This window comes from Balaenoptera ricei, chromosome 3 (genome assembly GCF_028023285.1).
Source record: "Balaenoptera ricei isolate mBalRic1 chromosome 3, mBalRic1.hap2, whole genome shotgun sequence".
NCBI classification, from domain to species: Eukaryota; Metazoa; Chordata; class Mammalia; order Artiodactyla; family Balaenopteridae; genus Balaenoptera; species Balaenoptera ricei.
Genome location: NC_082641.1, coordinates 118,363,521 through 118,651,878, shown reverse-complemented (window position 1 = coordinate 118,651,878; position 288,358 = coordinate 118,363,521). Strand labels below are relative to the sequence as shown.

Here is a 288,358-nt window from a genome sequence, read left to right as displayed (position 1 = left end):
ATACCCAGAGAAAACCATAATTCAAAAAGACACATGCACCCCAATATTCATTGCAGCACTATTTACAATAGCCAGGTCATGGAAGCAACCTAAATGCCCATCGACAGATGAATGGATAAAGAAGATGTGGTACATATATACAATGGAATATTACTCAGCCATAAAAAGGAACGAAATTGGGTCATTTGTAGAGACGTGGATGGATCTAGAGACTGTCATACAGAGTGAAGTAAGTCAGAAAGAGAAAAACAAATATCGTATATTAACGCATATATGTGGAACCTCGAAAATTGGTACAGATGAACCGGTTTGCAGGGCAGAAATTGAGACACAGATGTAGAGAACAAACGTTTGGACACCAAGGGGGGAATGCGGTGGGGGGATGGGGGTGGTGGTGTGATGAAGTGGGAGATTGGGATTGACATGTATACACTGATGTGTATAAAATGGATGACTAATCAGAACCTGCTGTATAAAAAAATATATAAAAAAATTTTTTTTGAAGTCTCAAAGTCATGAGAGACAAGAAAAGGTTAAGGAACTATGATGAATGGTAGGAACTAAATGCATTGTGAGATCCTGAATTGGATCCTTGAAAAGAAAAAGGACAGTAGGAGAAAACTGGTAAAATCTGAATAACGTTTGTAGTTTAGTTAATAGAGTTGTACCAAGGTTAATTTCTTAATTTTGTTATCTGTGCTATGGTTATGTAAGATGGTAACATTAAGGGAAGCCAGGTGAAGAGTATATGATAACACTATACTATTCCTGCAGTTTTTTTAAGTCTAAAACTATCTCATAAAGAATTTAAGGCAATATCAAAAAAACAACCAACCCAATCCAAAAATGGGCAGAAAACCTAAATAGACATTTCTCCAAAGAAGATATACAGATTGCCAACAAACACATGAAAGAATGCTCAACATCATTAATCATTAGAGAAATGCAAATCAAAACTACAGTGAGATATCATCTCACACCAGTCAGAATGGCCATCATCAAAAAATCTACAAACAATAAATGCTGGAGAGGGTGTGGAGAAAAGGGAACCCTCTTGCACTGTTGGTGGGAATGTAAATTGATACAGCCACTATGGAGAACAGTATGGAGGTTCCTCAAAAAACTACAAATAGAACTACCATATGACCCAGCAATCCCACTACTGGCCATATACCCTGAGAAAACCATACTTCAAAAAGAGTCATGTACCACAATGTTCATTGCAGCTCTATATACAATAGCCAGGACATGGAAGCAACCTAAGTGTCCATCAACAGATGAATGGGTAAAGAAGATGTGGCACATATATACAACGGAATATTACCCAGCCATAAAAAGAAACGAAATTGAGTTATTTGTAGTGAGGTGGATGTACCTAGAGTCTGTCATACAGAGTGAAGTAAGTCAGAAAGAGAAAAACAAATACCATATGCTAACACATATATATGGAATCTTTAAAAAAAAAAAAAGGTCATGAAGAACCTAGGGGCAGGATGGGAATAAAGACGCAGACCTACTAGAGAATGTACTTGAGGACACAGGGAGGGGGAAGGGTAAGCTGGGACGAAGTGAGAGAGTGGCATGGACTTATATACACTACCAAATGTAAAATAGATAGCTAGTGGGAAGCAGCTGCATAGCACAGGGAGATCAGCTCGGTGCTTTGTGACCACCTAAAGGGGTGGGATAGGGAGGGAGACCAAGAGGGAAGAGATATGGGGATATATGTATATGTATAGCTGATTCAGTTTGTTATAAAGCAGAAACACCACTGTAAAGCAATTATACTCCAATAAAGATGTTAAAAAAAAAAAAAGAAAGAATTTAAGGGACTGCCCTAGTGGTCCAGTGGTAAAGAATCCTTCCAATGCAGGGGATGTGGGTTTGATCCCTGGTGGGGGAACTAAGATCCCACATGCCGCGGGGCAACTAAGCCCGAGTGCCACAAACTACAGAGCCCACTCACCCTGCAGCCTGTGCGCCAAAACTAGAGAGAGAAGACCTGCACGCCACAACTAAAAGAGAAGCCCGCGCACCACAACAAAGAGCCCACGTCCCACAACGAAAGATCCTGTGTGCCACAACCAAGACCCAGTGCAGCCAAAAAAATAATGAATGAATAAATAAATAAAATATTATTTTAAATATAGTATAAAAAAATTTTTAACTTTATTATAACTTAAAACTTCCAGTAGAAATGTAGATCTATATGCATTTCAAAGTTAAATTTGTAATTGAAGCAATTTGCCCAAACTAGAGGTACTGTTCTACCCTTGGAATACCAGGTACAAATGTTGTGCCTATCTGTGTGGGACACACCCTGTGGGTCTGAATTTACACATTGTATAAAATAAGGTACATAATTAAAGACTCAGTAAAGCAAACTTTTTAAACAGTTAAGGCACAGTTGGTAGTATAATAGCATCCTTGACATATGTTAATGTTTTAATTTTTTTCTTTAATTTTAGAATGAGAGAACTTAAAATAGCTTACAAATGCAAAACAGTGATGATCAAAAAGAAACCTAACTTGGATCCCTACTCCATTTCATTTTTTGAATGATATGCTAGGAACTAACTCTTTTTCTTAGTTTCCATGTTGTCACATCAGCATGCTCAGAGGAGAAAAATGGCTTAAGATCAAATCTGGTAATACATGAAAATCTATCTTTTCTTAAGGCCACTTTATTGGTATTAATGCATTCTTTCTCCTTTAATATCTTTTGGTTTTGTAGTTGTTCAACAGCATTTGTTATCTACAAGTCTATTTTTTTCCTCATCTACCTTCAAACAACTGCTCTCTGATGAGGAATGAGATATCTGTGTATAAACAGATTTAAGACTTGCCTAAGGTCCCCGACAACCATTAAGAAATCTACAGCTAACTTAATTCCTGAACTGAATCTCTTTAGCCTTATATCTGCCTTTACATTTGCAAATAAGTCAAATCCTTTTTCTTCTTCTTTACCCTTCCTCCCATCCAGTTATCTATGAGGACCACCATTCACCAGACATTTGCATGATTGTGAATGATGGTATGCAAGATGTTGATTCAAAGATGATCTCTACTCATCAGGTGACAAATCTAAAAATTTCTGAATAACAATAAACTATATTTCTACTTCTTGAACCTAATTGCTTTCTGATGTATCAAAACTAGGAGCTAGTTCTTGTCCCTATGCATGCATAACTTTCTAATGGAAAATAACTTAAAGGCAAAATAACATGATATCTCTATGGAACTAAGCATATCCAGAGCCAGGACTAATGAACTTCCACGGGAGACATGAATAATGGCTACATATAGTCATCAGATACTTGGGCATGGCCCTCTGACCCCCAAGACCTATTTCTATCAGAATCTGGTGGTAAACTGGAGCCAGCCTCCGTTTTTACCTCTCCAGTGCCATGGGGGAAGGGGAAGTTGGGCATAAGGTGCTTAAGAAACCAGAATTCACTATTGCCAGTGCCAGTGGCTGAGGACACTTCATAGGGACAAGGCTGGGATATGGATCCACTGGCTTCTCCTTGTACCAGGTTGTTAGAGAAATTACAGTCATCATAGAAATGCTCTTGAATTGTGAACTTTTCTCTGTATTTAATCTTCTGGCAGATATGTGTAATGAAGATCACTGCGACAGAGAGGAGAAAGAGAAAGGAAAGCACAGCCAGAGAAATGACCAAATATTTAGTGGATGGATTTACCCTTGTAGGATGCTTGAATGGATCCCGGAACTGCAGATAGGGCTCAGAAAAGCCATCTACCAGGAGGATGTTAAGTGAGGCAGTAGTAGAAAGAGCTGGTTGGCCGTGATCCTGAACAAGAACGATCAGTTTCTGCATCGTGGGGTCTCTCTCAGATATCTGCCGCAATGTACGGATTTCCCCATTTTTTTGTTGAACAGAGAATAACCCAGGGTCAGTGGCCTTAAATAGATGATATGAAAGCCAGGAATTCTGACCTGAGTCACCATCCACAGCCACCACCTTAGTCACCAGGTAGCCTGCCTCTGCAGACCTAGGCACCAGGTCATTGCAGGGCAAGGTGCCATTTTGCAGTGGGTACAAGATCATTGGGCAGTTATCATTGTCATCCAGGACAACCACTCTGACAGTAACCTGGCTACTCAGTGACAGGAAGCCCCCATCAGTTGCCTTTACCACAAACTGAAAATCTTGAATGGCTTCATAATCCATAGTTCTCAGTGCATAGAGTTTCCCATTGTCTGAATTTATGGAGATGTAAGCAAAGACTGATAGATCTCCACTTTTTGGAGGCAGCAGAGAATATGTTATTTGGGCATTCTCACCCAAATCTAGATCCTCAGCGTGGACTTTGCCAATAAAAACTGCAGGGCTGTTGTTTTCTGGAACAGTCAAGATGTAGGAATCTTCCTGAAATACTGGGGGATTGTCATTAATGTCAGATATTAGCACCTCTATCACAGTCTCCGAGGACAGAGTGGGTGTTCCAGTATCCATGGCAACAAGGGTGATATTATAGCCAGAGACCTCCTCCCGATCCATGCCTCTGTCAGTGACCAGTGAGTAGGAATTCCTGAATGTAGGTTTGACTGCAAAGGGAAGGTCTTCTTTGAGGAAGCAAGTGATTTTTCCTCCCACTCGAATGTCCCGGTCTCTGATAGAGAAAAGGGCCACTACCGTCTGTAGTGGAGAGTCCTCAGGGAGCGGGCTGGACACAGAGGAGACTGTAACTTCAGGAGGATTGTCATTAACATCCACCACCTCCACCAGGACTTTGCTGTGGGCAGAGAGGCCTCCTCCGTCAGTAGCCTGAATGTCAATGTCATATGTTTCAATCGCTTCAAAATCTAGGGACCCTCTTAGTCGAACCTCTCCAGTTTCAGAGTCAATCTGAAACGTCTGGAGAATTACTTCTGGGTTTTGCGCTAAAGAGTAAGTTATCTCCTTGTTGGAGCCCTCGTCTAGGTCGGTGGCAGTCACCGTAGCCACCAAAGAACCATTGGCACTGTTTTCCGGTACCTGAGCGCGGTACACCAGTCGAGAGAATTGGGGCACGTGATCATTGACATCCAGAACCTCCACGCGGATGTGGGCAGTGCCAGACTTGGGCGGAGACCCTCCGTCCACAGCTATAATTGTCAGGTTGACTTCAGGCTGCTCCTCTCTGTCCAGGGGTTTATCCAGCACTAGCTCGGCATACTTGGGCCCATGGCTGCGGAAGCGGGTGTGCAGGTGGAAATACTCACTGGCGCTCAAGGTGTAGTTTTGGAGACCATTGAGGCCGACGTCCAGATCCTGCGCGCTCTGCAGAGGAAACCGTGAACCCAGGGGGGTGCTCTCCGGAATCTTTAAAAGAGGCTCCTTGTTTAGGAAAACCGGGGCATTGTCATTGATATCAAATACCCTGACCTCCACGCGAAAGGACTGCAGTGGCTCCATCAGGACTATTTCAAACTCCAGAACGCATGGATCGGCTTTGCCACAAAGTGACTCCCGATCCAGTTTCTCCTTCACGAACAGATCTCCTGTCTTGCGGTGCAGCCGGAAATGCAGTATATTGCCCTCGGAAACGAGCCGCGCCCCGCGCGCAGCCAGCTTCCCTACCTCCAGCCCCAAGTCCTTAGCCACGTTAGCTACAAACGAACCACTCTCCATCTCCTCTGCCACCGAATAGCGGATGGCCGCCGCACCCCCCACAGAGAAGCACAGAAAAAGGAGAAGCGAGCCCACTTGCCTGCTTTGCAAGAGTTTTCTGCGTGCAATCGCCATCCGTTCTCACAAGCGCACTCTCTGCAGCAGATACACCTGTTGCGTACACACTTTCACTTTTCTGCCAACAGGTTCCTGCAACAGCTGCTCTCGGCTTTGCTAGCCTCTAACCGCAGCGCCGCCAAAGGCTAACCGAGCCAGGTGAGCTGTTTTGCACTTGGAAGAAAAATTGCATTAAGTAACTCAACTCCCCAGTCTATCGAATGTATTAATAGATATGTTCTCATTCTGGAGAGTAAGGTAGAGGTTGAAAGTTGTTGCCAAAGCAACAGCAAACTCGCCTTTCAATTCCCTTTCGGGAAAAAAAGCCCTGGGGAATTGAACACCCAATGAGGATACTCGTTAAGCAAGCTTAAAGTTGAAGTCATAGTATCTGTGAGCCGGCTGGGGCCGCTGCAGCAGCGGGCAAACAGCGAGGTGTTAAGGTACTTGGCACACTCCACATACACACTCCGCCCAGAGACCAAGGGAGAGGCAAAAAGATGCTGCAGTGTCTTCTGAAGCGTGAACCAACTGGATGGGAATGAGGGAGGGGGGCTTGGAGGAAGTGATCAGTAGGAAAAGGAAAGGGGACAGACAGATATCATCTCTCAGGAAACTGGGGTCCATTAGGTACACTGATAGGGGAACTGTTCAACTTGCCTCATGGTTTGCATAAACCCATTCTTTTCCACAGAACCCTCAAACGCTTAGGAAGTGACGGGCTTGTCACTTATGATTCTGGTGGAAGCAATACTTACCGGGTATGATTTCTATATACTGGTACTGTATTAAGTAATTTACATGCATTATCTCATTTAACCCTTGCAACAACTCTATGAGGTACACATTATTATTATTTCTTTTTTACAGATGAAATTGAGACTGGAGAGGTTATGTTACTCCCCCAACGTCTTCTACCTAGTAAATATTAGAGAAGGAACTCAATTTGATTTTGTCTGACTCCAAAGTCATGCTCGTAATTAGTATGTAACTCTGCTTCCCAAATAATATAGTAGATAAATTAAGTGAAGATAAATGTTTGGCTTTGGATTTTAAAGGAAATTAAATAATAGACTACTTACATATATTGAAAATGGCCCAATGGAAATTTTGCAAGATATTTGTTGAGAGTTTTTTACAGTCATAAGATCATAGAATATTTAAGAATGATAATGAACCTCAGAAAGATTAGGTCCAATCTCCCCACCTCTTTTTTAAATAGATGAAAAAACTAAGGCCCAAATGATGAAATCACTTGCCCAGTCCATACAGCTACTGCTGGCAATATAAAAACTAGAACCTGTCTTCTGACACTCTATCTCATGCTCATTAGCAGGAGCATTTGGTGGTTTCCCATTTGTAAAAAAAACTCATAACACTTACAGTAGGTAATCTTCAGAATCTAGTCTCTTTCCTTTGATATTTAGCTCAGTCTCAGATTGATGTTGTGTTCTGCTCTAGCTCATTCATTTCCATTGCTGTATAGAATTCCAGTCTGGTCAATGCTCTTTGGCCACAGACCATCAGGAACACACCTGTAGTTGAACAAAGTTGTATTTTCTGATTACTGCAACAAGGGAGACATCACACCACAGAGAATCATGGGGCATCTCAATAAGAGGGTGTTAAAAAGGACTTGCGATATTTGTGCAAGGTGATTTGGGGGTGGTTTGAAGTAGGACTTTGCTCTGGATTGGATGCTGTCAGAAACAGTTATTTTTATAGTTGGATATATTAATAATTCTTAGAAGGTGAGAAAAATGGAAGGAGGCTAAAGCTGTGATTGGTAATTCATATTAGCCATTTTTGTGGATTGGAAAATGTTCCTTTTCACCTGATTATGGCATCCTCTTGTTTTTCTCTTAATCCATCACTGTCACAGAGTGGCCTTGTCTAATGTTGTTCTATGAACCTGTTTTAGTTCAACACGAGAACAGCATACCCTAGCTCTGAGTATCAGGCTAGCTCCTAGCTGTCACGGACTGCTTTTGTCTTTTTCAGCATTAACAGCAAAACTCATTTACTATTGTTTTACTGTTCACAGAAGTATGTCATTATATATGTCACTTTGTACACACGTGTGTACATTTGAGGGGGGGCATATACCTAGAAGTGGCGTTGGTGTCATAGGGTATGCTCTTTTCAGCTTTACCTGATACTGCCAAACTGCTTTGTAAGAAGTTGTACCAATTTACACATCTCATCAGCAGGATGAGATGTGTAAATAGGTCCATTATTTTAAATTGGTCCATTTGTTCTAATTCTTACCAACACTTATCGTTACTAGTCTTCTTAAAAGTTTAACCATTTTGGCTATCTCAGTGTGGGCTTAATTTGCATTTCTCTGATTATTAATTATTGATGACGTAGGGCACTATTTAATATATGTTTAGTCATCTGGATAACCTTTGGTTGGGGGGGGGGGGTTGTTCAGTTCCCTTGGCCATTTTTTTTACATTGGATTGTCTTTTTCCTATTGATTTGTTGTAGTTCTTCATATATTCTAAATATGAGTCCTGAGTATCTCTTTATAATTAAGAAAAAGAGGGGGCTTCCCTGGCGGCGCAGTGGTTGAGAATCTGCCTGCTAATGCAGGGGACACCGGTTCGAGCCCTGGTCTGGGAAGATCCCACATGCCGCGGAGCAACTGGGCCCGTGAGCCACAACTACTGAGCCTGCGCGTCTGGAGCCTGTGCTCCGTAACAAGAGAGGCCGCGATACTGAGAGGCCCGCGCACCACGATGAAGAGTGGCCCCCGCTTGCCGCAACTAGAGGAAGCCCTCGCACAGAAACAAAGACCCAACACAGCCAAATAAATAAATAATAATTAAAGGTGCTAAAAATAAAAAATAAAAAATAAATGAAAAGGTCATTTCCCATCATTTAAAAAAAAAAGAAAAGAAAAAGAGACATGCTTATCCTTAGTTGATACATAGCTTATCCTTAGTTGATATATATCTACAGAGTTTTGTTTAAAAGAGGTATTTCTCCCAGTGATTCACACATTAAGCAGAAGCTTATGGCATCCTAGGAAGTCTTTTTTTTAGCTGAGGTATAATTGACATATAACATTATATGAGTTTAAGGTATACAGTGTGATTAGATATTAGTATATACTGCTAAATGCTCAACACAGTAAGTCTAGTTAACATCCATCACCACACATAGTTATAAACGTTTTTCTTGTAATGAGAACTTTTAAGATCTACTCTCGGCAATTTTCAAATATACAATACAGTGTTGTTATTAACTACAGTCACCACCTAGGAAGTCTTAATACAATCAGTTTGTAAGTAACTCATTCAAAACCCATAAATTTAAAAAATACATTCTTATGACTTGAAATACAAGAAATGTTGCTCTTCAATTGGATTCCTCTGAATCTTAATTTGTTTAGTTAGTTCTCAGGGTATGTATTATCTGCTTGATGGGATGAAATTCCAAAATATTTTCTTTTTTCTCTGAAAACTTTGGACCCTTTAAACATCATGGTATTTTTTAAAATAAGTTTTTATTCTTTCCAGTGAAGGTAGAACTAGGACATACAGAATAAATCTACAACCTACCAAGCTGTAATGCCAGTGTCTTTACTCAAAATCTAGTCATTGGGAAGAGGGGCAAACCACACCTAGTAAAATATCATGAAGTTTAGAGAGAATAAAAAATGCATTCCAAAATTGTATCTAAGGACTTCCCTGGTGGCACAGTGGTTAAGAATCTGCCTGGCAATGCAGGGGACACAGCTTCAAGCCCTGGTCCAGGAAGATCCCACATGCCGCGGAGCAACTAAGCCCGTGCGCCACAACTACTGAGCCCATGTGCCTAGAGCCCGTGCTCCGCAACAAAGACAAGCCACTGCAATGAGAAGCCCGCGCACCACAATGAAAAGTAGCCCCCGCTTGCCGGCAAGCAGAAACGAAGACCCAACGCAGCCAAAAATAAATAAATAAATAAATGTATTATAAATAAATAAATAAAAGTAAGCATAGACTGAGAAGGTAGGACTGCATAATTTTTAAAAAACTGTATCTAAGTACTAACTCTTAGCTTTTAAAAAATCATATTTTGAAATAATTTAAACCTTCAGAAGAGTTTCAAGAGTGCTTACAATTACCCATTACATACCTATTGATTTGGTTTGACCAAATTTTAGTCAGGTTTCTCTTTTTCTCATAGGCCTCTGAACTTTAATTCACCCCCAAACTGAAACAAGTCCTAAAATCCCCCACTTAATTGTTCATTCTGAGAACTGGCCAACCACAGAGGGAAAAATATTCCTGTTAAAGCACCCTGATTATACCATCTGCTTCCTCTATCCCCTTGTCCTACTCCCACACAAAGTTACTGCTAGCCCTGCTGATCCCTCCCTAATTTAAAAAACAAAAACAAAAAAACTGTTTTTCTGTATGAGACATTTGCAGATTTTGTGATCAATGAGTTCTGCTATTGCAATAGTCTTTTAAAACAGCTTCTCCTTCCCTAAGTCCAGATTTGTTGATATTTGACATAATAAACAATAATAAAAAATTGTATAGTCTTCACCTAGATTCACCAATTTTGCTACATTTGTTCACTTTCATATATATACACATGTATGCATATACATCACGTTATACATTATATATGTGTGTGTGTGTGTGTATATATATATATGTATATATATATATATGTACACACACATTTATTATTCAAAACCAGTCACTCTCCCTCTTAACTTCTGTGGGCAGAATATATCTCTCTGCTCCACTGATGTTGAGTTTGGCCATGTGAATTATACTAGACCCTCACGATGGGTTTAGTATAATTCTCCACCCCTTCACTTTGGGCTTGACCCCGTTGAGTTGCTTTGGCCAACGGGATGTTAGCAGAGTGGGTAGTATCTGTGAACGTAACTTTATTTGAAAACAGTGTCTTTTCAGATATAATCAAGTTAAGATAAGCTTATATGGAATTACGGTGAACTCTAATGACTGGTATCCTTATAAAGAGAGATTTGGAGACACACAGACACACACAGGGAAGAAGGCCATATCACGACAGAGATAAGAGACTGGACTGATGCTGCTATAAGCCAAGGGATGCCAAGGACTGCTGGCAACAACCAGAGCTAGGAAATAGCAAATAAGGATCCTCCCCTAGAGCCTTCAGAGACAGCAGGGCCCGGCTGATGCCTTGATTTCAGACTTTTAGCCTCCAAACTATGAGAGAATAAGTTTGCTTTTTTTAAGCCACCCACTTTGTGGTAGTTTGTTATATCAGCCCTAGGAAACTAATACACAGAGTAAAGCAAGTTGTGGCTTGAAATGTGCTGCAATAATTGGGCTTGCCCTCTTGCTCTTCTGCCACCTTTCTAAGAACTTTTTCTGGATAGCCCACCGATTCAAGGATGAGTATGGAACAGCACTGGATACAACCTGTATACTGAGGCAAAGCACAGCTGATCTCAGCCTAAATCTGCTGACCTCCAGATGCACGAGTGGGAATTAATGTTATTTTGAGCTGTTAAGTTTTGCACTGTATTTTGTGACCATAGCTGGCAGATACAGTATGTAAACATTGTATTTTGTTATGAGTTAGTTGCAGACATTTTAACATATCATCCCTAAATATCTCAATATGTACCTCTTACAAACAGGGGCATTCTCCCACATAACTTCAATTACAATTATCACACACAGGAAATTTAACATGAATACTATTACCTAATATTGTATTCAATATTTGAATTTCCTCAATTGTTCCAATAATGTCCTTTATGGCTGTTCTTTTTTTAATCCAGGATATAATCAAGGTTTGCACATTGTACTCAATTGTCATGTTTTTCTAGTTTCCTTTAAACTAGAGCAGTTTAAAGAAAATATTTTTGACTTTTTTTTTCATGACACTGCCATTTTTAAAGAGTCATTTTACAGGATATCCCTCAATTTGGGCATTGTGTCTTCATTAGATTCAGATGAAATATTTTGACATCAGTGCCACCTTGGAGATGTTGTAGTCTCTTCAGTGCATTACATCAGGAGGCATATGATGTAATTTATGTCCCATTATTGGTTATACTAAGTTTGATAATTTGGTTACAAAATAGTGTCCAAATTTCTCAATTTGAAAGGTACCTTTTAATTTTTCATGATTAGTTATCTTTGGAGAGATGTTTCAAAACTATGTGACCATGATGTGGAGAAAAGGGAGCCCATGTGCACTGTTGGTGGGAATGTAAATTGGTGCAGCCACTATGAAAAACAGTATGGAGATTCCTCAGAAAATTTAAAAGAGCTACCATGTGACCCAGAAATTCCACTCCTAGGTATTTATCTGAAGAAAACAAAAACACTAATTAGAAAAGATATATGCGCCCCTATGTTCATTGCAGCATTATTTACAATAGCCAAGATAGAGAAGCAATCTGGATAAAGAAGATGTGGGGGGTGTGTGTGTGTGTGTATGTGTGTATATAACAGAATATACTCAGCAATAAAAAAGAATGAAATCTTGCCATTTGTGAAAACATGGATGGTCCTAAACGGTATTATGCTAAGTGAAATAAGTCAGATAAAGACAAAAACTGTATGATTTCACTTATGTGTGGAATCTAAAAAAACAAACAAAAAAACCCCCAATGAACAAACATAACAAAGCAGGAACAGAGTTATAGATACAGAGAACAAATTGCCAAAGGGGAGCGGGGGGGTGGGGGGGACAAAAGAAGTGAGGGAGATTAAGAGGTACAAACTCCAGTTACAAAATAAATGAGTCAAGGGGATGAAATGTATTGTGGGGAATACAGTCAATAACTATGTAATATTTTTGATGATATAACTAGACTTACCATAGTGATCATTTTGAAATGTGTAGAAATACTAAATCACTGTGTTGTGTACCAGGAAATAGCAGTGTTATAGGTCAATTATACTTCAAAAAAACAAAATCATAGAAAAAGAGATCAGATTTGTGGTTACTAGAGGCAGGGGGAGGGGGAGGGTAGGAAGAGGAATTGTATGAAGGTAGTCAAAAGGTTCAAACTTCCAGTTATAAGATAAATAAGTACTAGGGATGTAATATATAACATGATAGATATAATTAACACTGCCTTATGTTATATATGAAAGTTGAGAGTTCTCATCACAAGGAAAAATTTTTTCTATTTCTTTCATTTTGTACCTATATGAGATGTGAATGTTCACTAATCTTATTGTGATAATCATTTCATGATGTAAGTCAAATCACTGTTATATACCTTAAACTTATACAGTACTGTATGTCAATCATATCTCAATAAAACTAGGAAAAAAACTATGTGAATATTCTATTTCCAAAACAATTTTATTACTCAGTGTTTTCCAACATCCATGGATGATACTTGCCTATATTAATATATACTTGTACTTACATAAGTATCTGTGGTCTGTGTATGTGTGTGGGTGTAATCATGGTATTTATACTTTCAATGCATTAAAACAGGTTTCTTCCTTTCCATCCCCCAATTCATATTTATATTAGCCTTGTACCAAAGTGAGAATATTTGGTTCCCAGCACCATCAATATATTTGCTCATTATGCGAATCTTAAAATATGATAATTTTACAATAAGATTTGGTAATCATGATCCTTGGTATTTGCCCAAAGTAGTTGAAAACTTATGTCCACACAAAACCCTGCACACAAATGTTTATAGCAGCTTTATTCATAACTGCCAAAACTTGAAGCAACCAAGATGTCCTTCAGTAGGTGAATTGATAAATAAACTGTGGTATATCCAGATAATGAATTATTCTTTATTATTATTATTATTCAGCACTAAAAAGAAATGAGCTATCAAGCCATGAAAAGATATGGAGAAAACATAAATGCATCTTACTTAAAATGCATGCTGCTAAGTGAAAGAAGCAAGTCTGAAAAGGCTGCTCTATGATTCCAACTATATGACATTATAGAAAAGGCAAAACAAAAAGAAATCAGTGGTTGCCAGGACTTAGGGGGAGGGAGGATGAATAGGTGGAGCACACAAGATTTTTTTAAATGGACTTTATTACTATGCATGTGTAATTACAATACTGGCTAATCTCCCCATTGGTTGTTTCTATTGTATTCAAACTTGAAATAGTCTTACTTTTAATATTTATGATATTTGTTATAGTCATATTTATAAGCATATTAATATCTGGGATACCCTCTAACTTTCTTTCATATATACTCAAGTCTGAAAAAAACTTTAGGAGCACATGTATTTTATTTTATTTTATTTTTTAAATTAATTTATTTATTTTTGTCTGTGTTGGGTCTTTGTTGCTGCACCCGGGCTTTCTCTAGTTGTGGGAGCGGGGGCTACTCTTCGTTGCGGTGCACGGGCTTCTCATTGCGGTGGCCTCTCTTGTTACGGAGCACGGGCTCTAGGCGTGTGGGCTCAGTAGTTGTGGCTCATGGGCTCTAGAGCACAGGCTCAGTAGTTGTGGCGCACGGGCTTAGTTGCTCTGCAGCATGTGGGATCTTCCTGGACCAGGGCTTGAAGCTGTGTCCCCTGCATTGGCAGGCGGATTCTTAACCACGGCGCCACCAGGGAAGCCCTGGAGCACATGTATTTTAAAACATTGAGTTCACACCTGCGGTTTTAGACTTTACTATTATTTTAGGATTCTTTTCTTTTATTGTGTCTTTTCATGCATTTTAGGTTTCTTATTCCTTTTGGCAGGAACAAGAGGCTTTGAGGGTATAGAAGTCTTTCTTAGGCAGCTCAATTTATTGCAGCTGCTTTTGATCTACCATCTGTTGCTTTAAATGACAATGCCTCTTGTTGTTTACCATGTGCATCTGCATATAATGTTTCTGTCTTCCACAGTAATATAAGAATCCTTAATATAAACCAATACCATTTATAGTCCAGATTTATATTACATTCTTACTTTAAACAGAGGGCTTTCATGCCCATGTTGACTCTGGTAGCATGGGTTATAGGTGTCTTTCCATGTAATCTGACAGGTGTTTGGGAAACTTCCCAATTTAACCAAATGGAGGCTAGGTTAGAATGTTTATTCTTCTCTTAACTGAACTCCAACCAATTTATCTCCTTTATCAGTGAAGATAATTCAAGTAACATCCTCAAATTGGATACCTAAATTTTTATTTAAATCAGGATTTTGAAAAAAAAAAGTTTTATGTCTGAAAACAGAAATGATTATTTTCTGTGTTAAGATCCATAGAAGAGTAAATGAGAAAACATCTATAAGAATACTAAATATTAACTGGGTTGGTTGACAAAGCCAAGAGTGCTTCCTGGGTAGTCCTATCTTTTTCTGGGATTTGAGAAAGAAATTCATGTTACTCTCAATTTGCTAGAAGTGACTTTACACTGTAGCCCACATATCTGAAGATATAGTAAGACTCTGGCTATAAAGCAGTCACTTGTTTCGGAATATGGGAAGAGTGATATTAAACTAATTAGGAAGAAGAGGTTACCATCAAAAACATAGAAATTGTAAGGTCAGTTGGAATTTTGACTTCATAGCCTCTTGAAAAATAAAAGTACCCACCTTTCCATAGTATTTTTAATAAAGGTAACATTTGAAAGAACTATTCCATTACCTCTTTCTCCTGTTTCATTCTCATTATCTATCAAAAGAATCTCTACTTAGCAACTCGATTAACTTCAGGGGCTCCCCATCTGAAGTTAAATGTACAAACTTCAAAGTGACTTCATCATCACTGTGTAAAAGTACACAGTGTGAAAATACACAGGGTAAACATAAGAAGCATACCATAACTTTCCTGTATTTTCAACTCTGATAGTTTATATATACCAGTCCTGGAAGAAAATAAGAAACATGAGTTTTCCTCCTAGAATTTCTATGACCTCTTACCACTTCCTAAATATAATTACACTTGTTTTTTCCTTCCAGAAGCAGAAATCAGAGAGAGAAGTACTCTCAGCTAAGCTTCCTTGAATGTATTTGGCTAACAAGATAGAGCTTCAGAAGCATTTCTTTCAGCAAAATGTACTCTGTGAATACTTTAGTAACTATTTCTAAATGTCTATAAAAACAAATATTTTTCAGATACTCATCTGATAACGATATGCTGAAAGAAATGCTTGGGAAAAATTTTAACATTTGTAAATTATTTGAGGGGATGTGGGAGAAGTGAGAGATCACTCTGGAAATTCTCAATTCTCCTATACCTCTCTGTGGCTTTTTAAAATGGTCAGATCTCCCCAAAACCACCTCCTGAGGTTCAATATTCCAAACCCCTCCAATTTGTTTCTTCAGAGTTTAGGATCTCCATCCAAAGTCCTTGTTGAACTTTATCAAAAGCATTTTCCTCATCTACCACCAGGTGGCAGGTGGATCCACTTTTTGGAGAGCGACCCTGACCCCGCCCTACCGGAAGTTGTCAAGCAAAGGAAGCCTCTGGCCACGCCTAGAGTTCAGCACCCTAGACGCGGACAGCGACACCGCCCAATTTAGTCCCGTGACTCTCTGCAGAGATTTTCACCTGACAAAGGAACTGGCCAATCCCAACTGGTTCCAAGGGCCGCGTGACTGACAGTTTACAAAGCCAGATATGGAGGGGGAAAGAACTCCTTGATTTGGGACATTTAGGTTGGCAGGGGAACCAGGTGATTTTAAATAATATATCGTAATGCAAAAATCCTAATTTTTCCCCCTCACTACCCACCAGAGTCTAAGTGCATTCTTAGAAATGCTATCTTGCTGTGCGAGAGACAGTAGATTAACCAGCCTCGGTGTGTTGGTTTATTCCGACAAAACGCGTTAAGACAACGAAGGCGGTACAAAAGTCCGTGTGAGTTATGGCGGCCAATCCCTCTTCTTGCACAAAGCTGTCAGCTTTCCTAAGAAACCAGCATGGTGACGGACTGCTTTTTCTGCATAGTATTTCAGTTAGTCTCGAAAACCCAAACAGTAGCTCTTTTTGTTCACATGAAATTACTATTTTAGACAGAGAGGTTGGACTGAGGCACGAGTGTACTCTAAAATTGACGGTTTAGGTGTCATCTTTCCAGTTGCCTAGCAACAAATTAGACAAAAAAGAGCACGTCTGCGGGTTTTAACTTACGTAACAGCAAAAGCCCAAGGGCAAATGAAAATGCTCTCTGGACAGCTTGACATATTAACTAGTTCTAGTGTTTAGAATCAGTCTAATTAAATCTCAGTGCTGGGGCAGCAGGTAGAGCTAACGGGAACAAGTAGCTATTTAAGATGGACAAATAAGCTAAATTAAGCCGAGTTTTACCTGTAAATTATCCGTGTTGTACGGATTGCTTTCTCACTATTTCCCACTATTTTGGCGGCGATAATTCAGATCTTTAACCAGCAGAGGGCGAGTCGACTGCATTTTTCGCCCCTAAGACACTCCCTTCCTTCACCCCACCCTTTCTCATCCCTTGCCCCTGGGAAATTAATTTACTAGGCTCTTCAAATATAGACCAACGGAGGGTGGAGGAAGGAGAGCAGCAGCGCAGAACTCCACAGAGTGCCAGCCCTGTCAGCCTTGGATCTGTGGCTGCTCTGCTGTCCCCTTACTTGGAGCTGCAGAGGGGATTGCAGCCCTTGTCCCAGGAGGAGGCGGGGATTAAAAGCAGCCCCACCCCCAGAAGCCGTGGATATTTGTGATCACTAGCTTCAGAGAATTGGGAGAGCCAGAGAGAGCCCGGTTACACGACAGATATAACCTATGAAAGAGAAAAGAACCAATTCACTTCTCAGGGCCAATAATAGCTCAGTATGCTGGAACATCAACAAAAAAAGGCTCTGCTCTGGCTTTGATACTCTAGGAACAAAAATGGGGTGGGGGTAGGGAAAGGAGAAGATGAAAGACTAAGAATCTGACTGAGTCATCTTTAAAACAGAACAAGCAAAGCAAGCCACTCAGGGGGAGAGACAATGACAGAAAGCCTGCTAGAATGCAGGGCAGAGCAATAAAGCATGCTGTACAAAGTTACTTTATTGCTGGGCGGAACCCTCTGCATTCTGGACAGGCATACCACTTGCTCCAGAGGAGGTGGGTTTTACCTTGTATTGTAAGACTTTGCAGAATCTTCTCGGGCAGGCAGCCAGAAATCCCATTAATTGGACATGCCCTTTTTCTTCTCATATTTATGTCTCAGTTTCAAGCTAGTAAAATTAATTTTTTCTGGAGGACATTCAACTAAATTTTATGCAGCATTGCATTTTCTCTCCTTCAATCACTAAATTTCTATAAAGCTTGTTTTTAAAGAATACCATTTCATTAACAAATACAATTCATGAGGAAGTATGATACTCTGTTAAAGTTGATGGTGTGTTAGGTTAGATCAACACTTTTCAGAAAGGATGATTTGATTCAGTTTCATCATTAATCTTTCAAGTAAATTGCACTTTGATGGTGTTGTATTGCACACTTTCTGTATCTAATCACTTATAAAATAAATTTTTTATGCATATACCAAACTTCATTCATGTTACACCAAGATCCAAACAAATGCTTAAAACTGGCTAATATAATCTCTCCATGGAAGCCAGAATTATCTTTAAAAAACTGTAGTAGTAAGTCACTGAACAAGCACTTAGTAAAACAGGATGTTCAAAAAGCCAATAAGCATATTAAAAGGTTTCAACATCATTAATTATCCAAGAAATGGAATTTTAAACCACAATGAAATGCCTTTATCCACACAAGAGAATTAATTAAAAAGCTGACATTTTCAAGTGTTGGAAAGGATGGGGCAACTTCAGCTATCACACACTGCTGATGGGCTATAAGTTGGTACAGTCACTCTGGAAAACTGTCAGCATTTACTAAAGTTCAATATATGCATACCCTACAACTCAGTAATTGCAGTCTTAGGTATATTCTCAATAGAAATACTTATATGTGCACACAAAAAGACATGTAAAAGAATGTTCATCTTAAACTTGGAAGCAATCCAAACCTCAACAATAGAATGGATAAATATATTGTTATTGCCATATACAGAAATATATACATAATGACTTTTTAAAAAACTACTGCTACATGCAACAGTATGTATAAATCTCACAATGTGATGTTCAGCAGGAAAAAATCAGAAACACAAAATTTTGTACGATTCTACTTATATAAAGCTCAATTATTGGAAAAACTAAGGTAAGTCAGAATAGTAGTTGCCTTTGGTGGAGATAAAGACTGAAAGGGGGCATGAGGGAGGCTTCAGGGGGTATTGGTAATATTCTGTTTCTTGATCTGGGTGGTGGTTACTCAAGTGTGTTCGCCCTTTAAATATCTATTGAGCTATACACTGATTTGTACATGTTAATTATGTTATGCAATCTAAATTCCTTAAAGTCACCTATAAGGCCTTGCAAAAACTAATCCTACCTAAATTTCCAATCTCTTATTAACCATTTTCTCCCTCCATCACCACACTTGAATTACTCTGAGCTTTCATCAGTTTCTAGAACATATCTATCTCTTTTCAATCTTAAGGCCCTTGGGCTTGCTGTTTTCTCTGCCTGGAATGCATTATCACCAGCTCTCTTCATAACATGTTCCTTCTAATCCTTCAACTCTCAGATTAATGATACCTTTTTAGAGAAACTTGCTTTGACTCTCCTATCTGAAGTCCCTGTGTCATTTTTCTATTTGCTGCCATCACAAATTATCACAAACTTAGTGGCTTTAAACAATACAAATTTATGATCTGAGACTTCTGAAGGTCAGAAGTCTGCAATGGGTCTCACTGGGCTAAAATCAAGGCACCAGCAGGAGCAATTTCCTTCTGGAGGCTCTAGGGGAGAATCCATTACCTTGCCTTTTCCAGCTCTTAGAGGCTGGAGGCACTTCTGGATTTGTGGCTCCTTCTTCCATCTTCACCGTCAGTAGTGCAGCATCTTCAAATCTCTCTCAGACTGTGACCCTCTCTTCCCTCTTTTCTACCCTTTCGATATTGTTGAATCCAGCCAGGTATTTCAGTGTACTGTCCTGATCAAGGACAGCTGATTTAGCAACACTAATTCTCCTTTGTTACGTATTATAACATATTCACAAGTTCTGAAGACTAGAGTCGTGGACATCTTTGAGGGGCATTATTCTGCCTACCACAGTCCACCTTTTTCTAGCACAGCACTGTATTTATTAAGAGCACTAATAACAGTTTTTAGTCATTTTATATATTCCTCTGCCCATTCACTGTCTAACTGCCCCCACTCTAAGGTAAATTCTATGAGCGCACAGACCCTATCTGTCTTGTTCCCTGCTGTTTCCTTGGTGCTTAGCATAATGCTTGACACGCTACAGAAATTCATTAAGTATTTGTGGAAAGAATAAATAAATATGAGTTTAGGTCTATGTTTTAACACTTGAAAACTCTGGTTTTTACCTTTTCCTTTCATATAAAAATATATATATTGTGTCTTGGCAGGAGGGGGATTTCTGGTGCAATCAGTATAGATTTTTGAAGCTCTCTACTATACTAACTCACTGTAAAAAAATCACTCCTACAAATAGAGTCCATATATGTCATATACATATCTTCATTTTTATCATACTTAAAAGTAGAGTTTATAAGTTACTTCCTCCTGGAAAATAGTGTATCACAGGGCTCATATTCTGAAGAAAAGATAATCCAGGGTGAAGAGTTGGAATTCTTTATTACAGTCATGTGAGAAAAAAATGTGGTGCATGGGGCTCTAAGTATGACCCTAGAATGTAGTTGCAAAGACAGGTATCATCAGATAATCACTGTACATCTGATATTATAACCTGTATTACCAGGTTGTAATATCAGATACCAAAGTTTTTTAAAAAAATACTTGGTGATTCATTTATTTACTCAGCAAATATTTATTAATCATCTATTAAGTGTCAGACCCTTTTCTAGTCTCTGGGTACACAATACAAAGTCCCTGCATATAGGGAGCCTACAAATAGATGCACAATATTATGTGAGGTAGTGGCAAGTGTTATAAAGAAGAAAGGGAGATTAATCCCTTGTTGGTTGCTTTGTTTGCAAGTATTTTCTCTCATTCTGAGAGTTGTCTTTTCGTTTTGTGTATGGTTTCCTTTGCTGTGCAAAAGCTTTTAAGTTTCATTAGGTCCCATTTGTTTATTTTTGTTTTTATTTTCATTACTCTAGGAGGTAAATCGAAAAAGATCTTGCTGCAATTTATGCCATATGATCCAGCAATCCCTCTCCTGGACATATATCTGGAGAAAACCATAATTCGAAAAGATACATGCACCCCAGTGTTCACTGCAGCCCTATTTACAATAGCCAGGACATGGAAGCAACCTAAATATCCATCAACAGAGGAATGGATAAAGAAGATGTAGTACATGTATACAATGGAATGATACTCAGCCATAAAAAAGAATGAAATAATGCCATTTGCAGCAACATGGATGGAACTAGAGATTGTCATACTGAGTGAAGTAAGTCAGACAGAAAGACAAATATCATATGATATTGCTTATACGTAGAATCTAAAAAAAGGGTACCAATGAACTTATCTACAAAACAGAAATAGAGTTACATATGTAGAAAATAAACTTATGGTTACAGGGTGTAAGGGGGGTAGGGATAAACTGGAAGATTGGGATTGACATATACACACTACTATATATAAAACAGATGACTAATAAGCACCTACTGTGCTGTATAGCACAGAGAACTCTACTCAATATTCTGTGATGGCCTATATGGGAAAAGAATCTAAAAAAAGAGTAGATATATATATATAACTGATTCACTTTGCTGTACACCTGAAACTACCACAACATTGTAAATCAACTATACTCCAATAAAAATTAAAAAAAGAAAAGAAAACAAAAAAGAAGAAGAAAGGGGATGATGAGAAACCAAGAGAGGGTTTTGAATGGAGATTCAAATAAAATTTAAAAATAAAAAGGTAAGTCTGGTTGTTATATGGGTATAAGAAGGGATACCAGTTAGAAGGCCATTGCAGAAATATGGGCAAAAAATAGTGATAGTTTGAATTAGGGTGATAGTGCTGGAGTTAATATAAATTGGTTGGATTTGGGACATATTTTAAAGAAAATTGAAGTGATTTGATGACGGTCTTAGATATAGAATGTTAAAGAAAAATGGCCCTCAGTTTGTGTGGGGTATTTTGGTATTGGTGGTGCTATTTACTGTTATGGAAATTTAGGGTAAGTTTTGGTATGGAAAAAAAATTAAGAATTTTGGACATGTTAAATTTGAAATGTTTGTTAAACATATAAGTTATGTTGATTGGGCAATTGAGTATTGAGGTCTGTGGACTTAGGGGAGATATCACATCTAGAAAGATTTGAGCAAAGATTAGGAAAACTATAATTAAAGTAATGAAATTGAGATCACCTAGGGAATTAGTGTAGTTAGAGAAAATGGCCAATCCTAGGGCACGTCAACATTTTGAGGTCTAGGAAATGGAGAGAAGCCAACAAAGGAGACTGAGGGGGAGTAGCCAGTGTGGTCATAGGAAATCAGGAGAGAATATGTCCTGAAAGTCTGAAAGTCACTGTGTCAAGAAGGAGGAAGGAAATACCGCTGTGTTTAGTTAGATGAAACTTGAGATGGAAAGATGGAGGTCCTTTGTGACCTTGGCAGAGCAGATTCAATGAAGTGATAATATAAAAACCTGATTTAATGTGACAGTCCATTATGAAAATATTATTCAGCTTGGATTCCTTTTAAATAATGCTACTTGAAGTAGAGATTACATGAATTTCCAGGTTTGATGATCTATATACATATAATAAATTAGTTAACTTCTAAATTCACAATTCCTTGATATTAGATCAAAGTATATAGGTTACTTGACTGTAATGGTGGCTGCCTGAAGGAAAAAATGAGGCAGTTCCTTCGTAGCTCTGTGGATAATATTTAATTCTCTGCCTATGATTTCCCTTACTGGGAATTCTTCTCCTCTTCTGAAGTAATTACAGATACTTACTGTTTGCCTCAAAATAGAAACATAAACTTCCTTTGTGGAGGGATCTTCATTGAACTTCCTATTTTATCTGAACCAATGACTTTCAAAGCATTTTCCAGGACCTTCATATGATGCACTGATGTTCACAAACTAGTTTTTTGTGTTCCCTTGTATACATGTTAAGGCTGTTTCTAATAATTGCCATCATAATCACCCAGCCTCCTATTCTTGCAAATTGTCCGTTCCACAGAGCTCTTAAGTCCTTCTCACAGGTCCAATAAAGGAGTTTTAGAATTCAATCACTAAAAAACTTGTGCCAGCTCTTTTTCACAGAAGTGTTAAATCGAGGGACTTCTAAAGTTTCATTTCACCTAACACTCAATTAGCACTATAGTCATTCAGTTTTGTTTTGTTTTCTTTCTATTTTCTTGGCCATGCTGCGTGGCATGCGTGATCTTAAATTTCCTGACCAGGGTTCGAACCCATGCCCCCTGCATGGAAGTGGAAGCGTGGTGTCAACCACTGGACCGCCAGGGAGGTCCCTCAGTTACTAATTATTAAGCACCTTCTGTGTGTTTGGCCTACTCAGGGTCAGAAATATGATGTTGAATGAGATGGACACCGTTTCAGCCTCAAAAAACTTGGGTCCTAATGGTAAGATAGGCAATTAAATTGTTACAATAAATATGTTACAGACTATCATAAGAATATAGCATAATAGAAAAACTCAAAATTCCAGGTGGGGGATGGAAGGTTATGAAAGGCTGGGCTCTGAAAGATGAGGAGTTATCCAGGAAGGGCAACAGTGACTTGGTAATAGGGAAAAGCATGTACACAGGTTTAGAGGCCATGGAAGAATGGAAGGATAGTGCAACATTTAAAGAACACTGTGAGAAAGGGAAAAACTTTATCATTATTTTTCTCTCCTTTAGGGTGACCTACCTCAATACTTCTTATTGATTTTCAAACTACCTTAAAAATTGATTTTCATTATTATGGATAAATGCCAAATTCTATTTTTTTAAGTATTTTTATGCAATAATCAATATTCATTAGTTCATATATAATAGCTAATACACATAAACACTACAAATTTTATTGGTATTTTTGAAATTCTTTTCAGATAATCTTAGGTACATTTAAGAAGTGTTCTCTAGACTTGTGGTTGCCAAGAGGGAGGGGGTTGGAGGAGGGAGGGGGTTGGAGGAGGGATGGAGTGGAAGGCTGGGGTGAGCAGATACAAACTACTATATAGAGAATGGATAAACAACAAGGTCCTACTGTATAGCACAGGAAATCATATTCAATATCCTGTGATAAACCATAATGGAAAAGAATATTTTTTTAAAAAGAATGTATATATATATGTATAACTGAACCACTTTGCTATACAGCAGAAATTAACACAACATTGTAAACCAGTTATACTTCAATGAAAAAAATAAAAAGTTGTTCTCTAATCCTTCCAAGATTACCTAACCACTCCGATTGTTCATTAATTCACTCTCATGAGGCTCTGGGGAATACTTGTACATATTAAGCATTTCCCCTTATCCCAATTCCACAATAACAGTCATGAGAGATACAGTAATTTGTTAATAAATATGTATTAAATGATGCCTCATTTCTGATATGCTCTAAGTATGACAATTAAGGAAATGTAATTTATTTCTAAAATTTAATAAACCAAGATAACATGAAACTGATGATTCATCCTCTTATTATTTCTGGACTTCTGGATGTGGAAGAGCTGAATGAAAAGAGAATAGATGTGGAGAGTTAAAATTGTAATTTTTTTTCTGTGAGAAACTGAGGAGATACCTAGTATAGGTTTCATTTTATATATAAAGAAACTGAGGCCCAGAGAAATGGGATGTCTTAACTCCAAGTTAGAAACACAGCTGTCATAGAAATCAGATTCCTACTCCTTAGTCTACTACTTTTCTCATTATGACAGACTAAGATCTTTGGCACTCAAGAAAGTTTGTTTGTTTGTTTTTTTCCATGAGAGTTCTTTTGATCTTTAAAAGTTTGCGGGCCACTGCTTAAAATTCATTAATTTAGTCAATTAGCCAGTATCTATAGAGGTCCTATAATATTTTAGGATTGTTCTATTTGCTAGGGATACAGCACTGAATAGACAAAAATCTCTGCCCTCTAGGAATCCCAGAGAGATAATTAGACCACTTATAACAGCTTCACCCTGGAGACATTCAGAGATATGGGTACATTTGAACTTCAGGGGTGTGTGCATATGTGTGTGTGTGTTGTGTGTGTGTGTGTGAGAGAGAGAGAGAGAGAGAGGGAGAGATCTGTTTCATTTAAAGTCAGGTTTATTGAGATATAAATTCCATGTAGATATAAATTCCATTCCACCTCCTTTAAGGTGTATAGTTTGATGAGTGGCAAACATACATAATCATTTAACTACCACCGCAATCAAGATGTAGAATATTTCCATTACCCCCAAAAGTTTTGTCATGCCACTTTTTCTTCAGTCTCTCACCCCACCCACAGCCCCTGGTAACCACACTGATCTGGTTTCTGTTCTGTATAAACGGAATCACAAAGTATGTAGCCTTTTGCACTGAGCATCCTTCATTTAGCATAATGCTTTGAAATTCATCCATGATATCGCATGTATCCGTAGTTAGTTCCTATCCATTTGTCTTTAGTACTTGGTAATTGAGCTTCCTTGTCATAGCCTTACTTCGCACAAGGACGAGGTGAAAAAGATTTAGAATCAACCAACATGGAAAGTCTAATAGGAGATTCATCCATCAAAGGAGAGATTCTGAAAGGGATACACATCACTGTTAAGAGAGCTACATGTAACTTCCATCCAGGGGCTACAATAAAAACTGTCTGAAACACTATTCCTGAGCCTGGAAGTAGGGCAAGGAGAGTGGGGGATAGGAATCACTACTAAGAATTTGGAAGCACTTCTAGCCCTCACATAATTTTGTAGCTTCTATGCACTGGACCTGGACAGTTGGCAAGGGATGGGGGGTACAGGGATAAAATCCTCAGAGAATGTAACTTTATACTGCTATCAAACTGGTAATGCCCCTGGAATGTGGTTAGAGTAAATTATCTCTAGAATAACGCCTCTTTACCCCAGGCTTCAAATAATTTCCAAAAATAGAATTTCAAGTTAAGTGAGCAACTTACCATTAAAAAAAAAAAAAGTAGTTCAATGTGCAAGGAAACAAGATACCAGAGTGAGAGCCAGCAGAAATAAAAACAGCTGAAGCAGACATGCATTGACGTCAGACAATGGAATTATCAAACACAAAATATGAAATGACTGTATTTAATGTATCTAAGGAAATAAATGTTTGAAAATAAATGGAGGGAACAGAAACCGTGAAGAATGAGCAAGTATATTTGAGGAAAGAACAAATAGAACTGCTAGAAATGTAAAGTTGTAATAAATGAAAGTTTAAAACTCAAAGGGTAGTTTTAAGAACATATCAGACATAGATGAAAAAGAATAGACTGGAAGGCAAAAAGAATGCAGCAAAAAGAGAAAACAGATGGAGATTATGAAAGAGTTTACAAGACACAGATCTATATATACCATTTCACTCTATTCTAACTGGAGTCCCAGAAGGATAAAACAGAAGGGATAAAAGCAATATTTGAGGAGATAATTAGAATTTTTCATAACGCCAAGCCACTAATTCAAGAAGCCAAATGAATCTCATATAGGGTCAAATAAACACATATATAGATCATAGTGAGATTGCAGAATACTGAAGATGAAAAGATTATCTTAAAGTAGATATAAAAGATCAATTTCTTTTTAAGTAATGACAGAGAACTAACTTCCCAGCAGCAATAGTGGAAGACAAAATACAATGAAATGACACTGTCAACATCTGATGTAAAATTATAGTTAACTTAAAATTCTAAGCCTAAACAACAAGGTCCTACTGTATAGCACAGGGAACTATATCCAATCTCCTGGGATAAACCATAATGGAAAAGAATATTTTAAAAAAGAGGATGTCTACAAGTGTATAACTGAGTCACTCTGCTGTACAGCAGAGATTGGCACAATGATATAAATCAAATATACTTCAATAAAAATAAAAATTTTTTAAATTCTAAGCCTAGCATAAATATCTCTCATAAGCCAGTAGGAAAGAGGATCAAGATAGTGGAATAGGAGGACGTGGAGCTCACCTCCCCCGACAACACATCAAAAACACATCTACATGTGGTACAATCCTCACCAAAAACTAACCGGAAACTGGCAGAAGAACTCCTAAACAACAAAAGCTGCAAAAGAGATCTCCATGTAACCAGGTAGGATAGAAGAAAAAAAAAAATTACCAGGTCCAGAACTACACCCCTGGTAGGGATCTATAAGGAAGAGAAGGTCCACACGGGCAGACCCTTGTCCTGGGGAGCAAGGAGGTCATGCCACAACCTGGGCATCCCAGTCCTGGTGTCCCGTGCAGAGGAGACAAGCCCCCTTGCCTGCTGGGAAATCCGCTGAGACAGACAGAAGGGCTGGAAAAGCCTAGACTCTACTTGCAGGAAGTGCACACATGCTGGCTTGCCAACAATCAGGGCAGAGAGAGCCATGCACTGGCGTCTGCAGCCTTGCTACACTTCTCAACATAAAGGGGCTAACACCCTAGTCCAGTTCACTCCACACCACAGCCTGGTGCACAATCTGGGCAAAGACCTGGTCTAGCTATGCAGAGACAGACTGGGGTAGCTAGGGTGTGATCTGGGCGGAGCCAGGGAGACCACTGTCACAACATGCATAGGGCAGTGCCATAAGAGCATGCACTGGCTAAGCACCTGTCTCCAGGCAGGCCCTGGAGAGGATTCAATCTAGCTACGCCTCTGCATAGAGTATGGTCTGGTTGGGATGGCAATGGCCTTGTCAGCATACTCAGGAGTTCATCTCCCAATGAGAGAGCACCTCCCCGCCCCCAGCTCTGCCCACTCCTCACTTGCGGCTTAGTGCTAGATCTGCGGCAGACAGGTCCTGGGAGAAGACTGCCACAGAGACAGCCCAGACCTTAGGGGCAGCCCGGCCACCTCAATTCCTGCAGTCACAGTGCCCTGACCCCCAGCCTACTCCACACCGCAGCCTTGCACTAGATCTGGGACGGACACAACAGAGAAAGGGACATGACCTTGGGCTGCTTCTGGGTGAACTGCGGACACCTACACAGGCAGTGCACAGGTCCTTTCTGACTGACTGCACAGGCCTCACTTGCTTCAGCACTCACCTCCTTTGGGGCAGGGCATGCACTCAAGGGCAATGGAGCCTGACTGAAACTGACCCTCAGAGGTTCTTATCCAACAACTGGGGAACAGACCCACCCCTGACAGGGCAGCCACAGTCATAGAGCAGAGAAGAAGCTTTGCCTCACATCCTGCACAGGCTCTAGATACTACAACACTAATCACCCCCCCCCCATTAGGGGGATAACAGCCAGCACACCCTGAAGAAAGACGAGGCTAGTGTCCATACCAAAACCAGCCCTCACACCAAAAACACTAGACATGCAGTCTACAGGGACACTCCCACATAAAAACACCCCTTCAAGACCACAGCAGATAACTTTCTCTGTCTCTATGAATTTAGGAGAAACGGTTAAGTAAAATGAAAAGGCAGAGGAACTACTCCCAATTAAAAGAACAAGAGAAATTCCCTGAAAGTAAATAGTAAAACAGAACTCATCAGTCTACTAGACCCCAAGTTGAAAAAGGTGGTAATACAGCTCCTTGAAGCTAAAGGACAAAGAGAAAGACTGGGCAGGCCTGAGGCACTAGCTTCCAGGATAAAATTCCCCCTCAGGGAAATACCCTCTTGCTGATAAAAATACTAATGCAAACTCAATAAACTTATGCTTTGAAAAAAAAAAGGTGGTAATAAAAATGCTCACTGATTTAAGAAAGATTATCAAAAGAGACACAGATCACTGTAACAAGCAACTAGAAACTACAAAGATGAACCAATCAAAGACAGACAATTCAATTGCCAAGATGAAAACCAATCTCAAGAGAGACCTTCAAGATGGCGGAAGAGTAAGACGTGGAGATCACCTTCCTCCCCGCAAATACATCAGAAATACATCTACATGTGGAACAAACCCTACAGAACACCTACTGAATGCTGGCAGAAGACCTCAGACCTCCTAAAAGGCAAGAAGCTCCCCACGTACCTGGGTAGGGCAAAAGAAAAAAGAAACAACAGAGACAAAAGTATAGGGACGGGACCTGCACCAGTGGGAGGGAGCTGTGAAGGAGAAAGGTTTCCACACGCTAGGAACCCCCTTCGCGGGCGGAGACTGCGGGTGGCGGAGGGGGGAAAGCTTCGGAGCCACGGAGGAGAGCGCAGCAACAGGGTTGCGGAGGGCAAAGTGGAGAGATTCCCGCACGGAGGATCGGTGCCGACCAGCACTCACCAGCCCGAGAAGCTTGTATGCTCACCCGCCGGGGAGGGCGGGGGCTGGGAGCTGAGGCTCGGGCTTCGGAGGTCGGATCCCAGGGAGAGGACTGGGGCTGGCTGCATGAACACAGCCTGAAGGGGGCTAGTGTGCCACAGCTAGCCGGGAGGGAGTCCGGGAAAAAGTCTGGACCTGCTTAAGAGGCAAGAGACCATTGTTTCGGGGTGCGTGAGGAGAGGGGATTAAGAGCGCGGCCTAAACGAGCTCCAGAGATGGGCGCGAGCCGCGGCTATCAGCACGGACCCCAGAGACGGGCATGAGATGCTGAGGCTGCTGCTGCAGCCACCAAGAAGCCTGTGTGTGAGCACAGGTCACTATACACACCTCTCCTCCCAGGAGCCTGTGCAGCCCGCCACTGCCAGAGTCCCGTGATCCAGGGACAACTTCCCCAGGAGAACACATGGCGCGCCTCAGGCTGGTGCAACGTCATGCTGCCTCTGCCGCCACAGGCTCGCCCCGCACTCCATACCCCTCTCTCCCCCTGTCTTGAGTGAGCCAGAGCCCCGAATCAGCTGCTCCTTTAACCCCGTCCTGTCTGAGCAAAGAACAGATGCCCTCAGGCGACCTACACGCAGAGGCGGGGCCAAATCCAAAGCTGAATCCCAGGAGCTGTGCGAACAAAGAAAAGAAAGGGAAATCTCTCCCAGCAGCCTCAGGAGCAGCGGATTAAATCTCCACAATCAACTTGATGTACCCTGCATCTGTGGAATACCTGAATAGACAACGAATCATCCCAAAATTGAGGTGGTGGACTTTGGGAGCAACGATATATATATTTTTTTCCTTTTTCTCTTTTTGTGAGTGTGTATGTGAATGCTTCTTTACATGATTTTGTCTGTATAGCTTTGCTTTTACCATTTGTCCAATGGTCTGTCTGTCCATTGTTTTTGTTTCTTTAGTTTTTTGGGGTTTTTTTTTTTTTTTTGAGTATAGTTTTTAGCACTTCTTATCATTGGTGGATTTGTTTTTTGGTTTGGCTGCTCTCTTCTTTCTTTCTTTCTTTTTTATATTACTTAAAAAATTTTTTAATTTTTAGTAATTACTTTTTACTTTTTATTTTAATAACTTTATTTTATTTTTTTCATTCTTTCTTTCTTTTTTCTCCCTTTTCTTCTGAGCCGTGTGGCTGGCAAGGTATTGGTGCTCCAGCTGGGTGTCAGGCCTGTGCCTCTGAGGTGGGAGAGCCAAGTTCAGGACATTGGTCCACCAGAGACCTCTCGGCTCCACATAATATCAAATGACGAAAGCTCTCCCAGAGATCTCCATCTCAACGCTAAGACCCAGCTCCACTCAATGACCAGCAAGCTACAGTGCTGGACACCCTATGCCAAACAACTAGCAAGACAGGAACACAACCCCACCCATTAACAGAGAGGCTGCCTCAAATCATAATAAGGTCACAAACAACCCAAAACATACCACTGGATGCAGACCTGTCCACCAGAAAGACAAGATCCAGCCTCATCCACCAGAAAACAGGCACTAGTCCCCTCCACCAGAAAGCCTACACAACCCACTGAACCAACCTTAGCCACTGCGGGCAGACACCAAAAACAATGGGAACTACGAACCTGCAGCCTGTGAAAAGGAGACCCCAAACACAGTAAGTTAAGCAAAATGAGAAGACAGAAACACATAGCAGATGAAGGAGCAAGGTAAAAACTCACCAGAACAAACAAATGAAGAGGAAACTGGCAGTCTACCTGAAAAAGAATTCAGAGTAATGACAGTAAAGATGATCCAAAATCTTGGAAATAGAATGGAGAAAATACAGAAACATTTAACAAGGACCTAGAAGAACTAAAGAGCAAACAAACAATGATGAACAACACAATAAATGAAATTTAAAATTCTCTAGAAGGAATCAATAGCAGAATAACTGAGGCAGAAGAACGAATAAGTGACCTGGAAGATAAAATGGTGGAAATAACTACTGCAGAGCAGAATAAAGAAAAAAGAATGAAAAGAATTGAGGACAGTCTCAGAGACCTCTGGGACAACATTAAACACACCAACATTCGAATTGTAGGGGTCCCAGAAGAAGAAGAGAAAAAGAAAGGGTCCGAGAAAATATTTGAAGAGATTATAGTTGAAAACTTCCCTAATATGGGAAAGGAAATAGTTAATGAAGCCAGGGAGCGCAGAGAGTCCCATACAGGATAAATCCAAGGAGAAACACGCCAAAACACATATTAATCAAGCTATCAAAAATTAAATACAAAAAAAAATACTAAAAGCAGCAAGGGAAAAACAACAAATTACATACAAGGGAATCCCCATAAGGTTAACAGCTGATCTTTCAGCAGAAACTCTGTAAGCCAAAAGGGAGTAGCAGGACATATTAAAGTGATGAAAGGGAAAAACCTACAACCAAGATCACTCTACCCAGCAAGGATCTCATTCAGATTTGACAGAGAAATTAAAACTTTTACAGACAAGCAAAAGCTAAGAGAATTCAGCACCACCAAACCAGCTTTGAAACAAATGCTGGGCTTCCCTGGTGGCGCAGTGGTTGAGAATCTGCCTGCCAATGCAGGGGACACGGGTTCGAGCCCTGGTCTGGGAAGATCCCACATGCCGCGGAGCAACTGGGCCCGTGAGCCACAACTACTGAGCCTGCACGTCTGGAGCCTGTGCTCTGCAACAAGAGAGACCGCGACAGTGAGAGGCCCGCGCACTGCGATGAAGAGTGGCCCCCGCTCGCCACAACTAAAGAAAGCCCTTGCACAGAAATGAAGACCCAACACGGCCAAAAATAAATAAATAAATAAATAAATTTAAGAACAGTTAAAAAAAAAAAACAAATGCTAAAGGAACTTCTCTATGCAAGAAACACAAGAGAAGGTAACAACCTACAATAACAAACCCAAAACAATTAAGAAAATTGTAATAGGAACATACATATCGATAATTACCTTAAATGTAAATGGATTAAATGCTCCAACCAAGAGATATAGACTGGCTGAATGGATACAAAAACAAGACCCATATATATGCTGTCTACAAGAGACCAACTTCAGAACTAGGGACACATACAGACTGAAAGTGAGGGGATGGAAAAAGATATTCCATGCAGAGGGAAATCAAAAGAAAGCTGGAGTAGGAATTCTCGTATCATACAAAATAGACATTAAAATAAAGACTATTACAAGAGACAAAGAAGGACACTACATAATGATCAATCCAAGAAGAAGATATAACAATTTTAAATATATATGCACCCAACATAGGAGCACCTCAATACATAAGGCAAGTGCTAACAGCCATAAAAAGGGAAATCAACAGTAACACAATCATAGTAGGAGACTTTAACACCCCACTTTCACCAATGGACAGATCATCCAAAATGAAAATATGGAAACACAAGCTTTAAATGATACATTAAACAAGATCGACTTAATTGGTATTTATAGGACATTCCATCCAAAAACAACAGAATACACTTTCTTCTCAAGTGCCCATGGAACATTCTCCAGGATAGACCATATTTTGGGTCACAAATCAAGCCTTGGTAAATTTAAGAAAACTGAAATCATATCAAGTATCTTTTCTGACCACAACGCTATGAGACTAGATATCAATTACAGGAAAAAAAAAATCTGTAAAAAAAAAAAAAAAACACATATGGAGGATAAACAATGTGCTACTAAATAACCAAGAGATCACTGAAGAAATCAAAGAGGAAATCAAAAAATACCTAGAAACAAATGAATATGAAAACACAACAATGCAAAACCTGTGGGATGCAGCAAAAGCAGTTCTAAGAGGGAAGTTTTATAGCAATACAATCCTACCTCAAGAAACAAGAAACATCTCAAATAAAAAACCTAACTGTAAACCTAAAGCAATTAGAGAAAGAAGAACAAAAAAACCCCAAAGTTAGCAGAAGGAAAGAAATCATAAAGATCAGATCAGAAATAAATGAAAAAGAAATGAAGGAAACAATAGCAAAGATCAATAAAACTAAAACTTGGTTCTTTGAGAAGATAAACAAAATTGATAAACCATTAGCCAGACTCATCATTAAAAAAAGGGAGAAGACTCAAATCAGCAGAATTAGAAAAGAAAAAGGAGAAGTAACAACTGACACTGCAGAAATACAAAGGATCATGAGAGATTACTACAAGCAACTGTATGCCAATAAAAGGGACAACCTGGAAGAAATGGACAAATTCTTAGAAAAGCACAACTATCCAAGACAGAATGAGGAAGAAATAGAAAATATAAACAGACTAATCACAAGCACTGAAGTTGAGACTGTGATTAAAAATCTTCCAACAAACAAAAGCCCAGGACCAGATGGCTTCACAGGCAAATTGTATCGAACATTTAGAGAAGAGCTAACACCTATCCTTCTCAAACTCTTCCAAAATATAGCAGAGGAAGAAACACTCCCAAACTCATTCTACGAGGCCACCATCACCCTCATACCAAAACCAGACAAAGATGTCACAAAAAAAGAAAACTACAGGCCAATATCACTGATGAACATAGTTGCAAAAATCCTCAATAAAATACTAGCAAACAGGGCTTCCCTGGTGGTGCAGTGGTTGAGAGTCTGCCTGCCAATGCAGGGGACACGGGTTCGAGCCCTGGTCTGGGAAGATCCCACATGCCGCGGAGCTACTGGACCCGTGCGCCACGACTGCTGAGCCTGCGCGTCTGGAGCCTGTGCTCCTCAACGAGAGAGGCCGCGATGGTGAGAGGCCCGCGCACTGCGATGAGGAGTGGCCCCCGCTTGCCGCAAATGGAGAGAGCCCTCGCGCAGAAACGGGGACCCAACACAGCCAAAAATAAATAAATAAATTGATTTAAAAAAAGGAAAAAAAAAAAAAGAAGTGGATTTATTCAGAGAAACGCACTCCACAGACAGAGTGTGGGCCATCTCAGAACGTGAGAGGCCCCCTGTTAAAAAAAAAAAATACTAGCAAAAAGAATCCAAAAGCACATTAAAAGGATCATACACCATGATCAAGTGGGTTTATCCCAGGAATGCAATGATTCTTCAGTATATGCAAATCAATCCATATGATACACCATATTAACAAACTGAAGGATAAAAACCATATGATCATCTCAATAGATGCAGAAAAAGCTTTTGACAAAATTCAACACCCATTTATGATAAAAACTCTCCAGAAAGTAGGCATAGAGGGAACCTACCTCAACATAATAAAGGCCATAGACGACAAACCCACAGCCAACATCATTCTCAATGGTGAAAAACTGAAACCATTTCCTCTAAGATCAGGAACAAGGCAAGGTTGCCCACTCTCACCACTATTACTCAACATAGTTTTGGAAGTTTTAGTCACAGCAATCAGAGAAGAAAAAGAAATAAAAGGAATCCAAATTGGAAAAGAAGAAGTAAAGCTGTCACTGTTTCCAGATGACATGATACTATACATAGAGAATCCTAAAGATGCTACCAGAAAACTACTAGAGCTAATCAATGAACTTGTGAAAGTAGCAGGATATAAAATTAATGCACAGAAATCTCTTGCATTCCTATATACTAATGATGAAAAATCTGAAAGTGAAATTAAGAAAACACTCCCGTTTACCATTGCAACAAAAAGAATAAAATACCTAGGAATAAACCTACCTAAGGAGACAAAAGACCTGTATGCAGAAAACTATAAGACACTGATGAAAGAAATTAAAGATGATACAAACAGATGGAGAGATATACCATGTTCTTGGATTGGAAGAATCAACATTGTGAAAATGACTATACTACCCAAAGCAATCTACAGATTCAATGCAACCCCTATCAAACTACCAATGGCATTTTTCACAGAACTAAAACAAGAAATTTCACAATTTGTATGGAAACACAAAAGACCCCGAATAGCCAAAGCAATCTTGAGAAAGAAAAACGGAGCTGGAGGAATCAGGCTCCCAGACTTCAGACTATACTACAAAGCTACAGTAATCAAGATAGTATGGTACTGGCAGAAAAACAGAAATATAGATCAATGGAACAGGATAGAAAGCCCAGAGATAAACCCACGCACATATGGTCACCTTATCTTTGATAAAGGAGGCAAGAGTATACAATGGAGGAAAGACAGCCTCTTCAGTAAGTGGGGCTGGGGAAACTGGACAGCTACATGAAAAGGAATGAAATTAGAACACTCCCTAACACCATACACAAAAATAAACTCAAAATCGATTAAAGACCTAAATGTAAGGCCAGACACTATCAAACTGTTAGAGGAAAACATAGGCAGTACACTCTACAACATAAATCACAGCAAGATCCTTTTTGACCCCCCTCCTAGGGAAATGGAAATAAAAACAAAAATAAACAAATAGGACCTAATGAAACTTAAAAGCTTTTGCACAGCAAAGGAAACCATAAACAAGATGAAAAGACAACCCTCAGAAGGGGAGAAAATATTTGCAAATGAAGCAACTGACAAAGGATTAATCTCTAAAATGTACAAGCAGCTCATGCAGCTCAATATCAAAAAAACAAACAACCCAATCCAAAAATGGGCAGAAGACCTAAATGGACATTTCTCCAAAGAAGATATACAGATTGCCAACAAACACATGAAAGAATGCTCAACATCACTAATCATTAGAGAAATGTGAATCAAAACTACAATGAGGTATCACCTCACACCAGTCCGCATGTCATCATCAAAAAATCTACAAACAATAAATGCTGGAGAGGGTGTGGAGAAAAGGGAACCCTCTTGCACTGTTGGTGGGAATGTAAATTGATACAGCCACTATGGAGAACACTATGGAGGTTCCTTAAAAACCTAAAAACAGAATTACCATATGACTCAGCAATCCCACTACTGGGCATATACCCTGAGAAAACCATAATTCAAAAAGAGTCATGTACCACAATGTTCATTGCAGCTTAATTTACAATAGGCAGGACATGGAAGCAACCTAAGTGTTCATCGACAGATGAATGGATAAAGATGTGGCACATATATACAATGGAATATTACTCAGCCATAAAAAGAAATGAAATTGAGTTATTTGTAGTGAGGTGGATGGACCTAGAGTCTGTTATACAGAGTGAAGTAAGTCAGAAAGAGAAAAATAAATACCATATGCTAACACATATATATGGAATCTTAAAAAAAAAAAAAAGGTCATGAAGAACCTAGGGGCAGGACAGAATAAAGACGCAGACGTAGAGAATGGACTTGAGCACATGGGGAGGGGCAAGGGTAAGCTGGGATGAAGTGAGAGAGTGCATGGACTTATATACACTACCAAACGTAAAATAGATAGCTAGTGGGAAGCAGCCACATAGCACAGGGAGATCAGCTCAGTGCTTTGTGACCACCTAGAGGGGTGGTATAGGGAGAGTGGAAGGGAGGCGCAAGAGGCAGGAGATATGGGTATATATGTATATGTATAGCTGACTCACTTTGTTGTAAAGCAGAAACTAACACACCATTGTAAAACAATTATACTCCAATAAAGATGTTAAAAAAAAATCTCAAAGCAATCAATAGACTAAATGACCCAGAAGAACAAATAAGTGATCTGGAAGATAGAATAATGGAAATCACCCAATCAGACAGCAGACGGAAAGACATATAAAAAGAAAAATGAAAGCAACACTTGAGATATATGGGATAATATAAAGCATGCCAAACTACACATAATAGGGATTCCAGAAGGACAACAAAGAGAAAAGGTGATAAAAAACGTATTTGAAGAAATTATGGCTGAAAACTTCCAAACCAAAAGAAGGAAACACATATCCAGGTACAGGAAGCACAGTCACTCCCAAACAAGATGAACCCAAACAGACCAACACCAAGACATATCATAATTAAAATGAGAGAGACTTCTCTGGTCATCCAGTGGTTAAGAATCCGCCTTCCAATGCAGGGGACATGGGTTCAGTCCCTGGTCAGGGAACTAAGATCCCACATGCCACAGGGCAACTAAGCCTTTGCGCTGCAACTACTGAGCCCGCGCGCTCTGGAGCCCACGTGTCACAACTAGAGAGAAGCCCGCATGCTGCAACTAAGATCCCGTGCGCTGCAACTAAGATCCAACACAGCCAAATTAATTAATTAATTAATTTAAAAAATAAAATAAAGTGGGAAAAAGTTAAAGAGAGGATTCTAAAGGCAGCAGGGGTTGGGGGGAGCGGAAACAGACTCAGTTACAAGAGAACCCCCATAAGGCTATCAGCTGATTTCCCTGCAGCAACTTTGCAGGCCGGAAGGGTGTGGCATAATATATTCAATGTCCTGAAAGGGAAAAACCTGCAACCTAGGATACTCTACACAGCAAGATCATCATTTAGAATAGGTGAGAGAAACACTTCTCAGATAAGCAAGAACTGAAAGAATACAGCAACACTAAACCTACGCTGAAAGAGACTTTGAAGGTTGTTCTCTAAATAGAAAAGAAGCAAGAATCTATAGGAAAGGGGAAAAAACACAAAAGGAAAGTTAAGATCACTTATATAAGCCAGTATATAGATTTAAAATATTTTTTAATTATTAAAAGCGATTACAGGGACTTCCCTCGTGGTACGGTGGTTAAGACATCACCTTCCAATGTAGGGGGTGCAGGTTCAACCCCTGGTCAGGGAGCTAAGATCCCACATGCCTCGGGGCCAAAAAACCAAAACATAAAACAGAAGCAATATTGTAACAAATTCAATAAAGACATTTAAAATGGCCAACATAAAAAAAGCAATTACAACTACAACAAACAGTAAAAGGATAAGCATGAAAATGTGAAATAGGACATCAAAATCAAAAATGTGGGGGAGGGGAGTGTAAAAATGTAGATTTGTTAGAATGTGTTTTAACTTGAATGACTTACACTTTAAAGCAAGTAGATATAGTTATGGGTCAACATACTTGAACTCCAATGGTAACTACAAATCAAAAACATAGAACAGATCCACAAAAACCAAAAAGCATAAAACCAAAAGCCAAAAGCATATTACAAAAGAAAATCAAACCACAAAAGGAAAGAAGAAATGAACAAAGAACTACAAAAACAACTGGAAAACAAGAATTAAAATGGCAATAATTATATACCTTTAATTACTTTAAATGTCAATGGACTAAATGCTCTGATCAAAAGATATACTGTGGCAAACTAAATTAAAAAACAATAACCTATAATATGCTGCCTACAAGAGACTCACTCCAAGGTGAAAGACACAAACAGACTGAAAGTGAGGGGATGGCAAAGGACACACATAGATTGAAATACAGGTCTTCCTCAAAAATAAGAAAAATCTCAAATAACAACCTGATCTACCACCTAAAAGAATTAGAAAAAGAACAAACAAAATCCAAAGTCAGCAGTAGGAAGGAAATAATAAAGATCAGAGAGGAAATAAATAAAATAAGTATCAAAAAACAATGGAAAAGATCAACAAAACCAAGAGCTGTTTTTCTAAAAAGGTAAAAATTGACAAACCTCTAGTGAGGCTCACCAAGAAGAAAAGAGACCCAAATAAACAAAATAAGAAAGAAAGAAGAGGAGGTTCCTTAAAAAACTAAAAATAGAGCTACCATATGATCCAGCAATCCTACTCCTGAGCATATATCTGGAGAAAACCATAATTCAAAAAGGTACATGTGGGCTTCCCTGGTGGCGCAGTGGTTGAGAATCTGCCTGCCAATGCAGGGGACACGGGTTCGAGCCCTGGTCTGGGAAGATCCCACATGCCGCGGAGCAACTAGGCCCGTGAGCCACAATTGTACAAACGAACTTATTTACTAAACAGAAATAGAGTCACAGATATAGAAAACAAACTTATAGTTACTGGGGGAAAGGGGAGGAGGGGTAAATTGGGACATTGGGATTGACATATACACACTACTATATATAAAATAGATAACTTATAGCACAGGGAACTCTATTCAATACTCTCTATTGGCCTATATGGAAAAAGAATCTAAAAAAGAATGGATATATGTATATGTATAACAGAGTCACTTTGCTATACACCTGAAACTAACACAACTATACTCCAATAAATCAACTATAGTCCAATAAAATTTTTTTAAAAAAGGAAGTGAAATACGAGAACTGAAACAGCAGAAATACAAAAAATCAGGAGAATACTATGAACAATTATATGCCAACAAATTGGACAACCTAGAAGAAATAGACCAGTTTCTAGAAACATACAACCAGCTAAAACTGAGTTGAGAAGAAGCAGGTAATTTGAACACAGCAATCACTAGAAGTGAAATAAAATCTGTAATTAAAAAAAAAAAACAAACCCAGAAAAGCAGAAAAAAACCTCCTGGCAAGGACAAGTCCAGTACTAGATGGCTTCACTGGGAAATTCTACCAAACACACAAAGAAGAACTTGTACCTATCTCTCTCAAACTATTCCAAACAAACCGAAGAGGGAACACTCACAAATTCATTCTATGAGGCCACCACCACCCTGATACCAAAACCAGACAGTCACTACAAAAAAAGAAAATTACAGGCCAATATCTTTGATGAGTATAGATGCAGAAATCCTAAAAAATATATTAGCAAACTGAATCCAAAAATACATAAAGAATCATATACCATGATCAAGTTGGATTCATTCCAGGGCCACAAAGATGGTTCAACATACACAAATCGGTGTGATACACCACATTAACAAAAGGAAAGACCAAAGCCACAAGATCATCTCCACAGACACAGAAAAAGCATTTGACAAAATTCAACATCCATTCAAGATTTTAAAATCTCACCAAAGTGAGTATAGAGGGAACATATCACAACAAAGTAAAAGGCATTTACAACAAAAACTATTAAGACTAATAAATGAATTCAGCAAGGTAGCAGGATACAAGATTAATATACAGAAATCTGTTGCATTTCTTTACACTAACAATGAAATATCAGAAAGAGGAAGTAAAAAAAAATCCTGTTTAAAATCGAGTCAAAAAAACCAAAATACCTAGGAATAAACCTGACCAAGGAGGTGAAAGACCTATACACTGAGGACAATAAAACACTGATAAAGTAAACTGAATATGATTCCAAGAAATGCAAAGATATCCCATGCTCTCAGATTAGAAGAATTAATATTGTTCAAATGGCCATACCCCCCAAAGCAATCTACACACTTAATATGATCCCTATCAAATTACCCATGACATTTTTCACAGAACTAGAACAAATAATCCTAAAATTTATATGGAACCACAAAAGACCCAAATTGCCACAGCAATCCTGAGGGAAAAGAACAAAGCAGGAGGTATAACCCTTCCAGACTCCAGACTATACTACAAAGATACAGTAATCAAAACAATGTGGTATTGGCACAAAAAGAAACATATGGATCAATGGCACAGACTGGAGAGCCCAGAAATAAATCCACATGGCTACAGTGAATCTATGAAAAAGGAGGCAAGGATATACAATGGAGAAGAGACAGTCTCTTCAAAAAGTAGTGTTAGGAAAGCTAGACACCTGCACATTCAATGAAATTATGAACATACCCTCACACTACACATGAAAACAAACTCAAAATGGCTTAAAGACTTAAATATAAGATGTAACACCATAAAATTCCTAGAAGAGAACATAGGTAAATCATTCTCTGACAAATTGTAGCAATATTTTCTTAGATCAGTAGCCCAAGGCAAAAGAAGTAAAAGCAAAAACAAACACATGGGACCTAATCAAACTTCTAAGCCTTTGCACAGCAAAGGAAGTCATCAACAAAACAAAAAGACAACCTATGGAATGGAAGAAAATGTTTGCCAATGATACGACCGACAAGGGCTTAATTTCTAAAATATACAAACAGCTCATACAACTCAATATCAAAAAAAAAAAAAAAACCCAATCAAAAAATGGGCAGAAGACCTAAATAGACAATTTTCCAAAGAATACATACAGATGGCCAACAGACACATGAAGAGATGCTCAACATCACTAATTATTAGAGAAATGCAAGTCAAAACCACAATGAGATATAACCTCAAACTGGTCAGAATGGCTATCATCAAAAAGTCTACAAATAATAAATACTGGAGAGGGGGTGGAGCAAAGGGACCCCCTACACTGTTGGTGGGAATGTAAACTGGTGCAGCCACTGGAAAACAGTGTGGACGTTCCTTAAAAACCTAAAAATAGAGCTACCATATGATCCAGCAATTACTCTCCTGTGTATATATCCTGAAAAGTATAAAGAACCCTAATTCAAAAAGATACATGCACCCCAATATTCATAACAGCACTATTTACTATAGCCAAGACATGGAAACAATCCATGTGCCCATCAACAATTGGCTTAAGAAGAGGTTTTATATATACGTATATTATTTATATACACACACAAAGTAGAGTATTATTGAGCCATAAAAAAGTGTGAATATTGCCATTTGCAGCAACATCAATGGACCTAGAGAATATTATACTAAGTGAAGTCAGACAAAGACAAATACTATATCATATCACCTATAGGCAGAATCTAAAAAATAATACAAATAAATCTGTATACACAACAGAAACAGACTCACAGACATAGAAAAAAAAAAACTAATGGTTATTAAAGGAGCAGATTAGGAGTATGGGATTAACATATATAAACTACTATCATAAAATAGATAAGCAATAAGGATTTCCTGTATAGACAGGGAATTATGTTTAATATCTCATAATGACCTATAATAGAATATAATCAGAGAAAATTACTGAATCACTATGCTGTACACCTGAAACTAACACAATATTATTAGTCAACTATACTTCAATTTAAAAAGGCAAATAGGAAATAAAGACACTTTTAGACCGCCAAAATCTGACCAACAGACCACACATTAAAGCAATTCTAAAGGTTATACTTTAGGCAAAAGTAACCTCATCTTATACGAGAGACATGAGATGCAAGAAGGATTAAAGAAACCAGAAAAAAGAAAATAATGAATAAATCTAACATTATAATATCAACAACAATAATAATGTTTTGAGGTTTTTAAACAAGAATGAAGATAAAGATAAAATTAAGACACTAAAATTATAGATATAAATTGTTATGAAGGTCAATAAATTTTAAGTGTCTAATATCCTCTTTAGTTCAGGAGGGGAAAATACTGATTTGAAACATTTGTAAGTTAGATATACATGTTGTAATTACTAGACTAACCACTAAAATAATAGAAACAGATATTACCTACCCAAAACTAGGAAAATTTAAGTGAGAAATAATAATCACCCCCCCTCAAAAAAGGCAAGAAGATAAAAAACAGATGGAAAAGATAGCACAAATTATGATAGAGATTTAAATCCAAATAAGTAATTGAATAAAAATATGTAATTCTAAGAAATATAAATGAACTAAATGCTTCAGGTAGGCCCAAATATTGTAAGGTAAAACAAAAACTGGATTATTTAAAGTGTTTAAATCAGATCACACTGATACTAGAAGAGACAGTTTTCTCCCCATCTACTCAGCAGAAGTGGGGCATCATGGAGCGGAGCAGATCAGATCAGTAAGAGGAAATAAAGAAGCATTTTCTTAACACATAGTGTATGTAAATTAGAAACCCTGTCACACCATTACATAATTTTTCCTTTATATTATAGTCATAATTCTCAAATAAATAATCAATGAAGCTGTGTCTGACGTTCATTCTTATAGCTCTGTCATTAGCCACATTCCGTGCACAACTACATAAAATACTCATTATTTGCATACAGATGAACCTGAATTACTGTGAATATGTGTTATTACATTGCCTTCTGAATCACTTCAGAGAAGTTCAATCACGGTTTGTATAGTTTTAGTGGTATATTGTTCTAGTTCTTTGAACAGTACTTGCCACCAATAACCTTTGATTAACCAATTTTTCCTTTCTAGGCATGCTGGATTTGATTTCACAACACATAAAAAATCATGTGTCTACTTTATTAACCACAGAACTCTTCAGTAGAAATTTATTAACAATTACTTTATCAACATAGAAGTCTTCAACTGAAGATTTGAGAGTATCTTTCCAAAGTCTCGAAAAATAGAAATTTCTAAATTAAGATGCATTTAGGTGGAGTGGACTTAGTTATTATACCCCATGGCAATAGCAGAGAGCTATTGCTAATAAAAATAACATCTCTACCTTTCAGACAGCTCTCTGGCACCAAATATAGTAAAAGCCGAGTGGCAACAAAAATTCTGCCTTCATAGAGTTTACGTTCTTGGGGTGGGATTGGGAGGAGGGGGAAACTAATATATTAGTTAGATGGCAAATAGCTCTATAGAGAAATATAAAATAGGGAAGGAGGTTAGGGAGTGCAGTAGAAGGGGAGGCTACAAAGAAAGTGTAGCATCTGAATAAAAACTAGAACAAGGTGAAGGGGCAAGACACGTGGCTGTCTGAGAAACATATTGCAGATCAAGCAAACAGTAAATGCACAGACCCTCTAAAAGCAGCATGTCAGGCGTATATAGGGGACAAAGAGACCAGAGTAGCTCGATCAATGTGAGTTAAGAGGTAGAATAACAGGAGAAAATTTATAAAGGAGTAGCTTGTGTTGAACCTTGTCGGTGATTATTATACCTTTGGCTTTTACTTGGGAGAGATAGAAAAACTCTAAAGGAATGATCAATATTGACCATCACTAGGGCAACTGTGCTGAGAATAGACTGAAGAGGGCAAAGGAAAAGCATGGAGACCACTTAGGAGACTACTGTAAAAACTTGCAAAAGGTTATGATATCCTGGACCAGGGTGGTAACAGTGGTAGTGATTATGAGATAGGCTGGGACCTGGGACCTTTACTGCAGTGCTTGCACCTGGACAAATGTCTCCTCAAGCAACAGAATACAAAGAAACTATAAGGGACTAAAAATAACTGCATGCAAGCCCAGCTGTGGCAAATTATGAACAAGATACAAAAAGACCAAAACCCAACTGCCATTTCTGAGGTACGGGGAGCAAAAGCAGGGTACTGCACATGATCCCTGCACACAGCACCACCAGGGGGTAGGCAGACCACCTAAGCCACCCCTCTGGCCCGACCCACCAATTCGCATGTACCCTCACCCCATTTAAGGGACCAGCTCACCAACCCTCAGGGAGTAAGTAAGGGAAACTGTTACTTGTTTTTGCTCCCTTGTGCTATAGCACAAGTCCCAGTAAAGCCTTGACTGAATTTCTTGTCTGCCCTCTTATCAATTTCTATTGATTAAAGTGTCCAAGAACCCAGATTGGTAACAATTAGAATTGGTTGGGTTCTAAGTAAATTTTGTAGATAAATATGATTTGCTGAATTAGATGTGATATAAAAAGAGAGACGTCAAAGATAACTCTGGAATTTGGCCTGAGCAACTGTAAGGATGAGTTGCCATTAACTGGCATAGGGAAGAGGAGATTAGGGGAGAAAGATCAAAAATTTGCATTTGGCAATGATAAACTTGAGATGCCTATTAGCCATACAGAGATGTTCAGTAGGCAACTGGATATACACATCTGGAGTTCAAGAAAGATGTCAGAACTTAAGATAAAATTGGGAAGTAGTTAGTGAATAGATGGTTTACAAGTCTATGGGACCAAATGAAATAACAAAGGAAGTGAGAGGAGATAGAAGAGATAATTGTAACAACCAATCCTTGTAGCACTCTAACATTAAGAGATTGTGGTGATGATGAAGAAATAACCAAGAAGACTAAGGAGAACCAGTGACACAGGAGGAAAACTAGTAATGTGTAAAAAACATGTAAAGAAACCATTTCAAAGAGGAAGAGAAGATTTGCTATGGTCAATGCTGCAGAAGGGCCAAGTAAGGTGAGAACTGAGAATTGAAAAGAGCATTTTAGTAGAATGGTCATGGTGAAAGAATGATTAGAGTGAACTCAAGAGAAAATGGAACATTTATTTAGTAGGTTTGTTGCCAGTGATGCTGATGGTGTAATTATGAAACTATTTTGTGTATATTGTAAGACAGAAAAAAATGAGTCAATATGTAAGTGCTGTTTGGAACCAGAGTTTTCACTGAAGGAGAAGGGAAATGTAAGGAGGAACCCTATGCCACTGGATTTTAATTGGAAGTATGAGAATAAACTCAAGAATAGAAGTCCACTAAAAGAGCCCAGCAACACAGACACCTAGTAGCAATGAACACCTATCACTTAGATTCTGGTTTCTAAATGCTATCTCCCACTAAAAGAAACCAGAGATCCTTAGAGAAAGACCTGCTTCCAGGTCTGGGGCAAGAAAAGTATAAAAATCATTCTGAAGTATCACATATTTCTAAAAACCAAGGAATACTCAGAGAATGGGGAGATCGTGTCAAAAGGACACAGAGCTTACTTGAAAGGGATATCACTGGCCAAACTGAAAAGATGTTGAACACCGAAGATAATGATGGTAATGTATTATAACACCTTGAATAAAAATAAATCTGTTTTCCACAATGATACTCAAAAGAGAGAAAGGGGAACAGGGGGAAATCCTCTATCCAAAAACAAACAAACAAACAACAACAAAAGAAAACCCAAACAAAAACCAAAAACCCAGCTAATAAATGAAAGAATCATAGAATTAAACATTTGGTAACCCCCAATACAACTGATATTATCAATGAAAATGAACAACATAAAAAGATGTTAACATCATTGGGTGAAATCATTTGGGAAAGCATGATAATTACAAGTTCTCAAAGTATCACCCCACCAATTACCTATTAATTTTAAGTGAAAATATATCTCTACAAAGGAGAGATATGGTGGTCCCATCTGAGGTTGTGGGACAGCCTGATACTATACACATACCTCTTGATAAGATTCAATATATATGTAGGGGTATGATATATACACATATATAGTATTCTTGCCAAACAGCATTGAACCTCGGTCTAATCATGAGAGGAAAGAATTAGACAAGTCCAGAATGTGGAACATTGTACAGGATAACCAGGACTATTTTTTTTTAATTAATTAATTAATTTTTTGGCTGCATTGGGTCTTCGTTGTTGTGTGCGGGCTTTCTTTAGTTGCGGCAAGCAGGGGTTACTCTTTGTTGCAGAGCACAGGCTCTAGGCACGCAGGCTGCAGTAGTTGTGGCTCACGGGCTCAGTAGTTGTGGCTTGCAGGCTCTAGAGCACAGGCTCAGTAGTTGTGGCACATGGGCTTAGTTGCTCCGTGGCATGTGGGATCTTCTTGGACCAGGGCTCGAACCCGTGTCCCCTGCGTTGGCAGGCGGATTCTTAACCACTGTGCCACCAGGGAAGTCACACCAGGACTTTTTTAAAAAGTGAATTATGTGAAAAACAAATAATGTAGGGGAATCATTCTAACTTGAAAGAGATTGAATGTCAATAATAACCAAATGCGATGAGTGAAACACAACTGGATATTGAAATCACCCAGAATTATGACTGGAATAGCACTGGAGAGTATGATGAAGAACCAGCAGTTAAAATTTTCAAGAAATGAGGATGAGTGACATGGGGTCAGTAGGTGACTGTCCCAAGGAGAGGGAGTGCGTGGGAAGATCTGATGATGTGAGATTCTAAGCTGGATGTTGTTAAACAGAAAGGAGGTAGAATGATCTGGAAGTGGCATTGAGGAACAAGGAAGAGAATTTTTTTCTAGGCCCACTAGTATTAGGGCTAAGGAGAAACCCACAGCTACATTTTGAGAAAAATAAATGGAAATAATGTCCTCAGGGAGAACCAGGTTTTAGTAACAAGGTGAATTTTCAGAAGAGGCTGAGGATATGGGGCATTTTGCTGACTGACCAAAGGGCACAGTGGAAGGATTTCAGGAGTTGAGGAGGGTGGAGATAGTATAAGAAAAAGAAATCCACAGAACAATATGGAAGTTGCTCTCTGAGGGGAAAAGGGCTAATGGGGCAGTTCTGAACTTTTGGAAACTGATACAAACCCTGAAGTTACTTGACAGTCCCAGTGGCAGATAGTGTGGGTAAAGTTATGACTTGCGAATGAGGGGGGCCTTGTCAAAAACATTCAGAATTCTGGGGCTCTCACTTAGCTAAAACTGATCTCTTCTTTTTTTTCCTTTTTTCCTTTAACATTTTTATTAGAGTATAATTGCTTTACAATGTTGTGTTAGTTTCTGCTGTATAAAAAAGTGAATCAGCTATATGCATACATATATCCCCATATACCCTCCCTCTTGCGTCTGCCACCCACCCTCCTTATCCCAACCCTCTAGGTGGTCACAAAGCACCGAGCTGACCTCCCTGTGCTATGCAGCTACTTCCCACTAGCTATCTATTTTACATTTGGTACTGTATATATGTCAATATCACTCTCTTACTTCATCCCAGCTTACCCATCCCACTCCCCGTGTCCTCAAGTCCATTCTCTACGTCTGTGTCTTTATTCCTGTCCTGCCCCTAGGTTCATCAGAACCTTTTTTTTTTTTTAGATTCCATATATATGTGTTAGCTTACGCTATTTGTTTTTCTCTTTCTGACCTCTGTATGACCAACTCTAGGTCCATCCACCTCACTACAGATCACTCAATTTCATTTCTTTTTATGGCTGAGTAATATTCCATTGTATATATGTGCCACATCTTTATCCATTCATCTGTCGACGGACAGTTAGGCTGCTTCCATGTCCTGGCTGTTATGAATAGCGCTGCAATGAACATTGTGGTACATGGCTATTTTGAATTATGGTTTTCTCTGGGCATATGCCCAGTAGTGGGATTGCTGGGTCGTATGGTAGTTCTACTTTTGGTTTTTGAAGGAACCTCCATACTATTCTCCATAGTGGCTGTATCAATTTACATTCCCACCAACAGTGCAAGAGGGTTCCCTTTTCTCCACACCCTGTCCAGCATTTGTTGCTTGTAGATTTTTTGATGATGGCCACGCTGACCGGTGTGAGGTGATACCTCATTGTAGTTTTGATTTGCATTTCTCTAATGATTAGTGATGTTAAGCATCCTTTCATGTGTTTGTTGGAAATCTGTATATCTTCTTTGGAGAAATGTCCATTTAGGTCTTCTGCCCATTTTTGGATTGGGTTGTTTGATTTTTGGTATTGAGCTGCATGAGCTGCTTGTAAATTTTAGAGATTAATCCTTTGTCAGTTGCTTCATTTGCAAATATTTTCTCCCATTCTGAGGGTTGCCTTTTCGTCTTGTTTATGTTTTCCTTTGCTGTGCAAAAGCTTTTAAGTTTCATTAGGTCCTATTTGTTTATTTTTGTTTTTATTTCCATTTCTCTAGGAGGTGGGTCAAAAAGGATCTTGCTGTGATTTATGTCATAGAGTGTTCTGCCTGTGTTTTCCTCTAAGAGTTTTATACTGTCTGGCCTTACATTTAGGTCTTTAATCCATTTTGAGTTTATTTTTGTGTATGGTGTTAGGGAGTGTTCTAATTTCATTCTTTTACATGCAGCTGTCCAGTTTTCCCAGCACCACTTATTGAAGAGGCTGTCTTTTCTCCATTGTATATTCTTGCCTCCTTTATCAAAGATAAGGTGACCATATGTGCATGGGTTTATCTCTGGGTTTTCTATCCTGTTCCATTGATCTATATTTCTGTTTTTCTGCCAGTACCATACTGTCTTGATTACTGTAGCTTTGTAGTATAGTCTGAAGTCTGGGAGCCTGATTCCTCCAGCTCCGTTTTTCTTTCTCAAGATTGCTTTGGCTATTTGGGGTCTTTTGTGTTTCCATACAAATTGTGAAATTTTTTGTTCTACTTCTGTGAAAAATGCCATTGGTAGTTTGATAGGGATTGCATTGAATCTGTAGATTGCTTTGGGTAGTATATTCATTTTCACAATGTTGATTCTTCCAATCCAAGAACATGGTATACCTCTCCATCTGTTTGTATCATCTTTAATTTCTTTCATCAGTGTCTTATAGTTTTCTGCATACAGGTCTTTTGTCTCCTTAGGTAGGTTTATTCCTAGGTATTTTATTCGTTTTGTTGCAATGGTAAATGGGAGTGTTTCCTTAATTTCTCTTTCAGATTTTTATCATTAGTGTATAGGAATGCAAGAGATTTCTGTGCATTAATTTTATATCCTGCTACTTTACCAAATTCATTGATTAGCTCTAGTAGTTTTCTGGTAGCATCTTTAGGATTCTCTATGTATAGTATCATGTCATCTTCAAACAGTGACAGTTTTACTTCTTCTTTTCCGATTTGGATTCCTTTTATTTCTTTTTCTTCTCTGACTGCTGTGGCTAAAACTTCCAAAACTATGTTGAGTAATAGTGGTGAGAGTGGGCAACCTTGTCTTGTTCCTGACCTTAGTGGAAATGGTTTCAGTTTTTCACCATTGAGAACGATGTTGGCTGTGGGTTTGTCAGGTCATATATGGCCTTTATTATGTTGAAGTAGGTTCCCTCTATGTCTACTTTCTGGAGAGTTATCATAAATGGGTGTTGACTTTTGTCCAAAGCTTTTTCTGCATCTATTGAGACGATCATATGGTTTTTATCCTTCAATTTGTTAATATGGTATCATGTGGATTGATTTGCGTATATTGAGGAATCCTTGCATTCCTGGGATAAACCCACTTGATCATGGTGTATGATCCTTTTAATGTGCTGTTGGATTGTGTTTGCTGGTTTTTTATTGAGAATTTTTTCATCTATGCTCATCAGTGATATTGGCCTGTAGTTTTCTTCTTTTTGTGATATCTTTGTCTGGTTTTGGTATCAGGTTGATGGTGGCCTTGTAAAATGAGTTTGGGAGTGTTCCTCCCTCTGTTATATTTTGGAAGAGTTTGAGAAGGATAGGTGTTAGCTCTACTCTAAATGTTTGAAAGAATTCACCTGTGAAGCCATCCGGTCCTGGGCTTTTGTTTGTTGGAAGAATTTTAATCACACTTTCAATTTCAGTGCTTGTGATTGGTCTGTTTTTATTTTCTATTTCTTCCTAGTTCAGTCTTGGAAGGTTGTGTTTTTCTAAGAATTTGTCCATTTCTTCCAGGTTGTCTATTTTATTGGCATATAGTTGATTGTAGTAATCTCTCACGATTCTTTGTATTTCTGCAGTGTCAGTTGTTACTTCTCCTTTTTCATTTCTAATTCTGTTGATTTGAGTCTTCTCCCTTTTTTCTTTTGATGAGTCTGGCTAATGGTTTATCAATTTTGTTTATCTTCTCAAAGAAGCAGCTTTTAGTTTTATTGATATTTGCTATTGTTCCCTTCATTTCTTTTTCATTTATTTCTGATCTGATCTTTATGATTTCTTTCCTTCTGCTAACTTTGGGGGTTTTTTTGTTCTTCTTTCTCTAATTGCTTTAGGTGTAAGGTTAGGTTGTTTGAGATTTTTCTTGTTTCTTGTTTCTTTTTTTTTTTAAGGTAATTATGCTTACCTTTTTAAAAATTTATTTATTTTTTATTTATTTTATTTTTGGCAGCATTGGGTTTTCGTTGCGGCGCATGTGGTTTCTCTAGTTGCGGCGAGCAGGGGCTACTCTTCATTGCAGCGCACGGGCTTCTTATTGCGGTGGCTTCTCTTGTTGTGGACCATGGGCTCTAGGAGCGTGGGCTTCAGTAGTTGTGGCACACGGACTTAGTTGCTCTGCAGCATGTGGGACCTTCTCGGACCAGGGCTCGAACCCATGTCCCCTGCATTGGCAGGCAGGTTCTTAACCACTGCGCCACCAAGGAAGCCCCTTTTCTTGTTTCTTGAGGTAGGATTGTACTGCTATAAACTGCCTTCTTAGAACTGCTTTTGCTGCATCGCATAGGTTTTGGGTTGTTGTGTTTTCATTGTCATTTGTTTCTAGGTATTTTTTAATTTCCTTTTTGATTTTTTCAGCAATCTCTTGGTTATTTAGTAGTGTATTGTTTAGCCTCCACGTGTTTGTATTGTTTACAGTTTATTTTCCTGTAATTGATATCGAGTCTCATAGTGTTGTAGTCGGAAAAGATACTTGATACGATTTCAATTTTCTTAATTTTACCAAGGCTTGATTTGTGACCCAAAATATGGTCTATCCTGGAGAATGTTCCATGAGCACTTGAGAAGATAGGATATTCTGTTGTTTTTGGATGGAATGTCCTATAAATATCAATTAAGTCCATCTTGTTTAATGTGTCATTTAAAGCTTGTGTTTCCTTATTTATTTTCATTTTGGATGATCTATCCATTGGTGAATGTGGGGTGTTAAAGTCCCCTACTATGATTGTGTTACTGTTGACTTCCCCTTTTATGGCTGTTAGCATTTGCCTTGAGATATTGAGGTGTTCCTATGTTGGGTGCATAAATATTTACAATTGTTATATCTTCTTCCTGGATTGATCCCTTGATCATTATGTAGTGTCCTTCTTTGTCTCTTGTAATAGTCTTTGTTTTAAAGTCTATTTTGTCTGATATTAGGATTGCTACTCCAGCTTTCTTCTGATTTCCATTTGCATGGAATATCTTTTTCCATCCCCTCACTTTCAGTCTGTATGTGTCCCTAGGTCTGAAGAGGGTCTCTTGTAGACAGCATATATACGGGTCTTGTTTTTGTATCCATTCGGCCAGTCTATGTCTTTTGGTTGGAGCATTTAATTCATTTACATTTAAGGTAGTTATCAATATGTATGTTCCTATTACCATTTTCTTAATTGTTTTGGGTTTGTTTTTGTAGGTCTTTTCCTTCTCTTGTGTTTTCTGCCTAGAGAAGTTCCTTTAGCATTTGTTTTAAAGCTGCTTTGCTGGTGCTGTATTCTCTTAACTTTTGCTTATCTGTAAAGGTTTTAACTTCTCCATCGAATCTGAATGAGATCCTTGCTGGGTAGAGTAATCTTGGTTGTAGGTTATTCCCTTTCATCACTTTTAATATGTCCTGCCACTCCCTTCTGGCTTGCAGAGTTTCTGCTGAAAAATCAGCTGTTAACCTTATGGGGATTCCCTTCTATGTTATTTGTTGCTTTTCCCTTGCTAATTTTAATATTTTTTCTTTGTGTTTAATTTTTGTTAGTTTCATTAATATGTGTCTCAGCGTGTTTCTCTTTGGGTTTATCCTGTATGGTACTCTCTGTGCCTTCTGGACTTGATTGACTATTTCCTTTCCCATGTTAGGGTAGTTTTCAACTATAATCTCTTCAAATATTTTCTCAGACCCTTTCTTTTTCTCTTCTTCTTCTGGGACCCCTACAACTCGAATGTTGGTGTGTTTAATGTTGTCCCAGAGGTCTCTGAGACTGTCCTCAATTCTTTTCATTCTTTTTTCTTTATTCTGCTCTCTGGCAGTTATTTCCACCATTTTATCTTCCAGCTCACTTATCTGTTCTTCTGCCTCAGTTATTCTGCTATTGATTCCTTCTAGAGTATTTTTAATTTCAGTAATTGTGTTGTTCATCACTGTTTGTTTGCTCTTTGGTTCTTCTAGATCCTTGTTAAATGTTTCTTGTATTTTCTCCATTCTGTTTCCGAGATTTTGGATCATCTTTACTATCATTACTCTGAATTCTTTTTCAGGTAGGTTGCCTATTTCATCTTCAATTATTTGGTCTTGTAGGTCTTCACCTTTCTCCTTCGTCTGTAACATATTTTTTTGTCATTTCATTTTTTTTTTTCTTTTTTGATGGGTGGTGCTGTATTCCTGTCTTAGTGGTTGTTTGGCCTGAGAAGTCCACCACTAGAGTTTGCAGGCAGTTAGATAGAGCCAGGTCTCGATGCTGAGATGAGGACCTCTGGGAGGCCTCACTCCGATTAATATTCCCGGGGGCTGAGGTTCTCTGTTAGTCCAGTGGTTTGGACTTGGAGCTCCCACCACAGGAGCTCAGGCCCAACCTCTGGCCTGGGAACCAAGATCTTGCAAGCTTTGTGCCATGTTAAAAAAAAAAAGAAAAAGAAAAAAAAAGGAGCAGTACAATATCAAAGAATAAAAAACAAAATTAGAAAGATAAAAAATATATTAGGAAAAATAAAACTATAATTGAAACAACTGCAACAAGGTAAAATAAAACCACAACAGTGGGGCTGGCCTGCGTGCTGTGCGGCCGTCCACTGGCCTTCCTGCTGCAGCTGTATGCCCTGCTGCCGGGCCGTGCCAACGCCTTCCATTGCGGTCTCTTCCTTTTCTGCTGCTGATCGCCACCATGCTGTGCCAGCCTACGTGTTTTTAGAAATCAGTTGCCCAGGAGAAATAACTTCTATGCCTATGAGCCACCTTCTGAGGATCCTCCGCCAGAGACAGGAGAATCCGTGTGCCTCCAGCTCAAGTCTGGTGCTCATCTCTGCAGAGTTTGTGGCTGTTTAGGCCCCAAAACATGCTCCAGATGTCACAAGGCACATTACTGCAGTAAGGAGCATCAGACTCTGGACTGGCGATTGGGACATAAGCAGGATTGTACACGAGCAGATTCTCAGATATGGCAGAGGGATTGCCCCCATCTGGACCTCTGGTGAAAATATCCCTCAAGAAGAGGATATTCCAGATTGCCCCTGTGGTGCCAAGATAATATTTGAATTCCAGAGTTTGGAGATGGAGAGACCAGGATCCCCAGGAAGGTCATGCCTCATCTGCTCAACTACCTGAAGGTGGACAGACTGGGCAGGAGTGTCGACTGGGGCGTCCTGGCCGTCTTCACCTGTGCTGAAAGCTGTGGCCTGGGCACTGGCTACACAGAGGAATTTGTTTGGAAGCAAGATATAACAGATGCCACCTGAAGACAACGGTGTAAAGCCTTAAAATATTCATCATCTCTTAGACCTTGCAATTCCATTTCTAGGACTTTATCCTAAGGAAATAATTATACCAGAGATACACAAAGATGTTGTTTTAGATGTTGTTTACATTGTCTAAATATTAGACAGAAATGTCCAGTGGCAGGGAATTAAGTAAATTCTGGTGTATCTGTCCAGCAGGAGGCTACGCAGTCTTAATGATACAGACCTATACGCACATCAAGTAAGATAAAGATGCCAAGATACCATTATAGATGGTATTCATAGTATGATATTTTTGTAAAAATATTTCTACAGAAGATGGCGGAGTGGAAGGACGTGCTGTCACTCCCTCTTGCGAGAGCACCAGAATCACAACTGGCTGCTGGACCATCATTGACAGGAGGACCCTGGACTTCGCCGAGGAGGATGCCCCACGTCCAGGGACGGAGGAGAGGCCACAGTGGGACGGTGGGAGGGGCGCAAGCAGAGTGAAGTCGGACCCCGTAACTGCTGGGTGGGTGACTCACAGACTGGCGAACACTTATACCACAGAGGTCCACCCATTGGAGTGAGGGTTCTGGGCCCCACGTCAGGCTTCCCAACCTGGGGGTCAGGCAACGGGAGGAGGAATTCCTAGAGAATCAGACTTTGAAGCCTAGTGGGAATTGGATTGCAGGACTTTGACGGGTCTGGGGGAAGCAGAGACCCCACTCTTGGAGGGCACACACAAAGTAATGTGTGCATCGGGACCCAGGGGAAGGAGCAGTGAGCCTGGGGGAGACTGAACCAGACCTACCTGCTGGTGTTGGGGGGTCTCCTGCAGAGGCGAGTGGTGGCTCTGTTTCACCGTGGGGATAAGGACACTGGCAGCAGAGGTTCTGGGAAGTTCTCCTTGGCGTGAGCCCTCCCAGAGTCTGCCATTAACCCCACCAAAGAGCACGGGTAGGCTCCAGTGTTGGGTTGCCTCAGGCAAAACAGCCAACAGGGAGGGAACCCAGCCCCACCCATCAACAGTCAAGTGGATTAAGGTTTTACTGAGCTCTGACCGCCACAGCAACAGGGAGGGAACCCAGCCCCACCCATCAACAGTCAAGTGGATTAAGGTTTTACTGAGCTCTGACCGCCACAGCAACAGTCAGCTCTACCCACCACCAGAGCCTCCCATCAAGCCTCTTAGATAGCCTCAACCACCAGAGGGCAGACAACAGAAGCAAGAAAAACTATAATCCTGCAGCCTGTGGACCAAAAACCACAGTTACAGAAAGATAGAGAAGATGAAAAGGCAGAGGGCTATGTACCAGATGAAGGAACAAGAAAAAACCCCAGAAAAACAACTAAATGAAGTGGAGATAGGCAACCTTCCAGAAAAAGAATTCAGAATAATGATAGTGAAGATGATCCAGGACCTTGGAATAAGAATGGAGGCAAAGATTGAGAAGATGCAAGAAATGATTAACAAAGACCTAGAAGAATTAAAGAACAAACAAACAGAGATGACCAATACAATAACTGAAATGAAAACTACACTAGAAGGAATCAATAGCAGAATAACTGAGGCAGAAGAACGGATAAGTGACCTGGAAGACAGAATGATGGAATTCACTGCTGCGGAACAGACTAAAGAAAAAAGAATGAAAAGAAATGAAGACAGCCTAAGAGACCTCTGGGATAACATTAAACGCAACAACATTCGCATTATAGGGGTCCCAGAAGGAGAAGAGAGAGAGAAAGGACCAGAGAAAATATTTGAAGAGATTATAGTCGAAAACTTCCCTAACATGGGAAAGGAAATAGCCACCCAAGTCCAGGAAGCGCAGAGAGTCCCATACAGGATAAACCCAAGGAGAAACACGCCGAGACACATAGTAATCAAAGTGGCAAAAATTAAAGACAAAGAAAAATTATTGAAAGCAGCAAGGGAAAAACGACAAATAACATACAAGGGAACTCCCATAAGGTTAACAGCTGATTTCTCAGCAGAAACTCTGCAAGCCAGAAGGGAGTGGCATGATATACTTAAAGTGATGAAAGGGAAGAACCTACAACCAAGATTACTCTACCCGGCAAGGATCTCATTTAGATTTGATGGAGAAATCAAAAGCTTTACAGACAAGCAAAAGCTAAGAGAATTCAGCACCACCAAACCAGCTCTACAACAAATGCTAAAGGAACTTCTCTAAGTGGGAAACACAAGAGAAGAAAAGGACCTACAAAAACAAACACAAAACAATTAAGAAAATGGTCATAGGAACATACATATCGATAATTACCTTAAACGTGAATGGATTAAATGCCCCAACCAAAAGACATAGACTGGCTGAATGGATACAAAAACAAGACCCATATATATGCTGTCTACAAGAGACCCACTTTAGACCTAGGGACACATACAGACTGAAAGTGATGGGATGGAAAAAGATATTCCATGCAAATGGAAATCAAAAGAAAGCTGGAGTAGCTATACTCATATCAGATAAAATAGACTTTAAATTAAAGAATGTTACAAGAGACAAGGAAGGACACTACATAATGATCCAGGGATCAATCCAAGAAGAAGATATAACAATTATAAATATATATGCACCCAACATAGGAGCACCTCAATACATAAGGCAACTGCTAACAGCTATAAAAGAGGAAATCGACAGTAACACAATAATAGTGGGGGACTTTAACACCTCACTTACACCAATGGACAGATCATCCAAAATGAAAATAAATAAGGAAACAGAAGCTTTAAATGACACAATAGACCAGATAGATTTAATTGATATATATCGGACATTCCATCCAAAAACAGCAGATTACACGTTCTTCTCAAGTGCGCACGGAACATTCTCCAAGATAGATCACATCTTGGGTCACAAATCAAGCCTCAGTAAATTTAAGAAAATTGAAATCATATCAAGCATCTTTTCTGACCACAACGCTATGAGATTAGAAATGAATTACAGGGAAAAAAACGTAAAAAGGACAAACACATGGAGGCTAAACAATACGTTACTAAATAACCAAGAGATCACTGAAGAAATCAAAGAGGAAATCAAAAAATACCTAGAGACAAATGACAATGAAAACACGACGACCCAAAACCTATGGGATGCAGCAAAAGCAGTTCTAAGAGGGAAGTTTATAGCTATACAAGCCTACCTAAAGAAACAAGAAAAAGCTCAAGTAAACAATCTAACCTTACACTTAAAGAAACTAGAGAAAGAAGAACAAACAAAACCCAAAGTTAGCAGAAGGAAAGAAATCATAAAGATCAGAGCAGAAATAAATGAAATAGAAACAAAGAAAACAATAGCAAAGATCAATAAAACTAAAAGTTGGTTCTTTGAGAAGATAAACAAAATTGATAAACCATTAGCCAGACTCATCAAGAAAAAGAGGGAGAGGACTCAAATCAATAAAATCAGAAATGAAAAAGGAGAAGTTACAACAGACACTGCAGAAATACAAAGCATCCTAAGAGACTACTACAAGCAACTTTATGCCAATAAAATGGACAACCTGGAAGAAATGGACAAATTCTTAGAAAGGTATAACCTTCCAAGACTGAACCAGGAAGAAATAGAAAATATGAACAGACCAATCACAAGTAATGAAATTGAAACTGTGATTAAAAATCTTCCAACAAACAAAAGTCCAGGACCAGATGGCTTCACAGGTGAATTCTATCAAACATTTAGAGAAGAGCTAACACCCATCCTTCTCAAACTCTTCCAAAAAATTGCAGAGGAAGGAACACTCCCAAACTCATTCTATGAGGCCACCATCACCCTGATACCAAAACCAGACAAAGACACTACAAAAAAAGAAAATTACAGACCAATATCACTGATGAATATAGATGCAAAAATCCTCAACAAAATACTAGCAAACAGAATCCAACAACACATTAAAAGGATCATACACCACGATAAAGTGGGATTTATCCCAGGGATGCAAGGATTCTTCAATATACGCAAATCAATCAATGTGATACACCATATTAACAAATTGAAGAATAAAAACCATATGATCATCTCAATAGATGCAGAAAAAGCTTTTGACAAAATTCAACACCCATTTCTGATAAAAACTCTCCAGAAAGTGGGCATAGAGGGAACCTACCTCAACATAATAAAGGCCATATATGACAAACCCACAGCAAACATCATTCTCAATGGTGAAAAACTGAAAGCATTTCCTCTAAGATCAGGAACGAGACAAGGATGTCCACTCTCACCACTATTATTCAACATAGTTTTGGAAGTCCTAGCCACGGCAATCAGAGAAGAAAAAGAAATAAAAGGAATACAAATTGGAAAAGAAGAAGTAAAACTGTCACTGTTTGCGGATGACATGATACTATACATAGAGAATCCTAAAACTGCCACCAGAAAACTGCTAGAGCTAATTAATGAATATGGTAAAGTTGCAGGATACAAAATTAATGCACAGAAATCTCTTGCATTCCTATACACTAATGATGAAAAATCTGAAAGAGAAATTATGGAAACACTCCCATTTACCATTGCAACAAAAAGAATAAAATACCTAGGAATAAACCTACCTAGGGAGACAAAAGACCTGTATGCAGAAAACTATAAGACACTGATGAAAGAAATTAAAGATGATACCAACAGATGGAGAGATATACCATGTTCTTGGATTGGAAGAATCAACATTGTGAAAATGAGTATACTACCCAAAGCAATCTACAGATTCAATGCAATCCCTATCAAATTACCAATGGCATTTTTTACGGAGCTAGAACAAATCATCTTAAAATTTGTATGGAGACACAAAAGACCCCGAATAGGCAAAGCAGTCTTGAGGCAAAAAAATGGAGCTGGAGGAATCAGACTCCCTGACTTCAGACTATACTACAAAGCTACAGTAATCAAGACAATATGGTACTGGCACAAAAACAGAAACATAGATCAATGGAACAAGATAGAAAGCCCAGAGATTAACCCACGCACCTATGGTCAACTAATCTATGACAAAGGAGGCAAAGATATACAATGGAGAAAAGACAGTCTCTTCAATAAGTGGTGCTGGGAAAACTGGACAGCTACATGTAAAAGAATGAAATTAGAACACTCCCTAACACCATACACAAAAATAAACTCAAAATGGATTAGAGACCTAAATATAAGACTGGACACTATAAAACTCTTAGAGGAAAACATAGGAAGAACACTCTTTGACATAAATCACAGCAAGATCTTTTTTGATCCACCTCCTAGAGTAATGGAAATAAAAACAAAAATAAACAAGTGGGACCTAATGAAACTTCAAAGCTTTTGCACAGCAAAGGAAACCATAAACAAGACGAAAAGACAACCCTCAGAATGGGAGAAAATATTTGCAAATGAATCAACAGACAAAGGATTAATCTCCAAAATATATAAACAGCTCATTCAGCTCAATATCAAAGAAACAAACACCCCAATCCAAAAATGGGCAGAAGACCTAAATAGACATTTCTCCAAAGAAGACATACAGACGGCCACGAAGCACATGAAAAGATGCTCAACATCACTAATTATTAGAGAAATGCAAATCAAAACTACAATGAGGTATCACCTCACTCCTGTTAGAATGGGCATCATCAGAAAATCTACAAACAACAAATGCTGGAGAGGGTGTGGTGAAAAGGGAACCCTCTTGCACTGTTGGTGGGAATGTAAATTGATACAGCCACTATGGAGAACAATATGGAGGTTCCTTAAAAAACTAAAAATAGAATTACCATATGACCCAGCAATCCCACTACTGGGCATATACCCAGAGAAAACCGTAATTCAAAAAGACACATGCACCCGAATGTTCATTGCAGCACTATTTACAATAGCCAGGTCATGGAAGCAAACTAAATGCCCATCAACAGACGAATGGATAAAGAAGATGTGGTACATATATACAATGGAATATTACTCAGCCATAAAAAGGAACGAAATTGAGTCATTTGTTGAGACGTGGATGGATCTAGAGACTGTCATACAGAGTGAAGTAAGTCAGAAAGAGAAAAACAAATATCGTATATTAATGCATGTATGCGGAACCTAGAAAAATGGTACAGATGAGCCAGTTTGCAGGGCAGAAGTTGAGACACAGATGTAGAGAATGGACATATGGACACCAAGGGGGGAAAACTGCGGTGGGGTGGGGATGGTGGTGTGCTGAATTGGGCGATTGGGATTGACATGTATACACTGATGTGTATAAAACTGATGCCTAATAAGAACCTGCAGTATAAAAAAACAAACAAAACAACTAATACTAAACTTTCATTGGGTTATTTGTATGGAAACATGTTAATATAAATGTTTCAGACATTACATGAAATTTCTAAAAATCTTATATTTGTATTTGTATGGAAATATGTATGGAAATATGTTAATATAAATGTTTCAGACATTACATGAAATTTCTAAAAATCATATTTGTATTTGTATGGAAATATGTATGGAAATATGTTAATATAAATGTTTCAGACATTACATGAAATTTCTAAAAATCTTATATTTGTACTTGTATGGAAATATGTATGGAAATATGTTAATATAAATGTTTCAGACATTACATGAAATTTCTAAAAAAAAAAAAAAAAATATTTCTACATGTGTATGTACACCAAAAAAATCTGGAATGATATGCACTATATGTGAACTGGTTAACTGAACAGTGGGACTAAGTGACATGATCTTTTTACTTATATGTATATTTCTTTCTATAATAAAAATGGGTTATGTGCCTTAAAAAATAAAATAAAACCACAACAGAAAAAAGAAAAAAAAGGGGGGGGGGAGGGGGAAACAAGCCAAAGGGAGAGAATAACAGAGCATAAAGAATAAAATAAAATTAGAAAAATAAAAATACAAAAGAATCAACAAGGTAAAACAGAACCCCAATCTAAAAGAGGAAAAAAGACACACACAAAAAAGCCTTGGCTATGGGGGTGAAGTTTATGCGGGAGTGGAACTTAGGCAGCAGCGGGGTTTAGGGTGGGGCAGGACCTAGGTGGGTGAGGGGGTGATGTTTGAGCGTGGGGCAGGGCCTAGGCGGGTCGACGTGCAAGCGTGGGGCAGGGCCTCTGCCTAGGACCTGCGCACAGAAGGGGAGAGGCAGCACGTGGAAAGGAGGGCCTCTGGAGTGTGGGGTTCCAGAGTTTGGAGGCAGGGCCCTGAGTGAGGGTGTGTGGGTGGGGTTTAGGCCCAGCTTGTTGGAGGGGGGTCTCCGAGTGCAGAGGTAGGGCCCTGGGTGAGGGTGTAGGGGTGGGGCTTGGGCTCTGTGTGGCAGGAGGGAGGCTCTGGGGCAGAGGATTAGGCCCAGGAGCCCAACAGGCTTCCTGGTGCCTAAGTGGACTGGGAACGCACTGGCCCTGTTCCCTTCCATTCCTCCGCACCCACCCCCATCATCTCCCCCAGGGTCTCCCCCGTCGCCACTGGACCCCTAACCGTGGGTGGGTCCCGCTGGGTGTAGGAAGCCCTCCCCTCCCCGAGCCATCCTTCAGGGGTGCCGGTCCGGAGGTCCGGCCTTTACTTTTGCTCCCCCTTCCCTCCCTTCCACTCCCTCAGGACCTGCGTGGCTGGAGGTGGCCTCCGTGGGCAGAGGGTCAGGCCGGGGATCTCAGCAGGTTCCTGGGGGCCCAAGTGGGCAGGGGAAACCTGGCCACACTCCCTTTTGATCCTCTGCCCTCCCAATGGTCCCCCAATTTCCCCCTTCGGGCATGGGATCCCTTCCCCTCCCCCAGCCGCCCCTCAGGGGCGCCAGTCCTGTCCTGCCTCCACTTCTCCTCCCCCTTCACTCCTCCCACGCCCCACGTCCTACCTTGTCGCTGGGGGCTCCTCCGTCCCCTCAGGTGTCCCTAGTCCCCCACCAGTGCCTGGTAGGTGCCCTAGTTGTGAGGAGACGCGAATTCCGTGTCCTCCTATTACGCCATCTTGACTCCGCCCCTGATCTCTTTCTTTAAGCACAGGGCCACATAGAGACCCCTTGTGACTCTTGCCAATGCAGGTTTGGAGGCCAGAGACAAGGAGCAGTGCCATCTGGCATGAGCGTTTCTTTCTGCTGCCTTGGATATTATTCATAGCAGGAGGAATCAAGGTTCTGGCTTTCTACCCTTTTTTGAAGACAAATCCATTCCTGAAGCCCTTGCTCTTCAGGAGATCAGAGCACTGTGATGACAATTGTGCTGCTAATGCTGCCAGTTCTCCTCACATAGGACAATGGCCTGTGAGAACCAAAGGGCAATGAGAATGTCTAAAAAGTAGCACTAAGCTGACGGGTATTCATGTTTCCATATGGCAAGGATGGGTCATTTGAAAAATGGGAAGTTCAGTTAGAGCCTCCCAGAAGTTTTTTTTTTTAAGTTTAAAAGTTGGCTACTTTCTATCACCAAGATCAGAAACACAATGGCCTAATCAGTAACTGTGGGCATTTTGAAACATCCTAATATTTAAGAGGAAATTAAAAATAAGTCTTGCTTGCTATCAGTGTTAAAAATCACAAATATACACACCATACTGAGTCACTGTAATAATTCTCTAGGCTTAGTTCACTGAATCTCTGCAGATTCAATTTGGCATCAAATAACAGCCCATTCTTCTCTGCCACAGTGGTTGTTGGGAGCTGATGAGGGAGACAGATAGCACCTTAGCTACAGAGACAAAGATTTCAGATGACTATTTGTTTAGGAAAAAGTCTGGAAATGTGAAAGTCTGATCTGTTTTTCTGAGCAACACTAAGCAAAATTGGAGAATTTCACTGTGACATCTTTTCTTAAGTGAACTCAAGTAGGAGTTAGGATTCTGGAGTTTGCCTCTGGTTATGTCCCTAACACTTAACATGTTACAAACTTACTCTTACTTATAGTTTCTCCATTTGCAAATGAAAAATAAAACTGTCTCAAAGTGTCAGAGGGGATTTCTGAGCCATCGTCGACTTGAGACCAGGGTGTTTCAACCTCCAGTTTGGAGAGAATGTTCACAACTTCAGTTCCAGACTTTAGCTAATAGGCAAGAGATGCGAACTGCTCTTCTCAGGAGAGACCTCACGTAAGCAAAGAGGAGAGCCAGAGGCAGATGCCAAATTTAAAGTGGGACCCTGTGAGTAATTGTCTATACAATGAATTAGGTATTTAGAAAGACATAATGCCCAAGGGGGATGGACAATCTTTGTAAGTAGCATGCAAAGGTGGTGATGGGAATTTAGTTCACCTGATGCCATTTCACCTAAAGTCAAATCTCCTGATGCCCCTCCTGCCAGTGCAGGGGACACAGGTTGGAGCCCTGGCCCAGGAAGATCCCACATGCCGCGGCGCAACTAAGCCCGTGAGCCACAACTACTGAGCCTGCGCGCCTAGGGCCCGTGCTCCGCAACGAGAGAAGCCAACACAACGAGAAGCCCGCGCACCGCAATGAGTAGCCCCCACTCGCCACAACTGGAGAAAAGCCTGCGCAGCAACAAAGACCCAACGCAGTCAAATATAAAAAATAAATAAATTAGAAAAAAAAATCTCCTGATGCCAATTTGCCTAATTAATTCATCTAAAATTAGCATTCTCTAGAGAAGTGTATCTTAATCCTAAGCTGTGAATTAGGTGGTTCTGACCTGGGAAATTTAAAAAATATTAATGTAACAGACATTTCAGATAGGCATTTAGACAGGGACCAGTATTCTACATAGCAAATTAACACTAAATCATGTCATATTAATAACCAAAAGAGAAAAATTGCTTGACAAAATTGAATAAGTAATGTATTCCCATGGCACAGTATTTTAAAACTACAAAATTATATAAAATAAAGACAGGTCTCTCTCTTTCACAGTTACCAAGCCACCAAGTTCTCTTCAGAGATATCCCACTGATGTTAAGTCCTTATGTCTCTGCCCAGGGATATTCTATACATACACCAGCATACATGTACATGCACACACGTATCTATTACAAATGGTAGCTTATTATATTTACTGATCTACACCCGTTTTTTTTTAAAAGAATTATTGTTTTTTAAAAATTAATTAATTAATTAATTTTTGGATGCATTAGGTTTTCATTGCTGCACCCGGGCTTTCTTTAGTTGCGTCGAGCGGGGGCTACTCTTTGTTGCGCCGCACGAGCTTCTCATTGCGGTGGCTTCTCTTGTTGCAGAGCAGGGCTCTAGGCACGTGGGCTTCAGTAGTTGTGGCACGTGGGCTCAGTAGTTGTGGCCTGCAGGCTCTAGAGAACAGGCTCGGTAGTTGTGGCACACGGGCTTAGTTGCTCCGCGGCATGTGGGATCTTCCCGGACCAAGGCTCGAACCCATGTCCCCTGCATTGGCAGATGGATTCTTAAACCACTGCGCCACCAGGGAAGCCCTCTACACCAGTTTTTAAAGATCCTTCCATATATAGGTAACTCATTTACTGCCTGCATACTATTCCATTGTATAGATACATTGGCATTTATTTAAGCAAGCCCATATTTGGGGGAATTTAGTGTTTGTTCTTTTTTTTTTAATTCCTAGCTGGTATACAATGCTGCAGTGCATAGTCTGTTGCAGCCATCATTTCACCCATGCTAATATATTAGTATGTATCTTTAAAATAAATTCCTAAAGTGGAATTGTTAGATCAATATTTTTAAAATTTTTTTTAAAAATAAATTTATTTATTTTATTTATTTATTTTTGGCTGTGTTGGGTCTTTGTTGCTGGGCGCAGGCCCTCTCCAGTTGCGGCGAGCAGGGGCCACTCTCCGTCGCGGTGCGCGGGCCTCCCACTGCGGTGGCTTCTCCTGTGCGGAGCACGGGCTCTAGATGCGTGGGCTTCAGTAGCTGCAGCACGCGGGCTCCAGAGCACAAGCTCAGCAGTTGTGGCGCATGGGCCCAGCTGCTCTGCGGCATATGGGATCTTCCTGGACCAGGGTTCGAACCCGTGTCCCCTGCATCGGCAGGCAGACTCTCAACCACTGCGCCACCAGGGAAGCCCCTGATCAGTATTTTTTAAGTTGTAGTAAATACTGTCCAATTACTTTCTGCAAAACTGTAGTAAATACTGTCGAATTACTTTTACCAACTTATATGCCATTAGCAACACGTCTGAGCTCAAATTACTTTCAAAAGCAAACCCGCAGACAGGGCTGTGATAGGTAACTAGTTTGGGAGATTTGGGGGCTGCACCCCGAATGTCTGCAAGCCTTGTACTTGCCCAGCCACAAGACCAAAGAAAATGCCTGGAGGCAATGACAGAGACATCAACAACTTGTTGGATAGGGAAACTTACAAGTCAGAAGCAAAGTCCTGGAGCAACACCTCACCATGTACAGCAGACGGGCAGGCAGGACATGGCAACAAAGATGGCTGCTGGGGAGAAAGAAAGAGGTTACCATTTATAGGGGGAATTGAAGTCAGGTTGGCTCATCAGTTACCAGGGAAACCAGCTGAGGAGCCCGCCCCTTACAGCCCCTCAGGTTAACGACCATTATGATCATTATCCTGGTCTAAGGATTAGAACAATCACCAGCTGAGGCAGGGGACAAACACGTGGGACAAACACTGATTAAGCTCTATGAGGGAAGTTCAGTCATGTGAGTAGGGTACAGGTGAAGCAAGGAATGGTTGAGAAGGGGATGTGCAGAGAGCAAGAGAACCGCCATCTTGAGTGGCCTGATCATACAGAGGTGATCTAAAGGAGCAGAAGTGAAGGACCAAGAAAAGTGAAATGGAGAAGAGCCAATGCAAGGATGCATCATCGAGATCACCACTGTGGGGAACTGGGGTTCCAGCCAGCCAGGAACTTCAGAGGAGGGTGTAAGATGCCTCTTGTAATTGTTCACACAAGTGTCAACGGGGAGAAACATTTGTCCGTCAGTCCTCATCCCCCATGGATTGAAGGTTAGCCCAGAGGTATTAAGTCCCATACTTCTAGAATAAACCTGCACCTTCAACCACCAGTGACCCGTGAATGAGATATCAGAAAAGCTCTAGGAGAGAAAGCAAAAAGACTTGGATGCATGCTTGAGGCAAGACACTGTCAGCCAGAAGGAGTCTAAGCCCACAGAGGATTTTTTTTTCTTTTTTTTTTCTGCAGCAACAGCTGGAATCAGAGGAGAAGTTTAGAGGCTGTGAGTTGAGGCACAACAAGCATCTGATACGTGGCATAGGACTTGCACCCTTATCAACAATGTGTCATTAAATTTCTAATCAATAGGTGAAAAAATGATGTCTCACTGGAGTTCTGTTTTGACTTTGTTGAACCATGTTCAAAACATCTGTATTTTCATTTTCTGTGATATGTCCTTTGCACATTTTTCTATTGGTTTTGAGAGCTTTTATCTATTAATGTGTAGGAGTTATATGTATAGAAATTAGCCCTTTTCTATGACATTAATGAAAAGATATTTTATCTTCTGATTTTGTTCAGTGGTTTTCACAGTGCATTTTTTAAAATTGTCTATACAAAATATTTTTCTTTCTGTCTTCTTAGTATTCTATCATACTTATAAAATTTTTCCCCATTTTGAGATTTTTAAAAAATCATCCATTTTGTGGCAGAGGCTACAGCCCCCAAATTCTCTTCTCTTTAAACAGAGAACCCTGTTTTTAAGTGGTCACATCCTTGCATCTAGTTTTGACCATGTGATTGATTGATTTGCCAGCGAGATGTAAACAGAAATGTTAGGTGGGACTTCTTGGAAACCTTCTTAAAAGACTTCCCTACCTCCTTCTTGTTCTTGAAATGGCTGGAGATCTAGCAGCCATACTGAATTATGTGGGAGACCTTGATAATGAGGAAGCAGAATCTCGTGGCAGAGCAGAAGATGTGACCCTAGGTCCCTACTGACATAATAAAGCTACCCTATTAGCTTTGACTATCTCCAGACTTCATTTTATGAAAGAGATATACTTTCCATCACTTTTATTTTGAGTCTTTTAGAAATATATTAACCTAAACCTAACTGATGCATCATGTTTGCTTTTAACAGTATTATTTGTCTCTCCACCTTGAATTTATTTTGGTGCACATAATTTTATAAAGTCATAAAAGTAGCACATGCCAATTTAAAAAGACACAAAGAAACATATAATCAGAAAGGGGTATCAGTCTTCGTCTTACTACTTAAAAATAAACATTGTTAAGATTTTGTCTGTATTTCCTTCTAGGCTTTTTTCTTTGTAAATTACATAGCAAAGTTCTCAGCTCATTGTACAAGCTAAAAAATATTAGTTGAATGAATGTATACATTCTTTTACATCTTGATTTTTGCCTTTTAGTAGCAATTTTGTTAGTGGATACAACATTGGTTCACTAACCATTATTTTATCATTAATTTAAAACCATAATGAAGATCTTAGTGCATAAAGCTTTGTCTAAATGTAATTTCCAGAAATGGATAAAAGGCTTTGAACATCTTTAAAGCTTTGGGTACACAGTGATAAAGTGTTGAATTTTGACAGGCCCCAGTAAGTAGTACTCTTCTTTGTGGCCAATATCTAAAGCAATGGAGATATAAAACAAGGAACAAGACATAATGGAGATGAAAATATCCCCTTTATCACTGTTAAATCTGATATTAGGAAATATGCTTTTATCTTCAGGAAAATTTGCTTCTTAGTCTGATCTCTAGAATTAAACACAGGTGGTAGCCTCTCTCTCAAACCAGTAGGACTGGAGTAGAACATAGGCTCAGGGGGAGGAGTTTGATCCACGAGGAAAAAAAAGGAAGAGGAATGGTCTCTGCATGCCAGTTTATCCTTTCAAACTCTCCTATCAGTTAAGTCTTTTCCCTTAAGGAGTGAAGGATTGGGTAAAGGCTGCAAGGACCAAGTCATTAGAGCTCCCCCAGAATGGAGGAAGGAGTGGAGAAAAAGTGTCATCTCACATCTTCGTGAGGATAGGAAATTATGGATTTTTTTAAATTTAATAATTTAATAGATGACAAATGGTAACTAATAGTTTCAGTTTTTACCTTCGATTATTAATGAGATTGAACAGTTGAACATTTTCCAAAGTATTTTAAAATCTCTGGTCTGTTCATATCTCTTGGAGCCTGAGCATTTTTCTTATTAATTTGTATAATTTCTTTATACAATAAAAATTATCGTTTATTTTCTGTTAATATTTTTGGCAGTCCATTTGCTTTAACTTACGGATATAAGATAAATTCATATAGTCAAATCTATTTTTATGCTTTAATTTATTGCCTTTAATGGACATGAGCTTTTGTTTTAGTCTAGTTCTTCTATAGTTTCAGTTATATTTAACTCCTTAATCCAAATGGCATTTACATGTTGTTGTATAGTGTTGGAGAAAACCCTTTTGCCTGCCTTCAGCCCATCTCCAAGTTTCCTCCTTTTAGCCCTCTGCTTTCTCACTCTGCAGGCAAGCAAAGAGGGAAAGAAGTGAAAAAGTACAAAATTATGTGATTTTTGTTTTATTAATTAGAAGGGAATAATTGTCTCTGCAAGTGGCCAACTCTCTCTGGACACTTTCCCCTTCTGACTACTAGTCTAAAATGTGCAGTTTTTCTTGAAATTTAAAGTGACTTTGAAAGTATCCAGTAGAAACCCATGAAATGTAAGGAGGGGAATGTCAACTTAACTTACTTGTAAAGCATGCAAATATGAGAAAAGACTATGTCCCATATGAAATTGGAAAAATTACATTTTAATCCAATTAAACATTAAGTAGATTCCCTTTCTGTAAATTGATTTTTTGTAGTTTGTTGACTTTCTCAGTTGTCATTGAGAGATTCAATCATAGCCTGACTCACTGCAAATGAGATGAGAAAAGGGTTTAATTGAGGTAGTAAGGGAAGAAGGAGGGAGAAGAGGAGAGGAAAGGTATGGGGGAGAGGAAAAAATGGTGAGAAGGAGCAGAAAAGAATCACGGGGGAAGGGAAAGGAATGAATTAGAGAGATGGGAGGAGGGAGAAAGAGAAGGAAGAAAAAAAATTGATTCTCAGTCATTCAAAATGGGCTCAGGTGCCATACTGTCAACTTGTAAAAAAAAATGCTTCACATTTATTAAATGCTTCCTCTGTGCCTGACCTTTTTCTAATATCTTTACACACATTATTTCTTTTAACTCTGTTATCTCTCCAGATGTATGATTAGACATAAGTGTCTAAATTTGCTTTTGTTTGTATTGTTAAATCTAATGTAGTCATAGCATAAACTGCTCTATCTTGAGCAGCACAGATTTTAAAACTTACATGCATTTTTCTTTCCTACTGACCCTGGCCTGTCTTTGAGTTATAGATAATGTCTAGCTAACTAGGAGAGAATTAATCTTGCTTGCTTAAGAATTCTAGGAACTGGGCTTCCCTGGTGGCGCAGTGGTTGAGAATCTGCCTGCTAATGCAGGGGACACGGGTTCGAGCCCTGGTCTGGGAAGATCCCACATGCCGCGGAGCAACTAGGCCCGTGAGCCACAACTACTGAGCCTGCGCGTCTGGAGCCTGTGCTCCGCAACAAGAGAGGCCGCGATAGTGAGAGGCCCGCGCACCGCGATGAAGAGTGGCCCCCACTCGCCGCAACTAGAGGAAGCCCTCGCACAGAAACGAAGACCCAACACAGCCAAATAAATAAATAAATAAATAATAATTAAAGGTGCTAATAATTAAAAAAAAAAAAAAAAAAAAAAAGAATTCTAGGAACTGACCTTAATGAGGTGGGAGAAGACCAGCCTTGGAGTAGAAGATTAATTGGGCATAAAACCATAAAGATGACGTTGACCAGAACACCCCAAGCCCAGTTTTGAGATGATTATTATTGCTGCAGTTCTGCACATAGCCCCCTGCCTGTACTCCCCTGAAACTCCCCTTTAAAACCTTTGTCCTCAAACCGGCAACTTGGAGATGATCTTAGGACATTAGTCCACATCTTCCCAGGTTGCTGGCCTCCCGAATAAAACAACTTTTCTGTTTCCACTAACACTTGTCTATCAAGTATTGGCCTTTCCAGCGACAAGCAGCCAAACTTGGGTTTGGTACCAGCTTTGTCTGGTTACATTAAGACCCACACAGAACAGGCTCCAAGTCTGCTATTTGGGGAGTTAGTAAAACTTCTATCAATGTGCCCAGAGAAGCAGGAACGATGATATGTGGGCTCCTTTTCAGAAAAAGGGAAGACAAAATTTTGTATGCTCTGGTTTAAGTCTCCAGTCACTATGAGGACTGAAGGGTAGAGTTCTGGAAGCAAGGCAATTGGCCCACTGTTCTGGATGGTTTCTAACCTCCTGATCCAGCAAGCCCTCTGGGACACAGGCTTAATGCACTATGTTCCTTCTACTGAAATGTCAAGTCTGCATTTATTACAGTAATTATCCATCGCACAAATATATGGACTGAACATTGATTCTGAGATCACACATTGTAATCTACCTAATACATCTACTAGGCCAAATAACACCATCAATTTTTCACACTGTTTTAAAGCCCAATTTGCTGCTCAGATACTTAAAGGCGTTTCGTATTCTGGTAAATAATTGACACCTGTTTTGTGCAGGTCTCAGCCTATCAATAACCAATGCTGTGGCTAGACCAGCCCTTATGGTTCTTGACACCCTCCGTAATAACCATCAGGAAACGGGGAAAAAAAGGCTTAATACTTACAGATCCTGCAAATTACACGACATACCTGGGGCCACACAGTGAGGTCAAGGGGAGAGAGATCGAAAGCATGCGTGGGCCCTAGGGTTCTGCTTTTATTGGAGTCGAGGGTCGGGGCCTAGGGTTTCTGAGCTCACTCTACTGGTAAATTTAAAACATAAGGGAGGGAATTTCAATTGCTGGGTTGGGGCGGGGGGTGGTGGTAGTGGTGTGGAAATAGGGAAATAACGGTTAGTTATCAACATTGAAATCAAAAGAGGTGCGGGCTGGGCTGTCACTGTATCCAGGCAGGTGGCACTGTGTTTACTCGGGATCCCAGCTTTGAAGTGGATGCCTCTTTAAAGTGAAAGCCTGGGCAATCAAAGCTTAAGGCAGGCACTTGCATTACAAAAGGAAAAGCCAACTGTCAGGGTTTATACTACAACACCGTAAATCAGACCGGTCAAATCATAATCTTCTGGTAGAAGAGGTGGGAAAAAATGTGCAACTTCATGGTAATCAAAGAAATACAGATTAAACCACAATGCTTTGCTTCTATTTTCGAAAATGAGAATGACTGATAATATCCAACGTTAGGCAAGGTGTAGAAATTCTTATAAACTGTTGGTAGGAGTATACTGCATTTCCAGGGGCCAATTTTGTAATATGTATAAAAACATATTACTTACTTTACTTTTTTACTTTTTGGAACTTATCCTGAAGGAATATTGGACAATATGCCGAATGTAGCAAAAGAGTGTTCATTATTGAGCTGTTTACAGTAGTAAAACTTTAGAAAAACTTTAATATCTATTAACAGGAACTGGTTAAATTATAGTGTAATTATATCATGGAATATATGCAAATAATTCAAAAAATTTATATTTATGTGGGAAAAAGCAAGTTACAGAAAGTAAGACTAGTACACCCTTTAAAATTACACGTACATATTTATGGAAAAAATCCATCTCTTGCTCTCAATGCTCCCGTCTATGCAAAGGGAACTCAGTCACACTCTTACCTCTCTATACTCCTTTATGCACGCTGCCTCGACAGATTGCAGTGATCCATTTGATTGGCGATGTGGGGAAGAATAAACAGTTAATACCGTTACCGAATCAAACTTCGGTCCAGTAGCCCACGGGCAGTAAAGCCAATCTACTGATATCAGGCTGTGGTGAAAGCAGTCCAGTGCTCAGCAAAGAGGCCGTGTGTTTAATGCTCAAAAGACAGTACTCCCAGATGGGTTTCTGGGAAGACTTTATTTATTTACGTATTTATTTATTTATTTATTTATTGGCTGCGTTGGGTTTTCTTTGCTGCCCGCGGGCTTTCTCTAGTTGTGGTGAGCGGGGGCTACTCTTCGTTGCGGTGTGCAGGCTTCTCGATGCGGTGGCTTCTCTTGTTGTGGAGCACGGGCTCTAGGTCCGTGGGCTTCAGTAGTTGTGGCACAAGGGCTCAGTAGTTGTGGCTCGTGGGCTCTAGAACGCAGGCTCAGTAGCTGTGGCGCACGGGCTTAGTTGCTCCGCGGCATGTGGGATCTTCCCGGACCAGAGCTCCAAGCTCCCTCTGCTGCATTAGCAGGCGAATTCTTAACTACTGCCCACCAGGGAAGTCTGGGAAGAGTTTTTAAAGGCAAGGTGAGGGAGGGGAGTTGCAGGGTGCGTGATCAGCTCGTGCACAATTCTCTAATTGGTTGATGGTGCGGTTACAGGGTGGTGTCACAGGTGTTAACATTATCAATCTTCTGACTCCAACCAGTCTGAGGGCCATGTGCTCATGGTCATCATGCAGTTAACTTCTTCCATCTGGTGGCGGTTTTAGTATCTGTAAAATAACTCAGGAATGTGCATCAGACTGTTATCTATGTCCTTCAGGGAGGACCTAAAGATTCTGTGACTGCAATATGCCTGATTTACTGTTTAAATTGTTACCAGTTCTCCTGACCCAACTGCTAGTTTTTGTTGTTACTGTATGTTCACATTCTTTCAATCATTAACTCTTGAGCTAGCCTTTTATGACTCAGGGGAGGACTGGGAAATTAAAGCTTTTCTACAAACAAGAGGCAGGTGGAGGGCATGGTGGGGTCTGTTCTGGGAAGGCCCCATAATATCCTGCTCAGTTACAATACTTGACTCAACTCTGCCCCTTTTCTTCTTGGAATTGAACTGCCTGCTGGGAATACTAGCTCTTTTCTGCTCCTCCATGCTGTCTTTCCTGCCTTATACTGGGAGGGAACCCTAAATAATTCCGGAGTTCATTTAGCAGTCCCTACTTTGACACTCACATTAATCAACATCCTCCAATTCATCTTTACATTCATGAAAGTAACATTTTTGCCTTCTTATACTGTTTGTCTTATTTATCAATTTATTCATTACTCTGGACAAGGAAGAAAGCTGCTATTTATTGGGTATTTTCAAGTACTGATATGCATCTAAAAAGGCATGGAGGAATAAATTCCAATGGTGATCTCTGTAGACACTTTACTTGCTACTTTCTAAATTCTGGGCTTCTGTACATTTTATTTTTAAAATATATGTATATATAATCGTGTATTACTTTCAGAACCAACGAGAGAAATCAATATTGATTTCTATTTTGATTAAAAAGAGGAATAAAACATATATAACAATGATATACTACTCTCTATGTGAAATAAACATGGCCTCCCTAAATTATACTACTTATGGCTGTCAAGAATATAATGAAATAGATACTGTTATTCACTCCTGGTGGCCTCTGGTCTTGCAGTCCATGGTAAGAGGATAATGACTTTGCTTTGTCATTAACTAGCTGTGTGACTTTGAATGAGTCATTTCCTTCTTCAGTTTTCTCATTTGTTAAACAAGTTTCCTTTAGGCCCTAACTTTCTAAGATTCTATACACTGATGTTTAGTATACACTTGGGTAATTAATATCAGCTGTCAGCAGTCTATTAACGTTGTCTCTGAGTGTCTGACTTCCCTTTTTTGGGAATTCTCTTTCCTCTCCATAGCCCACTGGCCCATGGCTGATGGGACCATAAGTGACCACCTGACTGAAGGTGATCCAATCAGTTTTTCTCTCCATGAAGAATTTAGAATAGAGATTTAGAAAGAGAAGTTAGGTTTTTGTGGAGCACTAGAATCAAGGGTAAATGAATTTAGAAGCTGTGGAAAAGAAAAGAAAAAAACTGGCCTGTAGAGATAGGGGAAGAATAAAGCAGACTAAGAAAAATAACTAGAGAAGATAAAGTTAAAAAAAAAAAAAAGATTTCTTCTGGCTTTCTAGTCTCTGGTCCCTTCTGGAGGCCCAGCTGCCTTCCAATTCTTAGTTTCAATGAGACAAACTTGCATCCTTATAATAGATATTCCTTTTTAGCTTAAGCTAGATGGAGTTGGTCTCTTTAACTTGCAATCAAAGAATCTTTTCTACAATGTACATCTAGCCAGAAGAAACGGACATGTTCCTTAGCCTCTTGGCCCTATCATTCCAAATATATGCAAAGAAACTAAATTTCTATTGGATTTAAACTCAGCCTGCAGAAACCCACCTCCCCGCCCTAGGAGCAACCCCAGGCTTTATCCAGCACTGCCCATCCCAGCTACTGCTCCCTAACACATGCACCACCCACCAATGTTCCACAACTGGTGTAGGGGACAAAATTTTCCACCCAATATGTGTCTCTTTAGCATGAGGATTAATTTAGGCTGATTATTTTTAAGAAGCAGAAGAATCAAGAAATCTGTCTTTTTACCTCCCACTTAGCTGCCTAGAGAATCTGGATATGACACAACATTGTAAATCAACTATACTTAAAAAAAAAAAAAAAAAAGAGAGAGAGTTTAGATAAAGGGCCTCTTCGCAGAATAGTGCTGTCATCAGATATAAGCAAAGAAAAACTAGGGGTTATGGGGGGAACTGGGCAGGGCCTAGAGATCAGAATCCACTCTGTGTCCCATTGTCTCTGCAGGCCCAGCGAACATCTGTTTACCAGACATTTGCTTTTTCATCTCCATGTGAATTGCCTTCCTCTCCTTAAAAGTCCCAAACTGCTACCCCCAACATCTTCTTTTGTCTTTAGCTGAAGATGGTGTTTAAGGTGAGGGTTTTGGCCATTTTGGTGAGTTACTCAGTTTTCCTGGTCTCTCCCAGGTATATGTGTTATTAAACTTTTGTTTGACTTTCTCTTGTTAATCTGTCTCATGGGGATTTAATTCTTAGACCAGCCAGAAGAATGTAGAAAGTAGAGGAAAATCTCTTCCTCCTGGACACGGGCATCTCAATCTGTGATTGGAAGAAGAAAAGTATTTGGGTGAAATGCAGCTCCTAGGAAATGATTTTGGATAAGTAAATGAACACAAATCTTTCTGACTTCTGTCTGTCTTTCTTGTGAATGTCTATTCTGTTTTTCATCATTCATCTATATAAATAGAGCCATAATTGACTGCTGAGTGCTAAAAATGAGTATAAGTTCAGATGGAGGACTGTGGTTATTGCAGAGGGAGTCACTTAATGTTCATAAAAGCCTTCTACATTTCCTCTTTTTTAAAAAAAAATAAATTTATTTATTTATTTATTTATGGCTGTGTTGGGTCTTGGTTGCTTGGGCTTTCTCTAGTTGTGGCGAGCAGGGGCTACTCTTCGTTGCGGTGCAGGGGCTTCTCATTGCGGTGGCTTCTCTTGTTGCAGAGCACGGGCTCTAGGCGCACAGGCTTCAGTAGTTGTGGCACACGGGCTCAGCAGTTGTGGCTCATGGGCTTAGTTGCTCCACGGCACGTGGGATCTTCCCGGACCAGGGCTTGAACCCGTGTCCCCTGCGTTGGCAGACAGATTCTTAACCACCGCGCCACCAGGGAAGTCCCTACATTTCCTCTTTGGGATACACCTAGAACAGGTTTTATAAAGCTCAGCAACTGAATTTATCACTGCATGTAAGTGCTATTTGTTGTTTATAGTAGCAAAAATCTGGATATAACCCAATTGTCCATTAATAGAGGAAAAAATGAGTACATTATGACATTATGATCTATTATATGGGATTTGTACAGGAGTTAAAAAGAATAATTTAGAGTTGACCTGGAGAAATCTCCCTGTTATTGTAAGTTAAAAAAACAAAAAACAAAAACTTCAGGGTAATGAGCATGGTATTAGCTTGTTTTTAGTTAAAAAAGAAAGCAATTAAACTTATGTGTATGTGATATATACACATACACAAAAGTTTAATTCTCTACATTTTACCTAACTGGTGCTGGGGCTCAGGACAGGCTGTGCCAAAATAGGCCACATATTTTGAATTAAAGTTACTTAAGAAATGGCCAATGCAAGAAGGACACCCTGACCCACCTTTCTGTCTCCCTGAAAGCGTGAAATAAATCTCCCGTGTGAAAAGTGCATTCCCTGCATCTGGAGGTAGAAGGATGCCCTTATCCCCAGAGACAGGGTATTTGGTCCCAGAAGCCTATCATAAACAAACCATGTTACTTCTTTATCAATACTACCCCAAGCCCAAACTCTTTTTAGACTCTTCACTAATTGATCACCCAAAACCTATTTCTTTGACCTGTCAATTCCTTACTAATTTATTGTTTCCTTGTCTAAAAAGTACAAAAGCTGCCTGCTTTGGCCACTTCTTAGGTGTCATTTCTGTAAGACCTCCATGCGCGTGAAGTAAAATTTGTTTCTTTCTCTCCTGTTAATCTGTCTTGTGTCAATTTTAATATTAGTCGAGCCACAGAACTCAAGGCAGGTAGAGGGGGACATTTTCCCCTTCCCGACACTGGTTATGACAATAAGGTTGCTATATACCACTCTTAGACACAACTTCAAAGGGAGAATAGCACCATGCTCACTGACTAAAGTCTCCTTCCTAATTATAATAGGAATGTCTCTGTGTGGGTATGTGAGTGTGTGCAGACAGAAAAATGTGGAAAAGCATATCTTAAAATGTTAACAGTGGATACCTGTGTGAGGGAGAATTGAAAGAAGCTGGTTGAGGAAATTAACTTTTCTTTATATGCCTCTGGATTCTTTGATTTATAAAAAAAAGAGCATGTATTACTTTTATAATAAAAATTCAATGTGTAAAATTAAAGTTAGGCTAGTAAAAGCAGAGCTTAAAAATGGAGGCTGTTTAATCAGCCCTTCAGTAGTGTTTACGGATCAGAGGTCAATTTTTTTAGCTCTGCTCTAAGACCAACTACTGGCTGAGTGGTTGTCTAAATTGTTCATGTTCTTTGTGGATTGATGATGCCCAAGTCACATGATAATTGCATAACCTAACAAATTGCTGGGCTTTTTGTTTTTCACTACCCATTTTTCCCCATTTTCTTTATGTACACTAGACTACATTTTATGGAAGCAAATTTATCAGTGTCTTTCTCACAGGAGCTTAAGCTCAGAGACAAGCTCAGAGACTTTTCTGAGAAAAGACCTTAAGGATTTAATGTTTCATCAGGCATTGGGTACAATGGTCTGTGAGGCACTGGAGGAACCAAATTTTGTTCTGCACTGCAGAAGCTGAATATGAGGGGTGAGCATAAAAGTGGAGTAAAAATATTTTTATTGCCAAGTATGTTATTTTACCATCCCCCATCTGCATTTTAATCAGTAGGAAAAGTGTCCTGAGGGTAATAGCTAAATCTTTCAAAAAACGGATGAGGAAATGGAAGAAAAGGATTCTTAATAATAACTATATATTGAGCATTATGGTGTGCCAGACATTGTGCTAAAACCGTTTTGAGATTATCTCGCTAAATCTTCCCCACAAATCTATAAGGTCTGTATTATAATTATGCCTATTTTGTAGATGATGAAATGGAGGCTGAAGAACTGAGAGGAGTAGTGGCTTGTCCAAGATTCCCCAGCCAGTAAGTGACAGAGTTAATACCAGTTTATTTTTTTCTCTAAGTAGATTCACCATACATCCCAGTTTACCTGAGCTAGTCCCAGTTTACATCTTGTATCCTGAAGTAATTAGTAATGTTGTCCCCTTTCCATCTCACAAATGGACTTGACAACAAATTTACAGCCGCTCCATCTCAAGATCTCCCTATCTTGGTACTATTGCTTTTGGGGGCTGGAAAATTCTTTATTGTGAGGGGCTGTCCTGTGTTTGGCAGCATTGCTGGCCTCTACCCGCTAGATGCCAGTAGCCCCCCACCCAAATAACAAACAAAAATGTATCCAGATGTTGCCAAATGTCCCCTGAGGGGCAAAGTTGTTCCTACTTGAGAATCACTGCATCTAAAGCCTATGCTCACAAAAATTTAACTACAGAAGGAAAATATCATCTATTTGCTACAGAACATGTACTATGAGCCTACCTATTACACTAGCTGGCACACACCCTGTACTCAATAAAAGTTAATTTCTTGGGGGCATTATTTGATTTCCCAGTTGTAGAGAGGTACAAGGGCTAAACAAACAATGAACAAGATGACTGGAGGGCCCTAGTGATTAAAATTGGTTTGTTGCAATTTTTATTAGAGAAGACTGAAATGGTGTACTGGGAAGTGACCCAGAAACCTCCTGGCTGCCCGTTCTGGTAATATTGTGGAATTTGATTCTTGATTCCATTGGGTGTCATGCCTTAGTAATGAACATAATAGCCAGGGAGACAGCCAGAGAATGATACGGTAAGTTTTACACTGCAACCTTCTTCAATTATAATAGCTAATAATAATCAGTGTTCTATTTTCTCCTACTCTTCCTCTTAGAAATGACCACCATTTCTTTCATACCACCATTTTCCATTTATTAGCAATAACAGAGGAAATACCAATAGCACCAATCAAAAATGAATCCACATGACGTGTTTTATCCTTACAGCTGTAATAACTAGTAACTAACATGGATTGGAAAGCACTTTGCAAATGTAAAAAGTGCTGTACAGATGCATTATAATTATCATCATTAATAAATTAGCCCGATTCTCCTAGTATTCAAAAGGCACGTAAGGTCAGATACATGGGTTTCAGTGGGGCAAAATGATCACAACCTACAATGTAGCAATGGTTCACATGTGTTAGCAATAAGTTTTACCCCATGCAATCCTGCAGAGCTGAAGTTACACACCCTTCAAAAAATGGGAGAATGAAGCTAAAAGTAGACAAAACAGGTTTGTTTTTTTTTTTTTGAGATTTAATAACAGACTCCTACCTCTTTTATGTTAACTTTTAAAAGATAATATAATTAATCAAACTTCTAAATTGTACATTTTAACAAATTAAAATTTCTTATTTAAGGTGACAGTAAATTTTATTATTCTCTATGAGCTGATATTCCAGATATTGTTAGAATTTCAAAGTATTCTGTGACTTCAAAGAGGTCAGATTGGTAAATTTTGTGCTTGCACACCCTCAGGAAATATCTTCAGTATGCATTCCAGAACTGTTACTAGAGAAAAACAGCTTTATCCATTCCCTTGCCAGCAAGAGTCTTAGCAAGAGACAGCTCTTGGCTGACCATAAATAAAATTCCTTGAATCACCAGTATCTTGATTTAAGAAAGAAATTTTACTGTGTCTTTCATACACAAAAGTTGATTAACAATGGTTAAAAAAACTCTACTGCACTTTTTCACAGGTGTACAAAAGGAAATATAATGGAATTACATTCAACAATAAAGCTTAAAGTTCACTCTAGGTAATAGTTGCAGTAACATTCACATACACAAGCACAGAGTAAATATATATCAGGAGTCTTATAATAGCATACAGCATACATATGGGAGATTGAGCTCAGGTAACATCATAGGTGTTAGCAAGATTAGCAATTCAGAGTGTTATAGAAAAGGAAAACTAAACCAAAGAGAAGGTGTTGGCGATCACACCAAGACAAATCACAGAATTAGAGGATTGGAAAGTCTGCTCACTGTATGTATGAGAAAACAACATTTTTCTTCAATTTCTGGGTCTTGATATAGTTGGTTAGAGAAGGTTGTGTATTCAAAGTGCACATAATTGTTTCTTAGAAAACAGAGAGAGAAAGATCCATTTATTTAGTAATTAATACATGCAAGAGGCAGCCCCAGAGTGACCTGAAAGAGTAAAGCTGTGATTGGCAGGTGGCTGGTATAATACAGATGTTTCAGGCAATTCTCTTAAAGCACTTCTGTAGCAGCAATGATCATTTAAATGGCTGTAGACTGAATTCTCTTTCGAGGATAGTTTAGGGGAATTGAATTCATCATATTTCTCTTTAAAGATTTATAGTTATAGATTTTCTCTTTTTTAAATAAATCTATCAACAAACAGCATAAAGTGAGGTGCTGGGGTTTTCTTTTGCTTTTGCATATGTGTTGTCGGAAAAGAATCTGACCTTTTCATAACATTGTGTGCAAAAGAATTTTTAATAAAGTGAGCACAAGGACATATACAGGAAACACATCAGATCTGCTTCTGTTGCCCTGGTTGGCCCCCGGTTAAACACTGAACTATTGGCTTGTAGGTAAAATGCAGGTTTTAGGTATAATGACACCACAGCCAAGAGACTTAGGGATTCCTAAAGCCTTGTCAATGGGGGGAGTTTTGTCTGCTAGAGGGTGGCCACCGCCTCTTCAGCTGTAAGATTTAGAAAGTCTGGTACCTTTTCGTTTCACATTTCCCACTGTTGATTTGCCTTTGTTTCCCAGCCCTCCTAGTCTAATCTGGCCCATCCCAGCCAACATATTCCCCGGTGGCCACACATACCCAGCGGCCACAGACACTCAAGCTGCTCAATCTCAAAACCTTTCAGCCTGCCCTGAAAGTGTCATCAAGACAGGATCCCCGGAGCACAGGGCAGAGAGTCCAACCTCTCACTGGCGGGGCTGGGAAGCCTCTCCTTTGTGGCGGAGGAGAAAGGAGACTTGGGTCTGCTTTTTAGGTTCTGAAAACAAGCCAGAGTGGAGAGAGAGAGTTAACACCAGACTTAGTAAAGCTTTTAAGACAAAACTTGTTAAATGTGATCTAGACAGACATAGGGAACTTTCTGCAGATTTCTGAGGTCTATAAGAAAGGGCTCATGTGGATAGGAAAAAGGAGTAGGGAGTTGCTACATGGGAGAGATTTGCCATTATTACAAAAACTGGCTAAGTGGCTTGTTTCCATTAGATGACCTCACTGGTCACTGTTGTCAGTCGTGCTGTTCCCTTTCTCTTTTTTCTCCTGGGTCTTGTTACCCTTCTTCTTTTTCTTCTTTTTCTTGGTCTCCTCCTTTTTGCCGAAGGTTATGAAGTCACTTTTGTCAATTTGGCTGTTAGTAGGCTCCTGCCGGATGGAGATGATTGCAGGAGATCCTGGGATAATGAATTTGTCTGGCAACTCACCGGGACCAGATTGTTTGGGGTTGCCTGGTCCGTACTTAAAGGTCCAGCTGTTGCTGTTGACACCAGCACCGACTGGAGGGGACACCTCTCCTGCCTCTGGTTCTGCAAGACAAACCATCGCAAGTCAGTCACAGAGTCAACATATGCTTTCCATATGCCACACCAGGAGCCTGAACACAGGAGAGGCTGCACAGATGGTCATGGCCCCCATGAAATCGTGAGTTATTTCTTCAAGCCTAGGGCAAGGCCAATGTTTGGAAAAGGCAGATTTTTTTCACCAGAGGGTCCAGAAATCTAGGTTTCTAGTAACATATTTTTGGTTCTTTGTGAAGAATTTTCTAAAGAATATCTGGTTGTGTGAGAGAGTGGCATGGACATATATACACTACCAAATGTAAAATAGATAGCTAGTGGGAAGCAGCCACATAGCACAGGGAGATCAGCTCAGTGCTTTGTGACCGCCTAGAGGGGTGGGATAGGGAGGGTGGGAGGGAGGGAGATGCAAGAGGGAAGAGATATGGGAACATATGTATATGTATAACTGATTCACTTTGTTAAAAAGCAGAAACTAACACACCATTGTCAAGCAATTATACTACAATAAAGATGTTAAAAAAAAAAAAAAAGAATATCTGGTTGTGATTACCCTGCCTGGGAGTGGGGCAGGAAATGTACTTGATTAAAGCAGAATATGCAATAAAATACCTAGGAATAAATTTAACCAAGAAGACGAAAGACCTGTACACTGGAAACTTTATGACATTTATGAAAGAAATTGAAGGAGATAGAAACAAATGGAAAGATATTCCATGCTCATGGATTGGAAGAATTAATATTGTTAAAACGCCCATACTCCCCAAAGCAATCTATAGATCCAATGCAATCCTTATCAAAATTCCAATGGCATTTTCCACAGAAATAGAACAAACAATCCTAAAATTTGTATGGAACCACAAAAGAACCCAGTAGCCAATGCATTTTTTTATTTTATTTTTTAGATTTATTTATTTATGCATGCATGCATGCGGTGTGGCATGTGGGATCTTAATTCCCCTACCAGGGATCAAACCTGTGCCCTCTGCAGTGGAAACATGGAGTCTTAACCATTGGACCACCAGAGAAGCCCCAGCCAAAGAATTCTTGAGAAAGAAGAACAAAGCTGGAGGCACCAAGCTTCTAAACTATATTACAAAGCTATAGTAATCAAAACAGTATGGCATAAAAAGACACACAAATCATGGAAGAGAATACAGAGCCCAAAAATAAACTCATGCAAAAATGGTCAGTTAATTTATGGCAAACAGGCCAAGAATATACAATGGGAAAAGGACAGTGTCTTCAATAAATGATGTTGGAAGAAATGGACAGCCACATATAAAAGAATGAAACTGGGCCTCTATCTTACACCATACACAAAAATTAACGCAAAATGGATTACAAACTTGAACATAAGACCTGAAACCATAGAACTCCTAGAAGAGATCATAAGCAGTAAGCTCTTTACTATCAGTCTTAGCAATGATTTTTTTGAATCTGATAACAAAAGCAACAAAAGCAAAAATAAACATATGATACTACATCAAACTAAAAAGCTTCTGCACAAAGAAGGAAACCAATGAAATGAAAAGGCGACCTACAGAATGGGAGAAAATATTTGCAAATCCTATATCTGATAAGGGGTTAGTATCCAAAATATATAAAGAAGTCATAGAATTCAATATTAAAAAAAGTCCAAACAATCTGATTGAAAAATGGAAAGAAAATCTGAATAGACATTTTCCAAAGAAGACATACAGATGGCCAACAGGTACGTGAAGAGGTGCTCAATGTCACTAATCATCAGAGAAATACAAATCAAAACCACAATGAGCTATCACCTCACACCTGTTAGAATGGCTGTTATCAAAAAAACTAGAAATAGCAAGTGCTGGTGAGGGTATGGAGAAAAGGGATCCCTTGTCTACTGTTGGTGGGAATGTAAATTGGTGTAGCCACTATGGAAAAGAGTATGGAGGTTCCTCAAAAAATTAAAAATAGAGCTAGCATATGATCCAGCAATTCCACTTCTGGGTATGTATCTAAAGAAAGCAAAAACACTACCTTGAAAAGATATATGTACCCCCATGTTCATTGCAGCATTACTTACAACAGCCAAGATATGGAAGCAATTTAAGTGTCCATTGATGGATGAATGGATAAAGAAAATGTGATACACATACACACACACACAGCTGAATTTTATATATATACAAAATTCAGGGGGCTTCCCTGGTGGCACAGTGGTTGAGAATCTGCCCGCCAATGCAGGGGACACGGGTTCGAGCCCTGGTCGGGGAAGATCCCACATGCTGCGGAGCAACTAGGCCCGTGAGCCACAGCTACTGAGCCTGCGCGTCTGGAGCTTGTGCTCCGCAACAAGAGAGGCCAGGACAGTGAGAGGCCCACGCACCGTGATGAAGAGTGGCCCCCACTCGCCGCAACTAGAGAAAGCCCTCGCACAGAAGACCCAACACAGCCAAAAATAAATAAATAAATATTAAAAAAAAATTCAGCCATAAAAAAGAATGACATCTTGCCATTTGTGACAACATGAATGGACCTCGAGGGCATTACGCTAAGTGAAATAAGTCAATATTTAAATATTTGACAAAATAACACCGAGAAAGACAAATACCATATGATCTCACTTATATGTGGAATCTAAAAAAACAAACAAAAAAACAAGCTTATAGATACAGAGAACAGATTGGTGGTTGCTAGATGGTGGTGGTGGTAGTGAAGGGTGCCAAAAGGTCCAGACTTACAGTTATAAAATAAATAAGTCATGGGATGTAATGTACAGTATGGTAACTACAGTTAATAATACTGTATTGCATACTTGAAAGCTGGTAAGAGAATAGATCTTAAAAGTTCTCATCATAATAAAAAAGTTTTTTTGTAACTATATATAGTGACAGATGTTAACTAGTCTTATTGTGATCATTTTACTATGTATACAAATAGTAAATCATGTTGTACACCTGGAACTAATATAATATTATGTGTCAATTATATCTCAATTAAAAATAAAAGATAAGATATATATAGGTACATGTAAAGTATTATAGGACCGAGAGGCAAAAATTATTACACTTGAGAAAGTCAATTGAGATTCCAGAAGAGAGGTGAAATTTGCTCTGAGACTTGAGAAAATGATTATGCATCCACAGGGGCTTCCAGTGCAAGACTTTCCCAAGAGTCTGGTTGGAAGACACACCATAAAGTATACCAATGACTTCTAGAAGAGTAGAGGTCAGAGCTAGAGAAGAAGAGTAATGGTCTCTCTGAGCGAAGTGATCCCAGTGGCCATGACGTTGAAACCTTTTGGCATCACAGCAGTGTTCATGTATCTGACACTGCTTCTTTGGTGGAGCCATGAAAAGTTCTGCCAGATAAACAGTTTACGTTTGATTGTAGTTTGGGATTCTCTACATCTGCTACTTCCATCTCCTTACCTTCCACCACTTCTCAATCTCCTCTAATTTGGCATCCTTGAGCACTACTTTTCTAACATTGCTCATGGCAAGCTCACTGATTATATTACTTCCAAAGCCAGTGGTCACATTTTAGTCTTCATCTTATTGAACTTCTCAGCAGCATTAGTAATCCCCTTCTTGAAACGCTTATTTTTTTACGAGTTCCTTATCAAACCATTCTCCTGACCATTCTCTCTGGCTGTTCTTTGTCAGTTTCCTCGCAGGATTCTCTTTACCTATGTATTGCAGCTTCCTTGGGTTTGGCCCTAGACCTTTTCTTCTTCTTTCTCTTCACTCTCTCCTTTTGGAATCTCAGCCTGTCCATGGGTAAACAAACCATCTAAATATGCTGATGAGATACAAATGTATACTTAAAGCCCATAGGTCTCTCCAGTCTCATGTATCCAACTGCCTATCTGGTATCTCCTCTTGGCAGTCTCATGGGCAACTCAAACTGAAGGAATCTGAAATCAAACTCATGATTCCTCTCCTCTATTCCCTTCTAAATCTCTCATCTCAATCGATGATATGCCATTCACTCCAATGCTCAAGGCAGAAGCTTCAGAGCCATTATTCATTTTTCTCTATTCTTCATTTATAATATACCAACACCTGTCATTTCAGCCTCCTAAACATATCTAGACTTTGTCCTCTTCTCATTTTCACTGCTGCTACCTTTTCTCAGGACACGATTATCTTGTATGTGAATTACAGCAATAGCCTCTTCCTTGTTCAGCCTGCTTCTACTTTTGCCTCTCTCTAACCTTCCACACATAGCCAGAGTCATCTTTATTCCTTAAAGTCTTTCTCCGTTTTAAAAATACTGAAGTATAACATGCACACAGTAAAAATCCTTTAAAAAATAGAAATTATTTTATATCACTCCCCTTGCTTAAAATTATTTGAAGGTTTTCTATTGCCTTGAGAGGAAAAAAAAATCAAACTCCTTAACATGGTATACAAAGCCCTTCAGTAGCCTGTTATTTTTTATTCTCCAATTTCACCTACAAGTGTCCCTCTTACCACTATCCTCCAGCCACACAGGTTTTCTTTCAATTCCTCAACACCCCTTGGGATTGTTTTTGCCTCAAAATCTGTATACATACGGTTTCTTTTTGCCTAGAATGGTCTCCCCTCCATGCTTAGCATGACTCCTCATTCTTCAAGTCTGTACTTAATTGAAATCTCTTCAGAGAGGCATTCTATGACCATCCTAGCCAAGCAGGACCCCCTTCACACCTATCTCTTATCACTGTAAGGTCCAGAGAAGCAGAAAATATGTATGTATTTTTTAATTTAAAAAAAAATTTTTACTGGAGTACAGTTGATTTACAGTGTTGTGTTTCAGGTGTATGGCAAAGTGAATCAGTTATACATACACATATATCCACTCTTTTTTTTTTTAGATTCTTTTCCCATATACGCCAGAGTATTGAGTACGTTCCCCGTGCTATACAGCAGGTTCTTTTTAGTAATCTATTCTATAAGGAAATATATCTGTTTTATTCACCAGTGTGTAGCCAGTGTCTAGCACAATTCCTGGCCCATAGCAGGTGTTTGATAAATACTTGCTGGATGGATGAATGAAAGGACTGATGTGAGAAATGGAAGTGGTGCCCACTCCTTAGCAGATCAAATAACTTTCCATTGCCGCACTCTGGAGTCCCTAAAGACAAGCAGGAAATGCATGTGAAGTGCTGAGGCTGACTCCAGCACAAATGAAAGAGTTCAATAAATGGAATCACACATGGGCAACTATACATGGCGCAGCTCTCAGGGCTAGGACGGCAGGGTAAGGATATTGCAAATTTAGTCCAAATACCAGCAGACTGTAGGGAAAGGGAGTAGGAGAGTTTCTTTTCTCCCATAAACCCCTTTGCTACACCATGCTTCCCCTGGCAGAGCTGACACTATAGCTCTTTGGACATAGGGCTATAGATATTTTTTTCTCTGAGACTGATTTCTTTGATTCGTCTAAGATAATCAAATCTGCAATTGAGCTCAGCCAGAATCTGCCTGTTGACCTTTCAAATACAGGCCCTGCCCCTGAGAGACTGAGACAAAAGTGAGAAATGCATTTAAAAGCCTCTGACTTGGCGTCTAGGAGAACTGGGTTTCAACACCACTCTGTAGTCCTTTAGTTGCTCTCACAGAGTCCAAGATGGAAATTTTTCCGACCACAGCCAGGACTCTGTATGAGGCCTCTAGGACTGTCATCTGGAGATGCAGAGTTCAGAGATATTTTTATCTTGCAGAGTTAAAGGACCTTAATGGCCGTGCCTATAGGCGGAGGGAGCCTCTCACAGCAGGATCCCTAAGAGTTGATGAGCTTCTTTTACATGTCACTGAGCTTCTTCGGCCTTTGTTGGGAGCCTTGGTTGGGTCTGATTCAGCCTCCACTCCAAGAAGAATTCAGGTGCATCCTCCTCATATTCAGCTTCTGCAGAGCAGAACAAGATCTGGTTTCTCCAGTGCCTCCCGGATCCTTGTACCCAACCTGTTCTGGCTGATGTGTGTGCAAACATCTCTGAGGGTTCATTCAGGTGAAATAATATCTTAAGGCTGTGACAAACAACATTTACTGACCTCCTAAATCTGAGTCCCTTTAGGCCAAGAGCACTGAAGCCCTTGACCACCTTCGCTTATAAAATGCTGTGACTTTGGGGCAGAATCAAGGCGATACTCCTTGATGAGAGTATCTCATGAGAAAGATGAAAAAGGAAGATGAGGAAAAGATGAGAAAGGAAGACGCACCTTTTCTGCCCCTAACCCCAGCCCAGGGCCAGTCTCAGGTCAGTCAAGGGAATGTTTCTTCTTTCAGTGCTGTCTCCCTCCCCCCTTCCTGGGACCTCCCACAGGTCCCCTCGCCTCTGCTCCCAGGGACCCAGCTCACTGGCTCACAAAGGCAAGACTGAGACTCAGCCACGACCCAAATGAATGGATCTACTAGAGCCTAGAAGGAGGACTTCTGAGAGACATCAAGCGGCGGAGGATCAGCCCTTCCCTGACATTCAGATTACAACCCAATGGAATTTGAAAGTTTAATAGAGTATGATCATAATTATAGTAAAAGGTTTTGCCTTTTTTTTTTTTTAAATTGGCTGATTTCTCCACAGTAGGTAGGGATACATGTAAAAATATGAACAACATACACTTTTGTTTTACAAAGGCATATAGATCTGCAGCTTTAAAAACTGCCTTATGGGGGTAGCTGACCACTTCACCTAATCCAATAACCCACTTTAGGCACTTCCCTTAGACACTGCCCAGGGTCTTTTTGGCAACATTCCCTACTTTCTTCTTTCATTCTAAACTAACTCTGGCTGGAGTTTAGCCTCAGTGACTGGGAACAATTGAGCTGGAGGCTTTGCCAGTGCAGATGCCAGGGAAGGTCCTGAAGATTGTGAAGCAAATGCCAGACTTGTAAACCTACCCCCAACCCCTATTCTAATCTTCTCTGGACAATCAACTAAGGCCAGGAGAGGTTTATCTGATTTACACAGACTTCCCCTAACAGAACAACCCACAGTCATTTTGACCAACAATAGTACTTTCAGGAAAGTTCTTAGAGGGGCAAGGCTGGAGAATGTTGGAGGATTTTTAATCCTCTTCTCCTCTCCTCCTCTTGCTTTGCTCTTCTGAACTCGAGGGCTTGCCCTGGTTCTATCACTTAATGGTACATAGTCCTGGGCAATTTACATAAACGACTCTGAGCCTCAGTTGCCTCAGGCATAAAATGGAGGTGATCACCTTCCTGTCTTCATCAGGGTTATGAATTAGTTAACATTTACTCTGCCTTCCTATGTGCTAGGCACTGGGCTAAGCGGATCTGCATATGCTATATAATTTTTACTCCTCACAAGAACCATAGGAGGTAGATATTGCCAATATCCATGTCTGCTTTATAGATATGTTGGTTTTATAAATGAAGAGACTGAAGACCAATCGTCACAGGGTTACTAACTGGTGGAGTCTGGGACTCAAATCTAGGTAGTCTCACTCCAGTTACGAACGAGACCCACATCCTGAGCTGTATATGAAGGCCCTTTGAAAACCCTGAAGCATTCTACAAATGTAGCAATGGCTCTGGCTGTATCTGTTTAGTCACCATTTGGGAGACGGCGATGCAGGCAGGAGCCTCTAAGCGAGAATCAATAGAAAGAAGTGTGGCGGTGGGGGGAGGGGTGGGACTGCGGGAGGGAGCGCTCAGCTCTGGAAAATCGCAGCCCAGCCGGCAGGTTGCAGCCCCTCCCCTTCGCTCCCATTCATCCCTTTGTTACCATCTCTGGGATTCTGGTGCTGAGGTTAATAAAGAGCTTCCAGAAAACCCATCATTTTGATTAAAGCCGGGGACCATCTTGCCAGAAAGCACTCTGGAGCCTGCCTACTGCCCACTCCGCTAGGTCCGTGCAGCCAGCAAAGGCTATTAAATGATTACAGCCGTTTCCGGCCCCACCAGACAGCTCCCCTGGACTGCTTGCTCTCCGGCGCGGGCTGCTGCTTCTGCTGGTGCCTCTGGCCGCGCAGGGAAGGGTCAGGGCACGGAAGGCTGTGCAGATTCTGGGTTTGCAAGTGAACACCCAGGCTTTCTGCACAGGGACACCTCGCTTCTCCTGGACTCCTTTCCCACCCAGCCAGCCACTGCGGCCCTTCAAGCAGCTCCAATTTCATTTGAGCCTTCTGTGGCTTTGAGCAACCATTTCTTCTGTGTGTGTGTGTGTGTGTGTGTGTGTGTGTGTGTGTGTGTGTCTGTCTGTCTGTCTTTCTCTCTCTGTCTCTCCCTCTCTTTCTCTACCAGAACTTGGCAGATTGTAGAATTATACATGCTCAGACCAAAACGCAAAAAGCATCTGCCATCAAACCCACTGAAAGACCAGGATGTAAAACATATCTCGCTCCCTCCCCACCCCCTATCCCACCATCTGTAGGGTTTGTGGACTGCTTGGACAAGCTCCGCCTCCTCTCCCTCACTCGATCCTTTATGAATTGGGCAAAGTAAATCTGAGTAATTACAGCCCACAAAACACAGGAGGATGATGGCTGGAAACCCAAATCCTGTCCAGGATCAGAGACAGGGAAAGAAAGCTAAAACCACCTGGGCATTTCCCCACTGCTTCTTAGTCCTTCAATTGACAGTGGAAAGAATTTTCCATGGAAACAGGGGAACGCAAAAATATACTCCCTGTTCTCTTTAAGACTTTAGGCTCTATAATCAGAATACTAGGCTTAAATCTGGCTACATCATGTAAATTACGTGATGTTTAGCAAATTAATTATCTCTGGGCCTCAGTTTTCATGTGTAAAGGAATAATACCATCCACCTCATAGGGTTGTTACAGGATTAAGTGTAATTATCCTTAGAGAGCGCATAACACAGTGCCTAGCATAAAGTAAAAGCTCATCACATTTTACCTGTTAGTAAGATCAGAGTAGCAGAAGATTCACTTGTTTAAGGAATATCAATCGATTGCTTATTATGGGCCAGGTACTTTCTTAGGCACTTTATTAAGCACTTTGCATATACATATATTTTATATATATATATTATAAAAATATATATTTTTAAGATTTCCATTTTATAGATAAGGAAAGTGAAGGCTTGAATTACCGCAAGATTGTCTGCCCTGAATCAAACAGTGATTTGGTAATAAAGCTGAAAAATTATTCTTGTACTGACTCCTCAGCTCAATATTAGAATTATTATTATTTTTTACTTCTATTGAAGCCTTGGGGATGGGGGAGAAGACAGAGCTGAGCTGACTCACAGGCCTAGCATCCTGATCCCTGCAGTAGCTGGGAAGGGATGGTGTGTGTGTGTGTGATCAGAAGGTAGGCTTGGTGATGGGGAACTAATCCGATAGCCACTCCCCAGAGGCTGCCACTTCTGGGTGTTTCGCCCGCTTAGGGTGGGTTGAGTGAGCTGGAAGAAGACTGTGCGGCTGTTTGGTGCCTCAGGCCACAGCTGGGCTAATTTTCAGTAATCTTGGAGCGGAAGAGATAAATGCAGTGGCATATTTTTAAAGCCATAGCTCTTGCTTTGTGCCCAAAATAACTCTGCCATTTCTAGGTTGACTATAAAGACACCACGTGCTGAGAACCCAGATTCAAAAACTGGAATGGCTGGTCTCAAATCTTCCTAGCTCTCCACAGCCAGCTAAAAAAACAAAATAAAATAACATTTCTTCTTTCTGTGACCCCGTCACCTAGGAGGGCTCAGGCTGCGTGGTTTTCTCTACCTTATTTTCTCATCACTAAAGTCCTCCAGGGTCTTGGGAGGGCAATTTGTGCTTACAATGTCCCCTGCTGCTGTTATAACCTGGGGTAGCAGAATGCTTAAAATGAACGTTTGGGGGGTCACACATTTTGAGTTGAATCTCAGCCTTAGCACTTATTTGTTGTGTAACCTTGAGCAAGTCACTCAGCCTCTCAGTATTCTTTCACATGTAAAACAAAGATAACAATATCCATCTAATGGGATTGTGATCATTAAAAGGAGACAATGCTCATAAATCACACAGAATAACATTTGGCATGCAGAAGCCTAAATAGAGGATACGTATTATTACTACGCGGTAGTCCTCTAAGGAACCTGACTCCTCTAACAACTGATTCCTGGTTGCAGTACTTCCAGAAACTATTTTCCAGGGGCCCTCCTCCCATCAGGCTCTGCCCCTCCCAGGGATCATTAAAACTGGCTAGCTGTGAGTCTTCCAGCTTAGAAACAGTTGCTAGGTAGGGAGCCATTCTCCAGAGCCCTCAGAAACAGGCAGGAAGGAGGCAGCTCAGGCAAGGTGGACAGCAGCCTGGATTAGGTATCAAAAGCCTTGGGTTCAAATTGCAGCTCCACGATTCCGCTTTCCAGTCTTTTCTACCGCACTGTTTGGGTGACAGTGACTCGTAGTTTCTTTATCTGTAAAATGGATATAGTAGCTACCTCCCAGAGGCATTGTTATCCATTCAACTAAATTTATTTATTATGTACAATAAATCAGACATGGTGCTAGGAATTAGGGTATAGGGTTATGAAGAATACTTGGACAGGTACCCTGCCCTCAAAGAGTTACAGTGTAGAAAAAGACAAGTAAATGAATAAATGCAATATTGTTTTAAGGAATAAACAAGGTAGAGAAACTCTGACATCTTTATGGCATTAAACTCTCTAGAGAGAGTGTGTGCAGAGGTTAAGAGCACAAGAGCCTTGCTTCAGATCCTGGCCCCAACATTTACTAGACAGATGTGTGACCTTACTTAACCCTAGATGTCTCAGTTTCCTAAGCATTAAAATGGGTATAATAATAGACTTATCTCTGTGGGTGGTTACACAGATTAAAGGAGTTAATACATGTAAAGTGTTTAGAACAATACTTGGCTTGAGTGCACAAAACATGGTTTAAGTGCTCAATGCAGGTGAGCTATTACTGTTATTATTCACAAGTAAATTCTCTCCTTTCGGTGCTCCAGTATTCTCAACCCTGAGGGCTAAGTCCCTTGAAGATGGTGTCACTGAGTTTAAGTGACAGAGAGGTGGGGGTTAGAGGGAGTGTATAACAAGTGCAGTCAACCCCAGATAAGAGAGCTCCAATTTGATATGTTCATACCCTATAACCAATAATCCCACTTCTGAAAATTTATTCTATATAATACTAGGAGTGCAAAAGATATATGTATAAGAATGTGGGGACTTCCTGGTGGTCCAGCGGGTAAGACTCTATGCTCCCAATGCAGGGGGCCCAGGATCAATCCCTGGTCGGGGAACTAGATCCCGCATGCATGCCGCAACTAAGAAGCCCGCATGCCTCAACTAAGAGATTCCTCATGTCGCAACTAAAGATCCCGCGTGCCGCAACAAAGACCAGGCGCAGCCTAAATAAATAAATATTAAAAAAAAAAAGAATGTGTACATTGTTTAAAAAACGAATAGGGACTTCCCTGGTGGTCCAGTGGTTAAGAATCTGCCTTCCAATGCAGGGAATGTGGGGTCGATCTCTGGTCAGGGAATTAAGATCCCACATGCTGCGGGGCAACTAAACCTGCCTGTCACAATTAGAGAGCCCACATGCCACAACTACTGAGCCCGTGTGCTGCCTCTCAACTAGAGAGAGGCCCGTGTGCCACAAGGAAGAGCCTGTGCGCCACAACAAAAGATCCTGCGTGCCGCAACTAAGACCTGATGCAGCCAAATAAATATTTTTTAAAAACCATATATACCAATGGGAAACTGGATAAATAACATAATATAGACATACAACACTGTATGCCCTTATTAAAGAAGAATGAGGCAGGTCTATATGTAGTGACTTGGAAAGGTATTTGTTAAAAAATAAAAACAAGCTATATACTAATATGCATAATATTATCCCATTTTACTTTTGGAAAGCCTACATATTTTTTAATAGACATAGAAAAAACATTCATACATCAATTACATAATTAAAAATTAATTTGAAAAATATTTGGAAGACTGAACCCTGGTGTAAACTCTGGACTCTGGGTGACAGTGATGTGTCAGCATAGGTTCATCAACTGTAACAAATGCACGCTCTGGTGCTGGTTAACAACAGTGGTGGAGCCTGGGCAGGTGTGAGGACAGGAGCTTACGGGAACTCTCTGTACTTTCCACTCCATTTTGCTATGAACTGAAAACTGCTCTAAAGAAATAAAGTTTATTAATTAAAAAATATATTTGAGGGCTTCCCTGGTGGCGCAGTGGTTGAGAATCTGCCTGCCAATGCAGGGGACACGGGTTCGAGCCCTGGTCTGGGAAGATCCCACATGCCGCGGAGCAACTGGGCCCGTGAGCCACAACTACTGAGCCTGAGCGTCTGGAGCCTCTGCTCCGCAACAGGAGAGGCCGCGATAGTGAGAGGCCCACGCACCGCGATGAGGAGTGGCCCCCGCTCGCCGCAACTGGAGAAAGTCCTCACACAGAAACGAAGACCCAACACAGCCAAAAATAAACATAATAAATAAATAATAAATAAAAATTTAAAAAAATATATATATATATATATATTTGAAGCATACAGACAAAACTGTTAACGGTGGTTGCCTCACTGAAGGGGAGTGGAATGGAGGGAAACTTGAATATTTTCACGTAAATGATGCTGTATTGTTTAATATTTACATCAACAATGTAACTGCGTATTATTTTATAATACAGTACTTTAAACTTTACAGTACAAAAAATCTGGGGGATACACACTAAACTGCTGGTAGCGGATGACTGAAGTTAGGGGAGTAAGGTGCTACCCATTTTTAAAATTAATTAATTAACTTATTTATTTTGGCCGTGCCACGTGGCATGTGGGATCTTAGTTCCCTGACCAGGAATCAAACCCATGCCCCCTGCAGTGGAAGTATGGAGTCTTAGCCACTGGACCGCCAGGGAAGTCCCCTACTCATTTTATTTTAGTTTTTACAGATTTAATTTGTTATGATTTTTGTCCTTTTAGAATCAGAGACAGAGAGATTAAAAAGAATACTAGTCCAGCCTACCTGCTTAATCAGCTGCAAATTCAAAAACTAGCTCAAAAACTAGCTGAGGCAAAATGTCACTGCCCCAGGTAGCCTGCACCCAGGACCAGCTACATAATTTGCAGGGTCCACTGCAAAATGAAAATGGGGGGCCCCTTGTTAAAAAAATGATTAAGAACTTCAAGGCAGCGAAAGCATAGTATTAAACCAAACAAGGCATTTTCCAAGTGCCGGGCCCCACGCAGCAGCCTTGCCTGGACCCCAGAGCCCACCGCTGGGCTCCTCCTTCAGTACCGCAACCTGACCGTGACTCTTCACAGTGGTCTCACCCTGCCTGTCCCACCTGAAACTGGGCGAGGCATCACCATGTCACTCAGTGAGAACACTGCGTCTGGTTTTCGTTAGGTTTTCACATTTTCTCTTCTCTTTCTTCTTCTCTTCTCCCCACCCCATACTTTGTCACAATCTGCTCTTCTTAAGATTTAGCAGCAATCCCAGGCTCTCTGTTGCTGTGTCACTTTGTGGCCTTGAGCAACCATTTCTAGACAAACCGTGATACCTCTGCATTGAGGGTGTAAAACGGAGGTGCTGTCAGAACACTGCAGGGAGGAGGGCAGGAGAATGAGTGTCGTCGGGGAGAACCCTCTCCACCACCACCATCCCCCGACTCTGTGCACCCTAAGACCATTCCATTTCATCTAGCAAAGACGTTGTGAATCCTATTTACTGTGTGCCAGGTATTGTGCTAAGTGCCAGGTGTATTAAACTGAGAAAATGGTAACACTTTTGAGTGCTTACCATGAGCTAAGCACCGTGCTAAGCATTTCACAGGCATCATCTCACTTAATCCTTACAGCAGCCTCCAGTCTTTCCTTTTTTTCACATTAATAAATCTGAGGCACAATGATGAAGTTGTACCACAGGGAGCCGAGGCACTGTGCAATGCCATGCTACCTCCCTTAAAAAGCTAACACAGGCAAAATTTAAACAAGCCTTCCCTTCACGCTCCACATTTTCTTAGACACCAACAAACCAAGTCCAGCAGAGTTACCTAAGAACATTTCCAAGGCCACGCCTTTTTACAAAAATGCTGCATTCATCACCCTCTTGGTCCCACATTTCTAGACACTCAAAGTTTCTAATCCCTGATTTAGGTGGAAGAAAACAGTAAGTTGATAGCTCATGAATTTGTCTTGACACATTACAGGATGATTTGTGCAGATTCAGTGGAGCTAAGGAGGCTCAATAGAGGCTCAATAGAGGCTCCTTTCTTAAAAACAAACCAACCAACCTGGTGGCTCTCCACTGCCAGCAACTGAATGGAAGTTCTAATTCTTTAGCAGGATTGTTGAAGCTCAACAAAATCGGACTCCAGTCTACCTTTCTGATCTCATTTCCCAACAGTCCTCCACCCTACCCCGCCCATCAAATGCACTCATTCTGTTCACCCAGATTATGCCTTCTGGGTTTAAGGCTCACACACGCGCATGTATTGTTCCCTTTGTCTGGAACTCTCTTTCTTCCCACATTCTACGTACCATCCTTCAATACCCAGTATTGAATGTCACATACTCTTTGATCTGGTCCCCTAAATTCCCAATTCCATCTTCTGGGCTCCCACAATATCTAACATTCATGGTTGCTGAGGGAGGGTTTGGGCCCTGTGAAAACAATTAAGAGGTCCTTATCAGGAAAGATGAACCAGCTGACCATATTTACATGGGGTTTGTATGGATTACAACATAGATAGACTCTGGGTCCCATTCTGGACCGACAGGCCCTGGTGGTTTGTCCCAGCTTCCTTATTGGACCTGCCTATACATGGCACTATTACGGTCCTGACACTGTAATATTTCCATCTTATTTCTTTACATTTCTGTCTCCCCCACTAGATGATGAGGACAGGACTGTGTTATATTTAGTATTGTATTCACATCACCTAGAACAAAGACTGGCTATAAGTAGGTACTTAACAAATGTTTGTTTAATGACTATAGGAAGTTCCAACCAAATTCTACACTGAAGCCAAGCCAAGGAGAGTACCCTTGGACAGGATAGTCTAATACTTTATGTGTGTGTGTGTGTGTGTATGTGTGTGTGTGTGTGTGTGTGTGTGTGCGTGAGAGAGAGAGGGAGGGAGGGAGGAAGAGAGAGGATATGAATCAATGAATGAATGAATGAATGGGTATTTTAAAAGAGAATGCTTCTAGTGGTGGTGGTTAATGGTAAAGTTCTAGGGACCTGCCTGTTAGGTGAGTTTTGTGAGGATCTTCCTAGTGCCCTTCAAATCACAACCATTTAGAAAGCTAGTATCTTGGAGGCAAGGTTGTGACCCTGAGTGAGAAAAGACCAAGGAAAGTAATTTATATCTCTAAGTGCCCAGAATTAGAGACAGCACACTGAAAAGCTCATCTTCCCTACAGAAATTTCCCCAAGGCAGATATTTAGAATCAATTTATACTTGGTCCAACAGAGGGAAATTGACATGACACTGATCATTGACTAAACACAACCCCACTGGCTGCAGATTGAGGGACAGCAGTCGAATCGACATCTTAGTGACACAAGGAGCCTCTAGGGGATGCTGGCCTCCAAGGAGAACCTTCCATGGGTCTCATGGCTAGTCACTGTCAGAGGCAAGAGGGTGATTTAGTCTCCAGTCAGAGCTGCTGAGGGTGCTGAGATGCTCCAGGCTTTGGAAGTGTTTAGCCTGTTAGGATCTCAAGGAGGTAGCTAGTGTGAGAATAGGTTTGTTATGCAAATGCTCCTAAAAAACAAACAAACAAATCCTGAATGCATGTGTATCCATAGAATTGGCCTACAACCACCCTGCCCCTGACACAGGAGGCATCCCTGAGGAAAAGTGAGATTTAGAAATAGTGACTGACTTTTCTGCTAGCTACCATGCCCTTTATTCATTTATTTATTTTAATTTAAATTAAAAAAAAATTTTTTTTGGCTGCGCCACGCGGCATATAAGATCTTAGTTCCACGACCAGGGATCAAACCCGCCCCCCCTGCATTTGAAGCGTGGAGTCCTAACCACTGGACTGCCAGGGAATTCCCTGGATTGCGTTTCCCGATTGCGCCAAATTAGCATCAACAGTTACTGTTCTTTCATGACATACCTCTTACCTAATTAATTCTTTTTCTCTGCTCTAGCTCAGCCAATCGAACCAGGACAGTTCCCCTTCCTCACTAAGGGAGAGGTCTGCCATTCTTGATTTTCTTCCCTTGCATTTGGGAGCTAGAGGCCCTGTGGTATTCTCCAGAACTTCTTTACCAATAATAAGCCTGATTCTGAACTTTGATTTCCTCAGGTGGCCCCATGCATCGATTGCTAATTAGCTAAGATCTGGAGAGAAAGGGGGTGATGAATAGTCTCCAGCAAACTTCTGGCAATTAATACCTTTTAAAAGGCTTTTAAAGTCTAGTCCACACTGACTACACCCTCTTCAGGGTCCTAATATGCACCTTATTTTACCTTCATCTCTACTGAAATTTACAGACAGACACACACAGCCACTGCTGCCTGCACATAAATGACCCTGAGGTAGGCAGGATAATGGTGCCCCAGAGATTCCCACATCCTAACTCCTGAAACCTGTGAATATGTTATGTTACATGGTAAAAAAGACTTTGCAGATGTGATTAAATTAAGGATCTTGTGCTAGAGTGATAATCCTGGATTATCTAGGTGGGCCCAATGTAATCGCAAGGGTCCTTACTAGGGAAAGAGGGAGGCAGGGGAGTCAGAGTGAGATTTGCAGATGCTATGTAGCTGGCTTTGAAGATGGAGCAAGGAGCCACTGAGCCCAGAAATGAAGGTAGCCTGAGAGCTGGAAAAGACAAGGAAAAAGGTCCTCCCCTAGAGCCTGCAGAAGGAATGCAGCCCTTCCAACACACTGATTTTTTTTTTTTTTTTTTTGGCTGCTTTTTGGGTGGGTCTTCGTTGCTGCACGCGGGCTTTCTCTAGTTGCAGTGAGCGGGGGCTACTCTTCGTTGTGGTGCGCAGGCTTCTCATTGCAGTGGCTTCTCTTGTAGCAGAGCTCGGGCTCTAGGCACGCGGGCCTCAGCAGTTGTGCCTCACGGGCTCTAGAGTGCAGGCTCAGTAGTTGTGGTGCACGGGCTTAGTTGCTCCGCGGCATGTGGGATTTTCCTGGACCAGGGCTCGAACCCGTGTCCCCTGCATTGGCAGGTGGATTCTTAACCACTGAGCCACCAGGGAAGCCCCAACATGCTGATTGTTAACCCAGCAAAACCCATTTTGGACTTCTGGTTTCCAGAACTATAAGGTAATAAATTTGTATTGTTTTAAATCACCCAGTTTGTGGTCATTCGTTATGGCAGCCCTAGAAACTAATACAGATTTTGGTATCTGGAAGTGGGGTGTTGCTGTTACAAATAAGTAAAAATGTAAAAGTGGCTTTGGCATTGGGCAGTGGGCAGAGATTGGAGGACTTTGAGGAGCATGGAGAAATTGCCTGGATTACCTTGAAAAGACTGTTAGTAGAAATATGGATATTAATGACTCTGCCAGAGAGGACTCAGAAGTGAGGAGTATGGTAGAGAAAACATATATTGTCTTGGGGAATACCTAACTTGTCATGAACAGACTGTTGTAGAAATATGGACATTAAAGGTGCTGCCAGGGAGGGCTCAGATGGAAATGAGGAACATATTATTAGAAACTGAAGGAAAGTGGATCCTTGTTACATAGTGGCAGGAACCTACCTACATTTTAGCAGCAGTAAAACCCATTTTGTACTTCTGACCTCTCGAACTGTAAGATAATATATCTGTATTGCTTTAAGTCACAAAGTTTGTGGAAACTGATTACAGCAGGAATGGGAAAGTACTATAGACCCCTACAGTCGGCCTGGAACTCAGACAGTGAACAGTCTTCTCCTAGTTACCCAACTATTCGCTTCACCTGGCAAGTGGGACAAAGTAACAGTAGTGTGTTATTTAAATGCATAGGGTTCAGCAGCAGGCAGACATGGGTTCAGATATTGCCTCAGCCATTGCTATTCCCTGATGAGTTCAACAAATATTTTTAAGCACCATCATGTACTAGACAGCTGCCTTGACACTGGGAATATAAAAGTGAGCAAAAAACACCTACTAGATGTGAGGAAGGATGACTGTAAGGAAGTCATTTAATTCCTGTGAGCCTCAATTTTCCTAATCTAGAACGTGGGAATAATAATCACTTCTCTCTTGTTTAAAGACGCAATGCATGTAAAGTCCTTATCACAGTTCTCCATAAATAACAGCTATTATACAGTCTTCCTTTCTCTTGTTCTAAAATGCTATTTCTACAACCCAGGCAGGCAACAGCACAGGATTCAAAAACTTTGAAACTTCAACGACAAAGAGCCTCCAACTGACACACACACCTCCCTACTAATAGGCATTAGCTGAGAGAAGGGAACTTCTGCTAACTTCTAATATTCCTTGCTCATCATCACACACAGAGCCAGCCTCACAGGCTCAAGGGCAGCCACCTCAGGGCTGTTTACACATCTGGTGATGCCTTTCTCCCCCCAGAACTCTGACATGGAGCTTGGTGTGCATCTAACGTAAGTCATTTACACTGGCTGAAGCTTCTAGCTTTGTCACAGACCTTTGGGTGACACCAGGTGACTATGGAAACAGACATATGACATATGTGTGCTTGGGTAAGACAGTATCTACGATGCAGAGTCAAAGAAAATAAGAGAGGTGACTTGGGGAATGTCACCTCACTACTCAGCTTGGCCCACGATGTCACCTAGAGCAACAGCTCTGGACACGGGATTGGGCCAATGTTGGAAGTAAACCCAAGCTGGCAGGCTTTCTTGGACCATCAACAACAAACTTGTTTGTTCAGACTTTCTGTACGGGACAGGCTTTCCTTCTTTTTAAAGTTGGTTTGGTTGTTTTTCACATGCAATCGCAGCTATAATCTGGAGGCTTAGGGTACTCTGCTTGGGATTCAGCAGCCCAGGGCCACGACTCTAGCAACAATAAACTTCTCATCATTCCTATTGTCTTGTGGATCCAAATTTGGTTCCTGAAAGTTACCTTTTCTCACCCTAACCTTCTGTAGTTAACCTCTTGGGTCTGACTTCTACAAAGCTCTCCATTTCCTATTTTAATACTATGCATGTTATTTCCTTTGGTACTGCCATCCTCAGGACTGCCTTCTCCCATCCTTCACCTAGCCCGCTGCCTTGGAGTTAGACCTTTCCAGGCAGCGTACTGCTGAGGAAGCTCCCGGTCTCACTGAGATGAGAGTGGAACAGCATCCATCTCTGCTCCCTGTCCTTTCTATAACTGTGGGTAACAAGCTCCAAGCACTGAGGCAGAGAGAGGCTTCTCTCCAACCCACAGGCTCATTTCCAGGCCTCCTGGCGCTGAGCTCTCTTATGACCCTCCCCTCGAGGCCCCTAGTCTCCAGCCAGTGCTTGACCTGAATATGTTTCTCCAGGTTAGGCAATGACCTTCTCAACTGCAAAGGTGACTGCCTCTGAGAAAAAGAACTTTTCAAGTTCTTTTGGAATCTGGACTGAGTTGCTCTGAAAATATCTGTCATTAAAGATCCTTGCTGTTGCTGGGGACCAGCTCTCATTTCTAGTTTACTAGAATCAGTGAGGCTGAGGGCAACGCCTGCTGGAGCTGCAAAGCTTAAAGGCATTACAAGTTATCACTACCCCTCTGCCCTCAACCCAGGCCGTAAATAGGTCTTTCTAGTCCAAGCACCTCCCAGGGAGGTGCTCCAAGCCCACCAATTCTATACAATCCAAGCACTCTTTCCCACAGAATGAACTGCTGACTCTCACCCGCCACTTCCACTTCCCCACAAAGCTCTCAAACACACAGGTGGCCTGTCGTCTTTGAGCCAAGTCAGGTAGCAGAGTTGGTGACACACACACACACCCCCCTTCCTTGGTCCTTGAGACCCTAGGATCTCCCCAACAGAAACTTGAATTTCCCTTTCGATAAGGGGCTTAAAAATTCAGCTACAAAAGACGGTGTGTAGAGAAAGCTAGAAGGCAGGGTTATTCAGAAACTCTCCTGTCCCAAGCAACACTCAAACAAAAGAAGGATGAAGTGTATTATTTTCCTAAGACATATGCAAAAGTTGTTTCTCATGATGAAGTTTGCAGGGGCCAGACTGTACTGCTCCAGTGGCTCATTAGATGGACCAATGATAACCAGAGGGACTGTAATGAGTGTCCATTTCCTGACCCTGCATCAGCTGCTTCTCTGCCTCTGCGGGATTTGAAGGGAACTGCAGCCTAAGAGAACGGTTCCTGCCCCTCCTCTCTCCTCACTGCACTCTCCTCTCCAAAATGTATGCCCAGGAGCACACGTCTGAGCGCTCAAGGGATTCGCTTTTCAGGAGGCACATGATCTGTTGCGGGTCTCTGACACAGAAGAAATTCTTTTACTGTGTATCACGGCCCCAACCCTGACTGTATCCTGCCCAGGGCTACCAAACCTGGAAGAATGGGTGTAGGAAAAATGAGAGAGGTTCAGGGAATACAGGGTGGAGGGAAGGAAATATCTCAGAATCTATTTATTCAACAGAAACTTTTGATTTCAGGAAAAGCAGGAATTCTTCATTCTAGTTTTTTATTTACATGACCATTAAAAATAGAGGTGCAGAGTGTTCTCCTAAGAAGGAGTTGAAGAAAGTCACGGATGGAGCCAGCAGAGACTTAAACTTCCCAGCTTCTCCTGGGTAGAGGATTCTAATTCCCCTTCTCACACCACCTCACTCCCTCCCTCCAGGCCAGGTCAGAACACACAAGATGAGCTACATAGAGAACTCCAACAGACATGATGAGCTCCACAACCCCGGAAAGTAAAAGTGTATCTTACACAAGGACTTACTTTCCTCGGCTACTAGACACGACTAAGGCAAGCTGGCACTCCTGGGCTGTGAGATGCGAGGTGACAGTGGAGGATACTGACGGGAGGGAGCTGCTCCACCCACATAGATCGCAGATCTTATTTTTTTTTCCCTGATAAAGATATGCTCACATCTCCCAGGACTATCGTTGCCATGACAACAGCAGAAGTTGAGGGTGAGCAGGTTAGTGGAACAGCATGCTTTCTAAATTCTCAAACAAGGCCTGAGGCTGCAGTCACTCATGATGTGGAAAAATTCATGTTGACGGTACTCCTATATGGATTCCCCCAAATTTAAGGATCATGGCTTCTTTCTGGGGGAGAATCAGAGACGGAGGTCTCCACGGAGCCCCTCCGTGGGGAGGTGATTTTGTCAGGGAGGTAGGAATCCCTAAGACAAATAAGAGCATGAATCTCCCTATAAAACTAGGGCACATAAACTGTCCGTTTTCCACAGAGTAAAGAGATGCAGCAAACCAGGGCAAAAACAATCCCCCAAGGACACAAAAAGGCGCTTTTTAAAAAATCTGCTCTGTAATAAAGCCTTCCCACAGAGACTACTCAGAACAACTCAGACCTAAATTCTGAAGTTGAAGGATAGACTCATACCTTGAAAAATCATAAAAATAACTACCATTTACTAAACAGTGTTCTCCAGGCTGTGTGTATTATCTCATTTAATTCTTGCCAACAACCCTGTAAGGTAGACGCTACTACTATCTCCATTTTACAGAGAAAGAAACTGGGACTCAGAAAAGTTATGTAATGGTCCCAGGAACATACAATTGCTGAGTGGCAAGCTAGAATTCAAATGAGGTTTACTCTGACCCAGAGCCTAAGCTCTTGCGTATCATCTCTCTGATATGGGGAAAGGCTTCCTGCTTCCTGTAAGAATCATAAACAGATGGCTTCCCTGCATGGTTTCTGAGCCTTCAAAGGTATCAGACAATCTCAGGAATATTTACTCTCAACTCTATAACCTTAGGGTTCATCAGGATCACTTGGAGGGCTCCTTAAAACACAGATGGCCGGGCCCCAGCCCGAGAATTTCAGATTTGATAGGTATTGTCAGTGTGGCTCTGGGCACCATACCTTGAGAACCCCTGTGTAGTCACTCTAAACTAAGCTTCTCTATACAGATGAACCTGTTTGCAAGGCAGAAATAGAGACACAGACATAGAAAACAAACGTATGGACACCCAGGGGGGAAATTGGGGGTGGGCTGAATTGGGAGATTGGGACTGACATATATACACTAACTAATATGTATAAAATGGATAACTAATGAGAACCTGCTGTATGGCACAGGGAACTCTACTTCACTGTACAGTAGAAACTAACACAACATTGTAAAACAACTATACCCCCATAAAAAAAGAGACAGAGATAATGCAGGCAACAACACAGAAGAATGAAAGCCCCCCCAAAAAAATAAAATAAAAAATAAACTAAGCTTCTCTAAGGAAACCTCATGGCCTTAGTTGCCTCACCTACCTAACTAACCTTTCACACTTCAGCCCCAGATCCTCTGGGGTGTTCCTTGAAAAGCTATAATGTTATCTTTGGCAGTGCTGTGCATTTCGGAATTCCTCCACTGATGATTCTTTGGCTGAGCTCTGAGCTCTTTTGAATTCTGAGATCTTTTGAAAATAGCGAATATCTCCCACTCCAAAATTAATTTACTATTGCCTTAGGTAAGTCCTGAGATCCCATGAAATGTAGAAAGAGGAGCCTGGAAGGACCAGTGCAAGATAGCAAAGCAGCCAGGGGCCCTGAAGCCAGACTAGCTCTCTTGAAGGCAGGGACAGTCTTTTTATAATCTCTTGGGATTCTCTCTAGGAACTGTCACAAGAGGGCACTCATTAAACCCTGTTCAGAGCTTGACACTGAGAACGTTAAAAGAGTTGTAAGCACGAATGACTGGCCCTTTAACGCCCTCAGCCCCCCAACACACCCCTCCATCTGAAGGATAACTGTGTGCTGTGCTCTCCCTACTCAGCTCCTTTTCTTTCCCTGTTCAGTCTCACTGAGCTGCCAAAGAAATAAGAAGCCTGTGGTCCAGGTCTGCTCACACAGAGGCAAGGCTGGAGAAAGTGGCCAACAATTGGGATTAACAGATTTAATGCCCGACTTGTTTATCCTGCAGGAAACATCACCTGGTGATGTCACCATTGATCCCTTCAGAGCGTGGCATCTTAGCCTAGGTTTCTGTGGACTGTGAAAATGAATGAGCAGTTTGGGGACAAAGCCAAATAATTCATCAGTGGGGAAAAACAACTACAAAGAACACATGTGAGGGAGGATCGGTCACAGCAGGCCTCTCTCTATTCCCATGGCTGCCACTGTTGCAGGTGTTGGTGTCAGAAGGTGTTGGTTCCTGAGAAGGTCTCAGACACAAGTGAAAGGAGACTCAGGCGCCACTAGGAAGCCTATTGGAGGCAACTGCACTTTCGTCATGAAACACTAAGGGCAACAGAATCTGTGAAAGGCAGGCTCTACTTGGGAATGAAAGCAACCAAGTTTTTTTCCTTTTTCTCAGGCAGAACTGATAAATTCTCCTCATGCCATCTCCAGGAGGGCGGCTGGGGGTGACGGGACTGTACAGATGTCAGGATGATCCGGACAACCTTAGAGGGTCTGTATCTGGGTTCAGAAATGAGAACTACTGAATTCTGGCTAAGATGCTACCAGCTAAGGCCACAACACAGACTGCATGAAACAAAAGTATACCAGAAAAAAAGGAATAAAAAGATTAGACATTTGGGACTTCCCTGGTGGTCCGGTGGTTAAGAATCCACCTTCCAATGCAGGGGACGCAGGTTTGATCCCTGGTTGGGGAACTAAGATCCCACATGCTGCGGGGCAACTGAGCCCTCACACCGTAACTACTGAGCCCGCACACCACAACTATTGAGCCCATGCACTCTAGAGCCCACGCGCCACAACTAGAGAGCCCGCAAGCTGCAACTACTGAGCCTGCGTGCTCTGGAGCCCGTGTGCCACAACTAGAGAGCCTGTGTGCTGCAACTACTGAGCCCATGTGCTCTGGAGCCTGAGCGCCACAACTAGAGAGAAGCTTGTGTGCCACAATGAAGAGCCCGCACATCGCAACGAAAAATTCCACACGCCGCAACTAAGACCTGATGCAGCCAAATAAATAATTAAAAAAAAAAAGATTAGACATTTATTAATACTATATGTCAAGCACTATATTCAGCTCTTTCTTCTTTAGTTATCATGGCAACTAGATAAGATAGGTGTTATAATTATACCCAATTTACAGATGGGGTAATTAAGAAAACATGAATTTAAGCAATTTGCTTATGCTCACCCAGCAAGTAAGTTTGAAATTGCAATTCAGTTCAGATTTGACTCTAAACCATAATCTTCACCTTTATGCCATATTCCCTCCAAACATTGCAGAACATATTTTGAGTCCTAAAACTCTAAAGTACCAAAAGGACAGAGCAGAACACAGAGGAGCATCTCTCTAATGTCCTATCACTGGTGCAGAGGTATGCTGAAAAGTATGGTTAGGTCACCCGTAGAGTAATTGGAAGATATAAGCTCTGTCCAGCTCAGTCCATGAAAACTGTGACTCATGACTCAACAGCCAGGCACAGTACTGGAGAGAAGGGATTATACAAGAGGAGTTAGGACATTTGGGAAGTGGAGCCATGGCAACTCATTCCCTCTCTTCTGTCAAGAAGATGGGTTCCTCCCTCCTACACTGTTGGTGGGAATGTAAATTGGTGCAGCCACTATGGAAAATAGCATGGTGGTTCCTCAAAAAAACTAAAAATACAGTCGCCATATGATCCAGCAATCCCGCTCCTGGGCATATATCCGAACAAAACTATAATTCGAAAAGATACATGCACCCCTATGTTCATAGCAGCACTGTTTACAATAGCCAAGACATGGAAGCAACCTAAATGTCCATTGACAGATGAATGGATAAAGAAGATGTGGTAAATATATACAATGGAATATTACTCAGCCATAATAATGCCACTTGCAGCAACATGGATGAACCTAGAAATTACCATACTAAGTGAAGTAAGTCAGAAAGAGAAAGACAAATATCATATGATATCACTTATGTGTGGAATCTAAAATGCAACACAAATGAACTCATCCATGAAACAGATATAGACTCACAGACAAAGAGAACAGACCTGTGGTTGCCAAGGGGGGAGTGGGAGTTGGGGAGGGAAGGATTGGATGTTTGGGATTAGCAGATACAAACTATTATATAGAGAATGGATACACAACAAGGTCCTACTGTGTAGCACAGGGAACTATATTCAATGTCCTGTGATAAACCATAATGGAAAAGAATATAAAAAAGAATGGGTGTATATATGTATATATATACACACATATATCTGAATCACTTTGCTGTACAGCAAAAACTAACACAACATTGTAAATCAATTATACTTCAATAAAATAAATATTTTTTAAAAGATGTGTTCTTAACATTCTTTTGAATTTGAAGGAGAATCCTGAGCCAGATGCAGATAAAAATAATCAGTAAACAGTTCCTACTTCCCACTGGCCTAGGAATATACACCAACCAGCATCACTGATGAAAGGGAGAATGTATTCAGAGTTAGTTCTGGGCTCATCAGCCTGACCTACAAAGTCTCTATGAGAACAAGAAAAAACCCTGAAATGGAGGCAGGGTAGGAGGGCATGATTTCATGGGGCTGCTTGGATTGAGCAGTTCTCACCTTTCAGATGCCTCCCATCCTGCAGCACTTGGTAGTCTAAAACCACTTCCTCCGCCATCGCTTCTTCACACCATCACTGGCATTAGGGTTGCAGATTTGTCAATGAACTATTTTATGTTTTTCCCCTTCCCATCTGGCAATATTAGCTCTCTAATGAATTGCTTTAACTTGGGCATTTGTTTTTTTTTTTAACAAATGTGACTTTTAGTTGAATTATACAACATTCATAAATAGCAAATGCTGGCTGATTAGAATCAACGAAAACCCTTAGAGCTGCCAGAGAAAATGGGCCCTTAGCTGCACATGTTACTTGCATAGCCTAATCATTTGAAAGGCACCAGCTTATTTTTGGAAAGAACTTTTTATACATATGCTTATGTAATCTGTTATGTATGTATATATGTATGCATTTGGATTTGGGTGGATTCTTGCAAGCCAGCCATGCTATGAATATAAGAGCTAGATACACTTGGATTTGGAACTAGACACACTTGGGTTTGAATCCTACCTCTGCCACTTACAAACTATGTGAACTTGGGTATGTTTCTTAATCTCTCTGTGTCTCTAGCTCCTCACATGTAAAATAGAGATAATAAATCCCTTGCAAGATTGTCTCAAGGAATAAATGAGATCACACAAGGCACAGTGTCTGGGTACATTGTGGCTCAATAATTAGTAACTATTACCATCATCATCATGTTCTATTAATAGAGGATTATGATAGACAACATTTGCAGTCTCTATAATCCTTCCTTTCTGATAACTGCCACAGGGATGGGCCTCCAAAGCCATATTTGTATTATATGACACTGCTTCAGTGATTGGGCAAGAATAAGAAAAATAAGGAAATATGAGTTTAGGCAATTTTTTAATGTTCACCCAGCCATTGGGTTCTTGATTTAATCTGGCAGATCCTCTTTCCTGAAAGTTTGGATTAGGAATCAGTTCCCATTTGTCCTCTGAACTAAGAAACTGCAAGACTGGTCATGTTTGGCAACGTGCATGTCAAGGCAATAAAAGTCAGTCTGCAGAATGATGTACATGTCAGGGAAGGAGGAGGCCTGACGGTGACTTGAAGTCAACCAGAGTGGTGCCCTGGTTCTGACAACTTTTCCATTTCCATGAGAAACTCCATTTCATCGATCTATCTGTTAATCAATCTATCAGTCTCCCTTTTGCTTACTACTTTGAGTGGATTTCCATCATCTTTAACCAAAAGATCTTTGCTAACAGTGTCATCTCTGTGCATGAGGCCACCAGATCTTGCCTGTTGTAGTTCGGACAGCCTAAGCATTTGAAATGTACCCAGTTATTTCAGGAAATAACTTTACACACACACACACACACACACACACACACACACACACACACACCCTTAGGTTATCTGTTTTCAACTGCTGAAGTACATTAAGTAGAAAATCAAAATACTCCTGCATAATCATGTATGCAAGGAAGTCACACATGTAAGAAAAAGAAGTAAGAATAAAAAGAGAGCCACTGACATTCCTGGTCTTACAAAAACAGGTCATCTCAATGGCTTTCCAGAACCCAAGCAAGAAGGGAGAGACCCTGGGTCTTTACCTGGTGTCGCACTGGATACTGTTGGCCACTGCTGATCAGGCCCTCCTGGACCAGCTCGTAGAATGCCAGCCTCTTCCAGGTGCACAGAGCTGAGTAAACACATAGACCCAAATAATAGTTAGACCATAAATGCCTTTCCAGCTCTCCTTCCACCCTCAGAAAGCGCTTACATCTCTGGAGGCAGGGCTGCAGCTAACACTTTTTACTCATGCTTGAACTGAAGCAATTACCACTGAGCAGTCAGCTTGCATCAACTGCAAAAGCATTGCTGACTTACTGCCTGCTACACCATGCAGGCGATAAACAGGCTTTATCTTTATAGCAATTTTGGTTTTCAGTAATGCTGTGTGGTGTTCATTAAATCTAACAGGAAGCCCATCAGAGGGCTAATGCCATTTTATCGTCTTAATGCCAAAGCAGATGAGGAGAGCTTGTTCTCAAAAGCCCCAAGCCTCTTTTGCTAGTTCTCTTATTTCTGGGTTCTCATAGGAAAGAGGAAAGCACGAACATTATTTGCTGGTAACCGTAGTATTATTCCAGTTTGGCCCAATTAATTCTTAACTTTATTTTCTGTTTTACTCTTTCTGTATCTTTTCCTCATAGGTAACCCACCCTACATTTCCTGGGACTAGAGGAAGTTTATCACCACCACTCATGGATCCCAGTTCAGGAGATCAGGAGGAGGGAAAGCCATAAATATTGGATAAAATATTGCAGAGAGTGAGACATGAACTGGGAGATCCTTAGAGGCAAGTAGAGCTAGAACGTAAATTGTTCAAGGGCAGAGAGAACATCATATTCTTCATGTATGTGTAATGTTAGCAGATATGAGACCCTCAATATTTTCTGGATGAAGAAAGGAACAAATGGGACCCTAAGAGTAAATATCACCCAAGAAAACCCTCACCAAAATAAGAGGACTCTTTGAAATTAGGCATTGGTTCATCTCGGAAGTTAAGTTACTAAAGTAAAACTTAGAGTACTACTGCCTGAAGGGGTCATGTGACTCAACAGAGCAGGCAAACTTGAAATATTGTGGGGGAAGGTCATCTCTAAGTTCAATATTCTCTTACTCTTTTTTTTTTGGCCGTGCCAGGAGGCTTATGGGATCTTAGTTCCTGGACCAGGGATTGAACCGCACCCTCGTCAGTGAAAGCACAGAGTCCTAACCACTGGACTGCCAGGGAATTCCCAATATCCTCTTATTCTTAGACTTCAAACAACATATCTAGTGGAAATTCACTCATTAAGCTCTGCCTTACTGCTGTTCTTCCCTTCATCTACACCCTAGAATCTTCTCTTTTTTCCAAATATTAATATCCTTCGGGTGTTGGTGGATTCTACCAGCAAATTGTATGGGTTCAATTAGATTCACTCTGAAGATGGAACTACCCTAGGAACCAGCTCAGCTCAAAGCAGAATTTTCAAAGGAACAGGCACATGCTATCTGAGGCTAGAAAGGCCAAGAAGCCAAGCGTATGTGTGAAAAAGATGAGTGTTGTTTAAGTTCACAACTTTAACATATGTTCCATGTACTACACTGTGAGGAGTAAATAACATTTAGTTTTAATTTTTATTTCATTTCTTATCCTACTTGAATCTCATAATATCTTAATTGAAACCTGAATAGAAACACATGTGGCTTTTTTTTTTCATTTGAAAATGGAATAAGGAACTGATATAGTTTAGTATTTTATTTTAATATAGTTTTAAAGGTGCATCTTACAGCTTTGGTACTTTTCAAGTAAAGCGCTAATTCAACTGTGACAAAAGAAGTTGGTATTGTAAACCATATTTTTTCCTATCATATAGTCCACCACAATAGCTCAGATGCAGGCAAAAGCATAAGCTGGTTTCTAACAAATAGAAAGAATCTTTCTGAAACCTAGTATTCTGGCATCTGCATAAGTGTTTCTGGCCTAAAGTTATGACCAGATTCCAATGTGATGTCTCACCAAGCCAACTACTGATCTTCAGTTTTCACTGATTGCTTCTCGTTTAGAAAGGGCACCCATTATAATGATTTCTGCTCAATTTGTAATGTAATGTTTGGGAATATGTTGATTTATTTTAATTTAATGTGTTTTTAACGGGCTAAAACTAATTTTTCATTAACTCAATACATACTCTGTAAGCTCTCTCTTTAGAAATTGATCAAGGTTTGGTGACGATCTACTCAAGAGTTGCCCAGATATTTTGAGGGCCTTAAGTCTGGAGTTTATTTCTTCTTTAAAACTAAGTTATTTTGGTGGTAGTGAACACTAGTTGCTTGGCTCTCTCCATTTGGTTTCCCAAAGACACTCACAAATAATGAATCTTTTATTTGGCCCTGTGGCATGAATACTAGATCAGGTCTGGGAATAATGGTAGTTAATCAATTACTGTCAAAGAGACAAAGTAGAGAAGGCAAAATTATATTTAATCTGAGTTTTAAAGTAATGTTATTACTCTAGGTTAATTTAAAAGTAAGCTAGATTTGGTCTCGAGATATTCAATAAAGGCCCTTCACATGGCTCATCCTCTGAAGAGCTCTTGCCACTGAGGGCAGGCAATAAGATAGCAACAAGATGGAAAAGATAAGGAGACTCTAACAGGGGTGAACATGAACAACAATTATTGTGGTTAACAGGATATAACAGTCAATGTGCGATGGAAAACCAAGGTAGACAACAAGTGCATATATATTACACAATGTACTCAAGTCTGAAAGCATCAGTATTCATTATAATTTTAAGGGAAGGACAGAAAGTACAGATGGGGAAGGGATGAAAGAAGTTGAAGCTACTTCCTTATAGAAATTTTAATGAGAGAAAGTAAACAGTCGCCTGTATCTGTGATTTTACAGGAGATTCTTATTTGCCGGCACTTGATAAGCGTTTGGTGCTGACCGCTTCCAATGTTTCAAGGAATAGACACGGAGACATATAAACAACTGCATTCCCCTGGCAAAGCATCTAAGCTTCTCAGTTTTGACAGCTGCTTCCGGCCTATGAAGACAGTTTATCTGAGTCATACAGTTGCAGTAACTTCTGAGTGAAATGAGGAGGGAAAGCCATACCTGTGCATTCCTGCTCTCAGGGAGGCAGAGTAACGCCAGTCAGGGTTGGGTTGTCGGGGCTGCAAAATCACAAAGGGAGTTTTTGTTAATATGGCAAAAACGATGATCTCCTAGTGACGACGTTCACCGATGAGTTGTTTCTTAAATATTTCCATGTAGCTATTAAAAGTATGGAGGAAGCCACTTCATATGCATCTCTAAGATGATATTCACATATATATAGCACTTCAGGAGAAAATTAAATTAGCTCATCAGGGTCCTTGCACAGATGAAATACCATGGAAAACTGGATTTAATGATGCTGTGAGGACCGGCTTTGGCTTTGCCTTGCTCAAAACAGGTCTATGTATTAAGATACACACTACTATATATGAAATAGGTAAACAAGGGCTTACTATATAGCACAAAGGAACTCTATTCAATATCTTGTAATAACCTATTATGGAAAAGAATCTGAAAAAGAATATATATAACTGAATCTCTGTACCCCTGAAACCAACACAATATTGTAAATCAACTATACTTCAATTAAAAAACAGAACAAAACAGGTCTATGTTCCTAAAGCAGCATTAGTGGAAGGACAGTCTATTCTGAAAGAGGAAAAGCTTTCATTGTTTTTGCCCTCAAATGCCCCGTTAAGGGAACATCCCCAGTTTGGTATTCTAGCTGTAACAGGGCCCACAGCTACACAAATTCTGCTGTTCTGGCTGGACTGCAGAGCACTGCAATCTGCTGCTGACTTTGCAAACTGCAGCATGTTTGACTCTGGGCGGATGTGCCCAGTCATAATGCCAGCAACTGATAACAGCCTCTTCTGCTGATTGAAGAGGAATACAAGGGAGAGGAAAACAAACCACGGCCGGGTTTGACCTTGTTGTGCTGCATAATCCTTTTCATAAAATTGTACTTGTTTCCTGCTCCTCTGAGGGCTTTGCCTTCTTATTCAATTACTGTTTGCTAAGCTCTGTTTAACAGGGAGCAGCTGAAACCTAAGAAGAACCTGACTCACTCTGCACCACCTATGTGTTGGAAAGATGCATTGCCCTGTGTCTTCAAACTGTCAATTCAAAGTGGAGGGGACACCGAGGAAAACGTGGGCACCTAAAGACTGCTCTGGAAGTTATGTGCTGAGTAGAAGCTACTCAGGAGTCACTGGGGACAAAATCAATCACCATCACTATCTTGTTATCACTTAGCAAAAATGTTATTATGAAAAACCCATGACAGATGTTCCTCTCGAAGTGTTTTCATGGGCAGAGATTAAAGTGGTCCTGTCACTGAATATTGAGGCCTATTTGAATGGAAAGATGAAGAGATGGAGGTTGTATTCTGCATTTTCCTCTGGACTATAATTATATTTGGTAGACACAAGGCCACAGTAATGCCAATAAACTATTTCAAAATGTCAAGTTTGTTCCTGTCATTCTTATAGTTCATTCAAGGGATGCACAGTATTTCGTAAACATACTTCTTCACAAGATCCAGAGAAGAAGTGATCAGCATCTCAACTTCCAGACAGACTTTGGGATGGTTAGATGATATTCAACAACTTAGCCAAGTCAAGGCCCAGAAAAAGCTACAACTCTAGGATACTTTACCTCAAATGTCCCCATACACTAACTGCCCTCTCCGGTCCCTTCCATTCTGTTGGCAAGATACAAGCTGCTTCCTCCTTGGTTCTCAAATTCACAAAATGCTATTGATGTTCCTCATAAAGTACCATAAAACTATCTACAGATGAAATGAAGGGGCTCCCATTTTCTATCAGGGGTAGTAGAGGGAGCAAAAGAGAAAATATTTGCAAACCATTTGGTAAACCTGAAAATATGACTGAAATACTTTTTATTAATCGTATCATCACCAGCTTTCCCCTGACCATCAGCAGCACTGGTGTCAGCTTGGTAGCTGTAAGAACCCTCCTTCAAGAAAGACTCTGACATCTGCTGAGCAAATGCTGCCAATTTTTCTATGACTGGGTAACATCCATGATGAAAATTGCTGCAACTTGATCTGGTGAATGAAATCACCAACTTTATTTTGCGGAAAGGCACAGTTCTAGCAGGACTGACCAGGAAACTCAGTCCATTACATAATCTCACTTCCTCAACGACACGTAATTTGTCATGCTGCTATTTTCTATAATAGTCCCTCAGCAACAAGATGCTTCTGAGATTTATTCGCCAAAATCATAGTTATGAGACATCTTACGGCAGTGAGATCAGGCAGGGAAAAGGTAAGGAAGAAAGTAATTAATATGTTTTATGTAGTCACACAATACTAGGCAATGGAATAAGCACTTTATACATATTACTGCATTTATCCTAACACCTTTGTTAGACCATAAACTTTATGAAAGGGATTATATCTTTGTTTATAATACATACTGATATTCTCAAATATTCATAATACATAGCTATAGCCTCAGAAGCTAGCTCAGGTATTTGATAGGTTTTTTAAAGGCTTTCGAATAAATTAACTACCATGCAAGGGCAACACTATCGTACTTAAATTACAAAAATTAGAAATGTGGAACTTTAGAGAGATCAAATTACCTGCCTGATAGGTAGGTTTGGCTGATAGTCATCTTTAGGTACCCCTAACGCGAAAGTCTGTGTTTTAAATAAATTTGCGTGGAATGACAGATATATATTTTTCTCTTTTTTACTTCTGACTTTCCCAGATTGATTTATTTTAAAATGATACAAAATTAAATGTAATAAAATGTACATGGGTTTCATGTGAACTTGGAAAAATTGATTAAACTTGGAAAAATTGAAGCTGAGAGGTTGACTGCTGATATACCTAATATAATGAGACATATGTTTAGTTCTCTAGTACTTGGATGGTACATCCCTGGGCTTTGCTTAATTTCTATTGGTGAAAAGCCCAGTATGTTCTGTTGTTTCAAAGCGTAGCCCTTCAGTAGAATAAGTCATGAAATTCCAGATGTGGAAAAACTGAATTAGGTAGTCCACGTGGGTGATGTAGTATTATTGAAGAACAAGAATCCATTTGTTTCTATCAAAATTATAGCTAAGACTTGATTTATTCTGTAATGGTATTATTTATACTATGGAATATTTGAGCTACAAAAGGGTGAATCACCTCTTCCAAGACAGATTTGAAATAAAATAGGTTTAAAATACCCTATGTCATTCATAACACCATAGGACTACTCAGTGAAGTAATATGCTATCTTCTTATCATGGAAATCCATGAAGCTATCAATAAATGGTCCTCTGAGAAACAAGACTACATGTAGCATCTCCTTTTCCTTCCTAGTAGGAATCTATTAAAGATGTATCCACTGCAAATTTTTCAGTGATATTTTGTGAACACTGATATAAATTATGATAGGCAAAATCCTAAAATGGCCTCCAAGATCCCTACACCCTACTGTAAATGCCCTGTATAATCTCCAAGACTGAATATGATGGGTCTTACTCCATGATTAAGTTATATTATACGGCACAGCTGGCTTTGAAAAAGGGAGATTATCTGGGTGGGAATGACCTAATTATACGAGTCTTTTAAATCTGGGTCTAGAGATCAGAGACAGAAATCAGAGAGATCTGAAGCATGAGAGGAATTCCGTGTGAGAAAATATTCTCCACTGTTAAAATATTGGTAAGGACCTGAGAGCAACTTCTAGGAGCTGAGAGTGACCTCCAGCCAACAGTAAGTAAGAAAACGGGGAGCTCAGTCCTCATGGAACTGGATTCTGCCAACAACTTGAATGAACTTGAAAGCAGATTCTTCCCCAGAGCCTCCAAGAGAGAACTCAGCTTGTCCAACATGTTGATTTCAGCCTTGTGAAAACCTGAGCAGAGAACCCAGTCACAGTGTGCAGGTAATAAATGAGTGTTGTTTTTACACACTAATTTGTGGTGATTTGTTACAAAGCAATAGAAAATGAACACATAAACTGTTGGTCATGAAGGCAAAAAGGAATCTAACATCTAAAATAATCATTGTTATGTTACATATTAGTCTTCTAGTAAATCAAAATGAAAAGATGATAAATATGAGAAGTCTAGGTGAATACTTACTTCTAAAAACAGTCATTTATAATCCTAATCCACAGAGCAGGAAAATAAAATACACATCACTTTAAAACATACCTAATGGGTTCTAGTACAACAGAAAATGCTAGGTTTGCTTAATTCTGGACGCACAGCCTGCTAGTGCAGCAGTTACTCTCTCACCCACAGTTTTACTTCCCTGGAGCCCAGAGTTCTGACCCTGCGAGGCCAGAAAGGAACTGATGTTGCTTCTGTGCCAAGGGACTAACATTTTTCTTCGATTTTTGCAATGTTGGAGATTTCTCTGCATTTGTCGAGTTCAAATCCTCGAAAGACAAAAACTTGTATAATTTTTAGGCTAGCAGATTTAAAACACTGCTAAGGAATTCTCTTGACCTTTGATTTTTGAAATCATGCTTTTATAGTACTCAAAATATTATCATACGAATAAGCCAAATTTATATTCATACTGTAATATGCCCAGGAACATGGAGCCAGGTGAAATTTACAAAACTCATATTCAAAGACACCTGTAAATCCCCATTCAATTCAGCTAAACCTCTGGGCTTGGTGATGGTAATTTTTCATCAAACGTTTGCAAACAGACATCATCCTGACCTCTCACTGAGAGCAAAAATTGGTGGCCAACCAAGGCAAGTATCCAGAACCAACTCTGCTATTCTGTCAAGCAAACAGCATGCCAGTAGACAATTTGTAATATGCCAGGCTGTGTCCCTGCAGAGTGTTCTGAGTTAGACCAGATGCCCATGTGCAGGCTCAGTCCTGGGTCAGACCAAAGGGTAGGCCAATGACATTCAAGCTACAATAAATAGATTTCTTCATCAGTCAGGATATGTGCAAGATAAAGAGACAGAGAGGAGCTCAGCCATAATTCCATCTGGCTCAGCAGATCTGTAGAAAAGGGGAGGAAGGGGGTAATTTGAAGAAATTAACGTATTCTCAGACCAAATAAAATAAACCTTTTCTCAGAAGAACAGTCCTATAACCAGTACAGAAATGGCAAAACAAAACAGCCCCACCCATTCAAAAGTGACCATCAGAGGATGGAAGTTCAGATACAATTTCTTTGCCTATTCTGACCACTGTGCAGTTTTTATAAATTCACCACGATGGCACTTTACACTAAGTGTAAGTTCTGATCCAGGACAGAGTCAGTCACCAGCTAGAAAAGCCAGTCCTGCAAGAAATAAATTAGGTGCCACTGAAAGAAGGGTTCACCCTTCAAAGTTACCACAACTGGAATTAGAGTGAATATATACGCACAGTGGCAAATATAACTGAAGATTTGGTGACTACAACTTGCTTTAAAATAAGTGAAAGTGAATGTAAACTTAACTCATTTCTGCTACTCGTTTGTGATTTCCACATCTTGTGCCAACTGGTCCCACTGAGGCGCAGTTGGACAAATCTGCCCAGAGCACTCAAAGTGACTCATCAGCAGTCACAGGACCACAGATGCACAGAATCCACCTTAAGGTTTGGTTCCTTTTCTTGGAGATTCTGAAGAGGGTGCCAACCACATTGAACACCAGCTTTTCAGAGCTCTCCAAAGAGAAATTCTGCCCCACTGCTAAACAGTTACTTCAGAAACCTCACCGCACAAGTGGCTCATGAAATAAACTCACTGGGGGTAAAATCTACCAAAAGATTAGCCTGATGTTAAATACTGATATTTAATAAGCAACAAGAGAGAAATTAGAGAGAGAACAAAGATAAAAGATCTGAACAGGTTTTGCCAACGGTAAAACAAATAAAAATATCCTAGCTTGGTGGTAACGTTTTTACTCACTGATCCTCCCATTGGTGACCTACTTCTATGCAAAGAATTCCTCTTTTTCCAGAGCAGTTAACTGACACTACTAGGTGAATCAGTGGTAGCCTGAATGCCTGAGGATCCCATATCAAAAGGAATATAAACATTGGGATTTCTATCTACTCATACTGTTTCAAAAAGCACAGTCTTTGGAGTCAGACAGATATGACTTAAAATACCACTAGGAGAGTGACTGTGTGTGTTACTTAACCTCTCTGAGCTTGTTTCCTCATGTGCTAGATGTTGATAAATATTCATTTAATGTATGACTTACAGGTAATGAAACCATACATATATTGCAGTGCAGAATACTTTTGTATAGTAGGGTGGTCAGTGAGCGCAAATTCCCTTACTCAGCCTTTCCGATCCCCATCTAATTTTAATGTAGGTACATGGAATCAGTTGCACCCCAGGACTCTCCTGCCATCTGCAGTGACTGGGTAGGGAAGAAAGAAAGCCTAACATGAGAATTTAACAGGTTGATCTAGCAGTGATGACTTTCAGAGTTGAGTGATTTTTGTCCCCATTTTGCCATGCTATGACAACGTGACTCACTCTCTACCCATAACCGCAATAATTCCAGGAGCTATAGATCTTAGGGCTCTCTTCACTGGATTTCCAAAAACGTCTGGCAAAAATTTGTCTTTATTAAAATCATGTACTCTCCTGGCAAAATCCCACAAAAGCAAGCACCTTTCTGACATAATTTTCTCCCTAAATTAAAGGCTTGTGAACCAAAGTACATATTAACACACAGGTCAGTATAGGACAGAAATAGTTCACGTATCAAATTGCCCCAAGCTTTGAGTCAGGAGAGAGAGGGTGAGAGTGTCACTCCCCTGCGCTTCCGGCTCACAGCTGGTTGCAAAGCTTGCCTGGCCTGCTCTCTGCGCCTCTTTACCACCTGCAGCCACCCCAGGCCCAAAAGGACTTCACAGTAATTTGTTCAGCAAATGTCTACAGCATCCTTATTTAAAATTAAGCCTTTCTACATGCTGCCAAAAGCTATGATCTGAAGAATTCTGGAGGCTCTTTGATTCCCCCCACCCCACCTGTTCTTCTTAATCTGCAATCTGCCTCCAGTGGCTGCTCAGCATTGACTAACATCAGGCTCTTCTGATAAATCTACCTACAATGTACATGGAAATTCTCTCAATCCATCTCTCTTCTTTTCTGTGCTTATGCATTAATTTCCTGAAGATGAGCATGAATTTAGAATGTGAAACTATGGACATTAATAAAAAGAGAACAATATGTCAGTGAAAACACATCACAAAAATATAGGAGGGACAAATATTATTAACTCATTTTGTAGGACCTCTGAAAGTCCTAGCTACAAAGTAGTTCTTTGGGAAGAAACAATTCATCACTTTTTATGGGACAAAATTTTGGCTTCTGAAATCCAAGTTTAAAGTATCACAAAGCAGAATTCTATTATTTCAAGCATGCAAATGGAGACAAACACACTACACAAACACATGCACTGTCCAACAATTTATATACATCCTTCATATACTGAGCAAACTGGCCTTACACCTACTTAAAACCAGTGTATCTACTAACACCTGTCTCTCTGTCTCTCATGTACAGTAAGCCATCCACTTTCCAAGGCTTTTGTAGCTAGATCCAGAAATTGAATGTGTGCTTTGGAACATGTTGAAGTACCATTTAAAGTACTATCATTTAACTTAAAGACATGAAGGGCTTGAAGAGGCTGCTTCACATCTCATCAAAACCCTAGGAATTCTCAAGAGGAAATCAGAAGATTACATTTACATTAAATGCAGGGAAATCCTCTTACAAGGAGTTCACACAAGGCCAAAAAAGATAATTAGCGGCAGAATTCTTTCTCCCCAACCCCAGCTTGTCCTGGTCTTCACCATACCCCCACAGCCCTAATCCACTCATTCTACCATCTCCCTGGCCCAATCAGACAAATTGGTTCTTGGATGCCTGCCGTACCATCATTCATCTCCTCCGACAGCCCCAACAGAATAGTTACCACAGCAAACAGCCAAATCAAACTTTGTCTTCAGGGTGAGGTCCACATTCTATGGCTTTATCACCTCTGACATGACTTTCTAGCAGATCTCATCACATTAGTTCAATGCAATTACCAGAAATATTAACTGGATACTTTTCATTGTAGATAGTCCATGGTATAAACAGGGACAGCAGACAGAGATGACCACCACAGCCCCGAGAGGTTTCAGAACTTTTGAAAAACAACACTCCTGTAGGATTTCAAAAGGGAACCTTCCCTGTAGATGATACAGCACAGGCCATTTCTCCCTGAATCTCATAATGTTACCCTCTATAGCATCATCTTATTCTCAGGCCTATTCTACAGCTCTATCTACAGAGCTGTGCTTTAACACCACATACTTAAGACAAATCCTCATTTCCCAAACAATTTTATGGTCAAGGTTTCATATATCTGAAAAGAAAATGGAAAGTAAAACAATTCTCTAGTCCTATTTCTCTAGAGAGGAAACATAGCAGATTATAATCCAATCACAGGTAATACACACACACACACACACACACACACACACACACACACACACAGTTTACCAGATAACCCTTGTCATTGTTAATAACTCGAGAAAGCCAACTACATGATACTGCGAGGGGGCGGGGGGAATGTGAAAAATGCATGACTTTGTGAAAGACCCCTTGACTACTATCTCACCTCATTTTGAGAAACAGCTTCGTTTTTTAGAATAATCAGGTTCCCAGCACTCTGCCCACTTTGGCCTGTGAGGTGCCTGCTGTCACCTGCTGCTGCTTGGGCTCCCCCAGGTCCCAGTCCTGTCTGCGCCCCTGTGTTGTAAAACATGAAAGTGTCACTCCCTGAGCCTGCTGTCAGACAGGCCTTGTAGCAGTAGGTCTTGGTGAGGGAGCCGTTCCCTCGCACTTCAATGAAGTGAGGCTGCACTTTGAGGCCGTGTGGTATCCTGGCATCAATATTGTTGTTGGCCTGTTTGTAGAGTTCTGCAGGGCACCTCTCCCTCACTCCACAGAAGCCTCCACAGCACGCAGTGCCATAAGCAGTGTAGCGGTAGCACTTGATGATGCTCAAAACAATGATTGCCAAAAGAAATATAAAAGACACTGTGCTTAATGCTATGATTAGATAAAGTGTAATTTCAGAGTATGTCCGAGGACTTCTCACATGTCTCTGAGTGTCAGGGAGGATTCTGGAAACCCTATCCACCACAGCTACTGTAATGGCCACAGAGGCTGACAGCGATGGCTCTCCATTGTCTCGGACCACCACGGTCAGGTTGAAAGTGGTTCCACTCTCATCTCCCATCTTCCTGGTAGTCCTAATTTCTCCTGTATGTAGCTCTACTTTAAAGAGGTCCAGGTCAGAAATCTGGGCCAGATGGTAAAAGAGCCAAGCATTCTGCCCAGAGTCTGAGTCCATGGCTATGACTTTAGTGACCAGGTAGCCAGCAGGGGCAGTTCGAGGCACCATTTCAATGGCTGCTGACGAATTGGTTGAGGTAGGATATAGGATGTGAGGGGCATGGTCATTCACGTCCACTACATACACGTTGGTGGTCACAGTGCTGCTCAGTGGTGGGCTCCCCTTGTCCCGGGCCTCCACAGTCACAAAGAACTCCCGAAACTTCTCATAATCAAAGGAGTTGACAGCATAAAGGCTGCCACTGGCACTGTTAATGGAGACATAGGAGGTGACTGGCAGCCCTTGAATCTCCCTCTCCAGGAGGGAGTAGGTCACCTCCGAATTCTCCTTTTCATCTGGGTCTGTGGCTTGCACAGTGCAGAGCAACACCCCTGGCAAATTGTTCTCCTCGATGTAAATGGAGTAGGAGTCCTTCAGGAAGCTGGGCGGATTGTCATTGATGTCAGAGATCTCAACCTGCAGTGTCCGCTGGGATGTGAGCTGTGGTACTCCCCCATCAGTGGCCGTCACTGTGATGTTGTAGGCAGCCGCCTGCTCCCTGTCCAGGGGGCCACTCACCACCAGTGTGTAGGAGTTTCCAAAGCCATTCAGTCGGAAAGGCAGTGTGGCCTCCAGGCCCAGGCTCACTTTCCGGTTGGGACCTGAGTCTTGGTCATTGACATTGAGAAGGGCCACAACGGTGTTGGGGGCAGCATCTTCAGGCACTGGGCTGTACAGGTCCGTGAGCACCACCTCTGGTGCGTTATCATTCACGTCCACGATGTCCACCAGCACCTTGCAGTGACCCACCATGGGCACTGGACCCCGGTCTGTTGCCTGCACATAGATCTGGTAGGAAGAGGCCTCCTCATAATCCAGCTCTCCACTTACCCGCACTTCCCCCGTGCTGGCGTCGATGCTGAAGAGCTGCCTCTCCCGGTCCGACGTGTAGCTGCTCAAGGAGTACGTGAGCTCGCCATTGGAGCCCTCATCCGGGTCTGAGGCATTCAGCTTCACCACCAATGTGCCTGGGGGCGCGTCCTCCCGAAGCTGGACGCGGTAAGTGGACTGGTCGAAGGCGGGAGAATTGTCGTTAGTGTCCAGGACAAGCACAGAGATCTGCGCGGTGCCCGAGCGGGCAGGGCTGCCCCCGTCCACAGCTGTGAGAACCAGGTGGTGCAAGACTGCCTGCTCGCGGTCTAGGCCCTTACGCAGCACCAGCTCCAGCACCTTACTGTTCTCCTGCAGGGGTTTCAGGTCCAGCTCGAAGTGCTCGCTGGGGCTGAGCTCGTAGGTCTGCACCGAGTTGGTGCCCACGTCGGGGTCCTGCGCGCTCTCTATGTGAAAGCGCGCTCCAGGTGCCACCGATTCGCTTACCTGAAGCTGGTAGTCGGGCCGCGGGAAGCGCGGCGAGTTGTCGTTGATGTCCAGTACCTCCACCTCCACGGCACTCACCGCCACGGGGCTGTGCGCCAGCACTTCCAGGCTGAGCAGGCAGCGAGGCCGCTGCTCACACAGCGCCTCCCGGTCGATGCGCTCGTTGACGAAGAGAGCTCCACTGGTCAGGTCCAGCTCCAGGTAGCGCGGGCTGGGCGCACCCAGGTGGTTGATACGCAGGCAGCCCGGCCCCAAGCGCCGCAGCTCCAGCCCCAGCGCGCGAGCCACGTTGCCCACAAGCGCGCCAGGTGTCTGCTCCTCCGGCACCGAGTATCGCAGCTGGGAGGCCGCTGGGCCCGGCAGCAGCAGTAGCAGCAGGAAAAGCAGCAGCAGCCAGGACATGGGCGTCCGGAGTCGGGGATGCTCTGTTGCCCCAGGTCTGGTACCCGCCAGCTCCATAGCCACCGGCCGCGGCGGAGGCAGCCGGGCAGGGCCGGAGGCAGCAGCTTCCCCAGCCGTGCTCCACGCCGGGGCCGCGCCTCCGCCTCCGCTCGTGCCGCCCTGCGCCCGCTCCCGCACGCCTCACGAGCTAGCAAACGCCGGGGCCGCTCCCCTCGTGGGCCCTCCGGAGGGCTCCTGGCCCCGCCGCCCGCTCTGACTCCCCATATCCCAGCTCCTCCGCTCGCCTCGGAGTCGCTCAGTCCGGCTTCGTTTCCTGCCGCCGCCGCCGCCGCCGCCGCTGGTCCAGGGGGAGGGAAGAGGAAGCAGAAGAGGAGGGGGAGGAATGCTCAGCAAGTCCGGCTCCGATTCCGCACCGAGGTGGCGGACGGCGACCCGGACTGCCCAGTCGCTCCAGCCACTCCAGCCCCAGCTCCTTCGCCCCGGACCGGCCGGATCCCAGCAGACCCCGGGAACACGGCCACTCCCTTTTTCCCTGCCCCCACTGTCCTGTTCAGCCGGTCTCCACGGTCCCTCGGCTGCTGATCTGGTCTTGTAAGGAGATTATTCTAGGAAAAGCAGTTAAGTCTCTAGGACTTGGGCTTTCAGCTCCCAGGAAAAGATTTCCAAGCGCAAGTCAAGAAAATACACCGAGGGCCTTGGCTAAGTACGGATATCTGGGCGGCGGCTCCACGTTCAAAGAAACAAACGCAAGTGAGGCGCTCTGAGGTTACTGATGATGGGGATTATTTCCCTGACACCAACATTTCCCCTGAATACTCCTAAATACTGCAGAAACTTCTAGGGCAGAGGGAGGGGGGGGTGGCAAGTGCTGTCATCTTTCGCGGAGCAAGCCTAAAACTAGCATCCTGCGATCCAACACTCAATTCTGCTCCTAGCCAAGTGGCTTTTACTTCCAGTGTGTGCCTTGGCAAATAACCAATATTTCAGGTTTTAATATTCTTTCTTTAAAAAATTGGTTCCATGAAGCTGCAGGCTAAGCTCTTATTTGACCCCTTTTGATCATAGTGGGGAGAATCTAGTAAAATTTTAAAGAGATTCTTCCCTCAAGCTTTTCCTCATTTTACTTCACATTTTTTTCATTTATCACCCAAGACATTTTCTTTCTTTCAAGAGTGATATAAATTTTTTTCTTTAACAGATGACAATGTCTTCAAGAGCCTGCAAAACCATTACATCAAGAGAGTTACTCTTGATTTCCCAAGCCTGGCTGGAATTTGGACTCCATTAATGCTTTGCAGTGAAAAGTCTGCTGTTATTAAGCAAAATGTGGAAGGCTGGGATTTATCTCACAATAGCCAGCAATTTCAATAGCTGCAGCTCATCTTACATAAATATAAGGTTCCTTTACCCCTCCGGGTCTCTGTTGCCCTAAGACTCCCCCCTTGTATTGCTGCAGAGGCAACGAAAGGATAACCAATTGTCAGTGAACAAGAAGGCAGAAGGATCAGAGGAAGCCTTTCTGTTCTGTGTCATTGCTTCTGTTTCTCTGTTTTGAACATCCACTTTTCCCAGGCCCTCCCATCTATTCCACAAGAGTTTAAAATTCATTGTCCCACTTGTACAAAAGCACTCACTAAAATGTCCTTTCTCCTTCTCTTCTCTCAGCATCCTCTTGCCCCTAGATCTTCTGCTGTCATTTTCTAGCTATGAACTGGAACAAAACTAGAAGGAGACCTGACATTTGGCACACTTCCCTCCTTCAGGGCATAGTTGAAGGGGCCAAGGCACCCAGGTTTCAAAGGCCTGGACTAGCACATCTCCTCCTCCCACCTACCAAGTACAGCAGCTGACAACTCCACAACCTAACCCATTTTATTCCAGAGAAGCTCCCAGCTTCCTCCTATCCCTGCTGCTTCTTATTGGTCCTCTTTGTTCCCTCAGGAGTGCAAAGTGGGAAGCAACTTCCATCACATTCTATTCCTGTTTCCGTTCGTTCGTAGGCCTCTGGCTTCTCCCTCTCTGTCTGCTTCCTCCCAAAATGTCCCTACAGTAACCCTGTCTCTGCTGTGGTAATTTGATCTCAGAAAGCCTTTAACTCTCAAGTGCATGAAATGTAGGCCTGGCCTTTGTCTTCACCCATTACTTATTTCTGAAAATAAATGGCTTATAAGTGGAATCAAGTTAAAAGTTGTCAGGAAGAGTGACCTTTTCTTCCCTCATCTCCTCCCAGGCTTTCACAGTCACTGCCACCTCTGCCCACAGCTCTGAAACCTGGTCACTAGGCATTGACCATGCGTGGACCTGTGCCCCTGAAAAGATCACAGGCACTTAAAGAAGAGATTAAAATGACAGAGGCTTGGTAATGTTTTTAATGGAAGCCCCCAAGTGTCAAATCTCAGGAGAAAAATCAGGGCCCCTCTTTTAGCAATCTTGTCATCTTCCAGCAAGGACATCTGCCAGGTTGTCCATTTTGATGTGTTGGGATCATAAGCCTCAACTAGTACTTACTCCCTCAATGACTGAGAAGAAAAACATAGCACCAACACAAATCAGCCACCTCTTCAAAGACGTACTAAAGAGATGGCAAACTCTGTATGTGGCACTACAATGATTTAGTTGCTCATACTATTGTACATGTCTCATGCCGACCTTACTAGTTGGTGGATTGCTTAGATTGCTGGCAAGTGCCCTGTCTACGAATATTAATATTAATGCCTCAACCACACCACTATGCATTCCTTCCTTTCCTTGGACCTTCAAGAACCCCCTATTGAAAAGCAGAATAGCGCAGATTTTGAAGTCAGTCATACCCCTGCCAATGACTAACCGTGTGGCCTTGGTCGTGTTACTTAACCTAAGCTTCAGTTAACTCATTTTAATTGGGGAAGACAATTTTAAGTAAACTCATAGAATCATTACGATTACATGAGATGATGTATATAAAACAATCTGAGGGAGATTAAGAGGTATAAACTTCCACTTACAAAATAAATAAGTCACAGGTATGAAATGTACACTATGGGGAATACAGTCAATAATAATGTGATATCTTTGTATGGTGACAAATGCTAACTAGACTTATGGTGATCATTTTGTAACACATAGAAATATTGAATCACTATGTTGTGTACCAGAAATTAACATAGTGCTATAGGTCAATTATACTTCACAAACAAACACACAGAAAAAGAAATCACACAACACTGTAAATCAACTATACGCCAATAAAATTTTTAAAAAAAGAAATAAGACCTATGGTTACCAGAGGTGGGGGGTGTAGGAGGGGGGAGTTTAGATGAAGGTAGTCAAAAGGTACAAACTGCAAGTTATAAGATAAATAAGTACTAGGGATATAATGTACAACGTGATAAATATAATTAACACTGCTGTATGCTATACATGAAAGCTGTTAAGAGAATAAATCCTAAGAGTTCTCATGACGAGGAAAAGATTTTTCTTTCATTTTCTATCTAGATGAGATAATGGATGTTCATTAAACTTATTGTGGTAATCATTTCATGATGTATGTAACTTAAATCATCATGCTGTACACCTTAAAATTATATAATGCTGTTATGTTAATTATATCTCAATAAAACTGGAAAGAAAAAAAACCAATCTGCATAGTAATTGACAAGTACGTTATTATTATTATCATTATTATTGTTATGATTAAAATGCAACAATTTATTATCATCAGATAACCTTAGTTGACAGTCTATATATAGCATGACCCTTTAAGGTATCAAACAGAGATATGCACCTGTAACTATGCCAGACAGGAAGTCAGTGATGATGGGAAAGATGAGTGTGCACCAAAGTTAAGCTTACCCAATTATTTCTAGAGCTTAGCCTATATTTTGAAAACAAAAACCAGTCCCTTTCTATATCAGCAAAGAAAAGGGACTTCCGTCATGAGAATTCCTTCAAGGGATTTGTTCCCTCACAAGAGATTCACCTTTTTAGGATATGTGAAAATACTTTAGCAACAGAGTACAGAAGTGTTCCCAAAAATGCTGTAATCTCTAGCGCCCAGTATAGAGCTTGGCACAGAGGTACTTAATGTTTCTTGAACAGAACTAAATTTACAACTTTACCTGTGCAATTCTCTCAAATAGAAATAGCTTCATCTTTTCTCTCCCCCTTTTAAATGTTCTCTATATTTCAATGTCCATCTTAAAACCTACCTAATCCATGAAACATTGTTTACTCTAAACATACTGCCTTTTTTTTCTCTTTCGTAGTCTACATCTCTCTCAATGCTGACATTCAGAATTCTGAATGTGTCATTCTTTAATTCATCCAAATGCCTTAATATTATTGCCTTACCTTAATTATACACAACCTACAAGCAGAAGCCATGTCGTATATGTCTGTGTATTTCTTCACAGTGTAGGAAAACTTACAGACTCTCAATAAATAAGTGATGGCTGTTTCATTTTCTTCAGATCCTTTTTTAGCAGATTTAAGAAGTGCTGCTACTTCTCCCTTTTTTCCCTAGGTCTAATGGTGAGAGGGCTCAAGAGCCTGCAATGATTTTACTTCCTTTAAAATTTGAAATTCAAAATATTTCAAACCTGGAGAACTGAATCCTACTAATGAAGTTGCTGGACGCTAAGAAAGGCTCTGCTCAAAAGTATTATCACTCTTTCTACTTTATATTATAATTAAAAATTATAAAATAAAGGTATTCCTTGCTCATAACTAACATGGAAAGTGACATGATACGAGAAGTGCCACAAAAAGACATGATTTTGTTTACCCTCATGTTAGACGAGAACTTTGAAATAGTATCCCTTAATTGTATCTGTAAAATGCATCTATCACAAGGTCATTGGACACAGGAGCAAAACCAATCAGAACACAACCCAATTAAGCCTCTAAGAAAAATACTGGTATGGGACTTCCCTGGTGGTCCAGTGGTTAAGACTCCCAATGCAGGGGACCCAGGTTCTATCCCTGGTCAGGGAACTAGATCCCCCATGCTGCAACTAAAGATCCCGCGTGCCACACTAAAAAAAAAAGAAAAGATCCCACACGCGGCAACGAAGATCCCGCATGCCAACTAAGACCTGGAGCAGTCAAATAAATAAGTAAATATTAAAAAAAAAAAGAAAGACAAATACTGGTACTCAGTGAATTCTCCTAATTCACATAAATTTTCCTTTCTCTATTATTAGTGCCATTACAAATCATTTTACTTTGGGGAACCAAACAATCTGGAGTCTTTTGGCCACAGGGCAAGGGGACATGCTCATTAGTTGGATCAGGCTTTGGGCTGACCATTATGGAAGTATCTGCCAAATAGGGAAGGTTCTAATTTTCAATTTTAAGTTGTATATTTATGTTGTTCCACAAACTGAGCACATGATATATAATTTAAAAACAGAGCCAAATGAACATCCCAATGTTTAGTGTGGTCCAAAATAGTTTTAAAATTCCATCTTGTTATAAACGAACTGCACTTCTGATCTTTATGCATCTTCAGAAGGAAAATGCTTACCAACATGATTACAGCGTTCGTCACAGGTACAGCATCCAATGGTTGGAGAGATAAAAAAGATTTTTCAGATAACATTATAGCTGATTTTTTCCCACAGTCCCTTCCCTCCAGAGGGAATGCATTAACTTTTAGGGAAAGATCCTCTAAGTTTTTATTGATAGGTCTGAGAAATTAATATACTGTTGATTTTTGACTGAGGCATCTGAAAATTGCTTAGAATAAACGAAGGAACTCAAACTATCTTTGGACAAGTACTAGTAAAAACAGAGAATACATTAAAGGCTTGGGGCAGATTGTGTAATATAAGAGACAAAATCAAACTCTTCAATTATTTGAGGGCTTTGCTTCTCTATCAGTATTTTCAATTGAGATGGCCTACCAAGAATCACAGAATGTTAAAGGTTGAGAGAGATTTAGAAAGTATCTCACCCAAATTCTTTATTTTTCATTGAACAAAATGTTTAAGTAGAACTTGAACCTCAAGGTCAGTGAGGAGATAGGAAGCGTAAAAGCGCTATAAGTAAGCCAAGTGACAAATGATCTTCCAGAGTACTAGAAGAACTTATAGATGTGACTAGAGTACCATATTTCCTATTTTTAAAAAAGTGCCATTGAGTTTGATATAAATTCCTTCAAAACTCTATTGTTACCAAAGTAACTGTTTATGAGCACTTAAAGGCATTCAATACTAGGGACTACTTTGGCTTAACTGAAAACTGGTAACATCAAACCTACCACATAGACTTTAAAAAATTTCACATGGGCATTTTAGATTTTCAGTTGCTAGACTCATTGATAAGGGAAATGCTACAGGCATAGTCTATTTGGAATTCGTGGAGACATTAAATAAAGTCCCCCCAATATATCCTTACAGACAGAAGGAAGAAAGGCTGCAAGACAGTATGATTAGATGATTTCATAATTGTTTGGATAACAGTGACAAAAAGTGTTTACTAATGGAATGCTTCAGCCTGGAAGGAAAATTCCTGTAGGTGACTGCCGAGATTCACCATTGGTTTTATCCCTTATTCAATATTTTATCAATGACTCAAAGTGAGGAAGCATCAAGTGTCCAGGCCAATCCAGCAACAAGTTGAGCTCTCTAGAATGATAATATCAACTGCCTAGGGTAAGCCATGATTCTAATTAAATAAAATTAGTACCAGCATTCTATCTGAGACTCAATATATGCCAGAAATTGGTAAGTTTGTATTTAATTTCTGGCTTCCAGTATTGCCATTAAAACCTGTTCCAAGTTTCCATTCATCACTCAAGGCCTTTTATTTTAATAGAAAAACTTGTTTGGCTCTGTTTCTCCTCTGCAGTTCTTGGGATTTTAGCCATAGAATAAAATAAGATGGTAATTTGACACTAAAAAATATCCTTGTTCCCAAGTGGGTTTTAGCCACAGCATTCATCGATCTGTATACCATTTTTTTCTATTTCAAAAAATGTAGATATTGTTGAGGTACCTCAAATTGGAACTGTTTTCCAGGATATGACCTAAGCTCAGTCTAAAGGAAGGCCATGGTATCTCCTTTCTATACCCATTGTGTTTGTTGCTTGGAGAAAACAAACAAACTTATACCTCCACCTAAAAAAGGGTGAATTCTCAAAAGTATCTGTTCATATATTCAGAGTATCAAGTAATTCTTGGCTTTTTGGGTCCTCCTTGCCATGCTGATGCCTTAGCACTACTGTTTACATATTATGTCTATACATATTAACTCATTTAATGCTCACAAGAGCACAATCCCCAGTCAGGTTGGTACTGATGAAGAAACCGGATCCCAAAAAGGTGAAGGAATTTAACAAAATCTTCAGGAAGAAAAAAAAAAAAAAAAATCTTCAGGAAGCTCTTGTCCATGCCCTTGTTTCTTGAGATAGTAATACTACATCTGACCACTACACATGCACTTCTAATTAAGAATCATGTTACTGGCCTCCAGCAATTAATTTCCAAGTATTTTATACGAGATCCTATCCAATTGTTTTTATAACTACAATTTTTTTGTCTTTTAGAGACTTCAGTTGGAATATATATATATATACGTATATATACACATACATACATATATATGTATTTGGACTATATATATATTTATATATTTTTTAAATGGCTGGCCTTAGCAAAAGTGTTATACAAAATAGATTTGTATTTCATATCCCAGCCTCTTCTTTCAGTACCATCTTCCCACCTATATATTCTGCCTAAGTAATGGGGTTTTACAAATGAATTGGCTTGTGGGATCTTAGTTCTCCCACCAGGGATTGAACCCGGGCCACCTGCATTGGATGCACAGAGTCCTACCCACTGGACTGCCAGGGAATTCCCAGACTTTTCTAATATAAATCTCATTAGTGTATTCCTTGTGATGGATTTTGTTACATAAATCCTTCAGCAGTTATGTGTACATTATAAGGTGGGTAAAATATAAATTCTCTAAATTAGCCAAGTTAAGATGTACTATGTATTCTGTGATATTAAAAGATCCTTTAAGGCCTTTTGATGAGAAATTAATGTTACCTAAAACCTTTATCAAAGTTAGAAACCTTGTATTAAAATTAGAAAAGACTTATAGATTCTTCAATTTTGTGGTATCCTCAGAACTTTTTACACGCATCTTTTAGGTAGTAAGATCTAGTATTAAATTTCACTAGCAATAATAGATGCAAATCCACTTCAAGGTTTTTAATCCCATTGTATGCTTAGGTCATGCACCTACTTAGGGTCCTCTTACAATAATCCTGCTTGATGTAAAACCAGACTCCAAGATTCAAGATCGGGCTCTACTGTTTATTATGTGTCACTGGGAAAGTTTTTTTTGTTTTCCTCTAAATCTCAGGTTAGTAAAATAAAGAAAAATAGTACTTACTACCAACAGTTCCTGCTAGACATTTATTCAGATAAAGCATGTAAATTTTTCATTTTATAAATTCTCAATGATTATTAGCCAGAAAAAAGAGGGGTGCAGCATGGGGATAGAAGTCTCATAAAATTATCCAAATAACCTGAGGAGAAAGGGGGATGAGTCAAAAGACAGCAAAAGCCCAAGTTTCTGCATTCTTTTTTTGCATACTCTACTTGACGGACAGAATTGAGAAGAAAACTCTAGTTCTATTTATAGCACTGGTTCTATTTATACAGCATCTCTGAACTAAGGGTCTCAAAGATCATTTAACTTATACATCTACAACTTGAAGTTGCTTGATGCCAACTTCAGCTTTTCAGCCCTGAATAGGAAAAAATATATGTGTGTGTGTGTGTGTGTGTATACACACACACACACACACACACACACATACATATATATACACAAAACTCCCCAATCAATCAACACTTTAACGTGAGACTTTTCTTTATCTAATCTATTGGGGAATTTTCCAATAAACCCAGTGAACCAAAGACAATGGGGTGGTAACTTTAATGAAGATATAAAACTGAAGCATAGAATGGTTTGATAATTTACTAGAAATACAGAGTTGATTTCAAGCAGAACTGGGGAAAAAAAATCTCACTTTCTCTCTTTCCAATTCAAAGTTACATCTATTACAACAGAGTTGTCACCCTAAGATATTCAATATCCTTTATAATTAAAATTTCATCATAGCCTCCCATGATTGGTTTTCTGCTGTACTCTCAAACTAGACTAGTATTCCTCTGATCCAATTATCATAAGCTCATTTAAACTGTATATGAAAGATTTATTGGTTCATAAATCAATGAATACATAGGATATATTGGACAGATATGCCTCCTAGGATATGTAGATTTAGTGTTCCTTAAGCTAGCAGGAGTTGAAGAATAAATAGGATTTTCAAGTTACAAAAAGTCATTCTTTCCAAGTGTCAACAATGATGTGTTAAGAAAGTAGCAGCAACCCTAAAAATGTCAGACTGTGAGTTTCCTGAGTACAAGGATGAATATTGCATCCTTGGATGAAAAATTTAGCTATAATTCTGAGAACTAGGCAATTTTAGTTTGGGGGTAGGCACAGAAAATTAAATTATCATGGATTATTCCCTATTCTTATTCTCTCTCCAGTATATTTTGAAAAGAATCATGGAAGGATTCAATGGTGTTACAATAGATAACCAAATTATCAAATTTAATTCTCATTAAAGAATTTGTATATGCATCAAGGTTACTGAGTCAACATTAAAAGTGAATGGAGGGACTTCCCTGGTGGTGCAGTGGTTAAGAATCCGCCTGCCAATGCAGGGGACACAGGTTCGAGCCCTGGTCTGGGAAGATCCCACATGCCACAGATCAACTAAGCACGGGCACCACAACTACTGAGCTGGCGCTCTAGAGCCCACGAGCCACAACTACTGAGCCCGTGAGCCACAACTACTGAAGCCTGCAGGCTTGGAGCCCCGTGCTCCACAACAAGAGAAGCCCACAATGAGAAGCCCCCAGACCTCAACAAAGAGTAGCCCCCACTCACCGCAACTAGAGAAAGCCCACGTGCAGCAACGAAGACCCAACGCAGACATAAATAAATAAATAAATAAATAAGTGAATGGAGGTTTATTTTCTCTTGATGACAATGATAGAGATGCTATTCAACAGTAAATTCCTAAAAAATTCCTAGAGCTCTGAAAAAACAACATCTATAAATTCACTCAGGTGGTTGTGTAAATTTATGTGTATAACTTCAAGAGGAAAAACGTTATTTGATATCTCAGTAGGACATAGACTTATTTGCATACTTGATTAAAGTGAGCTGTAAGAAAATTAAGTTTAATGCCTTTATGTGATTTCCATTAGTTATCTTAAAATAGAATGCATCTTGGAACTCTTTCAAATTGCATATTAAGAAATTCACAACAATGACACTGACTTCAATATATATTTTCTTGAGAATTTTGTTTCTGCTTTCTTTATATCGTCACACTTTCGAGTCCAAGACTGAGGTTCTAAGCTTGGGGAACTTAAAAAAGTTAATAAATTTAAAAAAAAAAGTGAATGGAGGGACTTCCCTGGTGGCGCAGTGGTTAAGAATTCGCCTACCAATGCAGGGGACACAGGTTCTATCCCTGGTCTGGGAAGCTCCCACATGCCGCAGAGCAACTAAGCCTGTGCACCACAACTGCTGAGTCTGTGCTCTAGAGGCCACAAGCCACAACTATTGAGCCTGCGCACCACAACAACTGAAGCCCATGTGCCCTACAGCCCACATGTCACAACTACTGAGACCATGCACCACTACTACTGAAGCCCGCGTACTCTAGGGCCCGTGTGCCACAACTACTGAAACTGCGTGCTGCAACTACTGAAGCCAGTGCGCCTAGAGCCCGTGCTCCACAAGAGAAGCCACTGCAATGAGAAGCCCGCACTTGCCACAACTAGAGAAAGCCTGTGCACAGCAACAAAGACCCAATGCAGCCAAAAAGAAAAAAAGAAATTATAAAATGATGAAAACTTAAAAAAAATATATGCATGGGGACTTCCCTGGTGGTCCAGTGGTTAAGAATCCACCTTCCAATGCAGGGGATGCGGATTCGATCCCTGGTTGGGGAACTAAGATCCCACATGCTGAAGGGCAACTAAGCCCGCGTGCCACAACTACTGAGCCTGCATGCTCTGGAGCCCATGTGCCACAACTAGAGAGCCTGTGTGCCACAACTACCGAGCTCACATGCTCTGGAGCCCACACGCTCTGGAGCCAGTGTGCCACAATGAAAGATCCCGCATGCCGCAATGAAGATCCTGCATGCCGCAACTAACCCGCCGCAGCCAAATAAGTTAAATAAATAAATAAGTAAATAAATAAATAAAAATATGCATGGAACATGTTTTTTTAAAAGAGCTGTAAACACATATAATTGTGACTGTACTTAGGTTATGGGATTACAGATGATTTCTTTTTCTAAAACATCTACAATGATCATGTGGTACTATTTAACGGAAAAATTATTTTAAAATCTTCTTTCAACCTTACTGGCTACCTATTTCCTCAAGATAAAATCTAAAATTCTAAGCATTGCATTGAAGGATCTTATCTGATTCTAACTTACCTTTCTAGCCTCAACTTTTTCCTTGCTTACACATGTACAGTATACTCTGGCCAAAGCAAACTATTTTCAGCTTCTCTTATGATTTCTCATTCCTCCAGGCCTTTATGGTTTTTGCTCTGCCTGAAATACTCATTCTCCACTCTACCTCCTTGCTTCCCAAACGATCCATTAATCTTCTGCTATAGAGATATCTTACACAGGAAGATTTCCCTGCCTATCCCCACCCTCCATCAAACACCATACTGAGTTAGTTGCTTTTCCTCTGGGCTTCCTAGGTAGCACGTATTTGTTTCACTGTAGCTCTAATTTGTTTGTATTATATTTGACAGTTTACCTGTTTATTGTTGAGATATCTTTCACTGTTATGGATTATATCTTATCTGTCTCCACATTTTGAGTGTCTCATGCTCAAAAAAGCATGTCAAATGGAGTGACTAGAATAAAGAAATATAGAAATTGTTTTATGCCAAGTAAAGCCACAAATACCACCTCTAATAAAGTTTGATTATCTGAATGTTTTTGTGTTTTCTTTTTTTATTGAAATATAGTTGATTTACAATGTCATGTTAGTGTCAGGTATACAGCACAGTGATTCAGTTATATACATATACACACACATATATATGTATATATGTATATATATATATGTGTGTATATATATGTATTCTTTTTCAGATTCTTTTACCTTATAGGTTATTGTCTGAATGTTTTAAGTGAAAGCATGTGCTCTCTTGGTTCGACTAAGTATTTCATAGTAGGACTAATGTATGAATTACTTTCTTTCCAAAATTAATAATAAAATATTTAAATTCCCCTATAAAGCATTTCAATACTACTTAGATGCTAGTCTGCTGGTGATAAAACTGTATGATAGGGAATCTCAGCTAATGGCAGCCTAAATTATTCAGAGCAGCCATCTTACTAAAAGCAAGTAAATATTCTGGATAAAATATTAAAACAATTATCTTAAAAGCACTGAAAACCTGATAAGTTAATGAGGAACTGCTAAGACAAATTCTGGAGGAAACTTAAATCCAAAGAGGTGAGCAGAATTTTGAACTTGCTTTTCGTTCTGAAAGCATCTGCCAGCGCAAACTTGGACATAAATTCAGATAATTTGTGGGATGAGGAAGACAGAAATTAAGGACCAGAATGTACATAAACTAAGGATTCTTATAGGATCTCCAACTACAGTAATCTGGAACCCCAAGGACTATATTCTCCAGGTAATGGTGTAACAAACCTACCCACTCTCCAGCCCAGAGAACTGCTGGGCAGTTTGACTTGGAGCCAACCAGAACAGAAGGAAAACAGGAAAGGAAAAAAAATCTTATAAAGTTGTGGTTGGATACTGGATATCCCACAGATTTTCAGCTGGGCATACATAGAGTCTAAGTCTCCAAAGACCCTCAAGTCTTGAACTTAGATTAAAGCAGTTTACGACTAGTAGTTTTCAGACACCGGCAGATGTAAATAAAAATCTATCCTGAAGGCACTTTCATTCAAGATCTCAGGATATCCTGACAAATATTATTTTCAGGGTAATGACCATCACAAGTCAGGGGAAATCTGGCACACATGGAAATATGGAGCTGTGATCAAAAACCAGCTGAAGCAGCAGATAGCAGAAACATACTTTCAGACTGCAGACTCTAGAAATATCAAAGATTTAATATATCTAAAAGAAATAAAAAGCAAGCTTGAAAATATTTTCAGAGAAGAAAAAATAAATTTAAAATGTCCCAGCAGATTTGAACAATAATAAATAGAATTTTTAAATGAAAAATATAATAACTAAAAAAAAAACCTCAAGGGAAACTTCTAATAGCATATTAGACACAAAATAAAGACAAAATTAGTAAAACTGTAAGAAAACTAATAAGAAATAACTCATAAAACAGCACAATGAGACAACAGTGGAACCCCGAAGACAGCTGATAACTCTAATGTGTCAAAATGAAATAAATGCCAACCTAGAATTCTATAGCCAAGGAAAAATATCAAGAATGACATTATAGGCTAACAAAAACTAAAATAGTTCATCACCAGCAGAAGTAGAGATAAAGAGAGTTATTTCATAATGTTAAAAGTTTCAATTAACAGGAAAATATTACAAATTTAAATTTGGTTAAGTATCTAAATAAAATAAAAAGCCTCAAAATATATTAAGTAAAATATTGACATAAGTCCAAGAAGAAATAAACAATTCACCATTTATAGTGGGACACTTTAACATAACTTTTCAGTCACATAAAATAAGCAAATAAAAAGAATAAAAAAGAATATAGAATATTTGAACAACACAATTAGCAAAAGACTTAACAAACATATATAGAGCACTCCTATACGCAATTTCAGAATACTACCCTTTCATGAACATAGACATTCATGAACATTTACAAAAATTGACCATTCACACCCTGAAATCCTATACGAGAATCAATGATATGCAGCTATATAAACAACATGGATGAATCTCACAAATAATCATGTTTAGCCAAAGATAATAAAACAAAAGCATACATACTATATAATTCCATATATATAAAGTATAAAAACAGCAAAACAAATCAAGGTTGTTAGAAGTCAGAATAGTGGTTACCCTCGGGCGGATTGTTATTGGAGTTTCTGGAGTGCCGACAATGTTCTGTGTCTAGATCTGTGTGCTAGTTACATAGATGTGTTAAATTTGTGTACATTTATCCAGCTGTACATTTATGATGTGTGCACTTTTCTATACGTATATTATACTTCAATAAACAAAAAGTTTCCAAAAAATGACTATATGATGGGCTGCAAAGCAAATTTCAACAAATATGAAAGAATTAAAATCACACTGGATATGATTTGATGACAGTGGGATGTAACAAGAAATCTATAACTAAAAGATTATAGAATATAATCTTTATATATATAATATATACATACAATCTTTATATAATACAATATGTTTAATTTTCATAAACGCTCCATGTACTCATGTGCATTTTAAAGGTTTTAAAGAGTTTCATTCTGCAGTTGTTGAGTGATTTTATACACACACACGTACAAGTTTGTTATCCCCCTTATTCAAATTCTCTGTATCCTTATTGATTTTCTTTTGTCTCCTTATTCTGTTTCTGAACAAAGTATGTTAAAATTTCCCATTCTGGTATGGATTTCTCTACTTCTCCTTGGAGTTTACCCATTTTTGCTTAAGGTACTTAAAGATTATGTTATTAATTAGTGGATTGACCCTTGTATTATTATGTAATGTCCCTATTTATATCTATATGGCTTCTTGCCTTAGGGTCCACTATAAGTGATATGTGTATAGCTAGCTATGCAGTTTTCCTTTTCATAACTGTTTACACGGTATGTCTCTTTCCAACCTTTTACTTCCAACTTTTCTTTATCCTTTTTATAACGGTGTGTCTCTAATAGGTGACATATGGGTGTTTAATTTCTAACCAGTCTGACCATCTTTGTTAATTGGAGTGTTTAGTCTGTTTACATTTAATGTAACTAGTGATATACCTGGATTTTAATCACCTACTTGTATTTATTTACCTTATCTAATTTGCCTTTTCCCCCTCTTTCTTGCCTTCTTTTAGACTAATTAAGTATATTTTTATCTTATTTTCTCCCCACTATTAACTTATTGGTTACTTTTTTTTTACTATCTTAAATGGATTATCTTAGAAGATAATCCTTCATCCTTGACTTATTAAAGTCTAATATAATTTTTTACTTTCACCATTTCCAGGACAATGCAATGGGCTCAAATCCTTTTAATTCCATTTATCTCTCTCCATATTTTTGTTATTGTCCTCATATACTTCAGTTATTTTTATATTTTAAATTCTACTATGCATTATTGTTGTTTTATTCAGTAAGTATTTACTTTCTCCGCTGCTTCCTTCTCTTCCTTCCTTCCTTCCCTCCTATATTTCTATGCTTCTACTTGGGAATATTTTCCATATAACTAAAGAAATTACTTACTATCTCCTTCATGCAAATCTGATTGAGATGTATTTCCTCAATTTTGTTTTGCTTGAAAATATTTTTATTTACTTCTTTTGTTTGTTTATTGGTTTTTGTTTGTTTTATTTGGGATTTTGGTTCCCCGACCAAGGATCGAACCCATGTTCCCTGCAGTGGAAGCTCAGAGTCTTAACCACTGGACCACCAGGGAAGTCCCTATTTACTTCTTTTTCTGAAGGATATTTTTTCTGGGTATAAAATTCTAGGTTATCAGATTTTTTTTTAAAGCCCTTGAAGATGTCATTTCATTGTTTTCTGGCTTCCATTTTTTTCTTGAGATCTCAGTTGTCAGTCTTCCTATTGCTCATTTTAAGGTAATATGTTTTTTATTTTTTATTTTTTGGCATTCAAAAGATGGCTCACTGAAAAAACTAATAAAATCAATAAATCTATGGCAAAACTTACCAAAAAAAGAGAAATAAAAAATACCGAACTAGGAATGCAAAAAGAAACATCATATGGTTCTTACAACATTAAAATAATAATAAGAAATATTATGAACAATTTTAAGCCTATACATTATACATTTATATTTGTGCATTTGACTAAATGCACAAATTTATTGGAAAACACAATGAAGCAAATTGCTACAACTAGAAACAGAAGATCTGTATAGTTCCATACCTATAATAGATATTGATTTATAATTAAAAACGTTTTCATGAAGAGAACTCTAGTCCAATAAGGCTTCACTTTGAATTCTTCCAAATGTTTATGGGAGGAAAAAAAACTGACTTATATACATAAACTTTCTAAAGAATTGAAAAAAGCTAACACTTATCAATTTACTATATGAGGCCAGCATAGTCTTGATACCAAACCCTGACAAAAACATTATAAAAATGGAAATTTTCTATCATAAACCCAGATTTTTAAAATTCTAAGCAAAATGTTAGGAAACTAAATCTAGTGATATTAAAAAAAGATAATACATTGAAACTAGATTTATTCTAAAAATGGAAGATTGGTTTATTACTATTAAATAGACCAACATAATTCATGGTTTGAATACAATAAAAGGATGAAAATCATAGATCACCTCAATAAACAGAAAAATATGTGATAAATTTAACACGCATTCATTATTTTTAAAAAAAGAAGGTTAAAAGAAACATCTTAGTATGTTGGAATGGGAAGGAAACTTCCTTAGTCTAAAAATATCTGAAAAAAAGTCAAACAATGTATTTTACATTAAATATTAAAAACATTCTGAGATCAGGAATAAAACAAGATTACTCATTACCATCACTTCAATTCAACAATGCCATAAAACAGGAAAACTATATGGTTAGAAGTAGAAATAAATAAGTAAGCTAACATTATTTGGAGATGGCATGATAATATATGTAGAAAATATAAAATAATATAAAATGTGAGATTTTAAAATAAATTTAGCAAGGACACTGAATACAAAATTAATATAAAAATAGTTTTATATTTATATACTTGCAACAAAAACTATAAAATAAAAAATTTTAAATAGCATTTAAAATAGCATCAAAATATCAAATATCTAATGAAAGTTGTGCAGAGGCCTTAGGAGAGGGGGTAGAAAAAGGTATTCCATGTAAATGGAAACAAAAAGAAAGCTGGAGTAGCAATACTTATATCAGACAAAATACACTTTAACACAAAGAGTATAATAAGACACAAAGAAGGAACTTACATTATAATAAAGGGATCAATCCAACAAGAAGATGTAACAACTGTAAATATATTGCATTGGCCAAAAAGGTCGTTCAGGTTTTTCTGTAAGATCTTACAGAAAAACCTGAACGACCTTTTTGACCAACCCAATATATGCACCCAACATAGGAGCACCTAAATACATAAAGCAAATATTAACAAATGTAATGAAAGAAATTAACAGTAACACAATAATAGAAAAGGACTTTAACATGCCACTTACATTAGTGAATAGATCACCCAGACAGAAAATCAATAAGGAAATGCTGGCCTTAAATGACACATTAGGCCAGATGAACTTACTAGATATATAGTCCATTCCATGCAAAAGCAGCAGAAAACACATTCTTTTCAAGTACACATGGAGCATTCTCCAGGATAGATCACATGCTAAGCCACAAAACAAGACCCAGTAAATTTTAGAAGAATGAAATCACATCAAGCATCTTTTCCAGCCACAACACTATAAGACTAGAAATCAACTATAAAGAAAAAACTGAAAAAAAACCCCAAAACACAAACATGTGGAGGCTAAACAATATGCTAAACAACCAAAGGGTCACTGAAGAAGTCAAAGAGAAAATCGAAAAATACCTGGAGATAAATGAAAACAGAAACACAACGATCCCAAATCTATGGGACACAGCAAAAGCAGTTTTAAAAGGGAAGATTACAGCAATACAAGCCTACCTTAGGCTTGTACCTTAGGAAATAAGAAAAATCTTAAACAATCTAACTTTACACCTAAAGGAACTAGAAAAAGAATAACAAACAAAACCCAAAGTTAGCAGAAAGAAAGAAATCATAAAGACCAAAGAAGAAATTTATGAAATAGAGACTAAAAAAAAAAAAAAAAGAAAACATCAATGAAACTAAGAGCTGGTTCTTTGAAAAGATAAACAAAATTGATAAACCCTTAGCCAGACTCATGAAGAAAAAAAGAGGACCCAAATAAATAAAATCAGAAATGAAAAGGAGAAGTGACAATTGACATCACAGAAATACAAATATCATAAGAGATTACTATGAACAATTATATGCAAATAAAATGGACAACCTAGAAGAAATGAATAAAGCAAAAATAAACAAATGGGACCACATCAAACTAAAACAGTTTTGCACAGCAAAGGAATCTATCAACAAAATGAAAACACCACCTACTGATTGGGACAAGATATTTGCAAATGACATATACAATAAGCGGTTAATATCCAAAATATACAAAGAACTCATATAACTCAACATCAAAAAAAAAAACCTGATTAAAAAATGGGCAGAGGATCTGAATAGACATTTTTCCAAAGAAGACATACAGATGGCCAACAGTTACATGAAAAGATGCTCAACATCACTAATCATCAGGGAAATGCAAATCAAAACCACATTGAGGGCTTCCCTGGTGGCGCAGTGGTTGAGAATCTGCCTGCTAATGCAGGGGACACGGGTTCGAGCCCTGGTCTGGGAAGATCCCACATACCGCAGAGCAACTGGGCCCGTGAGCCACAATTGCTGAGCCTGCGCATCTGGAGCCTGTGCTCCGCAACAAGAGAGGCCGCGATAATGAGAGGCCCGCGCACCATGATGAAGAGTGGCCCCCACTTGCCACAACTAGAGAAAGCCCTCACACAGAAACGAAGACCAACACAGACATAAATAAATAAATAATAAATAAATTTTGAAAAAAAAAAAGAAAATTTGGACACTTAGAATGAATTAAAAAAAAAAAACCACATTGAGACATCACCTCACACTTGTCAGAATGGCTATTATCAAAAAGACAACAAATAAGAAAGAAGTGTTGGCGACAATGTGGAGAAAAGGGAACACTCATGCACTGTTTAAAGGAATGTAAATCAGTGCAACCACTACAGAAAACAGTATGATGTTTCCTCAAAAGATTAAAAACAGAACTACCATACAATCCAGCAATTCCACTTCTTGGTATTTTTCCAAAGAAAATGAAAATATTAATTTGAAAAGATATATGAACCCCTATGTTCACTGCAGCATTAATCACTATTAATAGCCAAGATACGGAAGCAACCTAAGTGCCCAGAAACAGTGCCCAGCTGAGATGAATACTACTCAGCCATAGAAAAGAATGAAATCTTGCCATTTGTGACAACCTGGATGGACCTTGAGGTTATTATGCTAAGTGAAATAAGTCAGACAACCACAAATACTGTAAGATTCCACTTATATGTGGAATCTAAAGACAAAACAAATGAATAAACAAAACAGAAACAGAGTCATAGATACAGAGAACAATCAGGTGGTTGCCAGAAGGGAAGGGGTTGGGGGATGAGTGAACTAGGTAAGGGAAATTAAGAGGTGCAAACTTCCAGTTACAGAATAAATGAGTCACAGGTATAAAATGTACAGTGTGGAAAATACAGTCAATAATAATGTAATATCTTTGTATGGTGACAAATGGTAACTAGACTTATTATGGTGATCATTTCATAACATATAGAAATATCAAGTCTCTATGTTGTACACCAGAACTAACATAGTGCTGTAGGTCAATTATACTTCAAAAACAAACAAACTCATAGAGAAAGACATCACATTTGTGGTTACCAAAGGAGGGGGTGGGGGAGAGGGGGAACTGGATAAAGGTGGTTCAAAAATATTTAATTTTAAAAAGCAAGTGCTGAGGAACCAAGATGGCGGAGTAAAAGGACGTGCTCTCACTCCCTCTTGTGAGAACACCAGAATCACAACTAGCTGCTGGACAATCATCGACAGGAAGAAACTGGAACTCACCAAAAAAGATACCCCACATCCAAAGACAAAGGAGAAGCCACAATGAGACAATAGGAGGGGTGCGATCACAGTAAAATCAAATCCCATAACTACTGGGTAGGTGACTCACAGAATGGAGAACACTTATACCACAGAAGTCCACCCCCTGGAGTGAAGGTTCTGAGCCCCACATCAGGCTTCCCAACCGGGGGGTCCGGCAATGCGAGGAGGAATACCTAGAGAATCAGACTTTGAAAGCTAGTGGGATTTGATTGCAGGACTTTGACAGGACTGGGGGAAACAGAGACTCCACTCTTGGAGGGCACACACAAAGTAGTGTGGGCATCGGGACCCAGGGGAAGGAGCAGTGACCCCAGGGGAGACTGAACCACACCTGCCTGCTAGTGTTGGAGGGTCTCCTGCAGAGGAGGGGGGTGGCTGTGGCTCACCATGGGGACAAGGACACTGGCAGCAGAAGTTCTGGGAAGTACTCCTTGGTGTGAGCCCTCCCAGAGTCCGTCATTAGCCCTACCAAAGAGCCCAGGTAGGCTCCAGTGTTGGGTTGCCTCAGGCCAAACAACCAACAGGGAGGGAACCCACCCATCAGCAGTGAATCGGATTAAAGTTTTACTGAGCTCTGCCCACCACAGCAACAGTCAGCTCTACCCACCACCAGTCCCTCCCATCAGGAAACTTGCACAAGCCTCTTAGATAGCCTCATCCACCAGAGGGCAGACAGCAGAAGCAAGAAGAACTACAACCCTGCAGCCTGTGGAACAAAAACCACATTCACAGAAAGATAGACAAGATGAAAAGGCAGAGGGCTATGTACCGGATGAAGGAACAAGATAAAACCCCAGAAAAACAACTAAATGAAGTGGAGATAGGCAACCTTCCAGAAAAAGAATTCAGAATAATGATAGTGAAGATGATCCAGGACCTCGGAAAAAGAGTGGAGGCAAAAATCGAGAAGATGCAAGAAATGTTTAACAAAGACCTAGAAGAATTAAAGAACAAGCAAACAGAGATGAACAAAACAATAACTGAAATGAAAACTACACTAGAAGGAATCAATAGCAGAATAACTGAGGCAGAAGAACGGATAAGTGACCTGGAAGACAGAATAGGAGAATTCACTGCTGCGGAAGAGAATAAAGAAAAAAGAATGAAAAGAAATGAAGACAGCCTAAGAGACCTCTGGGACAACATTAAACGCAACAGCATTCGCATTATAGGGGTCCCAGAAGGAGAAGAGAGAGAGAAAGGACCAGAGAAAATATTTGAAGAGATTATAGTCAAAAACTTCCCTAACGTGGTAAAGGAAATAGCCACCCAAGTCCAGGAAGCTCAGCAAGCCCCATACAGGACAAACCCAAGGAGAAACACACCGAGACACATAGTAATCAAATTGACAAAAATTAAACACAAAGAAAAATTATTGAAACCAGCAAGGGAAAAACAACAAATAACATACAAGGAAACTCCCAAAAGGTTAACAGCTGATTTATCAGCAGAAACTCTACAAGCCAGAAGGGAGTGGCATGATAAAGTGATGAAAGGGAAGAACCTACAACCAAGATTACTCTACCCAGCAAGGATCTCATTCAGATTCGATGGAGAAATCAAAAGCTTTACAGACAAGCAAAAGCTAAGAGAATTCAGCACCACCAAACCAGTTCTACAACAAATTCTAAAGGAACTTCTCTAAGTGGGAAACACAAGAGAAGAAAAGGACCTACAAAAACAAACCCATAACAATTAAGAAAATGGTCATAGGAACATACATATCAATAATTACCTTAAACGTGAATGGATTAAATGCTCCAACCAAAAGACACAGGCTTCTTGAATGGATACAAAAACAAGACCCATATATATGCTGTCTAAAAGAGACCCACTTCAGACCTAGGGACACATTCAACTGAAAGTGAGGGGTTGGAAAAAGATATTCCATGCAAATGGAAATCAAAGAAAGCTGGAATAGCAATACTCATATCAGATAAAATAGACTTTAAAATAAAGAACGTTACAAGAGACAAGGAAAGACACTACATAATGATCAAGGGATCAATCCAAGAAGAAGATATAACAATTATAAATATATATGCACCCAACATAGGAGCACCTCAATACATAAGGCAACTGCTAACAGCTATAAAAGAGGAAATTGACAGTAACACAATATAGTGGGGGATTTTAACACCTCACTTACACCAATGGACAGATCATCCAAACAGAACATAAATAAGGAAACAGAAGCTTTAAATGACAAAATAGACCAGATAGATTTAATTGATATTTATAGGACATTCCATCCAAAAACAGCAGATTACGCTTTCTTCTCAAGTGCGCACAGAACATTCTCCAGGATAGATCACATCTTGGGTCACAAATCAAGCCTCAGTAAATTTAAGAAAATTGAAATCATATCAAGCACCTTTTCTGACCAAAACGCTATGAGATTAGAAATCAATTACAAGGGGAAAAAAACGTAAAAAACACTAACACATGGAGGCTAAACAATACGTTACTAAATAACCAAGCGATCACTGAAGAAATCAAAGAGGAAATCAAAAAATACCTAGTGACAAATGACAATGAAAACACAACGATCCAAAACCTATGGGATGCAGCAAAAGCAGTTCTAAGAGGGAAGTTTATAGCTATACAAGCCTACCTAAAGAAACAAGAAAAATCTCAAGTAAACAATCTAACCTTACACCTAAAGGAACTAGAGAAAGAAGAACAAACAAAACCCAAATTTAGCAGAAGGAAAGAAATCATAAAGATCAGAGCAGAAATAAATGAAATAGAAACAAAGAAAACAATAGCAAAGATCAATAAAACTAAAAGCTGGTTCTTTGAGAAGATAAACAAAATTGATAATCCATTAGCCAGACTCATCAAGAAAAAGAGGGAAATGACTCAAATCCATAAAATTAGAAATGAAAAAGGAGAAGTTACAACAGACACTGCAGAAATACAAAGCATCCAAAGAGACTGCTACAAGCAACTCTATGCCAATAAAATGGACAACCTGGAAGAAATGGACAAATTCTTAGAAAGGTATAAACTTCCAAGACTGAAACAGGAAGAAATAGAAAATAAGAACAGACCAATCACACGTAATGAAATTGAAACTGTGATTAAAAATCTTCCAACAAACAAAGGTCCCAGGACCAGATGGCTTCACAGGTGAATTCTATCAAACATTTAGAGACGAGCTAACACCCATCCTTCTCAAATTCTTCCAAAAAATTGCAGAGGAAGGAACACTCCCAAACTCATTCTATGAGGCTACCATCACCCTTATACAAAAACCAGACAAAGATACTACAAAAAAAGAAAATTACAGACCAATATCACTGATGAATATAGATGCAAAAATCCTCAACAAAATGCTAGCAAACAGAACCCAACAACACATTAAAAGGATCATACACCATGATCAAGTGGGATTTATCCCAGGGATGCAAGGATTCTTCAATATATGCAAATCAATCAATGTGAAACACCATATTAACAAATTGAAGGATAAAAACCATATGATCATCTCAGTAGATGCAGAAAAAGCTTTTGACAAAATTCAACACCCATTTATGATAAACACTCTCCAGAAAGTGGGCATAGAGGGAACCTACCTCAACATAATAACAACAAACCATATTGCCATATATGACAAACCCACAGCAAACATCATTCTCAATGGTGAAAAACTGAAAGCATTTCCTCTACGATTAGGAACAAGACAAGGATGTCCACTCTCACCACTATTATTCAACATAGTTTTGCAAGTCCTAGCCACGGCAATTAAAGAAAAAGAAATAAAAGGAATACAAATTGGAAAAGAAGAAGTAAAACTGTCACTGTTTGCAGATGACATGATACTATACATAGAGAATCCTAAAGATGCCACCAGAAAACTACTAGAGTTAATCAATGAATTTGGTAAAGTTGCAGGATACAAAATTAATGCACAGAAATCTCTTGCATTCCTATACACTAATGATGAAAAATCTGAAAGAGAAATTAAGGAAACACTCCCATTTACCATTCCAAAAAAATGAATAAAATACCTAGGAATAAACCTACCTAGGGAGACAAAAGACCTGTATGCAGAAAACTATAAGACACTGATGAAAGAAATTAAAGATGATACAAACAGATGGAGAGATATACCATGTTCTTGGATTGGAAGAATCAATACTGTGGAAATGACTATACTACGCAAAGCAATCTACAGATTCAATGCAATCCCTATCAAATTACCAATGGCATTTTTTATGGAACTAGAACAAAAAATCTTAAAATTTGTATGGAGACACAAAAGACCCCGAAGAGCCAAAGCAGTTTTGAGGGAAAAAAACGGAGCTGGAGGAATCAGACTCCCTGACTTCGGACTATACTACAAAGCTACAGTAATCAAGACAATATGGTACTGGCACAAAAACAGAAACATAGATCAATGGAACAAGATAGAAAGCCCAGAGATAAACCCACACACCTATGGTCAACTAATCTATGACAAAGGAGGCAAGGATATACAATGGAGAAAAGACAGTCTCTTCAATAAGTGGTGCTTGGAAAACTGGACAGCTACATGTAAAAGAATGAAATTAGAACACTCCCTAACACCATACACAAAAATAAACTCACAATGGATTAGAGACCTAAATGTAAGAGTGGACACTATAAAACTCTTAGAGGAAAACATAGGAAGAATACTCTTTGACATAAATCACAGCAAGATCTTTTTTGATCCACCTCCTAGAGTAATGGAAATAAAAACAAAAATAAACAAATGGGACCTAATAAAACTTAAAATCTTTTGCACAGCAAAGGAAACCATAAACAAGACGAAAAGACAACCCTCAGAATGGGAGAAAATATTTGCAAACGAATCAATGGACAAAGGATTAATCTCCAAAATATATAAACAGCTCATGCAGCTCAATATTAAAGAAACAAACAACCCAATCCAAAATTGTGCAGAAGACCTAAATAGACATTTCTCCAAAGAAGACATACAGATGGCTGAGAAGCACAAGAAAAGCTGCTCAACATCACTAATTATTAGAGAAATGTGAATCAAAACTACGATGAGGTATCACCTCACACCAGTTAGAATGGGCATCATCAGCAAATCTACAAACAACAAATGCTGGAGAGGGTGTGGAGAAAAGGGAACCCTCTTGCACTGTTGGTGGGAATGTAAATTGATACAGCCTTTATGGAGAACAGTATGGAGGTTCCTTAAAAAACCAAAAATAGAATTATCATATGATCTAGCAATCCCACTACTGGGCATATACCCAGAGAAAACCATAATTCAAAAAGACGCATGCACCCCAATGTTCATTGCAGCACTATTTACAATAGTCAGGTCATGGAAGCAACCTAAATGCCCATCGACAGATGAATGGATAAAGAAGATGTGGTACATATATACAATGGAATATTACTCAGCCATAAAAAGGAACGAAATTGGGTCATTTGTTGAGACGTGGATGGATCTAGAGACTGTCATACAGAGTGAAGTAAGTCAGAAAGAGAAAAACAAATATCGTATATAAACACATGTATGTGGAACCTAGAAAAATGGTACAGATGAACCGGTTTGCAGGGCAGAAGTTGAGACACAGATGTAGAGAACAAACGTATGGACACCAAGGCGGGAAAGCCGCGGCGGGGTGGGGATGGTGGTGTGATGAATTGGGCGATTGGGATTGACATGTATACACTGATGTGTATAAAATTGATGACTAATAAGAACCTGCTGCATAAAAAAATAAATAAAATTAAATTAAAACATTTTTTTAAAAAAGCAAGCCCTCACTGTGAAAGCAACTTGAAACAAATGAACCTAACTCTATGTAGTTGGTGGCATAACTACACAGAGATGAACTATTCCAAGATACTTTAAAACACAGTAACTTGTACAAGCCTAGTAAAATATACCCTACAAATGAAAAGAATGGCAAAAATATTAAACTGTTACTGTAATCACATTGTTGGTGTAATGCTGATATTGTTTTCTAAGTCTGTTCTTTGAGTAGTGTGTGGTAATAAATTAGTAATTATGTTGATATAAATGAACACTGGGATTTTTATGGGAGAAAGGAGATACAAATGTAAGAGCAATGAAATTAAGCAAAAACCTTAGAGTTCTGAACTTGAATTGTAAAGATTAGTATGAACTTGTGATTTATTTTACCTTTTAAAAAATGCATATCCCCTAGTTCACACCTAGAAACGCTGACTCAACCATGTAGGAATAAGCACACCTATTGTCCAGATTATATTTCTAAATACCATCTCCCAGAAAAAAGAATTGAAGGATCCTGTAGAATGGTTGACTCCAGGTCTGAGACAGGAAATTTACAAGATGAACTTGGGTATTTATAACACCAGAAGACAGACATTCTCTTAAAAATGAATGAAATGAGCCTGTCACTGCAAGGAAAACAAGTGACAGTATTTGTTGCAAATGATAAAATTTAAGATTTTGAGTAAGAATCATAATTTTGGAAAACTTTTGTCTGCCACCATGAGCTTGTAGCTTCCCAATACTAAAAGACTGTCTGATGAGATCAATGGTGGTATTGACAAATGTGATTTTTTGTTATCGCATAATAAAATGTGTCCACATTTGGAAGATCTGTATAGCTCAGTGAACCAATATTTCTCAAACAACCAATAAACCTGACTTTAAAAAAAGTATACAATGGAAGGGAGGGATGAATGATCTAAGCATTTTAATATTCACTTTGTAGACTGTTCAGTATTCAATTATTACATTACATGGAAAAAAACACAAATCTAGAACTTAAATTTTAAAAATGAGATACTAGTACACACCACTATAACAATGAAAATGTAAAAGTCTGGTAATACTAATTATTCAAGAATGTGGAGTAACTGAAACTCTCAAGCGCTGCTGGCAGGAGAGGAACTTGGAACAACTAATTTGGGAACCTGTTGGCAGTATCTATTAAAGTTGAGCATACTCATACCATATAACCAAGCAATTTCTACTACTAGATACATAGTCAACAGAAATGCAAATATGTGCACCGAAAGACATGGAAAAAATGTTCATAGCAGAATTGTCCATAATAGCAAAAATAAACTTGAAAAAAATGTCCATCAGCAGAAAAATGGATAAATAAATTGTGATATATTCATACAATGTGACATACAGCAATTTAATTGATGGATTATTGCTATACACAGCAGGCCAGATGATTGTCACATGTATGATATTGAATTAAATTAGCCAGACACAAAAACATAATCATACCATACGATTCTATTTTTATGATGTTGGAATTCATGATAATAGTTATATTTCAGAAGGGAATAAAGATAGAGGAGGCTGAGGGGGGCTTGGGGTGCTGGTAATGCTCTTCTACTTCTTTACCTCTGTGGTGATTACATGATTCTGTTGATTTTGGATTGTTCAGCATGTTATACATATACGATATATGAACTTTTATGTATGTTATACTTCAATTAAAATTTTAAAAATATGATTTGCATGAAGCAGCTAATACCATACTTAGGGGAATTTTTCAGCTTTAAATCCATACATTAAAAATAACAAAACCTGAAAAACAATAAGCTGTATAAGAAGCTAGAAATCAAATAGCAAATTGAACATAAATAAAATATTAGGAGGTAAATAATGTTAAGAGCAGAAATCAATTAAATAGAAAGCAAATATACAAGCAAGAGAATCCCAAAAGCCAGGTTAGTCCTGAAAGGCTAATATAATAAGCTACTTCCAAGTCTAACCAGGAAAAATGAGAGGTGACAATAACGTCAAGATTGGAAAGAGGAATATCACTACAGATCCTGTAGATGTTACAAAGATCACAAAGAGGATATTATAAAAAACTTTATGCCAAAATATTTGAAAATTTAGATAAAATTAACATATTTCTGGAAAAAGAATTTACAGAAATGAAATAAGAAGAATAAAAATATGAATATTTCTCTTACTAATAAAGAAATGTGATTTCATGATTTAAAACTTTCCCACAAAGAAAACTTAAGGCACAGAGAACATCCCTAGTGAATCCTACTAAATATTTAAGACAGAAATAACACCAATCTTAACAAACATTACCAGAGACTAGAAAAAAAGGAGAGGAAAAAAAACACTTCTAACTTGTTTAATAAGGCCAGCATAACCTTGATACCAAATCCTTAAAAGAAAGGAAAATGACATGCCAATCTCAAGTGATGAATATAGATGCCAAAACCCACTATTAAGATGTCTTAATTGGTTGTTTTTATTTTGAATGAGCATCATTTTGATTCTAAACAAAACAGCTGTGATCTTTGCTTAAAGATTCTAAAGAATAAACATAATGTGCCTGAATTCAGAGAGTACATTTTGAGGTATGTCAATAGAGCTTAGCTATGAAAACAGTATATGTGTACCTGGCAACCAGATGGCTCTAGGAACAGCCAGCAATTTGGGTTGGGACAGAAAGGCTTTTCTCTTTCTCTGCAGCATAGGAGACAACGTGACTGCATATTCATTCCTAGATTCCAAGACAAGTTCCAGATGAATATATAATGACCTTCTGTGTTTATAGCTTGAGGAAGAAATTCTTATCCTAATTCTTTCTCATAAATGCAGTATAAAAGAGACACATGGTTTCCTGACCCATTCTCATCTCATCAATTAAAATTGGGAACAAGGTGAGTAACCACCTTTATCATTAAGTTTTCGTTTTAAAGAATAATCCTTACCAATAAATTCCTTGCTTCCCATACTTTAATCAGAGTCCTAGATTGTGATTTACATTCATTTGACATTCTGCCAAATGTTATTTCTGATATTCACGTTACACGCATTTGAGCAATGTAAAAACCTCTTAGTAATTTAGTCTACCTTCGTCCCAAGCCAGCTAAAGTGTATTTAGTCTCTGGAATATTATTGTTTCCCTCTAACTGCAAATATTGAAGGCAACAAAAATCAATAGGTCATTAATATTATCAGACGTTGTCAAAACTTTCCCACTCATACATCTCCCAAAAGCATTGCTTTTCTTTTTTCTACTCAAGTTATGATGCTCTTTTTCTCTCCTTTTCACTAGTTTGAGGTTTTTGCATTATACAATGAATACTATTGTGCTATCTATTTACATATTTTTTAATCTGAATATATATCATATACCTTGCACGCTTCCTTAGTTACTGCACTCTAAAGTTTTTCGGTGTGTGGTTATCAGCTTCAAAGTCAAAATAGATATAAGGAAACATCCAATTAACCTATGGGAAAGTCTACTTAAGGAATATACGTTAGCAAATAAAAACACCCAGCATGCCAAAAACATTCTACCACTCTGTTAACAAACAACACTGCAAAGGGGAAATATTTTATACTCCATAGATCCTGGCAAAAGAGAAACTGCCTTAATCCCAGAAGAACGATACACTAATAAAACATTGGTATGTTTAAAATATAATTTTCATGTGGAATTTTTAATAAATTTAATTGTATGCTGTTGTGCATTTTTGCTACATTAATATTTACTATCTTAAAAAAATTGCCAATGCAACTAATTTTAAATAGTAGAGTTTACACCTCAGATACCATCTAAAAAATTAAATTGTCTATCAAGAATTTTAACAGAAAAAATTGCCATGAGACTCGTGTTGTCTACTTGTTGCACAGTGGGTCAATTTTGGTTATATCTGTTAAATATTAACAAAGAAGAGATATAGATAAAAGGTTTTCCTGAATTTCTTTTTTTCTTCCTGAATTTCTTAAGTTAATTTTTTTTAGTATTGTAAATTATACTAACATACACTCTAAACTAAAATAAGACAGAAGAGCTTAGAGTTAGAACAAAATATAAACACATATGCATCAACATGATTCTGTGTGATTCGGGCACACAGTTAAAATTATGAAATTTCACGCTTTTCAAAGGGTATATGTTTTATAAAACTGAAGCAACAAATACCTTATTTCTAGAATTCTGTAGTTGTTCTTAAGGCATTCAGTGAACACTATGATAAGCATTCTTTTCTAAAGAATCAAGATTGGATCAATATGCACTTGGATAGGAAGAAGTAAATAATAAGTGCCTGTGTTGAATTACAAATACTCCAGCTTTATAGAATTTATTTTCCCATGTTTTTATACATCAAACTTTCTATATATATAAGGAAATATCCAGCCCACACAAATTAACAGACAATGAACAACCTAAAAAGCGAAATATCAACAATGATGGAAAAAGACTGTTCAACTGGATGAGTGAGATGGCACAATAGCCCTGCACGTCTAAACAGTATATCTCTGTTACTTTATCACTCACATAAGTTTAAAAATTCTGTGGCAGGGGACATTTTCCTCTGTTATTAACTACATTTTTTTCCTTTTAAGTAGATAATTTTCCTTCTAACTCTCAGATCCATTGATCTTCCTATCACTTACTTATGTTTCCTTCGTAGTCTAGTCAAAATGTTTCTCTCAAACAATTCCTGATTCTTAAACTTCATAGACATTGCTGGTATCCTTATCTCTCCTTGTTACAGAAAGCAATGAAATAAAAGAAATAAATGGTGAATTTTCTTAATAGAGAGTTTATACACTGTGTTTTGATACCTGAAATACTAACATTTTGTGCACCAATTTTCTCCCTTAAAATTAACTGCATTTTAATTTTCATTCACTGCAAAGTTCACAGTATTATGATGTGCATCCCTACTAATCACTTTGTTATCTACAGGAACTGGATTTTTATTTAACCCCAGAATACAGCATTGAGATTTTTCATGCTAGCTCTAGGACCAGAAAATCCCTGTTGTGTTGTTTCATGATTATATATCATAAGGAAGAAAATAATATATTTGAAAATGGCCTTTAAACTGTTAACTATATATACACGTAAAGATAAAAAGTAAGTTAAAGTTTTTCCCTCTGTGTTGAACAGTGTTTCCATCCAATTAATATATTCACAAATTTAATTATTCATTCATCAGCAAGTATTTACTAATCATTTATATTGGATTCCATTATATCATGTGTGAATATTAATTATACAAAGTTATAATGGATGCAAATCTATTTTATTTGCAGTGAACATAATTATTTGAAGGAGAATAACTTATCCAATTTTCTCCCTTATTACCTAGAAGAGTAGAACATTCCCTTCGTTCCCTTCCCTAATTTCTGCACAACCTTTCTCTTGCATCCATGATCTCTATGAGAAGTTGGAAAGTAATATTGTAAAATTGCTAAGCCAATTGCTCCCACTCCACTCAGAAAGTTTTGAAATGCCAAACAGATAAACTGAGGTGTAATTTAATTTTATTAGATGCATTACTCCCAAATATAGTATTTACTTACTTTAAGTATACTGGCTTCTAAAATAATAAGAATATTAAGTCCAAGTTGAATGGACTTTGAATAGTAAGTGCACCTCTGAACACACCAATGTTTCTGACATAACAATTACTCATCTGTCTTCTTTGTGAAATACATCAATAAGAACACAAAATAAAAGGTTGTCCAGTCCTTATACCCAATCATCTTTTCTTCTTTCTGTCAGTACAAATAGGTGTTTTGAGACATGCCTAGAACGTTTATGTACTTACAAACACTGTGTGGAACTATTAGCTGTGTTTTGGAGTATCGTTCTCAAAAAAGACTACTTTGTCAAAATGAGACTCATTGTAAAATATAGCCTAGAGAGTATGCTGCATTTTATTAAATGGTATAGCATTCACAATCCAATTCAACAGCTATCTCTACCACAAAGCCTCCTCTGATTCCCTCCTCCCTGCCTAGATGTTCTCTCATGTTCTCTCTCTCCCTTCTTTGAACATCCACTGCAATTTACTTTTACATGTTTTAGGTTATCATCATTTTTAAATCATGTATTGTAATGGTTTGAATAAACGTCTCATCGTCCATGATATTAAGTTTGTATTACACAAAGACTCTTACATAACTTTCATTCTCACCTTAGGAATCAGAATGCCTTACACATATCTGTTGCTCAAAATACTTCTAATGAAGGGATATTTGCTTTAAGTAATTCCTTAAAGAAATTCCTAAAAGGAATTATTTAAAGACACCCCAGGGGACTTCCCTGGTGGCGCAGTGGTTAAGAATCCACCTGCCAATGCAGGGGACACAGGTTTGAGCCCTGGTCCGGGAAGATCCCACATGCCGCGGAGCCACGAAGCCCATGCGCCACAACTACTAGAGCCTGTGCTCTAGAGCACTGAGCCTGTGTGCCACAACTACTGAAGCCTGCGTGCCTAGAGCCTGGGCTCTGCAACAAGAGAAGTCACCGCAATGAGAAGCACGGGCACTGAAACAAAGAGTAGCCCCTCCTTGCCACAACCAGAGAAAGCCCGCGAGCAGCAACGAGGACCCAACACAGCCAAAAATAAATAAATTTATAAAAAAAAAAAAGACACCTCAGGTTGTTTATTACCTGTACCAGAAACTTTGGTGCTTTATTTTTTTAAATTTTAGACCTTTATGCTATATTATTTTAATTGTTCTGTAATAGGTTTGAATTTCTTACCTTACTTCCTCAAAAATAAACTGTAACCTTCTTGAGGCCAAGGACAGTCTCTTTTAACACCTGTATCTTCCCAGAATGCTTAGCACAGGGGATGCTAAGCAGGAGCGTTCAATTCATTGGATTAAATGTTGCCAAAGGCTCATCTAAGAAACATTTCAGAAATAGCTAGTGGCCATTTCCTGGTCAAGGGAATCAAATCCCATAAAATTTGCTTACCATGGCATTGACATTTGCACGATCCTCTTTCCTATTCTGAGTCTGAATACAGGATATTGGCACATTCAGTCCTACCCCAGAGGCCAAATTTCTCAGGTCAGCAGCACTGTATTCCCCATGCAACAGCAAACTGTTATTGTCAGAACCAAGTCCCAGAGAGGCCCGATAGAGATAGGTCTGAGAAAGTCTTTCGACTGTAGTGACATCTATTGTGGCAGATGTCATGCAAGGATTCGAAGCCATCTTGCTTCCATATCTCAACTCCTCTGGAGAGCGACAGCAGCTCTGAGAGCAACAACCTGGGATCTGGCTCAACTTGCTACTCACAAAGAAAAGTAAGCACCCCAGAAATAAAAAGGAAACACAGGCCAGGGCAATTACTAAATACAGGTTCTGGGCGGACAGGTGCCCGCCTGTTTCCCAGCCATCTTCAAAGTCTGGAAGGACTCGAGGCACAGAGTTGCTCAACAGAACGCCCAGTGTGACAGAGGTGGAAAGTGATGGGTCTCCATGGTCCCGAACCACTACCACCACCCTCTGTTTAACTGCATCAGTGGGAAGAACTAAGCGAGCAGTATGGAGCTCTCCCATATTGGCTGAAATTCTAAAAAGGCTCGAGTCAGAAGCCTGAGAGATGTAGTAGGAAAGCCAAGCATTGGAGCCATTTTCTGCATCTTCTGCTACCACTTTTGTGACCAAGTGTCCTGTTCTGGCAGAGCGGGGCACAATTTCCACTGGGACAGAGCCATTTCTGGGCAAGGGAAACAAGATGACTGGAGCATTGTCGTTCCTGTCTACCACAAACAAGTTCACAGTCACTGTTGCACTTCTGGGAGGAATGCCACCATCCTCGGCTTCCACTTGGAAGTGACACCCCCTGAGCTGCTCAAAGTCAAAGGAAATTTTGGCAGTGATAGCCCCACTGGAGGAGTCTACTGCCACCAAGTTAGAGGCTGCCTGCCCTTCAGAGATAATATCCAACAGCTCATAAAAGACGATGCCATTCTTCCCCAGATCTGGGTCCTGGGCAAACACACGTCCTAAGGAGGCCCCAGGGCCATTGTTTTCAGCCACAAGAAGTTCCTGTTTCGGTTGAGGAAAGCTTGGTGTATTGTCGTTCACATCAGCAACTGACACAGTCAGTGTCCTGCGGGTGCTAAGTGGGGGCGAGCCACCATCTAAGGCGGTGATCAGGCCCTAGTATTCACTGACCTGCTCCCGGTCCAGCGGCCCATCAGTCAGCAAGCTGTAGTAGTTGTCAAAGGGAGCCTTCAGCTTAAAAGGGCCTCCAGTGGACATGCTACAAATGACCTTATCATTGGGACCAAGGTCCTCATCCCTTACACTAAGGAGGGCAATCACTGTGCCAGCGGCGGTGTCCTCGGAAACTGGACTGGAGAAAGTGAGGAGGTTCACCTCGGGAGCGTGATCGTTCACATCAGTCACTTCCACCAGAAGTTTGGCGGTGCTGGCTAGACCGAAGGCACCTTCATCCCTCGCCTCGATGTATGCCTCCAACAGCGCTTCAGGCGGACCTAGTGAAGCAGCTACCCGCACTTCCCCATTTCTAGGGTGCACGTGAAAGTGGTGTCGCAGCTTTGCCTGCGTGCTATTGCTTAAGGAGTACCGGATTTCCCCATTGGAGCCTTCATCCGGGTCCGAGGCTTGAACTCAGAATAGCACAGTCCCGTTGGGTGCAGTCTCTGGCACCTTGGTGCGGTATACTGAGCGCTCAAATACAGGTGCATTGTCGTTTGTGTCCACCACGACGATGGTGACTTGTGCGTCTCCGGAGCGCGCCGGCAGCCCGCCGTCCCGGGCGGTGAGCACCAGCCGGTGGGTGGCACGCTGCTCCTGATCCAGAGCTTTCTCCCATACCAACTCCGGGTATTCGCTGCCGTCGACCCGCGACCCCATGTCCAGGAGAAAGTGCTGGCTGGGGCTCAGGCTGTAGCTTAGCACCCCATTGCTTCCCTCGTCGGCATCTTGGGCATTAGGGAGAGTAAAACGGGCTCCGGGCATCAGGAACTCGGGAATGTGCAACTGCACGTCGCCGGCAGGGAAGTGAGGCGAGTTGTCGTTGGTGTCCAGGACGTGAACGTGCATCTTGCGCAGCTCCAGCGGGTCCTCCAGCACCAGCTCATAGGTCAGGACGCAGGCAGCTTTGTCCCCGCACAGCCGTTCGCGATCCGCCGACTCTCTGACCACCAAGCTTCCGCTGGCCAGATCGACCTCGAAGTAGGGCTCACCGTGGCTGGAAAGGAAGCGAAAGTTCCGCAAGGACAGGGAGGCCGCTGACAGCCTCAAGTCCTGGGCAACATTGCCTACGGCTACGCCCCGTTCGGTCTCCTCCGACACGGAGTATTCGAGCTGTCCCGCTGCAGAGCCGCAGGAGACCCACAAACATAGAACCGCCACCCTCCAGCCCACCATCCTCCTTCCCTCTCGGCGTCCTCGTTCCACCAGCGGTGACCGGGGAACATGCTCCGGACTCCCGGAGATCACAAGCCGTGGTTTAAAAAAAAAAAAAACGAGGGCCGACCGGCCGCTGCTGCCGACTGGAGGTGCAGAGACCGCCGACGTTCGCCTTCCGAATACCGGAATTGCCCGGGGCCGGCCGGCTGCGAGCTAGGCTTGCTAGACTGGAGGCTTGGCAGCCGTCTGGGAAAGCGGTGCGGGCCGGGTGCGGAGAAGTGCAGCGCCGCCTAGGGGTGCAGAGACGAGGTAAACCGCCGGCGTTGGGGAGGCGCGGTCTCGGTTCCCTGCCAGCTGGGATCTCGCCCCGCGCCCTGGCAGCGAGCGCGGGGCGGGGCAAGGAAGACGCTCCCAACAACTAACACGCCTTCCCTTAAACGGCGTTTCCTAGGACAACGCCCTGAGACCGCTGAGGTCTTAATGTCTACAACCTCTACCTGAAGACAGTTTATAACTGGGGCTGAGCTCGGCTGGCGTTTCTCCGCGACTGCTTGAAAGCGGAGCGTCGGGTCCTGGGCGCTCGGACCCACCGACTCCCTACAGTGCCCGCGGAGAGGGCGGAACTCCGACAGGAACCGCGGGGCGGAGGCGCTGAGAGGCGGAACCGTGACCGTGAACCACGACACCTTCGAGGCTTAAGGAAACAGGAGCCCACAAACCAAGTGCTGGGATGCATTCCGTGATGGATTCTCAGCCTCTCCGCTGCGGGTTTAAGTCTCTTCCTGCACCTTCTTATATCCCGGGAGCTGCCAAGCCAGCGAGGGGCAGATTGGGAAGCTTCCCCGGGATTCTCACTTTTCAAGACACAAAAGTGTGCGAGCGGAATTCCGGTTCTACGTTTCCGCTTTCTTGCGGGTCAGCAGTTTCTCTTTCCCCCAGAGGCCCTACTGGGAGTGCTTTGCAAGCGGCCTCCGATGCTGTGGGCGAGGGAGGAGGTTAGCACCAAAAACTCAGAAAGATTGACAACTCATCCCCAAACAGGACGTGCAAAGCGAAGGGGAGAGAAAGTGCTGAGATACTTTAGAGTGTGACCAGAAAACTGTTCTGCAAATTTGCTCTCTGTAAATGTTTAGAAAACAGCACTGCGGTGGGGTAAGAACTGGCTTGATACCCATAAATTCTCCAGCTTTGTTTTTTGGCCAGTCTTCTGCACGGAAATCGAGACAGTGATCTGTTTTATGAAAAACAGCTCTTGGCCGCAATAAATACTGCCAGATTCCGCCTAGCACCCTATAACCAGTGGCTTCTCCAAAGAGGGAGGAGAGCTGAGAAAGACATAGACATTAAACACTAAATTCCTTACTCAAATCCTTCTTTTAATACAATTGCAGTGTCCAAAGCCCCAGGAACCAAAATTTGAAAGACAAAAGCCAAATAGAGATAAAGAATTGAAGCTTTCAGGGCATTATATTTCCTGGTCAGAAAACTGCCTAAAAGTATTGATAATTATTGAAGCTGAGTACAGGATACATGGGGTTAATTACACAATTCTCTCAACTTTAGTGTATGTTTGAATATTTCTCTAATAATTTTTTAAATTGTCAATTAAAATGGAGGTGGGGGCAGGAGTAGATAGGCAGCTCCAGTTTTCTAGTTTTAAGACTAAAAGTGGGATTGGTAACTTCAGTGTGCCACTAAGAACCAGTCTCCTCTGACCATCACAAACCCATTCCTTATTTCTTCCAAGGAAGCAGGGCAGGCTGCCACATAAGGCAATGTAAGTATCTAGTAAATGTCCCTGACTAGTTTGTCTTTCCGAATTAGGAACCAAAAAAATCATTGACGCCAAGTCTTGAATAAAATTAAAGCGAGAAACCTGTCAGCCCGTTGAAATGTTGTTCGGTAGAGTCATAAGCATAGCCATCATTGGGGAATCCTCATTAGGATGTGAAATAACTAATAAAAATTGAATTTATTCCTCACCAAATTTCAGAACCAAAACTGATTTTCTACTTCAGTGTGAGAGATTATTAGGATTTGCATTTTCTCATTTTAATTTAATGCTGCTAACCAAGCTAACTGCTTTGGGGTAAAAGGTTATACTTTTCCCTTTTCCATTAGCAGCAGATGAAATGCACCTGGAGAGATGTACTCAACTTTTGGAAGGCCCGTGAATTTTACACCTGCAATCAATCTTCTAATTATCCCGGGTTTAGGAGGATAGTGAGGCAGGAGATAGATGGGCTCCAGGCTAGACATTTACAACTAGCCTCCTCCTCACACTTCCTGGGGTTAGAAGAAGATGGGCTCCAGGCCGGACATTCATTACCAGCCCCCTGTTTACATTACATACAAGAGACAAACGGGCTCCAGAACTACATATTTATGACCGGACTCCGGTCTATATTTCGAGATCTGCACCTTGATGTAAAAACCAGCAACAGAAATAGGGTAAATAACTGGACATTGGACATTTTTATGGCAGGGACCGAGTGGGACTAAACCCTGTTAAAAGATCAAGAGTTCATACATTTCCCATCCTGGGGGCAAGGGAAATATTGCACATGCTTAGGAAGGCTCCTTGGGGGTCAAAAGGGAGGGGGCACCACCCCATAATATGTGATGCTAAGGCCATCCCATAGCCTCTGGGCTGTTGCACACGCATGTTGGGGAGGGTCCTAAGGCAGGGCAGGTGTGGAAAAAGAAACCAGATAATTGGCCAAAGGTAAACAAAGACCCAGAAGACCTGCCCTGTATAGATGACTTAACCACCCCTTTACTGTGCTCCTCCTCATTAGGGGGGCGCCCACACCCTTGCTCTCCGGGTGTGCATCTCTGCCTTGCTTCTATCTTACCTAAACAAACTGTTTCTCTGTGTGATCTCCCACTTGTTGTTGTGCTGTGTCTCTAATAATAAACTTTGTACCTGTTTTTACAGTTTTGCCTCTGTGAGAAATGCATTTTTCACTGGGAGCAAGAGCCAGGGGGTGTGGCAGCTAGGATTCCTGGTTTTCATCCAGGCTACCCACGTTCAATTCCTGGGCAAGGAATTAAGGTCTCGCTTCACACCATCACTCACTTCTGCCTCTCCGAGATCAATGGGATGTGTGGGTGTGGATTAGGAAGTGGGGAGAAAGGAAAACACATACTGAGAATCAGCATGGAAAATCCTGACAAAAACTCTCCCCCATTCACACACTTCTCAGACTTTTGGCTTCCCTTTTCTCCTGTTTCTGTTTAAACTGCCACTGATGTTTATTTTAAAAAGATTTAATTAGTCTCAGGAATAAGTGGATAGCACTCTCCTAGTAGAATTTGTCCCACCATCTGCCTCCCTATCTTTAGGCATAACTGGGATTTGTGGGAAAGTGGTATTTACTGACATAAACTGGAGTTTGTGGGAAAGCAATATTTGCTCATATAAACTGGGATCTGTGGGAAAGCAACATTTAGGAGATACTTGGGATATGTGGATATCCCAAAGATGAGAAAGTCTCAAGACTTTTTTCTTTTGTGTAAGATTACTAGGTGAATACAATCATGAATTAACAAAACTTCTCTTTAGCAGAACCTTTCCTTTCTAATATTTCATTTTGCCAGTTTATGGCATTTTCCATAGTGTCTCCTAATTCAAGTATTTTCAAGCTTTTAATTAGGAGCAAGTACAAGTTTAAGTGGACTCTGTGCAAAAACGTTGTTCTGATTTCTGCTTGGGCTCTATTGCAAAGACTGTTATTATAAAGCTCTCCCACCAAACTTGGCCGTAATCTGTAAATTCAAGAGATTTCTAGCCATAATGCGTAAGTTCATATTAGAGATATTGAAGCCAAACGGGAGAATAATCTGAATACCCACCAAAGAGTTTGTCAGCAAAAGGATACTGTATTTTAAATAAGACTTTCTTAGTGCTTAAGATTATTCCCTGGGAGTAGGTTATGTACTTATGGGAACTAAATTAAAAGACTGGACATGACAATCACGTTAAGCACATTTTCATCCTGTAAAATAGCTTCATGTAGGGTTCAAATCAAGCCTAACAAGGTGGGAGTTGTTTGAGGGTAGAGATCTGTATCACTCAATTTTGTTTCTTAAATATCCAGCTAAGCTTTGGGCATGTAAATTAAGTGGCTATGTATCTCGATACATAGCGGCCTGGCCTACGTCATTCATTGTTTCTTTTTTTACTTGAACACCTTACCAGTAGCACACTACTATAGAATTTCTTTCTCAAGTTTGTACTACCAAGTTTTTCTCCATAATATAATATCATTTAAAATGTCATAGACCCTTTTTCATGAATCTTCACACTAGTTAACTCTATGCTACGTTTACTTACTACTTTTTATAACTATGTACCAATTTTTCTAAAATTACCTCTTTCTAAAATCTTATTCTATTTCTTCTTCAAACTGTACCCCTCAGATCTTAAAGTCATACTCCAGATTGGTCAAATCATATCCAAGAAGAGGAGATCTAGCCCTTTCATTCTAAATACTACATATCAAGTAATAGAGTCTAAAATTGCTTCCGGTTCTTTAACAGCTGCATCACATAACATTTTTATGATGGATTAAAAACTAAAATTCACATCTGTTTTTTTCTAGATGTTATTAAGCCACAGATCAAAAAGTCCTAGACTTTTATACTTAATTTTTTAACTCAAATTTGCTGAATGTCATTGTGTTAAGAGCTAGCCAATCTGATTCAATCACATATTTTACCTATATGAAATTTCATATTCCTACATATTTGGTAAGCAGTCACACCAGATCTTCCTCTGAGCTGCAGAAAAAATTTTCATCAAGTGTGGCTGAAAAGGAAGGCTTGCAACCACTACCAACCATCCTACCTGACATCAGTTTATTAGGAGCGCCTAACCTAAAATAAAGATCTGAGAAAGACACTATCAACGTTCTCCAAAAAGGACTCTACACAAATCCCACATTATATTAAGTTTCAAAACAAAGTATTTCCAGATCATTATTGTGATATATATTTAAAAGAAAGTTGATAAAAATTTGACAGCTGTCACACAAAAAAAATGGCCACCTTCATTTTAAACAGTAAAAACACTAGAATTATTCCCATGAAAAATCAGGAGCATAACAGCACACTTCATGTCATAGTTATTATTCAATACTGACTTGGATATTCTGGACAACACAAGATAAGGAAGTGTGTGTGTGTATGTGTGTATGTGTGTGTGTGTGTTAGAAAGGAGTATAAAATATACTGTTGGATGATAAATTTATAGGTAATATAATTTTCTACTCATAAAATCCCAGAGAATTAAAGAAAAAATAATTAGAACTAAAAAAGAGCTCAGTGAGATGATTAGCTTAAAAATAAAAAACATACCTTTCCTACATACCTTCAATAACTAGACAAAAAGTGGGATTTCTATCAATTATGGATAAATGAAAATATTTTAATTTAATAAAGTTATATCTTTGATGAAACTCTTTAAAACATTTGAACTTCAACCATAGTATATATGAAGAGAAGTTACCAAGTGCCATGAAGATTGAACTAAGATGAGAGAAAATGCTGAGATAGGATTCCTGCCACTGGAGACCTTGGGAAAAGCTGATAGATTGGAATTTTCCAGAGTAGTGCTTCACACTGAGATATAAAACCAAAGGTCCCTTGTTTGGAACAAAAACATCTAGGTACATAGGCTAAATCAGGCAGCGTTTTCCTGTAAACCCATTTGTCAGCGCAAAATAGGAGAGAAAGCAGGACTGAATGTGATAGTGAGCAGATGCACCATTGTTTCAAGAGTGAACCTAAGGGGCTTCCCTTCCCTGGTGGCGCAGTGGTTGAGAGTCTGCCTGCCAATGCAGGGGACACGGGTTCGAGCCCTGGTCTGGGAAGATCCCACATGCAGCGGAGCGGCTGGGCCCGTGTGCCACAACTACTGAGCCTGCGCGTCTGGAGCCTGTGCTCCGCAACAGGAGAGGCTGCGATAGTGAGAGGCCCGCGCACCGCGATGAAGAGTGGCCCCCGCTTGCCACAACTAGAGAAACCCTCGCACAGAAACTAAGACCCAACACAGCCATAAATAAATAAATAAAAATTTTTTAAAAAAAAGCAATTGTATGTAACAATATGTATGAATGTATTGCTGGGCCTATAATATATAGAAATGAAACAACTTTGCCAATTACAGTACAAAGGAGGTGGATAGAAGAACAGCTGTATTAGATAAGGAAATGACAACAGATGGTAATTCTGATCCACATCAACAAATGAACAGAACCAGAAATGGCAAATAAGAAACACTATAAATATATAATTGCTTTCCTTTTTTCTCTCAGCATCTTTAAAAGATACAAAATTATATAATGTAATAATTATAACAATGTACTTTTGGGTTTGTAATATATAGAGACGTATATTGGTTTCCTGCAGCTGCTGCAAAAAAATTACCACACATTGGGTGGCTTAAGACAGTTTTTCTCACAGTTCTGGAGGGGAGAAATCCAAACTCAAGGTGTTTGAGGGGCTGTACCCCTTCTGGAGGCTCTAGTGGAGATTCCATTCCTTGCCTCATACAGCTTTTGGTGGCTATTTGCATTGCTCCAATATCTGCTTCTATCTTCACATGGCCTTCCCTCTGTGTCTGTGTCTTCCCTTATTCTATCTCTTATAAAAAATACTTCTCATTGGAATTAGCCCCCACCTGGAAAATCCAGGATGAACTCATCTCAAGATCCTTAATTTAATTACATCTTCAAAGTCCTTTTTTTCCTAATAGGTCACTTTCATAGGTTCCAGGGGTTAGGAAGTGGACATATCATTTTGGAGGCCACAGTTCAACCCACTATAAGATGTAATAGCTATAATAATAATAAAGCAAAAAGGGTGGAAGAAAAAGAGCTATATAAGAGTAATATCTTTTTGTCTTAATAGAATTAAGTTAATATAAATCTGGAGATACTGTTAAGTTATAATGTATATAGTAAACTCTAGAGAAACCACGGAGAAAATAACTCAAAAATACAGTTTAAAATTCATTGAAGGGGGCTTCCCTGGTGGTGCGGTGGTTAAGAATTCGCCTGCCAATGCAGGGGACACGGGTTCAAGCCCTGGTCCGGGAAGATCCCACATGCCGCAGAGCAACTAAGCCCATGCGCCACAACTACTGAGCCTGTGCTCTAGAGCCCGCGAGCCCCAACTACTGAAGCCCATGCGCCTAGAGCCCACGCTCCACAGCATGAGAAGCCACCGCAATGAGAAGCCTGCGCACCGCAACAAAGAGCAGCCCCAGCTCTCTGCAACTAGAGAAAGCCTGTGTGCAGAAACGAAGACCCAATGCAGCCCAAAAAAATAAATAAATAAATAAAAATTTTTAAAAGATGAAAATATTAAGGAATAAATTTAACAAAAGAAATATAAAATGCATACTCTGAAGACTATAAAACATTGTTGAAAGGAATTAAAGAAAATGTAAATAAATGGGAAAATCCCACGCTCATGAAGATAGTATAATTTCATACTGTTAAAATGGCAATACTCCCCCAAGTGATCTACAGAGTCAACAAATTCCCTGTCAAAAGTAAGCTGGCTTTTTGCAGAAACTGACAAACTGATCCTAAAATTCATAAGAAAATGCAAGAACACCCAGAACAGCCAAAACAATACTGATAAAAAAGAACAAAGTTGGAGCACTAATGATTGTTGATTTAAAAACTAGGTACAAAGTTACAATAATCAAGAGAATGTGGTAGTGGGATAAGGATATAGATCAACGGAATATAATTGAGAATCCAGAAATAAATTCCCACATTTATTCATCAGTTGATTTTCAACAATGGTTCCCAAACACTTCAATGGGAAAAGAATAATTCTTTTTCAATAAGTGATGCCAAGACAACTGAATATCCACTTGCAAAGGAACGAAGTTGGACCACTACATCACATTATATACAAAAATTAACTCAAAATGGATCAAATGACACCAGCAAGATGTCAGAATAGAAAGTTCCGGCCCTAATTCTCCCACAAAAATACCAGTTAGTAATGATATATGTAATAAAATACCCTTGCAAAAATTCCATAATCAACTTAAGAAGTTGGGAGTACCTAAGTGAGCATAAAGCTGAAACAGCTGTCTTGAAACAAATAAGAGTAATTTTACTTTACTCACATCAGCCCCTCCCCCAAGCTGGCACAGCTCAGCACCAGGAAAAAACACCCTGGTTCACTACTCTACCTTCAAGGGGAAAGAGAAGAGTAGAGCATGTGTCCAGTGTTTCAGCTTCTTGGAGGGCTGCCTGGGGGACTAGTTTTTATATTGCCTCACTCAGAGAACTGATGAAACTGGCATAGTTTGGTTGCCTGAGAGCCATGAAGAACAAAGAATAGCAAGGGGGCAGCTAGCTCCCTTGGGAAGGAGAAAGAAGAGTGTGAATCCAGTCTTTCAGGTTTTTGGAGGGCTGCTCAAGGAACTGGTTTCTTTCTCACCTGACTTGGAACTGTCAGGGAACCAAGATACTTTAGATGCCTACTGGCCACTGAGAACAAGGGAGAACAGCTTGCTGCTATAGAACCAGAAAATTGAAATGCGACAGAAAGACAGTAGAAGGAGCAAGAGAGATCATTTTAAAGTATCTGATCAAGAGATGCAAAAAGAAAAAATAGTGAAAAGGAATGAAGAAAGACTATGGGACTTAAGGGACACCATTAAAAGAAATAATCATTGGAGTTTCAGAAGAAGAGAGAGAGAAAAGGGTACAAAGCTTATATAAATAGTGATGAGAACTTTCCAAACCTGGGGAGGGATTTGGACATCCAAGTTCATGAAGCCAATAGGTCACCCCAAATTTTCAATGCAAAACCATCTTCTTCAAGACAAATTATAATAAAACTGTATAAAATCAAAGATGAAAAGAGAATTTTTAAAGCAACAAGAGAAAAAAGTTTATATTAAACAAGACAACCCCCATAAGGCTATCAGCAGATTTCTCAGCAGAAGCATTATACACCAGGAGAGAGTGGGATGATATATTCAAAGAGCTGAAAGAAAAAAAATGCCAACCGTGAACACTTTTCTCTACAAAGTTGACCTTCAGAAATGAAGGTGAGGACTTCCCTGGTGGTGCAGTGGTTAAGAATCCACCTGCCAATGCAGGGGACACGGGTTCGAGCCCTGGTCCGGGAAGATCCCACATGCCGTGGAGCAACTAAGCCCGTGTGCCACAGCTACTGAGCCTGCGCTCTAGAGCTCACGTGCCACAGCTACTGAAGCCTGCATGCCTAGAGACTGTGCCCCGCAACAAGAGAGGCCACGATAGTGAGATGCCCGCACACCACGATGAAGAGTGGCCCCCACTTGCCGCAACTAGAGAAAGCCCTCGCACAGAAACGAAGACCCAACACAGCCATAAATAAATAAATAAATAAAATTAAAAAAAAAAAAAGACTTTCCCAAACAAACAAAAGCCGAGGGAGTTCATCACCATTAGATGTGCCTTACAAGAAATGCTGAAAGGAGTTCTTCAAGCTGAAATGAAAGGATGTTAACTGGTAACATGAAAACATGAAAATACACAATACACTCGTAAAGGTAAGTATATAGTCAGATTCAGAATAATCTAATACTGTAATATGATGGCATGATAACCACTTAACTCTAGTGTAAGGGTTAAAAAACAGAAGTGTTAAAAATAGATATAGCTATAATAATTTGCTAATGGATACACAATATAAAAAGATGTCAAGGACTTCCTTGGTGAGGCAGTGGTTAAGAATCCGCCTGCCAGTGCAGGGGACACGGGTTCGAGCTCTGGTCCGGGAAGATCCCACATGCCGTGGATCAACTAAGCCCATGCGCCACAACTACTGAGCCTGCACTCTAGATCCTGCGAGCCACTACTACTGAGCCCGTGTGCCACAACTACTGAAGGCCACGCACCTAGAGCCCATGCTCCACAGCAAGAGAAGCCACCGCAATGAGAAGCCCATGCACCACAACCAAGAGTAGCCCCCGCTCGCTGCAACTAGAGAAAGCCTGCGTGCAGCAACAAAGACCCAACACAGCCAAAAATAAATAAATAAATAAATAAATTTTTTTAAAAATGTCAATTATGGCAACAAAAACATAAAGTAAGGGAAGAGGGCTTCCCTAGTGGTGCAGCGGTTAAGAATCCTCCTGCCGATTCAGGAGACACGGGTTCGAGCCCTGCTCCGGGAAGATCCCACATGCCGCGGAGCAACTAAGCCCATGCACCACAACTACTGAGCCTGTGCTCTAGATCCCACGAGCCACAACTACTGAGCCTGCGTGCCACACTACTGAAGCCTGCGTGCCTAGAGCCTGTGCTCCGCAACAAGAGAAGCCACCACAGTGAGAAGCCCGCGCACTGCAACGAAGAGTAGCCCCTGCTCGCCTCAACTAGAGAAAGCCCGCGCGCAGCAACAAAGACCCAATGCAGCCAATAAAAAAAACCAAGGATAAATAAAATAAATTTTAAAAAATAAATAAAAATAAAGTAAGGGGAGAGTAAAAGAGTAGAGTTTTTGTATGTGATAAAAGTTATCAGCTTGAAATAGGCTGTTATAGCTATAAGACATTTCAAGTAAGCCATAGGGTAACCACAAAATAAACAAACAAAAAAATATAGTACATATGTACACACAAGATAAAGAAAAGGGAATCACAGTATACCCCAATGGAAAATCATCAGTTCACAAAAGAAGACAGCAAGAGAGGAGGAAAAGAACAAAGGAACTACAAAACAACCAGAAAACGATGAACAAGATGGCAATAGTAAGTTCTTGCCTATCAATTATTACTTTAAATGTAAGTGGAATAAATTGTCCAATCAAAAGGCATAGAATGGCTGAATAGGTTTTAAAAAAAGAAAAAGAAAAAGAAAAAACCAGCTACATGTTGCCTCCAAGACATTCACTCTCAAAATGAAGATATGGAAAAAAGACATTCCATGAAAATGGAAACCAAAAGAGAGACTAGAGGTATCTATACTTATATCAGACAAAATCGACTGTAAGTCGATTAAGTAGAAAACTGTAACAAGAGACAAAAAAAGCCATTAATAGTGATAAAGTGGTCAATTCATCAAAAGGATATAACAATTGTAAATAAATATGCACCTAACATCAGAGTACATAAATATATAAAACAAATACTAACAGATCTGAAGGGACTAATAGACAACATTACAATATCCACTTTCATCAATGGATAGATCATCCAGAAAGAAAACCAATGAGGAAACATTGAACTTGAACTATACTTTACATCCAATGTACCTAATGGATATACACAGAACATTTCATCCAAGGGCAGTAGAATATACATTCTTCTCAAGCACACATGGAACATTCTCCAGGATGGATCAGATATTAGGTTCAAAACAAGTGTAAGCAAATTTTAAAAGACTGAAATCACATGAAGTATCTTTTCCAACCACAATGGTCTAATATGCGGAAATTAACACACTCCTGGAAACCAATGGGTCGATGAAATCAATGGGAAATTCAAAAATATCTTGAAACAAGTGAAAATGAAAACACAACATATCAAAACTTATGAGGTGAAGCAAAAGCAGTGCTAAGAAGGAGGTTTATAGCAATAAATGACTACATTAAGAAAAAATGACCTAACTTATGTGGAATCTAACAAATAAACTCATAGATACAGAGAACAAACTGGTAGTTGCCAGATGCAAGGGGTGGAGGGTGGGTGAAATGGGTGAAGGTGGTCAAAAGAGACAAACTGACAGTTATAAAATAAATAAGCCCTGGTGATGTAATGTACAGCATGACTATAGGTGACTATAGTTAATAATGCTGTATTATATATTTGAAAGTTGCTAAAGAATAGATCTTAAAAGTTCTCATTAAAAGAAAAAAATTTTTGTAACTATGTATAGTGATGAACGTTAAGTAGATTTATTGTGGTGATCATTTCACAATATATACAAATATTGAATCATTAGGTTGTACATCTGAAACTAATATAGTATTATATGTAAATTATACTTATTTTTTAATTAAATTAAATTTAAAACTAAATGTTTGTTAAATGAATTTAATTAATGAATGTTCAATCTACAAGGAAGATCTTCCTAACTAAACCTAGAGACCTTAAAATCCATAACAGAAAAACAGACAGAGAAATTTTAAAAACACTTTTATATGGCAAGATATACCCTAAACAAATCAATATATAGGAGGAAAAATATTTGTGGTATAGATGGAAGATAAAAGCTAATTATTTGGGACTTCCACAGCCAAAACTAAAGATAAATAAATTAATTAATTTTTAAAAAATGATACATCCAGAGTGTGGAGTACTACACAGCTATTAAAAGTATCAGATTTGTAGGGATTTCCACGAGGTATTGGTGACTGAGAAATGTAAAATGCATTAGCTACTCTAATAAATTATCCAAAAGAAACAATAACAAAAAAACCCACCAGGTGTATGCATGTGTGTGAATAATTCACTGAACATAAAAATGTTAAAGGAAATCATAAGGTTCTTCATATTGGATATCAGACAGGGGAACAGTGATGTGTCTAGAGGAAAATGACGAGGGAGCAAACAAAAAAAGACTTTTTAAAAAGAAAGAAAAATGCACCTTTAAAAAGATTTTATGTTAAAAGTTATGGCACTGTTCAAAACAAAACCTGTATGTGGGTAGATGAATAAATTTTAAAAATAAAGAGATTTTAAGGTGTTTAATTATGGTTAGTCTCATTAAAGCAAAAGTTTTCTAAATGCTCAAGTACTCACAATGTGGAGTTTCTTGAAAATGCTTATGTAGGTAATAAATACTTTAAAACTATTAAGAATACAACAAAAACAAATTATTAACATTATGAACAATATTATGGCTTTTGACTTAAGATTTCAATATGAAGAATAATGAAACTAATAATGTCAGTAACACTCATGAAATACCATAATGATGAGCAAAATTAAAGAACGATCTTAAAATTGAGATCGAAGAATCTTAAATAGAAAACTGTGAGGAAGGCTAAAACAGTAAGAAAATTTCAAATACGACCTCACCTCTTTCAACTGTTCTGAATCTGGTTCTATTTCACCTGTTACCTCTGCAGAACTCAGACAAGGAGGAAGGCTGGGGCTGAAGGCCATGAGGTCGGTCTTGGGCGGCCCCTCCCCAGAGCACACCCGCTGCCGCCTCTGCTGCGAGTAAGACCAGCTCCCCACCGCGCTGGAGCACACCAGCGTGGGCTTCCCGGGCCCGCACGCGCCCTCGCTGGGCGGCGCCGAGCACCGCAGCGCCGTGTACAGCAGCAGCGTGAGCACCAACAGGCTGGACACCGCGCAGATGGCGATGATCAGGTACACGTTCACATCCACCAGAGCGGCCTCCGCGCCAGCGGCGCCCGTCGACGCCCGCGAAGAGACCTTGGGCGCCTGGCCGTTGTCCTCCAGCGACAGCAGCACGGTGGCCGTGGCCGTCAGCGCCGGCTCGCCGTGGTCCTTCACCAGCACCAGCAGGCGCTGGCGCGGCGCGTCCGCCTCGTCCAGGGCGCGCGTCGTGCTGATCTCGCCCGTGTACAGCCCCACGCGGAACGGGCTGCGCGCGCCACCCGCCGCCGGCTGCAGCTCGTACGACAGCCACGCGTTGTAGCCCGAGTCCGCGTCCACCGCGCGCACCTTCGCCACCACGTGGCCCGCGCCCACCGACCGAGCCACCCGCTGGCTCAGCGCTCCCGCCCTGCCGCCCGGCCCGGGCAGCAGCGTCGGCGCGTTGTCGTTCTCGTCCAGTACGAACACCTGCAGCGTCATGTTGCTGCCCAGAGGCGGCACGCCCGCGTCGCGCGCGCTCACCTGGAACTGCAGCAGCTCCAGCTCCTCGTGGTCCAGCGGCTGCAGCGCGTACACCTTGCCGCTCTCCGCGTGCACCGACACGTAGCTCGACAGCGCTCGCTCGCCCACCCGCCGCTCCACCAGCGAGTAGGACACCAGCGCGTTCTCCTGCGCGTCCGCGTCCCGCGCCGACACCGTGAAGATGTGGCAGCCGGGCGGATTGTTCTCCTTCACCAACACCGTGTACTCGGGCTGCGCGAACGCGGGCGCGTTGTCGTTCACGTCGGACACCTCCACGGACACGCTGGCTGTGGCCGACAGGGAAGGCGAGCCCGCGTCCCGCGCTGTCACCACCACCTCATAGTTCGCCGCGCTCTCGCGGTCCAAGGCGCTGTCCAGCACCAGCGAATAGTAATTCTTGAAGGTGGACACCAGCTTGAAGGGGCTGTGGGGCATCAGGGAGCAGGTCACCTGCCCGTTGGCGCCGGAGTCACGGTCGGACACGCTGATCAAGGCGATGACAGTGCCCACTTGAGCGTCCTCTCGCATCGGAAGAGCCAAAGAAGTGACGGTAACTTCTGGGGCGTTATCATTTATATCTACTATTTCCACCAAAATGGTACAATGACCCGCCATTGGAATATTCCCCTTGTCAATTGCTTCCACGGGTATTTCATACAATTTCTTTTCTTCGAAATCCAATTTACCTTTTGTCCGAATTTCTCCGCTGCCGGGATTTATGGAAAACGCATATAATACTGCAGGTGATACAGGTCTTCTAAATGAGTAGATTATGTCTGCATTTGTCCCATCATCAGGGTCTGTGGCATTTAGTTTGATCACTAATGTTCCATTAAATGCATTCTCTAACATTCTCACTTTATAAATTAAGTGATCAAATTCTGGGGCGTTATCATTCACATCCAGGATTGTAATCAGCAGCTGAACTGTGCCGGTCAGCTCAGGTTTGCCTCCATCACTAGCTGTCAATAATAAACTATGTTCCTGAATTTCCTCTCTGTCCAGTGATTTCCTTAACACAAGTGATAACGAAGACGTTTGTTCACGGTTGTTTTGTGTGTCCAAAGTGAAATAATCGTTGGGATAGACTCGGTAGGTCAAGGCGGAGTTTACTCCAATATCTGCATCAGATGCGCCATCTAGTGGGAACCGAGTTTCCGGAGGTCTAGATTCAGCAATGATTATTCTTTTTTCACTTTCAGGGAACACAGGCGGGTTGTCGTTAATATCTGTAACTTCCACCTCCACATGGAACACCTGCAGCGGCCGGTCCACGATCACTTCCAGGTGGATGCTGCACTCCGCGCTCCGCCCGCACAGCTCCTCCCGGTCGATCCGAGAATTCACAAACAAAATGCCATTCTGCAGATTTACCTCCAGAAGGTCCCCGCGGCCTTTGGATGCCACCCGGAACAGACGCGGCACCAGCTCCGCCAGCTCCAGCCCCAGGTCCTGCGTTATGCGGCCCACGAAAGTTCCGTGTTTGGCCTCCTCCGGAACCGAGTAGTGGACCTGGCCGCTCCCCGCCACCCAGACTACAAGGAACAGAAGCGAGAGTAGCAAAAGCCGAGCTCCTGGGCCTCCTCTCCAGGAAAACAGCATGGTACACTCAAAAGCCTTCAGGGATATCTGAAGTATATAGACTACCTTACCTCAAATGCCTCTCAAGGTCTAATTTTACGGGCTTCTACTGCGGGAGAATTCACTAGAGGTTTTCCACTATCTGCCAAATTTTCTGCGGGGAGGAAAGAGGGGAGGCGCTTTCTTCGAGGAATTGTTCTCAGTGAAGAGCGACACCATGCGCATGAATGTGTAAGTGTAAAAATGACTCGGTCCATATTTTCGGTTGATGTAGGGGGTTTTTTTCTTGCATTTCGTGACATTTTTCATTGCAAATACGTAATGGAAGATTAAATGTTTTTCTTTAAAGCAACAGTAAATCACTGTATTCTGCTCAGCACTGGATGCTAGTTGAAATTGGTTGATGAGTTCCATCTTTCCACAAGTACATTTTTGCATGTGTAAAACGTGGTGCAGAATTTGTAAAAAGAGGTAATATTCTACATTTGCTTTTAGAACTCAGACTCTAGTTCTGCACAGCTTTGTAGATTTGGGTGGGAATGTCCTTTTCCTGTAATATTTTTGAGACCTATTCACACAACTCCCTTGACTCAAAATGGAAACATAACGAATCACATAAGAATAAAACAGATGAATGTGGAAATTTGGTAACTGATATACAAGATTTTAAATAAACACAGTATTTATAAATTCCCCCAAATATGACTGTGAAATTTGGACAAAATATTTGTATTCGAAGCAAATGTCCATCAATGTGCGTATGAGTTTGTATGTGCGTGTATGTGTGCATAAACACACAATGTAGACCATTTAGATATAACAATACTTTAAAGTTCTGGATTCTCTTTGTATAAAACATGCCAAGAACTAGTATATTATGTATTTGCTAGAAATGAAGTTACTACCAATAGGTTAAATTTCCCTCTTCTCTCTCCTTATCTTACACCATCACTGGAGAAACTCCTACTATCATTTAAACTGACTCTGATTTTCCAAGTAACAACAGGTAGATACAGATGTTAACACATCTCTAGCAAGGAAGAAAGGAAGGGACTCTTACTTTTATCTAATACTGTACCTATCTTTACCAAGTCACCAAGATCCAGGCCAAATAGGGCTAGGAAAGAAAGAGCATAGCTCCAATAATTCTCTTGCCTGTTTTGTGCACAACTCTGCAGGAAATACGAGTTGGGTTCATTTCTGAATCTTTGCTCCCCTCTGAAAATGTGAGTAGAGCATTTGGTATTCTCTCACCCTCATCCTCCTCATTGCTCCGTTACTTTTATTAACATACCTTTACTCTTATAATGGGAATAGTTTTTTGGTTCTAATTGTTCTTGTCTATCAGGCCCTACCTGTCTCATTTATCTCTCCACCTAACCTAGACTACACAGTCAACCATTTAAAACATGCCTTTCCAGACACCCTAAAGACACACACACTTATAGCACCCCTCTAACATTTTCTTTAGCTTCCAACACACAGCCTAACTATCCGTTTTCTCCATTCCTTCTATTGAGCTTCTCAGTGTGTTAGTCACTTAACCAGGATTACTATATTCTCTACAAGTTTACTCTCACCTTTACCTCAGTTGAGCCCTCACGTGAATTCATAATTCCTGCCTACAGAGATTCTTCCATATTTTCTTCTCTCTTCTCAAATTCCCAGCCTCATTCCCACAACCTGGTTCTCAGATGATTTACACAGAGATATAAGTCATCAAATATGAACTCAATGGCTCTCTTCTTATGTCAACATTTTTCTTTATATTCTCTATTACTCATTCCCTACTAAGGAAAAATCGCCCCACTTTTAAGGCCAACCCTATGCTCTTATTTTTTTCTCTATTCTATTCTCTTTCATATTTTTCATCTTCATCTTCATTCTTTCTCTGCCTGTCTCATCTTCAGTATCTCCCTCTTTTCTTGCTTCTTTCCCTCTCACTAAAAGACACTCTGGAAAGGCTTTGTGTGGAAGAAAGTTACAAGATGTAAAATGCACTTTAGAAGATTCACCTGATAATTGTGTCAGAGCAGTAGTACGCCATAATGAGTTGGTGATCCTTCAAAACTGAGTTTGAGCCACTTTGCACAGTCTATGTGGCTTAAGTTTCAGACTTCTTAAAGTAAAATTCCGATGATAAGTATTTTCCCTGCACCATAGGAGTGATATGATAATTAAATGAGATAATACAATTAAAGATCTTAGAACAGGTCCTGGAAAATAATAGTGGACCAATAAGTATTCTTATGTTTTATTGAATCAAAGAAATGTTATTAATTGAAAGATGCACCATTACTTGTGTGCTACCAAGAACGAAAAGCCAACTAAATTATTGTAAACCATCAATTATAAGGTGCATCCAGCTTTAGATGGATATTATAATATTTTAATGTTATTATATTTTATGTAAATAAGAACAGTACTGTAGCCAATCCCAGTTGAAAGAAAGAAGGCACTCCATGGGAATAACATAAAATTATTCATCTTAACATTAATAACATAATTTTTATTATTGTTATAATACTTAAAAGGAGATTGTACTGGAATTAGATTGGTGGTCAACAAGGCTATTTTACAAGCCTATGCACATAGAGAGCAGTAAAGGAATCCAGTTAATGATATCTAGGAACTCTCTGCACTAACCTTGCAAATTTTCTTTAATCATAAAATTAAGTACAAATTAAAAATAAATTTGAGTTATCAGAACCTAGGCAGTTTTTACTCAAACGTACTTCTATCTTTCAAGGCTAACCATTCATAGATAATATGAAAATTATAGAACGAGAAAAATTTTAAATGTGGTGATCCATGGCTTCCATTTCATCTTTATCTCATTATTTATTATTACTTGAAAAGTTGGGCTAATACACGAAAAGTTCAAAATGACTAATATACTTAAATGATATCAAGGACTTACTTCACTGGAAGGACTTAAACAATCTTCTCCTGACGGTGGAAGACAGGGGCTGAAGGCCATGAGGTCTGCCTTGGGCGGCCCCTCCCCAGAGCACACCCTCTGCCGCCTCTGCTGCGAGTAAGACCAGCTCCCCACCGCGCTGGAGCACACCAGCGTGGGCTTCCCGGGCCCGCACGCGCCCTCGCTGGGCGGCGCCGAGCACCGCAGCGCCGTGTACAGCAGCAGCGTGAGCACCAACAGGCTGGACACCGCGCAGATGGCGATGATCAGGTACACGTTCACATCCACCAGAGCGGTCTCCGCGCCAGCGGCGCCCGTCGGCGCCCGCGAAGAGACCTTGGGCGCCTGGCCGCTGTCCTCCAGCGACAGCAGCACGGTGGCCGTGGCCGTCAGCGCCGGCTCGCCGTGGTCCTTCACCAGCACCAGCAGGCGCTGGCGCGGCGCGTCCGCCTCGTCCAGGGCGCGCGTCGTGCTGATCTCGCCCGTGTACAGCCCCACGCGGAACGGGCTGCGCGCGCCACCCGCTGCCGGCTGCAGCTCGTACGACAGCCACGCGTTGTAGCCCGAGTCCGCGTCCACCGCGCGCACCTTCGCCACCACGTGGCCCGCGCCCACCGACCGAGCCACCCGCTGGCTCAGCGCGCCCGCCCCGCCGCCCGGCCCGGGCAGCAGCAGCGCCGGCGCGTTGTCGTTCTCGTCCAGCACGAACACCTGCAGCGTCACGTTGCTGCCCAGAGGCGGCACGCCCGCGTCGCGCGCGCTCACCTGGAACTGCAGCAGCTCCAGCTCCTCGTGGTCCAGCGGCTGCAGCGCGTACACCTTGCCGCTCTCCGCGTGCACCGACACGTAGCTCGACAGCGCTCGCTCGCCCACCCGCCGCTCCACCAGCGAGTAGGACACCAGCGCGTTCTCCTGCGCGTCCGCGTCCCGCGCCGACACCGTGAAGATGTGGCAGCCGGGCGGGTTGTTCTCCTTCACGAACACCGTGTACTCGGGCTGCACGAACGCGGGCGCGTTGTCGTTCACATCGGACACCTCCACGGACACGCTGGCTGTGGCCGACAGCGAAGGCGAGCCCCCGTCCCTCGCGGTCACCACTACCTCATAGTTCGCCACACTCTCGCGATCCAAGGCGCTGTCCAGCACCAGCGAATAGTAATTCTTGAAGGTGGACACCAGCTTGAAAGGGACCTGGGGTGTTAGTGAGCAGGTCACCTGCCCGTTGGCGCCGGAGTCATGGTCGGACACGCTGATCAAGGCGATGACGGTGCCCACCTGAGCGTCCTCTTGCACTGGGAGCGACAGCGAAGTGATCATTACCTCGGGGGTATTGTCATTCAGGTCCAGAACTTCCACCAGGACCGTGCAGTGACCTGCCATAGAAGGAATCCCTTTATCAATAGCGTTAACCTGAATTTCGTACTCATTATTCTCTTCAAAATCCAGTTTCCCATAAATCCTAATTTCACCTGTTTCTGCATTTATTGAAAACATACATTTCTCACTCACTGGCAGAATCATTCTGATTCCATAGGCGATTTCTCTATTTGATCCTTCGTCTAGATCAGAAGCGTTTAGTTGAATCACTCTGGTGTTGTTTGGGATATTTTCAAACAGCACTACTTTATAGCCAGGCGTATCAAACTCGGGAGCGTTGTCGTTAACATCCAGGATGGTTATTTGAATCTGAACAGATCCTGTTAGTTCGGGTTTACCGCCATCCAGAGCGGTCAGCAATATATTAAGTTCTGGCATTTCTTCTCTATCCAATGACTTCCGAAGAATGAGTTCAGGCAATATACTTTTATCGGTTTTCGTTATCACTTTAAGAGTAAAATACTCATTTAGACTTAACCTATAGGTCACAAGAGAGTTTAGGCCGATATCCGCATCAGAAGCGCCCTCTAGAGGAAAACGAGAGTCCAGAGGAGCAGATTCAGAAATAAGTACCTTTTGTTCTCCTCTGAACACCGGCGGGTTGTCGTTAATGTCCTTCACCTCCACCGCCACATGGAACACCTGCAGCGGCCGGTCCACGATCACCTCCAGGTGGATGCTGCATTCCGCGCTCCGCCCGCACAGCTCCTCCCGGTCGATCCGAGAATTCACAAACAAAATGCCATTCTGCAGATTTACCTCCAGAAGGTCCCCGCGGCCTTTGGACGCTACCCGGAACAGACGCGGCACCAGCTCCGCCAGCTCCAGCCCCAGGTCCTGGGCGATGCGGCCCACGAAGGTGCCGTGTTTGGCTTCCTCAGCGACCGAATAATGGACCTGGCCGCTCCCCGTCTCCCATGCTGCGAGGAGCAGAAGCGAGAGAAGCAGGCGCCGAGCTTCGAAGCCTCCTCGCCGGGAAAACACCATTGCAGACAAAGAGATCTCTGAGGTGAGACTGTCAGTTTTAAGAGATAGCTCGCTTGCCAACATTTATGACCAGTCTCCCCTTCTGTAAGTATATATTTAGTAAATTTTACCCAGCATTCCTGTCAGTATGGAGTCGATTATTCTGTGGATAGTTGGAATCTGGGCGTGGAGACAAAGTTTTCCCTTTTCACCTTTTGAGTGTACAGCGACATCATGTGACTGATTATGTAAGTACAAGAAAGATCTTGAGGTTCTTTTTGGTTTAGCCACTTCTTGGTTCACTTTAAATCTATTTCGACTTTTTGAATATTTTCATGGATCATTTGTAAATGCCTATTTATTTTAATATACATGATATTTGTAACAAAGCACAAATACTTCTATTATACTTCAGTTTTTTAAATATTCTGCTTCAAAGTCGATCATAAAATAATCACTGAAATGTGGCATGTCAGAAGCTACTCCTTAGCTATCATGGCCAATAAAATAAAGAATAATATACATCACCTCTGCCCTTATATTGCTTACAATTCACATTTGTAATGATTTTCATCCTTCACAAGCACTTCATTCTAAGACTTTAGGAGAAAGCCAAGAATTCCCTCATCTAGTAAAGGAAAAAACACAAATATTTCATTCATATAAATTATTTTATTCATAGATCTTGTGAATATTATAATTCATCATAAATATGGAAGATGTTTTTGGTTCCTTGATGCTCAAATGTGATTACTTTTCATACAACTGCTCTCATTCACATATGTTGAAAAATGAAGCTTCGGTATGGATTCTGGAATATTTTACTCTAGCAGGAGTAAAGGATTTTCATGTAAAATGTTGAGTCAAAGCCTCCAAATTTCATAGTATTCTGAAGTGGCAGTAGAGCACTAATATGAAAAAGGTCACGTGAAATGTTTTGGAGCCCAATCTCATTGACAAAAGTCAAAAAAATATGAACTTCATAATGACCATTTAGTTTCCCTCTAAATCTTTCCTTCCAGCCCAGTTAGTAGTTACACAGAATATGCTTCTCTTCAGAAAATCACAATGGTGACTATGATTCAAGTGAGAATCAAATCCCTCATAATTTTATTCATTAATTGAAGACCAGCTTTAAGGGAAAACAGAACACAGATCAGATCCCACAGCTAGTCGTGAACAAGTAAATATATTATTTATAAGCTCATTTAAATTCAAATCAAAATCTTTAAACCAATAATTTATCACCATTCCTTTTACATATAATAAAGGAAACTGAGAAATTAAATCTTTATAGAACCAGAAAATAATAACCAAGAATGGTTCTACAAGTATAAAATAACTTAAATCAACTACCACACTGGCTCTTAATTAATGAAAAACATTTGAATTTTGATGCTATTGGACTATTTAAATTGTCTATCACCATCAAGCTTCTTCATTTTATATCTTCCATTTTCAAAAATAGTCAATGTACCATAATTGGTAAGCAACCTTATTGTAGTGTGTATGTAGTCCTCACACACTGTTAGACATAATTAAATTATTAAACAGATAAGAACATCTAAATTTAGCTTAATACTTAAACAATCAAACTACAAAGTAGGATGAAATTACAATTTTATATCATAGAATGTAATCCTGAAATTAAAAATAAGTATAAAAGACGCTAAATTTGTACCATAGAAATTAATCCACATAATTTGGAATTATCCAAAATGTGCATTGATTACTTATGTACTGTGTAAAAGTAATGATTTGCAAAATTTTAACCTTTACTTAAAACATTCCAATTTCATTTTATTAAATTTAAATTATGTCCAGTCATTCCAAGAACTTCATTGGGAAATGGGTTATCATGTATGCCCTACCTAACATCCACATTTATTTATATTTACAATATTTCATAAATGATATGGTTGTTTAATCACTTTTGAGTCTGAAATATTTCATATTTTAACCTTGTTGCCTAATTTGGAATAAAGAATGTTTTTAGACAATTAATATTGAGATACAAAGTTTCATAAACAGAGGTCCAAGAATGAGCTTTAGCATGGGATCCTTGAATATTATGCCAAGTGGTATGCTGTGTAATTTTAAGGGAAGAATGGCCACATATGACTCTCATCAGATTCTCAAAGAGGTCAGTGATTCCACCATCCTACATGTAGGTAAGAACCACTGAATTAGAAGGATGACCTAGAGGTAAATGATCTTTGCTAGAATCTTCAGATGTGGTTAAACCACATGGAAACAAAATTTTACAAACACCAGCGATAAAGAATTTAAAGACAGGAAATTTAAAATGTTAGATGAGGGAGGTTGAGGTTAGCAGATGTAAGCTATTATATATGGAATGCATAAAAAACAAGGACCTACAGAGAACTATATTCAGTATTCTATGATAAACCATAATGGAAAAGAACATAAAATATATATATATATATGTTTGAATCACTTTGCTGTACAGCAGAAATTAACATGACATTGTAAATCAACTATAGTTTAATTTTAAAATGTGAGATTAATGAAATTGATAAATGTCAATATGCTTCACTTTGGCAGAGTTAACTTCTTCTTTCCACATAAATCCAGAAACATAAGAAATAATGCCAGCTTAGCATATATTGCAGATATTATAATCCTATATGCATGCCTTTAGCAAATTTCAATGACTTGATTGAGGAATATGAATGATTTTATTTGCCTAGCTACTTTGGAAGCATAAACCTGGAAGTTCTGTTTCAGTACATAGTAGATAAATCTCTCCCCACTTCATGGAACAAAATTAAAAATGAACAGAACTTTTAGTTATATTATTTCAATGAAATAAGCATTCTAGAACAAAAGGCTGCATTTTTTTACTGCAAGTAATATGGAAACATGTTTTAGCTTATTGGTAGAGGAAAAACTAAAGATTATTCAATGGACAATAAATGTTTAAAACCATAGAAAAAGAAAGGAAAACCCCTTCAGAACAAATTAAGAGAGTGACAAAATTTTGATACAAGCCTGAAGTGAGAAAAGTCAGTGATCTAATAATGTGAAAATATCAAGACAAAAGCCTGTTAAAAAACAAAGAGGATAAGTAAAATTTAAATAATTCACAGTGATTATCTACATTACTGAGGATTAGAGTTGAAATGAATTGACACAGATCAAATAACAGGAAAGTCATTCTTACATTTTCTTAAACATGTTCTAACAAAACATTAGAAGAAATAGGATATTTATTGGCTAAAAAACTTAATACCTCATATGATTAAAATTGTATATGTGTATCATTGGCATTTCACTAACAAACACTGTTCTTTAAAATGATACTCAAAGTATAGAGCATTCATTAAAATTTTCTGTGAAAAGAACTGGAATTTTAAAAATTTAACATCGACTTCAAAAGGTGGGAATCTATAGAACTCACCTGCCCAGGGTGATTTGATCCTGCCTCCTGCCTTTCCTCTCCGACTTCTCTATCCAGACCCGGAGGAAGGCTGGGGCTGAAGGCCATGAGATCTGCCTTGGGCGGCCCCTCCCCAGAGCACACCCGCTGCCGCCTCTGCTGCGAGTAAGACCAGCTCCCCACCGCGCTGGAGCACACCAGCGTGGGCTTCCCGGGCCCGCACGCGCCCTCGCTGGGCGGCGCCGAGCACCGCAGCGCCGTGTACAGCAGCAGCGTGAGCACCAACAGGCTGGACACCGCGCAGATGGCGATGATCAGGTACACGTTCACATCCACCAGAGCGGCCTCCGCGCCAGCGGCGCCCGTCGGCGCCCGCGAAGAGGCCTTGGGCGCCTGGCCGCTGTCCTCCAGCGACAGCAGCACGGTGGCCGTGGCCGTCAGCGCCGGCTCGCCGTGGTCCTTCACCAGCACCAGCAGGCGCTGGCGCGGCGCGTCCGCCTCGTCCAGGGCGCGCGTCGTGCTGATCTCGCCCGTGTACAGCCCCACGCGGAACGGGCTGCGCGCGCCACCCGCTGCCGGCTGCAGCTCGTACGACAGCCACGCGTTGTAGCCCGAGTCCGCGTCCACCGCGCGCACCTTCGCCACCACGTGGCCCGCGCCCACCGACCGAGCCACCCGCTGGCTCAGCGCGCCCGCCCCGCCGCCCGGCCCGGGCAGCAGCAGCGCCGGCGCGTTGTCGTTCTCGTCCAGCACGAACACCTGCAGCGTCACGTTGCTGCCCAGAGGCGGCACGCCCGCGTCGCGCGCGCTCACCTGGAACTGCAGCAGCTCCAGCTCCTCGTGGTCCAGCGGCTGCAGCGCGTACACCTTGCCGCTCTCCGCGTGCACCGACACGTAGCTCGACAGCGCTCGCTCGCCCACCCGCCGCTCCACCAGTGAGTAGGACACCAGTGCGTTCTCCTGCGCGTCCGCGTCCCGCGCCGACACCGTGAAGATGTGGCAGCCGGGCGGGTTGTTCTCCTTCACCAACACCGTGTACTCGGGCTGCGCGAACGCGGGCGTGTTGTCGTTCACGTCGGACACCTCCACGGACACGCTGGCTGTGGCCGAAAGCGAAGGCGAGCCCCCGTCCCGCGCTGTAACCACCAATTTATAGACAGACACGCTCTCGCGGTCCAGGGCGCTGTCCAGCACTAGTGAGTAATAGTTCTTGAACGTGGACACGATCTTGAAGGGGACGCTGGGCGTTAGAGAACAGATCACCTGTCCGTTGGCACCAGAGTCGCGATCAGATACACTGATCAGCGCAATGACCGCGCTTGGCTGAGTGTCCTCCCGCACTGGAAGAGACAGGGACGTCACAGTGACTTCAGGGGCGTTATCATTGGCATCTAAGATTTCGACCCAGACTGTACAGTGACCTGCCATTGGGGGATTCCCCTTATCTGTAGCCTGTACATCAATTTCATAAAACTTGTTTTCTTCATAGTCTAAAGTTCCATTGACTCTTACTTCTCCACTATTTTCATGCAGTGTAAATAAACCTTTTCCATTGGGCTTAATCGACATCAAGGAGTATGTCACCTCCCCGTTGACTCCTTCATCTTGATCTGTGGCGTTTAACTTTATCACAAGAGTTTCTTTAGCTGCATTTTCCATCAATCTCACCTTGTATTCTGATTGTTCAAATTCTGGATCATTGTCGTTAATGTCCAAGACGCGGACGAAGAGATGAACAGTGCCAGTGAGCTCCGGTTTCCCGCCGTCTGCAGCCGTTAATAGTAAATTAAGTTCCGGAGTTTTCTCTCTGTCCAGAGACTTCTTTAATGTAAGTGACAGCCTTTTAGTCTGCTTACTATTTGTTGGTAATTCTAAAGAAAAGTGCTCATTTTGACTTAGTCTGTAGGTCAATTGAGCATTCTCTCCTATATCCGCATCAGAAGCTCCCTCTAGAGGAAAATGAGAGTCAGGTTGCTTAGATTCAGAAATCAGCAGCTTTTGTTCTCTGAGAGAGAACACCGGTGGATTATCGTTAATATCCTTTACTTCCACCTCCACATGAAACACCTGCAGCGGCCTATCCACGATCACCTCCAGGTGGATGCTGCACTCCGCGCTCCGCCCGCACAGCTCCTCCCGGTCGATCCGAGAATTCACAAACAAAATGCCATTCTGCAGATTTACCTCCAGAAGGTCCCCGCGGCCTTTGGATGCCACCCGGAACAGACGCGGCACCAGCTCCGCCAGCTCCAGCCCCAGGTCCTGCGCTATGCGGCCCACGAAGGTGCCGTGTTTTGCCTCCTCGGGAATGGAGTAGTAGACCTGGCCGCTGCCCGCCTCCCAGGCTGCGAGAAGCAGAAGCGACAGCAGCAGTCGCCCAGTGTCCAATCCCCTTCTTTCAGACGCGAACATTGCATACATTGACTTCCCAAATAAGATACTTTACATTTACAGTACCATAGGCTCCAGTTTCGGGTTAAAAATCTTACTGAATTTTTGAGAAGTTTCAAAGGATCCTTTAACGGTAGCATCCGGCATGATGGAGTCTTTAAATGCGGAGTTCCTGGCTGCTCAGACCAACCCTTGAATGAACTATTTCCTCCAAGTAAAGAGCGACACCTTGTGCCTGAAATTGTGAGTACTGTACACTACATCCAATACCACAGAATTTTACTTGAGAAAAAAATAAGTTCAAGTGTTTCAAGCTATTTTACTCCCCAAATCATATTTCCAAAGTGCTTATTTGTGGAATAAAAATCAGATTTTAAGTCATATTGAAACTGATGGTATATGGAAAATGGCATTTTATTCTTGATTAACATCAAATTGAAATATTTGTTCCTATGTTTGATGTAGAGTTTCATAATTGAAAAAATTATGAAAAAATAGACTCAAACATTTCCTCATATAAAAATATCAAATTTGAATTGTTTTACTTCTAGTCTCCCTTGTTACTTTGGCTGCTAGGAAACTCAAAGACAAATTTGAAGCTTTAATAACAATTCTTTAGCCTTTAAGTCTGCATATTGTGTTTTTATCTATGTGCACTTGCTTTCTACTTATATTTTTATTTTTTAGTTCTGATTCTTTATCATTATTTATATTTAATTGTGTTCCTGTTACAAACAACTTTATATGCATTGAAGAACAACAAGAAAAACAAAACTATATTTCAAAATTTGGTAGTTTAAAACATAGAATTCACAAGAGAAAAGTCTATTGATGTAGATGAAACATACTTGGCATATATACTTTCTCATGTAAGTTGCATTGCTAACAGTACAAGAAGAGGTATCAAAATGACACTTTATGTAATAGTGTCAATATATGAAAGAAGGAGTCTTTTAACTATAGAATGAACTTTTTACCATTCAATGAAATAAAAATCACCATGAAAATTTCTGTGCCATATTGGTATTTACACTCACCAGCACTGGCTTTTGTATATCTATCAAGTCATATTCATGAAAGTAGCTGACTTATTTCTTCTTAAAAGAATTTTGGATTTGAGATTGTAAGTTCATCCAAAACAAGGGAAATGACTTCTAATCACATTGCCTCTAAGTGCCTAATATTGTGCTAAAAAACATAGAAAATAATCAAACAATTCAACCAAATGCTAAATGACCTTAGTGTTAATGGAAATTCAATTTCATAAAATACCAACTAGAAAATCAGAATTGTTGATGTGAGTTTTCATTGCCTGAAGTTGTAATTTAGTTACATGTCCTTCATCTTTTCATATTACCTTGGGATTTAAGGAGGAAAAAAGAGGGTACAGTGGAAGTTTAGAGTAGAAAGTGGTTCAGAATAAGTATCACTCTAGCTTGAGTATTTTGTTGTATGGTTTTAATGGTTCATGTCGAATCTAAAAATATTACAATGAAAAAATTACTAGTATATTTATTTGTATGTTAATATTTTCCTTTATCTTGAACACACACACATATATTCTATTGCTAATTTCAAACCTTGCTTCATTTTTTTCAAATTTACTCTTTTCCCAATATTATTATTCTGCTAGAATTCTTTTTAAAGACAATTTAAAATTATTTCTTAAAAAACAAACAAAGCAGGCTCATCACCTTTTATGACACTGAATTCTGTTATGCGTCTATAAAACAACCAGTCATATGAGCCTCTTTTCAAAATATAACATTAGGCTAGATAACAGTAGGTTTAACATGATGTTCGAGGCCTGTCAGATTTATTTTGTAGAAGAAAGAAGCAACAGACCTCCAACCACATCATTATGGAAACTGGGGAGTGAGATGTTACATGCAATGTGGAGTCTCTAAAGGCAGAGAAATAAACATGAGAAAGTTTACCCAAGGGAGATGATGATATTACATGTCTGAATTAAAACCAGTTGTTAATTTAGGAATTACTTTCCAGCTATGTGGTATTTTGCATGTATATAAAGTGACATTGGATGAACACCAATTCATAAAAGAGTTTGATATATTGTATGAACCAATGACACGTCTTTTGCACTTTGGCTGTGCTATTTCAGATATCACTATCTCAACTAGCTCCTATAGAATAGATTATGATATCTTTGAACTCATCTTTGGGGATGGGCCTGAGATCTGGCAATAGGCTAATGCCAAGAAGTCACATCGATATAGTTGTTAACATTGATTTTGTAAGATTGATTGAAAAGGCTAAGGAACTTCGTGCCTGACCTTTTCTAAATCAATCTGGTTAGTCTTAAATTCCAGCTGTATGTCTTGATAGTCAAGTATTGGAGTGCATGGTTTAATGTTCTACCAGTCCTCATCATCCACTATTATTTCATAATAGGTCTAGTACTACTATTTATTGAAAACATTAGTCAGAGAAATAGATCTTGAAGCCATTCTTGGAAACCCAGTAGGTTCTTCAAAATTAACAGATTAGAAGTACTGTCTACAAAACTGTAGAATATACGCAGTGATGTTCACTCTGTGCTATCGTGGCTTATTCAAGTATACACAGTTATTTGATCACAGATCATTTGTTCAATTGGCACAAATCTCTCAGACAACAAGACTGAAGAAGTCTGAATCCTGAAAGACCCACACACTTTCAAAGATTTTCATGAGAAATATATACCTTTAAAGCTATTATTGAAGTATACAATTTTGGAAACAATGATTGATCCTTCACTGATGTTCAGGATCCAAGAAATAATCATATTACCGCTTATATTTGTCAAAACATTATTCTTATTCACAGTGTAAAAAGAACAAGGTCATTTCCACATGTATTATTTGGCTTTGGTGTTCTGCAAGAACTTTGCAGACCTCAGTCTTCTGATTTTTCTCATATATTAAATGATTCTGCTTATTTATATCACTTCCAAACAACTGATCAATAGTCCTTATCAGACAACTCTTAATTATTTACCAATCAAATAATGTAAAAACCTATCTCAGTGTGGCACTAAGACAAATGATAATGATGTCCATGAACCTTCTGAGAAAAAAAATCACTTAGCAACATTAAAAAATCTTAATTCCTATCTCAGTTATGATATTGTACAAAGTTAATCATGAAGATAATCATGAAGGGTTTTTCTAAGCAAAACAGAAAGGAGGATTAATCTGTATACAGCTTGTGCTTGATTTTCCTAGCCAGAACTATGCCTCATCAGATAAAAGATTTACTCTAGAAAGTTCTACAATGAATAAAAGAATGGCTCTCAAATCGAAAAGGTATGCATTTGACTATCATCTCCATCATGTACTAGCTGGATGGCAGTGGACAAGATAGATAAACATCTCAACATCTCTTATCTAATCTTTAGAACTTGGATAGTCAAATGTACTTTACAAGTTGTTATAAGAATTAAATGAAATTATGTACTTTAAGCCCTTCACGCCATATCTTACAAAAAGAAATATCTCAAATAGTGGTGGTTGATTATAATTAGTGACCATTGTTTACTCTTGTTCTATTCTGTAGCTATCGATGAAGAAAATTCCAGTAGCATAAACTAGGATATGGCTTTTCCTTTTCTGAAGATTTCCTAATGTTCATCTTCATGGAAATCATCCTACATTCTAGGTAGAAAATAGCCTTCTCAGAATTTCTATTAACTTTACCCTATCTATAACGTGGTTCTCCTCCCGTATGTAAATATATCATATATAATTTATTTCTCCATTCAGTACAATTAAAGAATCTCTAATTTGTACATTTGAGCCAAAAAGAACAAAATAAACTTCCACATTATTTGTTTCACACCCTTACAGCTCCAATTTCAAGTTCTCTGTGATATCTTTAAAGAAAACAAATCACATGAACATAGCATTGAGACAAAAAAAGTTTGTATCAATGTATCTAAAGTACCCAATGTTATAAACATTTTAAGTACACAATGTTAAATACTGAAATGTGATCAACAGCACCATTGTCAAATGGAAGTGCCTTTATATATATTCCATGATTGTTATGCTTAAATTTAGAGCAATGTTATTTTGAAGACCAAGCATCTTGGTGAATACAGGCAGAAGTATCACAATTCCCCATATAGGGGAAGACCCTTTTGAAACTCAAAGCACAAAGAAGTGTGAATTTTCCCACTCTAAAATATTTTCATAAAGCCTCATTACAGGTACCATGAATGGAAGAAATATAAGTATGATCAATGCTCAAATAAATTTTCCAAATAAAATAGAAGATGTCAGCAAATTAATGTGGAGGAGAGCAGCAATGCGTTCAACAGGCAACTAGCAAAATCGTCATTACATTAGAAAAAATTTTAAGTTGTCTATCTGAAGCAGCTGAAGACTATGAAGAAAATAAGTTTAAATTATGAGGGGATTAAAGACAAAAAAAGTAAAATCATCCCTAAAGGAAAGGCTAAAATTCTACCTACTTTCTCAAAGAAGCATGTCATTGATTATAAAGAAACAAAATCATTTATAAAATGAGGCCACCTTAACAGCCTATGCCGGTCAGTAATACACAAACTTATAGATTATAGGAAGGTAAGAATGTGAACATGTTTAAACTCAAAATAACCAAATTATGAAATTATGCATTGTTAGGGTAATTTTGAATGCATAAACATAATGCGTGGAGGACACCAAATAGAATAAGAAAATGAATAGGAAGAATGAATGAACTTGCTGCAAAATTGAGAAGTAGAAGATTTGAGCCTCACCCACATCCTTCATTTCCCATCAGTGATCCTTGTCTCCTTCTTGGCTGATTTAGCCTTGCTCATTTACAGGAAGCTTTAGCAGTCTATTTCATTTTTACTATTATTATTATTTCTCCAACTAAATAATATTCCCCGTATGTTCAAGAAGACTGTGGTGAAAAGTAATAAAAATGGCTGTACTTCCTTCCATTGTGCTTTAGAAAAAACCATCGCAAGAAAAAGACGACAAATAATTGAAGCGATGGACTTAACAGTAATTTGTTGGTGAACTACTATGTGATTGACATTAATAGGCATGATACATCTCAGAATTACTGTACTTACATTCTCGCAAAACTCCTGTTGGTCTCCAGTATCTCCAGAACTCGAACCTGGAGGGACACTAGGGCTGAAGGCCATGAGGTCTGCCTTGGGCGGCCCCACCCCAGAGCACACCCTCTGCCGCTTCTGCTGCGAGTAAGACCAGCTCCCCACCGCGCTGGAGCACACCAGCGTGGGCTTCCCGGGCCCGCAAGCGCCCTCGCTGGGCGGCGCCGAGCACCGCAGCGCCGTGTACAGCAGCAGCGTGAGCACCAACAGGCTGGACACCGCGCAGATGGCGATGATCAGGTACACGTTCACATCCACCAGAGCGGCCTCCGCGCCAGCGGCGCCCGTCGGCGCCCGCGAAGAGGCCTTGGGCGCCTGGCCGCTGTCCTCCAGCGACAGCAGCACGGTGGCCGTGGCCGTCAGCGCCGGCTCGCCGTGGTCCTTCACCAGCACCAGCAGGCGCTGGCGCGGCGCGTCCGCCTCGTCCAGGGCGCGCGTCGTGCTGATCTCGCCCGTGTACAGCCCCACGCGGAACGGGCTGCGCGCGCCACCCGCCGCCGGCTGCAGCTCGTACGACAGCCACGCGTTGTAGCCCGAGTCCGCGTCCACCGCGCGCACCTTCGCCACCACGTGGCCCGCGCCCACCGACCGAGCCACCCGCTGGCTCAGCGCGCCCGCCCCGCCGCCCGGCCCGGGCAGCAGCAGCGCCGGCGCGTTGTCGTTCTCGTCCAGCACGAACACCTGCAGCGTCACGTTGCTGCCCAGAGGCGGCACGCCCGCGTCGCGCGCGCTCACCTGGAACTGCAGCAGCTCCAGCTCCTCGTGGTCCAGCGGCTGCAGCGCGTACACCTTGCCGCTCTCCGCGTGCACCGACACGTAGCTCGACAGCGCTCGCTCGCCCACCCGCCGCTCCACCAGCGAGTAGGACACCAGCGCGTTCTCCTGCGCGTCCGCGTCCCGCGCCGACACCGTGAAGATGTGGCAGCCGGGCGGGTTGTTCTCCTTCACCAACACCGTGTACTCGGGCTGCGCAAACGCGGGCGCGTTGTCGTTCACGTCGGCCACCTCCACGGACACGCTGGCAGTGGCCGACAGCGAAGGCGAGCCCCCGTCCCTCGCGGTCACCACCACCTCATAGTTCTCCAAGCTCTCGCGGTCCAGGGCGCTGTCCAGCACCAGCGAATAGTAATTCTTGAAGGTGGACACCAGTTTGAAGGGGACTTGGGGTGTTAGTGAGCAGGTCACCTGCGCATTGCCACCGGCGTCATGGTCGGTTACACTGATTAGAGCGATGACAGTCCCCGGTGGAGCATCCTCTGGAATAGAAAGCAACAGTGACGTCACTAGCAACTCCGGGGCATTATCGTTGATGTCCAAGACTTCTATCAAGATTGTGCAGTGACCAAACATTGGGGGGTTTCCTTTGTCAACTGCTTCTATTTGAAGTTTCCATAATTTAATTTCTTCAAAATCTATTTTTCCATTCACTTTTATTTCTCCACTGTTTGAATCTATGCGAAAAGAGGCTTCTGTATCAGAGGAGACATCAGTTGCAAAGGAATAAAGAATGTGGCCGTTTGAACCCTCGTCCAAATCCGAGGCGTTAAGTCTAATAACCAGTGTACCGTTTCTTGCATTTTCCAGTAATTTTATACGATAAACTGCTTTGTCAAACACTGGGGCATTGTCATTTACATCCAGCACTGTGATGTTTAACTCTACAGTGCCTGTCAGCTCAGGTTTGCCCCCATCCGTTGCTTTGAGCACCAAGAGAAGCTCTGAAGTGACTTCCCTGTCTAAAGGTTTTTTTAGTACTAGTTCGAGCGGTGTTACCTGCTCATCGTTGGTCGGTACTTCCAGAGAGAAATATTCATTGGGGCTCAGTCTGTAAGTCAGCAGAGCGTTGGCCCCGATATCTGCATCGGAGGCGCCCTCAAGTGAAAAATGAGAGTCGAGAGGCCTAGTTTCGGAAATAAAGAGATTTTTGTGTGTCGCTGGGAATACAGGCGGATTGTCGTTAATATCCTTTATTTCCACCTCCACATGAAACAGCTGCAGCGGCCGGTCCACGATCACCTCCAGGTGGATGCTGCACTCCGCGCTCCGCCTGCACAGCTCCTCCCGGTCGATCCGAGAATTCACAAACAAAATGCCATTCTGCAGATTTACCTCCAGAAAGTCCCCGCGGTCTTTGGATGCCACCCGGAACAGGCGTGGCACCAGCTCCACCAGCTCCAGCCCCAGGTCCTGGGCGATGCGGCCCACGAAGGTGCCGTGTTTGGCTTCCTCAGAGACCGAATAATGGACCTGGACGCTCCCCGTCTCCCATGCTGCGAGGAGCAGAAGCGAGAGCAGCAGGCGCCAGGCTTCCTGCCTCCCTGGTCCTGAAGTTAACATCGTGACTCACTTCTGGTTAGTAAATAAACATTTCATGAGTAGAAATACGTAGTCCTTTGGAGACCTTCCTTCTGAGTCTTTGTTCCTGATATCCCAGATGATCTTAACAATATGGGTGTGTTTATAGTCTATAAAGCACCGGAACAGTGGCGAGCCTTTCTCGTGCGAGAATAATCGTTATTTTTTTTTTTCCGGTTAAAACAATCCTCTCCTTGGAGAACAACGACATCCTGTGGCTCAAAGTGGAAGTGTGGTTTATCGTTTGTACTTTCTTTCACTTATATTTCTTCTTTCGTGATTCCTTCATATTGGTCCATTGTGTGTGTGTGTGTGTGTGTAATTTTAATTCTTTCATTATATATTCTTTGTGTGTGACCACTAGCTCTTTAAAAGTGGTTTGGTTTTACAAATTAGAATTCCAAGAAGAGTTTTATCTTGGATATGGATATCTAAGAGAACGTATTAGAGCGCTATGTTATGTATATGAACATGAAAAAAATCCATATATGTAGGTTATTAGCAACACAGTTTTTTAGACTTTTAGAAATAGATCATTTTTGAATGGCTCCTTATTAAGTTTACTCAATTGCTAACACTCTATAATGTTCTATTGCTTAATATTTATACTATGTTAAATTATTCTAAACATTTAGTCCAATTGTGTAGAGGATAACTCAAAATGCCAGTTCTCTAAGTTACCATCTCAACTTGATGGTGTTTCAAACCCATGCTCATAGGCAAGCTACTTATCAGTTTGTCCAAAAAACATATTTGCTTCGATGTTAATGAATTTACCAAGTATTGACTCCTGGAAATACAAAACATATTTACCTTTGTCTCATTTAAAAGTTTTTTTTTTCAATTACTGTATGTGCTCAGGGTGAATGCTGTAGTTTCCATCCTGAAGGACAATGTAAATTTGCATTATATTCATTGCTATTTGTAAAAGTAATCTTTCTATCCCCCACAAAAAAAAAACCCACTGATGAGGGATTCAAGTTATATTTGTCACTTTGTTTATACCCATCTTATTCCAGAATGGGTTTAAGGAGATTAGGGTATCAAGAGTATTCTAAATCTCATTTAATCACTCAATTTTATTTTCCTGTTTTACCTCAAATTTTTTAAAATGCTGAAATTTGCATAATTATTGATTGCAATAAAGTTTATCAGTGTTGTCTTAGAAAAATATTTTAATCCTAAATTTCCCTACTAAAAAAAATTATAAATGGTTACCCAAGGAAATCTTAGGTTTTATGTAATAGCTACAGTCTTTATTTTAAACACATTTTAAAATAGTGATTCAATAATTAAATCTATGCCAAAGATTTACAGTTCTAACTACAGCTAATTCTTTTATTAATTGTGGAAGCCATAAGTTCGAGACCAACATATTTACCTAAAGAAGAGAAGGGGAAATTTTAGCACATGGGAATGGCTAAATTTCAGAAAAAGACATGACTAGGAAATAAACCTCCTCATGTTTGCTGATTGAAATACTTCATTCCCTTTAGGAATGACTCCATACTGAAGAGCCATTCTATTTTTGCTTTAAAGAATTGCTTCACTAATTAAGTACATATGAGAGATAGTTTTTAAAGCTCCTACCTTCCAAGGCTATCACATAGCTAATTACTACAGTATACCAATAAATCTATGGGTTCATTACTCTTTTTTTTTTTTTTTTTTTTTGCCTCACCATGCAGCATGTGGGATCTTAGTTCCCCAATCTGGGCTCGAACTCCTCACCCCCTACAGTGGAAGCGCAGAGTTCTAACCACTGGACCACTAGGGAAGTCCCTCTCACCTTCAAACAAGGTATCACAAGTACTATGTTGCCAAGAGCAAAGGAATATTCATGATTAGTCTCATTTTAATGCCATCTAATAAAGAGCGTGTTAAATATGTTTATAAAAATAAGAAGTTTTAAAAGAAATGGGCTAACTCCTTTTTTTGTCAAGAATGTTAAAAGCAATCCTTGATATGGGAAAATTTATGGTTTCATCCTAAAATTTCAGTCATTCTGAATTGAATGAAACTGTCTACAAAGGCTTTTTAAAATATTTATCTTAATAACAGAGCCAGTGGCAGACATTATCCAACTAAAATCAGTAAAGAGAAAGTAAAAAACTGATATAAAAATTCAAAAAACTTTTAAAATTCAAAACACTTAATTTAATTCCATAGATTAGGACTTTTTAAAATGATGATCTTCCAGTCTACATAATCTACTATTAAGAATAAAGTGTAAACACTGAAGTTCTAGTATGCACTATGTTACGCTGCACTACACATTCTGTGCTTAGGGAGCAAAAACCACATTTTCATCGTGAAGGGAATTGATCGTAGCAGTTTTTCGTTACTGTAACAGGGTTATTTCAAATTTTAGATTTAAAAATTAAATAAAATTATAAAGTACTAATCGGACAAATATTTGTAAAATAAAAAAGTTTATGAAAAAAATCAAAATCTTCAACCGACATCAAATATTTATATTGGAAAATATAAATGAATTGAGGAAAATGGCATATATTAAAAATTGAAGTATTCAGCAAAAGTTGATGCACAAGGTACTGTAAATAGAATATAAAGTGAACTTTTAGAATAAACTATATTACAAACGGCATTACTAAGGAATATTTGAGGAATTATAGAAATACATGATATTTAGACAAAGAATGAAGGTATCCCAAGATACTTATTTGAGGGGGAAAGCGGTGAAATAAAATATTCACGAAGCAAAATATGAAAATTGAAAAGCAATAACCCACCTTGCTAGAGTGGTTGCCTCCAGTAGACTGTTCTTCCACTTCCACGTCTGGTAATGGACACGGCGTAAGACTGGGGCTGAAGGCCATGAGGTCTGCCTTGGGCGGCCCCTCCCCAGAGCACACCCGCTGCCGCCTCTGCTGCGAGTAAGACCAGCTCCCCACCGCGCTGGAGCACACCAGCGTGGGCTTCCCGGGCCCGCACGCACCCTCGCTGGGCGGCGCCGAGCACCGCAGCGCCGTGTACAGCAGCAGCGTGAGCACCAACAGGCTGGACACCGCGCAGATGGCGATGATCAGGTACACGTTCACATCCACCAGAGCGGCCTCCGCGCCAGCGGCGCCCGTCGACGCCCGCGAAGAGGCCTTGGGCGCCTGGCCGCTGTCCTCCAGCGACAGCAGCACGGTGGCCGTGGCCGTCAGCGCCGGCTCGCCGTGGTCCTTCACCAGCACCAGCAGGCGCTGGCGCGGCGCGTCCGCCTCGTCCAGGGCGCGCGTCGTGCTGATCTCGCCCGTGTACAGCCCCACGCGGAACGGGCTGCGCGCGCCACCCGCCGCCGGCTGCAGCTCGTACGACAGCCACGCGTTGTAGCCCGAGTCCGCGTCCACCGCGCGCACCTTCGCCACCACGTGGCCCGCGCCCACCGACCGAGCCACCCGCTGGCTCAGCGCGCCCGCCCCGCCGCCCGGCCCGGGCAGCAGCAGCGCCGGCGCGTTGTCGTTCTCGTCCAGCACGAACACCTGCAGCGTCACGTTGCTGCCCAGAGGCGGCACGCCCGCGTCGCGCGCGCTCACCTGGAACTGCAGCAGCTCCAGCTCCTCGTGGTCCAGCGGCTGCAGCGCGTACACCTTGCCGCTCTCCGCGTGCACCGACACGTAGCTCGACAGCGCTCGCTCGCCCACCCGCCGCTCCACCAGCGAGTAGGACACCAGCGCGTTCTCCTGCGCGTCCGCGTCCCGCGCCGACACCGTGAAGATGTGGCAGCCGGGCGGATTGTTCTCCTTCACGAACACCGTGTACTCGGGCTGCGCGAACGCGGGCGCGTTGTCGTTCACGTCGGCCACCTCCACGGACACGCTGGCAGTGGCCGACAGCGAAGGCGAGCCCCCGTCCCTCGCGGTCACCACCACCTCATAGTTCTCCAAGGTCTCGCGGTCCAGGGCGCTGTCCAGCACCAGCGAATAGTAATTCTTGAAGGTGGACACCAGTTTGAAGGGGACATGAGGTGTTAATGAGCAGGTCACCTGCCCGTTGGCGCCAGAGTCACGGTCGGACACGCTGATTAAGGCGATGACGGTGCCCACCTGAGCGTCCTCTCGCACTGGGAGAGCCAAAGAAGTGACAACCACCTCAGGTGAATTATCATTTTCATCCAGGATTTCCACTAGGACAGTGCAGTGACCAACCATAGGTGGGTTTCCTTTATCTGTAACATCTACATGAATTTCATAAGTATTACTATCCTCAAAGTCAATAGCATCATTTACTCTTATTTCTCCTGTGCTTTCATTCATTAGAAATTTCCTTCTTGTGCTGGGTGGGACCAAAGAGCTAAACGAATATATTATTTCCTTATTTATCCCTTCATCCACATCAGAAGCATTTAGCCATATGACTAATGTTTGGTTCGCTGAATTTTCATACATCTTAACTTCATAAACGGATCGGTCAAATAGCGGTGCGTTATCATTGGCGTCTAACACCAGGATCAGCAGAGTAACAAATCCCATCAGTTCGGGTTTGCCTCCATCAGTTGCCGTTAATAACAGCTGAAGCTGAGGATTTTCTTCACGATCCAGCAGTTTTCGTAGAACAAGCACTGGAAATTTGCCTTTGTCCTTTTTGTTTATAATATCAAGAGTGAAAAAGTCATTTGGACTGAGTCTGTAAGTAAGCATTGCGTTCTCTCCAATATCCGCATCAGATGCGCCTTCTAGAGGAAATCGAGAGTCAAGCGGTCGAGATTCGTAAATTGAGAGCTTTTGTTCTGAGACAGAGAAGACCGGCGGGTTGTCATTAACGTCCTTCACCTCCACCTCCACGTGAAACACCTGCAGCGGCCGGTCCACGATCACCTCCAGGTGGATGCTGCACTCCGCGCTCCGCCCGCACAGCTCCTCCCGGTCGATCCGAGAATTCACAAACAAAATGCCATTCTGCAGATTTACCTCCAGAAGGTCCCCGCGGCCTTTGGATGCCACCCGGAACAGACGCGGCACCAGCTCCGCCAGCTCCAGCCCCAGGTCCTGGGCGATGCGGCCCACGAAGGTGCCGTGTTTGGCTTCCTCCGAGAGCGAGTAATGGACCTGGCTGCTCCCAGTTTCCCAGGCTGCAATGAGCAGAAACGAGAGAAGCAGGCGCTGGGTTCTCTGCCTGATAGGTCTGTAGACCAACATCATAACTTTCTCCTGTTTTATAAATCAGTGACTCGGCGTCCAGAACACACCCACCGCTCCGAATTTTTCTATTCGATTTCTTGCATCCAATTTTCTTGAAATGGCTGAGATCTCCGAATGTAGCTCTTTCCTAGTCCTTGAGAAACAGGATCATGCCTTTGTTCTGAAAAGCCATTTTGTGGAAGACAGCGACATCCGGTGGCTTAATGTGTAAGTACAATTCCATGAGTTTAACAACTCTTGTTCCTGTCTTTTCATTCTATTTTCACTTCTTTGGGTCTCTATGGACTTTCAAAGACTCACATTATGTTTCTTTTGTATATAATAATAATCATTGTCGATACGTAGTGCAGCGTTTTCCTTGAGTGGAAAATCACAGAGAAGTAATTCCTTCCCTAACCATGATTGTCTTTAGCTGAATTTGAAAACACCCTTAATATTTGTATAATACTGAGTGTACTAGCATTTTGTTGGATAACAAATTTGTCTCTTCAACTTCTAAACCTTAATTCACTTCTCCTTGTCATTACTTTGATATTAAATAAACCTTATTTAGACACTAATCTCAAGCATCAGTTCTCTGTGAGGTATTTGCAACTTCTAAATGCCAATCATCACTAGAATGTAGAGAGATCACAGGCTTCAACATCAGAAATTCCTCTCTTCTGATTCCTAGTCTCCAACTTACTAGTTGTGTGACTTGGGGAAAATAATTTAACCTCTCTCCGTCTCAGTTTTCACTTTCATAACATTCATAACTTATTAATAATAATATGGTGATTTCATGAATAACGATATATTAATTGCCTAGTATAATACCTCAAGGAGAGTGAGTGCTTCATAAATGGAAGTTATTCTCAGGGCTCACTTTAGCCACATTAGTTTCATAATGCTCAAGACCAAAATTGGCTCTTTGGATAAAATGATTACCTATAGAATGGTCTCACCCTATAAAGCCTTTACATATTGCTGCTGCACAGGCTGAGTGGTGTTCCTGTCTTTAAGAAGACAGAAAAGTGCTTTTATTGAGAAATTAGTTATATGGGGGAAGTTTCACTTTTTTATACACATCTTACATGGGCAAAAAGAATCTTAATTGTGATTCAAAATAAAATAATTAAAAATTTATGATTTCCACTTTCAGAGACAACTAATTTCATCTTTGTTATTTTTATGTTTTTCAAATACCCCAAATATACAGTTTTGGCATTATCTAATAATTTTATAAGTGTCAATAAAGTTTTTCATCACCTGCAGTAAAAATATTTTCTCTCAAAATTCTTGGAATCAAATATTCAGTAACTGAAATTCTCCATTAATATATCTATGGTGGACTTCCTGGGTGGTCCAGTGGTTAAGACTCCGCGCTTACAGTGAAGGGGGCATGGGTTCAATCCCTGGTCGGGGAACTAAGATCCTGTATGCCTCGTGGTGCAGGCAATATACTATATGCTACTGATAAAAGTTGAAGTTTCTCTTTTTCCAAAAAAAGGAAAACTTACTGATAGGAGGTTTTGTCTTATCCAAAGGTTAATTTCTTACTTTAATGATTTTTTTAAAGAAATCAATAATTTTGAACTCTGAAAAATAGAACATTTATAGAATAAATAAGAAAATTTACAGGAATGAGGGTCACTTGATTCATCGATGTATGTGTGCTTCTAACTTCTGTTTTTATACTTCTATACTCCTTTAGAATGATTCTAGGGTCAAAATCTATTCATATTCTGATTTTAAGGGTTACTTTTCTTATAAAGCATGAATTAAAATGTAATGAGTTAATCTATCCACCCACAATAGCAATGTTCAGTGTAAGCTACTATCTGGAGTCTAAAAATAAGTTTATCATTGATTAATCATCTCAACACAAGGTAATGATATAAACTAAATTCCATTGCTGTTAATGAGCATTTTTAACCAGGTAATAACATAAATGTCCCAAAACAAATCTCTAATAATGAATGAAAAGTAGTGTAGTTAAATTATATCCTGTCAAATAATAGGAACTTGCTTTGCCAAGCAACTCAATAGGGCTATAGCCTCTAAAATTTCAGTTGGATAAGAATCACCTGGAATGCTTGTTAAAATGCAAATTTGCCAATACTACTTATTTCAGAAACTTGAGGTGGTGTCTGGGAAGCAGAATGTTCAATAAGGACTCCAGATATTGCTAAAGCAGTTAGCATTGTCAGGCCTGAGGATGGGCTGACCATAAAAACCAGTTTGCCTGGAATATGCTCTATGTTTGTCTGTGGTCTTGTATACATTTGTATAGTGCCCCTTTCACTCTCAAAAGTGTCTGAGATCGAGTCATAACTTAGTTAGCCCTATCTAGAAACTACAGTTAACAGACTGGCATAGGGGAGCTTCATTATTGGTCTCATGATTCTGGCTTGAATTGAGCAATGAAGTGTCTTCCAAGCTCTCACCTCTCTATTTTGGACTTCCCAGCTGTTTTTAATCCTGAATTTCCTGAATCCCAGTGTGCTCATGCTTCCTGATGACCCAAAAGATAAATTCATTACTAAGATGTTCACTGATCTTCTGAAAATTTGCATACAATGATAGCCCATATTCTGGGAGAGAATAAAGATTAGTATAAGGGACTATATTACCAATTATATCAATGCAGCCATCAATGATAAAGAGTAAAATTTGTAATTATAGAATATGTAGTAAGTAATTAATGAATAATACTGGCTCTAAGATACTAGAGGAATGGTGGCAGTTTTTTGCGGGGGAAGCAAATGACATTTCTAGCATCCCTCGATCCATATAACATAATCAAATACCTGGGCCCAAGTACAAGTGGCATATGGAACCTGAAAAAGTACAAGGACAGAGATATTTGAAGGTATAAGTCTGGATTTAAGGTGAGTTGTGCCAACAGACATAGACAGGTTTTATGACAAGAGTTCAGAGAATATTCAAGTTTTGCAAGAAATAAAATGGGAAAAAATAGATTGCTTTGTAGCATAAACCAAACATGTGTCCTTTGGAGAGAAACAAAGTACTGAAATATTTAAGTGATTTTTACTTGCATGTGCCTTGTTATATTGTGGCTCTATTCTCAAGTCCACTCTGATTTGCTCTGTTGAGTTTTCAATTAAGAAATGCCTTGTAAAATACCTGACATGATAAAAAATAAAATAAAACCCCTGAGTAGAAATATAAAACACATTACAAAAATGCAATGTAAGTATAAAGGAAGTTTTTAAGATATAAATTAGAAAACAAAATGAATGCTTGGACTAAAGATAGAGTGTGGAGAACCACCAATTTGAAACTTGCAAACCATAATCCAGGAAATGTAAGTTTAGCATGTAGTGACTTTAAAGGTGCACAATCTTGGGGCTTCCCTGGTGGTGCAGTGGTTGAGAATCTGCCTGCCAATGCAGGGGACACGGGTTCGAGCCCTGGTCTGGGAGGATCCCACATACCGCGGAGCAACTGGGCCCGTGAGCCACAGCTACTGACCCTGCGCGTCTGGAGCCTGTGCTCCACAACAAGAGAGGCCGCGATAGTGAGAGGCCCGCGCACCGCGATGAAGAGTGGCCCCCGCTTGCCGCAACTGGAGAAAGCTCTCGCACGGAAACGAAGACCCAACACAGCCAAAAATTAATTAATTAATTAATTAATTAAATTAAAGAATGATTGCTTAAAAAAAAAGAAATCTTTAAAAAAAAAAAGGTGCACAATCTCATCTCCAGATTTCTGTCTTTTGGAATACTGAGAGACAAAGTAAATCCTCATGTAAACTGGTTAAGTTCCAGACAACAATTTCAAGAGAATTCAAAGTGTGAAATATGGGTATATCTTTAATGCCCCAGCATTACATTACTAACAGAAAATTTCATAAAAGGAGAAAGTCTTCTTCAGGAAAGAAAGTACCTTTCAGGAAGTATTTTCTTCAATATCAGATAAAACATGAATTTCAAAAAAATTTCTACGTGTAGAAAAGATTCTCAATCAACATTTTCTTATGATCTACACTGTCAGACAATGTACAGAAACATACTTTGAACAAGTGGGAATAAGAGTTATATTTGAAACAATTAAAATTAAATTCCTAAAGTAAAGCAACTGTTTTCTAGGTATATTGGAAGTTACTTATTGAAGTTACAGACACTAACTAGTGCTGACCGCCATGTCTCCAGAAAGGTAGGAAACTATAAGTTAACCAGGTAACAGTTACTGCATATATCTGCTATGGGGTTGCTTAAAAACAATATAATTAGGCTAAACTACCATGCTTACTTTAGAAATAAATTATCATTTGACAGAGTGGTGTTGCAGTTAACTTAATGTGTAATGACTAAATTTGTTTTCACCTAATAGTTTTCAGGTACGGTGGCAGCAATTCCTATTAATCAGGAATTCAATATGACTCCCACAACAGGTTTTAAATAAAATGGATTCAGCCCTAATAAATGTCTGTTCAGTGTATGGTTTATAACGATTCTCAACTGGAAGTCGAAGCAAAAGTCAGTTACAAAGTTAAGGTTCAATCTCCGGAAATAAAATTAAACATACTGGCAGAACTAGAAAAACATGGATAAAAACTATTTAAAAGTATCTTATAGGATAATTAAAATATTTTTCAAGACTAAATGAATACATACATAAACAAATAAAATATTAGAGCAACCCACCTTCCCAGAGGAGTCCAAAGAAGCTTGTGGATCTCCAGTTGCATCTATAGATCCAGGACACGGAGGTAGGCTGGGGCTGAAGGCCATGAGGTCTGCCTTGGGCGGCCCCTCCCCAGAGCACACCCTCTGCCGCTTCTGCTGCGAGTAAGACCAGCTCCCCACCGCGCTGGAGCACACCAGCGTGGGCTTCCCGGGCCCGCACGCGCCCTCGCTGGGCGGCGCCGAGCACCGCAGCGCCGCGTACAGCAGCAGCGTGAGCACCAACAGGCTGGACACCGCGCAGATGGCGATGATCAGGTACACGTTCACATCCACCAGAGCGGCCTCCGCGCCAGCGGCGCCCGTCGACGCCCGCGAAGAGGCCTTGGGCGCCTGGCCGCTGTCCTCCAGCGACAGCAGCACGGTGGCCGTGGCCGTCAGCGCCGGTTCGCCGTGGTCCTTCACCAGCACCAGCAGGCGCTGGCGCGGCGCGTCCGCCTCGTCCAGGGCGCGCGTCGTGCTGATCTCGCCCGTGTACAGCCCCACGCGGAACGGGCTGCGCGCGCCACCCGCCGCCGGCTGCAGCTCGTACGACAGCCACGCGTTGTAGCCCGAGTCCGCGTCCACCGCGCGCACCTTCGCCACCACGTGGCCCGCGCCCACCGACCGAGCCACCCGCTGGCTCAGCGCGCCCGCCCCGCCGCCCGGCCCGGGCAGCAGCAGCGCCGGCGCGTTGTCGTTCTCGTCCAGCACGAACACCTGCAGCGTCACGTTGCTGCCCAGAGGCGGCACGCCCGCGTCGCGCGCGCTCACCTGGAAATGCAGCAGCTCCAGCTCCTCGTGGTCCAGCGGCTGCAGCGCGTACACCTTGCCGCTCTCCGCGTGCACCGACACGTAGCTCGACAGCGCTCGCTCGCCCACCCGCCGCTCCACCAGCGAGTAGGACACCAGCGCGTTCTCCTGCGCGTCCGCGTCTCGCGCCGACACCGTGAAGATGTGGCAGCCGGGCGGGTTGTTCTCCTTCACGAACACCGTGTACTCGGGCTGCGCGAACGTGGGCGCGTTGTCGTTCACGTCGGCCACCTCCACGGACACGCTGGCAGTGGCCGACAGCGAAGGCGAGCCCCCGTCCCTCGCGGTCACCACCACTTTATAGTTCGCCACCCTCTCGCGGTCCAGGGCGCTGTCCAGCACCAGCGAATAGTAATTCTTGAAGGTGGACACCAGTTTGAAGGGGACATGAGGCGTCAGGGAACAGGTCACCTGTCCATTTGCACCTTCGTCTCGGTCAATAACGCTGATCAGGGCAATGATTGTCCCCAGCTGTGCGTCCTCTTTGACAGGGAGCCAGAGCGTTTTGATAATCAACTCTGGAGCAAAGTCATTAGTGTCCACAACTTCCACAAGAACTGTACAGTGACCAGCCAGGGGTGGGAGGCCTTTATCTATCGCCTCTACTGGAATTTTGTAGGCTTTACTTTCTTCAAAATCTATATGTCCTATTGCTATAATCTTCCCACTTAGGGGGTCTATGTAGAACTTAAATTTTATATCTGGAGAAACGTCACTAGAGAATGAGTAAATAAAATCCCCATTCAAGCCTTCGTCTAAATCTGAGGCGTTAAGTTTAATTACGAACGTTGCATTGGGAACGTTTTCTGGTAATTTCACCGCATAGAGTGTTCTGTCGAAAGCTGGGGCGTTGTCATTGGCGTCCAGCACTTTGACGAGTAACTGAACTGTGCCAGTCAGCTCAGGTTTGCCTCTGTCAGTGGCCGTGAGCACTAAATGAAGTTCCGGAGATTCTTCCCTGTCTAAAGGTTTTCGTAATACAAGTCCCAGAGGCTTTACCTGTTGGTCGGTGGTTGGTACGTCCAGAGAGAAATACTCATTGGAGCTCAGCCTGTAAGTCAACAGAGCGTTCTCCCCGATATCTGCATCGGAGGCGCCCTCTAGTGGAAACCGAGAGTCAAGCGGCCTGGATTCCGCGATAAACAGATTCCTTTGTGTTCCGGGGAACACAGGAGGATTGTCGTTAATGTCCTTCACCTCCACTTCCACATGGAACACCTGCAGCGGCCGGTCCACGATCACCTCCAGGTGGATGCTGCACTCCGCGCTCCGCCCGCACAGCTCCTCCCGGTCGATCCGAGAATTCACAAACAAAATACCATTCTGCAGATTTACCTCCAGAAGGTCTCCGCGGCCTTTGGAATCCAACTGGAACAAGCGGGGTACCAGCTCCGCCAGCTCCAGCCTTAGGTCCTGGGCGATGTGGCCCACGAAAGTGCCATGTTTGGCCTCCTCCAGTACTGAGTAGTGGACCTGGCTGCTCCCGGTCTCCCAGGCTGTGAGAATGATAAACAGTAGCAGTAGATCCCGGTCCCCTTGGTCGCCTCGACTTGAGTACAACATTTCAAACACTCGAGCTTTTTTATAGTTAGCGAAAAAATTTTCAAAACTTGGGGAAATCTTCTGATTCCTTCAGCCCCATCCTGCTGTGTTCGTCACTGTTCTGCCCTAGGAGACTATAAAAGACCGGAGCGTCTTTCCAAAGCCTAAAAGATGGCTTTGAATCAGAGAATTTCTCAGCCGAGAGTGACATCACGTGGCCCCAAAAGTAAGTACATGTTTTATGAATAAACATTTCACCATTATCCTGCAAAGTTTTGTTTCATTCTCTGAATTTTTTCTTAATCGTTGATGAAATAGAGAACGACATTTCTCTTGCTGGAAGCATTCTAGTGAAATAAATGCGGCTAAATGTTTAGTATAAACCAAAACTGTGGCTTTCTGTTACCTGAGGAAACTAAACTCTCCACACAATTTAAAAATAATCACAGAAATGAAGTGAGAATAAAAATGATCAGTTAAACAACCAGGGATTTTAAATTGGAAAATTCTTTTGTTCTGTAATTCAGGATCTCCCACATACATAGACTTAGGATTCTGCCTAGAAGAATTCGATGACTCACTGTTCCTAGGGTCTCTAGGAGACCGGAAATCTACTGATGAAAAAGAAACTTGCTCATGTGTGAAAAAAATAAATCTAGAAAACTGAGCAACAAATTGAGGTATTTTCTTAAGTAATTTTATGAATTGAATATATGTAAAATATTTTAATATAAGTAAGAATTTGCTTTAATATATTTTGTAGGGAGAAACTAGTCTATATTTTTCTCTTTATTAGAATTAATGTGATTTCTTTTCAGAAATGTGTATATCTATATAGTTGCATTTTTCCAAGCCTTAATACTTATGAATATCTTTTTACAATCCCCAATATAGTTTACATTATGTCTTTTCATAATACATAATACATACATTTTAATTTCATTATTGTTCATCCTTAGCACTTAGGACAATTTCTGTTTTTAAAGTTATGCTTGGGATTTTTCCTTCTTAGTATCTGTTTAACAAGGAAAGCTCATTTGTGAACCACTCTCATTCTAAACTGCAAGTAGATTAATTATATCTAGATTTTAGTGCTTTTCAAGAATAAAGGCAAAATTATCAGTTTATGGTACCATTAATGCTCCTGTATATCTATCTTTTCTTTCATATTCTTACAGCTACCTGCCTAAGAAACGTTTTTAATTAATTGCTGCTATCCTTAATTATTGCAGTAGCTTCCTAGATTGTCTTTCCATCCAATCTTCTGAAACATGGTGTTGACTTTTTTTGCTCAAGATCTTTTGATAGTTCCCAATTTACTTCTGAAGAATCCAAATTCTTTAATCTGCTACTCAAAGTTACTTAGTCTAGTACTCAGAATCAAGAGATATTTTCATATTACTTTTTCTGACTTTATTCTATGTGAACCATATGTTTTAACCACAGTGGACTATTCCATGTTTCCAGTCATACAGAGGCTTTTGTGTGTCTTCAGGTTTGCTTAATTTTCTCCTTCACAGAAGTATTCATTATTCTCAATATTCTCTCAGGGTAACTTACTCTTTTAAAAACCATTGAAAACACCATGGCCCTTCAAGTGTTCCTTCAGAAAGACAAATAGGGAGTGATTTTCTTTCAACTCCAGCTTTGCTTTTGGGCCTGTTATAATATCTTGTCTTTCATTGTATGACCCATATATTTATTTTATCTCAAACGTTTTGATGTCAGAGGCTGGGTTTTGATAATTCAGTGGTCCCTGGCATGCTAACATGGTCTTGGAATCACCTAAGGGTCCTACTAATGATTAATGAAGACTGATGACTATATTTTAAAAGTTATTCTATATCACTTTCTATATAAATGGTCTACTTCCATGGTTAATAGACAGTAACTACTACTAACTTTTAAATCATCATAAAACATACTGTGTACTTATTTTTGAGGAAGAGAAAACACCATTAATGGAAAAGAACAAAGATTTCAAACACCTACTCAGATCTCTAAATGATCTGAAGCAACTTATAAGTATGAAAAAAGACATCACTGTCAACACAAGATAGTCTAAACTTTCCTTGAGGAGACTTTATCTAAATAAATTTCTAGATTCCAAAAGGTTTTCCACATCCACAATGGTAATTGGACTTCCCAAAACCGGTGAAACTGACTTTTAGATGAGTTTTTTAATTCTATCACAAAGAATTCAAAATATTGACACATTGTAGGTTAACCTGAAAATAACTTCACAAAAGATAACTTTTACATAAAATAAGAGTAATATAGAAGGCCATAATGACTTTCTAACATTTTAGTTTTTCTTTTTCGAGTTATTAACCCCTTGAACTCTTTTGAATAATAACTAAATTTTGTTATGCACATAGTATTTGACAGACATTTTATAAACAACTTTATAAATATTAACTTGATACAAAAATTCTATACAAAAATTCTATGCAATAGAATTCATATTCATCATGCGTAGAATGTGAAACCAAGGAATTGAAATAACAAATGCTTTATCAAAGGCTATATGAAAAAAAACTGGTAGAGGTGGAGTTTTAATCCAGGAAGCTCCAGAATCCACAGTATTTAATAACTGAGCTCTGGTACCTTTCAATTTAGGAAATATTTAATAGCTAAAATCATTACCATTCACCTGAAACTAATACAAAATTGTTAATCAACTATATACTCCCATATAAAATAAAAAGTTAAAAATAAACAAATAAAACCATTAACATAGATAGAAGAGTGCAAAGTATTAAAATACAGATTAGATTTTGACTCCATCTTTGTGATAAGCACACCCCTAAAATGAAATTCAAATATCAATTAGAGAGTTGTAGGAACACAGAACTAAAATTATCGAAATGATGAGAGTTGTCAAATAAATGGTAGGTGATGGAAAGTGTCTTGTTTCTAATTAAGGAATTTTTAAAAACCAACTAAACATTTAGGAGAATTGAGTAATTAAAGTTATATCCAAGAATCAGGTAGGCATAGACAGAATAGAAAATCTAAGTGTACCATCACTTTCACAAGGGAGAAACTCCACATTTGATTCAAACAGTAAAGATAAGCATATTTTAAAAATACACAGCCATTAAAGTTAAGGACTAAAATTAAAATTATTTCTTTCATGTAATGTGCTTTTAATAGCCAAATAAAATTTAGGCACTGAAGGTATTGTGAGAAATATAAAATAAGCCACAAAATAATACTGGTTTCAGGTTACTTACAGGTGAGCAAAGGAAATAAAATGTCATATATTGCTGGTCATAAATGTTAAAGAAATTAAGAAATACATTAATAACAAATTAAGAATTGAGTGTTGCAGAAACCATTCATTCCATTCCACTAAGTTCCACCTTTCTCTCCAAAGGAATATGCTTAAAATCTGTGACCAACTAACATCAAGGCAGATCAAACAGTTACAAGAAGCAAAGATTAAAAAAAGACAAGAAGGGGCTTCCCTGGTGGTGCAGTGGTTGAGAATCCATCCGCCTGCCAACGCAGGGGACACGGGTTCGAGCCCTGGTCTGGGAAGAGGTCTGGGAAGATCCCACATGCCGCGGAGCAACTGGGCCCATGAGCCACAACTACTGAGCTTGCGCGTCTGGAGCCTGTGCTCCGCAATGGGAGAGGCCACGGATAGTGAGAGGCCTGCGCACCGCGATGAAGAGTGGCCCCCGCTTGCCGCAACTAGAGAAAGCCCTCGCACAGAAACGAAGACCCAACACAGCCAAAAATAAATAGATAAATATTTTTTTAAAAAGACAAGAAGAACAAAAAAATGAAAAGATTAAAAAAAATAATAAACTTTCTTGGACTCTCAAAGTTTTACTGTACAAAACTAAAAATGTTAACTTGAATTAATGAGTCCTAATCATCCTGCATATTCTGTGTAATAAAGATTTATAAATTAATCATTTGAACAGCAAGAATGGAATTAATAGTTTTTCTAATCAAATTATTTTTCTAAATCATATATAAAATATGTTTAAATGTGAAATATTTTTCCATAATATTCCAACTCATCTACAAAGGGCTGATAGTATTTTCCTCAATATTAATCATTAGAGGTAAGAAGATTTTTATCAGATTAAAAGAAATGAGTTACTATACATAGATCCTCCAAAAATGTTGTTATTGACATGACTGTAAAAAAGTATCTGATAATAAAGCACATATCTTGAAATAGTACAATGTTCTATTTGATATTCTGTTGAAAGGAATATTAAATATTTGTTCACTTTTGATTTTATTTTTATCTGGTCTATAATAAATTTGGTAAGAATATGAAAACATGCAAATTTTGAAGAGAAATTATTATTCTGTACTTTATTACTAAACTGCTTAAAATACCAATAAACACTATATACATGTAGTATATATAGTAATATCTGTTTCTCTCTACCTATGTAACAGACCCTAAGAGAGAGAAGAAAATAAAATGGATGGGCTCTGATCTTAAAGTAAAAGTAATCGCCAGAAAATATGTAAATATTATCAAAACATAGTATATGAAGTAAGGTTAAAACTACATACAATGAAAACTAAACACTATTTGGAGGAATGTATATAAACTGGTTGTTGTTAGGATTCAGAAAGTTAGGTATTACAAAGAATAAAATCGTATTCAGTAAGAAGAAATTTATCCAAGAAAAATTTGAATTTGAGTAGAAACCCAACACATGGAGAATGGTTAATGTCTGATGGCACTGAGAAACAGCGATTAAATTCGCCATATACACGTGTATCAAATCATCACGTTTTATACCTTAAACATACTCAATGTTATTCACCAAATATATCGCAATAAATCTGGAGGAAAAAACGATTAATTTTAAATATTTTTAAACCACAGTAACGTTTGAATACTGAAGTGTGAAAACGTGCTATATATTAAAAAAATAAATAAATGTGAAATACTATAAAATTTCGTCTTAAATATTTTAATATCAGTATAAATGGACCTACCTCCGTGCAATGATCAACATCTTGCAGTTTGCCCGCGTTCTCTGAACCTGGGAACGGAGGCAGGCTGGGGCTGAAGGCCATGAGGTCTGCCTTGGGCGGCCCCTCCCCAGAGCACACCCGCTGCCGCCTCTGCTGCGAGTAAGACCAGCTCCCCACCGCGCTGGAGCACACCAGCGTGGGCTTCCCGGGCCCGCACGCACCCTCGCTGGGCGGCGCCGAGCACCGCAGCGCCGTGTACAGCAGCAGCGTGAGCACCAACAGGCTGGACACCGCGCAGATGGCGATGATCAGGTACACGTTCACATCCACCAGAGCGGCCTCCGCGCCAGCGGCGCCCGTCGACGCCCGCGAAGAGGCCTTGGGCGCCTGGCCGCTGTCCTCCAGCGACAGCAGCACGGTGGCCGTGGCCGTCAGCGCCGGCTCGCCGTGGTCCTTCACCAGCACCAGCAGGCGCTGGCGCGGCGCGTCCGCCTCGTCCAGGGCGCGCGTCGTGCTGATCTCGCCCGTGTACAGCCCCACGCGGAACGGGCTGCGCGCGCCACCCGCCGCCGGCTGCAGCTCGTACGACAGCCACGCGTTGTAGCCCGAGTCCGCGTCCACCGCGCGCACCTTCGCCACCACGTGGCCCGCGCCCACCGACCGAGCCACCCGCTGGCTCAGCGCGCCCGCCCCGCCGCCCGGCCCGGGCAGCAGCAGCGCCGGCGCGTTGTCGTTCTCGTCCAGCACGAACACCTGCAGCGTCACGTTGCTGCCCAGAGGCGGCACGCCCGCGTCGCGCGCGCTCACCTGGAACTGCAGCAGCTCCAGCTCCTCGTGGTCCAGCGGCTGCAGCGCGTACACCTTGCCGCTCTCCGCGTGCACCGACACGTAGCTCGACAGCGCTCGCTCGCCCACCCGCCGCTCCACCAGCGAGTAGGACACCAGCGCGTTCTCCTGCGCGTCCGCGTCCCGAGCCGACACCGTGAAGATGTGGCAGCCGGGCGGGTTGTTCTCCTTCACGAACACCGTGTACTCGGGCTGCGCGAACGTGGGCGCGTTGTCGTTCACGTCGGACACCTCCACGGACACGCTGGCTGTGGCCGACAGGGAAGGCGAGCCCCCGTCCCGCGCTGTAACCACCACCTCATAGTTCGACACACTCTCGCGATCCAAGGCGCTGTCCAGAACCAATGAATAGTAATTCTTGAAGGTGGACACTAGTTTGAAGGGAACATGGGGCGTCAGAGAGCAGATCACCTGCCCGTTGGCACCTGAGTCGAGATCGGACACGCTAATTAGGGCAATGACAGTGCCGAAATGAGCGTCCTCTCGGACAGGCAAGGATAAGGAAGTCAGTGCAATCTGAGGAACATTATCATTTTTATCCAAAACTTTCACCAAGATGGTGCAATGACCAGCCATGGGAGGGTGGCCTTTGTCTGTCGCATCAATACGGATTTTGTATAAATTTATATTTTCAAAATCTAAATTCCCTTGAATTACTATTTCTCCAGTATTTGGATCTATTCTAAACTGGTTACTAACCATGGGTGGAACAAGACTATTAAAAGAGTATGAAAACTCCCCATTCGCTCCTTCATCCCTATCAGAAGCATTCAGTCTCATAACTATTGTTCCGTTATCTGAGTTTTCAAGTATTTTTGCTTCATACTCAGACTGTCCAAAACTGGGAGCATTGTCATTCACATCCAGTACGGTGACCAGCAGCTGAACAGTGGCAGTGAGCTCAGGTTTGCCTTGGTCAGTGGCCATGAGGAATAAGTTATGTTCAGGCGCTTCCTCTCTGTCCAACGATTTCCTTAACACGAGCGCAATTTGTGTAGTGTCATCACTGTTTGTTTTCACATCTAACGCGAAGTTTTCGTTTGAACTGAGCTTGTAGGTTAAGACAGAATTTGAGCCCACATCTGCATCCGACGCGCCCTCTAGTGGAAACAACGAATCTGGTAGCCTAGATTCGTAAATCATCACTCTTTGTTCCTTTACCGGGAACACAGGCGGGTTGTCGTTAATGTCCTTCACCTCCACTTCCACATGGAACACCTGCAGCGGCCGGTCCACGATCACCTCCAGGTGGATGCTGCACTCCGCGCTCCGCCCGCACAGCTCCTCCCGGTCGATACGAGAATTCACAAACAAAATGCCATTCTGCAGATTTACCTCCAGAAGGTCCCCGCGGCCTTTGGACGCCACCCGGAACAGACGCGGCACCAGCTCCGCCAGCTCCAGCCCCAGGTCCTGGGCGATGCGGCCCACGAAGGTGCCATGTTTGGCCTCCTCCGGGACGGAGTAGTGGATCTGGCCGCTCCCGGCTTCCCAGGCTACAAGGAGCAGAAGCGAGAGAAGCAAACACCGGGATCTCAGTCGGCCTTCAGGTGTAATACGCATTTCAAATACTTGCTGGTTTAGTTCCATCAGGAAATCTTGTCTAGGCATTAAGATGAAATATTGTATGATCCCGAGTCTGTTAATTCAGTTCTTCTGCGCCTGCCATCATTCAACACTCGTGGAAGGATGCAGTAATGGGAGCAATGGACTTGAATAACAGCTAGTGTAACTTCACGGTAGACAGCGACATCATGCGGCTCGAAAGGGTAAGAAATGAATTCACAACGAAGCTACGCTATAGTTCTTGAAATTAAAGATAGATATTTATATTACATATAAATATGCCTTATTTTAATAGTAAATCTCCTCATGTTTGTAATTTGCAGGGTCAGTTTATCTCGTCTGTTTTCTTTTATTAGTTCAGAGTAGGGTAAGCGTTCAAAATACTCATAGTGAAACAACTTTTCTCCCAATAATGTAAAAACTGTATCAACCATTTTAGAAAGCTTAAGTGTGATATGAACCAGGCTTGGGAATTAGAAGTGAAAACTATCCTACATATTTGTATAGAGAAGAAACATGTGCATGTATTTCTGTCACAAGATATACTATTATATTTTAAGAAAAGAGTGTAATTTTAAATTAGCAAATTCTACCCAAATTTTAAAAACCTTATAGATTATCAAAGTCCATTCTTTCTTTGTCCAGTGAACATCAACTATTCCTAATAATGTTTTTTAATTTAATAATGGAAGCTGAAAATTTTAGCACATATTCTTTACAACATTTCTTAATTTCTCTGCAGCTTACCTTAGTCCTCCCCCTCAAAACATTTTCCTTTGCATACTTCTCCATCACTGCAAAATCTTGTGGAATTTCTACCTATTGTGCTTTGCTGCTCTGATCCTTCCACTGCTCCTAAATGACCTTATCCTTTTCTTTCTACCTCAACCTCTTATATGCTTTTATTTGTGTTCTCATCCACTTCCAACATTTCAGACAAGACTTCTATTGAAGGTATTCCCAAACTCACATCTTCCTCCTCCTTTTCAATGGTTATAATTGTCATTTTTAGCCATACATGCTAATGACTCCTAGAAAATAATTTAATTACAATTTAAAGATTATGAAGATAAATCATTAATACCCGCCAAATTCAAACCCTTAAATTCACCTTTTATTTAATGGCATGAACATTCTACATGTCACCTATATCAATTTTTTATTACTCCATCTCCCTTACCTGCCCTATTCAAAGTTGGCCTATAGTCCATCTGTCTTTTCACATACCACCATATTTATCTTCATGGGTACAGCTTTTATTGGATTGCACTAAATATATAAATCCCAAGATGTTAGAATCATTTCTATGTGACCTGAGATATGATCACAAGCCAACATTTCCAGTGTTATTTTCAACTACTCTCCAATATTAATTCTATTTTGCAGACAACATAGATCACTTGCTTTCCTTCTTCCGCAATACAACCTTTGTTCAATTTTTTTTTAATTACCTCCATCTTTACCTGTAAAAATGCTCCACTCATATCAAAGTCATGCCAAAATATCATCTTACCATGAATTCATCCTTAATGTCATCAACTGTAGGTAATTAAACTCTTTCTCAAAAGGAGACAATGAAAGTTATTAAAAAGAATTTTCAAACGGACACTTGCCAACACTCACCCTTCTCCAGAATTCTGATATACTGTAAAATCCTCACAGACAACTGTAATACAAAGTACCCCCCAATATGAGAACATTTTACATAACTTGCATAACAACATCTTAAAATAACTAACCTAGATCTATCCTGATAAGTAGTAGTCCTTATCGCTTTCTATTACACTTATTTTGAGTAAACAAAGAGTTCATTTGCCAACCAATAATAAGCCCCCAAATAAAAGGTTCTTTTGTTTACAGGAAGAAAAGCCTTGAAAAAGATATATTGGCCTACAGTCTTGTTAGTTGAAGGTTTTCTATAGTGGTGAAGGTATTTCATAAATTGCTGCCCTAAGTGAAGAATCTCTTTGAATATCAACTTTTAAATTAGTTAATTAAAGTATCAAATCTGTCTTTCTATTGAAGTTCCTAGCAATTTCCAGAAGGTTGATAATATAGTCCAATTAACTAGAACAGTTGCAATAATTCTATTTATTGGCTCCAAGTAGAAAATTATACAATGTTACTGAAATCATATATGCAATTTCCTTTTCATTGGAAAAGGAATATACTGGTCTCCTCATAAGAAACATCTTATATTTTTGTTTATTTATTTACTCAAATAGTTCATCTAGTCAAGGGAGAAGATTGTGTGAGAAAAAAAAGTTTAGTCAATCTATGAACATCTTCCTCCCCCAGCAAAGAAAATTCTCAGTTATAAATAAAGAGTTTATATTTCAAAACTAAATTAACTTGATTTTTTAAACTTGATTTTTAAAAAGCTGACAACTGTTAACTACAAATTTACACAGTGGTGAGAATGCCCTCTCCATTTATAGGACTCCCGCAAAGTAATGAGGTATTAGAAATGTTTAAGTAGTATGATGCAAGTGTATTTATAAAATTAAATACATGTGAGAATGCAAGAAATAGGAAAGCAATAAAAAGGGGAATTGACATTTTGTCATATGAAATGTGGAATATTTATTCCTGGCTAAACCCATATTGTTTTTTCAAGAAGTGTAGAAAAACAGTTCTCTGTATTTGAGATGGAGAGCACTCTTGCTTATAGCAGATAAAATGTACGGCTTTAAAAAAAAAAATGTACGGCTTTGTTGTAAAAATGGTATTGGTAAACAACAAACTTGGGGCGGGTGCTGGTTATATCATAGTACAGTTTTTTTAAATCTAAAAACAAAGGCAACAATAAGTAAAAATGTTTTCTGGGCTTCCCTGGTGGCGCAGTGGTTGAGAATGTGCCTGCCAATTCAGGGGACACGGGTTCGAGCCCTGGTCTGGGAAGATCCCACATGCCGTGGAGCAACTAGGCCCGTGAGCCACAATTACTGAGCCTGCGCGTCTGGAGCCTGTGCTCTGCAACAAGAGAGGCCGCGATAATGAGAGGCCCGCGCACTGCGATGAAGAGTGGCCCCCACTTGCCGCAACTAGAGAAAGCCCTCGAACAGAAACTAAGACCCAACACAGCCATAAAAATAAATAAATAAGGGACTTCCCTGGTGGTCCAGTGGCTAGGACTCTGCGCTCCCAATGCAGGGGGCCGGGGTTCGATCCCTGGTCGGGGAACCAGATCCCACATGCATGCCGCAACTAAGAGTCTGCATGCTGCAACTAAGACCCAACTCAGCCTAAATAAAGAAATAATTATTAAAAATAAATAAATAAAATAAATAAATAAATAAATAAATAAAAATTAAACTAAAAAAAAATGTTTTCTAACTCAAAAATGTTAAGATTTTCCCAACTGTGAGAATTCACAATTATTTCTCACCAATATAATAATTTGTGAATTGGAAAAGAAAAAGTAAGATAGAGAAAAACTAATCATTGTTCCACTAAATGTTGATGTTGGAGGGGGGGAATTATGACATATCTGCAAAATGGGACAACATGGGCTGGAAAAAAGAATGAAAAATCTCCTTAAGTAATATGTCATGATAGACAAATTATATTAAAAGAAGGGGGGAAGGAAAATCAACACAAATATTATGTCTTAAAATGGGAGAGGGGAGTTTATTAGTATATGAAAAATTCTCTAGAAGAATAGCCAAGAAATTGGAAAGTTTGAAATAGTCAGCAGGTATATTAAATGGCTTGATATTGGAGGTGGAATGGAAACATTTTAAAACATTTTAAATCATGTAAATGTATTTTGTATTCAAAAATGAATAAAATGAAGCCACTAGAGCTAAAATATTTTAATTACAAATATCAAATTCACCATTAGTATGCCAAGGCCAACATTTAAACAGACTTGAAAGAGTCATTCAATGCACAAATATTACTGAAAAAATTAATTCAATATGTGTAATAAAAATACTCAAATAATGGATAGTCTATGGAGAACAAAAAAGGCAAATTGACACGATGATGTTAAATATTTCTATGAAGTTACAACATGAGGCTTTGACAATAAATAATAATGCCAAGTATGTATCTTACAAGTATCTTACTACAACACTAAAATTTGAAAATTGAAACTTTCAACTAAAAATTTTATTCTGCAAATGCTTTCTATGGTCCACAGAAAACTAGTCCATTAACTCAAACCTTTAAAACCTTATAAAAAGGGGATTGTTACTGAAACACAATAGTGCAAAACAATTTTCTCCAACAAAGTAAATTTTAAGCATAACTATAAGTAAATGAATTAGCACCAAGAGAATTTATATCTAAAAGGATACAATAATTACTTATAAAGCCATAATTTAAAATAAAAAGAGAAGATAGAGAATAATATTAAATATTTCATATTAAAGACATGACGAAAAATTGCTGTAAGATTTTTGAGACTCACGGTGTCCGTAGAGATGGGACCCTGAGGCAGGCTGGGGTTGAAGGCCATGAGATCTGCCTTGGGCGGCCCCTCCCCAGAGCACACCCGCTGCCGCCTCTGCTGCGAGTAAGACCAGCTCCCCACCGCGCTGGAGCACACCAGCGCGGGCTTCCCGGGCCCGCACGCACCCTCGCTGGGCGGCGCCGAGCACCGCAGCGCCGCGTACAGCAGCAGCGTGAGCACCAACAGGCTGGACACCGCGCAGATGGCGATGATCAGGTACACGTTTACATCCACCAGAGCGGCCTCCGCGCCAGCGGCGCCCGTCGACGCCCGCGAAGAGACCTTGGGCGCCTGGCCGCTGTCCTCCAGCGACAGCAGCACGGTGGCCGTGGCCGTCAGCGCCGGTTCGCCGTGGTCCTTCACCAGCACCAGCAGGCGCTGGCGCGGCGCGTCCGCCTCGTCCAGGGCGCGCGTCGTGCTGATCTCGCCCGTGTACAGCCCCACGCGGAACGGGCTGCGCGCGCCACCCGCCGCCGGCTGCAGCTCGTACGACAGCCACGCGTTGTAGCCCGAGTCCGCGTCCACCGCGCGCACCTTCGCCACCACGTGGCCCGCGCCCACCGACCGAGCCACCCGCTGGCTCAGCGCGCCCGCCCCGCCGCCCGGCCCGGGCAGCAGCAGCGCCGGCGCGTTGTCGTTCTCGTCCAGCACGAACACCTGCAGCGTCACGTTGCTGCCCAGAGGCGGCACGCCCGCGTCGCGCGCGCTCACCTGGAAATGCAGCAGCTCCAGCTCCTCGTGGTCCAGCGGCTGCAGCGCGTACACCTTGCCGCTCTCCGCGTGCACCGACACGTAGCTCGACAGCGCTCGCTCGCCCACCCGCCGCTCCACCAGCGAGTAGGACACCAGCGCGTTCTCCTGCGCGTCCGCGTCCCGCGCCGACACCGTGAAGATGTGGCAGCCGGGCGGGTTGTTCTCCTTCACGAACACCGTGTACTCGGGCTGCGCGAACGTGGGCGCGTTGTCGTTCACGTCGGACACCTCCACGGACACGCTGGCCGTGGTCGACAGCGAAGGCGAGCCCTGGTCCCTCGCAGTCACCACCACCTCATAGTTCGTCACACTCTCGCGATCCAAGGCGCTGTCCAGAACCAATGAATAGTAATTCTTGAAGGTGGACACCAGCTTGAAGGGGACATGAGGCGTCAGGGTGCAAGTCACCTGCCCATTGGCACCGGAGTCGTGGTCTGACAGACTGATCAGGGCGATGACAGAGCCCAGTTGGGCGTCCTCTTGCACAGGCAGAGATAGGGAGGTTATGACTATCTCTGGGGTATTATCATTCTCATCCAGGATTTTCACTATCACTTTGCAGTGTCAGTTAATGGGAATGGACTTTTATCAACAGCATCAATATTAATTTCATATAAATTACAGTCTTCATAATCCAGTTTTCTTTCCCTGAACTGTTATATCCCCACTATTAGCATTGATCACAAATTTAGATTTTACGTTGTCAACAACAAGATTACTAAAGAGGTACACTATTTCCTTATTAATGCTCTCATCTGCATTTGAGGCATTCAGTTTAATAACTAATGTCCCATTCGGTGCATTTTCCAGTATTCTGACATTATAAATTGATTTATCAAATTCCGGGGCATCATCATTCGCATCCAATACATTGATCAATAACTGAACTGTACCTATTAGTTCAGGTTTTCCTCCATCAATTGCAATCAGCAATACACGATGTTCTTGCGTTTCTTCCCTACCTACTGGTTTCTTCAAAACTAACTCTAAAAAGTTTGTTTCCTCTTCATTTGATTTAACATCCAAGTCAAAATATTCATTAGCTTGTAACTTGTATCTCATTTCTGCGTTTCTTCCGATATCCATATCAGATGCGCCCTCTAGCGGAAACCGAGAATCCGCTATTCTTGATTCTAAAATAGTGTTTGTTCTTGTCGCAAGAACCTTGGGGGGTTGTCATTAACGTCCTTCATCTCCACCTCCACATGGAACACCTGCAGCGGCCTGTCCACGATCACCTCCAGGTGGATGCTGCACTCCGCGCTCCGCCGGCACAGCTCCTCCCGGTCGATCCGAGAATTCACAAACAAAATGCCATTCTGCAGATTTACCTCCAGAAGGTCCCTACGGCCTTTGGATGCCACCCGGAACAGGCGCAGCACCAGCTTCGCCAGCTCCAGCCCCAGGTCCTGGGCGATGTGGCCCACGACGGTGCCGTGTTTGGCCTCCTCAGGGACCGACTACTGCACCTGGCCTCTCCCAGCCTCCCAGGCTGCGAGGAGCAGAAGCGAGAGCAGCAGGCGCCGGGGTCCCGGACCTCTTCTCTGGGAATATACCATCGCAAATTCGTTGCAATTTTCAAATATCTGTTGCACTACCATATAGCTTTTGGAAACTTAACTCCCAATTTGATATAATTTTGTATTTGCTCACCTTTTGAGTTTCAGCAGCAGAGTGAAAAAAAATGGAGTGGCTTTTTTCCTTTCTAAGGAAAATAAGCTCTCTGTATTCCTTTGTTGCTAAAAACAAACAAACCAAAAAAACTTGTGGTTTCCAGAGCCATGATGTGGATGAAAGGGGAGTATTTTACTTTGTTATGCTTTATTTACCTTACATTTGTTAAATATTTCCCAATTTCAATGACTTATGTATTATTTTCCCTACTCTAATCAAATATATCACTAAAATTTTAATAAAATATATCAACTTTAATTAAAATATTGCAAAATCAATACTACCGAAGTTGTGACGCCCAATCTTTACTAGAATGATTTGTATTGGTCTATTCTATTTAGGGTTTGTATAATCCCTGACTTTAAAAGTTTTAGATTTTTCATTTCTTTCCATATTTAAATATTACTTACTAAAATTATTGACTTTTTCTCTACTATTTTGATGGGATGTTTGTATACTAGTCTTTATGTTACTCATAAAACAAGTTTATATTCCTATCTGCAGTATTTAATATTGGCTTTTGTTGATATTATTTTCAAAGTAACTAAAACTATTTGAATAGCATTCTTGTCTGAGTTCCACTTCGAAGTCTGATTTTCAAATTACTGAAAATCCATTTCTTTCATTTTTCTCTATATTACCTACTTACTTTTAATGTTAACTCAAAAACTGTAATGTGGAAATGACACTATTTGCAAATTAGATGCATCTAGACAGGGATTTCTTCAAGTTGCTATTACTGATAAATCACAACTGAGATCAATTGTGAAAGCACATATATTTTTCATGAAAGAAATCAAAATCCTAATGTTGTTTGTGAGATATACTACTCCATAAAATTTTTGAGTTCCAGTAGAAATTAAAACATGGAAAGAAATCACACTATTTACTAGGTTAACTCTGTGCTAATTTCATCTCTTTTTAATTCTCCAGTTTATTTGCTGTATGGACTTGGACTACACTTAAAAAATACGGCCAATATAAAATGGACCAATTTTTCCACTTAAAAAATATTTAGGGGCTTCCCTGGTGGCGCAATGTTTAAGAATCCGCCTGCCAATGCAGAGGACACGGGTTCGAGCCCTGGTCCGGGAAGATACCACATGCCGCGGAGCAACTAAGCCCGTGCGCCACAACTACTGAGCCTGCGCTCTAGAGCCCACGAGCCACAACTACTGAGCCTGTGTGCCACAAATACTGAAGCCCGCGCGCCTAGAGCCCATGCTCTGCAACAAGAGAGGCCACCGCAATGAGAAGCCCACGCACCGCAACGAAGTGTAGCCCCCGCTCGCTGCAACTAGAGAAAGCCCACGTACAGCAATGAAGACCCAACGCAGCCGAAACTTTTTAATTTTTTAAAAAATTTAACATTCTACTTATGTATATACTCCCTAGAATTCCTTAAATATTACAAAATCTTCCTTACTTGTGAATACAATAGGGGCCAGGAGATCAATAATTCTATTACTTGATGCTTTACATGTAAAGCATAAACTCCAAATACATTTCTTTAATTTTGGTATAAGTCATAGGTACGACTGGAAGTATTATTTTTACGTCAATGTATAAAACAAATATGGAAAAATGGTACTGTAAAGACTAGCTTTGGGACTTCCCTGACAGTCCAGTGGTTAGGACTTGGCACTTTCACTGCTGTGGCCCTGGGTTCAATCCCTGGTTGCAGAACTAAGATCCCACAAGTCGGGCAGCATGGGGGTGGGATGTGGGGGAAGTTTAGATTGAAAAGAAATAAGATTAATAGAAAATACAAAGTCAATTGAAATTAATTTGCTTCTCAGTATTCAAAACAGTAATGTAAAGACATAAGATAAAGTTACTGAATTTGTTTCTGATATAATCTTTAATAGTATATTTATCATTCTCTTTAGTTTTTGAAAGATTTTTACTATCATTATTATCATGACTTTCCCCTTGGCATTCAGAACATCCAAACACTAAAGAAGTTAAACAGTAATCAGTTTTCAAGACAATTCACCTAACAGTTACTGATAATGATAATTTTAAAATATTTTAATATACAATGATAAAAAAGAAAATGATAATATGTGAGTTGAAAATATCATCAGTTAATGTTGGTTCACCTTCTATTATGGAACCATGATTGATGTGAACCTACAAAACCACGATAAATAAATTTACTTTTGAGAAAAGTAAATATTAAGTACTTAAAATCCAACTGATGGTGTGGTATTAACAATACATGCATAGTAATTTACGGAATATTTTCAGTAAATATTTAAAACTTTAAAAAATATACTCAATGAAGAAAATGCCATCAATAGTATCATATGCTTTTTTCAGTTTGTAATTTTTTTTCATGTAAAGTTATACAGGAGAAAACAAGACTCTTGACATTTGAGCTGTCCTCAAATCTGTTAGATTATATAGTGTTTTAAAATTATCACCTGCATTTGTCTTTCATTGCTCAACTCTTTTTTTGGAGGTTACTTTTTCAACAAGTATAGACTCTCTAGTTGTAATTCCATAGAGGACTCCATAGGTAGAGAAGATTGTTTAAATCTTTTTCCAAACCATTCTTTCAATCGAATATTATAGATTACTTTATTACTGTATAGTTTTTAGAAGTTTTTCAGTTATATTTAAGCCCCACTGCAGAACTAAGACTCCTTTCCTGACAATGAATTTTGATTAAGGAAACCAGATAGTATTTTGAGGTGCCTCTGCTTAATTTACTGGAAATCATTCAGGAAGATAGCACATGAGAAATTTTAACTTTTCTTTGAAGTCTAGATATCTTTCATTTCCTACAAAACTCCAGAATAAAATTTTAATAATCTATATTTCTCTGCTATGTGTAGAAAATTATACAGGTCTACCACACTGTTGAGCTATAACAGGTGAAGTTGAAGCAATCTTTTAAAGATTTATAAACAGTTTATGCACTTGCATCAAATTTGACAAAAAAATTAATTATATGTGGAAAATAATTTCTCCTACGACCACACACTGTATGCATATGGTACATATCTTTACATTACTTTTATAATCGTTCAAACTCCCTACAAAATATTGTGCTAAAATGTTTATACTATATAGTCATTCTAAGAAAATCTGAGAGTAATTTTAAAGTACCTCTGAGGGAATAAGTAAGTTAAATTAAGCATAGCTTTTATTCACAATCCTTTTTTTAAAATTAATTAATTTATTTATTTATGGCTGCGTTGGGTCTTCGTTTCTGTGCGAGGGCTTTCTCTAGTTGTGGCAAGCGGGGGCCACTCTTCATCGCGGTGTGCGGGCCTCTCACTGTCACGGCCTCTCTTGTTGTGGAGCACAGGCTCCAGACACGCAGGCTCAGTAATTGTGGCTCACGGGCCCAGTTGCTCCACGGCATGTGGGATCTTCCCAGACCAGGGCTCGAACCCGTGTCCCCTGCATTGGCAGGCAGATTCTCAACCACTGCGCCACCAGGGAAGCCCCCACAATCCTTTTGTCTTCATTATTCCCAGATGAGCTCATTTAATAATGGAAAGTGACAATGGAGCTAAATTCAAGTACTTTTGCTTCTATTCTATGCATTCACATTAATATTCATGTGGTCTCAAGCAAATTTTTGTCTCCAGGCCACAGTTTAGTCATCATTAAATTGAGAGAAATGACAATCTCTTAGGTCATATCCAGTTTTAAAATCCTAGGTCAAGATACAAAATTAATGCACAGAAATCTCTTGCATTCCTATACACTAATGATGAAAAATCTGAAAGAGAAATTATGGAAACACTCCCATTTGCCATTGCAACAAAAAGAATAAAATACCTAGGAATAAACCTATCTAGGGAAACAAAAGACCTGTATGCAGAAAACTATAAGACACTGATGAAAGAAATCAAAGACAATACAAACAGATGGAGAGATATACCATGTTCTTGGATTGGAAGAATCAATGCTGTGAAAATGACTATACTACCCAAAGCAATCTACGGATTCAATGCAATCCCTATCAAATTACCAGTGGCATTTTTTACGGAACTAGAACAAATCATCTTAAAATTTGTATGGGGACACAAAAGACCCCAAAGAGCCAAAGCAGTCTTGAGGGAAAAAAACAGAGCTGGAGGAATCAGACTTCCTGATTTCAGACTATGCTACAAAGCTACAGTAATCAAGACAATATGGTACTGGCACAAAAACAGAAACATAGATCAATGGAACAAGATAGAAAGCCCAGAGATAAACCCATGCACCTGTGGTCAACTAATCTATGACAAAGGAGGCAAGGATATACAATGGAGAAAAGACAGTCTCTTCAATAAGTGGTGCTGGGAAAACTGGACAGCTACATGTAAAAGAATGAAATTAGAACACTCCCTAACACCATACACAAAAATAAACTCAAAATGGATTCGAAAAAAAAAAAATGGATTCGAGACCTAAATTTAAGACCGGACACTATAAAACTCTTAGAGGAAAACATAGGAAGAACACTCTTTGACATAAATCACAGCAAGATCTTTTTTGATCTACCTCCTAGAGTAATGGAAATAAAACCAAAAATAAACAAATGGGACCTAATGAAACTTCAAAGCTTTTGCACAGCAAAGGAAACCATAAACAAGACAAAAAGACAACCCTCAGAATGGGCGAAAATATTCGCAAACGAATCAACGGACAAAGGATTAATCTCCAAAATATATAAACAGCTCATGCAGCTCAATATTAAAGAAACAAACAACCCAATCCAAAAATGGGCAGAAGACCTAAATAGACATTTCTCCAAAGAAGACATACAGATGGCCAAGAAGCACATGAAAAGCTGCTCAACATCACTAATTATTAGAGAAATGTGAATCAAAACTACAATGAGGTATCACCTCACACCAGTTAGAATGGGCATCATCAGAAAGTCTACAAACAACAAATGCTGGAGAGGGTGTGGAGAAAAGGGAACCCTCTTGCACTGTTGGTGGGAATGTACATTGATACAGCCACTATGGAGAACAGTATGGAGGTTCCTCAAAAAATTAAAAATAGAATTACCATATGATCCAGCAATCCCACTACTGGGCATATACCCAGAGAAAACCATAATTCAAAAAGACGCATGCACCCCAATGTTCATTGCAGCACTATTTACAATAGCCAGGTCATGGAAGCAACCTAAATGCCCATCGACAGACGAATGGATAAAGAAGATGTGGTACATATATACAACGGAATATTACTCAGCCATAAAAAGGAACGAAATTGGGTCATTTGTTGAGACGTGGATGGATCTAGAGACTGTCATACAGAGTGAAGTAAGTCAGAAAGAGAAAAACAAATATCGTATATTAATGCATGTATGTGGAACCTAGAAAAATGGTACAGATGAACCAGTTTGCAGGGCAGAAGTTGAGACACAGATGTAGAGAACAAACCTATGGACACCAGGAGGGGAAAACCACAGTGGGGTGGGGATGGTGGTGTGCTGAATTGGGCAATTGGGATTGACATGTATACACTGATGTGTATAAAACTGATGACTAATAAGAACCTGCAGTATAAACAAACAAACAAACAAAAAAAACAACTAATACTAAACTTTCTTTGGGTTATTTGTATGGAAATATGTTAATATAAATGTTTCAGACATTACATGAAATTTCTAAAAATCTTATATGTTCTGGTATAATGTTATAAGTCATAATTCTAGTTATTACTTTAAAATGTGTATCTCAGAAATAAGTAAATTTCCTTGTCAATTGCATTATGAACTTTCATCAAATATTTAACTGTGGTCATTTTTAAGTCTTTTGTCATTTACAGACAGTTCTGGGTGTACTCTGATGCTTTCACAAAAATGTTCCTATAAAAGGGTTTCACCTTCAAGGAATTCATGGAAAAGACTCTGACAAGTACAGGTTTCTGGTAACTGACTGTACTGCTGAACTGAATGAATAAGCATTTTCAGAACTCTAATGGAAGACTGATGAATTCATAAAAGTGCTAACAAAAGATCAAGATGAAAAATAAATTAAGTACATAGGACTGAGTGAACTGATGAGGATGATTATAATTTTTGTGACTTTCTGTTTGAATAAAAAAAAATCCCCCCCACCAAAAAAAAAAATCCTAGGTCAAGTGAGTGGAAACTTGGTGAGATGCAAGATTCTTATACCATTAGCAAGTATCCAGGGTAAGAAAGAAGAAGGGAGGGTAACTAAAGAGTAATAAATTCAATAAGCTTGGTTCTTATGTACCAAGGAAAGGGGAGTGGAAGAAGGAAAAAGAGTTTAAAACAAAGTACAGAATCTTTGTTCCACTAACTTTACTTTGTATGAGAGTACAAAATAGAACTTGAGTGTCAGTAGGAGAGAGAAAAATAAAATGTTCAGAAGATTTGTAATGACAGACATCATTGTAGTAGACAAAAAAGAAAAAGGGATAAAATATTTATCTCAATTCAAACTTTTCCATAAATGTTCTAAACTCATATCTGTCAGATATTTATAAGTCCTTTATCCATTTCTAGAGGAATATAATTACATCTAGAACAACTACAGCTTCTTATGTACAATACCCAGAACTCAATACAAAATTATCAGGCTTACCAAGAAAGAGAATCATGAGAAAAAAATGAATAAAAAAAGACACACAGATGATCCAATTATTACAATGATATGACGGATCACAAATAAACTGTGATTGAGGTGTTGAAATAAATACATAATAAATAATTTCACCAGAAAATTGTAATCTATTTTTAAAGGGAAATTACAATCCTAAAGTTAAAAAAAGTCATAACTAAAGTTTAGATTCAATTGATGATTTAATAATAAGAAGAGAATTTTGCTGAAGTATATGATTGGTCAGAATAAAATATACAGCATGTAATAGAGACCAAAAGTGATGTTTAAAAAATAGAGAGGGCATAGAAGATGTAAGAGATAGGGTGAAAAGATTTTTTTAACATCTTTATTATGGTATAATTACTTCATGGTGAAAGGATTTAACACACATATTCCGTGAGTTACAGAAGAGAAAGAGAGAAAAGCATGAGGCAGAAGCAATATTCGAAGACAGATTGCTGGAATTTTCCTATACTGATGAAAGACATCAAGCCACATATTCAAGAAGCTTTAAAAACTGCAAACAAGATAAAACCAAAGAAAACTAAAATTGAGCATATAATAAAGCCATTGAAAATCAAAAACAAAGAAAAATTTTACAAAGCAGCTAGAGGGGAAAAAAAAGTTTACACTACCTGAACAATAAACTTGACAGCCATCTTCTCAAAATACTATGGAATGTCATCTGAAAGCACTGCGGGGAAAAATAACTTACAACCCATAACTTAATATTCAGCAAAACTATTCTTCAAAAGTGCTGGCAAAATAAGCATATTTCTCATATTCCATAGATTAAATATTTCTTTACCACCACTAAAAGAAATATTAAAGAATTTCTTCATAAGGAAAAAGATCCCAGAAAGAAACAAAAAAAAGTAACTGTAGGGACTTCCCTGGTGGCACAGTGGTTAAGAATCCGCCTGCCAGTACAGGGGACACAGGTTCAAGACCTGGTCCGGGAAGATCCCACATGCTGCAGAACAACTAAGCCCACGTGCCACAACTACTGAAGCCTGCGCACCTAGAGCCTGCGCTCCACAACAAGAGAAGCCACCACAATGAAAAGCCCACGCAACATAACGAAGTGTAGCCCCTGCTGGCCGCAACTAGAGAAAGCCTGCGTGCAGCAACAAAGACCCAACGCAGCCAAAAATTAATTAATTAATTAATTAATTATTTTAAAAAGTAACTGTATACAATAACAATAATAATGCAATCTGTTCCTAGAGTATATGTATAATTGAAAGGCATAACGCTAAAAGAAAAAGTGAAAGCAAGTAAATGGAGTTATTATTCAAGGTCCTAGCATTGTCTGTAAGTGGTAAAAGTATTAATTTAATCTATACTAAACAAGTCAATGATGCTTGTTATAGTATCCAGGAAATCAATAAAGAAATTAGTAAAAGAATGTGTAACTAAAAAGATAATTCAGGAGAAAATGAAATAATTATAATATACTAATCCAAATGAAGACAAAAAAGAAGGAAGACTAGAAGGGAATTTTTAATAATTTTTTTAAACCTACAGCAAACATAATTAATAATAAATTATTGAAATCTTTCATTTAGAGTTCATAAATAGACAAGAATGTCCACTATTGCCAGTTCGGTTTAACAGAGTACTAGTGGTCCTACCCAATGCCATAAAGCATACTAAAGATATAAAAGATATAAGGATTGGAAAGGAAAAAATACAACTCTCAATATTTTCTGATAGAATGATTGTCTATATCCAAAAATACAAAGCACCTATAGACAAATTATTAGAATTAATAAATTATTTTAGCAACTTAGCTGAATAACACATCAATACAAAAATACAAAATATTTTCATATGTACCATTAGTAAACAGAAAAAATTTTTAGCTTAAAGCTGATATTTATAATGATCACAAATGACAATTATCTAAGAATAAATGTAATGAAAGGTGTATATATAGGACCTCCACACAGAAAACTATAAAATAAATATTAAGAACCATTACAGGTTATTTAGATAAATAGAGCATGCTCATGAACTGAATGACATTATTGTAAAGATGTCAACTAGTTTCACGTTTCTCAGTAGATATGATGCAATCCAAATCAAAACCTCACTGAGTTGTTTTTATGGAATTTATATACAAATTTAAGTGGAAATGAAAGAGGCAACATGACATTAATGAAAAAAAGTCAAATAGATTACAACAACAATAACAACAAAAAGACCATGGTTATATAACAGAAAACTGTTTTATAAAACATGTGGAACTCATCTTTTTCAAGTGGTCTTGCTTCAGTTGAATATCCTTGGGGAAAATTAATCTTGACCTTTATGTCCCAAAAAAGACAAAAAATTCAAAATGGATTGTATATGTAATGTGACCAATTAAACAAAAGACACCACAAGAAATTATCTTCATGGAACAGAATCAAGAAGAAAAGAATGATAAATTGAACTTAACTAAAATAAAAAATTTCTATTCACCAAAGGACAAAAGAATGAAAAGGCAAGTCACAGTGTAGAAGAGTGCAAAATCAAGAAAGGGGTTATATCCAGAATATGAAAATTTTCAAAAAGCAGTAGAAGAATACAACAGAATAGGAAAAGTAGGTAGGAGACTTGAACAGCTACTGCACAAAATAGGATCTAAAAATGGCCAATAATAATAACACCAAAAGATGTTCAACCTCAATTACAAATCAAGAAACATAAACAGGGCTTCCCTGGTGGCGCAGTGGTTGAGAATCTGCCTGCCTATGCAGGGAACACGGGTTCGGGCCTTGGTCTGGGAAGATCCCGCATGGCGCGGAGCAACTGGGCCCGTGAGCCACAATTACTGAGCCTGCGCGTCTGGAGCATGTGCTCCGCAACGAGAGAGGCCGCGATAGTGAGAGGCCCGCGCACCGCGATGAGGAGTGGCCCCCGCTTGCCGCAACTGGGGAGAGCCCTCGCACAGAAGCGAAGACCCAACACAGCCATAAATAAAATAAATAAATAAACATAGAACCAAAAAACCTGTTTAAAAAAAAAAGAAACATAAACACAACCAGCAAAATGGCAACAATATAAATAAACTAACAATGCCAAGTTGTGGAGATGAAGAAGAATAGGAATTCATACAGTGCTAGCATGAGTGTGAACAGGTAAAAGCATTTGGTGAAACTGATTGACATTATCAATTAAAGAAGAAGATATGTACATAGTTTATGTTCCACTAATCTCGATCCTAGCTAAATAATAGAGAAAAGTGTGTACACGGACATTGAAAATGTTACAAATATATTGATGGCAGAAATATGTGAAATAGACATAAAGAGAAATAATGTAAAATTCTCAAGAGTGGAACAAATAACTCACACCCTATTCATAAAACAAAGTACCAGAGAACTTAATAAATTAAATGAACTCCAAGTACATATGGCAATATGGATGATTCCATAGAATGGTGAATGATAAATACGAAGAACACACAAACACATGCACACACATAACACATTTTGTGCAATTCCATTTAGATAAAATTTAGGAAACAGGTCAAAATCATTTATAAAGTTAAAACTGTGGCTACATTTGGGGGAGAAAGAGGGGAAAGATATTTGGGAGGTGCATTTGAGTGTCTTCTGGAGTGGAGGTAATAGAAGTTTTCACTTCCAAGTAGCTGATAGAGCTATAATATTCATTCTGTGCACTTTTCAGTGTATTATGAGCAAATAACAAGAAAATGCTCTCTAAAAGCAGATTACAACTGAAAACAAGTAGGTGAAGATAGTAACCACAAAATTTATAACACTAGTTATAATATGCATTGAATAATGAAGAATAAAAACAAAACAACATGTATTGCCTTAGTGTCCTGCAATTCTAAAAGATTTTAGTTTAAAAAGGTATGTAAGAAGTAAGCATTTAATTCAGAGAAATTTGGTTCTGAGAATTTTTTTAATTAAGAAGAAATTGATAGAATTAAAGAATATGAGGGACTTCCCTGTTGGTGCAGTGGTTAAGAATCTGCCTGCCAGTGAGGGGAACACGGGTTGGAGCCTTGGTCCGGAAAGATCCCACATGCCACGGAGCAGGTAAGCCCGGTCGCTACAACTACTGAGCCTGCGTTCTAGAGCCCGCGAGCCACAACTACTGAGCCTGTGTGACACAACTACTGAAGCCCGCGTGCCTAGAGCCCGGGCTCCGCAACAAGGAAGGCACCGCAATGAGAAGCTCGCGCACCGCAGAGAAGAGTAAACCCCGCTCGCCGCAACTAGAGAAAGCCCACGTGCAGCAACGAAGACCAAAGGCAGCCAAAAATAAATAAATAAATTTTAAAAAATTAAAGAATATGAGACTTCAGAGTAAATAAAGGGTATTTATAAACTAACCTTTGAAAGAGAATCCTCAGTTGCTGGCTGCTGATCCCCTCTGTCCCCAGAGTCGGGTACACTGGGGCTGAAGGCCATGAGGTCTGCCTTGGGCGGCCCCACCCCAGAGCACACCCGCTGCCGCCTCTGCTGCGAGTAAGACCAGCTCCCCACCGCGCTGGAGCACACCAGCGTGGGCTTCCCGGGCCCGCACGCGCCCTCGCTGGGCGGCGCCGAGCACCGCAGCGCCGCGTACAGCAGCAGCGTGAGCACCAACAGGCTGGACACCGCGCAGATGGCGATGATCAGGTACACGTTCACATCCACCAGAGCGGCCTCCGCGCCAGCGGCGCCCGTCGACGCCCGCGAAGAGGCCTTGGGCGCCTGGCCGCTGTCCTCCAGCGACAGCAGCACGGTGGCCGTGGCCGTCAGCGCCGGCTCGCCGTGGTCCTTCACCAGCACCAGCAGGCGCTGGCGCGGCGCGTCCGCCTCGTCCAGGGCGCGCGTCGTGCTGATCTCGCCCGTGTACAGCCCCACGCGGAACGGGCTGCGCGCGCCACCCGCCGCCGGCTGCAGCTCGTACGACAGCCACGCGTTGTAGCCCGAGTCCGCGTCCACCGCGCGCACCTTCGCCACCACGTGGCCCGCGCCCACCGACCGAGCCACCCGCTGGCTCAGCGCGCCCGCCCCGCCGCCCGGCCCGGGCAGCAGCAGCGCCGGCGCGTTGTCGTTCTCGTCCAGCACGAACACCTGCAGCGTCACGTTGCTGCCCAGAGGCGGCACGCCCGCGTCGCGCGCGCTCACCTGGAACTGCAGCAGCTCCAGCTCCTCGTGGTCCAGCGGCTGCAGCGCGTACACCTTGCCGCTCTCCGCGTGCACCGACACGTAGCTCGACAGCGCTCGCTCGCCCACCCGCCGCTCCACCAGCGAGTAGGACACCAGCGCGTTCTCCTGCGCGTCCGCGTCCCGAGCCGACACCGTGAAGATGTGGCAGCCGGGCGGGTTGTTCTCCTTCACGAACACCGTGTACTCGGGCTGCGCGAACGCGGGCGTGTTGTCGTTCACGTCGGACACCTCCACGGACACGCTGGTTGTGGCCGACAGGGAAGGCGAGCCCCCGTCCCTCGCGGTCACCCCCACCTCATAGTTCGCCACACTCTCGCGATCCAAGGCGCTGTCCAGAACCAATGAATAGTAATTCTTGAAGGTGGACACCAGCCTGAAGGGAACACTGGGCGACAGGGTGCAAGTCACCTGCCCATTGACACTGGAGTCGAGGTCGGACACACTTAGCAAGGCGATGACGGTGCCCAGTGGAGCGTCTTCCCTAATTGGGAGGGACAAGGACTTGAATTCCATTACTGGGACATTATCATTGGTGTCGCCAACTTCCACCATAACTGTACAATGGCCAGAGAGTGGGGGCTGCCCCTTATCAATGCCCTCTACAAGAATTTCATAGGATTTGCTTTCTTCAAAATCGATATATCCCTTTACCATAATTTCTCCAGTAATTGGATCTATGTAGAACTTGGATTTCACATTTGGTAAAATATCAGTTGAGAATGAATATGTAATATTCCCATTCAAGCCTTCGTCTAAATCTGAGGCGTTAAGTTTAATTACCAACGTTCCATTAGGAACATTTTCCTGTAATTTCACTTCATAGAGTGTTCTGTCGAAAACTGGGGCGTTGTCGTTGGCGTCCAGCACTTTGACGAGTAACTGAACGGTGCCAGTCAGCTCAGGTTTGCCGCCATCAGAGGCGGTAAGCACTAAAAAAATCTCCGGGTCTTCTTCTCTGTCTAAAGGTTTCCTTAATACTAACCCAAGACGTTTTACTCGCTCTTCATAGGATGGTTTTTCCAGCGAGAAATACTCACTGGGGCTCAGTGTGTAAGTCAGCAGAGCGTTGGCCCCAATGTCTGCATCGGAAGCGCCCTCTAGTGGAAACCGAGAGTCAAGCGGCCTGGATTCAGCCATGAACAGATTCTTTTGTGTTCCCGGGAACACAGGAGGATTGTCGTTAACGTCCTTTACTTCCACCTCCACATGGAACACCTGTAGCGGCCTGTCCACGATCACCTCTAGGTGGATGCTGCACTCCGCGCTCCGCCCGCACAGCTCCTCCCGGTCGATCCGAGAATTCACAAACAAAATGCCATTCTGCAGATTTACCTCCAGAAGGTCCCCGCGGCCTTTGGACGCCACCCGGAACAGACGCGGCACCAGCTCCGCCAGCTCCAGCCCCAGGTCCTGAGCGATGCGGCCCACGAAGGTGCCGTGTTTGGCCTCCTCCGGGACGGAGTAGCGGACCTGGCCGCTCCCGGCCTTCCAGGTTGAAAGGAACAGAAGTGAGAGCAGCAAACGCCGGTATTCCTGGCCGATTGCCCAGGAAAACTCCATCTCAAGCCCGCAGTGCTTTGTTCTCATGAAGCGGGTCTTGTTTCAAAATGAAGAGATATCTCCTGACCGTTCAGTCCAGTCCCACTGCATCCTCCATTTTTCAGCATCTGGATGGTGGATGCAGCTTCTTTACAATAAGAATAGGAGGGATTTTTTTTCTTTCTTTCTCGCTCTATCGGATCAATTTTATGGTACAGAGCGACATCATGTGGCTCCAAACCGTAAGTAACAGATTCTGGAGATGCATACTCTAAGTCTTAATTATTCTTTCATCCATTCTGCCTTTGGAGAATAGAATCTCATTTTGTACTACTGAGGTACACATTTTGCACCACTGATTGATTGTGATCCTTAGTTTCACCACAGGAGCAGCTTTCACTTCAGTGGAAATACTTTTTTCATAGAAGTTTTAAGTATTTACAGAGACCCAACTGTAGTTAACATAGCACTTTGCAAATATACAGTTGGTAAAGTGTTGGTTAGGAAATTCACGACAGGTTTTGTGTGTGTGTGTGTTCCTAAGAGTGATGAAAGGTAGTTATTAATGATGACACACTCTTCATCATTGGATTTTACATTCCCAGTGTTGAAGATTTCAGAGAATTAAGCTCTAGGAAAACTCTGATCTCCAAAATAAGTCATTGAAAGGGAATTTCAAAAATGTTTGAAAAAGGAAGCAAAGACCATCAGCACTTAATTGAAGGTCTTCCTTGCTGTGGGCAAGGAAGCTTTAACAAGGAAGTAGGATGTTTCGGTATATAATTTGTGTTGGGAAGTATTCCAGATAATTTTATTCACTGGAACCTATTCACCTCCCATGAGCAAGATGGGTATTCTCATTTTGTCTCTTACAGTTTATAAACACTTGCTTGTTCTCCAGGCTCTAATATGCCTCAACTTCTATTCTCTCCTACAGCACTCATATATTTCAGTCAAAGTGGACAATTTCCTGCTTCCAATAACATTTTTCATGAAACAGATATACTCATTTCATTCCCTGCCTAAGTAATATCCATCATTTCCAAACTCTTCTCAAAGCAGTTTCCCCCATTATATAACAATTTAAAACTTCCTTGACCAACAAAGACTTTCATGATTAAACCAATTGAGCAGGCATCTTTATTTTCTTTTATACTGTAGCATCTAGATCAAATCACTTGGGACATTTATTACATTAATTTCTCTTTTTTAGCTATTTGGGTATGTGTGTCTAATCCTCCATTTTTGAAATATAAACTTTAAAAGAGAATATTTGTGTTATAATAGTTTAATAGCTCAGAATACTTACTGAGTATTTGCTGAACATTTACCCTATAGAATGGTTTGGTTTTCTTCAATTGCTTAATAAAATGCATTAAATTAAGGTGGTCATGTAGCTAGTTAAGAAATATGATGTCTCAGCAACCTCTATAATTTTCCAGAGATACAAAAATATTTTCCTTAGACATTGCTCTACTTAAGATATATTTCAATTTCCATATTGAAAACCTGGATTTTAGCTTAGTTTTCATTCCAGTTCTTGGCAATCATGATCTTTGAGACGTTAATAGTTCTAATGGTCAATAAAGAATTCCCAAATAATAGAGCATAATATATTTTCCTGACACACAAAAAACAATATAGAAGGACATGATGGTAGCTATTTTAAAACTTTCTTTGACTTTTATGTTCATAAACCTCTTACTCCATAGTTGTCTAAGACAAAAAAAAATCAATCTAGTGAAAATAGCTCTAAGCTCCCATTCTACGAAAAGCCACACTGCCCCCCCCATTTTTTCTGAATTAAAACATAAATCAAAGTAGTTTCACTGTTCCAGTACCCAAACTGCAGATTTGTGCAAAATGATTAGTATCAAACACACTGAAAGGAAGTGAAAAGGACTCCCTGTCCATTTACTTTATTTTGCAAGTAATTAAATGCATAGATGAGGAATGCAAAAGAATAGAAAGGATATTTATTTGGGAACTATTCACTATTTACCGGGTATAGAGACAACACATCTCTAAAGGGAAAAACTCAAAAGTCTTTAAAATGTCTTATTAGCTGAGAATCACATTAGTCAAGAAGTTGAAGAGGAGGACTTCCCTGGTGGCACAGTGGTTAAGAATTCACCTGCCAATGCAGGGACAGGGGTTCGGGCCCTGGTCCGGGGAGCAACTAAGCCTGTGCACCACAACTACTGAGCCTGCGCTCTAGAGCCTGTGAGCCACAACTACTGAGCCAACATGCCACAACTACTGAAGCCCGCACGTCTAGAGCACAGCGTGCTCCGCAACAAGAGAAGCCACCATAATGAGAAGCCCGCACACTGTAACGAAGAGTAGCCCCCACTCGCCGCAACTAGAGAAAGCCCGCACACAGCAACAAAGACCCAACGCAGCCAAAAATAAATAAATAAATAAATTTATTTTAAAAATAAAAAATAAAACTATATGCCCATTTGTACTCAAAAAAAAAAAATTGAAGAGGGGAGCTGGATTTGAAGACTGAAGTCCCACATCCTAGAAGACGAGAACTCTGGATGGCCCTATTATTCACAATAGGATGAAAATGATACCTAATAAAATAGTGAACTGAGGTTGGACATGCTGTGGCTCATACTTGATGGACAGGAGGCCACAAAGGACAGTGCCAGAAAGAGGAAATGGAAGTGGAAAAAAGGAGGACTATCTATTTTATATGTTGGCCTATCCCACAATGTCACTGAGTATTAACCAGGTTTCACCAAGGAAACTTGAACAAAGAAGTAGGAAGTTGTAGTACATAACTTGTGTGGAAAAGTATTCCACACAATTAGAATGGAATACACTGGAGCAAAGTTGGTATCTTCATTTTTGTCTCTAATGGTTTAGAATACTTGCCCATTCTCCAGTCACTAACATACCTAAGCTTTGGCTTCCACTGGCAAAGAAACTTCAATGCGAGACGAACTATTTACTAGGGGAACTGACCAAATACCAAATAGGGAAATGAATGGAAAATAATTTCACCTCTAGTTATTTGGAACTTTGTACTTGCTACATGACACACATTAATAGGTTGGTATTCAGAGGAGGGTCACCAGTAATAACATTGACTTATTGAACTTTTTGGACATTAGCATCATTAATACTGCATGTAAAAGAGGTTAATAATAAATAAGTTTTGCTAACTGAATAGTTTTAAAATGAGATATACAGTATTTTTCTCTACACTGTTCAGATAGAAAATAATATTTCTTAACAAGATTAATAATATTCTTTCAAAAGCAGTATTTTCTAAATGATGATATACTAAAGAGAGTATTAAAATTTCACTTCCTATTGATTTCTTAATGCTTACTAATAAAAAGTAGTGAGAAACAGAAGAGAGAAAATGATACAATTCTAAAAGCAATAAATTTATTATTCTAGTTTTTTTTTTACCCAATTGGAAAACTAGCAACAATACACAGTATTGTCAAATGTGAGCACAAAAATTAAAACAATCATGTTCAAGTAGAAAGGAGGAACTGAGAATACAGATAAATGGATAAGTGAGTAAAAGAGGCTCTATAGGAGGCAACAGGCTTAATAAACTAATATTTGAAACTGAATATGTAAAAGCATAATAAAAAGAAAGTGCGCCAGTGACATTTGGACTAACATCTAGTAGGAATTTCCAATAAAAAGTGTCATAATTTACTGAAGCATTGTGGAGGTATTAGCACACCACAGTTTAAGTCAAATATTCTAATCAATTCAATTTACCCTGGAAAATATATTTAGTTTCTATCCAGATTTTTAGCAATAAAATAATTCTACAGCGACTTGTAAAAACCTGCAAGTATGGGTCTTACCACTTATTGCTGATTCGGTTCAAAGCCATTAGTCACAAGAAATTCAAACATTTTAACCACAAAACCAGTACCTTGAAGACTCTATTGACAGCAACAAGACTAATTAACTGTTAAAATGTTTCCAAAGGAGTAGTAACGTTGAGAATTAAAAACAAAGACATTTTTGAAAGGATTTTTAAAAATTACTCACTTTAGCAGGAAGATCAACCTTCACATCCAGCTGCTCTTCTCTATCCCCACTAATGGGGCCGGGTGGGAGACATGGGCTGAAGGCCATGAGGTCTGCCTTGGGCGGCCCCTCCCCAGAGCACACCCGCTGCCGCCTCTGCTGCGAGTAAGACCAGCTCCCCACCGCGCTGGAGCACACCAGCGCGGGCTTCCCGGGCCCGCACGCGCCCTCGCTGGGCGGCGCCGAGCGCCGCAGCGCCGCGTACAGCAGCAGCGTGAGCACCAACAGGCTGGACACCGCGCAGATGGCGATGATCAGGTACACGTTCACATCCACCAGAGCGGCCTCCGCGCCAGCGGCGCCCGTCGACGCCCGCGAAGAGGCCTTGGGCGCCTGGCCGCTGTCCTCCAGCGACAGCAGCACGGTGGCCGTGGCCGTCAGCGCCGGCTCGCCGTGGTCCTTCACCAGCACCAGCAGGCGCTGGCGCGGCGTGTCCGCCTCGTCCAGGGCGCGCGTCGTGCTGATCTCGCCCGTGTACAGCCCCACGCGGAACGGGCTGCGCGCGCCACCCGCTGCCGGCTGCAGCTCGTACGACAGCCACGCGTTGTAGCCCGAGTCCGCGTCCACCGCGCGCACCTTCGCCACCACGTGGCCCGCGCCCACCGACCGAGCCACCCGCTGGCTCAGCGCGCCCGCCCCGCCGCCCGGCCCGGGCAGCAGCAGCGCCGGCGCGGGCAGCAGCAGCGCCGGCGCGTTGTCGTTCTCGTCCAGCACGAACACCTGCAGCGTCACGTTGCTGCCCAGAGGCGGCACGCCCGCGTCGCGCGCGCTCACCTGGAACTGCAGCAGCTCCAGCTCCTCGTGGTCCAGCGGCTGCAGCGCGTACACCTTGCCGCTCTCCGCGTGCACCGACACGTAGCTCGACAGCGCTCGCTCGCCCACCCGCCGCTCCACCAGCGAGTAGGACACCAGCGCGTTCTCCTGCGCGTCCGCGTCCCGCGCCGACACCGTGAAGATGTGGCAGCCGGGCGGATTGTTTTCCTTCACGAACACCGTGTACTCGGGCTGCGCGAACGCGGGCGCGTTGTCGTTCACGTCGGACACCTCCACGAACACGCTGGCCGTTGTCGACAGGGAAGGCGAGCCCCCGTCCCTCGCGGTCACCCCCACCTCATAGTTCGCCAGGTTCTCGCGATCCAGGGCGCTGTCCAACACCAGCGAATAGTAATTCTTGAAGGTGGACACCAGTTTGAAGAAGTCATGGGGGGTCAGGGTGCAGGTCACCTGCCCGTTGGCACCGGAGTCGCGGTCAGACACTGTGATGAGGGCGATGACTGTTCCCAGCGGAGCATCCTCTCGGATGGGAAGTGAAAGAGACGTGATTGAGACTTCTGGTGTGTTATCATTGATGTCCACAAGTTTTACTGAAATTTTACAGTGCCCAGACATTGGTGGAGTCCCGTTGTCATAGGCAATGACTTGAATCTCATAAGATTTCACTTCCTCATAATCTAATTGTCCCTTAGTTCTGATTTCCCCTGAGCTGGGATCTATTTTGAACTTGGTCTTTATATTGGGGGACACATCACCACTAAATGAATACACAATCTCGCTGTTTGATCCTTCATCTGCATCAGAAGAATTTAATTTAATCACCAAGGATCCGTTTGCGATGTTCTCTAACAACTGTACTTTGTAAACTGATTGGTCAAAAGTAGGTTCGTTGTCATTCACATCTAATACCTTAATAAGCAGTTGAACGGTGCCTGTGAGCTCAGGTTTGCCCCTATCAGTAGCCACCAGTAACAAATTAATCTCGGCAGTTTCCTCTCTGTCCAGAGATTTCCTGAGCACAAGAGACAAAGACTGGCTTAGTTCATCATTTGTCTGTATATCTAGAAAGAAAAACTCACTGGAGCTGAGCTTGTAGGAGAGAAGAGCATTTACTCCGACATCTGCATCAAACGCCCCCTCTAGAGGAAACCGCGAGTCAAGCAGCCTCGATTCGTGAAACCGGATAGTCTTTACTGTCACTGGAAATACTGGCGGATTGTCGTTAATGTCCTTCACCTCCACCGCCACATGGAACACCTGCAGCGGCCGGTCCACGATCACCTCCAGGTGGATGATGCACTCCGCGCTCCGCCCGCACAGCTCCTCCCGGTCGATCCGAGAATTCACAAACAAAATGCCATTCTGCAGATTTACCTCCAGAAGGTCCCCGCGGCCTTTGGATGCCACCCGGAACAGACGCGGCACCAGCTCCGCCAGCTCCAGCCCCAGGTCCTGGGCGATGCGGCCCACGAAGGTGCCGTGTTTGGCCTCCTCGGGGACGGAGTAGCGGACCTGGCTGCTCCTGGCCTCCCCTGCAGCGAGGAGCAGAAGCGAGAGTAGCAGACACCCGACCTCTCCGCCCCTACTCTTAGAAGACACCATCACCAATACTCAGCGAGTTGATCAAATTAAAATATCATGTTTTGCAAAATTTTAAATATTGTCCTCTAGTCTCTGCTCAAGTCCTGCTGCTTCTCTTACTGTTCTGTCTCTCTGGAGTGACAATAGGGCCCTGGGTATTTTTCTTCCTACAGAATACACTGTAGTAGACAGCGACATCATGTGGCCAAAATGTAGGCTCTACTATTTATTCTGTAGATTAAAAATTAAACAATTGTCTAGTCTAAGTTTACTGATAGCTTTCATTTAGGAAAAATATTTATTTTAAACTCTGAAATATATCATTCCCCCCTTTAATTGTGTTAAAAACATATAACAAAATTTACCATCTCATCCACTTTTAAGTATACAATTTAGTACGTTAAGTATATTCACATTGTTGTGAAACAGATCTTGAGAACTTTCATCTTGCAAACATGAACCTCTATCTATACCTATTAGAAAGCAACTCCCCTTTCCCACCACACCACACCCCTCTAACCACCATTCTACTTTCTGGTTCTATGAATTTGACTACTCTAGGTACCTCACATAAGTGGAATCTTACAGTATTTGTCTGTGACTGGGTTATTTCACTTAGTATAATGTCCTCCAGGTTCATCCATGTTGTAGCATGTGATGGATTTCCATACTTTTTAAGGCTGAATAATATTCTGATGCATGTATATACCACAGTTTGTTTATCCATTTATCCATCTGTCCATGGATATCAAGGTTGCTTCCACCTCTTAGCTATTGTGAATAGTGCTATTATGAGTATGGGTGTGAAAATATCTCTGAGACCCTGCTTTCAGTTCTTTTGAATATACCAGAATTTTTTCTCGGTTTCTTCAAAGGGTATTTATTTTATACTTTATAAAATGAAAATATATTTATATATTCCATTTTTAGTTTGTTTTCTGAACTGTTCACAGATGTTTGTAAATTAACAATTCATTTGTTCCTCATTTGGATAATGTATTCTTAATTAAGAATGTTCCCTTTTCTACTACATTTGGATTTTCATTCAAGAACAGTGTAATTGACCTCTTTTTAGTGTTAATTATTTGAGAATATCTTATTTTAATAATTCTTAGCTGTCCCCTTCATACACAAACAATATGAAAATATGATAAAGATAACATAGGGATAAGATAAAATTAATTGAGGGTGGGTCAGTGTTCAAAATGCATAAAAGTTATTTTCAGTTATTCTAAGGAGGTCACAAACTTTGTTTTCAGCAAAGAGGAAAACAAAATTAACTGCAAGATTTATACTGTCCGTAAAAGAAAAGAAAAATCCCTGCTAAAGAAAAACTAGCTTTTCCTAGTACTGAAAACCAATGCTAATTTCTCCCTTTAGTCCAATAACTTAAGATATTTATTCACACCATCTATAAAGTATATACTTATATTAATCATACTCTAACAATGAACCCCAAGTAAACTGACTTAAGCAAAAAAGCAGAGCATCATTTATTGTCTTATGCACAGAAATAGACAATTATTTACCAGTTTCAGGAAGAGCAAAAATGGCCAAAGTAACTTTTAGGCTACCTATTTTCAGGCCACATTTAGTGACTCTCAGAAGAAAAAAAATGCCCTTTTCCTAATATCCCCAGCAAAAATCCTAGAATATCACTTCCTTTGACCCAACTTAGATGATGTATCTTTCCTTTAGTCAGTAGTTGTGATGGTTCTCACATTGGCCAGACATGGGTTGCTTATTCATTCTTGAAGCCAGGAGATGAAATCAGGCATGCCTAAATTATGTGGACTGAAAATGAGGAGGTTGGTTCTCATGAAGGCCAGTGCAAGAACTCATGCACCCAATTTCTCCTGGAGCTTAAACTGATTGCACATAGCTGCAGACTGGCCATTATATCATTACATAGTTGCAATGCAACTGCATATTTGTAACACCCCGTAGTTTTTTTATAATCAGTGGCCACTCTGGCTACTGTTGACGTATTAAGGAATTATGCCTAGAATCAAGATATTAGCTCTAGGAAACACGGCTTGCTTAAGGGAATTTTTGCAATCCTATAAAGTAATTTTGCTGGATTTTGAGAATGACATGTCTGAAGGTATGAGGTACATTCTGCTGTTATTCAGGGTTTCTGAGGACCTAGAATGTCTCTCTCCCTTCCCTCAGAGAGATAGAGTACCATTGCCAGAAATCCAAGCACATTTCCCCTAATGGGGAAAGGAGACTGAGAAGCCATGCTCAACAAATACCACCAAACTTGTGACTGTAGTGGTTGGAATAGTAGCCCCCAAAAGATATATCCACCCAGAACCTTAAAAATGTGTCTTTATTTGGAATAGAGATCTTTACAGATATAAATAAGGTAACCCTAACCCTAGCATTATCCTAGATTTGGGTGGGCCACAAATCCAATGACAGGTGTCCTTATAAGAGACAGGAAAAGAGAAGATGCACAGAGACACACGAAAGAAGGAAATGTGAAGACTGAGGCAGAAATTGGAGGTATGCTGCCACAAGTCAAGGAATGCCAGGAGCCACCAGAAACTGGAAGAGGCAAGGAAGAAGTCTCCCCTAGAGTCTTCAGAAGGAACATCACCCTGCCAACACCTTGTTGAACTTTTGGCCTCTAGAACTGTGAGAGAATAAATTTCTGTTGTTTCAAGCCCCCAAGTTTGTGGTAATTTGTTGCAGCAGCACTACAAAACTAATATAGTATCCATTGCTACAATTATATCCTTTGCCCTTATCAAAGCAAACTGTCAATGCCTTAAGATTTATGTGTCTGAGCATTTATTCTTGAAAAATCCTCATTCAGGTCTTTCACAAACCTACAACAAAGCCCCAGAAGGAAAAAAACAAGACAGGGAAATGGATGCTAGGTAAGAAAAACAAAAAAAGAAGAAGAGGTGCCTAAAACATTTTAAATTCCATTTATTATTTTTCTTCTCCTGCTTTTTATATAAAAATAAATCACTACACAATAATTTTTTCCATGGAATCCAAGTTACCTCATCTACTTAATGGTCAGATACCTTAGTGCAAGGGTGAATAATAATGTTCTCCTATCAGTTGTATTACCTGTTGTAATGCTCTCCTCTTAAAATGTATTCTATTCACATTAGCTTAATGGCGATGGAACCCCAATGACCATGTTGCTGTATATTGACTATTTCCATTTTACCTCTAAAGTAAACACAATTTTATTTCTGACTTCTGCAAAGTCCTCTGTGGTTATGGAAGACTGCCTAGGACAGCTTTTCTCCACATGTTGGCTCAGCATCCCAGAATGCTTTGATCTTATGGCATCTCAGCATCAACCTGTACTTCCATAAATGCTGCAATGGGAAAAGACAACAGAAGACAGTCTTGCACTGGCAATTATCTACTTCTGCTTGGAAGTGGTATACATCATGCACATTTCATTGATCAAAGAAAATCACAGCTCAAGGTAGCAGGGAAGTGAAATCCTCCAGTGTTCCCAGAAGGGGGAGAACAGAAATACTAATAGTGGCTACCAAAATAAACAACTATTTCTCATTCTCATCTATTTGTATGCTTGACTGACTACAAGTCTCAAAGGTACTTGAAGTGATACCTAACTTCTCTAATCACTTATTGTTATACTAGAAAATAGAATTACAGTTCTAATCTTAGAAAGGAAGTTTTCTGAAAAAGAAGGAACATATCAAGAAATAGTCTTCTCAGGTGTTCTTTCTTGTACTTTAGGCAATGTAAACATAATATTCCCCTACAAATGAAATTACATTAGTATCATCATACCAAGGTAATTTGATAATAAAATTGCAATTCCTAAAATCATAGTCATGCAACTGAAATTCGTTACTGAAATTGAATAATCAAAAGATAATAATATATGTTTTACTAATATTTTACTGAAAGAAATCATAGTTTTTGTTTCCATTGGGATGTTTTTTGGAGCCTTCATAGAAAAATGAAAATAACATTGTTATTTTCAGTATTAACAGCATGATGATTTTGCCTAGTTTTTCAGATGGACAGCAAAGGCGTGAAGCTGCCAACTTTAATGGATAATTAATATTAACCAAAACTAATCCAACTGCATAACAATGATTATAACCTGGTAATAAGATCTCAGCAAATATAACTTCACCTTTTGAGGATTTGACAATTTTTAAGTCAATAAATTTCCTAAATGAATGACTAGTTTGAATTGTAAACATACAATGAAATAAGTACCAAAAAATAAATTTTCCATAAATCTATATTAGTCTAAGTTTTTATTAATACTAAATTGTTCAATGAATACATATTAATGATAGCAAAGAATGGTGGAAAAGTAGAAAAATATGGCAACTGGGTCATCTTTATAAAGAAGAAAAGAGGAAGAAATACATTTCCTGGAAGAAATCTTGTAAAGGAAGACAAAACTATTGAAAGTTGGCACAAAGATTCTGAATGGCACAAGAATATTAACTACCAATGGGAAATCCATTCATATTTATATAAAAATAAATATTAAGTAAAAACACCACTCCACAATCATCTTTTCCTCCATCCCAGAAGTACCTTTTCATTTAAGAAATCACTTTTCAAACTTTGTAATCTTAAACCCCCTTTTTTTGGTTTAGTAGTCATTAACTAAAATTTGAGATTCACCTCCAAGTTAATACCTTCAAATAACCCAGAAAACTTTTAACCTTTACAACAATAATCATAATACAGAAAGAAATGTTTGTCTGTTCTTAGATCCATAATGCATCATCTAAAATTTTTTTGACAGTGATCCCAATGTAGCTGTGTGAAGGCATGCCTGAATCTCTTCAGGCCACATTTAAAGGGCTATTGGTATTTATCAAGTGATGTCCAATTCCATTAGAAATCTTATTATTAACCTCTCAGTGAAGTACTGTTAGATAATTGATTTTTCAACCTATATAAATTCTTGAAGAAACAAATTGTGCCATTCTAGCTTCAAATGTCAACCTCTAACTCAAGTTTTTTTGGCTTGATAAAGGAAATATATGTTTACCTTCTCCATACTGTTTATGATTTTTCAGTTTGGCCTTAAAACACAGTTTCCTCTATCCCTCCTAATTTTTTGATCATTTTAGTTCCCCTTTCCAGGGCATTTTCCATCTACTTGATTATATTTTCATTAGTTGAGGCAATGAGAATTACATATAGTTTTCTGAGTGCAAATCGCATAAAGAAGGAAAGCCCACATCTGCTTTTTGTCCAGAAAACTTGCTAATAACAGTCAGCATTATATTGCCTATTTTTTAAAAGTCATGAATAGAATGAGATCCTCTTTTACAGACACCTTGTTTAGACAAAGAAAGCTGAAAAGACAATATTACACCAATGTAAGTCTTTTCATAACACAATTGTTATTTTAAACAGGTTACAATGTGGTCCCCTTGAAGCCAAGGACCTCTCCTATCTTGTTTCACTCTTGCTAGGTCCCTAGTTTCTACAGCAGGACTTAGTTTGTAGTAGGCTCTCCATGTGTGCTTGTGTACTGATCCATCAGTAAATATATTCAGTGTCCATAGAGAAACTCCTAAGCCTGGACATGGGCACATAGGTAATGTGAATCAGGGAATAGAAATTATTTTTGTGACTCCTTAATTTATCTTGCCCAGTTTTATAATCTTGCAAAGTTTATCTCATATTTAAAGAAGCTGGAAACTTTTCTTGGCAACGTGAAATCTAAAATTATTATTATTATTATTTGCTGATTTTTGCCAAAGGCCTGAGTGGGTATGATAATTAATATTTGAAAAGTTACAGAAACATACTCACTGCCTGTTTCTTGAAACACTCTAAGCAACAGCACTATATCAATTCAAATATCTAGAAACTTAACTACTAAATTATACTAATTTCTTATAGAATGCTTTCACAAGGGGACTTTCAAGGGACTTTTTCTGCACGTTTATTTAAATGTTTGCAAACAAAAATATGTTCATTTAATACTTGTGTGGTTTCAGAATTAAACATAGGAAATAAAACAATGTGCTCTTGACTTAATGACTAGCATATATAATAATATTTATAACAAATATGTTTCAGCTGGTTTTGCAAAACTGCTATCAAACATACTGTTCAGGATATTGCTAAACCCTTACATAATGATCAGTAATCAACTCTGAATTTATAGCAGGAAGAGAGGAGTTTTTTTCTCTCTTGAAGAATTGGTACAGAGAAATTCCTTTTATTCTTCTTTTTTATATTTTTGTACTTACTTCCAGGAAGGTGAGTACTAGGATTTGCACTCAGCCTATGATTGAATTTTTGATAAATTGTTCCCACTCTTCTCTTGATCTTTTACTTTGGCTTTTAAACAGACTTTTTAAAATTGCTCTTGTAAATATCTTCCATTGTAAGCTACCTTAAATATTTTATAAAAGGCAATGAAGTCTACTAGAACAAGCAAGTTTTGGATATCCTTGGGAAATCTGGAGAAAACTTAGGAAAAATACTGAACTTAGATTTTCTGAGCCTCAGCACTTTCATCCACAAAGTGAGACTAAAGTATGCACTTCACAAAGTTATTGGAAAGGTTGAGAGAAGTAAAAATAAAGTGTCTTAGGGCTTCCTTGGTGCTGCAGTGGTTAAGAATCCGCCTGCAAACGCAGGGGACACGGGTTCGAGCCCTGGTCCAGGAAGATCCCACATGCCCCGGAGCAACTAAACCCATTCGCCGCAACTACTGAGCCCACGCTCTACAGTCCGCGAGCCACAACTACTGAGCCCACGTGCCACAACTACTGAAGCCTGCGTGCCTATAGCCCGTGCTCTGCAACAAGAGAAGCCACCGCAATGAGAAGCCCGCACACAGCAACGAAGAGTAGCCCCCGCTCACCATAACTAGAGAAAGCCCGCGTGCAGCAACGAAGACCCAATGCAGCCAAAAATAAATAAATTAAAAAAATAAATTTAAAAATAAATAAATAAAGTGTCTTAGAACATTTGTGAGTAAATGGAAGGTGTTGTTTCCTAACCAGATCCTATACTAAAAAATTCATTCCACGCTAAGCTTTCTAGAACCAGGAGAACTCAAAGTCGTTGGCATCAGGATACTGATCATAAAAGCAACGAAAAAATAGTTGTATATTTTAACATAAAAATTAAAATATCACCCTACAAATATATTGTAAATTACTTTTGTTTAAAACGATTTTTTTTAATTGCCCACTTTGAAACGTAAAACCTTAAGGGAAGGCAGATGGTTTCTGTAAATCTGCCTATAATTTTTTGTCCAGGGCTTGACGTTTCATTCCGAGCTATAAATAAACTTGAAAATGACAATGTATTTGACTACGTTAAGATTCTGTGTTAAATATGATCAAGATTGCTTAATATTTCAGTATTCTTTCAAAAGTATCCTACTCTTTGAACCAAGGAATATGGCAATTTGTTCCTACATTAGTTTTTTTGTTGTTTGATTCCAAGTTCTAGTCAAGATGCAGCTATTAAGTAATAGAATAAATATCTACAATAAATGGTAAGATTTGTTGCAATTTTAGTGAACACTTGGAATACATCTTTTAAAGTGACATTTGAAGAGATGGTTAGATAAGTAAAAATTTAAAAAAACTAAAGCCAAAGCTTGGAAGTTGAACTTATATTACGGAGTTTGTCTCTGGATGTTCACTTCTTCCCTACGTGCTCAGATCTGGACAAAAACCGGGGCTGAAGGCCATGAGGTTGGTCTTGGGCGGCCCCCCGCCCCCAGAACACACCCGCTGCCGCCTCTGCTGCGAGTAAGACCAGCTCCCCACCGCGCTGGAGCACACCAGCGTGGGCTTCCCGGGCCCGCACGCGCCCTCGCTGGGCGGCGCCGAGCACCGCAGCGCCGTGTACAGCAGCAGCGTGAGCACCAACAGGCTGGACACCGCGCAGATGGCGATGATCAGGTACACGTTCACATCCACCAGAGCGGCCTCCGCGCCAGCGGCGCCCGTCGACGCCCGCGAAGAGGCCTTGGGCGCCTGGCCGCTGTCCTCCAGCGACAGCAGCACGGTGGCCGTGGCCGTGGCCGTCAGCGCCGGCTCGCCGTGGTGCTTCACCAGCACCAGCAGGAGCTGGCGCGGCGCGCCGCCTCGTCCAGGGCGCGCGTCGTGCTGATCTCGCCCGTGTACAGCCCCACGCGGAACGGGCTGCGCGCGCCACCCGCCGCCGGCTGCAGCTCGTACGACAGCCACGCGTTGTAGCCCGAGTCCGCGTCCACCGCGCGCACTTTCGTCACCACGTGGCCCGCGCCCACCGACCGAGCCACCCGCTGGCTCAGCGCGCCCGCCCCGCCGCCCGGCCCGGGCAGCAGCAGCGCCGGCGCGTTGTCGTTCTCGTCCAGCACGAACACCTGCAGCGTCACGTTGCTGCCCAGAGGCGGCACGCCCGCGTCGCGCGCGCTCACCTGGAACTGCAGCAGCTCCAGCTCCTCGTGGTCCAGCGGCTGCAGCGCGTACACCTTGCCGCTCTCCGCGTGCACCGACACGTAGCTCGACAGCGCTCGCTCGCCCACCCGCCGCTCCACCAGCGAGTAGGACACCAGCGCGTTCTCCTGCGCGTCCGCGTCCCGCGCCGACACCGTGAAGATGTGGCAGCCGGGCGGGTTGTTCTCCCTCACGAACACCGTGTACTCGGGCTGTGCGAACGCGGTCGCGTTGTCGTTCATGTCGGCCGCCTCCACGGACAAGCTGGCGGTGGCCGACAAAGAAGGCGAGCCCCCGTCCCTCGCGGTCACCCCCACCTCATAGTTTGCCACACTCTCGCGATCCAGGGCACTGTCCAACACCAGCGAATAGTAATTCTTGAAGGTGGACACCAGCTTGAAGGGGACATGAGGCGTCAGGGTGCAGGTCACCTACCCATTGACCCCAGAGTCACGGTCAGACAAGGAGATGAAGGCGATGACGGTGCTGAGTGGAGACTCCTCTCTTACAGGCAAAGACGGATGTGACCGCCAGTTCCGGAGCATTATCATTTACATCCAGCACTTCCACTAAAACCTTGCAGTGATTTGACATTGGAGGACCTCCTTTATCAACTGTTTTTACCTGAATTTCGTAGGATTTCGTTTCTTCATAATCCAGTCTACCAATTAGCCTAATTTCCCCTGAGCTGGAATCAATTTTGAATTTGTTTTTTTGTTTGTTTGTTTGTTTGTTTATGTTAAGAGAAACAACATTGCCAAAGTAAAGACAATTTCGCCATTTACACTTTTGTCAGCGTCAGAGGCGTTTAATGTGGTCATTAATGTTCCATTTGCTGGAACATTAGTAGTATCTAATAAGTGTACTCTGTACACGGCCTGGGCAAACCATGGGGCGTTATCATTAATGTTGAGCACCGTGATCAGCAGCTGAACTGTACCTTCTAGTTCTGGTTTGCCCCCATCACTGGCTGTCAATAATAAACGAAGTTCTGGTGTATCTTCTCTATCCACAGACTTCCTCAGTTCAGGCAAAAGTGACTTACTCAGTTCATCACTTGCCTGTACATCCAAAGAGAAATAATCACTGGAGCTGAAAGTGTATGTTAGAAAAGCGTTGGTACCAATGTCTGCATCAGCAGCGCCCTCTATCGGGAAACGTGAATCCAGCAGCCTAGATTCAGGAATAAATAACCTTTGTTCTCTCACTCTAAAGACCTGTGGATTATCATTAATGTCCTTCACCTCCACCTCCACATGCAACACCTGCAGCGGCCTGTCCACGATCACCTCCAGGTGGATACTATATTTCGTGTTCTGTTTGCATCGCTCCTCCCGGTCAATCCGAGAATTCACAAACAAAATGCCGTTCTGCAGATTTACGTCCATGGCTTTTGGACGCCACCCAGAACAGGTATGACACCAACTCGGCCAGCTCCAGCCCCAGGTCCTGAGCGATGCAGCCCACGAAGCTGCCGTGTTTGGCATCTTCATGGACCGAGTAGTGGATCTGGCTGCTGCCAGCCCCACAGGCTGTGAAGAGCAGAAGTGAGAGCAGCAGGCACCGGCCTCCCTGGCCACCTCTCCTTGAAAACAGCATCGCAAAAGCACTACTCCTTTCCTACCATTCTCACTTTACTTTAAAATCTTGCCTTTTTTTTCCCTTCATATTTGAAATAATTTATCTCCTTACCATTTTTGTCTTCTCTCTGGCAGTGACAAAATGGGGCTTCCTTCTTTAGTTTTTGGTAATCAGTATATGGAATCTCAAGTGACCCTAAATGCCAAAAGAATCCTGAAAGAGAAGAACAAAGTTGGAGGACTCACACTTCCTGATTTCAAAACTTGCTACAAAGCTACAGTAATCAAAACAGTGTGGTATTGTCATAAAGACAGACATATAGACCAATGGAATAGAACAGAGAGCCCAGAAATAAATCCTTACATATATGGTCAGACGATTTTCAACCAAAGTGCTAAGACTATTCAATGGGAGGAAAGACAGTCTTTTCAACAAATGGTGCTGGGAAAACAGGAAATCCACATGCAAAAGAATGAAGTTATACCCTTACTTAACACCACATACAAACATTAACTCAAATAGATCCATGACCTAAATGTAAGACCTAAAACTGTAAAATTCTTAGAAGAAGATAGGGCAAAAGCTTCATGACATTGGGTTTGGTGATGATTCCTTGGATATGGTACAGGCAACAAAATTTTAAAAACAGACAAATTAGACTTCATAAAAGGTGAAAATTTTTTCCATCAAAAGACACTGTCAAGGACTTCCAGTTTCTAGTTCTGAATGTAAGGGGATTTGAAATCACCACTCCAACAAATAAAAAGCTGAGCAGACTGAAAAAAATCAACAACTCTTCTTGGCTGTGTAAGAGAGGGGAGGACACAGGGCAAACCACTACTCCCAAAATTAAAGAGACAGGGAAATACAGAAAGTCACAGATTACTTACTGGCACAGAGACCCAAGAGCAGAAGCCACTGTGGAAACCAGAGCTGGAACAGGAATATCTGAACTGCAATAGACAAATTGCTGGAGGCTCAATGTAGATGGGGGAGAAGCAGTCATGAGGGGGGCTCAAAATATTTTGAAATTTACCTCTAGGAATTTGACCAGATTCCCACAGTAAATATCAGAGAAAAATCCCCCTCATGCTTCTGGCAGTGGGAGGTGGAAATGAACCATTTTGAAATGTATTCTGTTCTTCTTAACAAGGCCTTCCCTCAGGGAAACTAATTAATGGAAGACTAATTGTTGGTTTATTATCAGAGCCAATTCCAGCAGGCTCTAGTTTTCTGTGAGGGAGAAGAAAAATACCAATTCCAGGGCATTCTAGCCATTCTGTCTGACATGGGGTGGAGGGGAATGAGAAACACTTGTGAAGTTCATAGTTCAGAAGCATAATATCACTAAAAGACTGAGACCTAACCATAGGACTATAGAATGCTTCCCCTCTTCCTACACCTCAACACCTCATTATTACTAGGCTTTTTGTAGCAGTTCCTTCTGCCTGGTATATCATGTCCAGCTATCAACAAAAAATTATGAGGCATAGCAAAAGGGGCGGGGGGAACTCCACAATTTGAAGAGCAGAGCAAATATCAGAACCAGACTTGACAGGGATGTTCGAATTATCAGACTGGTAATTTAAATCAGCTATGATTAATATGCTAATGGCTCCAATGGATAAAGTAGACAGCATGTAAGAACAGAAGAGATGGTCAATGTAAACAGAGATGGAAATCCTAAGAAAGAACCAAATAGAAATATTAGACCCCATTTTTGAAGAAAAACAAACCCGTTTAAAAGAAAATGTAACAGAAATGAAAGATGTCTTTGACGGGCTCAGTAGTAGATTGGACATGGATGAGGAAAGAATCTCTGAGCTAGAGGATATATCAATAGATTCCTCAAAAACCAAAAAGCAAAGAGAACAAAAATTGAAAAAACAGAACAGAAAATCCAAGGACTGTGGGAAAACTTTTTAAAAGGCATAAGAAAGGCATAGCATTAAAAAAAAGTGGGGGGGGGGTGTATAACATACTCATAGTGGGAATACCAGAAGAAATAGAGAAAGGAAAAGAAGAAATATTTGAAGTAATAATGACCGAGGGGCTTCCCTGGTGGCACAGTGGTTGAGAATCTCCCTGCCAATGCTAGGGACATGGGTTCAAGCCCTGGTCTGGGAAGATCCCACATGCTGCGGAGCAACATGAGCCACATGTTGGCCCGTGAGCCACAACTACTGAGCCTGCACGTCTGGAGCCTGTGCTCTGCAACAAGAGAGGCCACAGCAGTGAGAGGTCCGTGCACCGCAATGAAGAGTGGCCCCTGCTCGCCGCAACTAGAGAAAGCCCTCGCAGAGAAATGAAGACCCAACACAGCCAAAAATTAAATAAATAAATAAATAAATATATAAAATTGTTAAAAAAAATATTAATGACTGAGAATTTCCTCCAAATTAATTTCAGACATCAAATCACAGATCCAGGAAGCTCAGATAACACCAAGCAGAATAAACACCAAAAAATCTACACCTGGCATATCAGTTTCAAACTATAGAAAATCAAAGATTAAATAAAAATCCTGTTATTTTACTACAGCTTTATGTTACCATCAGGGGAAACTGGGTGAAAGGTACACAGGATCTCTCTGTATTATTTCTTACAACTGAATTTGAATGTACAATTATCTCAAAATAAAAAGTTTAATTGAAAAAAAAAATCCTGAAAGAAGCCAGAGGGAAAATACACTTTACCTATAGAGGAACAAAGATAAAAATTACATCTCACTTCTCCTCAAAAACCACAAGAACTTTCTCAACTTGATAATGAGAATCCATGACAAACCTATAGATAACATTATACTTAATTGTGAAGGACTGAATGCCTTCAACCTCAGATTGGGAACAAGGCAAAGATATCTGGTCTCACTACTCTTATTTGTTTTAGCATAGTGAAGGAAGTTCTGCTCTGTGCCATAAAACAAGAAAAGGAAATAAGAGGCATATAGATGAGAAAGAAAGAAAACTGTCCCTATTTACAGGGGCAGTAAAAAACTTCCTAGAAAAGTGAATGCAGCAATGTCACAGAAAACAAGATAAACATACAAAAATGAATGTATTTCCATATACTAACAATGAAAATATACATACCAAAATTAAATTTAAAATACAATACCATTTACATTAGCTCAAAAAAGATCCTTAGGTGTAAGTGTATTCTGTATTCTGAAAACTACAAAACACTAATGAAAGAAATTGAAGAATATCTAAAGTGGAGAGACCTACTGTGTTCATGAATTGGATGACTCGACACTTCATGGAGAGATGTCAGTTTTCCCTGAATTAACATATAGATTTAATACAATTCCTACTAAAATCTCAACAAGATTTACTATAGATATAGATAAGATTACATGAATAACAAAGAAACTATACTTGAAGCAATTTTTAAAAACAATAACAAAGTAGAAGGAATCAGTGTATCCTATTATTTATTATACAGCTACAGAAATCAAGACTGTGCTATTGGTAGATAAATAGACAGGTAGATCAAGGGAACAAAATAAATAATCCAAAAATGGACCCATGCTAATGTGCTGAACTAACTGAATTTTGACAAAGTTGCAAAAGAAATTAAATGCAGGAAAGATAGCTTTTCCAGCAAATAGTGTTAGAGCAATTGGACTTTGCTAGGAAAAACAAACAAACAAACAAACCCTACCTAAGTCTCATATCTTATACTACAATGAATTCAAAATGGATCATGAACCTAAAAGTAAAACATAAAACACTAAAACTTTTAGAAAAAAATATAGGAGAAAATCTTTAGGATCTAAGGGTAGGCAAAGAGTTCTTAGACTTGACACCAAAAGCACAGTCTGTAAAAGAAAAAAAAATTGATAAATTGGATGTCATCAAAATTTAAGAAATTTTACTCTGTGAAATACCATATTTAGAGTATGAGAATAAAAGCTAAATGTTAAAAAAGCTAAATAATAAAATTTTGGAGAAATTGTCTGCAAGCACATAACTGACAAAGAACTTGTATCTAGAATCTATAATGGATAATCAAAACTCAACAGTAAAAAATCAAACAGCCCAATTAGAACCTGGGCAAAAGACATGAAGAAACATTTCACCTGCTGGAGAGGGTGTGGAGAAAAGGGAACCCTCTTGCACTGTTGGCAGAAATGTAAATTGATACAGCCACTATGGAGAACAGTATGGAGGTTCCTTAAAAAACTAAAAATAGAACTACCATACAACCCAGCAATCCCACTACTGGGCATATACCCTGATAAAACCATAATTCAAAAAGAGTCAAGTACCACAATGTTCATTGCGGCTCTGTTTACAATAGCCAGGACATGGAAACAACCTAAGTGTCCATCGACAGATGAATGGATAAAGAAGATGTGACCCATATATACAATGGAATATTACTCAGCCATAAGAGGAAACGAAATTGAGTTATTTGTATTGAGGTAGATGGACCTAGAGTCTGTCATACAGAGTGAAGTAAGTCAGAAAGGGAAAAACAAATACTATATGCTAACACACATATACGGAATCTAAAAAAAAAAAAAGTTCTGAAGAACCTAGGGGCAGGACAGGAATAAAGACACAGACATAAAGAATGGACTTGAGGACACAGGGAGGGGGAAGGGTAAGCTGGGACAAAGTGAGAGAGTGGCATGAACATATATACACTATCAAATGTAAAATAGGTAGCTAGTGGGAAGCAACCACATAGCACAGGGAGATCAGCTCAGTGCTTTGTGACCACCTAGAGGGGTGGGATATGGAGGGTGGGAGGGAGACACAAGAGGGAAGAGATATGGGGATATATGCATATGTATAGCTGATGCACTTTGTTATAAAGCAGAAACTGGTGCACCATTGTAAAGCAATTATAGTCCAATAAAGATGTTAAAAAAAAAAAAGAATTCTAGGAAGCACACAGGAGGGAGGGAGACGCAAGCTGGAGGGGAGATGTTAGTTGAAGGAGAGTTATGTTTTCAGTGGAACAGACTCTCAAGCACGTTTAAAAGCTGTTGGAAAGAGTGTGGTTTAGACTATGAATAAGAGAAACAGGATAACTGATAATGTAAGACCCCTGAGAAGCTGGGAGCATCAGGAGTTCAAGCATGGGGGGAAGGCTTGGTCTTGGTTGTGAAGAGGGATCACTGCTTTCACTGAATCAGAAGAGGGTGGAGAGAGAATGAGTTCGAATGGGTGGGGACATGCATACTGGTATCCACTTGCTCCTCAAATGAATTTACCTTGCTCCTCAAATGAATTTACCTCCAGATCAAAGCAATAGCTTTTTTTTTAAATTTTTATTTATTTATTTATGTATTTATGGCTGTGTTGGGTCTTCGTTTCTGTTCGAGGGCTTTCTCTAGTTGTGGCAAGTGGGGGCCACTCTTCATCGTGGTGCGCGGGCCTCTCACTATCGCAGGCTTTCCTGTTGCGGAGCACAGGCTGCAGACGCGCAGGCTCAGTAATTGTGGCTCACGGGCCCAGCCGCTCCACGGCATGTGGGATCTTCCCAGACCAGGGCTCGAACCCGTGTCCCCTGCATTGGCAGGCAGATTCTCAACCACTGCACCACCAGGGAAGCCCAAAGCAATAGCTCTGAGCCAAGCCCTGTCTTAGGTGCTTGAGATGTGTGAGTGAATGACACAGACAAAGATCTTGTGGAGTTAGAGGCAATTTTGGTTATTTTTTCCTTATTATATTTTTTCATTTTATTTCGTGTTAAAGGGTAATGTGGCTGCAATTTTTTCTGAGAAGGTAAAGGTCAGGTTATTGCTGTAAGGAAGCTGGCAGGGAGTTGGGGAGGCCCAAAGGGAAAGTGTAAAAACCTTGTCATTGAGGGCAGGACAGAGAAACTTACCCCATTTTGGGGGGCACTGGGGAGGTCCTTTTAAAGTTGAACCCTTGCCTTTATGAAAAACCGTTGGGTGGACTGTTGTGCAGCTCTCTCCAGCCGAGCTTGGCTCCTAGGCAAAGATCTAGAGAAAGCAAAAAAAAGAAGGTTTAGCTACAAGAAGACTCTTAAATTAATTTTCTCCCTGTGCATTTGTGCCCAATTTTATCTCTACTTGTTTATGCTTTATCATCTCCTTTACCTTGAGTGCACTTGACAAAAGTTTATCTATTTTACTAATATGTTCAAATAATTTTCTTTTTTCCCCTTTTATCTCTAATATATTATGGTTACCTTGATTAATTTAACTCTCATTTATGTTTGTTCATTTCAATGCTTTTTTTCTCAACTTTTCCCCCATGAATACATAGTTAATTCTTTTTCTTGCTTAATAACAAAAGCATTTAAGACTATACATTTTTCTGAAGATAGTTTTGGATCCATGCAGTTGATTTTGATATATAATGTTCTTTAATTTCTAAAATGTTTGTAATTTAATTGTAATCTTTCATTTTCTCTTTTTTTCCCCAAAAGTTACTGAAAATAGAGTTTTTTAGATTTCCAGTGGGTTAGAGTCAATTATTATATATTTGATTTTATTACATTGTGGTGAAAGAATGTGGGTTGTATAATTAACGCTATTACTGAATTAAATAAGGTATATTTATGTCCTCATATGTTATCAAATTTTGTAATCATTCCACAGACAGACACTTGGAAATAATTGTACATTGTTAATAGGCTTAGAAAATTTGATAATCATTCCTTTGTACAACTATTGCTTATTGAGTTTCTAATATGTGCAAGGAATCACAGTAGGTACTGGGAATGTAGGGAGAACAAGATAGTCAGGGTCTCTGTCCTGATAGAACTTATGTTCTAGTGCAAGAGACAGGGAGAAAAAAGTACATATCAAATACAATGTTTATAAGTTGCCATGAGTGCTATGAAAGAAGCAAGGAAAAGGAATTGAGGTAGAGATAGCAGACTGCACTCTTCATAGGGTGGTCAGGAAAGGCCACCAGAAGAACTTATACTCAGACAAAGTCCTAGAGGATCATAAGCTACTGGCCAAATAAAGCTTTGGAGGGAGATCTTTCCCTGGAGAGAGAATAGGAGAGAACCAGGGAGCTGGCGATACTTGCAAGGGAATGATTACAATGAGAAGTCATGGACTTCAGGTTAGACAGGGAAGCGAGGAAGAAATAAGCAGTCAGAAAGTTACAGGGCCAGTAATTTGGCAACCTCCCAACAGCTGAAGAATTTGGGGCTGTAGGGGTTTGTGATTTAACGATGTAGGTAGAAGAAGGGTGGAGGACAGAGAGTGGGGTGTTTAAACTCAAGATTTTAGAGACAGTGCAGTTTTTGGTGATGACTATCTAAGATGTGACCAGGGGAGGGAGTGACTGAGTTCGACATTGTTGATGAAGGAGTAAGGATCCAGGGATCTGGAGCACTGGAAAGTTTACCTCTATGGACATTGTTGTAGGACTTTGGGTAGAGAGGAAAACTAGAGGCCAAAATCAGTTTATTGTACTTTATTGTTAGATTATCTATATTTTAAATAAATTTAATCTAATTGAAAAAAAAAAACATTTCACCAAAGAAGATATACAAATGGCAAAGAAACATGAAAATATTTTTAACACCAGTAGCATTTGGGGAAATGCAAATTAAAACTATAATGAGATATCATTACACATTTACCAGAATGGCTAAAATAAAAAATTCTGACATCAAATGTTAGCAAGAATGCAGAAAAACTAGATCATTCATGTGTGGCTGATGAGAATATAGAATATGACAGCCATTCTGGAAAACAGATTGGCCGATTCTTTTGGGAAAAAATAGACTTAAAATTGCACTCCTGGGCATTTATCCCAGAGAAGTGAAAACTTATGTTCACAAAAAAACCTCTAGACAAATACTGATAGCAACATTATAATATTCAAAACACTGAAAACAAAACAAAACAAGATACTCTTCGATGAGAGAATGGGAAAAAAAAAGCTGAAAAATACAGTAACTGAAGTGAAAAATTCACCAGAGGGGTTCAACAGCAGATATGAGTAGGCAGAATAAAGAATCAGCACACTTGAAGATATAGGACAATGGAAATGTTTGAGGAACAGAAAGAAAAAAGATTGAAGAAAAGTAAAGGGAGCCTAAAGGACTTATGAGACACCATCAAGAATAAGAATATATGCATTATTGGAGTCCAAAAATGAGAAGAGAAGGAGAAATGGGTAGAAAGATTATTTGAAAAAAATAGTAGTCAAAAACTTCCCAAATTTGATGAGAGATGTGTATCTACAAATCCAAGAAACTCAAGGAACTCCAAGTAGAATAAATCTAAGGAAACCAACACTAAGACACATTATAACCAAACTGTCAAAAGACAAAGGGAGAATCTTGAAAGCAGCAAAAAAGAAATTACTTGGCATGTACAAGTGATGCTCAATAAAATTATCAACTGACTTTTTATCAGAAAACTTGGAAGCCACAAGGCAGTAGAATGATATATTTACAATTCTGAAAGAAAAATTTGTCAATCAAGAATTTCATATCTGGCAAAAATGTCCTTCAAAAGTGACATTCCAAAATAAACAAAAGCAAGGGAGTTCATTACCACTAGACCTGCCCTAAGGAAATGCTAAAGAGAGTCCTTTGGGTTCAAATCAAAGGATGCTAGACAGTAACTTAAATTTGAATGATAATATAAAGATCTCCAGCAAATGTAAATACATGGGCATATATAAAAGCCAATATTATTGTAATTTTGATTAGTAAGTCTGCTTTTTGTTTTCTACATAATTTAAAAGACAAATACATAAAAATAATTTAAATCTACTATTGGACACACAATGTATAAAAATGTAATGTGTGATGTCAAAACATAAAGATGGGGAGATGAAGCTGCATAGGAATAGAGTTCTTGTATGTGATTGAAGTTAAGTTGGTATCAATTCAAATGAGATTGTTATAACTTTAGGATGTATATGTAATCCCCATGGTAATCACAAAAATAATATCTATAGAAAAACACAAAAGGAAATGAAAAGGGAATCAATACATGTGATTACAAAAAATCAACTAAACACAAAAGAAGGTGGTAATGGAGTAAATGAGGGACAAAAAAAAGCTATAGAGCATACATAAAACAAACAGCAAAACGGCAGAAATAAATGCTTCTTTATGAGTATACTATTATTCTAAAGGTACATGGATTAAATTCTCCATTCAAAAGGCAGATATTGGCAGAATGGATTGAAAACATAATCGTATTCTATGCTGTCTACAGGAGACATAATTTAGATTCAAAAATTGAATCAAGATTCAATACAAGGGCTTCCTTGGTGGCACAGTGGTTGTCAATCTGCCTGCCAATACAGGGGACACGGGTTCGAGCCCTGGTCTGGGAAGATCCCACATGCCACGGAGCGACTAGGCCCGTGAGCCACAATTACTGAGTCTGTGCGTCTGGAGCCTGTGCTCCACAACAAGAGAGGCCGCGATAGTGAGAGGCCCGTGCACCATGATGAAGAGTGGCCCCCACTTGCCACAACTAGAGAAAGCCCTCGCACAGAAACGAAGACCCAACACAGCCATAAATAAATAAATAAATAAATAAAATTTTTTTTAAAAAGATTGAAAATAAAGGATTGGAAATTATGCATACACACACACACACACACACACACACAGAGCAAACAGTAACCATACAAAAGCTAGAGTGGCTATACTTATATCAGACAAAACAGACTTTAAACTAAAAATGATACTAGAGAAAAAAGAGTGACTTTATGTTGATAAAAGGGTCAATACATCTTTAAATTATAAAAATTATAAACATATACCCACCTAACAGCAGAGCCCCCAAACACATAAAGCAAAGACTGATAGAAATGACTGCAGAAATAAACAATTCCACAATAGTCAGAAACTTCAATACTCCACTATCAATCCTATATGAAACAACCATGCATAAAATCAACAAGGAAACAGAAGAATTGAACAACAGTCTATACAAACTAGACCTAACAGACTTTTACAGAGAACTCCATCAACAACAGCAAAATATACACTCTTCTCAAGTACACATGGAACACTCTCCAGGTTGAGACATAAAGCAAACCTTTATGTTGAGACACAAAGCAAACCTCAATAAATTCAAAAAAGATTTAACTCACTAAAGGATGTTCCCCTTTAATGGAAATTAGAAATTAATAACAGAAAGAAATTTAGGAAATGCAAAAAATATGTAAAAATTAAACAATACATTACTAAATAACCACTTGGCAAAAGAAGAAACATCAAGAAAAATAAGAAAATAGCTTGAGGTAAATGAAAATATAGCACAACATACCAAAACTTAATGGGAGACAAGTGCTTAGAGGGAAATTTACAACTGTAAGTTCAAAGAGAAGAATGATCTTAAATTAATAAACTAAACTTCCACCTTAAGATACTGAAGGAAAAAAAAAGAAGAGCAAACTAAACCTAAATCAATCAGAAGGAAGTAAATAATAATGCTTACAACAGATACTGAGGAACTAGAGTACAGAAAAAGAATGAAATAAATATCAATAAAACAAAAGGACAGTTATTTTAAAAGATCATTAAAATTGACAAAACTTTCACTAGACTGACAAAAAGAAAGAAAGAGAGAGAAAAAATCAAATAACTAAAATTGGAAATGAGAGAAGGAACACTACTACTGACCTTATAGAAATAAGAAGAATGCTAAGGTTATACTATGAACAAGTGTGGGCCAACAAATTAGATAATATAGACGAAATGGAAAAATTCCTGGAAAGATAGAAACTAACAAAATTGAGTTTAGAAAAAATATAAAACTCTGAATAGACCTATAACAAGTGAAGAGATTGAATTAGGAAAAAAAAAACAAAAGACTTCCCACAAGGAAAATCCCAGAACCAGATAGTCATTTTTAAAAGGTTCTTCACCAAGCCTTCCAAAGAACAGAAAAGGATGGAATATTTCTCAGCTTTCTATGAGGCCACTGATACTAAAACCAGACAAGACACCACAAAAAAAAAAAAAACCCTACAAACAAATATCTCTTATGAATACAGACATTGTTGAATATATCAACAAAATACTAGCACATTGAATCCAGCAAAATTTTGAAAAGATAAAGCATTATGACTAATGGTGATTTATCCCAGTAATGCAAGGTTGTTTTATCATCTGAAAATCAATTAATGTAATACTTCATATCAATAAAAGACAAAAACCACATGATCATCTTTATAGACATTTTTCTCTTTTTATTTTGGGATACAGGAAGTCCAAACAATGGCACAGAGATCCAAACATGACTACATGTTGAAGTCGTTCCCAAGTGGGAATATCAAATTTAAGATGCATTAAGGTAGTTTTGTGAGTTAAGGGAAAGGAGGAGGAGTAAAAGTAAGGAATCAATGAACAAGGAACAAGGTCCTGGAAGTGGAAGACGGGTAAGGGAAGAGTAGGAGAGATATGGAGGGGAGTATAACGAGGTTCTGTGGATCTATAAATAAGGTATTTCTAACTTTCTCATAATTTTAATTTGCTTTATCTAAGTAATTATTTAGTGAGGCAATTTTAAAGTCCAATTTCAAGGGTGGAAGGCTCCTCATAGCAACTAAATAAAGCACTCCATTGGGAAGTAGAAATATTTTCTTTGTGTTCTAAGGTACGTCAAAATGTACAATCTAGTCTATATCAAAAGTTCTCCAAAGTAAGCACTATAATTCCAAATTGTACCTGGTAAAACTGCACCAGTTAGAGATATATGAACTTAAATTAGCATATAGACTTTATACAGTCTCCAATTTTTTTCTAGGATAGATATTCTGATTATCTAAATACAGAAATATAAAACGTGAAGGCTTTCTTAGTTAATCAAATTATATTACGAATTCTCCCAAACTGAGAAAGATGTAAATGTTGCCTAAAATTCTTCCTAAATTCCTAAAATTTGTTCTTACCAGCATGAATTATTTGATGAAAACTAAGATCTCGAACATGAATAGAGGTCTTCCCACATACCTTGAATTCATAGAGTTTCTCCCCTGTATGAATTCTCTGAAGTTGAGTGATCTGATAGACACTATTTAAGGCCTCTCCAAATATTTTATATTTATAGGATTTTCATCATTATGAATTCTCTTTTGCATATTAGGGTGTCTTCCTTTATTAAACACTTTCTCACATTCCATATATTCATAATAATTCACACAAGTATAAATTCACCAACATATATTAAGGTTTGAATTATATCTAAAAGCCTTCACACATTCCTTACACTCAAAGAGCTTCTTACCAATATGAATATTATCAAGGAACCTACTGATGCATACTAACGGTTTTCCCACTTTGACTAAATTTATAGGATTTTTAAAAACCAAATTAATAATCTGATGTTGATTAAGTTCTTCACACACAGTAAAAGCTTTTTAGAATATTTTATAGTCATAAAGCTTCATAGCAGTATGAGTTCTCTAACATATAGTAAGGACTGAATTAAGTCTAAATATCTTCCCACATTAAAAAAAATTTTATTTTATACTGGAGTATAGTTGATTTACAATGTTGTGTTAGTTTCAGGTGGAGAGCAAAGTGATTCAGTTATACATATACATATACCTATTCTTTTTCAAATTATTTTCTCATTTAGGTTATTATAGAATATTGAGTAGAGTTCCCTGTGCTATACAGTAGGTCCTTGTTGGTTATCTATTTTAAATATAGTAGTGTGTATATGTCAATCCCAAACTCTCAATTTATCCCTCCCCAACACCCTTCCCCTTTGGTAACCATAAGTTTGTTTTCCAAGTCTGTGAGTCTGTTTATGTTTTGCAAATAGGTTTATTTGTATCATTTTTTTTAGATTCCACATATAAGCAATATCATATGATATTTGTCTTTCTCTGTCTGAATTACTTCACTTAGTATGATAATCTCCAGGTGCATCCATTTTGCTGCAAATGGCATTATTTCATTATTTTTAATGGCTGAGTGATATTCCATTGTATATATGTACCATATCTTCTTTACCCATTCATCTGTCAATGGACATTTAGGTTACTTAGTTTACTTCCACATCTTGGCTATTGTAAACAGTGCTAAAATGAACATTGGGTTGCATGTATCCTTTTGAACCATGGTTTTCTCCAGATATATGCCCAGGAGTGGGATTGCTGGATCATATGGTAGCTCTATTTTAGTTTTTTAAGGAACCTCCATACTGTTCTCCATAGTGGCTATACCAATTTACATTCCCACCAACAGTGAAGGAGAGATCCCTTTTCTCCACACCCTCTCCAGCATTTATTGTTAGTAGACTTTTTTATAACAGTCATTCTGACTGATGTGAGGCGGTATCTCATTGTAGTTTTGATTTGCATTTCTCTAATAATTACCGATGCTGAGCATCTTTTCATATGCCTCTTGACGACCTGTGTGTCTTCTTTGGAGAAATGTCTATTTAGGTCTTCTGCCCATTTTTTGATTGGGTTTTTCTTTTTTTGTTGTTTTGTCTTTTTACATTGAGCTGCATGAGGTGTTTGTAAATTTTGGAGATTAATCCCTTGTCAGTTGCATCAGTTGCAAATATTTTCTCCTGTTCTGTGGGTTGTCTTTCCACATTTCTTATATTAATCAGTTATCTCACCAATATGAATTCTCTGATATTAAGTAACTTGTACAAACACAATAATGGCGTTCTCACATTTCTTACATTCATAATGATTATCATCAGTATGAATTCTCTTCCTTGAAGAAAAGACTCAATTCAGTCTAAAGACCTTATTTATATTCCTGTGATTTCTCTCCTGTATGAATTCTCTGATGTTGAGTAACTCATCCACACATAAATGCTTTCCTTCACTCCTTACATTCATAAAATTTATCACCAGTATGAATTCTCTGACTTGAAGAAAGAATGCAATCAGGTCTAAAGACCTTCCCACATTCTTTATATTCCTATGATTTTTCACCTGTATGAATACTCTAATATGGATAAATTGTCCACACACAGTTAAGGTCTTATTGCATTTTTAATATTCATAAAGCATCTCACCAGTATGAATTCTCTAACACATAGTAAGGACTGAATTAAGTCTGAACATCTTCCACATTTCTTACATTCATCGGTTTCTCATCAGTATAAATTATTGATGTTAAGTAACTTGTGTGCACACAAAAAAGGCTTCCCCACATTACTAATAGTCATAAAGTTTATCACCAGTATGAATTCTCTGGTTTGCAAAAAGAACTCAGTTCTAAACAACTTCCTACATTCCTTATATTCACAGGATTTTACATCAATATGAATTCTCTGGTGTTGACTATATTATCCACACAAATAATGACCTTCTCACATTGTTAACATGTAAGTTTCTGACCACTATGAATTCTCTGCAGTGTGGTAAATATTGACTTACATTTAAACATCTCCTCACATTCCTTACATTCACAGTGTTTTTTTTCACCAGTATGACTTCTCTGATGTTGAGTAAACTGATATCCGCTACTGAAGGTCATTCTACATTCTTTCTGATTACATCATTTCTAATTAGAGCATGTTTTCTCTCAATTTTGATAAAGGTTGGATTTATGTTATTGCTTAAACAGATTTTCTGAGTTATATGTTAGAAAATGAGGCAATGTGGTAATTTTTGTAGATAATAATTTGGGTAAACTATTTCTTTTGAGTTACCCAACACCTCTTAAGCATGCTCTCACACTTTCAGTCATTTCTAAAGATAGAGGGCTTAAGGTCAAGTGTATTACTTCTTAAACTGATTCCCTATTTCCTGGAGCACTTATTTAATGTCTTCTCTCCAAAAGTCCGGGCACAAAGGCTATTCGGTGATAGAGGAAGCTCCAGAACTAGACTGGTGTATAATGGAATTCTCAGAGGAAACTGTTTTATTAGTAAGTTAGTTTTGTGCAGCTTACTACTTAAACCCTACCGATAATCTTTTAAGCATGTAATTTCCCTTATGACTATCCTCCCAAAATAAAGTACCTGCAATTGTTTGATTCTGGCCTTGAACATTGATTACATAAATAAAAGATAGAAGCCAAATAACGTAGAAAAGCATTTGTATTAATTTCCTAGGACTGCTGTAACAAATTACCACAAACTTGATTACTTAAAACAATAGAAATATATCTCTCACAGTTCTAGAGGCCAGATTATAATATCAAGGTGTTATCAATGCTTCACTCCCTCCAAAGACTCTAGGTGAGAATCCATTCCTTACCTCTTCTGGTGGCTATCAGCATTCCTGGTGGCTGTATCACTATAATGTCTCTTTCTCCATCTTCACATGGATCTCTCCCCTTCTCTGTGTTTTCTTCTGTCTCTTATAAGGAAATTAGCTGTTGCATTTAGGGTCCACCTCAGTAACCCAGGATGTTCTCATCTTCAGATCATTAATTTAATTTAATTACATCTGAAAAGACTATTTTTCAAAATAAGGTAATATTCAGAGGGTCCAGGTATTAAGACATGGACACATTGTTTTAGGGAGCCACCATTCAACCCACTACAGCATTCAGTAAAATTCAGATTTTTAAATTCTGATTAAAAATAACTCAGGAGGGGCTTCCCTGGTGGCACAGTGGTTGAGAATCTGCCTGCCAATGCAGGGGACATGGGTTCGAGCCCTGGTCTGGGAGGATTCCACATGCTGTGGAGCAACTAGGCCCGTGGGCCACAACTACTGAGCCTGCGCGTCTGGAGCCTGTGCTCCACAACAAGAGAGGCCGCGATAGTTAGAGGCCCGTGCACCGCGATGAAGAGTGGCCCCTGCTTGCCGCAAATAGAGAAAGCCCTCGCACAGAAACGAAGACCCAACACAGCCAAAATTAAATAAATAAATTTTTTCTAAAACTATAAAAAAAATAACTCAGGAAAATTTCTTTTTTCTTTTTTTCTTTTTTTTTTTTTTTTGGAGGTCATTTGTAGGAAAGGCCAATATTCTCCTTTTTTAAATTTATTTTTTATTTATTATTATTATTATTAATTTATTTTTGGCTGCATTGGGTCTTTGTTGCTGCGTACAGGCTTTCTCTAGTTGCGGTGAGCAGGAGTTGCTCTTTGTTGCAGTGCACAGTTTTCTCATTGTGGTGGCTTCTCTTGTTGAGGAGCAGGGACTCTAGGTGCACAGGCTTCAGTAGTTGTGGTGTACGGGCTTAGTTGCTCTGCAGCATGTGGGATCTTCCCGGACCAGGGACCGAACCCATGTCCCCTGCATTGGCAGGTGGATTCTTAACCACTGTGCCACCAGGGAAGTCCCAGGAAAACTTCTTTACCTGGAAAAATTGCATATTAAAAACCTACGGCAGGGAATTCCCTGGTGGTCCAGTAGTTAGGACTCTGCGCTTCCACTGCAGGGGGCATAGGTTCGATCCCTGGTCAGGGAACTAAGATCCCACAAGCCACATGGCGTAGCCAAAACAAACAAACAAAAAATACAAAAACAAAACTACAGCAGAAATTACACTTAACATAGAAATTTTACATGCATTATTATAAAGAAAGAAAATGATAGAAAAAGGAAGAGATAAAGCTATCAGTTTTTACTACTGATGAAATAATCTACCTAGAAAAACCAACATAAGCAAAAGGCAATATCAGCAAGTGTTCTATAACCAAGATCAACTTTAAAATATTAATAGTATTTCACTGCATCTGGCAGTATCCTTGTCCTGGAAAATCCAAATGAAAGGTACTCCAGGCAGTCACAGTTACTTAGGATACTCTACATCCTATCAGGGAATAGTTTGAGTCTGAGACCCCTGCATGAACTGTAGCAGATGGATTTCCATAATGTTTTTCTTGGTCAACAGCCACCATCAGTTTGACTTTGGAGAAATGACCTGTATTTGCCCATGGTCTTTCAAATTGAATTCTGCAAAACTTTTGCATGAAAGAGTAGAAGTACTGCTACTTGTAAAGATTACACTTCTATTGCTTAACATAATTTAAAGAAATAGGAATTTTTAAAGCTTTGGATTTGATTTTAAGACTTAAGTTATAGGGGAATTCCCTCGCTGTCCAGTGGTTAGTACTCCATGCTTTCACTGCTGAGGGGCGTGTGTTCAACCCCTAATTGGGGAACTAAGATCTCACAAGCCGCATGGTGTGGCAAAAAGAAAAAGAAAAAAAAAAAGACTTAAATTATTAGTATTATCCAGTTCAAGGCAATTCTATTTAGAATCTTAGAGCTGAATGAGACCTGGAAGATAATGTAGTTTAGTCCCTTTTTTATAAATGAAGAAACTCATTCCCACACAAGCTGGGTGAGAGTTGTAAGGTCTGTGGCTCACTAGTGCAGAGGTTTAGAATCTAATTCTTCCAGTAGTTTGTCTAATGTATAAGAATTCTGTTTTAAGTTTATTTTGATTAACTGCTTATTCTATTCTCTCATTTATACCTATTGTCCATTTCTTCTTAAATTCCTTCTATTTCTTTGGTACTCATCTTGCTTTATTTTCTCCATGATTTTTGGTTAATGAAGTTCAGTCAGATGGAGTGACTCTAATATTTTTTTCAAGTATTTCACTACCTTATCAATAAGCAGAAAACATTTTACTATATCTTTCACAATATTTTTTTAAAAGCTAAAAAGCATCTAGGAATTAGCTAAGAATATACAAGATGTCAATGAAGAAAAATATAATACACCGTTAAGTACAGAGAAAATTATACAGAAACATTCTGTGCTTAGATGACATTCATTAATATAAAATAAAAATTCCCCAAATTAATCCATGAATTAAAAATCATTGACATCAGGGACTTCCCTGGTGGTCCAGTGGTTAAGACTTTGCCTTCCAGTGTGGGGGGTGTGGATTTGATCCTGATTGGGAAGCCAGGATCCCACATGCCTCTTGGCCAAGGAACCAAAACATTAAAAAAAAGCAATATTGTAACAAATTCAATAAAGACTTTAAAAAATGGTCCACATCAAAAAAAAATCTTTAAAAAAATCATTGACATCAAAATTTCAGTTGGATTTTTAAGAAAACTAGATAATCTTAATCTAAAATTTAAACAGAAGAATAAAGAAAAAATAACAAATAAGGAGTTGTCTCCTGTGATCATGGAGGCTGCGAACTCCCAAGATCTGCATTCTGAAAGCCTAGAACCAGGAGAGCTGCTGATGGTGTGAGTTCCAGTCTCAGTACAAAAGCAGAAGACCAAAGTTCCCACATCAAAGATCATCAGGCAGAGTGTAATTTCGCTCTTGCTCAGCCTTTTGTTCTATTGAGGACTTCAATAGATTGGTAGAGACCTACCCATGTTGGGGAAGGCAATCTGCTTTACTCAGTCTACCAATTCAAATGCTAACCTAATCCAGAAATACCCTCACGGGCATACCTAGGATAATGTTTAATGAAGTATCTGGGCACCTCATGGCCCAGTCAAGTTGACACGTGAAATTAACCATCACAGTATGCCTTTGTTCTTAGGAGACAGGTATGTGAGGTATTGCAGAAAATTACTGTCTTTAATTAACTATAAAATAGTTAAATATTTGTAAAATTTGTGTAACATTGTAAAAATCATTTAATATTTCTCTCTCGGGAACTCTCGCAATAACCAACGCCCGACTTGTGCACCCGGGAAACCCCGTTGCTCCCTTTTCCCTGGCTGGCAGCTTGGAGGCCGCACGATGCCTGGAGTTACTGTAAAGGATGTGAACCAGCAGGAGTTCATCAGAGCTCTGGCAGCCTTCCTCAAAAAGTCCGGGAAGCTGAAAGTCCCTGAATGGGTGGACACTGCCAAGCTGGCCAAACATAAAGAGCTCGCTCCCTACGATGCGAATTGGTTCTACACACGAGCTGCTTCCACAGCACGGCACCTGTACCTCCGGGGCGGCGCTGGGGTTGGTTCCGTGACCAAGATCTATGGGGGGTGTCAGAGAAATGGTGTCATGCCCAGCCACTTCAGCAGAGGCTCCAAGAGCGTGGCCCGTCGGGTCCTCCAAGCCCTGGAGGGGCTGAAAATGGTGGAAAAGGACCAAGATGGGGGCCGCAAACTAACACCTCAGGGACAGAGAGATCTGGACAGAATCGCTGGACAGGTGGCAGCTGCCAACAAGAAGCATTAGAACAAATGATGCTGGGTTAATAAATTGCCTCATTCGTAAAAAAAAAAAAATTTCCTCTCTCTCTGCTATATCTGTATAGCAATAGAGAGGTTGATAGATAGATAGATATGGAGAGAGAGAATGTGGCAAGTGTTAACAATGAGTGAACCTAAGTAGAAAATATATGAAGATTCATTGGTCTTTTCTTCCAAGTTTTCTGTAGGTTTGAAATTTTTCAACAGTTGAAAAAATATTGAGTATCTGACTATTTTATTTTCTTGACCACTACCACCCTGGTTAAAGTAAACATAATTTCTCATTGGGATTACTGAAACAGATTCTTATCATATCTTCCTGCTTCTACCCTTCCCTCCCTATATTATATTTTCAACATGGCATCCAGACAGACCTTAGCCATGTCACTCCTATCCTAAAAAGAGAAGATTTAGCTTCCCATTTCACTCAGAGTACAAGGCAAAGTCTTACCTTAACAAAACCCAAAGTATCTGTTCTCCCATTACCACCCTGACCTCATTTCCTACTGCTCTTCTGACCATTCTTTCTCAATTACACCAACCTCTGTAATGTTCATTGAGGACACTAAGCACATATCTTCCTTAGGGTTTTTGCTCTAGATTTTCCCTCTGCCTGAAATGTTTTCTCCTGAAAATCACTAAGCTAACTCCCTCACATGCTTCAAGTCTTTTTATATTTAACTGCCTAATGAGACTTATGCTTATCCTATTTAGCTATTTAATATTGCAATGTGTACCTCCCATTCCTCACAGATTCTTTATCCTCTTAATCTGTTCCACTATTTCTTTATGCCAAATCATATATTATTTTCACCTTTTTAAATATAGTTCACTTCTTATTTTCTTATTTATTTTTTGCCTCTCCTCATAATATAAGTTTCTCAGGAGTTGCGCTATTTGTCTATTTTGTTCAGTAATATACAGTAGTCTCCCATTTATGATAACATGGTTTCACTTTCTGCAGTTTCAGTTACCTGTGGACAACCATGGTCTGAAAATGTTAAATGGAAAATTCCAGAAATAAATAATTCATAAGTTTTAAATTGTGCACCGTTCTGAGTAGCATGAGGAAATCTTGTGCCAGCCCACTCTGTCCCACCCAGAATGTAAATCATTCCTTTGTCCAGTGTATGCTCTATACAGTATCTGCCTATTATTTTAGGAAAAAATGTACATATAGGGTTTGGTACTATCTGAGGTTAAAGACATCCACTGGGAGTCTTGGAACATATCCCCCACAGATGGTAGGGGGGACTACTCTATATCCACTACCTAGAAGAGTGTCTAGTACATAGTATGTGCTCAATACATACCTGTTGATGAAAAAAATATTATAATAAAATTTATATATTAGTTTTGGCCTAAGATTTGAAAGAAAATGAGCCAAGAATGACTTACTGCTTCAGCAATGAAGATAACAGAGTTGTCTTCAAACCAAATGGTGAAGAATGTGAGAAGAGCAGATTTGTGGGAGAAAAATCAAGTGTGTAATCCAAATATATTAAGTTATGGATGTCTATCAGTCATTCCCAGTGGAAATGTCTAGTAGGCAGTTGGATATATTTGTTTGAGAGAAATGTATAAACTGGAGTTGTAAATAAGAGCATTGTTGACATATAAATACCATTTAAAATCATGATACTTGGGCTGCCTCCACACCTCCCACAGTGGGTCCAGGTGCATGACTACTGCAGTCCTAGGACCTGACTTCAGTGGATCTGCAGGGGTGCTCTTGTGAAAACAATGCCTGAGGGACACCAGAGTAGATTGCCAGAATTCCTATGGTTGAGGAAGCCCAAGGGCAGTGACAACAACAGTGTACTTTGTGAGCCCACACAACAGTTGACAGGTGACACAATGGGGTGCACTCACCAGTGGACAGCTCTGGCAGAGGAATAATCAGTTGCTCCTCTCCCAGCGAGAGTGCTCCAATCCTGCCTACCTTGCACCACAGCTCAGAGACAGCTCATAAATGGATCTGGGGGCTTCTACTCCAACAACTAGGGAGCAAACCCTGCCCTCAACAGAGTTGTGACAACCACAGAGCAAAGAGGAGGTCCTGCTAAACAGTGTAGGCTATGGTCACCACTACACCAGTCACACCCTGTACCAAGGGGATAACAGCCAGGACTCACTGAGGAAGGAGGCAGCAGGCATCCATACTAAAAACAGCCCTTGCACCAAAAATATTAAACCCACACAGGCTATACAGGGATGCGCTAACATAAAATGGCCCTCTAAGCCTGCAGTAGATAATTGTTTCTCCTAAACACACAGAGTAAGAGAAACATAAGTAAAACGAAGAAGCAGAGGAACCACTCCCAGTTAAAAGATAAAGAGAACTGCCCTGAAAGAACAAACAGTGAAACAGACCTCTTCACTCTAATAGACATCAAGCTCAAAAAGGAGATAAGGAAAATACTGAATGGATTAAGAAAGGCTATCAATAGAAATGCAAATTACTGTAAGAAGGAACTAGAAACTATAAAGAGGAGCCAAGAAAAATTAGAAAGCTCATTTGCCAAGACAAAAACTGAGCTAAATGCAATGAATAGCAGATTGAATAATGCAGAAGAATGGATAAGTGATTTGGAAGATAGACTAATAAAAATCACCAAATCAGAACAGCAGACAGAAGGCCAAATGGAAAAAAAAAAATGAAAGCAGTATAAGAGACCTATGGGATAATATAAAGCATGTCAATCTATGCATAATAGGAATTCCAGAAGGATAAGAAAGAAAAGGGGATCAAAAATGTATTTGAAGAAATTATGGCTGAAAACTTCCCAAACCTAAAGAAGGAAACAGATACCCAGATACAGGAAGCACAGAGGGTCCCAAACAAGATGCACCTAAATATACCTACACCAAGACATATTATCATTAAAATGGTAAAAGTTAAAGAGAGGATTCTAAAGGCAGCAAGAGAAAAACAAAGTGTTAATTACAAGGAAACCCCCATAAGACAATCAGCTGATTTCTCTACAGAAATGTTGCAGGCCAGAAGGGAGTGGCAAGATATATTCAAAGTCCTGAAAGGGAAAAATCTGCAACCTAGGATACTCTACCCAGCAAGATTATCATTTAGAATAGAAGGAGAGATAAAGAGTTTCTCAGACAAGCAAAAACTAAAAGAAAAAAGCAATACTAAACCTATCCTAAAAGAAATACTGAAAAGTCTTTTCTAAATAAAAAAGAAGGAACAAGCTATAGGAAAGAGAAAATCACAATTGGAAAATAAATCACTTCAATAAGCCAGTATACAGATTAAAAATAAAAATTAAAACAAAAATAAGTTTCTTGTGAAAACAATGATAACCAAAACGAATAGCAAAAGGATAAACATGAAGATGTAAAAGAGGACATCAAAATCATAAAATGTGGAGGAGGAGAGTAAGAAAGTGTAGGGCTTTTTAAAAATATTTATTTATTTATTTATTTTTGGCTGCGTTGGGTCTTTGCTGCTGCGTGTGGGCTTTCTTTAGTTGCAGCGAGTGGGGGCTACTCTTTGTTGCAGTGCACAGGCTTCTCATTGCGGTGGCTTCTCTTCTTGCAGAGCATGGGCTCTAGGTGTTCAGGCTTCAGTATTTGTGGCTCACAGGCTCTAGAGTGCAGGCTCAGTAGTTGTGGCACACAGGTTAGTTGCTCTGGGACATGTGGGCTCTTCCTGAACCAGGGCTTGAACCCGTGTCCCCTGCATTGGCAGGTGGATTATTAACCACTGAGCCACCAGGGAAGCCCAGAAAGTGTAGTTTTTTTACATGCCTTTTTTTTTTTTTTTTTTTTGGCCACACTGTGTGGCTTGTGGGATGTTAGTTCCCTGACCAGGGATTGAACCCATGTCCTCAGCAGTGAAAGTGCAGAGCCTTAACCACTGGACTGCCAGGGAATTTCCAAAATGGGAGTTTTTTTTAGAATGTGTTTGAGCCTATATGAATATCAGTCTAAGGAAAGCAGATATAGGAAGGTGTTAACATACTTGAAAAACAGGGTAACCACAAATCAAAAACATACAATAGATTCACAAAAATCAAAAAGAAGAAAACACTAGCATAATATAAAAGGAATGCATCAAACCACAAAAAGAAAAAGTAAGGAACAAAGAAGAAATATAGAATCAACTGGAAAACAAGGTTTAAAATGGCAATAAATACGTATCTATCAATAATTACCTTAAATGCCAATGGACTAAATACTCCAATCAAAAGACATAGACTGGCAGATTGGATTAAAAACAAGAGCCTACAATCTGCTGCCTACAAGAGACCCACTTTAGGGCAAAGGACACACATAGATTGAAAGTGCGGGGATGGAAAAAGATATTTCATGCAAACAAAAATGACAAGAAAATGGGGGTCACAATACTCATATCAGACAAAATAGATTTCAAACCAAAGACCATTAAGAAAGATAAAGGACACTACATAATGGTAAAAGGATCAATACAAGAAGAGGATATTACACTCACCAACATATATGCACCCAATATAGGAGCACCCAAATACACAACACAAATACTAACAGACATAAAGGGAGAAATGTATGGGAATAAAATAACAGTAGGAGACTTTAACACCCCACTCACATCAATGGACAGATCTTCTAGCCAGGAAATCAATAAGGCAACAGAGATCCTAAATGATAAATAGAACAGTTAGACTTAATTGATATTAATATTTTCAGGACATTACATCCCCCCAAAACCAGAATACTCATTCTTTTCAAGTGCACATGGAACATTCTCTAGAATTGATCACATACTAGGGCACACAACAAGCCTCAATACATTTAAGAGTACAGAAATTATTTCAAGTGTCTTTTCTGACCACAATGGCATAAACTAGAAATCAACCACAGAAAAAGAAGTGAGAAAAAAAAGATTACATGGAGACTAAACAACATGCTACTAAAAAGCCAATGTGTCGATAATGAAATCAAAGAAGAAATTTTAAAAATACCTTGAGACAAATAACAATAAAAACACAACCATACAAAATCTATGGGATGCAGCAAAAGCAGTTCTTAGAGGAAAGTTCATAGTGATACAAGCCTTCCTCAAAAACAAGAAAAATCTCAAATAAACAACCTAACTTACTGCCTAAAAGAATTAGAAAAAGAAGAACAAACAAAACCTAAAGTCAGCATAAGGAAAAAAATAGTGTAATGATCAGAGAGGAAATAAATAAAATAGAGAGTAAAAAACAATAGAAAAAAATCAGTAAAACCAAGAGGTGGTTCTTTGAAATGGTAAACAAAGTTGACAAACCTCTGGCCAGGTTCACCAAGAAGAAAAGAGAGAGGACCCAAATAAACAAAAGAAGAAATGAAAAAGAGAAATAACAACCAATATCACAGAAATACAAAAAAACCATAAGAGAATACTATGAAGAATTATATACCAACAAATTCAACAACCTAAAGAAATGGACAAGTTCCTAGAAACATGCAGCCCACCAAAAATGAATCAAGAAGCAATAGATAATTTGAACAGACTGGTCATTAGAAGTGAAACGGAATCTGTAATTTAAAAACTCCCTACAAACAAAAGTCCAGGACCATATGGCTTCACAGACTAATTCTACCAAACATACAAAGAATAACTTATACCAATCCTTCTCAAACTCTTCCAAAAGATCAAAGTGGAGAGAACACTCCCAAAGATGTTCTGTGAAGCCACCATCATCCAGATACCAAAACCAGACAAAGACACTACCAAAAAAGAAAATTACAGGCCAATATCTTTGATGAATATGATGTAAAAATTCTCAACAAAATATTAGCAAACCAAAGCCAACAACACAAAAAAAAGATCATACACCATGACCAAGTTGGATTCATCCTAGGGTCACAAGGATAGTACAAAATATGTAAATCAATGTGATACACTACATCAACGAAAGAAAAGACAAATGATCTTTTCAATACATGCAAAAAAAGCATTTGATAAAATTCAACATCCATTCATGATAAAAACTCTTACCAAAGTGGGTGTAGAGGGAACATATCTCAACATAGCAAAAGCTATTTAAGACAAACCTACAGCCAACATAATACTCAATGGTGAAAAGCCGAAAGCCTTTCCACAAAAATCTAGAACAAGACAAGGATTCCCACTCTCACCACATCTATTCAACTTAGTATTGGAAGTCCTAGCCACAGCAGTCAGACAAGAAAAAGAAATAAAAGGTATCCAAATTGGAAGGGAAGAGGTAAAATTGTCATTATATGCATATGACATGATACTATATATAGAAAGCCCTAAAGACTCCACACAGGGACTTCCCTGGTGACACAGTGGTTAAGAATCCGCCTGCCAATGCAGGGGACACGGGTTCAAGCCCTGGTCTGGGAAGATTCCACATGCCGTGGAGCAACGAAGTCCATGCACCACAACTACTGAGTCTGCGCTCTAGAGTCCGTGAGCCACAACTACTGAGCCTGCATGCCACAACTACTGTAGCCCACATGCCTAGAGCCAGTACTCTGCAACAAGAGAAGCCACCGCAATGAGAAGCCTGTGCACAGCAACGAAGACCCAACACAGCCAAAAATAAATAAATAAATAAATTTATAAAAAATAAGAAATAAAAAAAATAAAGACTCCACACAAAAACTACTAGAACTGTTACATGAATTCAGCAAAGTAGCAGGACACAAGATTAACATACAGAAATTGGTTGCATTTATTTACACAAACAATGAAATATCAAAAGGAAATGTTAAAAAAAATCCCTTTTAAAATTGCATCCAAAAAACAAAAACAAACAAACAAACAAACAAAATCCTTAGGAACAGACCTCACCAAGGAGGTGAGAGACTTATATACTGAGAACTATAAAACATTAATAGGGGCTTCCCTGGTGGCGCAGTGGTTGAGAATCTGCCTGCCAATGCAGGGGACACGGGTTCGAGCCTTGGTCTGGGAAGATCCCACATGCCGCGGAGCGACTAGGCCCATGAGCCACAATTGCTGAGCCTGCGCGTCTGGAGCCTGTGCTCCACAACAAGAGAGGCTGCGATAGTGAGAGGCCCGCGCACTGTGATGAAGAGTGGCTCCCACTTGCCGCAACTAGAGAAAGCCCTCACACAGAAACAAAGACCCAACACAGCCATAAATAAATAAATAAAATTAAAAAAAACAGACAAACAAAAAAACATTAATAAAGGAAACTGAAGATGATTCAAAGAAATGGAAAGATATCCCATGCTCTTGGATTGGAAGAATTAAAATTGGTAAAATGGCCATACTTCCCAAAGCAATCTACAGATTTAATGTGATCTCTATCAAATTATCCATGACATTTTTCACAATACTAGAACAAATAATCCTAAATATTATATGGAACCATAAAAGACCTGGAATTGCTAAAGCAATCCTGAAGAAAAAGAACAAGGTAGGAGGAGAACAACTCTCCCAGACTTCAGACAATATTACAAAGCTACAGTAATCAAAACAGCATGGTATTGGCACAAAAACAGACATATGGATCAATGGAACAGAATAGAGAGCCCAAGAATAAACTCACACATCTATGGACAATTAATCTTCGACAAAGGAGGAAAGAATATACAGTGGAGAAAAGACAGTCTCTCTCTTCAGCAACTGATGTTGGGAAAGTGGGACATTCGCATGTAAATCAATGAAGTTAGAACACACCCTCACACCATACACAAAAATAAACTCAAAATGGCTTAAAGAATTAAATATAAAACATGATACCATAAAATTCCTAGAAGAGAACATAGGGAAAACATTCTCTGAAATAAATCATACCAGTGTTTTCTTAGATCAGTCTCCCAAGGCAATAGAAATAAAAGCAAAAATAAACAAATGGGAACTAATCGAACTTACAAGCTTTTGTACAGCAAAGGAAACCATAAACAAAGTGAAAAGACAACCTACAGACTGGGAGAAAATATTTGCAAATGATGCAACCAACAAGGGCTTAATTTCTAAAATATACAAACAGCTCACACAGCTCAACAACAACAAAAAATAAAAAACCTAATAGAAAAATGGGCAGAAGGCCTAAATAGACACTTCTCCAAAGAACATATACAGATAGCCAACAGGCACAAGAAAAGATGCTCAACATTGCTAATTATTAGGGAAATGCAAATAAAAACTAAAATGAGATACCACCTCAAACCTGTCAGAATGGCCATCATTAAAAGATCTACAAGGGACTTCCCTGGTGGTCCAGTGGTTAAGAATCCGCCTTCCAATGCAGGGGACATGGGTTCGATCACTGGTCAGGGAATTAAGATCCCACATACCCCAGGGCAACTAAGCCCGCATGCTCTAGAGCCCACACACCACAACTAGAGAGCCTGCATGATGCAACTACTCAGCCTGCGTGCTCTGGAGCCGGCGCACTGCAACAAAGAGCCTGTGTGCCACAACTAAGACCCAACACAGCCAAATAAATAAATAAATAAATAAATATTTTTTTAAAAAGGTCTACAAATAACAAATACTGGAGAGGGTGTGGAGAAAAGGGAACCCTCCTATATTGTTGGTGGGAATGTAAGTTGGTATAGCCACTATGGAGAACAGGATGGAGGTTCCTTAAAAAACAAAATTGCCATATGATCCACCAACTCCACTCCTAGGCATATATCCAGACAAAGCTATAATTCAAAAAGATACACGTACCCCTATGTTCATAGCAGCACTATTCACCATAGTCAAACATGGAAACAACCTAAATGTCCATCGACAGATGAACAGATAAAGAAGATATGGTACATATATGGAATGGAATACTACTCAGCCATAAAAAAGAATGAAATAATGCCATTTGCAGCAACATGGATGGCCCTAGAGATTATCCTACTAAGTGAAGTAAGTCAGAAAAACAAATACCATATGATGTCACTTATATGTAGAATCTAAAATATAACACAAATGAACCTATCTATGAAATAGAAACAGACTCACGGACATAGAGAACAGACTTGTGGTATCCAAGGAGGAGGGGGAGTGTGGGAGGGATGGATTGAGAGCTTGGGGTTAGCAGATACAAACTATTATATATAGAATGGATTAAACCACAAGGTCCTACTGTATAGCACAGGGAACTATATTCAATATCCTGTGATACACCGTAATGGAAAAAAATATAGGAAAAGAATGTAGGGGACTTCCCTGGTGGTGCAGTGGTTAAGAATCCACCTGCCAGTGCAGGGGACATGGGTTCAAGCCCTGGCCCAGGAAGATCCCACATGCCGCGGAGCAGCTAAGCCCGTGTGTCACAACTACTGAGCCTGCGCTCTAGAGCCCATGAGCCACAACTACTGAGCCCACGTGCCACAACTACTGAAGCCCACGCACCTACAGCCCATGCTCCACAACAAGAGAAGCCACCGCAATGAGAAGCCCGTGCACTGCAATGAAGAGTAGCCCCCTGCTGGCCGCAACTAGAGAAAGACTGCACACAGCAATGAAGACACAGCGCAGCCAAAAATAAATAAATAAATAAAATTTTTAAAGAATGTATATATAGATATAATTGAATCACTTTGCTGTACAGCAGAAATTAACACAGCACTGTAAATTAACTCCAATAAAAAATAAAATAAATTAAAATTTTAAAAATCATGAGTCTAAATGATATTGCCAAAGGAATGAGTGTAGATAAAGTAGATAATAAAACTAAGGACCGAGTCCTAGAACACACAATAATGAAGAATTCTGTCCAATGAAGCAACCATGGCAAAGTTAACAGACAACAGTTAAGGAGGATATAGTTGCAATGTCTGAAAAAACAAGCAACTAATACCTGGAAAAATAAAAGAAAGCAACAACAAAAAGACAGGAATGGCAGTGGTGATACAGCTGACCAAAACAAAAAAAAATCCAAAGAAAATATGTAAAATAAAATAAAATCTTCCCATGTAATCCTCTTTATTAATATTGATTAATAATCACAGACATGAAAATTTAAATAAAATGATAGAACACTTTACATCTATCAGAATGGCATAAATATGAAAGCTAGTAATTACCAACATGAGAAAGAATGTGGAGATAAAGGAAACATCATGAATTGCTGTTGAGAGTCTGATGCAGCCATTCTGATAAAGATCAACTGGAGCTACTTAATCGAATTGAATAAAATAGTCTATGAGCCATCAGCTTTATTCCAGCATTATATATAAAAGAAATTCTTATATAGGTACATACAGGGATACAAGTATAAGGATGTTAATTTCTGCATTTTGTCAAATAATGATTCTCAAAATGTTAAAAACATAATTCTTATACAAACTGATAGTAAGCGGGTCAGTTTTATTTAACTCATTGATAATGGAACCAGTAACATGACAAAGCCAGCCAAAGATAATATGATAAGTGTGAATTTTATAATCAGGGGATGGGAAGAATGCTAAAATAAGATTGCTAAGTTAAATTCCAAACTGGTTAATGTCCACGAAGACCAAAAAAACTTTGGTGATTAATTGCTCTGCTTGACAGATAATAAATCATCATATAATAATTGGTTTTGCAGAACTGAAAAAATTCTGAGCCCTAATCAACTGTGCACACATCTCTATACAAAATAGGGAACCTTAGAGACTTCCCTGGTGGTCCAGTGAGTAAGACTCCGTGTTCCCAATGCCAGGGGGCCTGGGTTCGATCCCTGGTCGGGGAACTAGATTCCGCATGCATGCCGCAACTAAGAGTCCGCAGTCTGCAACTAAGAAGTCTGCATGGGGACTTCCTTGGTGGTCCAGTGGTTAAGATTCTGCAATTCCAATACAGGGGGTGCGGGTTCAATCCCTGGTCAAGGAACTAAGATCCCACATGCCATGTGGTGTGGCCAAAAGATTAAAAAAAAAAAAAAGAAGAAGTCCACATGCCACAACTAAGAAGTCTGCATGCTGCAACTAAAAGATCCCACATTCCGCAACTAAAAAAAAAAAAAAAAGATCCCCCATGCCACAACAAAGATCCCGCATGCCACAACTAAGACCCAGAGCAGCCAAAATAAATAAGTTAATTAATTAAAAAAGGAAACAACAAAAATATATGGAACCTTATAGAAAGTGCTCAAAAATTATTTTTAAAGGTTATCTTTTTGCTATGTTACCATGTTTTGGATATTTTTCTTAATCCCTCCATGTGATTATGAATAATTCCAAAATACTGTTCATCATTAAAAGTGGTCCAATTGCAGGTTTTGTTGTGATGATGGCTTGACCAAATGCATAGATAAATCAAAGGGTATTTACTAACACACATAAGTCTTTTTGTATGGTCAATAAATTCACAGCCATACAGCGCTGAGCAACTACTAGGTCCACAGAATTAACTGCTGCTTGGACATTACGTAAGGAATCTAAGATTGCATTTTCAATAGCCTCTGTCTTTCAGAGATGTTGTTATTACTGTTGCTTGCTCATCTATTCCAATGCTAGAAAACCAAAACCAAGATGTTTATCTCAATCAAGTTCTGTCTTTAGCACCAGCAAATGTGAGTAAATTCTCCTTTCCTCTAGATTTCCAAAATTTGCTAAATTCCCGGCCTGCCAGTAAGTAACATTCCTTATTCTTTGTGAGGTTAGGATCCATAGGCCCAAATGAATAGACCTCAGACCAGATTCTTATATGAGCTTCTTAGGCACTAACTCCACATATGAAATACAACTCATATTTCTTTTTTTTTTTCTTTTAATATCTATTTATTTATTTATTTTTGGCTGCATTGAGTCTTAGTTGCTGCACACGGGATGTTTCATTGTGGGTGCACGGGCTCTTCCTTGTGGCACATGGGCTTCTCTCTAGTTGTGGCATGTGGGCTCCAGAGCACGTGGGCTCTGTAGTTGCTGCATGAGGGCTCAGTGGTTGTGGTGTGCAGGCTTAGTTGCCCCGCAGCATGTGGGGTCTTAGTTCCCCAACCAGGGATTTAACCCAGGTCCCCTGCATTGGAAGGTGGATTCTTAACCACTGGACAACCAGGGAAGTCCCCAACTCATGTTTCTTGATGATAGTATTGTCAAACCTAATAAAATTAAATCTGATTTCAAATATGATACTTTCAGTGTGGTCTTGATTGCACAAAATTTTTGTCAACATAATTTGATTTATCCAGTTTTTAAAAATAATATTTTTTAAAAAGACAGATTCTGATGGAAGCTATTGCATAAAAACTAAAAGGAAATTCTGGTTCCAGGGAAGGTGAAGTAATCACATTCCACCTTGTACAGATGCATTCTCACACCGAATGAAACTATAAATCCTATATAAAATGCATGGAGTCGCTATCTTAGATCTCTGAAAAGTTAGTAGCAGGCAGATTTGTGAAAGTACCAAAACTTTGAAGTTCCACTGAATCAATAGTGCTTGTCATTTTCCTCTCTGATACTGCCCAGCCTGGACTCAAAGGCAGCCTGAAACTCAGAAGTGCACACCAGCTGCAGACAAAGAGTTCCAATAGAATCTTTCTCTTTCTAGTCTTGGAACCAGAATTAAGAGGACCACACCTCAGAGACAGTAGGGGAATTCTCTTCTTTTTCTTTTTCCCCTCTTTCTTGTTTCATCCACAGGTGTCAAAAACTCTGAGGAAGGGGAAAGCTTCTCTGCAATGAAAGGATCTGTGATCCCAAGAACATGGAGCAAATCCCTGTAGCTTTTTACAGATCTTTCTGTCATCTGTCTACTTGGTCCTGAATGCAGACACCGTCATCGGAAATCTGTGGCAGAGAAGGGAAACTGAAACCTCAGCTTTCAGACTGAAGGTCCAGAAATAGAGGCCCCATAGAGCCATGGAGACCAAGGGAGATCAGAGGAGTGATCCCAAAAGGTCATGTATGAACTCATGGGTTCACCTCCAAACTGTATGGATCTCACTCTAAACAGCAAACAACATGGTTTAAGAGATAAGCTACAGAGTAGAGGGACTGTCCAGTTCCAAGACTGACCGCAAGGTGGCACACCTGCAGGCACTGCAATCACTTTTAAACAACTGACTTTAGAACCACAGCCAACAGAAGGCAGGTTAATACTTGAGGCCTAAACCTAACCTGGTCAATCATCTGCTAAAACAAAGCAAAACAAAAACCCCACAATATTCTCCCTATGCTATAAAAAAGACCAAGAGTCTCATAATATAACATCCAAAGTGTCTAGGATAGAATCCAAAATTATATGGCTTATGAAGATCCAAAAAACTCTCAAATCACAAGAGAAAAATTCAATCAACAGACACCAACTCAAAGATGACTCAGATGTTGGAATTATCAGACAAAGATATTAAAGCAGAAATTATAACTGTACTCTCGGAATTACGGGTGAATACTCTTGTAATGAACGAAATGCTACAGCAACAAAATAGAAGATATAAAGAAGAACCAAATGCAAATACTAGAATGGAAATACAATAACCAAAATAAATTCATTAGATGGGCTCAATAGCAGAAGGAAGATGAAAGAGAAAAAAGCCAGTGAACATGACGAAGACCAAGGGAAATGATCCAATCTGAACAACAGAGAGAAAAAAAAGATTGAAAAAAGAAGAAAACAAAAATTCAGAGACCTGAAGGGTAATACCAAAATGTCCAACATTAGTGTCATCAGAGTCCCAGAAGAAGAGGAGAAAAAAATACGAAGTAGAAAAATATTTGAAGAATTCATGGCTGAAAACTTCTCAAATTCATCAAAAGACATAAGTTTATATAAACAAGAAGTTTAGTAAACCACAAATGGAATAAGCTCAAAGAAATACATTCCCGGACACATCATTATCAAACTGAAGGGAAAAACAAGCAAATAAACCAACCTGAAAGCAATTAGAGAAAACAGTGTATTTTACTTAGGTGAACAACTATTAAGTGGCTGTGGATTTCTCATCAGAAACAATGGAGGTCAGAAGGAAGTGAAACACTTTAAAGCACTGTAAGAAAAGAACTTTCAACCCACATTCCAGTACCCAGCAAAAATATTCTTCAAGAAGGAAGGTGATATAAAGACATTATTAGATGAAGAAAAACTAAGAGATTTCAATGCCATTAGACCTGCTCTAAAAGAAATGCTGAAGAAAGTTCTTCAGATGGAAGTAAATTATACCAGAGAGAAATTTGGAACATCAGAAAAGAAGTAAAAGTAAAAGAAGTGTTAAGTATCTGGGTAAATATAATAGACCACTATTCTACACTGAACGTCCAGAGACTACACATGATGGTTGAGAGCAATAGTTAATTTTTTCTGCCTCTATTTTTTAAATATTTCAATTAATTTAAATTTTATCTGCTTCTTGAAAATAAACAAGATATAAATTAATACAGAGAGGAAAATTTTATTGACAAAATTTATTTTGTCAATTTCTACTTCCTTCTCCAGAGTTAACCACTGTTAACATTCTAGCCTTTATCCCTTTAGAACTTTTTAAATCCAGTTAAGGGATCCCACACACAAAGGGGGAAATTGGGGACCACTGGGAGGGCAGAGGATCAAAAGGGAGTGTGGCCAGGTTTCCCCTGCCCATTTGGGCCCCCAGGAACCTGCTGAGATCCCGGGCCTGATCGTCTGCCCACGGAGGCCCCCTCCAGCCATGTGGGTCCTGAGGGAGTGGGAGGGAGGGAAGGGGGAGCAAAAGTAAAGGCTGGACCTCCGGACCAGCACCCCTGAGGGGTGGCTGGGGGAGGGGAGGAGTTCCTACACCCAGTGGGACCCACCCACAGTTAGCGGTTCAGCGGCAACTGGGGAGACCCTGGGGGAGATGGTGGGGGAGGGGCGTGAAGGAATGGAAGGGAACAGGGCCAGTGCGTTCCCTGTCCACTTAGGCACCAGGAAGCCTGTTGGGCTCCTGGGCCTAATCCTCTGCCCCAGAGCCTCCCTCCTGCCACACAGAGCCCAAGCCCCACCCCTACACCCTCACCCAGGGCCCTACCTCTGCACTCGGAGACCCCCTCCAACAAGCTGGGCCTAAACTCCACCCACACACCCTCACTCAGGGCCCTACCTCCAAACTCCGGAACTCCACACTCCAGAGACCCTCCTTTCAACCTGCTGCCTCTCCCCTTCTGTGCACAGGTCCTAAGCAGAGGCCCTGCCCCACGCTTGAATGTTGCCCTGCCTAGGCCCCACCCCACGCTCAAACGTCACTGCCCCCACCAGCCTAGGTCCTGCCCCACCCTAAACCCCACTCCTGACTAAATTCCACACCCCCCCAGACTCCACCCCCATAGCCAAGGCATTTTTTTTTTCTTTTTTCCTATTTTACATTGGGGTTCTGTTTTACCTTGTTGATTCATTGCTGTCGATTCTTTTACATCTTTATTTTTCCTAATAAATCTTTTATTTTTCTAATTTTATTTTATTCTTTATAGTTTGTTAGTGATCTCTCCTTTTGGCTTGTTCCCCCCCCCCCTTTTTTGTTTCTTTTTTCTGTTGTGGTTTTATTTTACCTTGTTTTAGTTGTTTCAATTATAGTTTTATTTTTCCTAATATATATTTTATCTTTCTAATTTTATTTTGTTTTTTATTCTTTGATATTGTACTGCTCCTTTTTTATCTTTCTTTTTTCCTTTTTTTTTTTTTTTTTTTTAACCATGCCACGAAGCTTAAAGGATCTTGGTTCCCAGGCCGGAGGTCAGGCCCGAGCACCTGTGGTGGGAGCTCCAAGTCCAAACTGCTGGACTAACAGAGATCCTCAGACCCCAGGGAATATCAATTGGAGTGAGGCCTCCCAGAGGTCCTCATCTCAGCACCAAGACCGGGCTCTATCCAACTGCCTGCAAACTCCAGTACTGGACATCTCAGGCCAAACAACCAGTAAGACAGGAATACAGCACCACCCATCAAAAAAAAAAAAAGAAACGAAAAAATGTATGCTACAAATGAAGAAGCAAGGTTAAAAACCTACAAGACCAAATAAATTAAGACGAAATAGGCAACCTACCTGAAAAAGAATTCAGAGTAATGATAGTAAAGATGATCCAAAATCTTGGAACCAGAATGGAGAAAATACAAGAAACATTTAACAAGGATCTAGAAGAACTAAAGAGCAAACAAACAGTGATGAACAACACAATTACTAAAATTAAAAATACTCTAGAAGGAATCAATAACAGAATAACTGAGGCAGAAGAACGGATAAGTGAGCTGGAAGATAAAATGGTGGAAATAACTGCCAGGGAGCAGAATAAAGAAAAAAGAATGAAAAGAATTGAGGACAGTCTCAGAGGTCTCTGGAACAACATTAAATGCACCAACATTTGAATTATAGGGGTCCCAGAAGAAGAAGAGAAAAAGAAAGTGTCTGAGAAAATATTTGAAGAGATTACAATAAAAAACTTCCCCAACATGGGAAAGGAAATAGTTAATCAAGTCCAGGAAGCACAGAGAGTACCATACAGGATAAACCCAAAGAGAAACACACTGAGACACATATTAATCAAACTATCAAAAATTAAATACAAAGAAAAAATATTAAAAGCAGCAAGGTAAAAGCAACAAATAACATAGAAGGGAATCCCCATAAGGTTAACAGCTGATTTTTCAGCAGAAACACTGCAAGCCAGAAGGGAGTGGCAGGACATATTTAAAGTGATGAAAGGGAAAAACCTACAACCAAGATTGCTCTACCCAGCAAGGATCTCATTCAGATTCAATGGAGAAATTAAAAGCTTTACAGATAAGCAAAAGTTAAGAGAATTCAGCACCACCAAAGCAGCTTTACAAGAAATGCTAAAGGAATTTCTCTAGGCAGGAAACACAGAGAAGGAAAAGACCTACAAAAACAAACCCAAAACAATTAAGAAAATGGTAATAGGAACATACATATCGATAATTACCTTAAATGTAAATGGATTAAATGTCCCAACCAAAAGACATAGACTGGCTGAACGGATACAAAAACAAGACCCGTACATATGCTGTCTATAAGAGACCCACTTCAGACCTAGGGACACATATATAAAGTAAGGGGATGGAAAATGATATTCCATGCAAATGGAAATCAAAAGAAAGCTGGAGTAGCAATTCTCATATCAAACAAAATAGACTTTAAAATAAAAACTATTACAGGAGACAAAGGACACTACATAATGATCAAGGGATCAATCCAAGAAGAAGATATAACAATTGTAAATATTTATGCACCCAACAGAGGAGCACCTCAATACATAAGGCAAATGCTAACAGTCATAAAAGGGGAAATTGACAGTAACACAATAATAGTAGGGGACTTTAACACCCCACTTTCACCAATGGACAGATCATCCAAAATAAAAATAAATAAGGAAACACAAGCTTTAAATGACACATTAAGGAAGATGGACTTAATTGATATTTATAGGACATTCCATCCAAAAACAACAGAATACACTTTCTTCTCAAGTTCTCATGGAACATTCTCCAGGAGAGACCATATAGTGGGTCACAAATCAAGCCTTGGTAAATTTAAGAAAATTGAAATCATATCAATATCTTTTCCAACCACAGCGCTATGAGACTAGACATCATTTACAGGAAAAAAAAACTGTAAAAATATACAAACACATGGAGGCTAAACAACATGCTACTAAATAACCAAGAGATCACTGAAGAAATCAAAAAATACCTAGAAACAAATGACAATGAAAACATGATGACCCAAAACCTATGGGATGCAGCAAAAGCAGTTCTAAGAAGGAGGTTTATAGCAATCCAATCCTACCTCAAGAAACAAGAAAAATCTCAAATAAACAACCTAACCTTACACCTAAAGCAATTAGAGAAAGAAGAACAAAAATAACCCAAAGTTAGCAGAAGGAAGTAAATCATAAAGATCAGATCAGAAATAAATGAAAAAGAAATGAAGGAAGCAACAGCAAAGATCAATAAAACTAAAAGCTGGCTCTTTGGGAAGATAAACAAAATTGATAAACCATTAGCCAGACTCATCAAGATAAAAAGGGAGAAGACTCAAATCAATAGAATTAGAAATGAAAAAGGAGAAATAACAACTGACACTGCAGAAATACAAAGGATCATGAGAGATTACTACAAGCAACTATATGCCAGTAAAATGGACAACCTGGAAGAAATGGACAAATTCTTAGAAAAGCACAACCTTCCGAGACTGAACCAGGAAGAAATAGAAAATATAAACAGACCAATCACAAGCACTGAAATTGAGACTGTGATTTAAAATCTTCCAACAAACAAAACCCAGGACCAGATGGCTTCACAGGCGAATTCTATCAAACATTCAGAGAAGAACTAACACCTGTCTTTCTCAAACTCTTCCAAAATATAGCAGATGGAGGAACACTCCCAAACTCATTCTACGAGGCCACCATCACCCTGATACCAAAACCAGACAAAAATGTCACAAAAAAAGAAAACTACAGGCCAATATCTCTGATGAACACAGATGCAAAAATCCTCAACAAAATACTAGCAAACAGAATCCAACAGCACATTAAAAGGATCATACACCATGATCAAGTGGGGTTTATCCCAGGAATGCAAGGATTCTTCAATATATGCAAATCAACCAATGTGATACACCACATTAACAAATTGAAGGATAAAAACCATATGATCATCTCAATAGATTCAGAAAAAGCTTTTGACAAAATTCAACACCTATTTATGATTAAAAAAAACTCTCCAGAAAGTAGCCATAGAGGGAAACTACCTCAACATAATAAAGGCCATATATGACAAACCCACAGCCAACATCATTCTCAGTGATGAAAAACTGAAACCATTTCCTCTAAGATCAGGAACAAGACAAGGTTGCCCAGTCTCACCACTATTATTCAACATAGTTTTGGAAGTTTTAGCCACAGCAATCAGAGAAGAAAAAGAAATAAAAGGAATCCAAATCGGAAAAGAAGTAAAGCTGTCACTGTTTGCAGATGACATGATACTATACATAGAGAATCCTAAAGATGCTACCAGAAAACTACTAGAGCTAATCAATGAATTTGGTAGAGTAGCAGGATGCAAAATTAATGCACAGAAATCTCTTGCATTCCTATACACTAATGATGAAAAATCTGAAAGAGAAATTAAGGAAACACTCCCATTTACCATTGCAACAAAACGAATAAAATACCTAGGAATAAACCTACCTAAGGAGACAAAAGACCTGTATGCAGAAAACTGTAAGACACTGATGAAAGAAATTAAAGCTGACACAAACAGATGGAGAGATATACCATGTTCTTGGATTGGAAGAATCAATTGTGAAAATGACTATACTACCCAAGGCAATCTACAGATTCAATGCAATCCCTATCAAACTACCAATGGCATCTTTCACAGAACTAGAACAAAAAATTGCACAATTTGTATGGAAACACAAAAGACCCTGAATAGCCAAAGCAATACTGAGAAAGAAAAATGGATGGAGGAATCAGGCTCCCTGACTTCAGACTATACTACAAAGCTACAGTAATCAAGACAGTATGCTACTGGCACAAAAACAGAAATATAGATCAATGGAACAGGATAGAAAGCTCAGAGGTAAACCCATGCACATATGGTCACCTTATCTTTGATAAAGGAGGCAAGAGTATACAATGGAGGAAAGACAGCCTCTTCAATAAGTGGTGCTGGGAAAACTGGACAGCTACATGTAAAAGAATGAAATTAGAACACTCCCTAACACCATACACAAAAATAAACTCAAAATGGATTAAAGACCTAAATGTAAGGCCAGACACTATAAAACTCTTAGAGGAAAACATAGGCAGAACGCTCTATGACATAAATCACAGCAAATCCTTTTTGGCCCACCTCCTAGAGAAATGGAAATAAAAACAAAAATAAACAAATGGGACCTAATGAAACTTCAAAGCTTTGGCACAGCAAAGGAAACTATAAACAAGACGAAAAGACAACCTTCAGAATGAGAGAAAATATTCGCAAATGAAGCAACTGACAAAGGATTAATCTCCAAAATTTACAAGCAGCTCATGCAGCTCAATATCAGAAAAACAAACAACCCAATCCAAAAATGGGCAGAAGGCCTAAATAGACATTTCTCCAAAGATATACAGATTGCCAACAAACACATGAAAGGATGCTCAACATCACTAATCATTAGAGAAATGAAAATCAAAACTACAATGAGGTATCATCTCACACCGGTCAGAATGGCCATCATCAGAAAATCTACAAACAATAAGTGCTAGAGAGGGTGTGGAGAAAAGGGAACACTCTTGCACTGTTGGTGGGAATGTAAATTGATACAGCCACTATGGAGAACAGTATGGAGGTTCCCTAAAAAACTAAAAATAGAACTACCATATGACCCAGCAATACCACTACTGGGCATATACCCTGAGAAAACCATCATTCAAAAAGAGTCATGTAGGGGCTTCCCTGGTGGCGCAGTGGTTGAGAATCTGCCTGCCAATGCAGGGGACACGGGTTCGAGCCCTGGTCTGGGAAGATCCCACATGCCGCGGAGCAACTAGGCCCGTGAGCCACAACTACTGAGCCTGCGCATCTGGAGCCTGTGCTCTGCAACGAGAGAGGCCGCGATGATGGGAGGCCCGTGCACCGCGATGAAGAGTGGCCCCCACTTGCCACAACTAGAGAAAGTCCTCGCACAGAAATGAAGACCCAACACAACCATAAATAAATAAATAAATAAATAAAATTAAAAAAAAAAAAAAAAAAGAGTCATGTACCACAATGTTCATTGCAGCACTATTTACAATAGTCAGGACATGGAAGCAACCTAAGTGTCCACTGACAGATGAATGGATAAAGAAGATGTGGCATATATATACAATGGAATATTACTCAGCCATAAAAAGAAACGAAATTGAGTTATTTGTAGTGAGGTGGATGGACCTAGAGTCTGTCATACAGAGTGAAGTAAGTCAGAAAGAGAAAAACAAATACCATATGCTAACACATATATATGGAATCTTAAAAAAAAAAAAAAAAGGTTGTGAAGAACCTAGGGGCAGGACAGGAATAAAGATGCAGACGTAGAGAATGGACTTGAGGACACAGGGAGGGGGAAGGGTAAGCTGGGACAAAGTGAGAGAGTGGCCTCGACATATATGCACTACCAAATGTAAAATAGACAGCTAGTGGGAAGCAGCCACATGGCACAGGGAGATCAGCTTGGTGCTTTGTGTCCACCTAGAGGGGTGGGATAGCGAGGGTGGGAGGGAGACGCAAGAGGGAGGAGAAATGGGGACATACGTATATGTAGAGCTGATTCACTTTGTTATACAGCAGAAACTAACACACCGTTGTAAAGCAATTATACTCCAATAAAGATGTTTTACAAAAAACCCAAAAACTACAGGCCAATATCCCTGATGAATACAGATGCAAAACTCCTCAACAAAGTACTAACAAATCAAATTGAACAGCACATTAAAAGGATCAAGTGGGGGAATTCCCTGGCGGTCCAGTGGTTAGGACCCTGTGGTTTCACTGCTGAGGGTGTGGGTTCGATCCCTGGTTAGGGAACTAAGTAAGATCCCACAAGCCAAGAGGCATGAAAAAGAAAAAAAAGTCAAGTGGGATGTACCCCTGGGATGAAAAGACAGTTTGTCATATGCAAATCAATAAATGTGACACTCTATATAAAATGAATGAAAGACAATGTGATCATCTCAATGGATGCAAAAAATTTTTGAAAAAATTCAATATATTTTCAAGATGAAAACTCTCAACAAATTGAGTATAGAAGGAACATACTTCAACGTAATAAAAACCATATATGACAAGCCAACAACTAACATCATACTCAATGGTGAAAGAGTGAAAACTTTCCCTCTAAGATGAGGAACAAGACAAGGGTGCCCACCCTCACCATTCCTATTCAACATAGTACTGGAGTCCAGCCAGAGAAATTAGGCAAGAAAAAGAAACAAAACGCATCCAAACTGGAACAGAAGAAGTAAAATTGTCTCTGTGGATGACATGGTCTTATATATAAAAAATCCTAAAGACTCCACTCAAACACTGTTAGAACTAATCAACAAATTCAGTAAAGTTTCAGGATACAAAATCAACATAAAAAATCAGTTGCATTTCTATACACTAACAATAAACTATATGAAAAAGGAAAAAATCCCATTTAAAATAGGGTCAGGGACTTCCCTGGTGGTCCAGCGGTTAAGACTCTGTGCTTCCAATGCAGGGATCATGGGTTCGATCCCTAGTCAGGGAACTATGATCCCACATACTGCGTGGTGCGGCCAAAAAATTAAAAAAAAAAAAAAGATCAAAAACAATAAAATACTTAGGAATAAATT

The 288,358-nt window shown here is 40.2% G+C and overlaps 14 protein-coding genes across 14 annotated transcripts; 1 reads left to right on the top strand and 13 right to left on the bottom strand.

The window, feature by feature from the left end:
• Positions 1-3,296: 3,296 nt before the first annotated feature.
• On the bottom strand, positions 3,297-5,753 carry PCDHB1 (protocadherin beta 1). The gene has a single exon (XM_059919521.1). The coding sequence runs from the start codon at positions 5,751-5,753 to the stop codon at positions 3,297-3,299; it is 2,457 nt and encodes an 818-aa protein (XP_059775504.1).
• A 74,438-nt stretch (positions 5,754-80,191) lies between these two features.
• On the bottom strand, positions 80,192-172,444 carry LOC132363399 (uncharacterized). Its single transcript, XM_059919108.1, has 11 exons — positions 170,054-172,444; positions 157,509-157,697; positions 157,139-157,301; positions 156,315-156,974; positions 155,809-156,260; positions 154,597-155,679; positions 122,256-122,447; positions 119,344-122,001; positions 110,795-110,853; positions 107,737-107,825; positions 80,192-80,633 (listed from the first exon to the last, which is right to left on the bottom strand). Exons 1-11 carry the CDS (start codon positions 172,442-172,444, stop codon positions 80,323-80,325), a joined length of 8,247 nt encoding a protein of 2,748 aa, XP_059775091.1. The 3' UTR covers positions 80,192-80,322.
• Positions 110,810-203,153, bottom strand: LOC132362574 (protocadherin alpha-9-like). The gene is given in 3 exon segments (XM_059917284.1): positions 110,810-110,853; positions 200,760-200,881; positions 200,883-203,153. Coding segments are annotated over 2 exon segments (2,349 nt in total). The 3' UTR covers positions 110,810-110,853; positions 200,760-200,803.
• PCDHAC1 (protocadherin alpha subfamily C, 1) lies at positions 154,573-157,029 on the bottom strand. Its single transcript, XM_059919520.1, is given in 1 exon segment — positions 154,573-157,029. A coding segment is annotated over 1 exon segment (2,457 nt).
• Positions 175,350-177,707, bottom strand: LOC132363823 (protocadherin alpha-12-like). The gene is given in 2 exon segments (XM_059919519.1): positions 175,350-175,438; positions 175,440-177,707. Coding segments are annotated over 2 exon segments (2,349 nt in total). The 3' UTR covers positions 175,350-175,357.
• LOC132363822 (protocadherin alpha-11-like) lies at positions 181,057-183,498 on the bottom strand. The gene has a single exon (XM_059919518.1). It carries the CDS (start codon positions 183,496-183,498, stop codon positions 181,060-181,062), a length of 2,439 nt encoding a protein of 812 aa, XP_059775501.1. The 3' UTR covers positions 181,057-181,059.
• On the bottom strand, positions 187,309-192,318 carry LOC132363398 (protocadherin alpha-10-like). The gene is given in 3 exon segments (XM_059919107.1): positions 187,309-187,371; positions 188,561-190,911; positions 192,288-192,318. Coding segments are annotated over 3 exon segments (2,445 nt in total).
• Positions 192,811-200,256, bottom strand: LOC132363397 (protocadherin alpha-10-like). Its single transcript, XM_059919106.1, is given in 4 exon segments — positions 192,811-192,825; positions 193,714-196,013; positions 196,016-196,093; positions 200,241-200,256. Coding segments are annotated over 4 exon segments (2,409 nt in total).
• A 4,947-nt stretch (positions 203,154-208,100) lies between the features above and the next one.
• On the bottom strand, positions 208,101-210,524 carry LOC132363396 (protocadherin alpha-6-like; the record flags this gene model as incomplete). The annotated part of the gene is made up of 1 exon (XM_059919105.1): positions 208,101-210,524. A coding segment is annotated over exon 1 (2,424 nt), but the record flags the coding sequence as incomplete, so codon positions are not given.
• Positions 210,525-213,979: 3,455 nt separating this feature from the next.
• LOC132363395 (protocadherin alpha-5-like) lies at positions 213,980-217,268 on the bottom strand. The gene is given in 5 exon segments (XM_059919103.1): positions 213,980-214,012; positions 214,915-216,275; positions 216,278-216,353; positions 216,355-216,854; positions 216,857-217,268. Coding segments are annotated over 5 exon segments (2,382 nt in total).
• An 11,042-nt stretch (positions 217,269-228,310) lies between these two features.
• Positions 228,311-230,734, bottom strand: LOC132363821 (protocadherin alpha-4-like). The gene has a single exon (XM_059919516.1). It carries the CDS (start codon positions 230,732-230,734, stop codon positions 228,311-228,313), a length of 2,424 nt encoding a protein of 807 aa, XP_059775499.1.
• Positions 230,735-234,716: 3,982 nt separating this feature from the next.
• On the bottom strand, positions 234,717-237,130 carry LOC132363820 (protocadherin alpha-2-like). The gene is given in 2 exon segments (XM_059919515.1): positions 234,717-234,837; positions 234,839-237,130. Coding segments are annotated over 2 exon segments (2,394 nt in total). The 3' UTR covers positions 234,717-234,735.
• Positions 237,131-244,721: 7,591 nt separating this feature from the next.
• Positions 244,722-247,134, bottom strand: LOC132363819 (protocadherin alpha-1-like). The gene is given in 5 exon segments (XM_059919514.1): positions 244,722-245,198; positions 245,201-246,054; positions 246,056-246,247; positions 246,283-246,924; positions 246,926-247,134. Coding segments are annotated over 5 exon segments (2,334 nt in total). The 3' UTR covers positions 244,722-244,761.
• Positions 247,135-265,641: 18,507 nt separating this feature from the next.
• LOC132363818 (small ribosomal subunit protein eS19-like) lies at positions 265,642-266,173 on the top strand. Its single transcript, XM_059919513.1, has one exon. The coding sequence runs from the start codon at positions 265,686-265,688 to the stop codon at positions 266,121-266,123; it is 438 nt and encodes a 145-aa protein (XP_059775496.1). The 5' UTR covers positions 265,642-265,685; the 3' UTR covers positions 266,124-266,173.
• Positions 266,174-288,358: the final 22,185 nt, after the last annotated feature.

Excerpts from the sequence above, each read along its gene's own strand:
- LOC132363821 (XM_059919516.1), bottom strand. The coding sequence starts at position 230,734 with ATGAGAACAAAGCACTGCGGGCTTGAGATGGAGTTTTCCTGGGCAATC.
- PCDHB1 (XM_059919521.1), bottom strand. The coding sequence starts at position 5,753 with ATGGCGATTGCACGCAGAAAACTCTTGCAAAGCAGGCAAGTGGGCTCG.
- LOC132363399 (XM_059919108.1), bottom strand. The coding sequence starts at position 172,444 with ATGCTGTTTTCCTGGAGAGGAGGCCCAGGAGCTCGGCTTTTGCTACTC. Across the intron at positions 157,302-157,508 it reads CAGTTATAAACTGTCTTCAG|GCGGCGCTGCACTTCTCCGC; the intron begins GTAGAGGTTGTA and ends CTGCACCCCTAG. Across the intron at positions 156,975-157,138 it reads CCAGTCGGCAGCAGCGGCCG|CGGGACAGCTCGAATACTCC; the intron begins GTCGGCCCTCGT and ends GCGGCTCTGCAG.
- LOC132363818 (XM_059919513.1), top strand. The coding sequence starts at position 265,686 with ATGCCTGGAGTTACTGTAAAGGATGTGAACCAGCAGGAGTTCATCAGA.
- LOC132363822 (XM_059919518.1), bottom strand. The coding sequence starts at position 183,498 with ATGTTCGCGTCTGAAAGAAGGGGATTGGACACTGGGCGACTGCTGCTG.